This window comes from Nyctibius grandis, chromosome 1, assembly GCF_013368605.1.
Source record: "Nyctibius grandis isolate bNycGra1 chromosome 1, bNycGra1.pri, whole genome shotgun sequence".
In the NCBI taxonomy this organism is placed as follows: Eukaryota; Metazoa; Chordata; class Aves; order Nyctibiiformes; family Nyctibiidae; genus Nyctibius; species Nyctibius grandis.
The window spans coordinates 84699702-84988059 of record NC_090658.1 but is presented as its reverse complement, the minus strand read 5'-3'; the positions used below and the strand labels follow the sequence as shown (position 1 = coordinate 84988059).

General features: G+C 43.2%; 7 protein-coding genes and 2 long non-coding RNA genes across 18 annotated transcripts; 4 read left to right on the top strand and 5 right to left on the bottom strand.

The window, feature by feature from the left end:
- Nucleotides 1-89801: 89801 nt before the first annotated feature.
- On the bottom strand, nt 89802-112081 carry FAXC (failed axon connections homolog, metaxin like GST domain containing). Its single transcript, XM_068412584.1, is given in 7 exon segments — nt 89802-90285; nt 91890-92006; nt 98329-98546; nt 105548-105744; nt 111164-111299; nt 111896-111933; nt 111935-112081. Coding segments are annotated over 7 exon segments (1059 nt in total). The 5' UTR covers nt 112004-112081; the 3' UTR covers nt 89802-90001.
- An 11674-nt stretch (nt 112082-123755) lies between these two features.
- COQ3 (coenzyme Q3, methyltransferase) lies at nt 123756-131411 on the bottom strand. Of its 4 annotated transcripts, none has more exons than XM_068412247.1 (7): nt 131324-131411; nt 130077-130200; nt 129553-129705; nt 129288-129387; nt 127485-127727; nt 126264-126423; nt 123756-124826 (listed from the first exon to the last, which is right to left on the bottom strand). In XM_068412247.1, exons 1-7 carry the CDS (start codon nt 131409-131411, stop codon nt 124630-124632), a joined length of 1065 nt encoding a protein of 354 aa, XP_068268348.1. In that variant the 3' UTR covers nt 123756-124629. The 4 variants fall into 4 exon arrangements, with proteins under 4 accessions (XP_068268348.1, XP_068268376.1, XP_068268366.1 ...); XM_068412275.1 differs by having other exon boundaries at nt 130077-130170; nt 131324-131372; XM_068412265.1 differs by lacking the exon at nt 131324-131411 and adding an exon at nt 130936-130988.
- Nucleotides 131412-131490: 79 nt separating this feature from the next.
- Nucleotides 131491-132174, top strand: LOC137669883 (uncharacterized). Its single transcript, XR_011049192.1, has 2 exons — nt 131491-131663; nt 131905-132174. It is a non-coding gene; the product is annotated as an uncharacterized lncRNA (long non-coding RNA).
- A 1710-nt stretch (nt 132175-133884) lies between these two features.
- On the bottom strand, nt 133885-164766 carry PNISR (PNN interacting serine and arginine rich protein). Of its 2 annotated transcripts, XM_068412226.1 has the most exons (12): nt 164660-164766; nt 151463-151581; nt 150016-150201; nt 146789-147012; nt 144932-145118; nt 144479-144669; nt 143723-143860; nt 142633-142732; nt 141875-141928; nt 140403-140573; nt 136669-137770; nt 133885-136424 (listed from the first exon to the last, which is right to left on the bottom strand). In XM_068412226.1, exons 2-12 carry the CDS (start codon nt 151548-151550, stop codon nt 136394-136396), a joined length of 2472 nt encoding a protein of 823 aa, XP_068268327.1. In that variant the 5' UTR covers nt 151551-151581; nt 164660-164766; the 3' UTR covers nt 133885-136393. The 2 variants fall into 2 exon arrangements, 1 of the variants encoding a protein (XP_068268327.1); XR_011049190.1 differs by lacking the exons at nt 133885-136424; nt 136669-137770 and having other exon boundaries at nt 140530-140573; nt 141875-142116.
- A 203-nt stretch (nt 164767-164969) lies between these two features.
- Nucleotides 164970-167451, top strand: LOC137670680 (uncharacterized). The gene is made up of 2 exons (XR_011049330.1): nt 164970-165423; nt 166008-167451. It is a non-coding gene; the product is annotated as an uncharacterized lncRNA (long non-coding RNA).
- A 3302-nt stretch (nt 167452-170753) lies between these two features.
- USP45 (ubiquitin specific peptidase 45) lies at nt 170754-226417 on the bottom strand. Of its 4 annotated transcripts, none has more exons than XM_068413604.1 (19): nt 226308-226417; nt 219751-219880; nt 218334-218443; nt 216089-216258; nt 214383-214486; nt 213773-213873; nt 204466-204611; nt 203106-203201; nt 200918-201048; nt 188682-188769; nt 184474-184555; nt 183397-183488; nt 181289-181345; nt 179791-179934; nt 176021-176690; nt 174211-174308; nt 173736-173822; nt 173122-173275; nt 170754-171920 (listed from the first exon to the last, which is right to left on the bottom strand). In XM_068413604.1, exons 3-19 carry the CDS (start codon nt 218431-218433, stop codon nt 171787-171789), a joined length of 2454 nt encoding a protein of 817 aa, XP_068269705.1. In that variant the 5' UTR covers nt 218434-218443; nt 219751-219880; nt 226308-226417; the 3' UTR covers nt 170754-171786. The 4 variants fall into 4 exon arrangements, with proteins under 4 accessions (XP_068269705.1, XP_068269715.1, XP_068269695.1 ...); XM_068413614.1 differs by lacking the exon at nt 226308-226417 and adding an exon at nt 226082-226151; XM_068413594.1 differs by lacking the exon at nt 219751-219880.
- Nucleotides 226418-230379: 3962 nt separating this feature from the next.
- Nucleotides 230380-232829, top strand: TSTD1 (thiosulfate sulfurtransferase like domain containing 1). The gene is given in 5 exon segments (XM_068412049.1): nt 230380-230480; nt 230654-230731; nt 230734-230790; nt 231009-231168; nt 232420-232829. Coding segments are annotated over 5 exon segments (444 nt in total). The 5' UTR covers nt 230380-230395; the 3' UTR covers nt 232484-232829.
- A 2982-nt stretch (nt 232830-235811) lies between these two features.
- CCNC (cyclin C) lies at nt 235812-254219 on the bottom strand. Of its 3 annotated transcripts, XM_068395478.1 has the most exons (12): nt 254117-254219; nt 253246-253352; nt 249439-249523; nt 249126-249195; nt 247557-247608; nt 244699-244754; nt 243361-243396; nt 241535-241626; nt 240735-240802; nt 240371-240450; nt 238307-238425; nt 235812-237638 (listed from the first exon to the last, which is right to left on the bottom strand). In XM_068395478.1, the coding sequence occupies exons 1-12, from the start codon at nt 254146-254148 to the stop codon at nt 237584-237586; spliced, it is 852 nt and encodes a 283-aa protein (XP_068251579.1). In that variant the 5' UTR covers nt 254149-254219; the 3' UTR covers nt 235812-237583. The 3 variants fall into 3 exon arrangements, with proteins under 3 accessions (XP_068251579.1, XP_068251590.1, XP_068251598.1); XM_068395489.1 differs by lacking the exon at nt 254117-254219 and having other exon boundaries at nt 249439-249515; nt 253246-253301; XM_068395497.1 differs by lacking the exons at nt 249439-249523; nt 254117-254219 and having other exon boundaries at nt 253246-253314.
- A 17776-nt stretch (nt 254220-271995) lies between these two features.
- PRDM13 (PR/SET domain 13) lies at nt 271996-278961 on the top strand. The gene is made up of 4 exons (XM_068415244.1): nt 271996-272136; nt 273829-273960; nt 274059-274179; nt 277493-278961. Exons 1-4 carry the CDS (start codon nt 271996-271998, stop codon nt 278959-278961), a joined length of 1863 nt encoding a protein of 620 aa, XP_068271345.1.
- Nucleotides 278962-288358: the final 9397 nt, after the last annotated feature.

Sequence of the window (288358 nt, the reverse complement as noted above, 5' to 3'; positions counted from 1 at the left end):
GAGCAGGCAAGGAGCAGATCCCCTTAGGAGCCATCTCTCAGCCAGCCCCCAAATCAGCCATGGTTTTTACAGTCAACCTGTGGCTAAACCAGACCAAGCTGCCTCCAGTGCCCCCCTGCCACCAGCAAACCCAACTGCACGTGAAACGCCAGTCTCTGCGTGATGCTGACTTAACAGGTACATGAAAACAGGAAAATAGGGTTAGAGAAAATAATGTAAATGTCCGCTTTCCTTTGGGAGCCAACTGAAGTGTAGCCAATGAGTTTAATGGACGTTTTCACTTCTGAAGGTGAGCTGCTTTACTGAAGCAGTTGTGTGGATGGATACGTTTTAGTGATCAATATTCAACACTAGCAGAAATTGTACTGACAATACTGAAAGGTTTTCTGTGCCATCTACCTTTACTCAAAGGAATAAGACATCCTTGCTTTCAAAGTATTTCATCTGCCTGGTTCTAACTTCTCTGGATTTCTGTTTTAGTGGAAACCATTTGCCTTCCACCTCAGGAATGTAAGAAGAGAGACTGGAGAGTGTGAGCAATCCTAGCAAGGTGCAACATGCAGCAAGGTGCATGCTGCCCTCAGGAAGGAGGGCTGGTTGCTCTGGGACAACAAGTGGGGACTCCACCTGCCAAGGAAAGGCAGCAAGAACTTCACCAGGCTGGCATGTACCAGCTGGGCGTGGAAGCCTGTGCATTCATTGACTGCACAAGTTATAGCCTTTAAATGTCACAGTAGCTGAGGCAGATACATTTCATACACGTAGGAGCTGCTCTTCTGCTGCAGATCAACAGACCTTTGGGCTCTCTGTGCTGTCCCTTGGCAGTGACCAGGAGGGATGCCTAGCAAGAAGATTAAGAAAAGAATCAGTACAATGCCCTGCCCCAATTATTTTCCATTCCTCTCACCTCATTTTCCACATGTCCTACACTTTTCTCCATTCAGGAGAGAGCCACTGCATCACACTTTCTGACAATGTTAGTTATTCCAGCTGTTGAAATGTCCATGTGTAGCAGAGGGATTACACCTACAGCTGTTTCAGAAGAACAATAGATAAACATAGTTCCTATTACATAGCAATGTAATCTTCTTCTCTGCCTTGGTCATGCTGGTGGCCAACACTGTCTCTGACGAGTGATCATCACTGTATTACACTAAAATTTAGAAACACATTGAAAAAAGCATTGGCCTAGTAAAAATCTGGTTTATCTATTCATCCACCCATCCATCCTTCCTGCACATACCCGAGAAGATTTTGAATAATCACCAAATGTTAAAGAGACTATTTTTATTCTTTTAACTATTATGTGTGGCTTTTGCTACCGTGAAGATATCTTGAGGGGGAGAGGTCCCAGTGACATGTGCCCTCAGCTTGGAATGACTTCAGTGGCTTATTTCCCATTGTCTTAAAACTGCACAATGAGTAAAAAATCTTAACAGCTGAGTATTTGGCACTGCAGATGCACAGTACCTATGTTTCTGCTTTGTTTAATGTTTGGTACAGTTTGTTTAATGTTTGATACAGTTTCAAGCTTTTCCCTATGAATTTTGTGGTCAAATTTGGCTCACTCATGTAAGCTTAGAGTGTTCCCATTACCTGGGAGCAGAGCCCTGCCTACAGTGTTTTCAGCAAGTAGCAGTTTTGCTGTGCTATTTTATATGGTAGGTTTTGTGGAGTAATCTTAGCAGGTCAATGCTAGGGTTAACAAGTTACAGGAAAACATGTCAACACCTAGCCATGGGCTTGCTGCCTTCCTGGGAATAAGGCTAACTATTAATTAAATGGCAAAGGAAACACTAAAAAGTCTTGGTGCTTCTTTTTGAAAACTATTCAGGTCCTGCATCTCCTTCCAACTGTGTCTCACACATGCAGTAACACTAATACTGAGAAAATTGTGACTGCTACCAATTACCACTCAAATTTCACTTAACAGGAAAAAAAAGCTGAGGCAATAGCAGGTTGACCATGGTTTGCGAGCACCCATGGGATGCAAGAAGGAGTCCGAGTATATTTTAGCATAACCCCTTGACTGGCTGCCCTTGCTCATTCACCAGTTCCCAGTGAAGGATAGTCATAGAATCATAGAATGGTTTGGGTTGGAAAGAACCTTAAAGATCATATAGTTCCAACCTCCCTGTCATGGGCAGAGACACCTTCCACTAGACCAGGTTGCTCAGAGCCTCATCCAACCTGGCCTTGTACACTTCCAGGGAGAGGGCATCCACAGCTTCTCTGGGCAACCTGTTCCAGTATCTCACCACCCTCACAGTAAAGAATTTCTTCCTGATATCTAATCTAAATCTACCCTCTTTCAGTTTAAAACCATTACCCCTCGTCCTATCACTACACGCCCTTGTAAAAAGTCCCTCTCCAGCTTTCCTTGATCAATCAGCTCTCAGAGCTGATTTCCAATCAGCTCTTAAATGCTGGAAACACTCAGAACAGCCTGTGCATTTGTGTCCTTCCCTTTGAAAGCCAGGAGTGAAGGCAAGTGCGCAGACTGCCTCCTGAGCGCTGTGCCAGCCTGGGGATGGTGCCCGTGCCAGCTCTGACTCTGCTCCTGTGGTGCAGCAACTCCACCAGCCCGTGAGCTGAAACGTCCCCAGTTCCTGCTGTCCCTGACCAGAACCACCAGTCATCCCATCCTCTGCACCAGGAAACAGATGGAAACACTGCTCATTTCCAGGCAGAGCAGAGAACAGAGACAGGGTAGCTCATCTGAAATGCAGCAGGATCTCCAGGAAGTAAGGGGGAGCACTGTGTGTTGCTGACAGGTTGTGCCTGTGAAAACATTAATATTTTGGGGAGAAGAAGGAGGGGATCCAGCTCCACTCTAATTCCCAGGCTGTCGTGAGGGCAGCACGAGAGGGGAGGCTGAAGTCAGCAAGAGTTCAATCTCTTCACTCTCCCCAGAGCAAAAGTGGCGTTTGCCCCATGCAAGGCAGGTGAGCCCCTACCTGCACAGGAGGGCATGGGAACAGAGCAGCAGCCGCTGCCCTGGCTGCCTGATGGCCTCTTGCCCCCATGCCAGGCATCCTTCCCCTCTATGTCACCACTGAAACTGCCTTGTCCCACCTGCACCCCAGGGCTAGGAGCAGCTCAGTGGTGGCCATCACCTAGACAAGCATAAGGCAGCATCCCAGTCCCAAAATGAGCTCAGTGTCAACAACCTCTGCCCTATGAAACTAGAAACCTAAGGTTGGAAGCTCTTGAAACATCAGGTTGAAACTGTACAGAAACCAGATCCAGTTATAAGATGAATTGTGTTCCCCCACCAGCAGTGGTAATGTAAGCCAGGCATCCCAGTTCCCCAAGACTGGTTTCTCTCAGCACTTTCTGGCAAAACCTTCACTGATGCCATGTGGGAGCCAGTCAGGCCCTAGGTCTCCCATGCACATGCTTTATGCTCTCTTACAAACCAGCAGGGCTGGTTTTTTATGGTTCTATACCATTTTCCATATGTTTAAAGACAATTTCCATTTGGCAGCCAAGGTAACCTTAATTCTGGTTATTGGCATTCATTGCATGTGTTCGTTGGCTATAAGGATGTCAGGTTAATGCAAGCACTGCGGTGGATTACAGTTTTCCCTGATACATCAACTTGTAAAATTTCCCGAGGAAACACAGAGTTTAGTAACACCAAGTTTCGATTCTGGCCCAACTGCCATTTGTGAGCAGTCTTTTTTTTTTTTTAGTTTTCATCAAAAAGAGGTTTAATTGCCCAGCAGCCAAACATTCTTAATACCCGCCAATAAGATTTTATTTACCTTGGTTTATTTTGGAAGGCTTAGGCTTCTCTATAACTGATCACTAAAACGGCAATACTTAGTACATTTTTCCTTGAAATGATGGAAATTATTTGCTCAGCTTTTCTCTAAGAGTGTCCCTTGAAAACATACAAGCCACTGGGATGTTCAACAGTCAGACACAAGCGTTGCCTACAGGAGGGCCCATGGGTAGTTCTGGTCTTCAGCAAATCGTCCTTAAGTGCCCAGACTGCTGGATGAAGTATCTCACTGCAGGGGTGTGACTACAGGAGCTGAGCCCCTTTCCCTTCCAACATCTGCAAAATAGGCATTTCAGCTCCATAACTTGGTGTCTGAATACAAGGGTAGGTGCACACGGGGAAGTCAGAGCAAGGTGTGAACTACACTGCTATGAGCTGATGCTTCCCTGCCACTTGCTCAGAGCTTACTATGAGTGCCTTTTTTGTCCAGTTTAGTTTATGTCCACTTAATGTAAACAATAAAAAGTCCTTATTACCAGAAGACTATTCCTGATGGAAAAGTGCAAGGATAGTAGTCTAATTATACTGGCAGTACTGGGAAAAACTCCTATGTAGGTAAGCCCATCAAGAAAATAAAAACCAAAACTACCTCTAACCAAAAAATAAAGCTGACCATCTCTTTTCATTGCCAAAGTTAAGAGAAGTATTAGGAGTTGCTGGCTTTTGGTAGCCCATGTCAGGCAACTGTAAGGGTCATCTTTCCATTTCTTATTTCACAGAGTTGTTGTCCTAAAATGGGATTTCGTTCTTTTGACTTTCTAATTTTCTTCCTCTCATATGCTCCTCCCTAGCACTTGTTCATGTTTTTAGTTGCTTCTCTTTGCATTTTAGCTTTGCAGTAGTACTAGCAGCAGCAGTTCTGCACAGTACATGATAAAGCTCTCACAGAATCACAGAATCATAGAATCGTTTTGGTTGGAAAGGACCTTTAAGATCATCAAGTCCAACCGTTAACCTAACACTGCCAAGTCCGCCACTAAACCATGTCCCTAAGCACCACATCTACATGTCTTCTAAATACCTCCAGGGATGGTGTCTCAACCACTTCCCTGGACAGCCTGTTCCAATGTTTGACAACCCTTTTGGTGAAGAAATTTTTCCTGATAACCAATCTCTCGGCACAATGCACATCCATCTGTAACATCGATGGTATGAAAAGCACTTTGGAAAAGACTGGGGAAGGATGATAGTTATGGAAAAATACATTGCACCTCTGCAAACTCCTTCGTGTTTGTATTATGGACAAGCTGTGGTTGAGTCAATAAATAGGGAAAAAGAACAAGTGATACGAAGGATTTAAGAAGAAATTGCCTGGATGCTTTTTTTTTCTTGTTATCATGCAAGAAAAGAGTATGAGGAACAATTACCATCCGAGAAACAGGAAACAGCAAAAATACATGTGACAAAAGGTCCTGCTTCTAATGGTCAGGATTAACTTTTCCCTATAACCAGGACAGCACTGCCAAGTGTATTGTGAATTCTATTTCAACAAAAAATAGAGGATTTCCCAAAAAAAATCCCTTAAAAGCCCTCATAGAAACAGGAAATCAAAAGAGCTTTCTGGAATGCTTTCTGCAAAGAGCCATCACATTAATTCTTAAATCACAGCTCTTCATTGAGACCCTTCCCTCAAAGAAAGGAAGCTGCGACCACGAAAGACAAACCTCTGGCGAATGGCTGAGCTTTTAATAACCAAGGAGAACAAGGAACAGAGACTCTGAATTAATTCACGAGCAAAAATTTGATGTCTATAGCATGAAACCAAGAATGGATTTAAAAGACAGCAGTCATGAGGTCTGAACAGAAAAACACAAAAGATTTTAAAATATGAAGTTGAATTGTGTTGAAACAAGTCTAAATTTATCAGACAGGCTCTGCTATAAACTGGTAATAAAGGGGGAAAGATTATGCACACTGTTCTTTTTAGGACAAAACCATAAATTCTTAAGGAAAGAAAGCAAGATACAAAAAATAATTTGAAAAAAATTTTTTTTTAACCTGCAAAAAGTAATCACAGGTCAAGCAGACTTGCACTGCATTCCTACTGCCGTGGACAGGTTGCGATTTTCCCCATGGTCCTGAAACTAAAAGTCCCTCTCACTCTTCTTGCCCTGGATTCTAGTTTTTGTGTTGCTAGACCAAGGACTTTAGATGAAACTGGAAAAGCAAAGGTCTCTATTTCCATTTCTTTGGAGTTATTTCACTTCTTCAGAGAGGATTCAGTGACTGCAGGAGTTCGTCTTCTGTTCCCTTGCATGACCCTCACCATCAGACGGTCCTGTTATTGTCACGGAGCACTGGGATTAACAGGCTGCCCAGGGAAGTGCTGGAGTCACCATCCCTGGAGGTGTTTAAAAGACATGTAGATGTGGTGCTTAGGGACATGGTTTAGTGGTGGACTTGGCAGTGCTAGGTTAATGGTTGGACTTGATGATCTTAAAGGTCCTTTCCAACGAAAACGATTCTATGATTCTATCTCTGCAGCCTTTGGTGCTCACCAGCACCTGGGCAAGGTGCAAGTCCTCCTGGCAAGGGAGGGCTGCTCATGCCTGGGAGCTGAGTTTGCACAGCTTGAGCCAATGTTTTTCTTTATTCTTCATTGAAAGTACAGTCAGGATAGTACTGCACAAAAATTCGGATTAAGCCTCAGATTACAAAGTGAATTTGCAGGTGGCAGCCCTGCCACTCCACTTCAGCCATTGAGCTGGGCTGAGCCAAATGCTCACAGAAAGCAAATTTCAGTCTCACCCACCAAAACACCGCAATTTTAGGCAGAAACACTCTGTTTCTAACATTTGCTTTCGGCGAGCGTTTGCAGCGATAGCCTTATTGCATGAGAAGTCCTGTCAGCAGGCGGAAGCATCACCATGTGAGTATTGTGCCCAACTGCAAGCAAACAAGCACTGATCAAGTAGTAGAATAAATTAAAAGAAAGAGAGTGCGAATGAAAATTTGGTAAAACACGTCATCCAGTCCTGGTCAATGGAACTGGAAGAAATCACAGCAACAGGCTACAGAGCCAACTGGCCCCTCTGACACGTCAGGGGTACGAACATTTTGTAAATGTGCTCCATGCCATGTTGTCAAGACATGAAGAGTGGTCTCCTGTGCTTCGTGGCTTTATTGCAGTCCTGATTGGTCTGCGGAGATCCTGTGAAGAGAAACAAAAAAGAGTACTATGAATTATTCAGCCTTTCTTTTTATAAGGACTTTTTCCCATTTCCCCCCTCAAAATTAAAATATGGTTTAAGTCTCCCTCACACCTTGCATTAGTGCCACAACTGACAAGTTTGGGTTCTTGGGCATTTTATTGAATTACACTTTCTTAACGTAACATTTTTGAGGCTCAGACAGAAAAAGCAAGTGGTGCTTGTCTACTAATATTTTAAGTTACTAGGGATTACAAAGCACAAATTAAAGTGGATGTAAGTGATTTTTAGCCTGAAAAAAAACCCACAAAACCATGCTTCATATGAAATAGCATGAGTTGAATGGTGCAGGCGGAGTCAGATTTACTGCCATAAGGAAGGGCAGTGCCTGTCTCCCAGCAGACTCCCTCCAAGAAACAGCAGAAGAGGTCCCCAGGTAACAGGTATTCAGGGGAGGAGAGGTACCAAGCACATCCCTGATGCCCTCATTACCTCCTTCTGCAGGTCTGACCTTTCACACAGGATAAACTCCTGCCTGAAATGCATTTTGCGCCAAATCCTGCTCCTGGACTCCCATGGCAACAACACGATAACATTTCAGACCTGTTGGAAAATATTTTCTGTTTGTTTCTCTACAGCATCTTATGCTGCTGTAGAGGTGCAATTTTGAGAGACAACCCATGTATGAAGTGGTTTTCTTGATTTTTTTTCCTATTAGCTTCTATATTTGACAAATACCCCTCTTTTATGTGTGTGCATTTACATTTCCTTCTTGTAGTCACACTCACTGCATCAAAGCAGTGGGATCTCTAAATCCAGGCTCAGCATCCTCACCAGAAGCCCGTGCAGACACTTTCTCCCCCAGGGACTCCAGCCAGAAAAGAAGCAAGAAGACATCCCTGAATATCAGGCAGTGAAGTGCAGACCAGGGAGCATCCATCAAAGGTGCTATGCTGCCTTACGTAAAGGTGCAGGAAATGAAGAGTAGGCAGTAAGAAAACATTGAAGCATCCTCGAAGAAAAAGGCTGGAACCTGCCTTTTTCTTCTTTTTTTGTGTGTTTGTTTTTATTTTAATGAGGGAGAACCATAGCCCACTAAGCTTTGTCTTTGCGGAACTGGAGGTGGGAGAGTGGGGATGAAGGGGAGAAGTGAGGGTGTGTAGGCTGTGAGGTGGGAACAGTTTTTTACCTGCCGGGGAGGCAGGGAAGCAGCAGCCATCCTCCACAGGCAGAGACCACCGTGCCTTCGACATTGCCTGCAGTTAGAAAGGAACGTCTCCATTTTAAACGCTCAATTGTTTTATCTTGTGAGGCTTCTCAAGTATTTATTTTCTTTCATTTTAGTGACTTGAAGTCTTGTAATAAAGACAAAAGGAAAAATGTAACAAATCTTCAATGCCGCCCATGTTCAAGAGGCGCAATTTTCGCTCCCCGGGGGGATGCAATACATCGCTGCCCTCCCACTCGCTCACCCTGCCACCGGATCCCCGCTCCCACTCGGCAGGGCCCAGGTGCACTGACGAGAAGTGTACAGTATAGAAAAAGGGTTAAAAATAAGCTATCAGATCTTCAGTTGTTTACCAACTTCTCTTGAATCTCAAGGATCTTCCTGGTGGCTGAGGCACAGGTGGAACAAAAATCCTTGCTTTAGGGGCAGCCTCAAGAGATGAGGCACAAACAGTACATTATAAGCCAACCCAGGGACACCTCTCCTGCCTCCTCCACCACCTCCCTCGCTGCACGAGGAAGGATCTCACCGCTGTTTTCCTGACCCTCGCCTTGTCTGCCCGAGGGAGGGAGCAGCACTTGCATTGCCCTTTCCCACCTACCCCGCAAGGAAGGCAGCTGGGAGCACTGATGTGGTTTACGTCACCCCCAGAAAGGTCTCTGCAAAACCCCACCAGTGGCAAGGTGTCGCATTGTGTCTGAGAGTGAAGGGGAGGGAAATGTTTGCGATGAGCTCTCCAGTTTACAGAGGGCTGTCAGCAGCACCATCTTGTGCTGCTCCGCGACGGCATCCTTTCCTGAGTGACAGCAGCATGCTCACCGCCAAACGAGACACAAAATGCAGACCCAAGTTTCTATCCCATGATACAAAGGAGGGCACACCAAAAACAGGGAGAGCATCCCTTGGAAGACAGCTGCTGCCTTCCTCATATTCTGTTCAAGGGATGCCGGCAAATAAATCTGTATGCGGTCACTTCAGCTGCTGTTAGCCTTCTGCACACCACGTAACAAAGAGATTAGCAGGGGGTGATGGAGGGGTGTATTGTGCTCACCCCACCTAGTCTGTGCCTTTGAGAGCACACTGGCTGGAATTGCTGTGCTGAGAGTGGACACAAGACCTGCACACAACTATTCACCTGGGGGCCTGGTTAGAAACAGTAACGGACACACAGATGTTGGGCTACCCCCAGACCAGGGGTAGGTTGCAGGCAAAATGTTGTCAAAAGAAGAGTCACAAACACGGGGTCTCTAGCCTCACTGAGGCTATGTGAGCCCATCCATGTTACAAAGCCATGCTCTTTTCATGCTGCTGCATGCCTGCGTGAAGGGCGTCCAGCAGGATCCACTTCTGTCCCCCTGCTCCCAACAGGGCAGCGACAGCAGCCTGAGCAGACCTGGGTGAGGGTCCATCAGTGAGCCAAACTCTGCTACACCACCGCACAGACGGGCAGGGTTGCAGGAGGACCAGTGCTGGCACCCGCTCATGCCCAGTGGCTCCTGCACTGCTGATGGAGACACCTCGGCTCCCTCCAAGGATGGTTTCCCACAGCGGCAATCCCTCCTCCCCGAGACAAGCTGCGCCTGTGAGTAATGGTCTGTGGATGCAGCAAGAAAATCCTGCTCAAGCAGGCGGGGCAGTGACTCTATTGCACTGCTCAGCAGCAATGACAGTGAAAATCTGGTGCTAAATTATTTGCATGGAACACCAAATCCATAGCGGTACCAGTCAAAGCCAGGCAGAAATTATAACTGCAGCATCTCCACCTCTTGACTTCATTTTTATCACTGAGACATGAATCCTGGAAAGAGTATTTACCGCAGGACCTTAGTGGGTTTGTCTTTGGTATGAGCCCCAGTTCATAAAGAGAAGATGTTTACATATCCATTGTTTCTTAGTAACTTCTGATCCCATTGGCCAAAGAAGAAAGATTTCGCAAAGATACAGTATTCCTACAAGCTTTGCAAAAATTAGTGCCTGGATAACGAAGAGAGACACAAATTGCTGCCACACACAGTGTGGCCTTGGCAGTTGGACATTGTGTGGCCTCGGTTGCCCGGTGGGTGCACACATACCCACTGCTGGCCAGGGGCACCACGGCCATCCCCAAACCCCACCAGCCTGTGGCTGACCTGGCATCGAGGGGCTCGGGGCAGAGCCAGGGGCTGCGGGACACGAGGAGGAGCAGTGGTAACACGACTAGGTGATGCCACGAGAGAGATGCAAGGGAATTGCAGCTGTGGCAGAGGTGGCAGAGGGATCCAAGACATTCATAGCAAACCCACCTCTGCTAGTGATAAGTGCCTTTCCAGGGCTTATGGTGATGGGGAGAAGCTGGAAACATGATCTCAGAGCACCTTAAAATTGCAAAAGAATCCAAAGTAAATAAGCCCCTTAAATATGCTATTTTTAAAATCTCAACATTCTTAAGCCAACTTCATTATTTTGGCCACACAAATTGTAATTTCTGAGTACTTTACACCAAGCCAGGCTTTTACAGGAACATCAGTGCATGTGACACTTTTCGGGTATCTCCGTTGGATGGCAGCTAAACGTTGCACCCTGGACGTGCCTCTTCCTCTTCATCAGCCCAGCCTGGGGTGGCTGGCTTGGACACAGACATCTGCAGGTATCTAAAGCTGGGTGATATCCCTCCTCTCAGCGCTTTCCAAAGCCCCTCAGGTATTAGCATCTGTTTGGACGCAGCCAAATTTCCAACCAACTGGCCATGTTGCAGCAGTGGCTCCTTGGTTTATCTGAGTCCTGTGTTGGAAGGGGTTCCCAAAGAGATGGTGACCCTGAACGTTCAGGGGAGCAGATGGCGCCTTGCAGGACTGTCATTTCTGGACTCAAAGATGCATTCTGGCCCCACTGGAAGCTTAGGATCCAGGTGGTGAAATCTGTGGGGGACCACAACCTTTCATAGCGTCATTACTGGATGCCAAGACAGCCTCCATTACTTTCTGAAAGCTTCAGTAAAACAAGAATGCAAAGCTAGAGGCATCGCCTCTCCCTATCGACTTACTGGCGTTGCTTGTTTGCTTTCCCTTCCCCCGAACTATTAAATGTGAGGCAAGTGGCAGCAAAAAAAAACAGAAGAGCTCATACGACATTTTCCCATTTGCTTCTACCTGTGAACTGTTTATAACAAAAGTAGTCACAGTTGAGGGAGAATACATATATGAACAAATGGATATATATTTTTTTTTCAGCAAAATAGTAATACAGTAGGCGTACTAGCCTAAGGAAAATAATATCCTGCTCTGTTTTTTTTTCCTGAGCATATCCCTAAACCCTTGCTGTTTACAAATAACATTTTACATCTGTCTTTTGTCTGGCTTTATTACTTGAGTCTTCGAGCACTCCAGTGAGCACACACCAAAGGAGGAAGTGCCAGCATGGGACCCTGGCTTACACCAAGACCTCTGCCTTACTCTTTATATAGCTTATAAGGCAAGAAAGCCTTGTCTCTGATCAAACTGGAGTACATCTCATACACCACGTACGTTGATCTACTGTTCCCACCAGGCACAATGTTCATAGCACTGCCATAATCTATTGAGGGTCTTTTTACCTTCCTGTAATCATTCCTGACACTTTTTTTGACAACATAAAGGCTATGAAGATAGCTAGGAGTGGGTGGTATTCCTGTTTTTAAGCTGAACAGAGGAAAAAGAGAGTTTGTTTATTCTGGATTTCTAGTCTCAGGTGGCACTGGTTGTTTTATTGTATTGTTTTTTTTCTGACAAGTTATTTTGAATAAACAGAGCTGCTGTTACTGCTGTTTAGGGTGACACTTGCTACAACCTCAGCTTACAGCCTCCTTAGGCTCCTTTGATGTCCCTCGTGGTTGTTTCTCAATTCCCTCTTCCTTTCGAGATACCTCTGGGTCCTTGTTTCATTATGTTGAGTCACGCATAAGACAGACCGATGTGCTTGTGGTGCAATGATGAGGCTGGTACTGAGCCTGCACTGTCTGTAGTGCTGCCAGTGAAAAGGAAATCTAAACCTGGCAGCTCAGCCTGCTGTGAATCAATATTTTACAGGTAGTGTACCTTGAAGAGATGACGCAAAGACAGACTTGAAGGAGGAGAGGTGGGGGGGAGGGGAGGAAAGCGAGGAAAAGAAGAATCGCCTTGACACCCGTTGACATACTTTTCCACCAAAAGTGAGGGAAAACAAGCACCAGGTGCTGATGCTGAGGCTCTCTCACAGAACAGGACTCTGCAGCCTTTACAGGAGCTGATATTCCCTGCTTGCCTTCCCTGCTATTACTCTGCCACAAATGGGACAACTCAGCAGAGATACAACTTCGTACAGATAGAAACTGCACTTTGGAAGGAGTATGGAGCTGGGGAACAGAGCGGCACCCCCTCAGCGGGATCCTCAGAGCCACGGCCTCTGCGCGGCAAAGGACCTGGGAGGGAGGGGACCACCCCTGATGCACCAGCCTCTGTCTTTTCTTGCTGGTGTCTTAAGGCTCTGGACAAAGTTTGATTTAATTTTTATTTTCTCCTTTTTAGGCTGATCTGATTAAGCAATTTTTAGTGCTTTGTCACTGTACAATGGAGGGGCTTTCTAAGGTACTGTACGGTAATAAAGGCTTTCATTACTTTGTGCTGGCCACCTATTTACTTCCCAGTGAAAATCAAGGTATCGGTTACAATCTGCTAAGGCCTGAATGGCCCGAATCCAGATTATCTGAGAAATGATCTCTCCCTACCTGCCTCATTTTTTGCATCTGCTTTTAACTAGGACACCTTGTCTGTTTAACTCAAAGGTAAAGCTGGCAGGAGCCGGACTCAGGCAGCGCCTCAAACTCTGTGATGCCCTGCCCCTGGAAAGGAGTTTGAACCCTTTTTTAAAAGAATTACAACATAATGACTTCTCTTGTTTGCCCTACGTTGTTACAACATGCATAAGGCTTAAATATCCTGATGGTTGCCACCTGGCACCTAGAATTCAGGGCTTCAGCCTGCGGGGTTTTCTTGGCCGCTATCAGAGGGCTGCAAAATCCCGGGGGGACCCCGGAGTCGGGGCCTTATCTAAAAGATGCAACGTGCAATATCATGGTGAAAGATGCATCTTATAAAGGCATATAGGGATGTCAGTCTTGCATTTAAATTAATATAGAGGTTAAAATTACAAAATAGTTTGTATTTTATAGGATTTGGATCAAACTGTGAATGGAAGTTAAGGGTCTTCACCTCGCTATTCAGGGCCAATAAATTATGAAATTTTGACTAGCACACCAACTACTATGTTTTATGTTGAAATCTGAATAAAGGAAAGCTTTCTAAAAGAAACTAGAATCGTATTTCTCCACCTGTGCAGAATGATGCCCCAAATGAGAAACAGAGCTGCAAGATTTAGTGCAGCAAGAAATCCCTAAGGACAGAAAAATAACTTTGTAAAGATTAAGAAGTTTGCCCATAATTTTACCAAAAAAGGGCTAAATACTAAGTTTACACTTTCCCACAGTAGTTTAGAAACTCTACATTCTTACTTTGAGACAACATACATCAAAATAAAAATTATAATGGTCAGTTAAATACCAGCTAATCTGATTTTTAAAGTTGGTTATTATCCTTATTGAGAGAAGTCAGTAGGACTAAGTCAGACCAAGTGGATGTCCGCAGCAAAAGGAGGAGGTTGGGGTCATGGAGGAACCGTGACATCTTTCTGGACGTGAAGACTGACTTGTAGTTTGCAAGAGATTTCAACAGTGGGTGGCTGCTTGTGTCCATCTTACTTGCAAGCCAGCTGACAAGTACTTGCATTTCAGGGAATCAGTCAAAAAGAGACATCAGATCTCTAGTTCTAACACTCTTATCATAAAAATATGTATAACATAATGCCTAATGGTTCAAAGACACACTGTGATGATAATTATTAGCAATAGCACATGAACCCTACAAAGTAATTTTGGTCAGGTATAAAAGGATTATTTGATTTGATCATAGAGAGTTACAAACCAAATTGCTTCTGATATGAGAGATGTTATTAGTGATCTCCGTGGCCTCCCTGACTCATTTAAAAATTATTTTGCAAATTTGAATAACGGAAAGTGAAACAATATAGATTTCCACCCCCCTTTCCCAAACTGTGTAGATGAAAAAACCCTTAATCCACATGTGTGTACCTAGAATAATGACTGATCCAGGCTTACTTTTAAGTCTGTCCTCACTGATGAGGTTGATAATGAGCTGACATGAATTAAAGTAAATAAAACTCATGAGACCTACAACCTGGAACCTCTGTGTCTTGGAATAGAGGTCTTGATAATTGCTTAACTTACAATGCTGTCATTTTAAATGCTGAATTACAAACAATTTGAGAGAACACTGTGCTGTACCCATGACATAATGGGTGTGAAGTCTTACATGCAAAAATGAACGCATCCCTGCTGTAGTTTAGTTTGACTCAATTCTTTAAACAATACAAACCTGCTTTCCATATGAAATGCACAACCAGTGTTACAGAGCCTTCAGGGCTGCTCTTGCAGTAACACTTGTGCCTACAGACAAGTATGTCATCCCATGTGCACTGAGCACCCATTGAGGCACTGAGGGTCCCTGCTTCCACCCCGGTGCCTCCAGCCCTGCTCTGCCCTGCAGTGTGGCCAGGGAGAGGACACTGAGCAGGGCTTTGGCCACAGACATCTGACGCTGGAAAACAAACTGAGTTCACCAGTGTGTCAGTGACCCACAAGAGAAGCAGAGGCAGCTTCCTTTCAGTCCTTCAGGGTCATCATTAATAACGTATGGAATAAATCCAGGGCTGATGTGGTGCCGCTCGCCCCAGGCTGCAGGCAGGGAGGCTGGTGTGCCGCCTCACATGCCCAGGCTTGCTCAGGGAGCTGGTGGAAGGGCTGAGAAGAGCATTCGGGCTTCTGAACACAGTCCGGTATTCGGTGCGTTGCCCCTCCTTCCTCATATCCCCGACTGATGGAATCAAAGTTTGAATGGAAAGAGAGATATTTAAAGGGCTGGAGGAAAGCAGAGGAGGGAAAATCAGACACTCAAATAAATTTCATACCTGTAAACCTAGTCCTTATGCTATACAAAAACTTTACACAGGCAGACTTTATACCAAGTGAATGAACACAGTGTGTTGCACACTGTTACCCTTATCCATGGTGTGGACATAACCAGTGCATTTTCCTTCATGCTCAAACTTTTCAGAGATGGGGCTCTGAAATTAAGCTTCCCACCTTGTTTAACACACAAACCATCGCCCATCCTATTTTTTAATCCTTTCATAGCGTGAGAGTGTCTCCTGCATCAGCATCCTCTGTCTTTTCCTCTGCCCTTCCTCTGTGTCCCTTTTTACATGGTTCACATCTCAGCAAGCCTTGAGACCTTCTGGCTACTCGTGAGACACAGCAGCTCTTTTCTGCCTGAAAATAACTTGGGTTTTGGAACTGAAGCCCACCACTCACGAGTGCTCTTAGCTAACCATTGATCAGTTGGGCTTCCATTATAGTTATTTGTTCACCTAGTGTGAAAACCTAGTATCTCAGTACAATTACCTGGTGTACGCTGGATACTTAATATGTGCTGTTCATAAATTATTGGGGAGAAAGTCTTTACCTTCAGCCTGCCCTACTGAAATGATGGCTGCTTTTAGAGGTTACCTCTGAAACTTTGGTAGTTTTATAATTAAATCTCAATTCTGAGAGTCAAATGTTATATACTGAACTATGAAGAATGTATGAGTATTAATTTACAAGGTAATAAGAGGGATCTATTCCTTGGCTGAAGCTTCTACTTTTTCTTAATATTCTGCTATTTTTTCCTTATGTTCCCATTACTATAATCAAATTCCAGTTTGCTGCTATTTTGGGTGCAATATTTTGGGTTGGAAGAATTGAAAGCCTGCTGTATTTTTTTATGTAAGCATAGAAAAAAATCCAGAAATAATTTTGTTTCTGTGTTTATCTGTATCTCCACAAACTCCCTGCTTCAGTTATCTTTACTCTTTCTTCCCTACGTGACAAGATGTGAGTGTCAGAACCTGCACAATGCCCTCCTGTCCCACCAGCCCAGCCGATGCCAGCAGGACAGGCTGGGGGCAGAGCACACCCTGTGCCCTGGCAGCACCAGCTGCCCACACACAGTCCCTCGCCAGGCTGCAGCCTCACACAGGTCGGGGCAATAGTCCATCTTTTTTAAATACTTAAAGCCAGGAGTGATTATCATCAAGAGTAACCTCATTGAAACACCTTGAATTAAGAATAACGGTCAGGATGAGGCCTTAAGTCTATAATCACAGCCTAATTTTGGTGCTGCATGCACAATATTCCCTCACTAAAACAAATGAAACACTTGGTGCAAAGAGAAAAATATATGTACCATGAAGGTTACACCAGAAAGCTCTAAAATCTTGTTCCACCTCACCTCCCATGTCTACAGGAAACAAGAGGAAAAGGTGTTCCTTTTCATCTGGGCTGGTTTGTTGGAGGGGGTTTTTGGCTCTTGCTCTGTGCAGCGCTTGTAGATTTTTTGGTTGCATACAATTTCCCCTTTTAATTCAAAGGAAATTTGCTGGAAACAGAAAAATTGCATCTTTATGAATAACATTGTTATGTGATTTAGCTTTCACACTGAGAAAAACAACTATTTAAAAACAAGAGCTGCAATAATTGCATTTCACAAGGGTGACATTATATGACACTGAGCTCTGAAGCTCATATCACTGTTATACTTAACTCTACCCTTCACGGTAGTTGTAAACACATCAACATATCTGTTCAGCTGCAAGATGCTAAATAGGAAGAGTGCTTTGGATTTTGAAAGGAACCAACTTTTAAATGGCTAGGACAGTTTTGTGACTCTTTCCCTGTCCCCAAGAAGAGGTACATAAACTGTTCTCATTCCTATGCCTATATTCTCCAAACGTGAACAGGCAGTTTCTTTTCGGTAGACCGATAACTGCTCACCAGGTTGGCACCTTTTGTGCAGCAGAATAGGAACCACATCATCTGCAATGCTGCTGTCAAATAGAGGAAAGGCAGCTCTTAGAATGACACTTTTCCTGCTTTAAAGCCAGCAACCGTTTGCAAGGATTACAAATATTGCAAAAGAATAATCTTACCCAATTCCTGCTTCCAAACCCAACAAACTCCACAAAAAGCCATCTCCAGGCACTCTGCCAATGCATCTGAACAAGAGTCCCAGCTTCAGTGAAGCACTGTGATACAGCAGTAGCACAGCCATAATGGTCCAAACACCAGCTATTTTTCAACCCCTCTGAAATCAGGTTTCCATTAGACAAAAATTGAAAATCTGATATGTACAGATCTGGAACAAAATCCTACTCTTCCCCTGCATGAGAGGTTTGCCCTGGATTTTATTTCGGGAGCAGGACTGGGTGTATGGATGAGTGTTACTCTATATATACCTTATACTGTATTTATTGCATTTATAGTAGCCAAGATAGTAGACAGCCAATGAATTAACATAACAGCTTGTAAAGGTGGTGTGAAATATGATTTTATATACAAAAAATCTATCTGGGATCAAAGATACAGCATCAAGCCCTAGGAGGCTGCCAGTTGGAAACCCAGTTGATAAAGGGCATAAGAAACAGCTAGCAATATAGCATTTAAAGAGAAACTCAGCCTCCAAGTGAGCCAAGCAGGTATAAACTTCCTTGCTGAGAACTGCAGATCTAATCTAATCTGTCTACCCATTTATAGGATGCTACACTTGCAGCATTTAAGCACCTTACAAAGATAATCACAGCCATAAAATAGGCACATCCATGTGGTTTGCTAATCCACACAGCCCCCATTTCCTTTCATTCCAACACCAGAATACCTGCAATAATACATGTATGCCATCAGGACACAAGGCTATATGCAGGCATTTTGGAGCAGAGGTTGTTTTCCTGCTGTGATGAAACTGAGAAATATCTACATTAATTTGATATTTATGTGTGCTCGTGCTCTGCTGTTTGCTATCTGGTTTCAAAGTGTTGGCTGCTGTCGGAGTTCACCACACACTGCAGGAAAGCATCTGATGACTTTAGATAGCTCAGTGGCTGGTACTAACCTGAAAACACCAGTATTAAGGCTAAGAAGTTTGGTCCTGATCAAACTGGGCACAACCACCCCTATCTTAAGGCAGGGTTGTGTCCCTTCAGTTGGGCAACCTCAGAAAGATGATCAGGCAGGGAGAGACACGGTGTTAGGAAAAGTAATCCCAGCTCCCAGAAATGGATCTACCAGTGATAAGTCAGGCTAGATCACATCACAAGGGAAATGGCAGACTGCAAGACATGGGCAATACGGGTAGTTTCTTTTTACACCGACTGCTACATATGGCTGCTACATATAAAATAAGCAATGCTGTGGTGTGACGACGCTGCTTTGAGTCACTGTAGCTCATTCTGCGCACTCAGCTGTGGGGGTGCAAACATGATAGACCCCCCACGCAGCACGTTTGCAAACAGGGGTGGGAGCCAGCCGGTGAGAGGGAGCCTTGCCATGGCTCCTGGCACTGCGAGGGAGGATGCAGGCAGCCGCAGAGAGCGGGAGCACAGCACTCACGAGAGGTGAATGGGGGGTCAGGGCACAGCTCACTCTCCAACCCTGATCCCCTTCTCAGCACCCATTCATTTCCTACATCTCAGCAGCTTAGCTTCAGCACAAGACAATGCGTTTTCTTCCCCACCATCTTTTGAGTAAGAATCGCAACTCTTTATTTTTCTGCACTAGAAAAGTGTAGAGCTGTAACTTTGTGTGATGCAAAGGCAAAGAAAACGCACGCTGTATCTCCAATATAGCGTGTTCTGAGCTAGAAGTCACACATCCCTGGAGAAGAAACCAATCCCTGTAAAGGAATATTGGAGGAAAGCGATTGGCCAGTGTTGACAGCTATCCTGCTTCACCTGCCAACAGATGAATGCAGGCTGTCAGGAGTCAAATTATTTTCCTATTAATGATAAAAACTGCACAGAATGCAGTGTGTTCACCCTGACCACACAAACCTGCCTACAAGGAGCCAAAAATGAAGTTCCCTCCGATTTTAGAAGCCAGAACTTAATGTTTAGGAAAGTCCTGGCCGAAATGAGCCCCTTGGCATCACTGAAGGACCCCGATCCCCCTTCTCTGTGCTCAGGCCCCTCGGGTTTATTTTGCCTGTGGTCCCCTGCAGTGCTACCAGCTCCACAGCACGTCCTTTTCTCCCCAGGATGCCTCATACTTCACAGGGGATCTTGGTGAAAATGGCAACACCAGCCTGTAGTAAAACAGTTTAAAAAGAACATTTAAATCACTTGTACAAAAGCGAGTACACAAGACAGAGGTAAGATACATGGCTATGGTACCCCAGATATCAGTTTTCCATAGCACTGTTTGTTCCTCATTAGTAAACATTTTCCTTAAATTATCTTGGATACTCATTAAATATTATCAGCTACTTAGAACCAAAGGATAATTATGAGTTTAATGAAGCGTGTACAAGCTTGCTGAAGTCTAACGTTTGTTTCTCTGCTGGGACTCCATTTTACTTTGCACTTATCCTTCAGCAAAGCTACTCTACAAAGTCACTTTGGCAATAAGAAGTATTTAATTAGATTAATGAATTTTTATCACCTCTCCTAGGGATTAGGCTTGTTAAATCCTGGTGACTAAAGAACAACAGATTTTTTATTATTAAATGTTTAGGGATACGTTGGTTGTGTTGCCGTGGCAGTCCTCGTAAGTCAGGCTGCTTTGGGCAGTTCTACCTTGTATATCCCTCAGTATGCGAGGGATATTTGGCAGGGACAACCTGTGCCTTCAGTTAAGTCACAGAAATCAAAATGCAAATGAAGGTATGCAGACTCCAGACAGGGTTTCCAGCAGCCGACTTTATTTCAAAATTTTCTAACTAGCTCTGTGGGAGGATTAATGAAACCACTCCTCACGGGGTCCTCTCTAAAAAAAAAGAAAAAAATAGAAGGGCTAACATTCTGTATTTAGCTCACTGGCTGAAGAGCACAGCTACTGTCTGAGCTAAGGAAACTCAGAGTATTTGATCTTTTGGTGGCTTTACCTCTCAGTCTTAGTCACAGCCTAGGAAGCTGGTTTAGATGCTGCACTGAGGCACAAAAGGAGCATGGCCCCTCCATCCCAAGGAGTTTCCTGCTAAAGAATTCATCATGTCACTCTGTCACGCCACACAGGATGACATGAAGCACATTTCTTAGGAGACATTGCTCAGCGATGAGCAATGAGTGGGCTCCCGAGGCACAACCTGGAAAAGCATTTTGGGACTCCCTCACCAATGCAGTCTACAACTACCTGAAGGGAGGTTGTAGTGAAGTGGGAGTCGGCCTCTTCTCCCGGGCAACTAGCGATAGGACAAGAGGAGACAGCCTCAAGCTTCGCCAGGGGAGGTTCAGGTTGGACACTAGGAAGAATTTCTTTTCAGAAGGGTTATTAGACATTGGAATGGGCTGCCCAGGGAGGTGGTGGAGTCACCATCTCTGGATGTGTTTAAGAAAAGACTGGACATGGCACTTAGTGCCCTGGTCTAGTTGACAGGGTGGTGCCAGGGCAATGGTTGGACTCGATGATCCCTGAGATCTCTTCCAACCTGGTTGATTCTGTGATTCTGTGATTCGGTAATGCAATCGATGCACTTAATATTCCAATTGTACATACAACACTTGCACTTTCAAAGTACAGTTGCACTTTTATAGAGATAAACTGATGCGACCTCAAGTCATAAGTAGCCATGTTGTTAGGCTTGGATAGCTCAGTCCCCCTCAAGACAGACGAATACTTGAAGTTAGTTATGAGACTTTGCAGTGGGTGTCTCTAGTCACAAACGCAATGTGGGGATTCACGTGTGACTTACGTCACTCAAACCTTGTACCCGTTGCGCACAAGTGATAGTTATCGCCATTGTTCAAGTGAGCCATCCAAGGAGGTGATTTGTAAAATTTCACAAACTTTAAATAGCGGCAAATGGACTGAGAAACATAAACCATACAGCTAATGTCATTACTGTTCCTAAACCACCTGGGTGCTTTGACATCCCCACCTTAATGACCTGCCAAACTTGAAGGACAGATGTCACATTAGTATTGGGACCAGAACAGCAGAGGTCCTGCCTGTCGCGGCAGGGATCAGCCTATAGCTATCATTGCTCTGGATTTCCAATTAAACATGAGACATTAATAACATGCTTCTTCACTCAGCACAGCCCAAAACCCACCTGCAAAAGCTGAACGTAGCATCAAGTTTCCCCTCTGCACAGGCTGGTGGCAGCCCTGCTGGCTCTCCTGTCAGCGGCAGGCAACGCCGCCTTCCAGGCAAGCAGCTTCAGAGAGTTTGCGGGAAGGAGGGAAACAAGCGGCAGCAAAAGAGACGACAATAACATCCATTTTAAAAGGTTGTCGTAAAGCAATAGGGAAGGGAGGACATGACGTTGATGCCAACAGATGACTTTTTGAAAAGTCGTGCCTGTGTGGTTGCATGTTTGCACATGTCTGAGGCATGCAGCCGAATCTGCGAGGCTGTGCGGGATTTCATGTGCGTGTGACATCGTAGGCCCCCAGCTGAAGGCAACAGAATGACACGAGGTCACCAGCGCTCCGCACACACTCGGTGGGCTCAGGCAATTTCCCGGGTGTCTGGATGCGACCAGGCAGCTGCCGACCCTCCCATCCGCGGGACGGCTGCATCCAGCCTCACCCGCTAATGTATGCATGCTTCTGCGCCCATCTGTCTGCGATAATCTGTCCCCCAGGGCCAGGAGAAAGAAGGAATAATTAAGCTGTTCCATTAAGGAAAGAGGGTGTTTTTGACCAGGGAAAGTAACTTATCCATTTAGCTCATCTCACAGACCGAGTACAAAGTGCACTCGTTGACCACTGATGCTGCAAGTATGTAGTGATTTGAACTTGTTAATGAAGATAACTCTCTGTGCTGGGAGTGCTAGAAGAGGAACAGAGGGTTAGAGGGGAGCAACAAAGTTTATCTGTATTCTGCAGAGTGTGCCTGAGTAATAAAGTCACCTTCCTCAGAAACCTTTGCCCAAGAGTGAACTCGATTCCTCGCAGCATGTTTAAAAGCGTCCTGTAAGACACCTGCATGAATAATACCGAGTAGAACATGCTCACTGAACTTCCTGGGATGCTGGACTCAAAGGGGGAAGAAAAGATGGTGAAAAGCAGAAAGAATGGGAGGAAAGAGAAAGGGAGGGGGAGAAAAGCAGGATATGAGTAAAAAATTCAAGCTGTAAACAAAACGTTCTGATTATATATCCAGGGGACAATGCAAAAGACAAAACTAGGATACAAGGAATTCATGGCATTACCTCATATATTTGTTATTGAAAATACAATCTGTCTTGAAATATATGGAGAGAAGCATCTTCCAATCACCAGCACATTAAACTCCAAACTCTATGGTGTCACAGCAAACAGAGAGGGGGAACGACACAGAGGGGAAATGAGTGATCAGGGCTCCATCCACATGCCAGCTGTGACAGGATGTGTTTTCACAACACATCAACTGTTTAAATCATTTGATCTTCTTATTGTCTGATAGAGCAAATTAAATATGCGATCTGCTTTCATGAGGCCTCCTCCTTCAAACCCTGCAACTTTCCTTTTTTTTTGCATTCTGTTTAAGTTAATTAGAGCTCAGCTTACAAATCCCACAGAAGGGATCCATGGGCGATCCTGGGTGAAAACCTATCAGCTCGTGGAGAAAAAGGCTTTTTATAGCCGTGTCTCCTCGGGAGGCTGAGGATGCAGAGCAAACCATGGCTGCAGGCAGGCTCTGGGGCTTTGCTGTGACCTGACTGTTCCGTTGTGCTCACAGGTGAGGCAAAACCTGTGCTTGCTGCCCGTGGGGCTGCCTTCACTGCGCTGCCTGTTTTGGGAGGGGATGAGCACTGTGGAAGTGGTTGAAGCAGGGCAGGGTTATGGGAAGGGGGGTGAAAATTGCACAAGGGGCTAAGAGTGAAAAGGAGAAACAAAAAAGAGTAAAGTCTCTGGCACGCTGGGGTCTGGCCAGACGCCACTGGCAAGACTCTGGCAGCCACCAAGAAGCACTCAAACACCCAAAAATGCCCAGGAGGAGCAAAGGCAGGAAGATTCGCAGGCATGCTAGCACAGGCTTCAAACACAAGGTGCGGTCTGCACAATTCAAACATGTCAGACGTCAGCACATTTTGCTAGGGAAGGTGTGACATACTGAAATGACAGTGAGGGACACGACTCTCCTTGGGGGTGATGGACGGGGAGGTGTATGGCACCAAAAGCATTAGACAGGAGCAAGTTACCCTTTACAGATGGAGAAGCAATTCTGACCTGGTGGTAGTCTTGAGTTCTCAGTGCAACACTGATGAGCAAAGGTTGGTCTCTGGATGCACTGATTTATGTTGGAGATGGGTGGGAGAGGCCAGGGATTCACACCTAGGGCAAGCACGAGGCACACTGCTCAGTGACCTGACTCCTGCCCAGGGCCTGCTGACCCACACGGTCCCCACCTCCTTTCAGGGAACACCAGAGTGTTCTGCTGTAGATGCCAGGAGATGAACAGGACAAAGGTAAATAGTTTAGAGAAAGCACACTGTGCTACTGTATAGATATGTACATTTTATAGAGAGAGAGATATATATGTGAGAAAGATTGTTTGACATATACTGCATTTACCTTCCTCTAAAAATTCATTGTAGCTTATAAATACCTACATTTATTTGTGAAATAAGATACTCAGGGCAAGGACCATAATTTTATTCAGTGTTTGTAAAGTGATTACCATAAAAGGGTCTGCAGGTCTTTGCTGCAGTATGGATCTGCAGTAGATCTGCAGATCCATACTGCAGCTTAATTATTGCAGTTTAAATAATAATAATTAATGCATGAAAGTTAACATTCCTATTGGTGATGGTGCTTCAATCAGGTGACTTTTGTTTAAATTTAATTCAAGACAGAATATTCGATGTTTTCAGCAATATTCTCTGTTCCTATCAGCGTAAATGTGGCAATTTTCAAGCCAAAGAAAGTTTCCTAGCCATCATTACAGGAGACCTAATAATGGTATCTAATTGCAACTTTAACTATGCTGCCATGATTATACAAGGATATTTAGTTCTTCCTAGCGGACTGAAGTTTGCAGAATAATTACAACAATTAAATGGAATTTACTCAGTGATCCTCAAGAATCCTATATGGCAGTACTGCTGAGCTTGCATGCTGACTAAAACTATGTGATTGGGGTGTGGGGCAGCTGAGTAGATTACACAATGATTTTGCCTTGTGTCTTAAGGCAGGATCCACTGTGTTATGCTACGTAACATGTCTCACTCCAGAGCATGGCAGGCGGTAGAAGAGACTGCACTGTGCAGACCTTACAACTTTTGGAAAAGCCTTTGACAAATATGTGCAGCTTAATTCAATATTGCCAGCCTCTGGTTTAGCACTGAAATAGTTCCTGCCTTATAAATCTCTCTATTTATCTGCAAGTGCAGAGATAGAGAAGCATGATGGATACGTCTTAATACTATCTTTGTTGTTGCATATAGGTTTTAATTTAATTTTACGTTATATGGCATTTACTTTATCTGTTCCGATTAAACTAATTCTTCAAGGGACACAGGGAAGGTGACTGAAGGTGATCCAGGCAATCTCCTGGGGTCTGGATCTGCACAGGCAGCCCCTCCTAGCCAGCCACGACTGGAGCCGACAGAGAATGTGATTAGAGGGAGAGAAGTGTCTTCGATGCTCGGCATTGGGAGGGATTTAAAAACTAAGAGAGAGTGAAGGTAAAACTATAATCTAATTTTGAAAAATGAGGATTAAAGGTTCCATTACTCATGCTGTTTCCACTGTACATTTGGAAGTAACAATATGTGATTTTGCTGGATAAAAATATTGGCCCCATGCAAAGCTAGTGTGGTGCAAGTAAATCCCTACTGTGTTTATAATGAGGGAAGGTTAGGATCATGCAGATGTGTGACTGTAAGCCAGTTTACTATTCAAGCTGGCATAATAGGAAGAGATTGTTCCCTAACTTACTGGCAAGTCTGGATATTCTCCACCATGTTGCGACAACAACAACAAAACCACCAGGAGACCGTCGTGGCTCCACGCCGCATCTCCCTGCTTATCGCCTTCTAATGCACAAATTTGGCATCGGCAGGGGGCTCCCTGCCTGGGGTGCTCCAGGCTTTCTTTCCCGTGAGGCTGGTTTAATTTCATATATTTGGTAAGCATCTATTTTTACAGGGCTAGGACAATGTCTAGACGTGTGGAGAAAAATATTGTCGTTGATAATTTCCAAGTAGCCAGAGAGGTCTGCCGTAGTACTCCAGAGACACCCCAGGGGCAAGGCTGCCTGCCCTGATGGGTTTACAATTTAAACTGGAGAATAGCACAGCCAGGACACTGGTGTGGGAAGGTGAGGGAGAAGGAGGACTTCCCTGCTGACTAAGGAGGTCACTTCACACATGGACAGCTAGTCCATCCAATGTCCATGGAGGTTAGTGCAAAAGGAGGAGATGAAGGTAGCAGCAGCGAGCTATCCCAATGAAGCATGCTTTGGAGACGTGGGAGGAAAAGCTGCTCGAGGTTACGTGATGCACAGGGGCATCACTTCTTCCACACCACCGAGGAGGGTCTGGCAGTTTTGGCTAAAGTAAGAGAGCCATGGAGGCGTGCAAGAGAAATTAGAGATGGAGCATTGGCTACAAGAGGGACAGAGGAGAAGGAAGCTCGTAAGAAAAGGGAGCTTAGCAGGTGGTCATGAAGGGAAAATGGAAAGCAAGAACCACGGATGGAGTGATGTGGAAAATGAGCGTCTTTGCTGTGAGTCTGCGTGTACTGAGGAGAGATCAGCAGAGCCTGACTCTGAGCTCTACGGAAGGTGAGGAGCTACGTGCTGATGCGAGGGGCTGGGGGCATATGCAAAGGCAGAGCAAAAGCAAGGAAATTATATATCATTCTAATCTGTAGTATGTTCCTTGTTGTCTGGGAATATATGTCACCTGGGGACATACCTATGGAGGTTGCTGAAATTAATTTTATTTTTACATTTCACTCTCTCTTTCCCCCTCACCTCCCGCCCCCCCTGATGCACACACACAAATTTCTATAGGTATAAAAGTAACACTGGTGTTTCATTATGGTTAGCAGCATCACTTGTCTCAAACTATCACACTGCCATATGAACATTTTTCCATTCCATACCTCCCTTTCATTCCCTGAGCAGATAAAGAAGTTGTAATTTCCCAGAAGAAAAGGCTGGGCTCTCCGGGAGGCTTTCTAAGTTTGTCTGTATATTGAATCACCAAAAATTTCCTAAGACATTTTCTGTGGCTGAGTAGATCTGGCTGACTGAGGTTTAAAATTTACGTCTCTCCATCATTGCTTTACTGCTGCTGAGCTTTTTCTGACCTCTACATCCCAGTGTATTCACCATGCCTGGGAGATAACTAAGCAGGGACACGTTCACTGATGTTAACCAGATGATAGACAGAAAATGTCTGATGGGCAGGGACCCAAGAAGATGAATCAGAAGAACCAGTGTCCAACACACATGTAGGTCCCAGGTTCTGAGGTGAAGTGGGTCCACAGTAGTATTCTTATTGCTCTATAACAAACAATTCATTGTGAAAAAATAAAAATCATATTGATAAAGTATCTCTAACCTGAGGACAAAGTGTGTCTGAAACAAGAAGGCATTTATTTCTGTGAATGTACCTGTTTTTTATTGAACACATAAGCCTATTGAATGCTGTATGAAAAGACACAGTACTTGTTCCCCAGAGTTTATAATTTAAATTATAAATATATTACAGTATCAGAAGGGGTATCGAAATTTGCTCATGCTACGATACACTGCAGCAGCACATTGCCCCACAATGCTGCTGCCACGCTGGCTTTTCCCACAGGTGAAGGGAAAGCACCGAGGGAAACCCGAGCCCCAGTGCCCTCACTGAGAGTTTTGCACTGACTTCAGCAGAGGTGGGATTTCACTTGGGAGCTGTTGCAATGTTCCTACCTGGTTCACTCATGTTCTGTGCATCTACTTCATCCTCCCTTTAGAAAGGCATTTTCCTCATTTTCTCGTAACAGTAGCCAGCACAGATAAGGTTTTATCCAAAATAAAAATGCTGCTGTATTGGAATAAATGACCACACAGGATTGGGCTGAAAGATTATGTCAGTGTGACTACATCACCATCATCTGGCATGGGAACGCTTTGCTTTCCAGGTCTGCCACCCGCGGAGCTGGGATGTGCACTTGTTCTCCATCACCCTCCCCAGCCTCCTGGTCCCCACAGGCAGGAACTCAGTGCACTGGCTGGCAGGGGGGCACACTCAACCCCAAGGCACCTGGATTTGCCACAGGGCAGCCCACCAGCTACAATGAGGCATGGTGCAGGGGACTCAAATGATGGCACCCACTTCTACAGCGCCATCCTCCATGTACCAGGGTATTCTGTGGGGTTTCCTCCGAACTGGAGCCAGAAATTGTCACTGACTAAAACTGTTTTGCCAATTAATGGATGTTAAAGAATGCCAATTTTACCCATATTATGGATATTAAAAAATGCCAATTATGTCAATATTATGGATATTAAAAAATCAGTAAGATTTTTGTAAACAAGGATTTTTGCCTCCTCTTTGTTTAACCTCCCTTGAGTATTTAAGATTCCTACTTTCTATTTTTCCTGAAAGATATGATATCTGAAAACACTTTCTGTTGGCCTTTTTTCTTTTATCTTTCTTTTTTAATTAATAAAAGCTGAGATGTCTGCATTACTATTGCACAAACATTTGGGTCTGAATAAGATATCTACATTTTTTAACTCTTGATGGACAATATTAGGTGACCCACACCAATTTAAAATTGTAAGTAATAATAAATACATAGTTTGCATTTCAAGAAATTCACTTGAGAAGTCCAGACTGACAGCTACCTTCCATTTACTAAACATGTAAATGCTGCCTTTAAAGCAGTCATATTATTTCTCAGCATCATCGTAAACTATTTTCAGCTAGTTTTTGTCAATGGTCAAGATTGTGCTTTCCTCCACTTTCCTGCTGCCAAATGAACTAGCACAGATTATTTTACATCATTTAAATGGTACTTAGGGCACGGACACAAACCATAAGTCATCCATGTTGCTTTTGCCCACTGCTGATCACTGTATTTTCCCTTCAGTGGAGAGAGATTTTACTCCTACTCCTCTAAGAGAAAGATTGTGGAGTCATCTCAGGGCTTATTACCCAATGGAGTAATAAATCACACAGGGGCACTTTTATGAATGACCCTGGCAGAGCTGAACACAAGAAATCGGTGCTAAAGGGTGTGGCCACGTGAAACATTTCCACAGTTTTTTCCATACTGCAGGATTTTTGTTTTCTCTATCTGACCAATTATTTAACAAGATTACTTTTGTGTGGCCACCTGAAGTGATAAGACATTGTTACCTCTGGATCACAGATTCAAAGGTAGCCTAGGTGTCCTTTCAACAATCATTGTAAAATTAGTCAGCAATTTTAGTACCCTCTTCATTTTCACAAAATATTTAACGTAATGGTTAAAATTTTCACAAGATAAGAAGAGTGATGAAGGAGCAAACATGACTGTCCTGTGCCGCAGGTCCTCTCACCTGGAAGAAGACCAGGCCGGTAGCAACTGAGCCTTGTGACAAAGAAAATCAAGCCGTGTATTTCAGTCACCACAGGAGGAGATGCGCCCCGCAGCTGCCAGGCACATCCCACTCCTATTGCTCTTCCTGGCTGCGCCGCCTCGGGACAGGCTGTGATTGCTGCCAGTCCTCATGGTGTTGCCTTTCATTCTGGTCTGGTTCCACCCTCGTGGAGCAGTCTGGAGGCTGCGTTGCTGTGAACAAATTCAAAATCTCCTTGCTGGTTTAGTGCCTGTTCTGGCGAGGTAAAAAAGATATCCATCTCTGAGCCTATCAGTGTGGCAAGTAGCATGAACAATAAATTCAGAAAACATTGTATTTTGAGCAACCAGTTTTGGTGTTTTCATCCAGTTCCCAAATGAAAAGGTCTAATGTTTGTAAACACTGATTTTTTTTTTAATAAGGAATAATCTGTGGTGCTGGGACAATGCAGTTTTAGAGTCATACACATTTACTGCATATACTGTGAAGCCTGTGAAGATTTATACAGTGATCAACCACTTCAGCATCCTGAATCATTCCAGAGACAAAATGTCTGTAAATAGGAGACCTTGAGGGAGCAGAAAATGTAAGTAAGAAAGTGCAGTTGCTCTAACAAGCAAAAAAAACTTAAAATGGGGGATGATCTTCAGTACTCACAAGCATTTAAAAGAAAAGCTGACAGTTTTCGTACAAAGACATACTGACGATGCAAGACAAGTCAGAGGAAAGGTAGCTGCCGTATAAAAGAAGTCACGACAAACCTCTGCAGCATGAGAGGACCCAGATCATAGGAGAGAACCCTTTACCCTCATGCTCCTTCCTAACAACAGTTGGGCAGTGCTTGGGCTACACGGCCCCTAAGAGGGCAGGGGAACAATTCTGCCTTTGGGGCTTCCTGCACCGGTTTGTCTTCTCCTTCCAACACAACCTCCTCCAAGGTCAGACCTCCCTGAAGATACAGGGACCAGTGGTGGCTCTGACAGAAGCCCTGCTGCACTCAAAGACGCCCAGATGGAGCAGAGTAGTCAGGGACATGACTAAAACGACAACTCTCTGTTTTTAAGAGCGGCAGCAGTGCCCTGCACACTCATTAGCACAAGGTTTGAAGGCAGCGCCTTGGTTTATCAGTGGCAGAGCAATGCCCCCCTCTCCCCCAGGCCTGCGTGGGCTGAGTTGGGAAAGGACACATGGACAGGGGCACATGGCTTGCTTATGCCACCTGCTATAAGTGCATTAGTAGCAAGATGCTGCAGCCTTGGTGTTTCAAAGATAGCCATTTCTGGGTAGAATTTAACTTGAAGAAATTGGCTTCAAGCAGCTGGAGAAGAGTCTAAAATGTTAATTCACCAGGCAGAAGTTTTTAAGAAGGAAAAGAACTTTCAAGAATCACCTTTGGGCAAATTCACAGGTGAATCGAAGCAAGGAAAAAATGCTCTTTGCAGATAGCATGAGCCACCAGTCCCTGTCCACAACAGGTAGCCTGCAATATCTTCTTCTACGAGAGCTTGGACCTGTGCATTGTCATTAATCTGTGAGAGCATTTCTGAACAGCAGCATGCACACTTCCACCCTCTGCACAGGGCTGAGCATTTGGAGAGGGGTCTCAGACCTGTCTGGGCTGGCAGTTATGGAAAAGCCCATCTGCAATAGGTGTCTTAAAGTGGACATAGAAAGAAACAGTGTCCTTGTAACCGTGCCTAATGCGGGCATCAAAAGTATATACCAGAGCCTTGGCATGGTTAAGAATCAGACCTTTAAACTCACATGGAGTTTATGCTCTCCACAATTTGGCCATCTGAAACTATGAGTCTCTAAGTCATATATTCAAGAGGCAGGAAAGCATAATCTTCCAAAAATGTAGCTCACAGAAACCTGCAAGGGAATACTGTCTCAAGCAGACCACCTACCACTTTAACTTTTACCTTTCTCAGACACCAGAGTTGTATCTACTACCTTTTGTGTACTGTAAACTAAAAAGCAGTGAATCTAGTTAGTACCAGTTTCCCTGTCCCCAAAAGCTGACCCACTCTCTTCACTTTCAAAGGCAGAATTTATCAAGCCTGCACTGCAGCCTTGAGTTTGGGCTGACGTTTGTTTCCTTCCCCAAATGAGTTTCCTGGTTACATTTCAAGCAGACTTCTGAAAGTATACAAATGTACTTCTTCTAAAACTGATAATCATCTTCAAGGGGGGAAGGCTTATATCCTGTTTTTGCTGATGAGAAGGGCCCCAGGCACCCTGATTTAAAAAATGATCTGACAAGGAGCAAAGACTCAAATGCTCCTTGACACATATACATCTGACACCTCAGATAATCAGCATAGTTTCATGGAATTAGCTGAAACTCCATCCTCATCCCCCACCCCACACTTGTCATCTCACAGCAGAAAACATACTGAATAACAGTGCATTGCACCAGGGCTAGGCTTTTATTAAACTTTCAGTCCAGGAAACAAAACAAAAAAAATTTCGTTTTTCTCACTGTTTCTTTTCCATCAACGGAGTTATTCTTCCCTTGATGCCATATCAAATGTTTAAAAATTTTCCACAGTTCAGTTTTAAAAGCAGTACATGAACCCAAGGAAGGAAAAATGGAAAAAGAGAAGAGAAAATGGAGTTGCTTGAGCTTGGCTTTCAAACAAAGAAACCTGGCCAGGACCTCCATATTCTGGAGCCAGAAGCCCCAGTTTGCCTTCGGACAAATGCCTTCACTTCTCACTGATTTCAACATCATCTGCTAGTGTGGGCATGGGAGAAATTGGGCCCATCTTGCTTAAAAAAACTATCTAGCTGTGCAAGATTTTGCTCATGAAAGAGAACCTAAAGGATGTGTAAGTCATATGAAAGCACATGGATTTGGAAAAGGGGCACTTTACAGTGTAGAGGAGTGCAATAGAGCCTTGCTCCCCCTGCTTACCTGAAGTATTTTTGCAGCAGCTACATTTACAGGATCCCTTCTTTATTCTCATCCTCTTTGATCTATCCAGTTCCTTTGATGCGAGTGATCAATCCCCATGTCTTTCCTCCCAAGACTTTCAGAGAGTCTGTGCCCTACTCTCATGACTACAGTCAGTATCTCCTAGTTTGGTGGCTCATCTTCCTTCTCCATCCTCCTTCTGCTCCTCCCACTGGCCAAATTTCCCAAAGTCTTTGCCCATAGCTGCCTCCTTGTTCCTTGGCAGCATTATCCTTAGGTGTCCTCGCAATCGATAGACAAATGACCTGTAATTCTCTCTCAATCCTACCCAGATCTACTTGGTTTCTGAGGATGCTGGTGCAGGAGGTGAAAGGTGAGCTCCATATCATCTGGCACAGAGGGTTGTGTTTTCATTCTTTCACCTCCACTTCAATCCTGGCACCACTGTTTTTTGTGATGACCAGTATTGCTGGTCCTGCAGTCCTACGTCTATCTGTACCTGTGTGTCTCCTGACCCTTTTTCTGTATGTCACAGTCCAGGTCAGGAACTCTCTTCTTCTTCATTGCTTTTGTAGCCCCTGGAGAAGCCATGTTCCAGCCCATGCCTGGACCTCCCAGCCACTCGGGCCATATTACTGATGCAATACTGTAGATGAAGGGTTTCGATTTCTAGACATATTTTCCTTTCCATATTTTTCTTTCAGCAGTGGGCTGTCAGTAACCTCTGAAGAGTGAAATCTTTACCCAGGCTCTGATTATCTCCCATCTTACTGGAGGTAGCTTTTCTAACTGCCTTCCAAGTTCTCACCTAAACTGAATCAAACACAGTTCCTTTCTCAGACTTTGCTTTAGTTCACAGAGATTTGAATTAGGGAATAAGTTAGCATCCCCATAATCAGACTAGAAGAATTTCAACCCACGTTATGTTTTGGCTGCTAATCTGAGTTCTCTGAGCAACCATGGTTTCCATCAGCTGCAACTTTGGAGAAGAGCAGGTCCCTAAATTCAATACATTTCATTTGAAAAATTGATATAAAACTGTTCTCTTTAAAAATTCCCAGTAGTTTTTGCTTCTAAAAGGCTAGGTATACTTAAAAGGCTAGTCTCTCCCCCCATATTTTAGAGTTACAGGTGCCAAAAAACACCAAAATGTGCAGATAGCTGGGACAAGGAAGACAGTGGGAGTTTGATGCTTTTACAAGTTTGGCAAGGAAAGTGAAAAAGCCAACACAGTAAAAGGACAGAAGATATACGGTGAGTAGATAAGATATCTCACCAGCCTTACAGCATTCGTAGATAAAGGGTTTGCAATCTAGCTTCATTGTATTCATGTGGGGAGTATTTTGGAAAAGCCCTGGCATCCAGCTATACACATTACTGCACAAGGGTTACTATTAATACTGTTAAGGCTTGTGTTTATTATGCTGGGCGAAGGTAGCAACTGCGACAGTTAAAACTGCAAACACTGCCCACTTTAATCCTTTTTTTAACCACTTTTTACCATTATTTTTAAAGACATCACTTTCCATGCTCATTTCAGTACTTGTTTCCATGCCTGGACTGGACAATAAAAGTGTTTCGGTGAGCCCATTACAGTAATAATTAAGTATAACAGGGTTAATTTCAATAATTAGATATAAAATATACCTGTAAATGATGCAGTTGTCTTCACTCCAATATTTTTAATCGACATACTCAAATATAAAGTTCTACATGTAATTTTGTGTGCTTGCATGTAATTGTCCCTCTATTTTAAGGACTGTCCTGGGCTCTCTGCTGTTACAAAGCGTCTCTACTTTGTGGCATTTGGAATCACCTGGCATTTTACAGTAAAGAAAAGGCAAGGACATAGACACTTTACAAATAACAAATCCAGAAAATAATTGCAGCCCTAGCCCCCTCACTGATGTTCCCTGTGCACTCTTGCAGGTAAGAGAGACCGTCCATGTACAAAACTGGCTTCTCTGTCTGGGGCAATTCCATGCCAACCGGAGGGCACAGCCGCAGCCCGAGCAGCGCACGTCTTGTGAGATTTACACAGTGATCAATGGCTTCAGCATCCTGATTTACTCTGGAGACAGTTTGTTAAGAAGGGGCCTTAGGGAGCAAGAAACAGAAACAGGGAGTAGATTCATGGTTAAAGGAAGAATTGGTACAAGGCAATTTATAGGTGAAAATTCAGATCCCCTTCCAAATTTCCTAAAAGCTTGAGGTGTTTGAGGCCAGGAATTTGCTCTGGGCCTGTCTCGAGAACTGATGCGCAAGTAAATGAGGCTCCTGTATGAAATCTCTCTAAATGTGTAAGGCACCATCAATCAAAAGGTGTAATCAGCTTTCCCCTGCTCAGTCCCTGCAGAGCTATTCTTGGCATGCTGTTGGAAGAAAGCAAAGGCAGAGAGATGCTTTTTTTTTTTTCCCTCTGAACGTGGTCCCAGTGAGATGGCTGCCCCACATAACGAATGCAGCCAGTAACCCCTGTCTGTAAGCCGAGTTTCACAGTGTGTCATCACCACCTCTGCCAAGGTGATCGATTCCCAGTGTCTGGGGCTGTCGGGTCGGTGTCTGGTCCATGGTCATCTGCAGATATTTCTACCTCATTTGACTGTCAAAAGTTTCCTTCTCATTTCTGCAACAGCGTTACCTGACATGCCCTAAAATTTCATGAGGGAACTACAGACCAGCTCCTGCCTCCCCTTTCGTGTACGTTCAGCTCCTGGGTGCACCAGAAGCAACATGAAAGCAGGGCAAAAGGAGTCATGTCCCCTCACATGTATGGTTGTGAAGCAGGACTTGGGAGCCATTACAGAGGAGTTTTGGATGCCCTCACTGTTAGCAATTATAGAAAACCTCAGTACGTTACTGCCAGCCCCTGAGCCAGGCCACAGACGCAGACTTCTGCTGCAGCTCTTCTCTGAAACAGCTTTACACTTGCTTATATGTACACACAAATGCAGAGACATTTGGGTTATAGGACTGTTTTTCAAAACAATTTAAAGGATGTTTGCAGAAGTAGGAGGAGATATAAAGGCAGTAGAACCTCACAGGAAAGACAGGGGAGAGAAGGAGGGCTAGGAATTACCATACCTGGGGCTGCAGTGATAAAACCATCTCCTCGGCACTCCTTGGCACATCACAGGATTTTATGTCAAGGTTTCCCACACTGACGTTAACCCTCAATCCACACATCAATGGCTGTCTCCCTGATGGGATGGTTCAGAAGATATACTGCCAAATGAAGCCTTTCAGCAAAGAGCACAGTGGTGAAATCAGGTTGACCTCAGAAATTCTTTCCTTCCTGTTTTTTTTTTTTGTTATATAAAAATCTTGCATAAGGATTACTGCATATTTTGGAATGCCAAGATGCGTATCATTCACATATAGAGGTTACTGGGAGAACATATCCCTTCAAGAATTGTTCTAATTAGTGACTTGAGCTTTCATTTAATTACACTCTTTAATACACATCTTGGAATTACAGAGGTGGGTGTAATTTAATTAGCCAAAAAAAAAGAGACACATTTATATTCCCTTAAAATATAGGTTACACTTAAGGCAGGACGGGGATGACACAGATTTTTCCTGGGAACAAGGTCCATACGCCTTCACCTTGAGGCATGTTCAGATGCAGCCCTGGACGTGAGAGCATGGGCATGGCTGGGAGCTGACAGCTGCTCATTAGGGTCTGCCGGGGGTCTCAGCCCAGCTCCGGGCGGACAGGTGGCCACATGACAAACGAAACCCCTCACAATTAGCACTAATTGACACTCTCATGGCCGGTCTCCAGCAAGAGGTCAGGGAGCTGGTGAGTTCGGAGGCTGAGCATCCCATCCTGGCCGCGAGGGTCCAGGGAAGGGCGCCCTGCCACTGCCACCGCCACCACTGCCTCATTGCTGCCTGCAAGCCTGAGACTCTGCGCCAATATTTTGACAGCCCTGGCGCTCACCAGGGCCTCCTGCGGCCGCTGTCTTAAACTATCCCAGTTTTAGCTCTGCTGTGAATGCCTCAGCCTGGCCTCTTTCCTACACCGGCTCTGGGAATTTGCCCCATCCTCCCTCCTCCCTGCCCTTCATCCCCTCCCCACGGAGGTGCCGGCTTTCTGGGCACCATATGCAAGAGTCTGAGTTTGCTACCATCTCCCACCTTTCATTTTTTTCATTTAGAAACTTTTCCACATTAAAAATGTGCAGTAAACTGACCAGCTGCTACCCCTTGATGCTTAATCCTCTCTAATCTGTTCTGGGAACACTGAAATGTACAACTTTTGTTTATTATGCGGCTTCCAAAAATAATTGAATGTAGCAAGTAGAGAGGGTAGCAAGTGAGGAGAAAAGGAAACTAACCCCTCAGCTATTTATTTATTGTTTGCTAAGGGCTTGTATGGCACGCTCACACCACTGAGAGTGATGTTCACCTCCTTAGAGGGCACATACACTGCTCAAGCTGTGGACTGAAGAATATCCCCCATCCAACACAGGCCCTCTCCACCCGGGAAAGAGATAGCCCATGCCCCATAGACCTTGCAATCTAACAGCAAACAACATGGTCCTCGGGGATGGAATTAATTGGGAGTTTGGCTTTTATACTAGTTGGCTTGATTGACTTCATCCGAGGCCTCACAAAAGCAGTAAGTCTTTCAGAGGGGCTCCCTAAAATTTATGGCTCACAAGGCAGGAAAAAAATCTCATGTAAATTATACCCTTTGAAAATGATCATGAGGTATCTAGATGGCCCAGGGGACTGGGGAGGAAGCCTGAAGTTTCATCTCTGGCTCATTTAGCATAGGTAAGTAGCAATAACTCATTGTTATTCTCTTAAAATAATGCAAAAGCTTAGGAAAAACAAGTTGGTTTATCGGTCTGCTTATACCATGCCCAGTACCAAAATACCCAAATACATTGCTGTCTACAAGCATTTTTCCACATTAAAACCAGCAGATCTCAGGACTGACTGTTGGGTAGACACAGAGACAGACTGGTCCTCTCCTTTCTTCATGGATGGCCTCTCCTCCTCTTGTTGAGAAGCCACAGTCACACCTAGATATTTTTGTGAAATGATAATTAGGACACTCTGCCGTATGGAGACTGGTTGAAAATACGCCTGACAGTGCCACTGGCACATTGCTCCACATTGAACCCAGGTTCATCTGGAGCCACACCATCTAGTCTTGCCTTCAACAGCCTCCACGGCTCCAGTCATGACTTCTAATCCCAACATCTAACATTACTTTTTCTCGTGGTCCCAACAGCTTTTTCTGCAGCATACAGCTCTTCTTGACAGAAATACAAAGCCTTATACTTCAGAGAAAGGAATTCTCTCAGGATCTAACTTGTGTAAGAGAGAGTTCCTGGCTAAAGCATCTAGAGAAAGTGAAGTATTCAATAAAATTCAGCTTAAAAAATTATTTTTCACCAGCTGTATCCCCCTCAGGTCTCACTGAGTCTTTGCTTTTACTTTACTTTTTACTGGGCAAAAGCTTAAAAAAACCAACATAGAAACCTCTGGAGGTCAAGGTCCTCTCTCAGTTGTCTGCAAACCATCTAGCAAAGACATCGGTTCTTAACAAAATACAATTAAGAGCATATTGTTTCACACATGCTACTTATAATTTTCCACTTTGAAACAAGCAGCTACAAGCTCTTCTGGAGGGGCATTTTATTTCTAGCAAAGACAATCGACTTAGAAAAAGTGACTGATTGCTATAGTGCTAGTTTGCATTTCATGTCACCTTGCTTTCAAGATCTCATTAATTACATTACATTAATTAATTAATCCTGATAGCACACCTGTTGTTAAGAATTATCCATACTTTATAGTTAGAGACACCCAAAGAGAGCTATTAAGAGGCTTGCTTAGGGTCTATATGGAAACTCTAACTGGAAACTCATCCAGTTTTATAGTGGACCCAGATTATGTCTGGGTAAATACATGCCCTCCCTTGACCCTTTCCAATTGTATCCAAGACTTCCCAACTTCTAAAGATAGAGGCAGCATCGAAGGAGTTGTGCTCTCCCTTCCCAGTATGCAGGAGAAAGCTTGGCTCATTTATGTGACTGTATGTGTGCAAGAAAATTATTGCAAAAAGGTAATAATTGCAAAAATTCCTTCATTTGCAAGTCTTTTCTGTTCACCCCAGCTAGGGCAGACCGAAGTGGCTGGCCCTTGTCTTCTACCCGGGGTTAAGGCAGAGTCAGCAAAGGCAGCTGAGCACCTGCTGGAGAGTACACTGGGTGATGGGTATGGCTGGATCAGCCCTAGGCAGTGGTGGAAAGGGCAACCAGTGGAGGTGGCTAATGGCCAAATCCTCACTTGGCCTTTCCTTTCTGCAGTGTGGAGGGTGGCAGCAGTGCTGAGGGGTGAAGGGAGTGAGGTCGGGCTCCCCTCTCCTTAGCTCTCATGCTTGGGGGGGGGTAATGGTGCAGGAGACCCCAGACTGGCCAGAGCACTGCCCTCTCCTCCACCCCCCATCTGCCCAGCGCAGCTCAGCTTTGTCTGTGGCCCTGGAAGCCCTACCATGGGCTACAGCACTTTGTGCCAGACATGTTTCTACAGGAGTGCCATTTCATTACTATATAGAGCATGATGCCACAGCCAAGTGTCAAGCTGATGGGGACACAGACCACCATGTCCCCGTCTCTGCCTGATAAGACACGTTAGAGATTTCCTGGTAACTCCCTTGAGGGATAATGGTGCATTGGGTAGCCAGCAATGTCCAAAACCCCTTTGGGCTGTGGCCCACCTTAATCTCAGAGTCTGTGTCCTCAAAGAGGGGCCATGCAGCCCTTCCTCACAAACCAACCAACCAACCAACCCAGGAAAACCAAGACTCCTTACTGCTAGGCTGGGTACTGAAGGGTATCCTCACATCTCATGAACCTCAAATATTCCAGTTTCCCTCCTTTCCTTAATTCTCCCTTCATCTTCTTTTGTTGCTCATGAGGAGGGATTGGATCATCTCAGGCATTCCTGTTGCCCAGATGGCTCCTCAGAGGCAGGACAGAGGTAAGGGGAGGCTATCACCAGCAGACATGGGCTGGGCACCACGTCCCCCTTCCTCTCCAGCAGCGTTTTAGCATTGCTCCAATCCCAGCAACTTAATACTTCCCAGAGACATAATTTGTGAAAAGAAATGGTATTGATTCAAGGGGTGTGCAGCAGTAATTCTGTTGTTTGGCTTCAGCTCCGCACAATCACACTTCATTTCTAGTGTCCAAACACTAAATAAAGATAAAATGAGCGTTGGTTTAAGCAGCCTTTAACAGGCATGAGTTCCCAAAGAGCGGCGTGAAAGCAGGATCCGTTGTTGCTTTTCCTCATGAGAATCAATAGGAAATGCTGAATGAGTTAAGAAAAGCACAGAATAAAAAAAAATTAAGATTAGTGTTAGAACAGGGGGCTCTCTGCATTGCTTGTACTGTGTAGCCATGATCCTTTTGTGTCCCTTTTTATCCTACCCTGGAATGGAATTAGCTTTCAGTCTTTCCTTTTTTTTTTTTAAACAAAAGAAAAAAAATTTGATCTTATTTAAATCAGCCCCTTAGCAGGTTGGCAGAATTCTTGAAAGCCTAACGCAGCCTGCAGATGTCTGTCTGTGCAGCCACATGGCAGAACCAGGCTTTGGGGGTCCCCAGAGCATCACGCGGGACCAAGAACTTCTTGGTGCTGGTTCCAAAAATCCATATCCCTTTCCAGTTCATTACAAACGCCTATTGTTTGCCATATTTATCTGCCATCACTGCTGTTTGTTAGCAAATGGAAAAAGAAATGCCAGGACTAAATTTCAGCCTGCCCTTAGAATGGTGGAAAGGGGCTACAGGAATTGAATGACAGATGGTCTTTGAATGATATACAGAACCTCTGCCCCTGGGCCTGCTTTGGAGGAGCTGTTTTGGATTGTTGCTCAGAAGAGTGGGAGGTTGTTGTGTGATATGTGATTATTCCATAATAATTTTAATTATTTTGCCTGTTTTCAAACAATAGTCTCAGCCTTTTTTAATTTTTACACTCACTGAGTTGTGACACAAGCATTCTTTCCTCTGTGTTAGCAGGGATTAAAATCAAACCCTGTATTCCTTCCCTTTTTTTTTTTTCAAATAATCCATGTTTAAATAAATTATCTCAGCCTGGAAAAGTGAGTTACAGGGCATTCTCCTGACGTGTGCAGCGGAGAGAAAAGCGAAGGGCTGGGGAGCGGGGCTGGGGGGGTGGGGAAGGATTTATTGTGTTTTGCAGGATGAGATTGTCACCGTAACAAGTTTCAAGAAGAGGCTGCTCTTTAACTCCTCTTCCTCGGCACGGAGAGCGCAGCTCTGGGAGCCTCATTTACATGCATATGGGTATCTGATTGGATCTGTTCAAAGGTACAGTAGGAGTCAGTCAGATTGCATATGATGTGCATATAAATGAAGTTCCCAAAGTGGGGTGTGATGCTTCGGGAGAGACAGGGAAAATATGCTGTCTCTGCTTCATCCGAAGTCCAATCGAAACTTGGGGATTATTTTTTTTTTAACTGGCTTGAGATAAGCAAGAGTGCAAGCCAAAAAACCCCCATATATATGTACATATATATATATGTATGTATATATTTCCCCCCTCCTCATTTTCTGAATTTATGCTTTAGACCAAACGCAACTCATCACTGAAACCCCATAAATCGCGTTAGCTCTGCATTATCAGAGCACATGTTGCCTGGTTTACAGGACCACTGCACACACGTCCCTCTGCACAGGGCAGAGTCGCAGGGTTCAGCTCCTTCGCAGCGCACGCAGCTTCCCTTCGGCAGCATCGCGTGTGGCTCCATCCCTCTTCTGACAAGCAGGGATCCAGGGAAAGCTGTTGGGTTTTGCTGGGTTTTGGTCTTTCTCTCAGTATGGTAGATCCTGCTCAGCCAAAGCCACGGCTCCATGATTTTTTGGGTAACCACGGGGGCACAGGAGCATGTGGCTTCAGCTGAGCTTTGCTCTTGGGTGCCCATAGCAAGCATGGGGAGTGCAGGGAGCAGCTAGAAGTGTCAGGAAAAAAATGTTGCTTAAAAGGAGGCTCAGTCCACGCTCAGGAACTGGTGTGCTCCAAAAGGGGTAGAGATGCTCAGAAAAATGCAGCAAAATAACGTGGTAAAGGATAAAAGGAAACATTTTCCCCAGTGAAATACTCATTAAAGAAAGGTACCTTTCTGGGCAATGATGAATTTTAGTAATACTGCACTGTTAACCCAGGACAGGAAAATACTGTGCCTACAAGCCAGGACCCCTTAGGTCTATGGGGCCTCCTGGTCCGCATAGTGTGAGAGGAGCTGGGATGGGACCCTGCGGCATGTGGGTGCACGCCAGGCCCCTGGGAGAGCTGCTCAGCCCCACACGCTGCTCCATCCCTGCCTGCACGGCTGGGGTGGCAGGAGGGCCCTGCCTCCTCCTCCAAGGTGGCTGCGAGGAGGAATACACGGGGACTGGGACGTGCCTGGCTAAGAGGGCTGCAGAGGCCGTGAGGATGGGAGCTTCTCTGAGCCTCACTCCTACCTGAGATGCTGTGGCTCAGGTGATGCAAGCTATAGACGGGGGGACCCTGCATGTCATCTGGGGGGACACGCTCTGTGGTATCTGCGGTTCTATTTTCACCTAATCTCAGACTGTCTCTCCGCAGAGGTGTGTCACGCATCCTGCAGTTAATGCCCAATTGAAATTCGTATTACTCCTGTCCCACCAGCGAGGAGAGCCTGGGAAGAGTACTGTGCCTCCCCAGGGATACAGGCCAGTGGATGAAATCTAACCAGTTCCTACAGGGCACTCTTGCACCACAGACACCAAACCGAGTGAGCATGTATCTACCCATGGAAACAAAAATACTCTGTATTCCTGTCTCCTCAGCATTACAGGGAAACCAGAAGAAATAGCTTAAACAGTGATGAGGATGCTCTGGCAAACATCAAGAGTCCCTTGAAGCTAGATGCCATGGTTTCAGAACCTTAAAGCCACAACACGCATCTCTAAGAGAAACATTTCCAAAGCAATCTGAAAAAAACAAACTTAAAAGCTCTGTCTTTTTCTTTTTTTTTTTTTTAACCTGCCAAGACTTGTATTCTGGTCTGGCTGTTTCTCATAAAACATTAGATGATATCAAACACTTCAAGATATCATTAAAAGGAATTTGCTGTACAGCTTTAGGGATACTACCAGACATAAAAGGAGCCGAGCAGAACACTGAGCACAGGTGAAAACAACAGAGAGACATTTCCAGTTCTGCAGCTTAAAAAATATTTGTTTCTGTAACTTTGGGCTACTTCCTATTTGCGGTTCAGAATCTAAACAGCTTTGCCTTGCCTTTGCTTTAAAGCTGCACCTTGAACTCCTTTAGAAAGAACGTGTGACAAGCAAAGCAGGTATCAGGTCTTAAAAACAGGGCTTAAACACTGGTGTTTGCAGGGAAATACGAAGGAGGGTCACTGCTACAAGAGAGGGCTCGCAGGCGGGAGCCCATTTCAATTTTTATCAGCAACCTAGATGATAAAATGAAATCTTGTAAAACTCAGCAATGACATGAACATAGGTGGCATGGTAAACAAGGAGAGCAGCTTATTGTTACAGGCTCATGGGAGTTGCCTGGCTGGATGGTCACAAGCCAGCAACATGCATTTTAAGATGGGTGAATGCTGCATAATTCAGGTAATACACTGGGGATCAGAGAACAGGCTCTGCCTGGGAACACAGGGTCTCAGAAAAGGATTTAGAGGTGCTGAAGACAAGTGCCTCTACAGAAGCTCTCACAGCAGTGTTATTGCAGAAGAGAGCAGTGTGGTCTTTGGATGCGTAAGGGGGGATATGTGGTAGAAATCACAAACTATCTTGTCTCCACAGTCCTAGATACTAATGTCCATCTCTGGAGAAGACCATGAAGGGGTCCACATACATGCAAATGAAATACAAAGCAGGACTGGGAAAGGCTTTTCAGCTTCTCCGACATGGGCACAACGCAGACACTGAGTAAGAATCAAGGCAAAGTCTGCATATTAGATGTCAGCAGCCTTTTCGAAGATAAGGAAGTGTAAGGGTGCCCCGTGCACAGGGGATCTGTGCAGTTCAAAGGAGTCTTTTACCATCTGAAAAGTGGCCTTCTATTTGACTCGTGGCACTAGCAATTAAAAAGTTACAGTGGCTGCTCAGCACCCTGTTAGTATTTACAGTGAGCCTGGAGATCTCGGTGGTGAACCATCCACTTGCCAAAACCTTCCATTAGTTTGCTGATAGTAGTCCAATGTCATAGGCAGTGAAGTACAGGGCAGATGATCTCACTCTTAAATTTACTTGAAGATAGGTTGCTGTCTCATATCTTTCCATGCTTCAGTCATGGGGATGGACTAAATGACCTCCTGATGTCCCTTTCAACCTGAATTATTCCATGATTCCACCATGATACCTTATAAAAAGTGAAGTTCAAGTCACAGATCTCACCTCCAGACCTTGCAAAGCTTTGCTGTCCCTTGGAAGATCTTGAAGTTCTCAGATGGACAACAACTCTTAGAAATGAAAAACTGCGATCGCCTCTGTGATACACGGAATAGTATGTAAAGAAAACGTGATTTTGGCCAGCTGGGGTTATTTTATAAAACCTTTTAGAAGAAAAAAAAGTACCCCTGGGAAATAATTGTCATTCTTCATTCATTATTTAAAACTTCAGAAGAAAGCTTTGCAAATAGTTATGTACCGTGTTCTTTATTTAAAAAGTTAAACCATAAGACACATATATGATATGCATTATATGACTTCCTTGAATTGGCCAAATATAAGAGAGACTGTAAGGTGAGAATATAAGTGGTTGCTTAAGTCAAAATTCATATTAAAGTTTGGGATAGTTAAATACAGATCTAGCTCCCAACATTAATAAAGGCAACAACAATGATTAAGTTTACTTAGGAGGTTTTTCTTAGTGCATCATATCTAAGGCTTAGATTTTAGTGACGTGTAATGTGAGTCCACATTGTTTAAGTGACTGATGCCCTTCAAAGTATAATCCATCTGGAACTATGAGAAAAACAAGAATCAGTATCCAGTGGTGCTATTAATTATCCTTCATGGATTAAATGCTTCAATTTCACCGAGTTATCATCCTGTAACACCGCTGCTCAGTAACTTTGCAGTATCTTTCCTCGCCCAAACAAGCTGAATCACATCATTTTTGCATACTGCTGCTAACATAGTTCAGGGCATCGCCTACATAATGTGGTTCCTGGGAGCCAGTGGTTGAGAGAGCGCAAAATGTGTGTCCTGAGGGTTTCCACTGAAGGACTTAAATGGAATAGGAAATAGGAAGTCAGAGGTCTTGAGAGGTCTCCTGGCAAGGATTGTTTGCCGTGCCTTTGAGCAGAGCCCTAAACTGCAAAAGCAGCAGAATATTGGATATATTTTTTTCTGTTTAAGAAGCCCAGTCCTCTTGAAGTTGCTCAGATTCCTCTGATTTTGAAACAATTTATGCTGGGCACTGTAACTGAAGATTTAACTTCTTACTTGCAATAGTTTTATTAAGCTTCACTGACATTTCAGTGAGACACCATAGAAAAAACAGTGTTACTCAGTTTGTACCCTGGTCTTGATCCTGCGGATCAAGTCAGTAGGGAGGTGGCTTGTGTAAGGACTCCTGGAAAAGGTCCTTAGTGGAATTAATCAGTATTAAATGCACTAACATTTCTTGCAAGCAATTGACAGGTTTCCTTGTAAATCAATTCAGAAACCAGCTGCAATGAAATGGTGCTCCTGGCTGTGCTTTGCTCTTTCTCATTCAGGACGGGTGATGTCGGGACACACAGATTGTCCTAGCAGAAAAGAAAGAAAGGTATTTTCCTAATGCATTCCCAGGCACCCAAGGAGACCTTCTCTTCGATCAGATCCCATCAACACCTCAGATCTTAATTTCCTTAGCAAATCCAAGCAGCAAGGGCTGGTACTGCGAGACTGAGGGGGGACCTCATTAATGTTTATAAACATGTAAAGGGCAAGTGTCAAGAGGATGGAGCCAGGCTCTTCTCAGTGACATCCCTTGACAGGACAAGGGGCAATGGGTGCAAGCTGGAACACAGGAGGTTCCACTTAAATTTGAGGAAAAACTTCTTTACGGTGAGGGTGACTGAACACTGGAACAGGCTGCCCAGAGAGGTTGTGGAGTCTCCTTCTCTGGAGACATTCAAAACCCGCCTGGACGCGTTCCTGTGTGATATGGTCTAGGCAATCCTGCCCCGGCAGGGGGATTGGACTAGATGATCTTTCGAGGTCCCTTCCAATCCCTAACATTCTGTGATTCTGTGATTCTGTGAAAATATATTCTTACTGAATGCTGAACATCTGCTTTTTTTTTTTTTTGGAAGCCCTTTCCACCACAGACAAGTTACTGGGATACTATTCAGTGAGTAAGATTTAACTGCAGGATTCAGGATCTGTATTCTGCTCCCAGCAGAACTTTTTTCCTTCAGTTTTTGCTATTTCAGATATAACTGCTGAAAAGAGCTCTCTTTCCCCAAGTATTTGCAAACACATACATACATATATACACACAGAGATGGAAAAAATATACAAACAGCCTAATTTAATAGAGCATATGTTCTCTACCTTTATGAAAATGCACCCAGTCTGTATTTTTAAAATAAGCTTATTAATCAGTATGAACATTAAAATAAAAAACCTAAAAACTCAGTATGTGCAAATGGGTTCTTCAGCAGTTCCAGGAAGCTACAAAATAAATGGAAACAGACATTTAACACTTGCTAAGTACAGTATATATCCAGTTAATCAATGCAAGAATACAAAGGATATTATTAAAATGCAGTTTTTGTTATTAAAAGGTACAAAAGGCTAACTCTCATTATGTATGACTCACGTCCACTAGAAGCAGAAACACTCAGGAAATTTATGGCTTAGGAAAAGGTTGTTTTGACTGCAAATAACTGCAGGTGAAAACATAGCCAGTTTGGTGAAATTTCCTTTAAAAAAAAATCAGCATTTTGATGTAAGAACGTAATTTGGAGTATAAAAATTTTGCTTTGTGTTTATTTAAATTTCATTTAAATGCAAATATTTACTTACTGTATTACATATTTGCATCATCAGAGCATGAATACATATTTTAATTATTATATTATCTTAATGGCAATTTGAAATTTTAAAATGTCACAAAAAAGCACAAATTAAAGGGGCTACCTTAATACAATAAACAAGATGTGTGACTGAGAACAGGTACTTTCCATTTTCTTCTGTTAGCCTAGAAATACTTAATTAAGCTATTTTGGGGATTAATAAAACAGTTTCAAATCAGTTTATTAAAATACACATGCAGAAGAGAGTTTGATCTAGCAAAAGGAGTTTCGATCCCAGCTAAGTGGCAAAAACTAATGACTTCTATTAAAACTTCACAACTTCACTCAATTCATGGTTTGGTATGCTACTCACTTAAATAAAGCAAAGAGTATAAAAATAAATTTTAAAAGTGCAAATAAAATTCAGGAATTTAATTTTCAGACTGGAAGTGCACAAAATTTGCAAAAGACACTTGAGGTAATTCCTGTTTCATGGAGAAATTACAGATGTTTGACATGATCACAAGGGAGGCAAGGCAGTGATGGTTTACTACCTTTAGCATATTGATGTATCGTGTTGTGAATAGCAGAAAATCACTCTGGAGGTCTCAGAGCCCACCTCTGATACCTTGCCGTGGACCCTGCCCCAGTGCTCAGCCGCTTTTGTGCGCAGAAAACACTTCTTCCCAGTATCTAACCTAAATCTCCGTGACTTCTCATCTGATCTCCAAAGGACACCCAAATCACTTGAATACCTTCCATTTACGATTACTGTGCATTAAAACTAGCCTATGTCCTTACTTTTTTTTTTTCTTCTTCAGATGAAACAAAGCTAACCCCGAAATTTTTTCTCCAAAGGTTGTGTTTGCTGGTGACCGTTCCTGCTGCGCTCCTCTGGGTCCTCCTCTCTCTTGACTATACAGTACCTAACACTGGTCTCTAGTGCCGAGCGCCATGCTATTTGAATATCTGCATACTAACATCTAATAGGTAGCTTTAATTATTCTTATGTAACGCTGTGGATGTACATTCGTCATTACAACATCCAACTCTGCTGCCGCTGAACTGCTCCCTAGAGAGCTATTCCCTTTCTTGCATTTCTGCAGTCAAATATGCTACTGAAGTGTAGGAGCTTGCATTTATCAAAATCTACCCCACTTTTGCAGATAAATTCCTCAAATTTTCAATATCATTCTGAATTCTAGCCCTGCCCACCAATGCACTTGAAGTGTTTCCCAGTTTGGTATTTCTTTAAATCTGTCTGAAAGTATCCAAACCACTGAGGAGGGGCACTCAGTGCAGCCTTGCAGTCTGGCACTGAAGGGTCGTCTGCTAGTCTTTGGCCAGTCTTCCAGCTAGCCATACACCCAGCTGACCGTAGGTCATGTTTTCCGAATTTGCTCATGAGACTGTCATGTGAGACATGACATCTAGGAATCAAGATCTATCTTGCATACCGTTCTTCCTTCATCCATAAGGTCTGTTGCCCATAAGTCAATTACCTTGGCTTGATGTGTTTTATTCTTGATGAGGTTATTACTGGCTGTTGAGTATTCTTTTGTTTTTATCCAGGAGGTTAGAAATCGCTGATCCATTGGCATGTATGTCCAAAAATCAAGTTAAAATGAGTCTAATTCCAGGGATCCCCCCTTCTTCTCTTTTTAAGAGAAGACAGACCCCCAAGCTGCCATCACCCACTCTTCTGAAGCTGCACAACCCCTTCCCAAATCTCTGCTAATTCTCCGGCTCCTTCAGGCAGATCCCAAGCTATCCAAATTCAGCCCTGACATGTCCAGCTGATTCAAAAAGTCTCAATTTTCATATATATTTCTTTCTTATTTTAGCCAGAATCCTTAGGTGTTAGTTACTGGTATTAATTTTTTTAGCTGTATCCTTTAATCCTTCATGAAATATAAGGAAATACCGAAAACTTTGCCCTTCTTAGCTTCCTCCTTGCTAGATTTTCCTCACTGTTGAAGAATGGACCGATGTTTTTTTCTGGTCTTCCTCTTGCCAGTAGTATATTTTCAAGATCTTGTGTCTTTTATAATTAACTTTGCTTGCTGCACTTCCACTTAACTCAGTAAACACCTTGTAAAAATCATTTTTATTTTAAGAGGCGCACACAAAAGAAAAATGCAATTGCTTTTCGTAACATAATCAAATAGAGGTTTTTCAAAGTTACCATGTCATTTAAATATCCCGGATCAGTAGTGACATGGTGAATGCCAATGAAATACCACTTTCATATTATACAAGCATCATTCTGCCAGTAAATTTCCCCGTGTAGACAAGTCCTTAGCAGTATTCCCCAGTGATCTCCCATTGTGAGTGACATTTCATAGAGCTGAGAAGAAAAACATTGAAATGGCCCTAAACCGTGATGGAGCGTGGTAAAATTGTGAAAATGCAGAGGCTTTGAATACGAATTATTTTAGATTTTAAATACATCTTTCTTTTATTAATCTAGTGGAATTAGGGAGCTATTAAATACAGTAGACCAAACAAAAAGAAGCCAGGAACTGTCGTGCAAAAAAAATTATTCCAGTCAAAGTGAGACCACCAGACTAACAAATCTCACTGCAAAATACCTACAAGGTTACAGCTATTTGTACATGTAGACCCTACTCTTACTATTCCATGTGCTGATAAATGCTAACTATGCATATTTTTTCTGGGAATTGGCCTTTAATAATTATTGTAATTGCATCTGGCTCTAAATACCGTGTAGTTTCTCCACTCTTGCCAGCCTGTCTCCCTTCTAGCTGACTTCTCTGTTTCCTGTGAAAAGCAGTGGTACTGTGGATGTCAAACTGTGCTTGGCAGCTTCACCGGAGAAGCTGGGAAGGGCTCTGAGAACATGCCCAACCATGAGGCTTTTCCTCCTCCTCCAAAAGCAATTGCAGAACACCATTAAACTTCACTGAGGCTGCAGCAAGTCAAGGTGAGGGTGCCTTTGCATCGGGTGTCCTATAGTAGTTCTCCTATCAATCAGCTGCAGTGAAGTAGATTGCGTTAGCTCCCACATGTCGGTCATATTCAGGATTACAACAAAACCTCCCTCATGCAACTTTCAGACACAAAATGGCCAAACTGCCAGACACTATTCAATAAGTTCTCAGCAAATGATGCAGATTATATATAGAGAGAGGAGAATCTCAATCATAAATTAATTATGCATCAAAGGACGTCGTATGTTGGAGATCTGCTTACTGGCAAAAGATTCCAGTGCAAGTCTCCCCCAAAAACTGGAAGCCTATTAGAGTAGGTGATAAACAAATAGTAATAAGTCAGTGTGATGGCACTACTGTACTCGTTACACATGGATTTTTCTGACTGAGAGAACTTACAAGAATGGCTATGGAACTGTAGTAGGATAACCACTGATAGAAGTTGCAGAAGGGTATAGCAATCTATTTCAGAACAATGCAGCTCAGTGTTGTTTTTTTTAAATATCCCAGCCACCCTTCTAGCCTAGGAGATATGACATGGGGATAGTTCAGTAGTCCAAGCACAGGACTTGAGTCAATAGGATTTGGGTTTTCTTCCTGTAATGACCACTCTCCTGCACTTTGTCTTTCAGTAGGCCAGATTTACAGATTCTTTTTTTCCAGAAATATACATTTCCATTGTCTAACTTGCATGGCTGGTAAGGTATAATCATCAGAAATGCTTATAACCTTCATTGAAATAAAGAAATGTCCTGGATGAGTGAATATTCACAGAATCAGAGGTTGGTTGAGGTTGGAAGGGATTCCTGGAGATCATCTGGTCCAACCCCTTTGCTCAAGCAGGGCCACGTCTAGTTGGGTTTTGAATACCTACAAGGATGCAGACTCTACAGCCTCTCTGGGCAGCCTATGCCAGTGTTCAGTCACGCTTATAGGCAAAAATTGTCTCCTGATGTTCCCAGGGACCCTCCTGTGTTTCAGTTTGTGTCCATTGCATCTGGTCCTGCCACTGGGAACCACTGAAAAGATCCTGGCTTCTTTACACCCTGCCTCTTATTCAGGCTGAATAGTCCCAGCTCTAATTCCTGTGTATAGAAAGCTCATCAACTTAGAATCCCAGTCTTAAAACCAGGCTTAACTGGGCGCTCACCTGGGATGGGGCCTCTCCAGGATGCCTTTGAGCTACATCAATAGACCACTACAGAGAAGACTTGGCTGTCATGGACTCTGCCATAGCTGTTGGGTGTTTAAATGGGAGGCTTGTAGGTGCAACACCTTCCATCCAATTCCATTTGTTTGAAAGGTTTGTTACTGTGTTTAATCATGTTCCTTGGTTGCTCTTTGATAATGCTTGTTTTGTTCTCACATCTTTTTTTGCATGATTTTAAAATAGGTGGGGGGAGATATTTCTCAGAAAAAAAATATATATGTATTAGCAAAAGAGAGTTTCATGCAACTATAATTCCATTTAGATCACTGTCAGTGACAGGCGGAATTTACTTAAAGATATTTTCTGTGCTTTACGGTTACTCATTCATGCAAATAAAGATAGCCCTTGAAGCCAAGTCACCTTGCCCTCTCAATCATCCACCTTGCCCTCCAGAACTCTGGAGGGAATGCTAAATTAAAATCTGTCTGCTCTGGCAGAGGTGGGTTTTTTGATATAAAGCCAGAATAATTATTCAGACATATGTTTACAGCTGCAAGGTTATATTTTGCTGAAGATTTTTTAAAGTGAAAATGTAACTTGGCTGCTAAAGGGTTTTCTGTTTAATTGCTGCAGAGGTATGCAAGACAGGGAAATTTGTGAATTTACCCTCTTTCATCTCACTCCTTCCAAATTTGTTTGTTTAGCTCACTTTTTTTTTTTAATAACGTAAAATTTTGGAGGGTTGAAAACATTTCCACATTATATCATTTAAGGAGTTTCAAGCAATTTTTGTGCATAGAAACAAACTTACAGTTTTCCCTCTTTTTTGGTCTTCTGTGATGATAACAAACACTGGTCAGACTGAAGCAAAAGACTACAGGAAGGTTATGATGTTAGTCATGTTAAGAAGAGTTCAGTGGAGGGCTTCGAACAATATTTAAAGTTGTTTTGCAGCACTGAAAATTAGCTTAAAGGATGACAAATGCAAATTGAGAAATGCCTAGCTGGAATTTACAAACTCTCCTGTAATGAAAAGAGATGCAGACTTTAATTTTTTAACTGTAGCAATCCTTGAAGCAACAAGAAGAACAGAAGAAACAGAAGGGGAAAATTCTCAAAAGGAAGATGACTCTGTCTTTGATGTTTTAATGACGCTCACGTTGCATAACCCTTGCAGGAAAAGGTAATATAATAAAAAATAAACTGCCTCAAATGCGGCAGGATTCCACTTCGGGTATTAAACTCTTGAGCAGTGATGCATCTAAAGAAACTGTCATAGGACTAACTTAATGAGAGACTTGAAATACCTCTAGATGTTTCTCCCCGCTTTTTATTTAACCCAGCTTGAGCTTTCAAAACGATGCCTGTTGTGAGCCAGGTCTGGCCAGTTTGGCAGGCTCTGCATTTCCACCTCAACAGCTGGAACGTGTATGCAGTGAATGAGGTACGTAGTGCATCCTGATTTTTGTCTCCCTCTTCCATTAGTGTGTTGCCTAGCTGCTCTCAGAAGAAAATCAATTATAGTTAGATCAGTGGTTTTCAGCCGTTCACCTGCCTTGAGCTACGAAGTCTCTGGCAGCACTGCCTCATGAAGATGCAAAGCCAGGAAGATCAGGGGCGTGACTGCCGAGGCTCTGAGCAAGTGGAAGTTGGAAACACTGTGAAAAACCTCAAGTTGTAGCAAATGTTCAGAAAACTTGTCTCATAGTAAAAGACTTCAGAATCTTAGTTATATTATTTAAACCAAAAAAAGACTTAAGGAGTGATTGACTATTGTAAGCAGGCACCTTCATGAGGGAGCGACCTCTGATGCTGCATGGCTTTTTGATGTAGCAGAAAAAGACATCCAGGAGTAAGAAGCCAAAGCTAGAGAAAAAAAAAGTGGAAACAGGATTTTTGAAAGGAGCATTATTAACACCTAAAAGAATCATGGGATGAAGTTTTTTCCCTCCCCTTTGATCCCTCAAAGCTTTCATTTCAGGACCAGGTAGGGTTTTAAAGACGTAGGAGCTGCCTGCACTTAGAGACCTGAGGGTACCCTGGCTTGTGTCCTGAGGCAGGTCACACGAGATGGTCACTGAGGTTCCTCTGGCTGTGCAGTCCCATGGAAACAGTCAGAGACACCAAGAAAATAGTTTCAAGTTATGAAGCTTGCAGGCAGAGAGAAATTACCTGAAGCCTACGAACCATTACCTGCAGCCCAGGATCACTTCTGATAAAATCTTTGAAATTAGCCCACACTTTATGGCATGAGAATGGGCTAAAGGAGAAAAAAAAATATTGCAATTAATTCAAAGAAGGTTTGCTTGTTTGTTTTATTCATCTGTCTGTCTCATACTACTTTATACACAGTGGTGTTGAAGTCTTTACCGTAATCGAATAATCAAGAGGGTTTGGGAACAAAAGTATGTACACAAAGAAACTTTTTCTCAGTTATAATCTCTAATCCTGGATAATGACATTACATTTTTGAGACACTGAGATCAACATTGTAACTGAGCCCATTCCAAGACCTATCAGCTTTCATTAACACAGCCATTCATCCCTGCTTTAATCTTTCTTCTTAAACTAATAAAACTATGAATCAAAGAAAATGTCTGTGTCCATATGGTTTAAGTTTTACCGAAGTCTGATATTTAGCTCAGGGTCTGATTCACAAAAACATCCACCCGCCAGTCTAGATTTGTACATTAATTTCTAGGTAAGACACCTTTCTTGAAAAGACCATACTTCATACTGGAATTTAACACTGAGTATAGAAAAAAAGCATACTGACATTCAGTTCAGGGGCTTAATGAATCAAACCAGAATGATTCAGGCCTTATTAGCCCTAGTTATGTGTCATTTCACCTTACACAATCATTTTCCCCGCCCATTTAATTTAAGAATAATATTTTGTCACAGTTATTTTTTTAACACTTAGGAATCAGGTGTAGTGCCATCAAGGCCACTTTCTGATACAATTTATTCTTCTTTAATGAGTTGCCAAGATGCTTTCTAGCCTTTCTGAAAGCAGCTCATAAGAACCACTCTTCTTTTTTTTTAAAGGAGTATGTTTCTGCTCTTTGTGGATCTTGCAGAGGATTTGGCCTCCTGTTTCATTGAACAGCAGATGTGTTAGATGGAGAAATTCCAACCTGCAGGTTGACTATTGAGCTGGGAAGTAGCATTCTCCTCTCATTGGCCTTCTGCCTTTAAGATTTCCAAACATGATGTTGGTTTGACCAGCATTTGCCAGTAAAAGGATTTTTGAATGCCAGCAAAGGCTCATCTGCTCTCCAATGATTTCAAGGTATCTAAAATGCCAAGTGTTCTGTTTCAGTTGCATTATATTGTGAAAAGACAAGAAGTTAAGTTATCTGTAACAATGCAGAGAGAGAGACGCCATCACCAGCCCTCCTGCGTTTCAGGTCAGTGCTGCAGTCCTGTAAACAAGCACTACTGTTGTTAAACAAAGATCTCCTTTTAGAGAAGTTTTTTACAGCACATACAAATCCTCAAAGTTTACTTCCATCGCATACATCAGAGTAACCCTCATTTACAGAGAGTCTGCTGAACTCATAAGTACTGCTCCCTGTGAGCATGTGTTGCTGAAAATAAGGGTGAAGGCGGAGGAATGGGAGAGTACGATTACACCAAGTTGTATAGAGAATACTGAATCCTTGCCTCCCTTCATGATCAACCTTTGAAGTGGTGTTTGTTGTCAACATGAGTGGCTAAGAGCCAGGTCCAATCACTTTCCTCACTGAGAGTAACTCCTTACTCCCCGAGTGGTCTTGCTGATGGAGAGGTAGGGCAGTGTGGGAAACCTTTGGCTGGAGAGCAACCTAAGGAGCTTGTGAGCCCCCATGGTTCAAATGACTAAGCAAGGTGGCAAGTCCATTGCAACCATTGTATACATATATGAGCTGATATACATGCCTATCTACCTACATATATAGTATATATACATAACATATATATGGCACTTACACTCATCAAATCCCCCTGATTGGATGATAAATACCAAACAAGAATTTTTGCAAATGGCCATCAAAAAATATCCTGCACCAGCAGTAAGATCAAGAAAAGAAAGGGGCAGAACAAGTCATGATCTGCTACAAAACGTCTCTCTTGCTCAGTCTGAAGTCCTCTTCAAATGCGTCATGACAACTCTATGCAGAGCTACAGTTGTCTCTACATCCATTGAGCCAACCGTCACATTCTCCACAAGCCACTAGCTACCACACAAAACTCTCCACAGGATCCTGACAGCCAACCAGCTCCATCCCAAGGCTGAGTCCCTCTCCTGCAATGGGAATTACCTCCCTCCTGAAGGCCTTATGCCCAGGATTTCTGGTGCTCTCTCTCCATTCCCTCCCACAGCCTCTAGCTGCTGATGCCCAGAGAAGACAAGGGAAGATGGAGGGCTAAGTAGTGCCATGTAGACAGCTGAGGTATGACCATGAGGAAACACGAGCTGATGTAGGTGGCATTTATTTCACAGCTGTGCGTTGGAAAGGCAGATTTCGGAGCAGTCTGATGTGTGAAGTTACTTTTCTGTCTCCTGGCACACTGCTGTATGCTAGCAGGAGAATTTTCATAGGTATCTGGAGAGAAAGACTCGTGACTTTTTCCCATCTCCCTTAGTACCACTGGAGGCTTTATGCTCCCTGTGAGCAGGTAATACCTCCACCTCCCTCCACTGCAACTGGTACCGCAGTGCTTGATAGATTTGTAAAGCCATAGGTAACTCAAGATCATCCCTAGGGAATAGAGAACTTGCTTGTAACAGGTGTTATTTAGCTTTTGAAGTTCCTGAAATTGCCCAGAAGTTACAGGAAAGAGAAGAATTTTGAACAAAATATGTTCAAATACTTTTGGGAGTGGAGGGAAGGGAAATATATTGAAACCAGTACCATGCAGATAACACTAAAGCATTTACATTTCAACATTTGAAGCTTCAGGTTAGCTGGTTATCATCAAATTTTTCAGTCTTAGAAGCTAGGTAATATGCGTTAAATGTGGATTAGTGCAATTAACCCTGTTCTTTGGAAGCCAAAAACATAGTTGTTAGACTTCTGAAATCAGGTGAATGTGTAGTAGGCTCCTGTAGTCAGAAGAGAGACAGAGTACTTCCTGCTTAATCACTCATGCCTTAAATCATTTTGCAAAGATGCCTCAGGTGAACCCTGTGGTCCTCAGAAGAAAATAAGCAGGACACAGGTCTGAATTTTAAAGGTACATACGCAATCTGGTGCTGCAAATTAAGTTAACAGAAAACAGGTATTAAACACAGAATTATCTCTTATCAAGTGATACAGTGGCATTTCATCTAAATGAGAGTTGTAGTAGCCCTTGCAAAGGAAATATGTCTCCTCTAGCAGACTGGAAAGAGAATTTATCTTCATCAGTGATGAAGTCTAGGTAAAGAAAGCCATAACCTGTAGATGACAAATAAATGGATGAATGAGACAAGATCTATTTTGAAGAGGAAATTGTCGTAACTACATAAGGGGATGCAGATGGGCATTATAGTTGCCTCCAGTAGCTGGGAGCAAATGGTAATTGCAAAATGTGTCTTCACTGGTTGATGAATAGCCTTCTTAGCAGAGACTGGATATGTGCTGTCCATACCAAAGGATTGCCCAGCCCACGTTTCCCAAAGCCCATCCATGACGATGAACTCTCAGTCAGCTTGAGTTAATCAATGTCCCAGTATGGACCAGGGTGCGACAGAAAGTGCCTTGCAACTGCACAATGGCATTAAACATATCACCCTGCCCCCCTGAGATGGAGAAGGATTTTGTGATGATCCCCAGGAAACAGACACCATTTGAGCAAGGTACAAAACTCCTGAAAGACAAATTCACCCTGGATTCCTGTCCTTCACTTGGACTTGAGTAGGTCAACCAACAAAACTCATTAAGCTTCTGGGCTATGTTTATCTGCAAGGATGACAAAAAAAATAAAGGGACCCTCGCCAAGCTTTTTAAAAACTAACACTATTAATACAAAACCCTGCCATTTAAAACTTTCAATTGAAAGTCTGCACTAAGCTTATGGATGACTCTTTTATATTTCCTGATGAAACTTCTCATTCTTGTCTTCACGACTGCGTGGGAACGTAAGTGCCTGGAGTATGTTGGTATGCACAGACTCCCTTGTAACTTCTCCTCCTCCTACAGCTCCCTTCCTTAGCAAGTCTTAGACAAGAAAAGTTTCTTCAGCTTTTTCAGCATTTCTGTTACAGCACCTGGCCAAGCCAGCCTGATCACAGAGAAAGAAAGTGAGAGTGTTCACTGCCTCATCTCCTTTCCTCTCTCTGCATGGTATAACCAGCCTGGATAACACTGGAAGCCACCAGTCTGGTGTGCATCGGTCTGATATGAACCTTTACTGATCATGTTTATCCAGCACCTACTCAGTTTGATCTGCATACCGGGCCACATGAAAGCTGTGAGGCAGAAAGTGCATCTCAAAAATGTGATTTTTCCTTTCAGATAAATGCGTTTTACTCAGAGCAAGCTAAATTCTAACTTCTCTCCCAGATTTTGCATTTAAAAATTGCTCTTGAAAGTTGAGCAGCTAAGCGTTCAAATCTATGGGGAAAGTTCCAGCATCAGTCTGTAAGGCAGGAACTATCCTCTGTTCATGCCCTGTGCTTTCTGCTTCAGCTTTTGGCTAGTCTTGGATTTATTTTTTTCTTATTGTTATAGTCAGGACAGTTTTGGATGCCTCCAAATGCCTAAAGGACTGCTGATCAATTAATAAAATTGTAGATCCGTGCCTAAGATTACCAGAAATAGGAAAATTTTTCATTTTCACTGAAGTTATTTGTGGTTACTTAGCTGGACCTCTTTAATTGATGTTAGCTACATCAAAAGTGAAACTGATGATTGGGAGGTGCCAGCCCATATGCCCAAAGCTGCTGCTATGGCTTACTCGTCTGAAATGACTGCTGCCTTTGGATGAATTTCCTCTGTAGGACATGGTGCTGCATGGGATTACACAGGGGCTTCCTTCAATGTTGTAACTGGGGTCTATAGCAAGATGAGACTTGTTTTTCCCATGCTTTCTGTGATGTCTCTGTGTTATACTTCAAGGGCAAGGGAGGAAAAGCTGCCTCTGTCAAAAACCATGGAGAGAGTGAATGGTGTCAGGGAATCAAAGAGGGACCAAGAGTTAGGGAGGAATATTAGACTAGAGCAATAGCCACACTGCAGTGTGCGAAGACCAAGACGGGAAAATGAGCTGAAGCAGAAGTTGGGACAAACAGAGCAAGGAGCTGGGGCTCAGATAGTAGCAGAGTGGTGGGGAGAAGTTTGCAAGAAAAGGTGTGTCAACAGTGACTGTGCATTACATTACAGGCATATGCTTAAATATAAATACAAGCAGTTTGGGAAAATAAAGCCTAGGTCCCAGGCATTTCAAACCGACCACCTGAAAGAAGTCTACCTGCCACTCCTCTTTGCCTCTGCTCCTCATCTGCAAGACAGCAACAGCACTGTTACCATCAGCGCCCTCACTGGAGAGCCATGAAAACAAAACAAGGTTTCTGAAGCACCGCAAAACCAATACAATGGACAATACAGCAAAACAACTTCTGCCTGCACAGCCAAGTTTGAATAGTATGCAGAGATCACACACAGAATAAGTCAAAAACAAAGTGCTGAACAGTTGCCTGTTAAGTAAGTGTTGCCCCTTCCGTGTACAGAATAAGGCCACAGCCTCGTGGGAAAAATGTTGTGCAACACTATGACTAAAGCTTATTATGCAGGGGGTAAATTAAGGGCCACATAGAAAACTTGAACACTATTGATATATCTCTTCTGAATGCTTGTCCACATAATAATTTCCTTTGAAAGCATCTTTTATTGTAATAGATATAAGAGAGGGAAACAAAATTCTTCAGATCCACGTGAAGATCTGGAGAGAAATGAAATATTTGGTTTGTGCTTTTGGGTGGACTCTCAGATGCGTGCCCCTTGGGTGGTTTTCTCTGATTTCAGACCCTTTTCTGTGAACTTTCCTAAAGAAAAAAAAATCTGTAAATTTCTAGAAGCCAGAATAAACAACTGGTTTGCTAAATTCAAGTTTCTTCCATTTTCTTTTTTTATACATCCCCACAACCAATAGCAAGTAAATGCCTCTTTCTAATAGTGTATGCAGAAAAAGTAAATATAGCTGTTTTGGGGGCTTATTTTGATTCGCCAGATTCATTTCTGAAGAGCTTGTCTCAGAATTTCTACCCAACTTCAGGTTTGTAATTATATTATCTCGGATCCTGAGGCGTCCCAGAAAAACCTCTCAGAAGAGAAAGCCCAAAATGTTTAGGATCTGTGTCTATATCTCTGTATCCATGAATCTCCCTATATATCTCTATATAAAAACATATATGTATGTACTAGTGATATATCAAAGAGCCTGAGGACAAAGTATTAACTCCCCTGTGCAATGCAGACTCAGCTTTAGCATCTGGGCGAAGAAGCAGGGAAAGGAAAACCCCTCGTCCCATCCCACCACCAGTGGAGGGTGCCTCGGCTGCCGCCCGCGCTCCCGGGGGAGCCAGCAGGGCTGGCACCAGTGGGAACAGCAGGATGGGAGCAGGACTGGGGCTGGGATGGGGACCGGGGAGGCTATGACAAGTGCCCTGACAGCGGGGTCCCCAGCAACGCCACAGGTATCCCCTGCTGCAACTCAACCTTCCCGGGGAAGGAGGGGATGGCGGAGAGGAGGGGAGGCTTGGTTCCCCAATTAAATTTTATACATCCCTCCACTGTTTCTCAGGTTGCTTTCAGAATCAGAAAATCCAAGAAATATATTCACAGATGTTCCCTTGTTTATTTGTTGACTCGGTGTAATTTGTTTGCCCTAATTTGTTTTTGTCTATCATGGGACTTCCCTTTCTAATTTCCCTTTCTCTGTTTACCACTCTTTGTGGAGCAGCGGTCTGTTAAGCTGTGAGAGGCACATGCCAAATTAAAAAAAGAAAAAGGGAAAAAAAAAAAAGGCTCTGCAGATTGTTTTAAGCCTTGGCTGCCCCTTTGGGCCTGAAGGCCTTGCTTGCAGCCTGCACCTGCTCCTCCTCTTGAGACACGGGGCTCCTGATCTTTATCCCCTGCCTTTAAGCTGCCTGATTCCTATTATCCAAAGTCAAACAGCGTTCTCTACATTCACGCCTCCAGCACTTGGCATGAAATTAATAAGCCTGGCTGATATATTTCCCTGGAAGCCTGCCACTCTTTAACAGTGGTGTTAGATTAAAAATTTTGGCATGGTTAATGAACAGGGAAAAGCTGAAGCCAAAAGTTTCATGCAGCAATGCAAAGATTTGGGGGTTATGAAAAGAATACCAACTTTGTTCGCATTTTCTGAATGCCGTCCTAATTACAGGGTTAGATAACAGACACAACAAAATAGTCATGGCTAGAAGAAAGGACATGTTCTCATCCTTCCCTTGCATTTGATTTTATCTGTAGCCTTTTCAATCGCATCCCATTCTGCTCCATTGTGTAACCTGAAACACAGCGGCGCTCAGTTGGGTTCAAAAATCTGACTGCAGTTCACACAATGAGCAGCAAAAGGGGGGGTCCAAACCCAGACACTGCCCTGTCCTCCCTTCCCCAGGGCCAGGGAGCACTGCAGTCCCCCTTCAGCCTCTTCTGGAGACTGGGAGCAGCCTCTGCCCCAGAAAGCAAAGTCCAGTGCAGATTGCAGCCACATTCCCAAGTCATTCTGGCATTTGGGCATTTCAGGTCTTCATCCAACTCTGGTTTTAACATATTTCATTTATAGGATGCTGCCAGCATGGTTAGGTTTTTCTCCTAGAAATAATAATCCTAAAAAGAAATTTCATGTGCTTAAGCATGTACACACGTGTGAGTCTTAAATGCATATACATATAAGTACTCAGACATGTGTATGTCTACATGGGCAATATAAGAAACGCTATCTGAGTCTTTCAGGTGTAAGTCTTTTACCCAAATATGTGTGACACATAGCATGCATTCACTGGCTTTCCGTTCTCCCACTTTGCAAATATTTTCTTTGGAAAGGAATGATCTTAAAGTTTACCTGTAATGGCCACTTTCTGCCTCCTGGTTACGTCATGACTATGGTGTTACCACCAAAGCTATAAAAATATTCTGAAGCATACAATCTGACAAACTGAAAGAGATGAAAAGAAGCTAGTGCTAAAGCATCCTTAGCATATCACCTATGGGTCTGATTTAGTGTTAGGAAGAGACCTGTCTCTTTCCCCAACTGCCATAGGTCCCATAGCTGCAAAGTCACGGTGTCTTACTAGTGGCAGAAATGCTCCCACCTTCTGTTCCCTGTAGACCCTGGGCTGTGCTCCTGAAAATCCCCCAAAGTACCTTACCAAGCAGCTGGACTCTATACAAATGGCCATCCTCTACTGCAAAGAGACCCACTCCAGGGAGATCTCCAGCAGTCTTCTTGATCCTGAGAAGCTGCACAACAGTGCTAATGACAACAGAAAAGAGCAACTTCTCCAGCTCAGTGCTCAGGGGAAACTTGGAGGGAAAGGGCCTTGTATTGCCTTATTATTGTCCTACCTGCTTTCCCTCCCCTGTCCTTTTTTTTCCTCTGTTACAAACACAGATTTGTCCCCTTGCCTTGATCAAAGACGTTTAGCATCTCCTGGCTCTTCTGCTGCTTCCAGCTCCCTTTCCTCGTTACCTCCTGCCTCCTGGGATGCATTCATTTTCTCTGTCAAGGTACCCTTTGGAGCTGTGTTTTCCTGGTCTTTCCATGTAGATTCCCTCCACCAAAATTCCTTTTTCCATAGTCTGTAATAACTTCCATCTGAGTCCAAGGGACGTCTCTTCCACATTAAAAAGTCTTGGCCATTCTGCTACCATTAAGGCAGCCAAAGTCCTTTCCCTTTGGACAAATGGCCTGTCCTCAGTACTATTTTTCTGAAGTGAAATGTTTTCCTCCCTTGAATCATCAACATGAGGTGCACTGGTTGGGATGGATGTTAGCTCTTCACCCACCACACTGTCTGGTTTTGCTCAGAAAGTGCTGGTATCACACAGCAGCTAATGCATTAATGACTAGCTTATACTACCACGTCAACTGTGGCCTTGGCTGGTATTGTAGAAAAGTGTGAAACGATGAGGAAATTGCTAATCTGAGTGATAGGGCATGGCTCTGTGTGCAACTCCTACCTTTCACAGCTGCTCTTTACACATGCATGCCCTTGGACAGCTTCCCAGGCTGTCTCACTCCAAGGGTCTCCCGTAATGCTCCTCCTCTCCACTCAGGGTCAAGTTGTCTTCTCCTATGCTAGCACCAACAGCTGGGGCCAATGACAGATGAAGTGCATGCTGAACATAATAAGAGTTTACAATGCTAATAACTTAAGCAGGCAGAATTTGACCGAGGCATAAGTGTGACATGGCAAAAAACTGATATGGAAGTTTAGACAGCACAACTGGTCAGACTTTGCATCTTACATCCAGATGAAAGAGGGCATCTGCAAAACATGACCTTTCCTAAGCTGTCCTGCTTGACCTACTGCAGAGTTGTTCCAGGAGTCAGGAGGGTCAGGCACAGGGGGAGCTGATTAGACAGTGGGAGCTTTTGTTCCAGAATTTTGAAATTTTGCTGAGAATCTAGAAACTATTTTTTTCAATTCTCTGCCAAAAGAAAAGCAGTTTATAGTTTTTATTGTACAAGCAACAATTTCAAGAAGCAGCATGACTTTTTTTTCCACCAAATCACTAGTTTCCCATTTGAAGAGAACAGGTTGGAAGGAAGTTTTTGAGCAGTCCCTTCCACCAAGCATCAGTTTCTTCATTCTGCAGTCCTATTTTATGAGTCCTTCATGCACCATTGAGTTCAACTCCTCCAGCCTACCTAACAGCACCAGGCACAGTGAGTTTCTCTGTACAGTCAGAGCAGGCTATGCAGAAATGGCGCGCACCTCCATTAGATCATATGGTGAGGTAGCCCCAGTCATACACTCCAAACATTGGCAAAGTTGTGATGTTTTGAATGTCCAGCACACCTCTAATTTTTGTTGACGAGTTACACATGACTTTATCATCAGTTAAAGAGAACCAGAATCAATTGATTATGAGCTCACTACGTATTAATCAGCATTGTCTGCCTCTACTAGAAATAGCAATTAGTCTATATTATTACTGTGTGAAAAGCAGAGGACTGGTTTAAAAATGTTAAGTCATCATTTGGTATTTTGTGGCTCCTGCTATTCTAGTCTCTCTATTCCATATAAGAATGGCAAAATCCCAAAAAGTTGTAGAGCACAATGGTATTGCATCAACTCCTGCTGGTAGAAACAATAATAATACAGAAATTATTTGTTTATGTGATATTTTGGAAAGAAAGTGACAAAAATGCTAAATATCTCTCTACATAATCTCACTACATAAGCTGTTTCTAGCATCTGAGTCAGCCATACTACGTGATACTGCAAACTCTTCAGATTACATGAAGTTTGAGAAGTGCGGATAAACACAAATGTTATAATTGCCAAAATAAAAGAGTGTTAAGGCAAGGAGAATCCAGTTTAAAGCCTAGCTTAAGAGACTGGATCCATTCTCTTTCTGAAACAGCTTCAGCTGAGCACATTTAGAAATCTCCCTATAAGTCTTCATCTGTAGTTGTGTTTATTTCCCCCATTCCCAGTAGGCAGCCTGATGCCTTCATGCCTTGGAACCTCTTCTTTATGTTAATTCCCCCTCCCTTTATATTTTAGCTGACTAGAAACTTCCCCCAACCCCCTTAAACTTTATTATTGTTTATGTTGATGTATGGAAATTAATGATCATAAGGGAAAAAGACATCTGTATTTAGACCAGGTTGCAGGAATAGTTGGCATAACAAAGAGCGGCTGGGACCTGTTTGCAGTATTTTCCCAGTAGATGCTCTGAAGAGGTGTATGGACTAGTGATAGCTGCAGCTTAACAGTCTGCAAAGACCTGCAATGTTAGTCCCCATTTCAGACCTGTTCTGCCACATTTATTTGTCTGTTCTCACTGTCCACCCTATCTTCACACCTCTTCCCCAAAGCCTGTGAAAGCAAATCCCAGGGTAATGCGGGCACACAACGAGGCACCAGCAGAACAACTGGTGCACGTCAACATTTAAGGTTGAATGAGCTGGGGAGGAAAACTCCAGTATAACAGGGGGGTTCTGCTGAGAAATGGGGCTGTGGGGGCTATTTAGTGTATCAGGGAAGGGATGTAGGAGAAATGGATACTATGTGTGAGAGGTGTACATGTGTTTTGGAGACCCACATGAAAGAAAAGTCACAGGGACAATATGCTGGAGAATATAAACTGGAACTGGACCTGAGGACAGCTGTCCGCTGTCCTTCATTCCCCTGGCCTCTCCCAAATGGCGTCAGATAGTCAGAGGTCAGCTGTAAAGCAGCAAACCCATGGCAATGCAGGATTATGAGAAAGTCACCTGTTCTTCGACCACCCTCGCATCTCCTTATCTTCTGTGTTCACAAGAGGTTGGTTTGACTACCAGTTCTGGTATTTCTCCAGAAGCTCCCCAGCTCTTCCTTTTGCCCCCATGTGTCTCCCCAGATTATTATTGGATTGTACTAATTCCAAGATTTTCTTGTGTTATTTTTCCTAGCAGAGAGGGTGACAGATATTTCCCGTGAGCCCTATTCAGCTAGTGTCCCCTTATTCCCACTTCACTGCAACACCTTCCAGGCTGTGGCATAGGTGCTACACCACCACCCCCTCTCCCAGTCTCTGGTCTGCATGATGGCCCTCACCGCCAGTCACACGCAGGTGTTGGGGAGATGCAGCACCAGCGTGGGGCATGAGGAGTGTCTCTCCTGCAGGGTCCTGCTGCCCTGGCCTGCAACCCAACATATTTAGGGACACAGCTCTTTTGTGATCCAATGCACACGACTACATCCATCATATGATTCAATATGCCAGATTTCCACCCCAACATGTGACCAAAGAAGTGTCATACTACATTTCACACTCGCCTAATTCCAGGTTACATCCAGCAGTTCATATTTATTGTTGTTCTCTGGGTTTTCTTCTCCTCTTTTTCTTTTTCTCTTTTTTTTTTTTTTTTAAGGCAGCGGATGGTTGTCAAACATGTTATCTGTGCAGATCAGTCCCAGTCGAAGCTGGAACACATCGCTGGAGTTTTCCCTGGGGTTATCTGGGAACTGTCCACGCTGCTCTGTGGCAAGCTCTCCCTTGCCATGCAACCAGCAAAAAGACCTTCAACTACCCCAGGTGCCAGCTGCATCCTGCCAGATGGTCAGGGATTTTTCTCGTTTGGTTTCAGACTGACCCAGCAAAGATGGCACGCTCCCACAAAGTCTACGTGACCCACCACAAAACTATGTCCTTACACTCAGGCAGCTTCAAATGGCTGCTATCCCATAAATGTGTTACTGTTGGTTTTTTGAGAGGTCTGGGAGGGCAGGATCAATCTTTATTAATTCGTGGAACAGGGACCTTGCCGTTACTGAATGATTTGTTTCCTCAGCGCCTGGGAGCGTACTGCTACCTCCAGCCCTGGAAAACCCTGGTTCCAGGCACCAGAGGCACCTGGTGCAAAACTCCATACCACAGACTCGCATCTTGCCGCCCATTTGCTGGAACGCCGAAGGCCAGATACACTGAAGATGCCATGCGTTATCCTGGGGGCTCTGCTGACACCCTGCCAGAGTCAGGCTGGCACGAGCTGCTGAGGCAGATGCTTGCCCACATCTCCCAGCAGAAATGCAGCCGAGTGGTGACTATCCAGCAGAGGAGAAGAGGTATTAATAAAATCCTCAAAGTAAGACCATGGTGTGCTCATGAAATCGGATTCTTTCCTAACTATTTCACTTAGCACTCTTAATGTTGCTAATTATACAAGAGGGTGCAATTATTCATGCTATAGGAATTGCGACATGAGAACAGGTCAGTGGACTTTTTATTATTAGATAAAGTTCATCTCTCCAGAAATATTCTCATGGGCCAGTCTGTGGCAGCCAAATGAACTCTCACAGGAGTGATGAACCATTGCTAATTCTCTGCTGCTCCGTATGCGGAGCACGTTTCACCACCCTCATCATCTTTAACACTATCAGCAAGGCACTTTTTAAAAAATCTGAATGACTTTACAACAGATGCCTCGACAGTTCTCTGCCCTGGGAAGAATACAAAATTTAATTAAAAAAATATAAAATATATACTGCTTAATGTAGCACAGAAAAAGCTTAGTATAGACACACTGAAGTTAGTGTTATTGTGGTAGAGCAGAACAGGATAGAGCAGAAGAGAGCAGAAGTGACTTCTTTTTCCAGATCAATTAACCTATATTGTGGCAATTAGGAGTAGTTAAAATTGATGATACAGTCATCTACCTCTTTGAATCCGTTTTATTTACAGGCACATATACAATGCCCTCTTCCCTGAGAAGGGCAGCAATCAAGAGGAAAATTTCCTCAGTCCCAACTCTACACCATTTCCAGCCCACACTCTGCCCAGAAAGTGAATTCTCTTCCTCTTTTTTGCAGCATCATGTTTCCTGGCCTTTTCTTTCTGTCCCTTGGATTTTCTTGGCTGTGGAGTTGGTCAAACTCTTTTTCTTCCTCCCCTTAGTTTCTGACAAGGCTTACAAACACTCTACATTTTATGCAACTCTTTTGGCCCTGAATGACATACAGTTGCCACTTTCACCAGTTTTGATCAGATTTCCCCTAATCTCCATCATAAAATAGAACACCCAAACCAAAGTTTGGTAACGTCCAGTGGTAGATACCCTGAAGAAAGACGCAAGAACTCTTCATACAGATAATTAAGGAGAAACCTGCTCTTGGAGGAAGTGCCTGTTTAACCTCTATCATCTCTTGAATGGCTTCTGTATTCACTGAGGCAAAAAGATTTATATCCCTTTTGCATTTTTCATCCTATCTAATGTGACTGAAGACTTCTTAGTTAACCGTAATTGCCCTAATAGTGAATGTCTAATCTGCTTTTAATCCTGCTAACCACTTGGAGCTCTATGATATGTAGTCACCATGAGTTTCACAAGTTTATTGTGTATTGTGTTAAAAAAGCATTTCTTTGGCTTTTAAGTAGTAATAGCACTTTTTAGTTTAGATATTAATTTAATCTAACATCATCAGAAAGAATATGCAATCTATTTACTTTCTCCTTTTTCAGTATTTTATATTCTGCCAATATGTTCCCACTTCCTTATCTTCTTTCCAAACTAAGCAGCTTAGTCATTTCAACCGTAACTCAGATGGAAGCACCTTCTATTTTTACAACCACCTCTGCTACTGAGATGGCAGCTTCTGCTTCACACTTCTTTTTGAGACAAAGGAAGCAGAACTTAGACCAGAATTCTGGATGATGTCATATTTTATGATTTGTGTCCTCATGACATGTCAGATATGACTGTAACATGTGCGGTATTCAGCCCCATTCTTTGCATGGCCCAACCCTTTCAATCTTTTCACCTATAGCTGCATATTGATCAGCCGCTTTCACTGAGCTCTGGGCTACCCCAATTATTTTCTTAGTTATGCTGAAATGACATCCCAACAATACTTATGAGTAGCTTAAATTATTCCTTACAACGAACTGTATTAGTAGGAAACATTCAAGCTACCTTGTATTCAATAAGAACAGAAACCTTCACTTTCCACGTCACAATCTATTAAGTAGTTTATTTTCTATTTTAAATCCTCTTTTCAAAACCTGACTGTCAACACCTTAGGTTTTGGCATAAGCTCTTCTCTTTTTTCTCTGGTTTCTTTTCCTGCATATCATGAAAATTTACATTCAAACAAGGAAAAGTTTACACCCTGGGTCAGTAACATGTGGTTGTGCATATACTTCCCGGTACCTGGGCCTTGGGCTGCTGAGCAGCTATTTTGCCATCCTTCTCCCAGTACAACATACTTAAAACAAGTAGTTCATTATGCCACTCATTTTGTTTTCAGTAAACACAAGGTCCAAAAATAGATTTTAGTTATGGTTTCTTTCACTTTAAGGCTAAAGTAAAGTGATACAGAATAAATTATAACATTCCCACCACAGGAGAAAGGGAGAGAGAGAGAAGCATGACCTGCTGACATAACTAGGACTGAATACGGCAAATTCTCTACAGTAGGTGGAAGAATTTCTCTTTTTGGTTTTATAACCGTAGACACCACAGTCAATGTATTAAGCTGTTCATAATGGCATGTCTTAAGCCTGGCTCTTCCAGAGTGTAAATTGATTATAACTACAGACATACAAGAGAAAAATGTGCAATTATGCTTGGCCCCAAAGACCTTAACAATAAAGTAATATCACTGACCCATCTCCACAACAGAAGTAGTGCAGCCTGGACAGTGTCAGAAGACAGGATATAATTCTGTAACAAGGAAAGACCAAGATTTTGAAAGAGGGAATGAAATGTGAGAACCTAGCACTCTGACAAAAGGATCTGTCTGCCCTAACTTTCAGGGCTGAAAAGATGGCAAAGCCTGACCTTGTTGATTTATGGTTTTTTTAAATTATCAATGGGAGGAAACAGAAGTCTCCAGAGGTGATTCATTGCCATCTGTTGTAGGTGTCTGCCTGAGGATGTTATGAGATGCTCTCTGGAGATACCTGTTGGACTCAGAAGGGAGCCTTCATGATCTAACTAACTCCAGTGTAGACTTCCATAAGGGAACTAGCTTTGATTTAGACACTTAACTTTAAGACAGCTGAATTAGGTTGGATGTACTTCACCCAGTCTTCCTTTTGCTTAATGCCATCTTCCATTTCCAGATGACACAGAAGGAAAAGATTGTGACTCCAGCACATAGTGACCCTGGGTAGGCACTGTACAATGGACCCAAAGAGATGCTGAGCACAGCAGGAGCCCGCAGCATCTGGCATTGCAGTGGCCCAAACCTCAGCAGTAGCTTCTCCAGAGATGAGCTTGGCCACCTGCCTTTTCAGCTTGGAAGACTCCAGCATATACATAGTTCTGCCTTCTGCTGTAAACCATAGGAAGACTCAGGCTAACAGCTCACGTACCTGCATTCACTGCAAAGAATCAAAATTGCATGCAGACAGCAAAAAAATCCCCAAAACAGCAAGATTTTCCCCATTACCCCATTAAACCCACACTGAAGAGGAGAAAGGGAAACATGAGCAGCCACGAGAGGCACACTTACATGACTGGGTGCAGACAGATGTCATCTCACTCCAGTATGGAAAACAGAGAGCTGCATTACTGCATGGATGTGCTTGAGCTAAAAACTCACCCCTATCTCTCCTCAGACCTTAGTTTCCTTACAGGAACGCTGGTGGGGATGGCAGTAGTGAACACCTGCTTGACAGAAATGAGTGTGAAATGCAATACTGCTTGCTCAGCTGACTATGTTAGGTGCCACTAAAACACTGCAAGTGCTACATATATTATTCAATTTTTAAAGGTGTAACAGGAACTGGCAATCAGTATTGGCTTGGCCAGAGTCTGTGTCAGATTTGTTCTGGCTGGAAATAAAAAGCATAGCTATTACAATTTGAGTAAGAAAATTGATCATTAGCTCATATAATTGCCTCATAATATATAAGGACTGGTTTATCTCTCTGTGACTGGACCAGGGAAATAAGCTCATAATTCTCATAGCCAATGCCACCAGCTTTACTATTGGCCATGCACGGGCTGAAAAGTCCAGCTCAAATTCTGCTCTGATAGAGACTCCATATAGACCTAGCACATGGAAAAGAGTTGGGTGGGATGTGAGTTCTTATGATAACAACAGAAAACGAGAGAAAACAGAAAACAAAATAGAGAAATCCACTCCTACCTTAAAAATACAACAACACAACCCCATCAGTTTGTTGCCACTGGGCTTCTCTTGCAGTCAGACTTCATTAGCCAGACCAAGGCTTTGCACCAGCAGCTGCCTTCCTCCTGCACAGGCCCAGTGGGTCCACAGTCACAGCTGACTGGGCAAGAGGTATTTAGTCCAGGAGGTCCTACAGAACATCTGCTCCAGTGTCACCACACTGCCTTGCCCAGAAAACACTTTCTAAACTGTTATCATGACCACTAGCAGAGGCCAAAAGCTGTTGCCCCAGTGGCGTAAAAAGAGAACAGGGGACACCTGCCAGCATCTAAGCATCTAAGACCATGTCTTTTATATAATTATTATACTAATAAATGAGAAAGTAATGTAAGTGCTCAGGAGTTAGGAAATGACAAAATTAATGTGACCCTGAAGATGTCTTGTGTGTAAATTTTACAATACAGTCCTTAATTACATTACCACTGTTTTTTCTCTTTCTTTCCATACCCAAGATACTGGGTACTGGAATTGCTGTTTTCTCCTTATAATTTACTGTTGTAGCACCCAACCTTTTCTGTCAACCCTTTACATCAATGCAGCTTCACACCCTCCAATAACTGTCCGACATTCATATACTAGATCTGGTGCTTCCCAGAGCATCAGGTTAACTGTAGATATGCAAGGTACCCCATCAGCTGGTTTGACAGCTGGATTTAATGCACTCACACCCAATCAAATAGTCCACACAATACTTTTTCTGAGCACACTCCATCCTTAGTTTATGGGAGTTGGGAGTGTGTGCATGTGCAGTGTCATGTCTTCAGGGGGGTATTGCCCTCTGGAGGAACCTTTTCCCTCTCCGATTGTATAGGAGCAACCTCATTCCTAACTTAAGTATTAGCTGTTTACAGTCAGGTAAGACAAATAAGCACCCATGATGCCTGTTTTGTTGGATAGACAGCATTTTTGTAGTAGCCACTGTGTTTGGGGTCAATCTCCATGTACTCCGTTTATTTCTGTGTGTTTTGCTGCTCTGAGAACCAGTGTCTGAGTGACTCAGGCTGGACAGCCTTAAGAAAGGACAACACAGGTGTGACTACATGGTCATTTAAATTACTTGTTCAGTATCATCAAAAAAACTCTGACTGGGGCAAGATCCAATTCTCCAGGATGGTATTAGCCAGCTAAACCATCGTACTGTCCTTTTTCTTACTGCAGTTTTCTATTTTGTTCGCTACTCACTTCCCAGCTTCTGCAAAAAACATGCTGTAGAGGCCCTGCAGGCAATAGACTCTTCCACCACCCAGTCCTGACAGGTGTCCTGCACACCCTCCCAGCTGCACTCTGGGCTCCCAGCTGCTCTCCCGGCCTCAATAACCCCATGGTTTGAGGAAGAGCTAATTGAACAAGTAAGTTTACAGACTTCCTAGAGAACTTAGCTCCCCTGCACTGGAAAAAGTGAAAAAAAGGTTCACTGAGTTCCTTTTGAGTGAAAACAATGGCATATAGGCTCATAAAGATCACCAGACAAAAATTTTAAGCACTCTTAAACTACACTTACAGAGGTCTTTGTCCCCTTTCCTAGAATTACATGTGTCACATGACCATCTTCCTGAGGAGCGGGGAACATTTTAGGAAGGGTGAAGTTTGATAAGCAAAGAAAAAGATAAAGATGAGGCAACTTTTTCAGGCTGGGCAGTACAAACATAGAGCTCACCAAGGTTTAAAAGAAACAAAGTTAAGGGATGCAGGACTGACTACACAGTAAGAAATTAATCTGATAGAGCAGGATCAGAGGGTCTACGGGATGAGGGTGTTTTTTGATTTAGAATCAAAGGGAATGTTACAAAGGGGAGGAAAAAAAAACAGGTAATGAGGGTAACTTTTTGATACCACATCAGAGTAAACAGCCCAGAGGAACCTGAGACTGTCCAAATATCTAAATGAAAATTTAAGAGAGCTCCCAGCACCAGAAACAAAGAAATTTGCCTGGAGCTCTGACCAGTCTCCAGCAAACAGCGACGTTTAAGTACCGGGGAGCATAAACAAAACTGTTAAAAAACAAGGAGGTTAAATGCAATCCTCACTTGAAATGGGCTTGGTGATGAATATCAAGTCAAGATAATAGAAAACCTTATGCCTTCCACTCTTCCTCTGCAACTTTCACCTGTAAGCTTATCATCAAGCTCTTGAAATGCATCTGTGACTGTTCAGGAAGTCATAGTAGTCAGCAGGGCCTATTTCTGCACAAGGATAGTCCTCAGAATCCTCTTCAGATGCAAAGACAAAGAGACTGCAAAGCACATAGCTTTCATTGGCCTTATAAATTTGCTTTATTAAAATTGGGCTTATGTAGAGCAATTAAGTTTGGGAACACCTTGAAAAAACTTTTGAAGGCCCACTAGAAACCAGCTAGCACCACCTTTGTTGGAAGTTGGATCGGGGCTGACGTAGCACCTAAAAATACTGAATAAATTTGGTCAAACGTATCAGAATTCCACTGGCATGCAGCAGGGATGGACTTGATCTACTGTTTTGACACTGTAATTATCTGCTACCTGATTTATCCTCTAACCTTTATAAGATATGACAGTGTTCACTGATCAAACATAGCTTTTTTCAATCAAAAGGGGTCAAAATCTTTTGTTTTCTGAGCCAGTGCCTGGCTAACCAGACCTCTTTGTATTAGTATTCTGATGGTGGCCCAGCAGCAGAGTAGCATGGAGGGGAGCAGTTGTTTTGGTTTGAGTCCACTTTGTGTTTTTTAGCCCCAAGCATTGCCTCCAGCCACCTGCACTTCCTTAAGAGGATTGTTTGCTAGTGATATTTTCTTGAAAAAACATCAATGTGATGCTGTTGCCTTTGCTTAGGAAAATTATTGAAGTTAATGACCAGGCATTTGTCCAGGAGGGATTATTAGTGTCATTAATATTTCTTGTTTATTTAGTGGCTAAAAAATAACAACAGACACAAAAACAGACGTGTCTCAAAACTTTTTTAGTGCAGACTAGCTGTTCTTGGTAACCCCGTGTCCCTCTCTCCCCTTCTACCACCCACTTCCACTGTGTAGCCTGGGAGAAGCATTTGGCTTTCAATTCCACAGGCAACAGAAACAGCTCTCAGAACCAAAAAGTTCCTTCGGGTTGACCCAGATTAACATTTTTTTCAGCATTTCTGGTGAATTTAGGCTGCAGTTGTGGTGAAGACTAGATCACTGGGGGGAAATTATTGTCAAAAAATACCTCCCATGAGGGGAGGTTGTGATGGGGAGGACTTTGTGCCCTGGTGCTGAAGGCACTGATGGAGGTTGGGGTGCGTTGATGTGGGGACAGCTGTGCTTCCATGAGAGCAGAGAGTTGAACTGAAATCCTCCACTGTTCAGAGCAGTGCCCTAAATCACCACTGGTCCTTCTTGGACCTCATTGTCTCTCAGAGCATGGCAGTGAGGGATGCTGTTTTGGGAGAGCAGATGAGTCTGAACATGAACCTGCAATCCATTTTCTTTATCCTCCTCCTGAACCTACAGCTGTTGTGTTGGGGACTGTGGAGAGCACATCCCTGCCTCCAATGTGTTTATGGACCTACAGAGCACTTATGCAAAGCAGAACAGCTTCAGCAGAAGAAACTGGGAACACATCACTACAGACCACACAGAAGTCCAGTGGAAAACACTTGAGTTTGTATCAGGTTTGAATTAGAGGAGGAATTTGAAGCGTTGTCTCCCACAATCCAAGTGACTGTCCTAACTCAGTTGAGAAGATTTGGTCTGTAATTGAATGATTTACGGGTAATACTCAAATAGAAAAAGGTTAAAAGTCATTATGGATTGGGACTGCAAGTCAAAGTTAACATCCTGCTCTGGAAACAACTTGTCATTTCTACATACTACTTCCTTCCACCTTCACTTGACACAGGCTTACCAGCCATAGGCAATGATTTCCTTTCCATGAGGCAAAAACTGTTTCTTATGGGAGAAATGTCAGTACTCCTTCAATGGGACCTCTGTAAGTATGTTCCAGGTGGGACCTTTATGCACTGAGTCAGGTTTCCAGCCTTCTACACAGCACCATTTCTCTATGTCCTTACACATTGCTCCCAAGATAATAGCACTCAATATGAATACTTAAAAAAATCTACCATAGACACTCATATGTCCCTCTTAATCTCAGGACATGGGAAACTCACACTTTCCAGTGGTCTTTTCCCCAGAAGAGGAAATAATGAGAGAGTATTGTTCCTACTTTATAAATAGGGAACTTGGTGGCCAAGCAGGCTGCCAAGACCTCACAGCAAGGACCTGAGTTTTCAGAATTGGTTGTTGATATGCTGGGGAAAGCTCCAGATACTAAAAGAATAAAAAAAAAATCACAAAAAAAGGGAAATGCCTACTTATTGGTAGGTGGGTCACAAGGAACCAGCTGACAGTATGCAATACTCCATATTTGAAGCAGTTGAAATGGTCACCACCCCCATGCTGCATTTGCTGTTTGGAGAAGGTAACATGAACAAGCATCTCTGCAGATACAGTTTCTCAATTCCTTCCTGTTGTGTTACAAAAGTCTTTTAGAACCTACTTTATCAGGAGAGGTTTCTGTCAACAAGCTTATTGCCCTGAATACTGAGGAAACCAACAGAAAAGGGAACGAGAATCTAATAACAGAAATGCTCTCCCTGCCTCCCCCATAAATCAGTCACTGGTGGGCTGTATGTGGGTTTGCACACACACACCAGTGTCAGGTATGAGCCCGGAGGCTCAGTTTGATGTAGGTGAATCGTGAAAGCAATGCTAGTACAGAGGAATCCTACTTCAAGTTTATATGCAATTTTGGATGTACTGTAATCCAAGCCTTCAGCTGAAAGAAATGTGTTGCAACCCAAGGCCAGTGACAGATCTGGAAGGCCGTAGTTCTATGCAAAATAAGCCAGATTTGTAAATCCATGTAAAACCACAGAGAGATAAATCACATATGTACCTACACAGCAAGTCCAATCCATTCACAGTGGGCATGTGGAGTCTGACCCAGCAAGCATCAGGCTGGCCAAATAGAGATTTTCATCCATCACCCAGTGGTTTCTCATCTGCCCTTCACAGTTAAGGGTCAGGCTCCTTTTGCTTTTCCAGTGCCATCTGAGCGTCCTCTCCTGTCAGCATGGGCACGCTGAACCTTACCTCGGGAACTGGTGACCAGCCAACCTGGCAGCTGAAATGATGGGTCAATAACCTACTGGTACGCATCTGGCCAGTATATCTATACTCTGTCTGTTACATGGAGTCAAAACTACTCTGGCACAAGTCGCAGAGCTCCTACCTTGTCAGCTACTAGGGGATGTTCTTCTATAATTAGCTGATGGAGCTTGTACTTGGGGAAATGTCAGTTTTGCCTCTGCTGCGACCTTCTTTTTCTGCAGTGCCTCAACACAAAGACTGGCTACTTTACTGCAAATATCAAAAAGCTCCAAAATGCTTGAGGGCTGGTGCTACTCAAACACAAATAGACACCCTCTCCCTAGCATCAAAAAGTTACAAAATCAGCTCCTTGACAGCCGTTTGAAGGTACTTTTGTCATCACTTTGTGATAGGGAAACTGAGGCATGGCAAGCGTGGGTGACTAGTACAAGGTCATACACGCCAGTGGGAGTTCTGGGAATAAAGCCCAGAAGCTTCTGGCATATTGAGACACAGGCATATATTTCATACCGCCTTGGCAGGCTGTGGATGCTCTCCTCTCCTCCCCACACTCAGCGTGCCACAGAAACAGCCTTTGTTCTCCCTAACTTGCTTCCAAATGTTTCAAACTTCACTTCTGCTCTGAACTGTAAAACTCGTATTCGTTCTCTATGGAGCGCTTGTCCAGCCAGTACGTGGCTGTTTCTGCTTACTGCTAGGCTGGACTTTCTCCGATCCTGAGTATCTGCCAACTGCTACGCCTTTGGTCGGGGTACAGGGTCAGCCTGGAGAGCTTGTCCTGTCATTTTTAGTTATCTTTTGTCCATCACAGAGACCCTCTGGCCATGAACACTGATCATGAGGAGACCTGTTTTCATTTGTTTTTACCAAAAATGTTTAATTCTAGTTATAAACACAACTTTTACCCTTTGCTAGCTTAGGCTGCATTTGGCTGAATATCATAGTGGCAAAAAGATGCACCAGCCTATTAGCAAATCTTTAAGCCACAGGAGGGTCTAGAGCTATAGTTTTGTTATTAAACTGCTTGTTGGCTGAAACCTGGGCTAAACCCAGGTCAGGTCTTTCAATGAAGAAGAAAGAATTCGGAGTGCATCTAGGACAACTTAGCACCACAGATATAGCCCTTAAACTGTTTGTGGGCTCCCTGATATTTTTTTTTCTTGGAAGGAAGTCCTGACCTTGAAAGTTGTGTAAACACAGGAGTTGTACAACCACGTTCCTGCCGGCTCCCCTTGTGCCCTGTGTGCAGTACCAGGGATGGTATCACACGCTCTCCACACACTGATGATAAGCTGAACTAACAAGAGTATGAAGAAAATGTGCCAAACCCGCAGAGGGAAATGAAAATCAAATCCCCTTTCTCGCATCAGTGTCAAATTTTTATTTCTTGACAAGATAGGAGCTCTGTGGAAGGGAAACTAAACGATTAAAAAACAGATAAAAACTAGGAGGAAACCGCATATCCAAGTCATCCACTGCCCTCCCGTGGCTGTGTGTAAAGCACCTCCAAAGCTCTTGGTGGCAGAGAAGGTCCTCGTCTTCAAGTCCATTCAAAAAAATTTCCCAAATTAGTAGATTGTCTTTGTGTTGTCTTTCCCCAGCACCTAGTGCTGTTGGCTGGAAGATCATTTCTAACTTAAATAGCAGTAGAATATTAATCAAAAAAAACAGACGGTATGTTAAGTGTGTAATAGTAGTATTATTCTCTGACATTAACCCTGCATTTTTCCTCAATACAGCGCAAGAGTCCCTGAAAAATCCCTGGATTTGGCACAGGTAGGATTACAAAGTCTTACTCACTTTCCCGTGCCGTTGCCAAAGAGGCAGGATTGGGACTGTTGCGAGCGTTGGAAGTGTTCTTTTGTGGCTTTTCATCCAGCAGCATTTTTGGCATGTGGTGTATTTGCTGTCAACGTGTATACAATTAAGGTATAAGGGATGTTCGATGGTCCTAAATCAAAAATTGACCACGTTTTGCAGAATTTCTGCTGTTTGCATGAGCTGCTTCCCACTTTCGCCGATCAGTAATCTACAGATTGCTAAATTACTGCCATGCTGACGACACCACACAGGGGCGTCTTGTTTCTATGAAAATAATGGGAAGGTGTGCTGTCACCACAGAGGTGAGTGCTGAAGGTCAGATGAAGGACAGGTTGCTGACAGAGGCGGTGTCAATGCAGACATGATAATTAAGGGACAGCTTCTCTGCCATGGGTGTCCCCGTGACGGCAGGGTGGCAGGCAGCTGCCCCACACAATGGCAGGGTAACCCAGTGGAGGGATGTCCCAAGCTGCCCAAACCCACCACGGTCACCCTGCCCACCACCCCACCGTGGACAGGGCAGGCACACAGCCTAGTCAACCCGGGGAAGCTTCTGCTGCAAAAGCTGTTGTGAAGAAACCTCTAAGCAAGGGGATGAAGGAGGAATTTTGAAGGATGTACAATTCTTCCTATTTAAATATGGCTCCACAGTAGGTAGCCGACACGGAAAAGAAGGAAGGGCCCTGGTTTCCTCTCCACTGGAACACAGAAGAGATGGCTGAGTTGGTGACACACAGTGAAGCCTGAAGGCATTTGTTTCAGCGCAACACAGCACCTCCAGAAAGCAAGTGTACTTGGACAGCTACGTCCAGACAGCACAAAAGGAAGAGTAGGTGGTGAGGAACTGGAAACAAGAGAAACTAAGGAGGCAGATTTGTCACCATGGGGGGATCCAGGAGCCATCCAAGCATGCCAGCAATACTGCACTACCACTACGTGTCCATCAAGGCAAGCACAGAAGAGGTGTCTGCAGAGGAATGATTCAGGACACAATGGGGACCTTCCTTGCAGCTCACAGCAATCGATCATCCACAAGGATTCTGCAAAAGGAGAAGAAAGGGGCACAAACAACAGAATTATGTACATTTCCCTGATGTATAAGTATGGCAAGATTGGATGGGACATCTCATGTTCCTCTTCTAGTAACAATACATAACTAAAATCAACAACAACGCCACATAGGCAACCCCTTGAAGAAAAATGACAGGGTCTTTTTTGCAGCTTTTTCCAGATCTCTTCAGAGTACCTTTCAATTTTCCCCAGGAAAGAAAACGGGAATATTTATGGTGGAAACGTTCATTGCTGGATGCTCTCCTAGTGAGATGGCAGACTGCAAGAACAGGAGGGTGCACATCATTGTGTGCGGGAGCAGCCGGCTCTGCTGGAGACTTGTCGGAACAACCAGGAGGAGGTTGAATTGCAGAAGCAAACTAAAGGAAAATAAGGTAGAAGACCAACTTCAGCCCTCCACAAAGATGTTTTGCTGAATGCAAAGTGGATGATTTGTTTCTGCTTCCTCATATATGGCTGCTAAGAGATGAAGTACCAAGTTGGGAGCACTAGATGTTTTAGAAACATGGTATAGCCACGTTAGCTGATGTAATTGTGTCGCTGAAAGCTTGTGGCATGATTCACTTGGCTTGAATGTTAAACTGACTGACTATACCCTGCTTGGATGGGGAGGTTAAAGGAGGGGAAGGATCAGCACTTCAAATTGCAAACATCGTTCTCTCATTTAGAGTTCTGGTGATGATATTTTGAATACGTATGGAACAAAATGCTGACTACCCTAGGCCAGGAGGGGGGCATCTGAGGAGTCTGACATCTCCGGTGTCAGTCAATCACTCATATCTATTTCATTTCATTCATACATCAAAGAGAAAAAATATTTACTTACCTAACAAAGCTTCATTTGCTTATGTTTGCAGTGGCCTGATGACATGAGCTACCCTCAACTCCAGTAGGGAGGCAAACAGGCTTAGATTACAGTTAAAAATGGCACTTCTGTTTGGCGGAGATTACACACAGAGCGAGAATGAAAAACCAGCTGAACAGGGACTTTGTTGGGCCTTTCCTTATTCGGGGCATTGTTATACCAGATCAAAATCAGGGTGATTGACACCTAAGTCGTTGTTTTAACCCAGCACAGAAGTTTGAGGATGTGCAGTTAATAACTGGCCCTGGCGCCTCCCAGCAGCAGGGAATCAGATAAGGGGCACGGTGCGAGGCTGCTGCTTGGGCCAGGGCTGCCTCAAACTCATTTCCCTAAAAATATCTTTACTTTGAAGCATCCTTCTGTCTTGCATCTGGATGGGAACAGGGAAGTTTAATAAGATTTGTAAGCAGAAATGCTACGGGATGAATCGTTCTGCTTCAACATTTTTTGCCTTGTTGAGTGGCATGGTCCGTACACAAAGGCTGCCCCAGAGAGCAGCATCTAGCAGGCTGCATGGAAGTACTCAAGCCAAAATAAATTATTTGTGTCTCCTCTGAGTCATTCCAGCCATGTTTTGGTATCTGTGAAATTCAATCATCGATGTTTGTAATCAGGGCTGTGCAAATTATGATTTGATAAACATGTTTACCTGAATGTTAAGTATTTTATTTATCATTTCCTTCCTCACCCCAGTTTCTTCTCCCTCTTCCCATCTCCTCAGCCACCAAAAGACAGTAGAATACAAGATTGTCTGTAGAGCTGAGAAAGTGTTTAATTTAGAAGATGAATGAACCTCTTCCTGACTTAAAATTCAATGAGACTAGTATGCACTTACATTTGTGCAAGTAAAAGTTGTCACAGAATCTGCTAATGTTTCCTCCTGGTGCTGAAAGAAACCTCAAACAGCAGCAGCAAATCCAGAAGCTTCTCACTTTATTAGCATGGAAAATGCTGAATTTTAAGATAATCTGATAGAAGCCATTCTGAAGCCTTCAAGATGCCACCAAGCCTAGGAGTCTGGTTTTAGGCTGGTAAAAGTTTATCACAAAATCTACCTGGCCTCTTTGCCAGCAGCAGCTACTTTAAGAGACAGACTGAACCATCATAGCAATAAAGCAAGCTGTTTTATACAGACTTTGTGAACAGGAAGCTGCCCACTGAGGCCACTCCATCTCTGTTGTGGGGTATCATAGTGTTCAATGCGATGGAGACACCCTCCTGTGGATCTCATCCCTCTTTCTCCCCATGTAACAACCATTAGGTTTGCATTTGTAAAACGATTGCTCATCTTCTGCATCCTCCTCCTATCGATAGCTTCTGGTTTACCCCATTTGTTTAAATGCTTGCTTTTTTCCCCACCAGCTGCAGCTATTTGCCAGCATATATCACATACACGGTCCTTTCTGACATTTGCCTAACGCTGTCTGGCTCAGGTGGTGCATGTTTCCAAAGCTCTCCGAAATCTATCTACAGATTAAAAAACAATATGATAATAGACAAGGCAAATCATTACTAAGTACTTGACTTTTATCCATCTTCTTAGCAGCTCCAAAACCACGGCGAGATTAGTTAGCAGTCATACCATTTGTTCTTGTTTGTCATATTTTTAGGCTCATTGTAAAAGTACTAATATTTTCATGGCTTTCAATAAAAGACTGAAGACTTCTATAACAACTTATCTAAGGGATTGGATATTGTGAACCTCTTCATTAAGCAGGCTTTAGGAAGATTGCTATTCACTCTGATTCCCCTAGTGGGTTCCAGAATTATCAGTTATCTAATTTATTTATTATATAAACAGTGTATTAGATTTAGTCACTTTTTTCCCCTCTTCAGTTAAGATTTGCTTTTGTCCTTACTGCAGAAAGCAAATAAATTTACTAACAGTGACAGCAGCTAGAAAGTCTTCATATCATCCAACCCCTTGGTATTCTACAGGGGTTTCGTAGCTGGTTAGGAGCTACAATGAAATCCAGGCACTTCCCAACTCACGTTCGTTAGGACATATACATTAAAATAAATGTAATCTGTTGATTTATTTTAATGGGAATAGCAGGGCTGGCATTGGCTTTCAGAAGATAGCTGAGAGAACATACTATTCAGATGACACTAAGCCTGAGAATGCAGAATAGCTACAGTCCCACCTTTAAAATGTGTAACAGTGCTTTACAGACGCAATATTGTATGAAAGTTTTCTCGAGCTGTAAGAGGGAAAAGCATGGGCTGTTCACAACTCGCGCAACAACTCAGAAGAAAGGAGGCACAAACTTCACCCCCTGCTTTTTCAGGAGGAAGATGCACACATTTGGGAGCCAGCTGCTTTCACAGTGCTGCTTTCTTCATCAACCCTTCGCATTTTCGCCTTCTGAATCATTATATGACAATGAATCACTGATCATCTTCAGTGACGGGACCAAAAATAGGGCTGGGAGCAGAGAAAGCCTGGTGTAGGGGGAACCTTTCCTATGCTCAGCCCCGCGTCTCCCAAGCGACAGCAAGCACGTTGCTCCACCTCCGAGCACTTCGGATCCTCCCGGGAGCAGTCACCTTTCCCTGCTCCGCTGGCTATTTCTGTGATGCTGCATTCACAGATTAAAAGGGGTGCTGAGAAGCCACGCCGACAAGAGCCGCGTTAGCATGCGGTGAAGTTTGCACGCTGAATAATTACAGTTTTGTTTGTCACAGTGAATCACTGTATGTGAAATTACAGCAAATCCTCTATGCGCAGAAGTAGCTGACAAATCGAAGCTTCTTGTTAAGATACTGTGCTTCAGGTGCCTCCCAAACAAATATTGCCTTCAAAATGACGGCGAAGAGTGGCCCAAGGTTAAAGCCTTCATGCCCGAGCAGAGAAAACTAAGCTCTTTTCATTATGGTCTGTAAGGGCAGCACATCCCCAGCTGCAGCAGATTTTGCCATGAAGGACAGAAAAAGGGCCTCTGCCTGATGACAGCCCATGCCTCCTCTTTCCAAATCTTATTATTTCTGTGTCACATTTCTCCTTTAAATCATTTCCTTACTGTTTGGACAAACAAGGCTCTATATTTTAGACCTTCAACTTCCATCGTAGAGTAATCTGCACTTCTCTAAGACCTTCTAACCCACATTAAGTGCATGTGCTAAGAATATCTTTGATGCCTATTGCTTGTTTGTATCTTTCCTTTCTTTTGAGTCCATCCGCTGGCTCTTCCTATATCAAATTCCAGTTTCTTGCACTTAGTTTCAAGGCTCTTGACGACTGTCTTTCTAGCCTTTACTACTACTGCATCTCAACAGGGATGTTGCGAAAATATACTTGTTAGTATTTTTGAAGCACCCAGAAACCATGGTAATGACTGCCACAGAGAAGCTCATAAGGAAATCAATCATTCTGTTGCCATTGTAGGGCTTGAATCCTGTGCAGTAAATAAGGCTTGGGGGTCACATTTCAAATGAAATCACCACCAGCTCATCATTAATTCACTGGTCTCTACCTCCTGCACCAGATGAGGCAGAGGTCTTAAGGAAATAAAAAAAAATAGTATGAGACTAAAAGAACTGAAATCTGCAACTCAATACTTATGCAAAAAGAGGTGGCATTAAAACCATACAGGCAATTGAACTCTGGTATTTCCTAACCGGCTCAACGTTGCAGCCTGAAGTTGCCTTGAACAACTTCTCCTGACTGCAATGCTACATCATTTCCCAGAAAAAAATATCAAAATAGAGGTGATGGCTGGGCTTCCAGGTTAAGACACAGCTGGTTTAGGGTGGGATTCAGCCTGGGATTAAGAGGTGTTAATTTTGATGTCTGACTGTAGGGTACATTTGTGAGCTAAATGCTCAGATTCCACTATCACCCATGGATATCCGTGCTGTGCAAGTCAGCACAGTGAGAGCAGTTCTCTTCTCCCTCCTGTTGCATCACTTTTTTTCTGGAATTGTAAACCTCTTGGTAGGCAGTCTGAGCCTCTGAAGAACACTGCATGGAAGGACTCATGCTGGTCAGATTATTTGGGCCCTACCATGACATAAGCATCGAGTAATACTAGTTGCAACACCAACACCACCACCATCACTTTCTTTCATTTTCCCTTTAAAGTGGTTATGCAGGGTGGGATTCAGTTGTCTAATCACATATATTTAGCCGTCGTTTTAGATGCCACAAAAGAGCCTGCCTGGCCTCCAGCTGGCGCTCCTGGTCTCAGGACTCCCCTGGGTCCTGCCAGCCAGCTCTGTGCGGATGCCCCAGGTCTCCCAGAGCATCTCAGGAAATACTGGGCACCCACCTTGGAGAACTGAACCCCAGCCTCCCAACCGACATCAGAGCAGGGACAGAGCTGGCAGACACTTCTAATCAGCTGCTATTAACAATTTCACTGGAAAATTAGGAATATTCCCACCCAGGATCTGGCCAATAACTAAATGGCTGTTCGGGGGACTTAACTGTGCAGTTCCCTTAAGGGTGCTGTCCCAGGGCACTCTCGGACCACCTGCCTCCATCTCCTCACATGGAAAACATGGACACCCTCACCTTTTCGGCAGTGCTCTCTGAAGTAAGGATCAGGCTTACCACCAGTTACTATGATTGACCAAATTCCTGCCGGCAAGCCTGCAGTAAGCAGCTGCACATGCCCACACGGCCCAGAACTACTATATAATGTCCAGAGTATTTCCCACATGCCATAATTTAACATGTTTGGGAGTGGGGGCTAACAGAGTTTGTGAGTATTCCACCAAGACAGAAGTTCACTGGAACGGAGAGAGATCTGACCTTGACAGGCGGCTCAGCTTTGGCTGCCAGCTCTTCTGAGCTTGAAATATTTAATGTTTCAAGTCCTATATTTCAACCCAGGTACATGTTTCTGACCTCTGTGTTTATTAAACACATTGACATTTCTAGCCTTCATGGAGAAAAAGTCCGTAAACAACAACCTCACTGGCCATAAAACTGTAAGGCCATGAAAGGAACTAAAAATCTATTCAGAATGCGCTGGGCCTGACTTTTATTGTTTTTAACGTTCAGGTAGGTGAAGTGCACCTGCAACACTGATGTCATCACTTACGAAGTGGGATTTGACGTCAAGCTTCTGCAAGGTCTGAAGGCACCTGTGTATAGTCTTGCACCTGTATCACCTGCACGCTGTTGCGCCCTATTTCTTCCAGCAAGGCCACATCTCCTGTCCCGCAGTCCCTGTGCTGCGTTCGGGGCAGGATGCCAAGTCTGGCTAAGGATTTACGCTTGCTGAAAAACTCCCAAAATATTATTGTACAATGAAACTAGCCAGCACGGTGCTTTGGGCAAAGACTTTAAAGCTTACGTGCTCCTCTGACAGAGTTCCCTTCTCAGGATTATTTATTTTCATGCTGGTAGCAGTAGCCACAAAACAGAGAGAGAGGCAAGCAGGGACCCCTCCTCATGCCCAAGTTTAAGTGCAGTCCTTCCTCCTGTGCTGGCCCCTGAAATCCTTCCTGCAGCATCAAGGGACAAGCAGTGACAGAGTGACCCCATCCAAACAATGCTGGTGGCTAAAGTATTTGCCTGGGGAGATGAGGGTTTAATTCACTGGCCATTGAAAGTTTCAGGTACTCCCCGCTCTCACGCTTAAAAGAATACCATCAGTTCACAGCTCTACAGAAAGCACAGGCACGTTCAGAGGAAGGACATGAACCAGAAAGGTATTTTAGATCCATTAGTTATAATTTACACACCAATGACGTACAGCATGAAGACAAAATATACAGATTTTCATATATATATATATACACAGATCAACACAGTGCACAATTTAAAGTTATGTTACAATTAAGTGTACAATTTTAAATATGGCTTTATAAACTAGGAGTAATAACTGCTAAAATAATGCATGTCTCATGTAAGTTCATAGACAAACAACATAACGCAGCTACAGCATTAAAGTCCTCATTTAGCAATGTGTTGCTTTATTTTGTTAGTTAAACCTTGCACACCGCATCTAGCTGGATATATCCCTCCCTCCGTACCCATCCACACGTACATTATTCTTGCTGGATTGCAACACCCCAATGGTTAAAACTTTGGGACTTGCATTCTTCAAGTATCCTGAAAAATAAAATCCTGTACATTCGAGGAAAGATTAGTTTTAAGAACAAACTAAGAAGCGAGGGAACAACACACGCAAACATAGTGCCCAGTGAGAATATCAACATGACCACTGAAGCTTAAAAATGTGCTTTTTGTTTAGAGAACTTAAAAAAAACTAGGGTCACATCTTGTTAGCCTTATTGCTCCAAATAAGGCAAATTTTTAGGTGAGGATAATCAGACAGAGGAATAAGAGAAGTGGCAAGTTCTGGGTCACTTGGAAGCTCAGTCAGAAACTCTGGCCCTGCTGAAGCGAATGGCACTTCTGCCAGTGACTTCAAAGGGGGCAGGATTTTATTTGTTCTGCAAAAGTTGAATGCCTTTTGGAAGCATATGCTCCATTTCAGCTTTAGTTTGTTGAGCTGAATGTGGAAATCATTAAGTGAAATCCTACAATCCTTTTTATGCATGAGTCAGACTAAATGCCTGTGGCGATATCCTCTGGTCCTAAAGATCTGGAAGTGGGGCAACTAGGATGTGGTACTAACAGTTTAACACGGCAGTGACACACTGAACATTTCATCGATTGAGATTCCTGTGCTGTACACAGACATCTCAGTTCATTTCCAAACTCCTCGGGGAGCTCCAGAAACCTTTGCTGAGAAGTACTTCACGTTAGGGCACCTCCATAGGGAAGGAATGCGAGCGAAGCCCTCCCTGATGGTCCCCAAAGGGAGGATTGCCCCAAACCGCTGAGACAGAGCTGACGCATGTTGCAACGCTTCTCTCCACTAAGGCAAAGCTGTAAAGATGAGGGTCCCTGGCCTAAACATTAAATCCCCCCCTCCCGCCAGCAACCCACGCGGTACAGGGGAACACCTTCCCTCGACAGGGTGCCAGCTGGACACGATGGCCCCCGTTCACCAGCAAGCTCAAAGCTGTGCTCACTGCAATGCTCTGTAAAGGGGTCAAATCCAAACAGACCCTTGTCCTTGCCCTTTGTCACCAGGACGCAAACACTGCAGTGCAGGCATGGGATGGCAGCACACCAGCATCCTCACTGGAGCCACAGGTACCGAACGGAGCCCCTGCACTGTCTGCCTAGCTCTAACGAATACCTGAAGCACAGCACAGCGCACACAAATACCTGTAGCACCAATCAACTGCTGAAAACCACCCAGGTCATTCAAAGGTACCTCTAGTCCTCTCGGTCCATGGGATTAGACCCTACTACTGGGGTGCTCCTCCAGATCACACCTACTGACACGCATGGCATAACTCACACCTATGCTATATATATATCCATTTCCATCTGCCAGCTCCTTGGGCATCCAACGTAATTCTGCATTTAGAGAGCGTATTATTTCAATATATTATTTCGATCACATGCCTAATTCCTGATTTCGCAGTGTTTGGGGATGGGGGAGGGGCTAGGCTAAACAGCTACTTGTCAGAAAACAGATTCAAATTCTTATTCAAACATCTAAGGACAAGACCTACTTGAATTCATCCCCTGCCACAGAAATTTCACTTGGTGAGCTGCCCTGCATAAATCTGCACATAACACACTTTTGCAGCAGGCAGTATTTTGTAAGGCTGTCTCTTACAGCTACAGCCCTTTCAATGAAAACAGTATGAAACTGTCATGATTACTTGAGCAGACATCACTGACAAAAGGAAATTTGTGCCTGAACTGTTGCCGCAGAAATATTTCAGGCAGTATTTTTTCAAAGAGAATATAGATCTGGAGGGACATTGCCAAGGTTTTAAAGATCAAAACGTGTGACTTGCAGTGTTATAATTGGATGGGAACAGTCCTCCAGTTCTGAAACATCGGGTTTGGTTTGGTTTTTAAATCAAGCACCACATTTGTAGGATTTCTGTAGGATCTATACATCCCGGCGCCCGTTTCCCCCGCGCGGTAACAGTGAGCTCTGCTGACAGAGCCAATGAGTCCGACAGTGGCAAACAAATCCCTTCTGACATGACAGTGTTACACAGCCAAACACTGCAATTCACATGAAAAAGCAACAGACTGCTTCAAACCTTAACTCCCTTGGAAATGCAGGGCTTGCTTTAAAGTCCCATTTGCAAAACGAGGAGCAGACCAATTACCCATTCTCTTAAAGCAGCAGGACTCAAAAGCAGTACTCAGCCTTTGGCAGTATTTAAGGTAAAGCTCCTGCCCAGCTGCTGGAATGGCATTGGCCAGGCTGCCAGTTCAGCTCATGTCCCCCTGCGGTGACCCACCACCCAGCACCCTCCCCGCATCCCACCCGCTGCCTCCTCCCCTGACCATCCAAGGGCCCCCTGCCCTATTTCAGGAGGGGACAGACAGCGTGGAGCAGCCCCAAACTAGCTTTCCTCCTGCGAAGACCATGTACCGTCATCTACCCAAAACCAGCCCAGGGCCATGGCTGGGACCACAACCAGGTTTGTCTGTGATACTCCCAGGGACCTCACGGACACCTGACTTTTGGGACAAGGGTCCTTGAACCCTTTCTGATGTCACCCTGCAATGAGTGTCTGGCCACGGCAGCGGGACCCTCAGCCAGGGAAAAACCTTGTGTGATCAGTGTCACCTCAGACACGAGGTCGTGGCCTCCTTCACCCTCCAGCTCCAGCCTGAAGCGGCCATCCCAGCTCAGCTGCTGGGCAGTCGGCACCCCGCGGCTGTCCCAGGTTTCACCACTGCAGTGACACCTGATGTCCTCAGCCCTGCCAGCAGCACAGACAGGACCTCTGGTATCCCTAAGACAGACTTGCTTGCAATTTTGATCAGTGAGGAAGAAAGAAACCAGCGGAAGTAAAAACATTCTCTGACTATTTTCAGTACTGTATAGCCCCTCAGCACCAAGATAAAAAATCAAGACGATTGAAGGGAAAAAAAAACACAACACTACAGGACTAAGAAAATGTTGCTCTTTTAGCAGAATTTTGGAAAGTTAAAAAAATGTGTTCTGTTTTTATTGAAGAAAACTCTTGTCTTGTCTTTCCCCATGCAAACCAAAATGAACCAGCACTTTTTCACAGATGTTAAAAAAGCAAATTTTTTTTTAAACATCCTTTTCTTCCCCCCAACATTTTGCCAAGATGAGCTTCCAAAACAAAAAAAAGCTTGGATTAAATCCTTTTAAACAGGTCTAACAGTCAGTATTTGTTTCTGGATGGGATAAATAAACCCAAGGATTTCCTACCAAACCTGGACAAAATACTACACATATAAATTCCTAAAGAGACATTGTTTCCTAATTTCACCTCTAGTTTGAAACACGGCCAAACACAAAAATGTAGACTTTATCTAGAGTAGCTGTCATGAGGAGAAAGCCAACTAACTCCTCCCAACTAACTTCTTCCCTAAAGTAACCTGAGTAGTCCCTCAGAAAGGGAAGGCATGTGACGAGCTGCAAAATACATTCACCTCACTGATGAACACCCTGGAAAACCTCAGTCAACAGCAAAATGCCACTTCCCCTTCTGCAACCCCTTCTGACCCTCTCTTTCTTCGCCCTCCCCAGGGACAAAGCCCATTACCTGGCCAGTCAGGGTGAGGTTCAGCCTCTGCTGAGACACGCCAATTATTTGAAACAAAAGCAAAAAATACAAAGTGCAACATAACTGCAGCCCCATGAGGCACCTACATCCTCGGCGCAGGTCCCATGCCGCAGTGCGGTGGCACCGTCTCTACTCACCGTGCCAGCAGCTCCAGGTGCCAGTGGGTAAACGAGGCCATGGCATGACACCAGCTGTGCACTGTGCCAGCATCTCCCATCTCTGTGCCCGCCACCGCATGCGGCCGCGTAAAATCCAGATCTGGCTACATGCACACGGGAGGGTAAAATGACATCGCTGACTTCTGGTTAACCCATGTTTCAGAATGTTGCAAGGGCTGCTGCCACAGATAGATCTGTCAGCCCACCGAAATTACAAAGGTGGTAGTGTCTGCTGAACTCAGGCTGGTCTTCTAAATAACTGTGACTCACAGGTGGGATTCATTTGCTGCAAGCACACCCTCCAAACACTGAAAAGATGGAGAAAACACAGCCTTCAAACATGCGTGGGTAACTGAATGATAACCTCTCCATCAGAATTTCCAACACACAAACACTTTTAAAGAGGAGCTTTTTGACATGGATGCTGTCCTGGTTTGGCCTAAACCAGGCCGATTTTCCTTTCTCTCCCTTTTCCCTTTCCCTTTCGGGGGAGGGGGGCGGGGATAACAGACAGCATCTGTCACAGGTTTAATAGCCGGCCCAGCTTTAAACCGTGACAGATGCCTTTTATCCAGAATACCAATACCTACATCTTTGCAGGTAGCATCTGCCTTGATTTGGCTATGAAGTTTCACAGGCATTTCAGGCCATCACCTCTGTGCTTTCAAGCCCAAGACTTATCCTCTTGTGCTCTGTTCCTGTGCTTAGTTTCCTCAGAACGGTTCCAAGTATCTGGATGATATCTTCCTCCTTCTTGGTTTTGGTTCACTTTGCAAACGATACTTGCCACAACAATGGAGACCATTGACTGGAACACGCTCCAAGGACATGCCTGGGGAATTGAGAAAACAGGTGCAAATCCACACCCATCTCAGACCACACCAAACTTGGCAGCTCTTGCTGTGGTGGCTCCCACGCATAAAGAGACCCGGGAACTCATGGCAAACGTGTCCCCCTGCTTTCAGGGCCGCAGCTAGCTCGGTGTTTCCCCAGAGCAAGCGCTTTCCTCTGCAGGAGACACTCCACAATCCAAGAAAGAGAGGTATTCTTTGAAAGCTGGAGTTATTTCAAGCACCAGACTATTAGGACTACCAACAATTAACATCCTAAAGCAGTCGTCTGCCCTGTCTGCTCCCACAACATATGGCACAACCAACACATTATAAAGATTTTGCTGAGGGATCCTGATTCATCTGACTGTAACTCACTGAGAAAGTCATAATTAAAATATTTTTGAACGGGCCACCACCAAAGTCTGCAGGCAAATATCTGATTTAATATGCATGTTAACAAATACCACACCTGTCTGTATGTTCTATATGCTTTATCTCTACTTAAAACCAACTAGTCATGGCCAAGCAACACTGACGTACAGGCTTTACCTTCAAAGTGGTGAGTAAATCCAATGGATCCACTCTCACCTCTAACCTGCATTTAAGGGAGACACAAACACGAAGCATATCAGCAACCTGTGGCAACCATTCTGGATTTGGGGTTCCTGATTCACGGATGTGCTAGCAAAGGCTCCTTAAAACCAGTTCTGGTCACTCTTTCCCCACAGACAGCGGTGCTGATGCAACTGTCCTGTCTCAACTGCCTCCTGTGCACGGGCTGTAGGGATTGTGCACTGTAAGCCAGCACAGTGCCCAGCACCCACTGAAGCACTTTCTGAGGCAGCTCTAAAGCATTTGGTTGCCTGAGCCAACATCTTGCATTTACACAGCATCCCATGCCTAGAAATACCCCAAATCGCTTCGCAAGCTTCATGGGTTTGACGTGTCTGTTGGTACAGAGCAGAAAGCACCCACTGCTGAGACACACCAGACTTTTAGTAACAAATCCCAATTCTTTAGCCTTGCCTAGCAATAGCAGACAACAGCCAGCGGCTGTAAAAGCAAAATAATAATAATAATAATAATTCAAAAACATGGAAGAAATTTAGGTGCCTGAGGCAGGCTTTGGCCAACATACATTCCAGATGAGTGTTTGGGAGATTATACATTAAAACTGACATTTCCCTTCTGATAAAAATATTCTAGAGTAGCGACTTCAATCTTCTGCAAAGAACAGGAAACACTAAAAAGCTCCTTTCTGTAGCAATATGTTTTCCTCCTGCCTTTCTTGACCATCTCCGGAAGAATTAGGAGCGGTTCTTTCCTGCAGACACTGTAATAAGACATCCCCCTAAGACTCTGCCAAATCAATACAGCATCAATAATTTTCTTCCATGGAAGAAAGGTGTGCTAGTCATGCCTCTTCCATTTTTGTCCTCAACTCGTTCCTGTAAAGGTAAGATATCAACATAAACCAGCTCTGGCAAATGCTCCACTTCCCAGAGGTCTGTCCGACCTGATTGTGGGATCTGGTTTTGAACATGAACAAAAATGTAGATTGAAAGGTCCTGTTGCCCTCTGGACCTCCAGTTTGCCCATATGTGTTTTAAATTATTGTTTACCTTGGTTATACCTCAACAGTTACACAAAATGACATAAGGTTGAAATAGTCCAGGTACCATGTGACAGCTGAGTCAAGCACAATGGTCTCTTCCAAAGTGGTATAAACCTCTTCCTGACCTAGAGAAGAAAATAAATCAGACTGATCCCAAGAAACAGCTTGTCTGCAAAATGAGAGATGCTTGTACGCATCACTTGCATTGTTCGTGATCTCTGTAGTCATCCAGGTCCACATCTGAATCAAAGAGGGAGTGTCCAGTGTAATCTGTGTCAGGGGTTTGAGAAATACTGTTCCCTTCCTCATCAAATGTTCCTGTCCTTGAATAAAAACTGAAGTCCTGCAAAGGCGAGTAAGTCTTGCTTGCTTCGCTGCTTTCCTCAGATTCATACAGGGTGTTATCATCATCATGGTGCCATTCTGGCCAAAATTTCCTCCTTATTCTTTCACAATACATAGCAAGGTTAATCAGTTCACCTGCAACACAGCACAACAGACTCCAGTAAATACATCCAGTCAATAATGCTCTAACTCACCTGCTGATGTAGAGACACATTAGCACTATTCGAAAACGAGTTGTGCAGGTTCTTTCAAAAGAGGTTTCAAAATTCCAAGATCCCATCAGTCCTTTTAGCGGCTCTGTTTGTAACTTTCATGTAACTTAAAACATGTATTATTAACCTTCTTCTGTATGTAGGGTTACACTGGAATGAACATAAATGCATGTAGCAAAACAGCTATCCCAAATTCAACCTCTATAGAAATAAATCAAGACAAGATACAAATACTCCAAGTTTTTCATGGTAGAATTCTTGCTTATTTTGCAGAAACTTGGTTTCTAAAGACAGAATTTGATAATATTATATACACAATACACTTGTTTATTAAATTGCAGTGAATTCTGGTTTTCCACCACCAGATGGCAGCGTTGTCTGCAAGAAAAATTCACATTTTAAAGTTTTTATACGGTCACTGGCTCACCCCTAATGTTCCTAGCCTTAGTACTTTATGCCTTATGTTTATACATACATGTATGCTTAGAGTGTGCTTAGAGAAGAAATTACAAAAAATTTCAAAGAACAAAGAAATAATAGCATATTAAAGGGAACTGTGTCTGTGAAACCTGCACTCACGAGAGCATGAGTAGGTAGATGGGTACAGAAAATCATCCATACTGCTTGGGTATTTGCATCTATTACCATCTATTTCTTTTCATTAGCAACGAAGTAGTTCAACAAACATAGTATTCCTCTTGAAAGCCATGGACACTTCAGAACTTTATCTGTGATTCCCCAGACATCAAGGGGAAGAACTGTATAGACAATATTTATGTCCTCATCTCAATTATTTTTTCCCTCAAAGTTTTAATGGTGAGCAAGTCTATGCCTCCTGAATGTTGCTTTAGCAGTTCTCTCTTGCACAGAGTAGATCTACAGGTCAGATTCATTCCTCTTCCATCTATTTCACGTCCTTTTCCTCCTTAGCTCTTCCCATTTTTCATACTGCATTGGTTTATTTTGAAAAGGAAGGCAGAGATACTTTCACATGCCTATACCATCCTACAAGAAAAAAATTTAAAATTGTGTGGAGGGGAGGGGTATGTTGGTTTCCAATTCATGCAAAACCACAGTGACACCAAAGTCAAGCTGGACTGTTCCCTTGCCCAGCATCTTCAGTAACAGCAAAGGCTGTAATTTCAGTGGGACAATAGCACTTGCAGTTCTACTGTCAATGAAACTACTCAGTTCAGCAGAATTTGGCTCATGGCCGTGCTTCTGTCTTCTCATACTTTACCCAGCATTCATTCCTTAGAGGCATTCAGTCTTTGCTATGTTAAACAGGGAAAAGATCAAGCAGAGGAATAGAAACAATTACCGTGTAGAACATTAAAGAGAAAACAAACAACAATTTTAACAGAAAACAACATTACAGGATACAAATGCTACATCAAAGGCAAGAACAGCCTGCGATGCAGCTGTAGTGCTGCTGCAGTCTTCAAATGTCCTTACAAGGTGCTACAAGTTTAAACATGGCAAATGCCACCAAGACTTTTTCATCAGAGATCACTTAAGCTTTCGTACCTTTGATTAGTCTCTCTGGTCGAGTCCCTGGTAGTGTCCACATTGCCTGTGCCAGATGCCCAAAGACAGTGGCATCAACAGTGGAAACAGTTGGTCCCATAATGTACTTCTTGTCACCTGTAAATACAACAGCAAACATTTCTCAATTGGATGTCACTTCTCCTCAACTAAAAAAAATACCATAAAAAAATTCCTTGGTTACATCATTAACATTTTTTTTTTTTTTACTGAAATCATTTAGCTGAAAAGGTTCACTCATTCAAAGACAGGGATTCAATGTTGAATATGGTTCAAAAGCTGTTGCTAGGGTTCAGCAGGTGAAATCCATTACTGCAGCTTCCCCTGTGCTCACCAGCTCTATAACTAGGCCAATTACAGAGCTACCACTAGCCAAGTAACCTCCTCCACTCATCACAGTTGGCAGCACATACACACTGCACTAGTTCTGCTGCATTTAAAATCTCCTCTGCAGCCAGCAGGTACCTGAAAGCACGATTTTCTCCTTTGGTGCAAACCCAAAATATTCAGCCATGGTTTGAAATCATGAATGCACCTGCTGAAAGAAGCTGGTCACCCTGTATCTCTTGCGCACGCAGATCCAGTTTCAGGTTACTCATCTGATCACACGAAAAAAGAAAGTCATACCCTGGAATACTGTGTTCAGTTTTGGGCCCCTCAGTACAGGAAAGACATCGAGGTGCTGGAGCAAGTCCAAAGAAGGGCAACAAAGCTGGTGAAGGGTCTAGAGAACAAGTCTTATGAGGAGCAGCTGAGGGAACTGGGGTTGTTTAGTTTGGAGAAAAGAAGGCTCAGGGGAGACCTTATCACTCTCTACAACTACCTGAAAGGACATTGTAGCGAGGTGGGTGTTGGTCTCCTCTCCCATGTAACAAGTGATAAGATGAGAGGAAAAGGCCTCAAGTTGTGTTAGGGGAGGCTTAGATTGGACATCTGGAAAAATTTCTTCATGGAAAGGGTTATCAAGCAGTGGAACAGGCTGCCCAGGGAAATGGTGGAGTCACCATCCCTGGAGGTATTTAGAAGACGTATAGATGGGTGCTTAGGGATATGGTTTAGTGGTGGACTTGGCAGTGCTAGGTTAATGGTTGGACTTGATGACCTTAAAGGTCCTTTCCAACCAAAACAATCCTATGATTCTACCCAAAGCTTTTCACTCCCACCATTTGTTCAGGCTGAAGTCAACGCACCAGTCAGACTGGCTGCGACTGCTCAGAAATGGCCTGCACCTCCAAGAGCAGGACACAGCCGTACGCAGGAGTGAACAGCTCCTCTCACACACCACCAGTGTGGTGCCCTCACCCGCAAACACTGGTTTCTTGGCAGGGACCAAACAGAGCAGGGACATGTCTGCTCCACACCGCTATTCTGCTTACCTCTCTGGGCACCACAATGCCATGATGGTCCTAAGTGGCCACTACAGCACAAACAGATGGATAACTACCTAAGACAAGTAGGGGGAGGGGAGGTTTAGATTGGATATCAGGAAAAATTCCTTCACTGAAAGGGTTATCAAGCATCGGAGCAGGCTGCCCAGGAAAGTGGTGGAGTCACCATCCCTGGAGGTATTTAAAAGATGTGTAGATGTGGTGCTTAGGAACATGGTTTAGTGGTGGACTTGGCAGTGCTGGGTTAACGGTTCGACTTGATCTTAAAGGTCCCTTCCAACCAAAACAATTCTATGATTCCATGACAGGGAAGAAAATCACATTTCAAAGCCACCGTTTGCAAAGAAACATCCAGTATAAACTTGTTTCCTCATCACAGGCACAAGACCTGGAGCAAAGACCACACATAGGGCACGCAAGTGAAATGTACAGTATTGCACAGGTCAGGCTGGATGGTTGCACTGTCCCTGCCTTAGCCCAAGGTGCTATAAACTCTGTAAAAAGCGGTATGTAACTGAATTCTCCAAATCCAGTTATCCCATCTCCCTGGGGCATTCTTCCCCTGCCCAATATAAGCTACTATAATTCAGCAGCTTATTAATTAGGGTTATTGAGCAAGTTTAGAAAAACTGTCCAGCAGTAGAATGCATCAAATTCCAGAGTACAGTACAACGAATGCTGTCATCCCCCTGTACTTCATAGTGTAGCAAAGCAGTGCTCAGGAATAACCAGTAACACTAACCTCCTCTAGCCTGTCAGATGTAATTTTAACATGGAGCTAACTCTCCCCAGCTCCTTCAGGGCTGCAACAATCCATTGTTTGAAAACTCCGTACAGGGTAAATGTTGTGTCTTTTCAACATTTATGTGACGCCTAGCATTCATCGATCTCAAACACAGCTCAAAAATTGGTCCCCAAACCACAGTTATATGCCAACACTAGGAATTTAGCACCATACAACTGGGTCTCAGACTCGATTCATAATGGTGTTGTGCTGGGAATTAACCCTGCTGTTTCCAACTTGCTACAAAACTAAAGCAGGCAGTGAGCGAGGGCTGAAACACCCCACTCGTTTGCAGAGTGGTTCCCCAGGCACAACACCCCACACCTTCAGGTGCATGGAAACAAAGGGGAAGAGGAAGAAACAGAGCTGTGGTTCCATAAAACCATAAATTTGGTTTTAGTTCACTCTGCACCGCGTATCATGGCCTCCACGCACCTTTCCTTCTACCAGTTCCAATCTGTTCCCAAATCTTCCAGTGCAACTTTTTTCCAGAAGACTGACAGACCAGATATCATCTCTCAGTGTCCAGTTTTATGTCGGATTACACAGCGCCTGTCACATCGAGGCTGCCATAGCGCTCAATCTCAATCACCTCGCTGCATCCCCTGGCTAATCCAACAGAAATGCAATCACCTGTCACACTGGACTTGGATCAAATTTGTATTGCCCAGGGATCTGAGATCACACAGCTCCACTATTTATAAATTCATGCACCACAGGATTAAAAAGCAGCTACTTCAGCACTGGGTCAAGAAACCTTAGCAAGAGACACAACTATGAGACCCAGGGCCAGCAGGAGACCTGCACCCTTCCACAGCAGCACGTACAGCCCACACACGCTGCTGCAGGGCATTTCAACTAGCGTTAGAGGCTCACGTTCAGGTTAGTCCCACCTCTGTGTTTCAGCTCTGAGCACCCCTGCCCTCCACAAAACATGAAATGCTTTTCAGAAGCCAGTTCAGGCAGCAGCTGCCCTGCAAATCCCTGCTCAGAATCCTCATTTACCCAAAAGCCTGAGGCAGACAGACAGCTGGGAGGGCACCAACAGATTTATGGGCACTGCTCACTCACTTGCATCTTTTAAATAATTACCAAAATGTATATTTTTGTATATTGCTAGTTCATATACCCAGCTCCCCCCACTTCCTTCCACAACTACCAGGCAGTGGGAAACTACTACAGCACAAGGAAATCACATTTGTGGTTTAAAGACTGCAGGACAGAGAGCAAGATGATATCAACAGGGCAGCCTGATCCATCACAGGAGGATTAGTTCCGATTTCCACATTTGTAGATCTGGAGGAGTGTGTTAGGGAAGTAGGTACATGGGAGAAGGAAAAATGATTCTCAGAAATGAAAGAGAAAAAAGCACTCAAGATGTGACTGGGAATGTCAAAATGAGTGTCAAGACCTGTCAGCTGCCAACTTATCATTCTCTGGAAGCAGCTCTTGGAATTTAAGTGTTATTCTTCTTCCCATGTGAATGGTCTCTGTTAAAAAACAGGGAGCATTAAATTAATCTGATATGCCTGATGACTGACAGCTACAGTTTGGTATGTGCAGCTATTCTGCATGATAAGCATCCTTTTTAAACTCTTAAGATTGCCCTCTAATTAACAGCCAAAATCCCAACCGATTCCTCTTCTGGGAAAATAATGGGCACATATACATGGAGGGGAATCTCACAAAGATTTTTGTGCAGGCAACAGGCTGACTGCCTGCCTTCTCCTTCCCCCTGTGAAACAGGAGAGTCTCCAGTCAGGCTGGAAGTCCTCATCCCACCTCCTGTCCCCATCCCAGAATACTACCTGGAAGCCACAGTTTCTAGACCCAACCATAAACTGGCTGAAGAAAACCTGAGCATGCTGGTGTGAATGAAAAATCAAGGCAATTATAGAAAAGCAGGCAAATGCACCAATAATCAAAAGGGCAAATATAATAATTCATGTAACTGCACACTGACTAATCTGACATCCATTTCAGAGGGGAATATGAAAAAAAAAATTACAATATTCAGCTGGTAATGTAGTAAAATAACAGGAATACAGCAGATGCCCATCAAGGCTTTTTGAAGTACAAATAAAATCCCTGCTGATAACATACGTATCATACAATTTTAAAAATTGATATAGTGAAGAAAACACCTCACCCTTGAGGATTTTCCAGTGATTTTTCCCACCAGAAACAAAAGAGACTGTTTGATTATAGCATTTACCTTCACAAGGAGATGACCCAGGCCCCTCAGGGAGGGAGGAAGAACTAGGAGGAACATCTGCCTGCATGCTGGTATCGGACAAACTCCGATTTGAAACAGATCAGTTTTTAAACAGATTTTGATGGTGATTAACATCTGCCACCAGTTACTAATGAAAGTGGTGGCACCTCCACCTACTAAAATATCATAATTAAAACTGGATGCCTTATAGAAAGACACGTTTCATCCAGAAAAAAGATACAGGCCTCAAGACTGCAACCAAGCAGTCCAATTCACAGAGATCCATCTAGATGATTTAATGATCTCTTTAAACTCAAAACTTTACAAATCTGAGTGATCTGAGCAATGAACTCCAGAGACAGAGGGATGCAGACCTCAAATAAGCTAATCAAGAGACTTTTACAGGGACTCAGGAACATGTTTCAGTTTTCTCTTGAAGGTTAAGTCTACTCTTGGCAGACAGGGATGACTTTAGCATAGACACATCACACTGCTGCTCCATTCAGCCTGCCAGTGTTGTCTAGCCAGATACCAGGGGTCTCTGCTGAGCTCCCAAGTCATAGGTTGAACTTGCTCCAGCTCCCATCGCAACCCCATTCCTCTCTGCCAACGTATATGGAGCTACGCAGTGCCAACCTTGAAGCTCTGGCAACAGTAGTCCCACAGCTGAGGGCATCTTGAGCTGGTCACAGCTCTGCAGCAGATGTACCCAGACCTCTTCTAAAATAAGCTGCTCCCTCCCTTCCTCCCTCAGAAAGAAAAGGGACCTCTTAAGCTTCAGAATCAGGTTTTCTTTGAAGAGGCACTAGAACAGGTAACTTTTTTTGTTAACACACAAAATGCAGCATGAGAAAGCGTTGACAGAAGAGGAGCTGTCAACAAATCTCTCCCTTTCCCATTGTGTCCATGCATCACGTCTTTTTTCCACCTTGCTCCCAATCCAGCAACTCAGCAGGTTTGTTTCAGAAAACAAAGTTACAGAAAACTCTACACTGCCCCACCTATGTCCTCTGCAAATACCTTCCTTTCCAAAACATCCTGGAAGTCCAGAAGCATCTCTCTTCCTTCCCTTTCTCAGCAAGCACTCAGTTTCTGCCTTCTGCTGGGCTCTCCTCACCTTGCTCTCTCCACACACCCCACACTTACGTACTTGGAGCACGTGCAGTTTGTCCTCCCTCCGGAGCACAGGGCAGGGAGGCATCCCTCCTGCCACCTCTTTAAAGCGATCAGAACAGGGAACAAAGCAGCCACACAGGTACCATCTCGCTTGGTTCCTCGCACAAGAGAGACACAAGCTCAAGGGAAGCAACAGTCTGCCCCCAACCAATTCCTCAAAATGCAAATTTTACACAGAAGCACTATATAGTTAGCTCTCAGCAGACTGCAAGGCAAGAAGCACAGTGAAGACAGCTCCAGTGCAGATTTCAGCCTGAGCTACACAACAGAAATGAGGCTCATATGGTTCTAGCTAAGTGAGGTCAACCTTAAGACTAACCCTATGGGATCCACCCATGACAATCAACAAGCCTAAAACCACCTATTTTGACAACACAGACCCATCTCCTACTAGCAGCTTTGAATAAAGCTACTAACACCAACCAAATACAACAAAGTCCAGCTCATCAAAATAACATCTGCAAAGGATTTTCAAATGGCAGCCTCCTAACAATCTATCAAACAACCATGAGTCCCATGAAGAAAAAAGGAGATCCCCCAAAATATAAATAAGAGGTTTCATTTGCAGAACTAAACGCTACATTTTTGCCCCTCTAGATACACATACCCAGTACTCAGAGAAGAAAGCCGCTCACCCCTCTAGCGATACAATTTGGTAGCAAACAGTGGGGAAAGAAACACTGTCCCTGTCAGAGGAAGGGTGGCACTGAATGGCAGCAGCAGCACAGGCTCTACCTACTGACAAAATGAGATTATTTGTGTACATGATCAAGCTGCCAGGAAGTACTCGTGGTCAATTTCATCCTGCAGACAGCAGGCTGTGAGCAAACAGAACACGCGTAATTCCTTGTACATTACCCAGGAGGCCTGCTAGAGTCCGCATGTCCTTCTCCATCAGCGTGTACATCTCCTCCTCCGAGAAGCGGCCAATGCCATGGCCATACATTTCCCGCTTCACGATCCCTTTGGTCAGATGGCAGAAGATCCATTTCAGCAAGTCGCTGAAGGGGCCAAAAAGTGAAACCATCTTTCGCGTCTCGTGAAGGTTTTCCACCCATTGGCAATAAGCTAAAGTCCTAGAAGGATGAGAAAATAAGTTACAGTGGTGCAACACCCAGACAGCCCATCTCCACCCTGCAAAGGCTCGCACAAAGGTTAGGCAGCGAGCTTTCTTAACGCTGAGTGCTCACTGCCCTGATGGGGAGGTAGTTTCCAGTAAAGAGCAGATCCTGCTGCAACTCAGAGCGACAGCAGACAAAACTGACTTTGCAATACTTACACAGACTGCCCAGTGCTTATTCTTCCAGTAAATCATGACTCACTTCAAGAGAAAACGAGATTCACATTGCAATGTAAAATAAAGGCTGCAGAATTCTGCTAAACATAACAAAATGCAGTGCTAAATGTGCCAGAAGGGTTTATTAGCTAAAGATGATTGACTGCACAGACCTGGGAAAACAGCAACAACAACACAGCCCACAAAGAAACCAATCTTTCCCACCAGCCTGTTCTCCTTGCTTTCTGTACTGTTGAAGCTTAGCCAAGCAGTAACTTTGCCCCAATATAAATATTGTAGTCATCATTTTTCAGGAGATCTCTGCTCCCCTCAGAAACTGACAATGACACAATCTTTTAAAAACAAAATTTAAAAAAAGAAGGTGTGTGGTTATTGGGTTAGTTCTCTCCTGTATTTTTCCCCTCTTCAAATGTTGATTTATGAAACATATTTCTAAAGGACTCTGTTATATTTTGGGCTGTATTTCAGCTTCATTGAATGGCAAATATATTATTTTGAAACACCTTTTTATAAAAATTTGTCTTATCAGCTGAAATTTGTTTCCTACATTAATTTTTGTTCTTTACTAATATTGTAGGCAAACAAAAAATTTGTTGCTGTTGCTACTCAAGAAACTTACGAAAAAAGAAACATTAACTTTTTTAATATCTAGCATCTTCTGACATTATGAAGAAATCAAAAAGACCATATGACTTTTGTCATCAAGTTCAAGGGATGTTGGAAAAAGGACTAAAGACACCTCAAAATAGACATGACAAACATATGAAGCCAACAGTGTCACAGAAACACCCAGTTGATACCCATATTCCATCATGTTTGTAGTAATTTCCAAACCGAAAAACCTAAAAGTGGATTTACATATTTGAGATCATATGAAAGCAGGCTCATGGAGACACGATAAACTAGTGAAGCTAAATCAAAAAGTTGAAACATCAAAAGTTGCAAGTTCATGTATGCAATTATATTAAGTATTAACTTAATAATCAAATGTTTCCATTTCCAATATGATCAAAGCTCAATATTTTAGTTTGGAATATGACTTCGGTTTTATCATTGTACATTATTTCTAATTGCACATAATTTCCTTCATGCTGATATGGATCACCTAATTCAAGAAAGAAAGAAAACCAAAGCAGTATCTCCTAGAGAACTCCTGTGATTTTTTTTTTAAATGCACGTTTTATCAAACTCCTGTATGTCACAAACAGAAGTTGAGTTCAGCAGTACCATCAGGGAACAACTATGTTTACACCATTAAAATGTTCTAATCTTTAAGTTGCCACGGATTCTTTACTTGAAATACTAGTAACATGAGGTAAAAGCAGAATATTTGGCATAACAGCTGGAAAAAATCCACTTACAGCTCAAATTTAGAATGCAGCCAACGGAGTGAGTGAAAGGCATTTTAATTCTACTAAAAATTGTCCACTACAGGACAATGCCTTCTGCTCAAATTGACTTCATTAAAGTCAGTAACAGTGAGGCATGTGCAGGTTTGGCTGCAAATGCATGAACAGTAAAGAACAAAAATGCACCTGCTATGTTTCTGACAGCTTTTATCCTCAACAGGTTTCTCCACAACCTCTCACACTGTATTAATATGACAAAAGCATCCCGCTGATGTTTCACACACCACTCTTCGAATGGGGGTGTTCCGCACAATCGTTGTTTTTCAAAATAGATGCATCAACTCAAGACATTAGGCTGGTTTCAGCACAGCGGAGTTTGAAACAAAGCCAGATTTAGCGAGACGCACCAGCAGAAAAGGGGGAACGTGAAGTCAGCAAGCACAGGAGTAAACAGCTACTGAAACTCCAGAAGTATTAACTGTGGCTAGAAGATGTGGTGTGAGACTGCCCTGCTCCAGGAACAAAGGTAAAACAGGATTTAAGGATGGAAAGAAGACTGGGCTGAAAGCATAAGGGCACTCCATAGAGGAAAACGTTTCAGTAGTCGTGTTTCATGGGCCTAGGAAAGGACAAGGTCCCTTGGGCAGGTACAGCTCTGAATAGGAAGAAAAACTCTGGTCTTGATGGGAACACTGGGAAATAATTACAAATACTACCTTATTTGTAAGTTATTATTTATTATTTGAATAATACCTGCTCTCTGAGAGCACTGCTGTGTGTCTCACTGCAAAGACCCTCCTTCCCCAACATGGACCTGACCAGCTTACCTGGCAACCTCTGCAACACAACTTAGTTGTCTTTAGGACAACAGGCCTAGGCACGGAGAGGGACAAAAGAAAAAGAAGCCAAAACAAAACTGAAAAAGAAGAGAGGAGAATCTGCTGCAGCACTTTTAAAAGCCACCCCCAGTTGCACAAGACTAACTCAGCCCTATGGACTTGCCATCACTACTGTTTACTTCAACCACACCAGTGAGCTGGCACCGCACGAAAAATGATCAACCACGTCCAGGATGGCTTTAGTTTCCTAAGACAGGATGAACAAGGCTTCCCACAACCTAATAGTCTGTACTTTAAAGCAAAAATACATTTTCCTAACACTCATTTGCTTGCTCTGGGGGAGAAGGTCTTTGGGTCTGGAAGAGGCAGAGATCAGATGAAACGTTTAATGATCAGGACAGCAAGGCGGGAAGAGCAGACCTGCACGGGATTTAGGTGATCTTGCTTAGGTGAAACTGTCAGGCACAATCTTAGACATCTGCTTGTCACTTTGAATGAGTAAAGTTGTCACATGTCCCAAATCTCAAATTTACACGGGCAATGAAGGCAGCTAAATAGATAACCAGAGTTTACTTCTAAAAATTTATGGTTCTGAGCACGCAAAAGCAAAGAAAAAAAGTAGGCTCAGATTCAGAGAGACAGTTAAAAGCACTTTTAAAACTGGCTTTACAAGCACTTTGTTAAAAGAATTCTATTCAAAGGTTCATTAATCTGTGCTTCCTACCAAAACATGTTCCTCTGCATTTAATCCCACCCATTATCCCTCTACTCAGACTCCATTACCAGAGTATTATCACCATTACAAAAGGTTAGGAAACGCCAGAAATCGGGTAGTCTACATAACCTACTTCAGCATAACTATACATTTTAAACTGCAATTAGTATTTATATGATGACATAATTATTTTAAATATTGGCCTGAACTGAGGCTTTTGGAAAACATTAACATTCCCATTGTGCCAGCACAATCTGTACAAATCTTAGAGTATAGATAAACAACAACCACGCAAGAGCGGTGCTGCGGGTGAAGCAAATCTGAAGTCTAAATGTAACAGCAGCTTTGGCCTCAATACATAAATCAGGAGAGGAGATGGAGAAAGTGACTCATCAACAGCAGCTTGCCTGATTATCCCCAAACTGTCTGAACATCAAGGCAAGGGGGAAGTGCTCACGAGGATGTGAAGTGGGGGTTATTTTTCCTATCTGAACTTGTACAGACTGGAATTTCTTGATATGCAAAAGGATTATAACGAATTCATTCCACAATCAGCTGTAGAAACCCCACCTGCTGTGTGCTATCCCAGAGCAACTGGCTTTTAAGCTGCCAGTGGCATTCAAGCCTCATCATTGTTAATAGCAGAAGAGATGTCGCTCTTATAATTGGCTTGATGTATTTAAAACATATTTGTATTATAAACATATTCTATGTTTAATACATGGCAAGCCTGAATACCAACCAAAGTCGGATTCATTTGTATTCTCATACCATGCTTCTCCTGTATTTCAGGCACTCATCATGTATGTGATGTTTATATGGTCTTCTTGAAAGACAAAGCAAGAAATTAGTTAAATATGTATACATACATACGTGTAACGTATTACAATACACACACACTTATAAATCACTAAGGTTGTGTTGACACTACAGCTAAACAATCTAACTGGTTAGTTTGGTTAAGCTGCCTATTCAAGGCTTAGGCTCTCACTAAGCACAATTAGGGTCACCGACCTGAGATCCCCTCTCCTTAGACTGAAGTGCCAAAAAGCACCTCACAGAGACTGCTAGCCCTCCAGGCACCAGGAGCTCGCTGGTTTGAACGCTGGCAGTTCCACCTAGCCCAGGGGGCCAGTGCCAGAATGACATGAGATCTGACATCCTCCAGCCCGTCTTACACAGAGTCCGATCCCACAAACGTGCTGCAGACCACACCAAAAACTCAACACATCCTGAAGATGGCTGTGGGTGCCCCTCTGGTTTCTGAGGGCCCACAGACTGCTGCAGCAGTGGAGGTGACCCAGACAAGCCTTCAGAGATGACAGAGGTCGCACCGGATGCAGGACCTACGGCAAGAGCCACAAAATTGGTCCACTCCCATCCTTCCCTGCTGACTCAGCCCAATACCTATTCACGTTAGCAGGCTTTTTCTTCTTTCCCAATTCAAACATAGCAAAAGCCTAATAGTTATGGCATTCTCAATGGACAGGGGCTCCAGTGCCAGCTCCAAATCAGTCTTCTGCACCTCAGAGAGATGCTCTAATCCCAGCACTAAAACAGGTACACTCACTCACTCGCTGTCTTTCTGACCCCTGCCAGGCATCACAGCCTGGGGCGGAGGCAGGGTGTCTAGAGGCTGAGTTTCACAACAGCCCTGCATTGCTCTACACTCCAGCCAGAACAGCAATCTCCACCTGTACAAGGCACTGATTGGTGAAGATGAGAAATTACCTCAGCAAAAGCAAAACGTTTCAGGAGGAGATGCTGAGCTTCCATCAGGATTAGCTCCATCCAGAGACAGCACACCACAGGATGTTACTTGCTGCTTTGGTCGATAGATGTGCTACAGTATTACTTATTATGATGAAGCTACTTCACATGCTGCTGGTGATGAACAGTATGAATTACATTTTATATCACTGCTTTGGAGGCTTGATTTTATAAACCTTATTCTGCAGAAACACGATCACTGTTACAAATTCCTCACCATGAGACATGAGGACACCATGAACAAATCCTAAGCTTCTGGTGGTAAGTGAGCAGGTTCAAGGACCAATGTGAAGGGACCTCACAATCACAGATGAAATGCCATCAGGGAGAAATGCGGTCCTACAGACCTAAAGCCTGTTTTTGGTGTAACTACAGGATGGTCAAAGTCGTTACCCAGGAATTAGTGGTACAACTGTAATGTCTCGTAGCTCAGGCTTTGCGTAATACAGAGAACCGGCATGGTGTAACCTCAAAATAGCAAGCCTCTGGTACAGCCACACAGCAGGGACATACAATAAGACTCACAGCTGGATGTTTTACTCCACTGCAGCAAAAATCCATGCCTTAGGGAAACTCAGCTGTGTGACTAAACAGGAAAGGCAACAGGGATATACAGCCAGGCATGCACATCTCTGCTCTTACTGGGTCTAGGCTTTGTCCACCCATTTCAATGCCACCTCCCTGGGTCAACACTTGAATTTGCAATACCTGTCCCCCATGCTCCCCCAGGTCATTGCCAGCAATGCTGAGTCAGCTTGGAAGAAGCCTGGATGGACAGGCAACAGCTTCATACAGGAAAGCACAATTTGTTTGTAATTGAGACACAACAGTGGTATGTTTGTCATCAGTAATGTTACATTTAAAGCAGTTAAATCTATGGACTGTGAAACAACCGACACTAAGGCAAGGAGATGGAGCATTAAGGCACTAAAAAGCCTCATCTTCCCTTTGGCAGCTATAATAACTGAGGGGGGAAAAATGAACACAAAACAGTTAATTTGCAGGCTACTTAAGTCAGATTTTTGAGGCTATGGCACTGCAGACGGGTATAATTGGTGAAGGTCACACTTCTTGGAAGGCAGGGATTACATTTCTAAACCGTATCATCTAAATCTGCCTACTGAATGCTAAAATTGTTCCCAAGCAACACTAAAAATTATTTGAAGAACTGTATGTACACATGTTGCTGCTCATCTTCGATCACAAGGTGAAAGAAAAAGCAGGTAAATGCATTCAATTTAAATCACACATTGATTTGAAGGAAAAAAGTGCAACATGAATGCAAGACTTAGTACAGCAAGGACTTAAAACGCATGCTAGGAAGCAAACGATTGGGAAAAAGCCTTGTGCCTGCCGAGGCCGCCAATGCAGCATCCAAGGTGCCATGTCCACCTGCTACTTCTACGAATCCAAGCTGGAAAGAGCACTTAGAAGGACTGAAATGTCAAGTGGGAGGGAAATTATTAAACAGTATTATTTTCAAAGAGTCAGTAAAATGCATAAAGTACCAGCAAGGTTATGCTTTCCATTCATATACTAATACTTCAGCTTCTCAGGAAACTGTGACTAACGCAATATCCTATCAAACTGGCAGTGCTGTCAACAACAACAGGAGTATCCTGTGTTACAGGAAAGGCAATAATCCGTATTGTAATTGCACACACAGATAATTAAAATCAATAACTGTAAGAACACGACATTCTGGATTCACTACAAACTCTAGATTTGTTCTCCTGTGCCCCCCAAACACAAATGTATTCAGCATCTTGATTTCTGCTCTTTATTAACAAGGCTGTTTCTATACAGAGTTCATATGAAACAGGACAGAGGAAGAGCCCACTGCTGCTCCATTCTGCAACGCTGCAGGCAAAGGCCCCGACTCCTTACCTTGCTTACACAGCACGACAACTTTTCAAAGGAATTACCCCCAGCTCATACTAGCATATGCAGAAAGAGACAGCAGTTTTCAATGGTGAAGACAGCTGTGAAATTAATAATTTGGTACCCAAGCTTTCTGCAAGAGAAAATAAGCATTCACGTCCAGGCAGGAGCGCAGGGGCAGATCTGACAGCACAAGAACGCAGCCAGCTTCGCCATGCAAGCTTACCAGTATAAGTGCTCCTCCACCATTTTTGTCACGGCTCTGGAAACAGCTCTTTCATGTGGACCAAGGTGTTTATTTAAATTCACTCCAAGTTTCTCTTCCAAAAAGTCAATAATGAACTCAGTGCCAGATACTTTCTTGTGATTGTATTCAATCCAAGGCATTTTCCCTTGAGGGGAAAGTTTTCCATCAAAATAATTCTAAGAAAAAAAACAAACAAGTAAACAAACAAACATACAGACAAAAAAGGCCCTTCAGTTTCTGTTTCAATGAGAATAAAGCTTTTAAAATATTTGTCTGTGTTTTTAAAGGCAACATTATCCAACAAACTTTTTTCTTTTAATTAATACTCTGGACTAGTGGTAGCTGTTCAATCAGAGCAACAGCTTTACCCTATATGACAGTTCAGATAAAATAATTTCCAGGTCCTGCAAGGTTTTGTACACTTTTATATTGGATGCCACATCATTTAGTATTATTTAAGTACTTGGATTATTTAAGGGGTCGGAGATGCTCAGATCTTCTGGAAGACTGGGTCGTTACTCTAAACAAGTTTTTAATCACAGGACTCACACCTAAATTCCGCTCTTGCACAGAGCAGCATTTTTCATATTAAAAATACTTTATAAAGATTAATTCACTACCCGTCTCAGGTAGTTGCATTACCTCCAAGGATAAAACACACACAATCACAAGCGTATAATGAAAGGCATACCATTCCCTCGCTGAGCAGAGGGTAATCTGCCTTTACATATGCTTCTGCAACTTCATAACTTAGAAACTTCATGCATTTACAGACACTTGTTACAACTGGGTCTCCAAGAGCCCAGCACCAGTACATTGCTGAATACTGGTATATCTGCTCAGCGTAGCACTCACACAGAGCAGCAATATACTTTCCCCATTTTCCAGTTGGAGAAGGTGAAACACAGAGATTAGAGAATTGATGTCTCATCTGACAAACATGAGAGGAATTTCTAGTTTCCAAAATGTGATCAGACATTTGACTTCAATTCTCTCTTACTTCTTACAGAGACACAAGGCAGAACTTTCTTCCTTTCTTGTGATTGCCATCCTCGCGTCCTGCTATTTAACAAATGAAAAATCCTAGCTCAGAAAGCCAAACCATAAAGGCTCACAATAAAGGCTCTGCACTCAGTCTCTGACAGTCACTCTAAGCATTTCGGGATCTAGCTCCTAATTGCTGGAGGTTTAGAGTTAGCAGTTCTGGACCGACCCGTTTGGGTCTCAAGTATCTACCCTTCCTGAATCCCCTAAAGATGGACTAAGGTCCTCTCACAGCAAGGAGCGTACACCACAACGTGCCTCCAGCTCAGCCTGAGAGCACAGCATCCTGGCTACCGCTCAAAACGGATGTGCAATGCCCTACGAACACGCGGCTCTTCCCTTGCGGATGAGAACAGACGGAACGGGTAATGCTGCTGGGAAAACAATGCCTTCTGGCCGTAGCTTTTTCTGGGATTTTTGCCCAAACAAACAGCATGGTATGGACACCAGATTATATAATGTCTCATCTACTGCATCCTTGTGTGGCTGAATAAAGCAACTGAATCCACCCCACTTGCACATGTGGGTGACATGGGGATTATCACTCTGGTCTATGGGAGAAACTGAAACTGCTGAACACCTGAAACTGAAAAGAGAGGACTGCACCATCCTTCCACCTTCCAGACCTTTCCATTATCAAAAAGGCTCTTTCAGCACTTGAACTGCCTGACAGGTTTCCATAATTTTTCCTTATGAATTTACTACAGAATCATAAGCTTCTTCTGGAACTACATGGCACTGAGCATTGCTGGTTTAATCTTTGTTAAGCCCTTTCAGTATGAGATTTTCCTTCTTGTGCACAAACATTGATGTTTTGCAGAAGCTACTAGACTTGAAGATGTTTATTATATATTGCAATTACTATAGTCCATTTCATTTGCAATTCAGGAAAAAAGGCAAGTTGTTATTATTCAATTGCAGGTGTCTTCAAGCACATATATGTAATAAATACATTGCACAAAAACTTGTTAATATTGCATCAATAGTACACTCTCAAAAACACAAACGAGAGCTAAAGTTCTTACAGGAAAGCTGGTTTACCTAAACGTAAAAAAGCCTTCTCAGGATTTTTATGTTTCATTACATACAGTTTATCAAACAAAATAGGAAAAATCTTTCAGTGACCTGAGAAGACCTTAGTCTCTTGACAAACCTGTTACAGTGTTCTTGCATCCACTGTTCTCAAACAGGTATTTTTAGGCTTGAAACCTCAGTATCCTTATGGCTGCTACTAATTGCCATCAAATATTTATCAATTTTCCACTTAAAAATTGTTCCAGCTGCAAAGCAGGGAAAAGCTATGGCATTATCATTAAAAAAAATTAAAACAATCGAACAAAATATCCCCTCATACCTCACAGTACATTTAATTGAACTACAGCCTGCAAAGTAACAATAACAAGAGCTCCCCAGAACCTCTTTTACAGAGGAATTTATAAACAGAATGGCATAGGGCACTTCTGGGGTAATTTTGTAGTACTATCCAGAAGAAATTTGGTTCCACATTTCCCAATTACTGCTGTTTATGCTTTTACTTTTACTCACGTCTCTTCCCAAGGAGGCTATCTTCACAGACCAGGCATGAGAACAGCACGTTTCTGCTGTGCTAATTACTTATCAGATTACATAAACACTCAGCTCTTCATATTCGTGAGGAAATCAAGGAACACCCAAAAGATCTCCACAAGCACCCAGAATGGTCTCTTTCAAAGCAAGCTTTATCAAGAAAAGTATCAAACAGTTTGGAAAAAAAACAGCTAGATACTATGACAGCCCAGCCAGGGTGGGGCTGCCCAAACTATTTTTGATGGAGAACTCACACCTAGAAAGGCAGCTTCAAGAAAACATAAGCAGGTTACAAGAACGCATCTGTCGGGAGAAATTCAGACGACAGCAAGGTAGGAATGTCACCCAATTTCACTTCTCACGTGCCATTAAAGCACATTGTGTAACACATAGCACATTATTCAATAGTCTGATGGACTATAATAAAGTATAAACACAAGGAAACAAAAGAGCAAAAGCAGTCTGCCCATCCCACTGCCTTTTCTTCACCCTCCCTAGGAAGGTGATGACCACAGCAAGTCTCCGGAGTTGAGCCCCGGCACTAGCTGCCACCCAGAATGCCATCTCTTCTCCATCGTGGCCCCTGCTGGCATGCAGGGAAGCAAGGTGTTTCCTCCTCTGTCTGGCCATACACCCCCTAACACACCCACCCAGCTGCCTGCCGGGGGGGCCATCCGATGTCTCTGTCACCTACAGCATCCTACAGGTAACAGAGCCACGAGGGAAAGAAATAGAAGTCTCCAGGCAGTCCAAGTATAGGAAACTTCATAACTCCACCTGAGAACAGCACTGCCTGCTGACTCCCCTCCTGCTTCCCTGCCGCTTAATCCCACAGCAGCACCTGTACCTTCCTCCGCCCGCCGGAGTCGAACACAGCACCATACTCCTAACACAAGGACAGAAACAGAATCTGCCTCTTCCGCCAAAAAAGCTGCATCCTCAGCTCGTAACCTTAGCTCCACCAAAGTTACCTCTAAAACCCTACATGAAGTCAGTAACCCCATAAACACCTTAAGCTCGAATAAGCCAGCATGGCTAAAAGCAGCAACCTGACGTTCCCAGCACCTGCAGGACCCATCCTGCTCCTGCAGCGTGGCACATGGAGCACGTGGGGAACCAAGCTGGGTTAAAACCAAATAAACTAAAACCTCATGGCTCCAGCTAGGCCGGCTCTGGCCCATCCTGATCTGGGACAGAAAAGCACATGCAGGAAGGGACAAGAGGGGGCCACTGAAAGTAGGAGTGTTGGACTGTTGCTTTGGTGGTCCTGCTGACCTACACCAGCTTAGAGTGCTCGCAGCTAGCAAGCAGGGATAGAGAGAGATGCAACACCAAAAAACAATGCTGACCTTCAGTACAGAAACAGAAAGAGGAGAATAACCTTCTGTAAATCCCTCTTTCTCCGAAAAGCTGGGTGACTCAATGCTACCCAGCAGCAGCTGTCTAAATGACTCCATCCCGAATCACACAAATGCCAGTGTTATCTTTCAGAAGTGACCATATCCTGTGACAACCATCCTTTATACTGCAGCTTTCTTAACTACTCTCCACTAGAGCAACTTTGATCATCACAAACCTCTGAACACCATCAACTGCCATTAGAAAGAAAATAGACCTCATCAAAATAGTTTTCCCTTCAAACGTGCAATTTCTACCCAAATTACTCTGGGTGAAGAAGCAATGCGCACGAAGTCCTCCTGCTCCAATGACACATTCAAACTTCAGTATCTTGCAGGTTCTGTAAACCTACATGAGCAAAATACATCCCACAGGATGGAAATCTCCCTCTTCAAAGCTCTGAAGTATCCAATTCAAGTATCATTAAATCTCAAGATAATGAACATTAAGCTCAGGCTCTTAAAGACTTAAGCAAAATGTACTAATTAGGTTTTCTTTCACTTCTGATGTAAAGGAGTTTAATCACAAAGCTGAGTATCAACCACAAATGTGTAAAAAATAAAAGTCATAATATTGTTGGTTTTCCTCTGTAAAACACTGGACGTAAACAAAACATTCCTCCTAACACCTTGGTATGCAGCAGTAAAAAGTGACTTAAACCCATGTGGGGTGAGCGTGCAACTTACCCACAGCTCAGCCTCTTTAAGTAAGATACCAAATTTACATCACTTAGGAAAAAAAAGAGGGGGGGGGGGGGGAAAGAAACATTTCTTCTACCCAAGATGCTCTTCATATTTATCACCACTGTTGTATCATCTTAATTGCACTCAACGCTTTACACAAACAGAAAAGAAACCTCTCCCATGTTTCGAAGAGCTTGCATGCTGTACAGCTTGCCAACACCGCAGCGCACCAGACTTCTGGTGTCACAACCAAACCTTGATGCTAACAGGCAAGACTGCTAGATTCAAATTTCTCCTCTCCTGGCTTTCATTCACTGAAGTAGCTTAGGCTTTGTCCGCTGCGGGAAGATGGCACAGGATGCACCCAGCCACAACTAAGGAGCAGTATTCATGACCCCTAACAGCAATCCTGTCTTCCTTCACAGGAGGGGAAGCACTAGCGATGGGAGGTGATGCAAAAGGCAAGCACGCCTTCCCAGAAGAGCTCCAGAGAGAAACCGTCCAGGAAAATAAGAAGCTGCACCTACCTAATCTTGATCTGTTAAGCACAGTGAAATTCAAAGACCAAATAATGTTACACAGTAGTTTCGGGGTGTTATTTGGCATTATACAAACCCCAGACTACTCTCCCACTCCAGCATTTCCATAGCTTCTAACATTCATTTATCTTTGCCAGTTAAATCTAAAGCTGTTCCAGACCAATGTTATTCAAGTGGTATCTTTAAAGGTTATACACCAAATTTAACTGAAGACATAAAAGTGTCGGTGTACCCACCTAGTTGTAGGTGTATGTTTACATCTCCCTGGGTGAGACAGACTGGGAAGGAGGAGAGACGGGATTGCCTATTCGCCATTTAACGCAATTATAGCGAGCTGCAACATAAAGGAAAACTGCCCAATGTACCTGGTAGGGTAAATCAGCCATCCTCAAGTAAGTTTCCATTTTCAGACAGAACGGAGATAAACTTGGCACACCATTGGTAGGCCTTGAAAACTGATGCAGTATGATAGCATCTTTCGAATCAAGCTCTTCCTCTTTCCTGTCAATAACAAAATAGAATTATTAAAAAAAAAAACCCCAAACAGGCACGTGATAAATCAGTACGTTAAATACACAAAGGAGAAATCCTGGCCGAGGCAACACACAACACACCTCTTCCCTTAATGGACTACTGCAGGTTTTAATTCACGGTACCCAGAGCCGGTGAGCAGCACCCAGGCCGCCGTGCAGGCAGCAGGCTGGGCTCGCACCCCGCACCACAGACAGCGAGAGCAGGCTGAGCCCCGCACGGGGCTGCCAGCGCCCGCCCTGGGCCACCTGTGGAGGCGAGTGCAGGCCACCTCCTCAGAGCCGACTCCTGCACTGCTGCAAACGGCACGCGGGGAAAAAAGGGTAAAAAAAGTGTTTTTTAAAAAGGGTAATGGTAAAACCACGGTGCATCAGAGAAACCAACCCACCAGGCCGCACCGCCCGCTCCCCCCCAGGTAAGGGCCTCCCAGCGCCGCCCCAGCCCCGCGGGGAGCGCGCCCTCCGCTTCCCCCGCCGCTGCTCAGCGGGCAGCGCTCGGTCCCCGCGCAGGCCCCGCCGCTTGCCGCAGGCCCCCGCCACCCGCCACAGCCCCCGCCGCAGCCTCACCGTATGGCCAGCAGCTCGTGGAGCACGTAGGCGGCGGCGGGCCAGCAGGGCGCCGCCCGTCAGGTACAGCGTCTTCTTCCACCAGGAGTCGGGGCTCAGCGCCGCCATGGTGCCGCCCGCGCCCCCGCCCGCCAGCGGGAAGGCGACGATCTCGCCCCCATAGAGGGCGGGCGGCGGCTCCTCGGGCCCCGCGCACCAGCCCAGCGACAGGCTGCGGTTGCGGCTCAGGTCCGCCACGCAGGAGCGGGGGCGCCGCCAGGCCCAACCCCCACACAGCATGCTGCGCCCGGGCCCCGCATCCCCCGCCGCGCCGCGCAGCCCCCCACCTGCGCTGCCCAGCCCAGCCCAGCCCAGCCCAGCCGCGGCAGGGAGGGCCGCGCCCGCGCCCAGCGGCTCCGGCAGCTCCCTCAGCCGGTCGCTGCGCGGCGCGCAAGGCGGCGGGGAGGGGAGGGGAGGGGGAGGGGAAGGGAGGGGATGGGCCGGACCGGGCCTGCCCTTGCGGCGGGCCCCGCGTCCCCCTGTCGGGCCCGGGGCGGGAGGCCGGGCTGCACGGTTGGGGCCGCGCCGCCGCTCGGCAACCGTTCTGCCAAAGTCAGGGCAAAAGCCGTGCTGCTGCCTCACGGCTGGGCTTTGTGCCTGTAAGTCGGTCCTGTTAAAATATCCGTGGTCTGCTGCCCCGAGCAGCGCCGTGCTGTTTCTTACAGCGGAGCAGAGGCCTCAGATGTTATCCCGTTATTTGGGACAAAAGACCATCACAACCCAGCGCCTGACAGCCGCTGGACATTGCCACACACGTCTCCACACACTTGACATCCAGCGGCAATTTTCTTTCTGTTATTCCGGTGCTTGATGAGGCGGCTGAGGAGAACACCTTTACTAGCAGAAAGATACAGAGAAAGGGAAGCAAAGTGACCTAAAGCAAATCCCTTTAGATTTATCTGGCACTGAGGGTCCCGGCGCTCCCTTGCTTGAAGCCTCCCTGCTGCAGCGGGAGCCTTTAACAATCATAGAATCATAGAATGGTTTGGGTTGGAAGGGGCCTTAAAGATCATCTAGTTCCAACCCCCCTGCCATGGGCAGGGACACCTTCCACTAGACCAGGTTGCTCAAAGCCCATCCAACCTGGCCTTAAACACTGCCAGGGAGGGGGCATCCACAGCTTCTCCTGGGCAACCTGTGCCCCGTGTCCTTTGTTTTCTGAATAATACTTTAGTCCTTTATTAAATGCTGTGGTGCGTACACAGCGGCTCCAAAAAGCTCCCACAAGTTAGATATTTTGTTACAGCATCAAGGGCAATAGAAGTGACCGTATTCTTCACACAAATGGAGTGACTTCCAGTGTCCGGTAGGGGATAGAGAGACTCTACGACCAGGGCTTTGCAGAAGCTTTACCTCAGGTTATGGGACAGATTAGACAAAGGAGGAAGATGAGGAAGCAGAGAGCCCCGAGCGAAGCCGTGGAGTTCAAATCCATGTACCGACTTCTCCAAGTGCCAGTAGTGGCCAGTTTTGCATTTAGTTTTTTCGTGCAACATCAGTGAGAGCAACGGCCTCTGCTGCCTGCCTGCACTCACCGGGAAGGCTGCTGTGCTCTGACACTTTCCTGTGGTTGTTCCTTGCAGCATTTCATTTTATTCCTCACTTTTAACTTGTTGTTTACTGGTATTCAGTAACGACAGGCTACAGCGCAAGGGCCCAGGTTTGATATATAGCACGTGTTTGGTACTGTGCTGACACCCCACTCCCAGGAATTAATGGGATCAGAGAAATCCCAGGGACCCAGTAAATCTTGTTCCACAAACAGGTTGCTCCCTTCAAAACCTGCTGAGCTCCTTCGCCCTCATCCTTAGAGAGGTGCTGGCTGAGCACCTTCTTCACAGCTTTTGGGCCGCTCCACGCTACAGATGACACACAGGTAGTGAAGTAAGAGTGGAAAGTGAGAGCAGCAGCCGCTTCGTGCCACAGCTGATCATTTGCAGCATGAGGTTTTGTTAAATTCTTATGACAGAGCAGTGAAGAGACAAAGAAGAAAAGTGCTTTTTCTCCGCTATAGCACCTGCAAATCTCAGGCTGAAGATTTGTTTCAAGTGGCAGACAGCCGAATAAATCTGGACTGTCACAGCCTGGTAGCTAGTCTCAGCTTTTGCTACTGCAAGAGAATTGCTTGGTGTGTTACATATAAGAGGGATCCAGTTACAAATGAGATCTAACCTTCTGTGAGGGCAGAGAAAGGTCCTGGGCATTCACATCCCAGCTGCTGCCACTGCTTGACTTTCAGAGAGGCAAATGAGCTATGCTAAAAGCTGCGTTTTGAATCAGTGGCCAGCACAGGCAGGGAAGACCTGTGAGGGAGAGGAGAGAAGGAAGGAGGGAGTAAATCATTCTCCTTCCTGTGCTGCCCCAGACAAGGTAGGCAAGCCTGGTGTTTTGAAGGAAGCATTACTGCAGTGTGTGCTCCAAAAGTCAGTGTCGTGTTTTGGTAACCTGGATTGTGCCTTTGCTGTCATTAAGATGGTGTACAGATGCAAGGGAGACTGTAAGGCAAACTGGTTGCCCCTGGATTATTAGAGCAGTGCTCTAGTCAGATGTTTAACTTTTGTTCAGCAAGGAGACTGACACCCTCCTTTTGGAGAAGGACCTTATGCTGTGTTACTCCTGTTCTGAGTGTGGTGTTGACTGGAGGCTGCAAGGGTCCAGCACACAGCGATGCCTCCCAGGATACAGCACGGGAAGCCTCAGCCGCAAAGCCCGTGTGCCTCTATGTGCCTCTGTGTGCCTCGTGGTATGTCGGATGCAGATCCTCACAGACACCCCAGCAGCCTGGCCATCCTGCTCATAAACCATATTTTAAGACGTTGGTTATGAGCTGCATGGCACTGACCAGACTTGACCATCTAAAAGGTGCAGGTCTCAATGTCACGTCTTGGTAGCCAGAGTTTAACACCAGCAAATAAGGGACACAGATAAAACACAAGTTCTGTACCCTCATACCTGTCCCACACACTTCACTGGCTAGTGGTGCTCTGCCAGCCTCTCTTCCTTGGGGTTTCAAAATCTCCTGCCAGCAGGTACTGAATCCATTTGGCCTGGCAGGCTGGGAGCCAAGCTTATCTGTGGGCAAAACAGCAAAGAGCATGTCCTCAGCCTGCCTTTTCTCTGGGTGTGGAAGAGGGCGGCACAGCCTCACAAGGCAGCACTGTTGCCTGTGGCCAATGACTTGTATTAGAGAGATTTATTAGACGGTGGCAGTGCCCAGGAACACAAGCTGCAGCACTTTGTCCAGCGGGAGGTATTGCCTTCTGCTCCTGTGCATCGCAGGTGCTGCAGTCTTGGACTGGTTCCTGGCATACGATCTGGTTTTCCCACCTTTGCCTAAAAGAAGCTCACAGCTGATGCCCGCCGGACCAACAGCAGCCTCCCTGTCTTGCTCAGGGAGGGGGGGAATCCAGCTCTGCATCTTTGCTAAATTACCATTTTTCTTTTTTTTTGGAGTGGGGAAAATAAGAACTAACAGTGATACACCCACATGCCTATTTTTTTTCCTGTAATGTCTTTGGGTTCATTGCACCTCTTAAAAAAGCCCGCGGTTAGTACAGCGGGCTGCCTGCAGAGCTGGTGGCGGGTGTCCAAACCGTACTTGCGATGGATCTTTGCAGAGTCTCGCTGGCAGAAGCTGACCCGTCTGTAGTTTGGCTGAGAGCTAACGAAATGTTTTAAAAATCAGGGCTCATGCCAAATGCCTTGCCCCGAGTTTTGCTTTCCCATACTGCTGCCAGCTGGGTTTGAACAGCGGAGCTTCACTTACCAAATCTCCCCCAGGGCTTCAAGGAAATAGGGCCACGCATTTTCTGCTCATCTCCCACACCAGTAGCACCCAAGGCTCCTACTTGGTGCCTCTCTTCCAAGCGGCAGCATGAAGCATTCAACAGCTCCAATAACCAGTATGGGTTGTTTTTAGGGGTTGCCCTGCATGAAGCGAAAGCACCTCACCATGCCCATGTGCGGTGACCAGCTGTCCCCAGCCAAAGTGACACCCCTGCTCGGGTGGGGCTCTCACTTCATGTGCGGACAGAGCATCCTCCAGTGGTACAGAAATGCTTTCCTTCTCTTTGAAATAGCTCAAACTTACTGAGCCCTTGTCTGCAGAAGACATAATTTAACAGGGTTTTGTGGGGAGGGCTGAGTTTCTGAGAGGGTGAAAAAAGGCTTTTTCATTGCTGTCAGGCTCTCCAAGATCCTTCTGAAATAATCGCTGACTGCAGCCCCGATTGGTTTTGTTGTAATATTAATGATCTCTCTGGGCAGCTTGAGTTTTATATACACATCTTTTTAATTATTCAGATAAAAATAGCCAAGGTATAGCTGCAAAACAGTCATGCTGCGTTGCAGTTTGGATTTAGAAAAGGGGTTAATAATAACTTTAATGACTTAGAAAGGTACAAATACACAGGAAATGCGAAACATGCAGAATCTAAACTAACTCTTCTATGCTATACAGAAGTACCAATACCTAAGTCCACATTGAGTGCAATTCCAGCAGTTCCCCAGCATTTACCTTGCACTTTCTGGTAAACAAAGCCACTTTCTGAGGTGACACATACCTGAGACTGCCCCGAAATGATGTAAATAACTCAGCATTCCTTGCTTTCACCAAAAAAAATGGCTTTGTGTGAAACCTCTGGCTTTCTGCAGGTGAAATAGGCTGGCAGCTTGCTGTTACATTGGTCACATCCATAAGTTATTAATACAGAGCCAGATAAACAGAAACCAAGATATTCAGCTGACAGACCTACAGTCTCATGATCCTCTAGTTGTTTTTATTTTATTACAAGCTTTTTGGATGACTGGCAATGCTCATAATGTCATGGCGGTGGTTACAAACTTTTATAGTCAGATCTTTCATGGAAAACTTGCTCAGTAGCAGAATAGTATTGGGAACCAGCTACAGACTGCTTGCCATAGCCCGGTACTCCCAGTCTTTGCCTGTTTGCAAGTGCTCCCCCTCTCCCACTTACAGCCTCCTCTGATCAGAAGAACTAAGATTTGCAGTACATACTGCTGTGACCCGGTTAGCATCTCAGTTCATATTTGATTAGTAATAGAGATTTATGAAGTTTTTGCAGATTTCCTTAAACATATTTCCTTTCCTTACCATATTTAGTCTTTTCTGAAGATGCATATAGTCTTCAAATATAACCCTGTTAAGTAAGAGGTGTTTTTTGTGGGAAAACAAGTTGTTTAATGCATCTGCCTTAGATTAGCTAGCAGCTAGCTTAAGGTGGTAACGACAGAGATAAAAGCTCTAGCTGCTGCAGACCCTGCAAAACGGGGCCATGTACCATTAGCGAGCACAAACCCTGTCAGTCCAGGGCAATAGGACCACAAAACATGAAAAGGAGAAGATCATTCCAGCATGACACAGTTGTCTGCAAATCAACTCCCAACTGAAGGCAGTGGGAGGAGAACGAGAAGGGATTGATACAGGGAGGAGAGCCCCTTCCAGAGGCCGTGTCCCTGAGGCCAAGGCTGTGCTTTCATCTCCTGAGAGCTCTGGAAGTAAAGAGGGATGGGAGAGACAGTGGCAGAGCTGATGGCCTGCTGTCTGCAGCCTCTGGGAAGGCAAACTGATGAGCACGATGGCAGACAGCAGGGTTTTGGTTTATTGTGAACTTGGTTCTGGAAAAAGGTGCTTGTCAATAGTCCTTTAGACAGCACCTTTTCCTTATCTACAGGTAGGATTCAATAAGGGAGAGATGCTGCACAACCCGCATGGGAATGCTGGACATCCTAGACAGGCCTTTTGAAGTTTCTTCTATTACTCGCCATGAAGTCCTTCATCTCACGTAGCTTCCTCCCTTTCTCGTCCTTTCAATGGGACATCATCTCATCTGACTACAGCTTCAGAAACTTTGGCATCTATGTTCATCTGGGGTTTCACACTTCTTCTGGAGAAGGAAAAATCAAGGTGTCTCCAGAGTACTTTGTCAGCAGCCGTAGCAGGGTAAGCCAGTTGTCATCCTTCCCACACATATCTCTCTTTAGCAGACACCTTTCGTTGGAGGCTTTGGCAGGACATTTCTTACTATGGTGTACTGAGAAATGCTGTTCTGGCAATTCAAAATTCAAAGGGTCGTGTGTTTCCTGGCTGCAGAGCAGAGGCCTCCGGGCAAGCCTGCAATCAGGGAACTGTCGCACGTTCAAAAGCTTTGCGGTCTTGAGGAGTTAGATGGTGTTGCTGTTGGGATTGGGAGGGGTGCAGATGGGGCTAAGGAACACCGGCGCACCTCTCTTTGACATTGAAAGGAAATCTGGTACTGCTTTGTTTAGAAAGAAAAACATTGGGGTTTACTGGTTTTTAACATCACTGGGTGTGGCAGAGACACAATGCTCAGCGTTCCTGCGGCAATGGCAGGCACTCGGTGGCTGCGGACATGCCTGTCCAGGTCAGGACCTCCTCCATTACAGCAGGGGAGTGGGGCAGGGAGCACCCTTAAGGGCAGATCCCCAGGGCTCTGGGGTAGCCAGGTCCCGTTCGTTTTGTAAAGTCTAACTTCAAGGTGGATCAAGGGAGGCGAAGTGCTGAGCTGCCGCTTCCCCGACAGCTGGAAGGCAAAGCTGGGTATTAAACCCCAAGTTTCAGTGCTGGGGCTATGCTTCATCAGAGGGCACTCAGGGTGAGTCTGCTAAATTTACAGTTACTTGTGTGAGCTAGATACATTCTTCTGAGGTCTCCTTTTTATTGTATTTTGTGTTTACTTTCATTTTTCTATGTATGTCATCAGGTTGTATGTGCTTACTCTAATTCAGGAAAAGAAACACCTATATCTTCTATATCTTCTATTATTTTAAGTTTTTATAATACAACCACTGTACAAGGCAACATGAGCATTTTAATCTCTAAGTTGTTTCTGGGTTGCTTTTTTTTAAGTTAACACAACTCACAAGAATGCAACAGAGGTTTCAGATTTATTAATGGAACACTAATGGTCTTCACAATCCATTTAAGCAGAAAAAAAATTATATTTTTAAAAAAGTGAATATTGATTATATTGCTGGAGTGACTCCATGCAGGAATAAAAGCACAATAAAATGCAGATCAAAGTATATATCCTGAATTCCTAATGGACTGAGAGGTGGCTGTGCAATTAATGCACGTGTAAGTCAAGACAGGTCAGGTGATTTTACATCCCAGGTGAAATCCCAGCCCTTCTGGCTAGACTAAAACATGACATAATTTTATAGTGCTTCAAGACAATGAGACATATGTCAATACAAATAAAGTCTACTGTTAGCACAAACTTTAAATTATTAGAATTTTGTCCTATAACCTGGAGGAACGAGGGGAAATACAGGCTGATTTTTATCACGAAAACATAACCTGAAAATAATGTTATTTTTATTCAAATTTATAGTACTGCTCAGCCTAAGCAGAATCAAATTATTTTGAAAGGGTTATAAAAGCAGTGTTCTACTTTCCATTGGAGAAGGGGCTGGGGAAAATATGTGGTTATGATGGCAAGACAGTGCATTACATAAAAAGAACTAATTTTTGGTCATTCATCATGAAGCAGGAGACAATGCAACAAAATTCACCCCGAGCTGGAAAAAACAGAAAGTTATTCTGACACAGAACCGAATAAACCACCAAGTCTGCTTTAGAGGTACTGAAGGATGATTGTACACCAAGTGTTACTGCTCCCTTGCAGGCTCAGCAAAGCCCAGCAGAGGAAGTAAGGGAGAAGTGGTGCTGTTGAGCAATTTGAGGACTTCAAAGGGGAGATGATGGGGAAGAGAAATTATACATTCAACTATATGCATTTTTCCCCTTTAACAAGTTAACGTTAGTAATTTTATTAAATTAACATCGACTGAAGTCAACAGCGTTGCAGTTTTAGGACACAAGTTGGTTGTACCTGTGGGCATCTTAGGACAGATAGTGAAGTTTTGCAAGAGCTTATGCTCCTGATAAAAGGCAATTAAATGCAAAGTAGTACAGTGGGAACACATCTGCATGTGGCAGGGTGAGGATCCTCTACACAAACATGGGGAGCACCATGAATGAGGGAGCTGGCAGTTGCTCATGATGACCAATATTCAGTTTGAAGTGAGCTCGACGAGGGTGTAGGAATTTGGAACGAGGTATTGGAGGTTAATGTGCAACAACAAGTGGGAGGCTGTGAATACCCAAACTGTTATGCTTCAGTCTGACACTGAGGCACTCTTCCAACCATCAGTAGTTCCTCTTTGAAGGTACACACAAACCTGACTGCCCTGTATACCTTTACTTCCCTTTTCTTGTCTCCATTGGCAGCATATTTATCTTCCAGGCATCACTCTTCTTCCTTCTACAACTTCTGGCTTTTCAATGCTGTCCGCCACTCTGGGTACTCCTGGGTGCCTCTCAAATCCCTGCAACTATAGTATCAAGACTGACATGATGATTCATGTTCTGTCTCACTTTTTCTCCTCCAGTGTGCTTCATCAGCCTGGCTAACTACAGAAGCTGAGCCTTTTGACTTCTGAACCTCTAGACTGCATGTGATTATTCCTTTCAAGCATTTCTTAGAAGTGTGTGGAAAATAAGCTGCTTTTTTCTTTTAATTAAAGCTGAGATTTCAACATAATGAAAGAACTTGAGAAGCCATTTTCAGAAAGACTTTCTACAAGACTGTTTAGTCTTACCTCTACTCGCAGCCACTACACATTCCCTTTCCCACTACTTTCTCCCTCCTTTTTTCCATTCCCTAGGAACCTGACACAGGGTGTTTGTGGAAACGTATGTAAAGAAATTTTAAAGTTCTGCAAAAATGGCCATGAAACATCACTGGGCCACCAAGGAGCAATGGGCAAGAAACGCAATGGGACATCATGGAAACTTCAAGTCCTGTTTTTATTTAAAAAGGAAATTAAATGCAAATCTCCTCTGAGGCTCTCATACTACCCAAATTGGGCTTGAATGCCATTAATGTTTCAGTTACTCTCTGAAGGTGTCGTTCCACAAGACAGGGTGAGCCAACGTAAAAGCTTACTGCCCCTTGAGGGGCCATTTGGCCCCTATCCTCTCCCTGGCCATGTGCTCCCACTGCTTATCTCATGGCTGGTGCTGGTCCTCAACAGCAGCAAAATTCAGCTCCCTGAACAGCACAACCACCAATACCCCAAGGGAGAAAAAAAAAAAAAAAAGAAAAAAAAAAAAGATTTACAACTTGGACAAGCAACAGTATCAGCAACAGGTTGGGACTGGGACTGTGTGGACCAGTGTGGGAGAGATGAGACAACATGATGAGCCACATCAGAGCTGAATAGCTGAGACCACCCAGAACAACGCAGTTTGCTCTGTCGGATTTTTTTTTTGCCAGATCAGCTCCTTGCTCTGGTTTATTACGTTGCAGAAATAAACAGCTGGGAATAGGAGAGTCAAGAGTCCCCAAACAGAAATAAAACAGAGGCTGAAAAAGAATAAGCCCCAAATACGACCTTTTCCCAGTCTCAATGCAAGAATCACCTCTTGCCTCACTCCTAGTCCCAGGTACATGCCTCGTGCTGTAACATTACTTTTTTTACCTCCTACCACCAGTATTCCTGTAAGCATCGAAGCTATGGCTCCATGCTCATGAGCAATTTGCAACAGGAAAGCCAGAAGATTTGCTAATTTATTTTACTTAACTCCTGTCCATTTCGGTAACACCTACTAAATTTCCACAGCAACTGGGCTAAGAGAAGCATGAAATCTCTATTGGTTTCCTATGCACAGATTTTAAGAAAAAAGTTTCTGCAGCATGAATACGTAGTACATATTCACTGCACGGTACTGAATTTGATTACACTGTGCCAGATGCACATTTATGAATAATGCAAGGATTAAAAAAAAAAATCAGCTAAAAAGCAAGGTGTAGGATATTCTTGCAACGTTTGATATCTCACTAACATGATCTCTACTGCAGTCATTTCGTTTCTAGCTTTGAAAGAGGATGTTTTAACCAGAGGGATGAAATACAGCCAGGAAAGTTAGGATACTCCACCAGGAGAGGAAAACTGAGGACTAGAGACTGAGGATGGAGCACATCAGGACATCTGGAGACATGCCACAGGTACAAGGACCTGTTCCAGCAGTCCCCACTCCTTTGCCCCCACCACTCATTAAACTCTCCCAGGTTGACAGGGCTCCTACACACATGTAGGAGCAGAAGGTCAGGTGCTTGCAACAAGGTTTTTGTCAAAAACAGGGGTATCCATGGCCAACGAGGGCCATGTGCTTGTTGCTTAAATGCCAGCCATTGTTAATTTGGTATGTGAGCCCTCTTGTGAGCCTGGACAGAGAACCCAAGCAGCATCAAAGGCTTTTTGTGCTAGGTGCAATAGAAATAGCAGGAAAAAAAAAGTTCCTTCCCCAGGCAGTTCACAGTTTAATGAAAAAAATACAAGCAAGCAACAAGCAAGTGGGAAGAAAAGAAAGGACGAGAAAGCCAGGATAACAGCTGGTTACACAAACATCTGGATTTAGGGAACAGGTGAATGCGGGACTGTTCCCCCTGGGTAGATGTATCTAGTGGGCTACCCCAGGAAGCTGTCCAGGTCTCAGTGCTTTTCAGATACTGTTTCTTTCAATTCACAGAATCACAGAATCACAGAATGTTAGGGATTGGAAGGGACCTCGAAAGATCATCTAGTCCAATCCCCCTGCCGGAGCAGGATTGCCTAGACCATATCACACAGGAACGCGTCCAGGCGGGTTTTGAATGTCTCCAGAGAAGGAGACTCCACAACCTCTCTGGGCAGCCTGTTCCAGTGTTCAATTCACTGTTGGTAAAATTTGAAACAGTCATATAGTTGTAACTTAAGACTGAAGTTGATTACTCAGCTAGGGGAACTCACTCACATGCCTAAACACACTGTTAGGAACAAAGACCACTGGTTATCTGCTCTGGCTCCACGTTTTTCCCAGTGTCACTCCTCTCCTGAACACTACACGCTGCTTTGCATTCGTGACCAATGGAGCAGAGACTCCCGTGCAAAAGAACGTCAGGCAGAAGCAGAATGACTGTGTTCCTCCTGCGGACAGCATTAGTGAGACCATTACCGAAATGCTGCATCCGTTTCCACCGTCATGCTTCAAAAAGGATGTTTACCACAAAATTTTATACAAACTGAAACTTACACTGTAGCAGTAAACAGCTGCAGAGATAATCTCAGTCCATTTATCTAAAAGAAAATTAAGGGGTGATGACTCAAAACTACACCAACTACATTTACTAGACAGAGTCAGCTGATAGGAGAGACGTCCTTCACCTAAAAAATGAAGATGTTAAGACATCACTGGCTGGGATCTGAGGTTAGACCACTTCAACTGATGAACTTTGGGAACAATTTACTTATCGACATAGTGGCTTCTCCATCACTGAACTCTTTACATGAAGATGAATCTTCTTCCCAAAGCCAAGCTACAGCCCAAACAGATATTATAAAGCAGAATTTACTCTCATGGAAATGATCCCACTAGATAACCCTTTTCAGTCTTAATACCTATGAATTACTATTATTTCCATTATAAATTAACTATATTCTTCCATGCATCATCAGATCCATCATGAAACTTGGATCCCAAGACATCATGCAGATGCAGCAAAGCAGCAAGAATGCAAATGTGTAATACAATAATTCAGCCCACCAAATCTCTACAGCAGGAAAAATGCAGGAGCAAAAAAAAACCCATTCCCTCAGAACGATCACAAAAAAAAAAAATTAAAAGTTTAATTTTAATCCCTGCAAACTAAAAGTTAGAAAAACACAGCCAGCCCACCTGTATACAAGCTGAGAAAAAAAACAGGCAGAGAGAGAAGGAAAGAGATACAACCATGGATACACACAAGCCATTTTATTTAGAAAGTCCTATTTCATTGTAGATGAACACTTTTACTCAGCCTGGCACTAGGACTTTAAGACTGAGTAGGTATGGCACTTCAGTTCTAGGACAGAATGCTAATATATCATTTTTCTAGCATAAAGCTCTGGTTGCTTTGTAAAATTTTACCTGCAACTTTATTTCCTTTTCTTTGGGTGGAGGGAGAAAGCTGAAAAATAGGCACAGGTGCAAGTACCTTTATGGTGAAGAAACTTCTGACAACTGAGGCACTCTGATCTAGGAGACAACTCTTCCACTGCAGTGAGCTCACATCAACTGTAGCATGACCCAACAGAAAAGGTTTGCTGCTTTGTTTTTCTTTTTCTCCTCTCAGGGAGAAGGCAGAATATAGAAACAAGTGTTTGTGGTTTTTAAGTGTTTCATATATTTAACTGACTTAGTTGAGTAACATAAATATCTATGGCATTTTATTTATCATACAGTATTGTGTTTCTAAACTCATTCTACATTTAAGCTATTATTCTATGGAGATCTGAGTTTTCCTGGTAGGACTGAAAAAGCCATCACATAAAAGAGCTTCCTCCAAGCTACTGACAGAGTAATTTGCATTTTCCTGTCCAACAATTTGAAACCACTTTCTTATAAAAATACTTACTCTTTAAAAGCTTTGCTCATTTCAATCTTAAATGATTCCTGAGATAACGGTCATTTGTTTTTTTCTGAGACTGCCCTAAAATATTTGGCCAAAAATAGCATAAGCATTATTAATGCAACAGCAAGCTTGTGGTAACAAAAGGTTTTATTATGTCCATCTGGGTAAAACCATCTTTTCTGTTCCTGGTGGCAGTCCATCACCCCACATCTCAGACAGTCACATGGTAGTGCCAGCTGTGGCTGAGGGCTGTTCACTTTCCATCTCCGACAGGGCGCCTGTTGGGCTTGGCTGTCCCACAGCCCCAGATTTCACAGCGTGCATTGCGTAGTTAATGCTTGTGCTTTCCATCCAGCTCCATGACCCCGAGAGGGGATTATACAACATCCCATTCACGGTCTTGACTGAAAAGCCATCTAGAAAAGAAAGAAGGCATAAAGCAAGTGATGTTCTTAAATACTGTAAGTCACTGCAACATCAAACCCTTCAGAACAGCAAGTCTGAAAAACGCTTCTTCCTCCGAGCTGGGGAGCAGTGCTTCACACGCTGGCCTTTGTCAGACACCACCATGAGCAGTGGCAACAGGCATCGCTGCTGACAGCGGGTCCTGTCACTGCACAGCTCCTGCTGCCTTGCTCTTGGCAGTAGCAGCAATAGCTCTGTGCCAGGCCACGTACCACACTATAGGGTGAGCCACTGCAAAATGGTACAGTAGGAACCCCAATTTCACACCACCACATGTGTTTTCTGTAGGTGGAGACATTCTTCAGCTTGACATCACACACTTCAAAATGAAAATCTAAGCATATCTTTGGAAGGATTCTGCGGATTCCCCTTAGGAATGGAAAATATAAGAGGCAGAAAAATGCCATCAAGGACTCAGTGCAAGTAAGGAGTGATTTAGCACTCCCTGCTAAGCAGCTCTCAGCTCCCTGCATGGCTCTGCCATGTCCCAGCAGGACATGTGATGGTAGGCAGAAAACAAACACCCTATCAAAACAAATCTCTCCCCTGCGCCTGCTTCTCCTTTTGAAGGGCGAACAGAAAGAACCACCAGCATGTAAACTGGTATTAGTCATGTTCCTTATGGCATCACTACAAAGTGCCAGAAGACCTTGCCAAGAGAATAGCTCAACTCATACTTCAGCTTCTTTACAGTGAACTAAAGCAAAGTGAAATATTTGGTGAGGGGGTGCTAAAAGATCTCCAGGAAAGGAGGGCAATGGGCAGAACTCCTCCCAGCTCAGAGCTTTGTCTATTTTAAAAGCAATCAAACCAGGGCAATTCAATTTTTTCTTCAAATCAGTATCATACTGACTAATGAATTTGTGGTAGGTTTCATCTTCACCTTTTTTAAGAAATTTTTTAGTAACATAACATGAATAAAGAGCATGGAGTAGCAACCAAAAATAAGAACGCCTTCTCCCAAGGGGAAGATGACAAACAGCACAGTGGAAGCTGTGCAGCTCTGGAGTGCCAATACAGCTATCTTCTCAAACCTGACCTAGAGGACATGAACCACTTCAGAGCGTACATCCTGCCACCAAAACAGGATGGAAAACGTTGGCATTTTCGCTTAGGCTATCAAATGGTGGGGCACCTGTAACGGTAATTTTGTTTGAGTAATCTCTGTGTTCTCAGGACTTCACTTAGTTTATTTACTTTATGCAAAATCCAGTAAGCAGTAATGTCTTTAAACCAGAAATGATACTCATAATACATGACTGGTAACTCACACAGGAAAGGCTGTGTATTGTTGTGAGCACTCACCCCACCTGTCTTATCCCCATGCCTTTTCTACAGGGAGCATTTGAATATGTCTCTGCATTCTCATCATCTGGCCTGGAACTTACTTGATTCCAGGAGGTGCTCCAGCTCTTTGGGGGGAACAAACTTCTCCCACTCATGTGTTCCTTCCGGTACAATGCCTAGTATTTTTTCTGCAACAACAATTCCCAGGACATAGGACAACTGTGTCTTATTGATTGTAGTAATGAATAAAGAACCTTCAGGCTAATTAAAAGAGTTAAATGTTCAATTAGAAGAATATTTAATTTTTAAATTATAAATTTTATCGCATTAAAACACATAATTTGTTTATCTACAAGTCCACATGCTCATCATAACATAATCAAACCAGTCAACCATAATCAATGTCTTGGATGGTCTGATAACCATTTTCTTGCCCAAAAAACATCTAACGAAGTCACTTATAATGTTACATTGCCCAGGAAATGGATAAATAAAAGTTATTAAGGTATATACAATACCTCTTGTAAAAAGAAACATTTTTTTAAAACTAAAACCAAAGTAATATGTGCAATCCTGCCTAATTTTTGAGGCTGATGAATGCTGTCTTGTTTAACAATTATAGTGTCAAAAAACAAAGCCAGAAATTAAATCTAAATACTTAAGAGACTTTTTGGTAGAAATAAAGGATAATTTCCATGTCCCCAGCAGGCTGAAAATTAGTTAAGCGTTACATTCTAATTATCTATATTCCTTCTGATGGCCAGACAGATAAATCAAAAGATTAAAGGAAAGCTGCTGTTTGTGTACTGGGCCTACCCTCCTTCTTTACAAATGAAATAATATCAAGAGGAATAAAACGCCACCTGATTATCTCCAAGCATAACTATGACTCTTTAAAAGCAATCCAGGAGCACATCTGATGGGATGCTAGATCTAGAATAGAATCTTGTGAGTCAGAAACAGTCTGAGACACAGCTCTCCATCAACAGCAGCACTGCCACGTTTTCTCTCACCTAGGTGAAATCAGATGCAACCAGATTTCTTAATGTCTTGATGCAAAGCAACACTGCAATGCTAGGTAATGCCATTAACACTTTCCTAAGGCAGCGTTGGGGAAATAAATTCCCTCTAACTTTAGTTACTGAAGTTGGGAAGATGTACTTGCATCATGGAGGAGAACGGAAGGCACCTCTGGAGCATGGTTCAGACTTCAAGGTGGAGAAATGAATGCAGATGTAGGCATTTTCACATTCCTTCAAATGAAAGCCTTAATAATAAAAGAGAATAAATATTCCCAATAATGAAAGCAAAAACTCTCTTACCTTTAACACCTGAGAGCAACACTTGATAAACATTTCAAGGTCAGCCACATGCTCCACTACTTCAGAAGCTACAATTACATCAAAGGTTTCCATACACTCTTCCACAATCTCCTCCAGCGAACTGGACTTGTACTGTATTCTCTTGGCCAGGACCGGATCAAATGACTTGTGTCGATCTGCTGTTCTAATGTTGTCCTCCAGAGGATCAATTCCAGTAACCGAAGCTCCCAGTCTGCCTAGAGGCTAATAATACAGGGTATAATTTATTCTCTGCATGCAAACAATTTACTTAAAGGTGTCTGCAACTTTGCAATGTACATACATGATGCAGAAAACATCTACCAGAGAACAAGACAAGCAACAGTAAATGATGAGCTCTGATCCAGCAGTTTGATTTGAAATGTTTATTAAAGCAAAGAAAATTATATACTGGAATACACACATGTAAACTGTCTTTTAGGATAAATTGTTCTGAATCCATTTTGTTACACCAAATAAAGATTTCCTCCACTATTACCCTCCAATAGAGGAAATACAAAGGGGGAAAATCAACACAGTACTTAAAGGGGGGAAAACAATGCTGTATTTAATTACTGTCATTACTTTCTTCGACATCCACCTGTAATGGTAAATCCTCATATCTTTTTAATGGTTACTTAATATATGATTATCTGTGGCACTTTCCCACTGCTGAGAACTAAACACTGATGTTTACTAGGATAGCATCAGGCTTGGCTGTCACTCAAGTTTCTCCAGTGTCTTCTTACTCATGGGTTAACACCTCAGCCATCACCTCTTTTGAAACTGAAACAGGCTGCAGAACATGACCACACGTATGTTATTCCAACTTGAAATTCACCGGTTGTTCAGCCCAAGAAGGTGAGGCAGCACACCAGTTCTGCCAGCCTTGTTGGAAAGCAAGCTCTTGCAAGACTACAGGATTTTGCTCAGAATAAAAGAAAAAAAAACACAGGGAGAGATTCAAGTCTTTTTGTAACATCTTGTTTCAGACTCAGATGAAGTTCCCAGAGTAATGCAGACAGATCTGTAATCCTAAATTTACACACCACCCCTAGCCTATGGATAGGATACAGCACTGTTCAGAGCCTGTGTGGCCAAAGGCTTCCACCACAAATAGTTGCTTCTCAGTCCCAGGTTTGTGTACACTCCTCAGGAAGCAGCTGTAACACCAGCCCCTGCACCAGGAGAGTCTCTCCTGACAGAGAGGAGGTATGTCGCAGGTGTTTGACATTATTCCATGCTTTTCCCAGGAGATCAAAGCAAAGGCAAGAATCCCCACCCCGATAGAAAAAACTGAAGTTAAGCAATTCAAAGAAATTAATGTTTAAGAACAGGTTTATAACTGAAAATACTTCTTCCGTAACGAGGATTCTCATGATTAAAGTATTCTTGCCTAGGCTCCAAATTTAAAAAAAAAAAAGAAAAGAAAAAAAAAGTTGTCATACTGTGATGGCCCAGAAGAAAACTAGAAGATTTTTACATCATTCTTCCCCTCTCCTTTTCTTTACAGTGTTTGAAATCTTATTTTTCTGATGAACCCCAGGATCTTACAATTTCTCATTACCAATTCCCTCCTTTTCTGTAAACTACCACCACTACACAAACCAAATATTCCACGAGGTTTGTAGAATGCGCTGCATTCCAAAACATTCGGTAACTAACACGTCATAGAAGAGAAAAGCTCCTCCTCGGAGGATGAGAAATTAAACAGTGTAACAGTAAAACATTTCAAAAACTTTGTCTGCTTTTCAACAAGAGAAACTGGAGCACACTGTTTCTTACCTCACTAAGCAGTCCACCGCCACAGCCAACATCGAGAATCTTTACTCCAGAAAGTGGGTTTCCCAGATGATAATTACTACTCATGTTCAACAGAGTATCTCTGAAAGAAAAGGGATGTGATTGAGGGCCAACACGCAAGGTGGTTTAGTAGATGCAATACGCAGTTATCGTAAGTACTGATAATTGTTTCTCTTTTACAGTGTTTTCTGAGGTTATACATAAATAGCACACACACACACACAAGAATCTGTCTTCAAAACCATACCTAATAAATGGCACTCTAATATCATTCATAGAATGAAGGGCTGAATATTCTCCTTCTTCATCCCACCACTTATGTGCGAGGAGCTGGAATTTTTTCATTTCCTTTGAATCCACTGATGAGTGTGAAGTGCTGCGAAGTCTCTTCATGGTGAGCCTAAATAATGAAAGCTGAATGTTATGAAATTAATACCGATATTTCATGTCAGCTGGAATATGGGAAAAACAAATTCTGCACCCGAAAATGAAAAGAAAAAAAAAGATAAAACTCATATTCCTTTAGAGATTTTAGTTATACTTGATTAAAAACAAACAGATTTTATGCACTGTATGTATAACATATCTTCCAAAACAGATGGCTACGCACCTGTAATTTTTAAGTTATTAACTAGTAAAACAAAAATAGGCCATTTAAATATTTGTGAGATTTAAAAATGACTTCATGTGACACTGTCACAAAGTAAAATTAAATTGTTACAGAAAATGACAGTCTGTGTCACATAGGATTATTTTAGACACAGTACTTACATGGTGCTTTTTATTTCAGTCAGAGAGACAGGCAGAGTACTACTGGATTTCAGCTGCATTTTCCAGTTGTAGTTCCAAAGGGTACCTCTCAGGCCTGTCTGAAAAGACAGATCAGCATGGTCATCTGCATAAATAAAAGAAAGGCAACCGAACAGAAAACGTCAGCTTTGTGAGACCTCACAGGCAAAACCCCTAGTTTCACAATGCTGCTCCAGAACAACAATCCTAACCATGCAGATCTTTACACACTTGCTCACTGCCGTGCTTAGGGAGCGCATGGGGATTAAATAAAACAGCGTAGGCTAGTTCACCACCCCAGTACTTCTCAAATTATCTACGATGACATTTTTCAGAGTTTGAATGAAAAGGAACTTCTTGTGTAGCTGAAACGTTTCAGTTAAGTGAGAATCTCACCAAAATTTTTACTCTGACCACAAGCTGTGCATACACACACACAGAGCTATCAACACAGGGCTCCGATTCCTCTTTCATTACACATTGGAATAAAAAACATACAGCTGCACACTCATTTTGTATCATATGAATTGGCAAGGAAACAAGAAAACCTCACAGATGGTGCAGAGACAGGCCAAGGACACCGTCTTAAAAACTGTTCTCCATGCCCGCTTTGCCAACGTACCGCTGGGCTCTGCCAGGCTCAATGCAGGCTCGCCCGCCATCCAGCTGCTCCCTGGTCACCAGCAAGCCCCAAACCACAGCGATACCTCCCTGCGCCCTGAGTACCGGCCCGTGAGGGTGGTTTTAGTCCGCAGTGATTGATGGAGAGACCTACAGATACCTCTCTGGGCGGAAGGGCGGCACAAGGGCCGAAGGCGGTGGCAAGGGGGAACACATCTACCTTGGGAGGGCTTTGTTGGACGCACGGAGAGCTCACCAGGGCCTGGCGCGGCGCTGGGCTGGCTTATAGAGCAGCATGAGCAGCGGGACTGCGAGCACGAACGCGGTGCAACCGGGTGAGGAAGGCCGGCGTGTGCAGCGGAGGGGGGCAGTGGGGGCAGGCCGCGGCCGGGCCGCCGCCAGGGGCTCCCAGAAGCAACCGCCAGGTCGAAGCCGCCGGGGGTTTGCGGGGGCCCCGTTGTGAGGGAACCGGCGAAGCTACACCCCGTTAGGCCACCTCAGCCCCGCCGGCGACGCGGGCCGGCCAGGCCCCGCCGCCCGCGGGCACCGCGCCGGGCTGGGACCGGGGCCCTCCCGCCCGCGCCCTCCGCGCCCGCCCGCCTGCTCACCGCCCGCAGCCCCCGGCAGCGCGGCCGCCGCCCGCCGGCGCCCGAGGGCGCAGGTAAGGGCGCGGGCCGCCCCGCCGCCGCCCCACATCGTCGCGGCCACCGCCGACGCGCCGCTCTCGCCCCGCCCCGCTCCCAGCGGCCGGCGTGCGGCGGCGACACGGGACCGACAGCCCCACGGTGCCGGCGCCGGGAAAGTTGGTTCCGCCCGGCGCTGGGGCCCGGCCTGGCCTTCAGCCGCCGGCGGCGGTCTCGCAGCCCGGCCGTGCTTGCCTCTGGCCGCCGTGCCGGTCCGGGTCTCCTACCGCCGCCCGGGGCAGCGGCTGCGGCTCCCTCGGACGCGGTGAGGCTTCACCGCGGGGTCGGCAGGAGCCGCCGCGGGGGAAGGCGGCAGCGGCTGGGCGGGCGGGGCCGCTCCTGTCCTTCCCGGGCCCGGCCGGGCGCATCGCTCCGGTTTAGAGTGTTTTATAGAATTTATTTATTATTAAAATTTTATGAATGTTTATTTTAGAAAATGTAAGGAAAGCAAAACAAAACGCTGAGCAGACCATTACAAGCACTTATTTAAGCTTTTTTTTTTCCAGTAAGATTCCAGCCTACGAGGACATGGTACAAGGCGTAAGAAAACCGGCGTCGTTACCCTCCCCTTCCCAAGAGCGAAGCCCTGCTGCACCCGCCGCGCTCTGCGTTGTACCACCGCCCGTACAGCGGGCTCGGCACCCTGCCTGCCTGCGGAACCCGGCCTGCACGTGTGCCAGCCCCCATGGTCCCACATGGCATGGGTCGCCACGGCTTCACCTGGAAGCTCTGCTGAAAATTAACACAGTGAATTTATTTAAATTTACGCCCCCTTACTCCTGCGTGTGGACCTGATCCTTGTGTGTCTTGGAACAAGGAAACGCTCCTTTAGCAGGGGCTTGTTGGGATGACACAGTGAGAGCTATCAGCTTTCAGTCTCTTTTATTACCAAGTAACGCTGGATTTGCAGGGGAGGGCCCGAATTTGAAGACTCCTCATTTCTGGGAGAGGGGAGGCACGGGAGAGAAGCGATACCCAACAGCTGCACGAAAGCCCTGTGGCACGGAGCAGAGCTCCTGGGCCCCAGAGAGGCCTGAGACAAACACCGGAGCGCTTCCTCTTGGGAACCATCCCAGCTGGTTCGCTGCTGCCTGTCACAGAGGCTGCCATGTCACAGTTTGCAGGCAAAGTCCAGCCTGCGGCCCAGGAGAGACAAGGCTGCCTTCCCCGCTCCCTCGCCCAGGCACTGCTGCCCAGGGCCCTGTTCAGATGGGCAGTTTGAATTCGTACGCTGCTGCGAGCAGCTCTGGGGGTTCGGAGCTGACAGACACAGGGAGCTCTTCTTCCCTCCTCCTTCCCCTTGGCAGGCTTCAGCATCTTCAGATCCCCATGGGGACTGAGTTTAACACGCTTAAATGGTAAAGAATTAAGCCAGTTTTTAAAAAGAATCATTTTCTGACATTTTATTGAGCTGCAGGTCTCATGAGAAAGTCCCATGAAAACCAAAGCTGGCTGGAGCAGAGCCGTGCAGAGGAAGGCAGGGGTAAGCCATGGAAGCAGCCGCTGGCAGCACTCCCCTGCTTTCCAGGCAGATGATTGTAGCGGCCAGGTTCCCTGCCCAGCCATGCGGACGCTGGCATCCACGCAGGCGGGAGGCACAAGCAGCAGAAAGCCAAGGGCAGGAGCACCCCCCAGGCAGCAAGAGGACTGGAGCAGTAAAACCAGTCATGGTTTGACTCGCTCTTCCCTCAATCTAACACCAGTCTGTTTATTAACTGACCTTGCTTAGTGCTACCACACTTGCTGCTTGCAATCTGCCCATTACAGGTCTCCTGTAAATATAGTATAATTCATCTGGTAGTCAGGTTGGATTTTTTTTAAAAAAAAGCTAAATGAGGACTACTAAAAGGTCTCAAAGAAGCCTGTCTCAGCAGCAGTTAAATATATGGCAACCCTGCTTCGTGTGTACGTGCACCACTTCTCTACTCACCTACTTCCCATCCAGCAAAGCTCACGGTGCAGCAGACTTATGAGTCATTAATAACACCTCAGAGCTACTGAAGAACCAGAGCTCAAAGAAGTCCTTTATGCTAAGACACAGTCTCCTTAAGACACAAAACTAAGCCTTCCTTCAAAGTGTGCTTCTGCATATTACTTATGCAAATTAATTGATAACTTTTCACTTATTTAGCAAAGCAAAGGCAAAATCTGTGGAGAAAGCAAACCAATCCTTACATTGCCATTGCTTTTATATTTGCAATTTTAAAAATTTTAGTAACAAGCAATTAAATACAGGCACACAGGCAAGTATTTTACTTAACAGGCCAGGCTAGTTTTAATGTAGAGGTAGCTATTCTATCTTTCCCTTATTAAACACAGGTTTTAAGATAACAGCAGTTAAAAGCAGCAGCCTAGACTCTATAATCTCTCCCACAAGACAGGGCCTCAAAGACACCAATAACAACAGATTTTTTTCCCCAACCCAATTATCATGCCACGTTTCAAAAAGTGTGTAGTTGCTCAGTCTTTAAAATTAGCATATTTTACCCAACTATTCGTTTGGCCCATCAGTGGCCACAGCCGGTTCCTGTTCTCAGATGGCATAAGGGGTACCTTGGGGTACAAACTCACCTTGGTTTTGTTGTATTCATCAACAGTTATTTGCACAGAAACCACTTTTCACTTGATTCCACACCATCCTTTAATTTATTAAAAAAAATTTTCAAGGGACCTGCCTCAGAGTGGTTGCACTGACATTCACAACTGTATGTCAAGTACCGAAATATTTTCAAGTGCTTTTTTAAAAATGTAAAAGAATGGCACAACAACCCAATTTAGGCTTTTCCAAAATGATACATTCCCATTTTTGTATATATTGGCACATATTTTAAGATCACTTCAGATGTATGGAATTAAAGACTGGACGTTATTTTAGCCTTTACCATTGAAAAACATTCATAAGGGAGTTACTGAAACATGAAGAAGTCTAATGTATGTGAAGCTGATATAGAACAGATGTATTTTTAATTACTGGTGTGCCGAGTATGCTGTTTAGTAAGATTTCTGAAACAGTTAAATACAGAGGTTGTATGCTCTTTTTATTGGCATACACTCACTGCCCATAGAAGTGCATTTGTGTCAAAAAAAATAATTTCCATATTTACAGGAAGCGACAGAATTCCAGTTGCTGGCAGAGCATATAAAGCTTTTCATACACAATCTCTTATTATTAGACAGAATATAAAATTTGAACTGAAAAATCAAATTCAATGCATCACGGAAACTGTATTCCTCAATAGTTTTTCTTAAACTTAATTCTAGTTTCTCTTCTCTCTCTCTCAAGACATCCTTCTAAGACATCTGAAGTGTTATGCTACCTATCCTTCAAAAAATCCTCACTTTTACCAAAGGCCAATAGTGTACTGAGGGTGCATCAATACATTGTTATTTATATCCATACCCACGGAAGTAAAATTAGTGTGTTGCAAATCATGCCTTATTTTGCTCACAGGTATGACTGCTTACTTTACGTAAAAGGACGTAATGGGGGGGTATGTTATTTGTAACTGATTAACTAATTATTTCTCTGTAACAGTGTTTTGATAAACATGCACATATTCACCAGCCATTAGCTTGCTTAAGAAATGTATAGTTAAAATGTGATTCTTTGCACTGAAGCAGTTTACTTCTGCATCTAATTTATGAAAAAAAATTACATTGGCAAAAATGCTACATAGCTGAATTCTAATTTAGTTAAATGGATTAATCTGTTCATGAAGACATGCTTTGCAAGTTGCCTGTACTAGTATATTTTTTTGCCATAGAAGATACAGCCATCAGAGAGATCTTACTTTGATGTTAAGCCTTTTATCTTTTTCACAACTGGTATCATACCAGACCTTCTAGGCACAGATCTCCAGTCTCTTCCTGAATTAATGTTCTTCTGTAACAGTCACTGGCCTAGGGTTGTGTATTGTTTTTTTTTTTAACTAGTAGTATTTCACACTCTTGGTACTAACAGCAATAGTTCATTTCCAGAAGAAGGAGGTAATCGGTGACCTCTTTCATTTTACGGTGATATTAAAAACAAAAGTTTAGTCACGTTGCTGTCTAATCAATGTATTAGCTTCACAGGAATCACAATTCTCATAACACTAACAAAAATAACCAGCTTTAATGTTTACTACACATTTAATGCATGTGCCAAAATGTAACATTAACCTATTATCAATTTTGTAATGTGTACTGAGTGCCATTTATAAATATATTCCATAAAAACGTCTAAAATACTGAGTCTTGTTCCTGTAATATCCCTGAATGTCCAGAAAGTTCTGTCTGAAAACTGGGTGAGGAATATAGTTCTAGAGCTTAACGCTGTCACACCAGATCAGATAGTCGCACACATTCCTAATGGGGTTCAGTCTGAGTATAGCTTGTATTACAGTGACCCACATTTGATACACACTGCATATATTACTTGCTAGTCCAAATAAAAAAGGATATCAAAAATCTATTACACATATCTGAAGAAAAAATAGGATGTCTTTTCTTTGTTCTTCCACAACTCCCCAACAGATCAATCTCATCAGGTCCATGGATTACATACTTTGACAAGTGTTTTACGTTAAAATATTTTTCAAGTACTTTAAAAATTTGTTATACCAAAAAAAGCTGCCTTTTTTTTTTTAAAAAAAAAAAAAGCACTTTCTACAATTTAACACAAAATTCAGGTGCAAGAATTTTAAACAAAAAATGAACTAGAGAGCTTTATTGACATCACAGTACATTCAATAGTAATTTTAAGAACATTACAGCTGAAAGAGAATGGCATGTTTTATATTCTTAATAAGCACTACCGTTCTTGAAAAAATGTAATACAAAGAAATCCTATTAGGTATTTAATTCTGAGCAGCATTTGGAAAAAATACACCTATTTACAGATTAAAAAAAGGATTCTGGTTTCACCTACATAGCCACAATGTGCCTCTATAATGAGACAAGACTTTTATAACTCATGGAATTTTTAATCATCATAGTACTGGTGCCGTAAATTCCTCAGCGTTTACGACGAAGAGGAGTCGTTGATCTGAAACATAAAGGAAAAGGGAGAAAAAAGTTAACTGGAAAAAATAAAAGACCCCCAAACCCACACACACTTTAGGCTTAGTAATTAATAGTTTTAAAAAGATTTTCCAAAGTTACTTTTGCCTAAGACAAAAAATTTAATCAGTACCATACTTCATTAAAAAAAAGTTCATATGCTGTACACATGAAGACGAATAGCAAAAAATAAAAAAAAAGTCAGACAAAATACTTAAAAAGTATACTACCTTGATCGTGACTTAGACTTGTGTTTGCGGCTTGCCTTCTTACCAGACCTTTGAGATTTCTCCATGGAGCATGACCGAATATGCTTCGATTTCTTAGCCTTCTTTTCTTTACTGCTTCCTGGTGATTCAGAACTACTCCTGGCACTAGATTCGGAGCCTGACTGTTTTCTGCTATCTTTGGTAGAAATTTTTTTGCTTTCTTGTCTGGAATCCTGTCTTATTATTTTCACACATATTGAATCACTGCGACAGAAAGTTCTTTCGCTGTCTCTTTTTCTCTTTAACCTACTGTCATCATGATTGCCAGCCTTACTTTCTTTTTCCTCTTTTTTGGGCTTATCTTTTCTTTTTTCCTGATCTCTCTCCCTTTCTCTGTTCTTTTTTCTGTCCTTATCTACAGCTCCGCCTGGCTCCTTCTTCCTTTCTTGATCTTTACCCTCACTCTTATGTTTGTGCCTATTTGCAGTAGGGCTTCTACGCTGGTCTTCAGTTTTACGTCTATCCCTGCTTCTGCTGCGGCTCGCACGGTTAGCTCGCCTGTCTCTCGAACGGCTACTACTTCTGCGTCTGTCCCAGCTTCTCTCTCTCGAAGGACTCCGATTTCTTCGCCTCTCCCCTCTTTCAGCACTGCGATTTCTACTAGATCTTCTCCTTTCCCTTATTTTCTCCCTGCTCCTACTCCTCCCTCTCCTGTTTCTGTGGGAGTAACTCCTGCTTCTACTGCGCCTAATTTTATGTGAAGGTGTCCTACTGCGGCTGTGTCTCTTCTTCCTTTTAGGAGAGGAAGAACGCGAAGAGCTGCGACTACTACCTGAGCTACTGCTATAGGATGAACTAGATACAGTGCTGCTACTGCTGCTGCTTCTGCTATTGCTACTGCTGCTACCGCTGCTAGAGCTTCCTGACCCGCTCCTTCCTGCCCTCTCTTTACCCTCTTTTTTGAGTTCTATATCAGGCACGATTGCATTTGGAGATCTTTTCTTTTCATGAACCATATCTGCCTCAATTTCTTTTGCCTCCTGTGATGCTGAGTTACTGTTTTGTTCTTTGTTGATAAATTCATGCATCTCTCTTGAAACTTTTTCATTTTGTAGCTTTTCTTCTGGAAAAAAAAAAGTATATGAAAGAAAAATGCAATTAATTGGGAGTGATATGTCAATAATTTCCATACTGTTGCCTTTGGCAAAACCAAATTTCAAAGCACCTTTCATAATACTTCTTATAATTAATACATTGTCTGCCATCACACCAACTACCTATGAAACAACTTGTTATTTTCTTTTTTTATAATTCTAGAAAAGTTGTCCTCCTGGTTTAGAAAAAGCGCACAACCCAGACACTTTTAGAAGTGCTTGATGTCATTTCATGTTTCAGTGGTTTAAGACGAAGTTCTCAAACAAATATTCTGGAGCACCAGAACTCTCAAATTCATCTACACACACATACTTTTTCCTCCTGCAACCTTTCTACACATCTGTTTCTCCCCTTCTCCTTCCTACAACACTCCAGTAGCTGTACCTACGCTTCCCACCTCCCTTCCAGCCCTGTTCATCCGGGCTTGAGTAATCACTGCCTGGTCTGAAGAAGCTTTATTTCCCACACAGTGCATGGGTGGCCTCTCAACCTCAGAACAACGTTGGCTGTACCTGTATGTTTTGTAGGCCTCATTATCCAAAAATGTCTTAGAGAAGTACCTTCTGCTGTAATGACGCATGTTTGGTTTTTGAAAGAAAATATTTGGTTTATGGCATTTTCCAAGGATAGCTTAGATTAGTCCTAAATGCTAACTAGGACAAGCAATTTACATTTGTCCTTGTTTTTAACAAGTTTTATAGCCAATGAATTCCAAGGAAAGGAGGAATAGCATAAAAAGGAGACTTGTAGATAACTCTTTGCTTAAGACTCAGCTCAAAAGTCAAGACCATAGCATTTAATGATGAAGCTCTTAGAAAACAGAAAGTTTATGTCAGCTAAGATTATATGTAAGCTTGGTAGTCAGCAAGTACTATAAACATGCTAAGAAGACAACAGGAGAATTAAAAATACATTTCTTGAAAGTAGCTTAATGAGTATCAGGCCAAGATTTTCCTATAGCAAAATAAAGAAATTCAGACCCTTAGAGCATTTTCCAGAGGTTTCCAACTTTAAGAAAGTTTTACTTATTTCTATTCAACCTGGGATCCTTTGCATCACTGGCCAAGTTTATCTCCCATTCCCATTTTGAATTGAACACAGAAAAAATAATTGACATACCAGATTTTTAGCCAAGAAATGACCTTTTCATGGGGGCCATCATTTCCTGAATTAACTTAGGGAATAAAACTGCATCTGGAAACCCAGAGTGATCCAAATGGCAACTGATAGTCAAATCTAACCCAGAAAACAATTCCATCTGGTCCCTGAGTTATTAGGTAATACAGCCAGAAGCCAGTGTATGTTGGAAGATGCTGTACTGTATATTAGAAATCTTCTGCCTTTCCTAAACACTGCTACAAATGAGACCCTGCATTTAGTATTTTTCAGATGTACAGAATCTTCAGATTCTTCGGAGGTATAGAATCAGCTTCTTTACTCTAGATTTATATTTCTGTAAATAGCCCCACAGAGATGTCCCCACACTGGCATCTGGTCTCTTGCACTAGGAAGACAGGTCATAGGCCACCACTCAGTCACTCTCCATATGGCTATTCTTTTATGCATAAATCTTAAAACACTCATAAGGAGACAGGCATATTAAGGAATGAAAAGTTTAGCTAGTTCAGCCTTTTATTAAGGGATCCATATGTCTTATTTCTAGGCCTTTAAAATGAAAAGGAGGAAATCATCCATCTTAAACTAAGAAAAAGGTATGCTGTCGTAACAGCACTTTCTTTCTCCTCCAGCTTATGAACTTAGATCACGACTCCTTACCATTGTGTTCATCTGTTGATCTAGACTGCTCTTCAGCAGTGCAAGGTGACCTACATTATTGGTACAAAAGGACAAACCTTACCTTGTATGGAGAAGCACAAGTAAATAACTTTGTTGTTTTTTGTTTGTTTTTTTTTTTAAATCAGGCCTGCCACCTTCTCAGAGGCTAAGTGTGAACTGACTGGGTTCAATAATCTTTCCCCAGTATTAGGTATAAAAACCCAGTTATGAGGCTGCAGCATAAGGACACAAACCTCAACTACAATGGGGAACAGCGAGTTCAAAGAACCTGCAGCCTCCCACTGTACATTCCGAAAGGCACATTGCTCAGGATTATGTAACAGAAAAGCACATTTTTCAGATGAAGTGAAATGTGCTTCATATACTTCAAGTATACAACTTCAAGGAATCAAGTTTATATAGACTGCAGTCTGGGGCAGAAAAGTGAAATTTATCCCCCAATCACAACTAAGATACTAATAATTTTTTAAAAACATATTATACACACAGATGGATTTTTATAAAGAGATACCATTACAGTATCTATAGCATATAGATGTATATGCACCATGTCTGCTCTTTTAACACTGAAGTAGAATAGTTTATGGAAAATACTACATGGATTTTTTTTCTTATTAGAAAGAAAAGAAGCAAACCCCATTTTGAGCCAAGCAGCTCAAACATCTTTTTTGTTAAAACTTTTTAATTAAAGAACAGTATTTCTAAATTTGGCCTAAAATGCATTTTCTCTCCCATGAATTTACATACACTAAGTAGTAAACTCCATATACTGCAGCATTGTAAGAAGACGTTACATGATTTACCTTCTAGCTGTTTTTCTAGTAGTAGTTGCTGTTCTCTCTCTTTTCTCCAAAATGCTTCCTGTTTTTGCCTGATTCTGTGTCGTAATTCCTCATCATCAGTATCAGATGATTCAGAGCCTCTGTCACTCCTCTCATCTTCACTGTCTCCTGATCCATAACCACCCAGTCCACCTGCGTGCATAAAGTCCAGTCTATCACGAGGAAAGATTAAGCTTTGTTCTTAATATTTCTGTGGGGCAAAGTGGAGAGTAACATTGCCCTTCCTTCACTTCCTCTTCTCTGAAGAAGTCACTTTATTCTGGTAAGTACCAATGTTGTTTGACTGGTGTGATCAAGGCCCCCATATCTGCATTGATGCTCACTGTCTGGTTCTAGTCCTTCTGGAACAGCTCATCTATTTTCGGCAAGCAACCACTGTGATCACGGTACTTTTTCCATTGTATGGAAGGGCAAAAAAAGCTCCCTGCGGAGATCGTAACAGTGCCTGCCTCTGTATCAGCAACCGGACAGAAAATGCCTGGGACCTTTCCCAGAAGACATCTCAAATGACTTCAGCCGCCTTCATAGTCCAAGGCTACAGAAATTCTGAATGCCATATCAATTTTCCTATATTGATTTAGAAAACACTGCACTTTGACAGGAACGGAGATGGAACAGAAATAGACTTTCTTCTCGCCTAGAGATATTAACAACTACTGGACTGAGAAGAAAGATAAAAGTCAATTTAAACATCTGACACAGAGATATTTTACTTTCTTTCAGTCTGAGGTTCTTATGATCTTTCTTGAGTTGGTTTTAAAACATGTGAATACTTGTGATGATAGCATTCAATCTAATTCATCAGAATTCCACGTAACAAAGCACATAACTGATGACTGACACTGCTCTAGTATGTTTTAGATTATATAAAAAGCATGTTGGGAAAAATCTTTTTCTGTTGTATCTCAAGCTGGAATTTCAATCTCTTTTTCCTGTGTTGTTTCTGGTAATACATGATATGGGAGCCTCTGTGCTCATGTAGCTTTTCAATAAAATAATAATTCCAAAGATCATAATATTTTTATTTATAGACTTTCACTTTACTCTTCTATCAACTTTCCCTTCTTGATTGGATGGATCAAAATAGGAGAAAAATATAAAAAGTATTCCTCTCTCTGAAGACTGCAGTGTGCTTCTGAAACAATCATACTTTGAAAAGTAAATTTATCAAAAGTTTTTATGTCTTTCCAAAATTAGGGCAAGATTCTCATACACTAACTCACACTGACTAGTCCTCTACTCCAAAAACCATCCCACTTACATCAGTAGGATTACCTGTGGAACAAACAATGGCGCTGACAATGGTAAGTTATCGGAAAGTGACCCATACTCCTGGGCAATTAAAATCTAGTTTCAAAATGCAATTTCTAGAAACACAAGGCAAGAGTAAAACTCCCCCTATAAGCCCTCTCAAAAATAAGGAACATACTTACCGAGTCCAGTAAGGGAAGCCAGTGCACTGGACTGTGCCAGCTGTTTTGCAGGAGCTTTGTATCACATCAACAACAGGAACAACATGTTAACACAAATAGCCACGATTTCATAGTCATGAGTCTATGGTACTGTTAAATCTACTACTATTGCTGTTCTTTGGAGGGAGAGAAGAAACATTAAAAATGCATCATCCATTTAAAACCAATTCTAGATTTTCTGACCACGAAGATTTAGAATTTAACTGCAAATTAATAGTGAAGAGAAAAAAAAAAGAAATATATACTCATAAATCACTTTCCAAGTTACAGCATCTGCACATAATTTTCAAGTTTCAGTAGTTACATATTTAGATTAACTCAGTTATGTTAAAAAATCTTATGCAAGTACAATACATGTTAATAGTGAAAGCAAATGAATTACTAATTGAGGACTCAAAAGTTCATCTCTTTTCACTTCTTAACAGCTAAGAACTTGAGATAAAGACGATAGCATTAAGAAACAGCTACAACTCAAGAGCCATTGACAAATGGTACCTTTTTAACAAAATAAATGAATTGTATGAAGGAAATGGAATAACTGAAGTAACTCACAATACACTGCACAGGACAACAGTACATGATTACTGCATTTGAACTCTACCAAGTTGGATGCATTACACTGGAATTGTTCTTGGGGGATAACTATGGAGGTTAAATGTTCTAGAGACATGCAAATAAAGAATATTCACAGACAAAAAAAAAAAAAAGAAACAGCATACCTTTAGTTGCTTTACGGTGAACGTCTTTGGCCACATAATAAATTTCTTCATTTGTGACATCTAAGAGAATCTCTGTCAGCAGCATTTTTGTCAGCATCATCTGAAGAAAATTGGATATACAATTAAAGGCCAAAACTTCTTGAATGAATGTTGCATTCAAATTACATCCCCATTCAAATTATATTCCTACAGCTTCACTTCTTTTGATGGTTATGAAAGTACTCTCCTGCACATTTCATTTAATGATTCCTTTCAACAGACATGACTTAAAAACATAAGTCTGAAGTTGTTTTAATTTGCCTGATTTCAAAACTTTCAGAACAGTTTGTATTTTGACTGTGAACTGTATCCACAGGTATTACACACAGCTATCCAGGGCACTGATTCCTAATGTCAAAGATGATACAACAAATGAGTATGTAAATCAGAAATTTACTTAGACTGATCCCATTTAATCTTTCAAGAAACAAAGAGCACATTTCTGTCTGGTATGCTGTCTCACTGACCCCAATCCTGCAAAAATCATCAGAGGTTACTTTTATAGGATTTTATTGTTAGATATTTACTACAAAAATTTAAATGTTGGTAGCTAGTTCTCCAAGCTGCTCAGTCTGGCCATGTGCTTTACAAAAACATATTCATCAAACTTTTTAGAATTCAGGGCCTTCATTAACAGGGTTTCAGTTGTACAATTAGCATACAACTATGATTTCAAAGTACGAAGTTTCTGCAGACACAGTGAAATTGTTGCTGGTCTAGGACTTGGGTTTCTAGCGCTTGCTTGCAAGAACACATTTCTTAAATTCCCTTTCACAGGAACAGAGGTCGAAGATGGGTGCATTTAATCATTAAAAGTTTTCAGGAATTTGACAAGTTAAGCAAAACCATAGAATTAATAACGAACAATGTAAAGATTACAGTGATTACATTCTTCCACTACTGTGCTAAATATGAGTTATATAACCCATATCCTTGTCTATATGAGAAAGACAGCATTATAAAGAGACATGCAAATACAACCCTGCTTTACTGTATGAGTAAATATGAGCAAATAGACAGAAATACTTAGTGCGAACTATATTATTAATACCATTTGATACTCCTTTTCTTCTTCTGTCATTTCTGGTTCACTCTGCTCCTCTTGAGGAGCCGGGGATGGACTCCTGCTGATTTTCCCAACGCTTACAGCTTCTGTGTTTTCAGCATCTTCATCTTCCTCATCACTGTCCTGCAGGAACAGCATCATGCATTTCAGGAACAACTTAGATGTCAAGCTCATTAGTCTGGATTTATGACAGTCAACTTGATTTACTTCATACTGAAGTCTGTATTACAGTTATCATAAAACTATCTTTCTTTTCTCCCCTCCTAATAAACATGCAGGTACCTCTCTACCTACACGAGATAAGTAAATACATAGTTGTTAGTTCACTGCTAGACAGGTACTCAGAACTACAAACAAATCAGATAACTGCTAAAGTGAAGGCAACACAAGGCTTCCTAAATGGGTTCAGTTTAGCAAAGACAGGTATCTGAATTTGTTCAGCTACTGATTTAGAATTCAAACCTTCAAAGACCATGTATGTTCCCAAAATACAGAAAAGAAAAAAGCCCAATTTCATTGTTGTTTCTTTGCTACTACAGAACAAATGATATACTTTTCCCTCTCAGACATTAACAACTTCAAAACACCAAGTAAATATGGACAAAGCAGCAGCTTAACTTTACTTTAAGCAACAGAAACAAAGAGATAACCAGGAATACACAGTCTCTGTTTGAAAGAGACCAAAAAGTTGATACCTTTCAGGAAATACAAACCTGAGAAAAAGCAAACCCTTCTACTTACAAATTTACTTTTCTGAGGTAACCGTGGACCATCCCCTTCTTCAGCCTCTTCACTTTCCTTTTTTTCTTTTTTAGACATCTGTGAACGTTGCTGCTCCATCCTCTCCTTTTCCAATTTTTTCTGTTTTTCTCGTTCCATCTTTTCCAAGCCCTCACGAATCCAGGCAGGCAGAGTTCTACGCTTCACAGCATCTACATAAGCAAGGTTTCCAGTTTTGTAAGATGAAAAAAAACCTTCTCCCCCCACGAGAAAAAAAAATCAAAAACAAAGAAGCAAACCCTCCACCCCAGTCCAAACAAGCCACACATCTGATTGCGGGGAAAAAACCATATATAATAGCTTTTTCTTTCCCTTCTTTTTTACTTTATGAAAAAAACAAAAGTCTTCAAATTTTGCAGTTGCTTTTAAAACACAGCTTTTATGTTTTTTCATTAAGGAGTGGTTAACATGTACCAATCTGTGGAGGCTCCTGCTTCACAGGCATCGCAATAGGTGAACGCTGTCGGTCTCTGAATGAGGGTCTTTCCCTTCGATTTTGAGGAGGCGCAGGAGGTGCTGGTGGACCTGGCGGCCCTGGTGGTCCTGGCTGCCAATAAGGTGGATGAAATCCACCTTGAGGGGGACCAAAAGCAGCCCCATGCTGAAAGAGTAATGCAGTTTATTTTTCTTCACATGGTAACACTACATACAGCATGTGCGCAAGTCGGTCTACAGAAATCCATGCAAGCAGGAATCCATGATTTCTAGGCTACTGAGATCTCTCAATCACTTTTTCTGTGGTCCCCAAGAAACAAGTTTTCCTTAAATATTTAATGAATAAACTTAGATTTAAGCACTGATACTAACGAAGCTGAAAGGGCTTCAACCAATCTCCTTTCATATTGTGCTAAATGTTAAGCCCTATAATCACCATCTATCTCCAGCAATTCCTTGCCAGCTTATCATCAGAGCATGCAGTTAAATGAAGAGCATACAAAATTAAGGTTTAAAAGTCTAGCTATGTTAGCGGTCTTTCCTTGTAACTACCACAAGGACAAAAATTAAAAGTTCAAGCTTTTATTACAAAAGAATTTCGCACTGTGCACTTTCCAGTAATCATTCATGGATGTTATTAGTATGGCTGATTAAAATATTAAATGTATAAATGTGCAAGTTTAGCATAGACCCTGGGTTCTGAGCAAGCTCTATACAAACCAAAAGTCACAAGTCTTGAGGCATATGAGGGTTTTTTTGTTTTAATATCTGCTGCCCAGAAATGCCTAATGAAGCTATTTAAGAGGAGAGCATTTAGGAAGAAAGTTACAGCATCAAATATTTTTTTGTTATATTCTATTGACTATTTAAGTCACTAGTGGTAGAAGCACTCTTCTACTACAATTTCAGGTCAAGCATTCCTGTTATTCACTGCAAAACAAGTTTTCTGTAGTATTTAGAGAAATTAATTTTAAGAGTTGGTCCCACAATAGTGAACAAGGGAAATTATAATAAACTAGTGTATTGGAAAATTATTGGTTCACTTCTAACAATATTGCTGAACAAGAGGATTTAATAATAGGGAAAAGTAAGCCAGAAGATAGAAACACATTTCTTCCCATCTTCCCTTGTGTTTGTTTATGAACAGAAGGCAGGTGTTTTAACAGGTACAGTTTGTCATTACCAAGAGTTTTGAAAGAAAAATAGTGAAAATAGGGGAAAGATCCAAAATTTCTTTGTGTTTAAAGATTTGTGCAATGCTCCCTGCTATTATTAGTGCTAAAACCACCTACAGGTTTATTATGCTATGCAACTTATGCCAGAATGAAGAAAAAATTGATGTGGATTTTTTAGAAATACCATTGTTTATTCAAAGAGTCACAGTAGATAGATATGGAAAAGATCAATGGATCATCCAGTCTATCTCCCTGCAAATACAGGACTGTTCCCTATGGTACATTATCTAGTGTATTTAAGTATCTACTTCCAAACTTTTATTTTTTTTCCTCCTCTTTTTTTAAAAAGAAAAAAACAAAACACAAAACTACATAATGTTAATTTATATACTGGAACACTGATTCATTTTAATATTGCAGACAACAGCCACTTCTCATTACTAGTATAGAAAAAAAAAAAACCTTTGGCCTCAGAACAGAACTGAAAACTCTAAAGTCTCTTCTGTAAAGTATTTGGTAAAAATGTATCTTAGCAGATAACAGATTCTGTAGATGTTTGTAGAACTGAAGAATGAAAGTCGCCGCTAGATGATATTAGAGGAACACATCCACGGAAGGAACTCTGCACTTCTACAATATTAAAGCAACAAATATGTTTCACCTGATAGTCAAACTGGTTCACTGGCCCCATTGCAAAGTTATCAGGAGGTCCCCCAAAGTTGTGATTGTTCTGGTTAAATATATGCCTGTTGTCAGAAGCAAATTCCCCACTGTCCTGACTGTTGCTGTCTTCAGATGGAGGAACAACTTCCATTTGACCTGGTGTTGAAGCCATCCACTGCTGATCTGGAGGTGGGTGAGGGGGTTGGTGAGGCATTCCCCATTCTGTTTAGGATTTAGAATACAATTCAATACCAAGTTAGCACGATTTGTACAAGTCACCAATCACTCAGTGTTCTTGTATTTATCACAAGGTTCCTCAAAGCAACACAGATGAGAAAGTTATGAAGAATCATCAATCTACAGACTGTATTATACTGTCTCAATAATTTCTTCAACTAAATGAAGGAAATACAAATATCTGTACTAAAACATGGAGGGGGCAGAACTGGACAGACACAGTTCAAATTTGTTTTTATAAATTTCCAGTGATACTGATCCACCATAGCACTTACAAATTGTGTAAACTGTTAAGGAACTGCTCCTACTTCTCTATTTCTATGTTGTTTCAACTTTCAAAGTTATGAGCTATTTTATTCCTTTAAACAGACTTAAAAGACCTATTATGGAAAGCAAATGGTTTTGCAAGCAGCAGAATCACTGAAACCTGCTTTCCAAAGTCTTATGTCTTGATAATGGATGATTCCCTGGATTCTCCAATATCTAGCACAGGTCCCAGCACACGCTACAGTCATAAGCCCTCAAATATAAGTTACAACTGTCTAACAGAGTGAAAAGGGTTTAAGGAATGAATTAATAGCTCATGTGGCCACAAGCTTTGTCTTCTTAGGAAATCAGTCTAAAAATTATGTCCACTATGCAGATATTTATAGACTGTGGCAGAAGTACCTTGTAACTTTCACCAGTAACAAAATTAATACCTAGCCTCTCAGGTTAACTCCTGCCTTCCATCCAGTCCTTTAATAATTCTTCCCATTTTTCTAATTTTTACTGTCCTTCCCAATTGCATCACAATTGGATCCACTACTGTAGCAACTAAAAAGGGTTAATGTAGCTTTTCTACTTGGTTATTCTTTTTTTTTTTTTTGTATGTTCAAAGACTGTATCTCTCCTTTAACTCTCACTGTCATCCTGGTAGGTCATGTTTACCTGAGTCATCAAATCTTTTTCTATAGTCAATACATTTAAAGTATTCTAAGGGACAGAATCCTTTATCCTTTAAGTACAGCTTACAAGAGTTATTGTTCATAAATGTATATGTTAACATTTGACACTATTTAAATGCCCAGTTTGCTTCAAGTCAACTGACTTGAAAGCTTACAAGTTGCATACAACAGACCCTGTTTTCACTCGTGGAACACAAATGCCTTCCAAAATGAATTGTCTGATAGTCACACAGTTCTTTTTCAGATTCCCATTTTGCTTTTTTATTAGCAGCACATAAAGGACTTTTGGATCCAAAAAGAAACTTGGAAGGAAAAGGAGAAAGATGAAGCTTTGTGGAAACAGAGTAAATAAGTGAAGAGAACTTTGGCTAACCGTGCGTGCTATGATTTAGTTTGTCTGCTGTGACTACTTTTACTCATTAAGAATGACATGCCTAAATTAAGGGAAGCTGGGTCATATCTGCATCAGCATGGTCTTTATCAGTGTCCCGAAAAAACAGGAAACCAGCATATTATTTGAATGATACACCCAATGATAACAAAATGCATTGGCACATTGTTTCCCGTTAACAAAAGGTGTTGCATTCTTCTCACTCCTAGATCTAAGATGTTCCCTGTTCTGCATTTTCTGGGTGAACTTGGGCTCCTAACATTTATAATTATCAGCAAAATGTCCTCCTCACTTCTACCATTCTGTGACTATTTGCAAAAACTACCACTTAAGATATTATTCTCTTTCACCTCACAGATGAAAAAGCATAGGAGGAAGAGCTCATCACCACAGGATCATATGAAAAACAAACTTGTCCAACAATGACGCAGTATTTCTGTGAAAACCTCTATTTACAATACAGAAATACAGCTAGAATACACTTTACACACTGCCACATAGTAAAGTTAAAATTCTTACATGTGACTACAATAACTTATAGCCCAGGGCAGGTAGGTTAAACTTAAGTGAAACCTGATGCCTACCTCCCTTTTGTTATGCACTTGTAATAACTGCCAGGGACATTTCAAGCCTACTTTTATTAAACATTGCACTTGGACAAATTTGAATAGTCACAGTGAAAACTGGAGGTGTTACTCTTTCAATCATTAACAGAATCAAGCATGAAATGCAGTCTTCACTGGGGCAACAGAAGGCATGCACGCAGCCTTACTACCTACCTTAGACATTTCAAATTGCATTATACTGTGGTGACGTAACAAACCTTTTGGAAGACTTTCAGGATACAACTTCAGAAAAATTCTTAGCAGAAAATACCCAATCTCTACCCCATGCTATTGCCAGTGTTATTTTATGAAGTTTTAAAAAGAAAATGAATTTTTGGACAAAACAGAAGTCTTGAGGAAGTTATAAAGAACTGCAAATAATCGATACTAACAGAAACGTTCAACCAACTTTAACTTATGAGAACTGAAAAATTACACAGATGACAATCAGATATGCAAGTCAAAAAGGGCAAACACTAAGTATATGAAATATATAATAAAAACATATTTTACACACAGAATTTTAAGGCAGCATCTGCTAGTTATATTGTGAACTCATTCTACATGTCAAGATCACGCCAGAAGCAGGTATTACACTACAGAAGAGGGCAACAGAGGCTCTTTAGTTCTGAGGCATCCTATTGCCTTCAGTGCTGCTGTTCCTAGTGAAGTGGGATAAGCAACAAAACATATAAGATGTAAGAATAAGATCCAGGAAAATAAATATATATCTGCAATTCACACTTAATCTTTCTACAACATTCAGGGACAGAAGAAATCTTTTGCACGTGTATATTATAAAACCAATTTATTTATTTTATATAGATAAATTGTGTTACCACACCTTTGTGTCTCTACTGTTACCCATTTTGTGGAACACTTGGCTGAAACGTAGCAGCTGTAATACTCAGTTAATTAGTTGGTGCTACTGGTAGTTCTGCTTCTTGAAACCTGAGGGACAGGGCATATTCACACCCACAAATGTCTAACAAAAATAAAATTTCATTACATGAAAAAAAGGGAATTAATGGAAAGGAAAACAAACCTGGCTGCCACATTCTGTTGAAGTTGGGATCCCCCTGAAAATTATTATGGTTGTTTGGACCAGACTCTATTCCTGAAACATCCTGTCCGTTTGGCATCATTCCTTGTTGTTCCACTACACTCTGCTGCCCTGAGGCTTCTCGCTGAGCAATCCATGCTTGAGCTAATGCAGCCCAGTCAATCTGGCCTAAAATAAACAGAGGAAATTTAAAAGTTTAGTATTCACATGTCTGAAGTTTAACACTGTTTCTCAATTACATGTCTCATTGCTCAAGAGAAATGGGCAATGTTTAACTTCAGCAAGTACCATGAGCACCTTTAAAACTTATTTGCAGTGTACACTAAAACAAACTGAAAGCAAACATCAAAGTGTACACACTTGCTGAAGTAGAGTTTCTCTGCATATGTTCAAAATGCCATAAGGTAGATTATTTTAGGTTCACATTAGCACCAAATGGGTGGTAATAATACACTTCTTTTGGTAAATGAACTAATTTTGATGTCAAAGAAATATATATAGCCTTAAATTCTAATTCATGAAGATTCAAGTGTAAGAAATATACATAGTTAGAAAACTACATTTTGCAATGTATACTCTTTGTATAACCCCTGATTTCTGGAATGCTATTTTATGTTACAGCTCTCTCTCCCCATTTTTTTCTTTACTACCATTCCTACCAGTAGGTAAATAAATTGCACTCTCAGATGAAGACACTAGTATGTCTTCTGCTCATTATGAAGTCAAGAAATCTCTCTAGTAAAGTTACAGAAATTGAAGTGACACAAAGCAACATAAAACCAGTGTGCCTGATCACTCTGCCCAAGTTTCAAATACACTCCTCCACTCTTCATCCATTTCTGTGTTTCTCTTGATACTTAGAATTGTTGTAACCTCACTCTCAATTTAAGGTAAATTATGTTCTATTCTTTAAATTATTTTTTTTTGGTGGGGAAAAAAAATCCAAACAACAGATCATGTTCATCACTGCTGTAACCTAAAACAAATAACACAGTAATCTTTCAGTGAGAGTTTTTCTGTGTATACATCTGCATTAGTACTTCTGCCACACAGGCACTGAACAAAAAACAGATTTTCTCAAATAAATTATTCAGCTTGGCTAAAGAACTGACAGGGATACAGATTCTGTAAAAAGTACATGAGCTCTAAATGTTGATCTGTACGACTAGCAGAATGTTGATGATTTGTCCAGGATAACTCAGGTTGCTTGCCTGTATTTTGCATATTAAATATTAACTATGTCAAAATATTTGGAATTGATGCATGCTTTATATTTTTTCTAGTTGTTCAGAAAAGCATCATAAATGTGTTACCTTGAGAGCAGCTACAAAAAAAGCAACTATCAGTCATGCTTTGTAATAAAGATTCAAAAATTCAAATGACAACAGATTTAAAAAAAATGAATCCACAAAGCTTTCTATATACTTACTTGGATCTTGCTGGTGCTGAAATGACTGCATCCACTGCTGTTGGTTCAAAGGCCATTGCTGCCAAGGTTGTCCACCTTGATCCCACATCTTTTAAGTCTTTATATAGTCTATATTTCAACTAAAAATAATAGTTGTATGTTTAAATAGATGCCCATGAAATATCACATAACTGAAACTTACATAACTGCAGATATAGTTAAGCCTTGCAAAGCAAGCTGAAGCAATGCTGGCTTAATATTTTAAGCTGGAGGAAACGGTTCATCCTTTAGAGTAATATCTGAAAATACTACTGTAAGATTTCAGCAGACTAGTATGCCTTCTCTGTATTTTTGCAAAGAAATTAACTACAAAATGACGTTCAAGGAGAGACATGACAAGTTTGTAAGACAAAAAAGCATCTGACAATAAATGCAATTTAAAGTAAGTCAGAGTATAAAAGACATTACTTAAACGATATCCTCGCCTGCTTCTTAGGGAAAAGATGTGTATTTTTCTATACAAGTGTCATGCAAGGCTGTTAAGCGAGACAAAGGAAAGTCACCGAATGGCAAAACACATCATTAACGATTGCACTGGAGAACTGCACAGGTACAAGATGGTGTCCACATGCATTTTATGCATTGTACAGGCTCATTATAATTTCTAAATAATATACGTCTTCAAATCTGAGAAAGAAAAAAATATCACTGCATAACTGCACATTTACCACAGGGTCCCTTCAAATCACGAGAAGTGTTTTTCAGTGCTGCGTTGCATACCCTCACTGAGCAGGTAGCAGCAGCCCTTGGACCTGATTGCATGGGAGCCCCACAACGTGCTTTAAGCAAAGCTCCAGGACCAGCTTTGCAAGGATGTGATGAGGCACAGCAATCTACCAGGTATGTATGCCTGTCATGGCACACCAGTCCCTTCCGCTCATCTGTACCTCCTGCGTACACCGAACCTACACACGGAGGATGAGAGAGCGGCCACCTATGCTGCTCCAAACAGCTCTTCAGAAGATAAAGCCTGGGCACAGTTTTGGGAACACTCCACTCCAGGGAACTGTTCCCAACACCAGTACAGGTAAGACCACACTGAGTGTGACTCCCTGTGTCCTACCCAGTGTGTTAACAACTTCACAACAGGCTTTCCACTCCCAATGAATATATATCACACCATTCAACACACAACCCTTGATTTCATGCTATAAAAACATCACCCGTGTAGGCTGTTTCAAACACTCCCCAACTTAAAAGAAACAGAGAAAAATCCATTCCCTGAGGTCACAGGAGCAGAACATGAGACCTAGTTGTGGCTTGCAGCCAAGTGCGATACAGAATAGATGAATGCAGCCTGTCCACTTCAGAGGAAACCCCTCGAGTGCCCCTCGGGTGGCCAGCCAGGAACAGAACCCCAGCCGCTCTTACCCAGCGGGACGCACGCAGCCCCACAGACAGACCGGTTTTCAGCAGAGAGAAGAAGAGCAATTAGAGTGGATCCTGCTTGCAAAGAGATCTCGTGCTTGGTGCTTACACATTCACACAAATAATTGCATGACTGCATAGGAAGAGAGCATCACCCTACAAAAATGCGCAACAAAAAAAAACCTGTACGTAGCATCGTGGGGCGTTGGGTCATGCAGAGATGAATGCAAGCTTGTATTTTGCATACTTCTGTCAAATTTTATTTTTAATCTGAAAAACTGTAGATCACCTTTGTTTTGAAACCACTTACATTCAAGCCAATACAAAAATTGCACATGTATGGCTCAGAAAAATTCAGTTGCAAATGCCTTTTTTGGGGGGCTTTAAACAAGACCAGATCAACTTTGGGAACGGGGGGTAGTATAGGGCAAAACCTACTTTACTATTTCCGTTGTCTTTTCTTGCCAAATTAAGTATGGGTTTTTTTCCATTTCAATGATACCTTTATGATATTCAAACCTTTAGTGGGTGAAGACAGTGTCCTTTTTTCTGTCCTTTTTTTTTTTTTTATTTTACATGTTGATCTGTACCCAGGAAATTAACTTTCTTACACCACTTGAGTATAAGAGTGGCTAATAATGCACCTAATGCAACGTTACAGCTAGCCCTGCCATACCTAGCTCTCCAAGTATTCATATATACATACTTCATACACTAAGTATGAAGAAGTAACCTCACATACTATTTTCCCCCTAAAGTAAGAAAAAAGTAAGTAACTGTTTCTTCCTCCCCTCAGTTCATCCTTCCATCCAGAATCCAAATTCTTTTGTTTGTCAAAATAAACTTGTTTACATCTTAAAACAAAGTTGTAACAATTTTGGTTCAAGACAACCACTAGCCTTCAAAGCACTGCACAGCCTCACGGTGCCACTCCCTCCATTTCCAGCTGTGATAAAAACACATTTCAGGAATTCTTGTACCACTTTTTACCTAAATACATAATACTTTGGAAAAGATTTGTGAAATTTCACTAAAACAAACTCAGCAAAAGATTTAGAAGATTAAATTGTTCCACCAATAATGTAAAAGGTGGGTTTCCATGTAACTGAATGCCAAAAAAAATCAAATTTTCAAACAGTTAAAGAAATATCAATTTCTCTGATGGAGGTGTAGCAATACTAAGAACACCTCTACAAATTCAACTGAATTGGAACCTCCTACACACAGTTTTTACTTGACAGGATCACATGAGATTTATTTTTACTGGCCTGGCTACATTTCTTCCTAAAATCTTGGACATTCCGGATTTTTTTTACATGCTCCAGCTAACACAATTATCTTGTAATAAACTTTTGTACCTGTTAAAATGCTTCTCAGTTACCTGTTTCTCATAGATTCCGCACTGAAAAGGACGTTTAGTACTCTAGCCTTTTCTTCTTTATTTTCAGGCCTTGATCCTCACTACGGACAAACTCAAGCACTAGTTTGGAGCGTAAGACGGTCTACGGTAACAAATGCCTTCAGATCTGCTCTGTATAACCTGCCCCCGAGACAGCAACTACCTTACTATTTTACTAGGTGTTCAAAGAAATCAATTCAACTTTTTTTGTGGGGGAGATAAATTATTCTGCAGCTGTATCGACTGGCATCTGAAAAGGCGACCAAGAGACACAGAAGACAGGCAGTGACTTTAGGCAGCAGCAGCAGCATTCGTTCCCCTCCTGGCTTCCCTCTCAGCAAGTTATCATGCCATAGGACGCCGAGAGCAAGTCCGCACTCCTAAGGGAAGCGGTGCCGAAGGACTCCACCACCTCCCCATCAGAGAGCAGCACAGACCCAGGCCACCCAGCACTCCTCTGGGCTGCTCCCAAGCATGTTTCAGGTGTCAGCACGGACTGGGCACCCAGCAGGCAGTTAGGACGTGTCCGTTCTGGTTTGGAAGGTCAGAGATGTTCATTCAGTGCCAGCTGGCTTCAGGGCCAGAGTAAAAAACCCAGCTGGGTTTTAGTTGTTGGCATACATAGCTGCTTCTCCATCACTCTGCAATATAAGAACGCCTAGAGTCTTCAACTTTCCCCAGAGAGATTATTTCACCTTATTATTGCTATTCTGGGGAGAGAAATCAGGTGGGGAAGTGCAAAGCAAGAGGTCAAGACATGAAGTTGACTTCTATTTTGATGCACAACAGTATGACAAGACAGGAACAACTGTGTAAAACTGTGTATGCAGAAGCTCTTTTTTAAATATCATGTGAAAATTAGCCAAAACTATTTCTAATTTTCTATTTATTTCAACTTGTCTTTGTTGTTGTGCTATTTTTTTCATAGAAACAGGAACTGGATATGGAAGAAACAAAATTAGCATCTTAAAATGTTTCTAAAACTAACTGTAAGATATACTGGCTAAAAGAGAAGACCACATGTATTCAGATTCTTATAGTATTGAAAATTAAATAACGTATTTTAATATGCGTTATTCACAGCCAGTGAACAGAAGAGGTTTGTTCTAAGGCCTCCATCTATATGGTGACCTGAGACAGCAAGACACCATCACTTTCTGAGAAACAGACTGTCCTGCTTTTTTGCTCCCTGCTTCATTTCCTGCACTTTTTCAAGTTTTCACTAACTGGTATAAAGTAAACAACAAAAAGGTGCTTAAATTAAAATCTTCTCACTTCCTACAGGGAAGCTACAGGCATTTAAAGGTGGTTTATTGTCTCCAAAAAATGTTTGCTGAGCACTGTAGCGTTTAATGGTTTCATCTGCTTTTAAGTTTCAGAGGCAAGCAAACTGGCTGTAGCTCTTCATTTTAAGTTATCATATTCTAAAAGATAACTAAATAAATCTTATATACAGACACATCTATTAAATTACATGCATGTAGGCTATTTGATGTTACTCTCTTTTACATAAAAGTAATGTAACTTTGTATACTGTTTGTGAAACTTTACTGAGAAGAGTATATAAGAACTTTTCAACAGAATCTCAATATTGTCCCATCAGACATCACTGACATTTTCCTTTGCTAGTGATACTATTTTAAAGATGTCAAAAATAAAAGCAGATCAAGACAAGTCTTACAATAACGAACAAACCAGATGTGAAAGTCACCAAAACACTTTTGAACCTCAGTGCCATAAAATGGAAAGGGCACAAACTACTTCTAGAAGAACTCACAAAACACAGCGAAGAAAATGTAGCTTGTTCTCATTAATTTTAAATTTACTGCAAGTGATTCACCTCCAATACGGGGTGGGGGGGCAGGAACCAAACCCAAACCCAACAAACAATGCCTCTCCCCCATCACATCAGTAACTTAAAGGCTTGAAACAGCTGACACCTCTAGTACTAATGTATGTGACAAGAAGCAAACGTTATTTTCCTGAGACATATCAAGTAGTAATGGAGAAAAGAGAATCAAAATCTTCTCCCACCTAATTAAAATCTGCATTGCCAAAACTAACTTAGGATGCTGCCACATGAATTATAAATGAGTTTTAATTTCTTACAAAGTTCCCAAATCAGCATCACCTGAAAGAAAGAGGCTTCACCTAACACAACTGACAGCTCTAAGCCTACTTCCCACTAGTTGACACAAGGCCAAATACACAACAAAGCATCCAAATTGCATTGAAACAAGCTTTATTTTCCACTGAAAGGGGGGGAAATACGAATACTGGCTAAAATCTACTAAACTAAAACATTAGCAAGACGCTTACTTACTAACAGAGGGGTACATCAACTGAAAAGTCATTAAGACATTCTGGTTCCAATGTCACCAGTGCATACAGCAGGTTTTGAAAAGCAAACAGGTTCAAAGAATTGATCCATTTTACAGGCACCTCCTTGCAAAAGAAAACGCAGATACTACCCTTCCTTATGATGGGTCAAGGTTCTTTACTTAGCTGTTCTACCCTCCAATTCAATTGCATATAGCCCTTCTGCCTTCTCTCTCTCTAGCAAACACCAATAAACAAAAGAACATTTATTGGTGCTTCAAGAACTGTTCCCTGATGTCAGATCACAGAACAGGAACCTGCATCTATTAAAAATCTGTTTACCAATGAAGAAACAGAAGCCAATTCAGGATTCTTTTTGTTTTATACAGAAACATAGTCACATGGGAAAAACACCCTGTCAATTCACATTTAATTTCAGTTACATGTACTTAACAGATTATGAAAAGTTAATGTGATATCTCAAAATTTTCCTAGAGTTTTTAAGAGCAGACATGTTCTGAAATATGCTCTGTTGTATGTTTAAAAACAAAAAAAAAATTCCTATTCAAAGGCTGGACCTACTGGTACTTTATTCAAAGGCAGATCTGCTGAGTTTTATTGTAGCAAATTACTGGTACTAAAATGTGCCACCTTTGAGGATTGCTCATGAAAGCTCCCTGGCTGGCGATAAAAGCTGACATAGTGGCATTGATAGGACTTACCTTGATCCCCAGCAGACAGTAACCTCTGAAAGCCAATAGCACCGAGAAAAATGTGAAGTTGGTGTCAAACTCTCTACTATACTTTACTATTTTACTCAACAAAAAGCTAGGTTAAGACAGAGAAAGAACAAATATTTTAAAAGGCACCTTTCCACTCCTCAATTGTGATGTGCATCTCAGCTATAGACTACACCTCAGTGTTAACATGCTCTTTTAGGGAAAAAAGGCATCTCCTTCGACCTGCCTATTTGTCCACAAAGTAAGGTATTTTCCAATATGGTTGTATGATTTGTCCAGACACCACACACTCAACAGTATACAATTAGAAGCTACTTACCAGTAACCAGAGTTTTGAGTGACAATTCATATGCTCACCTTTAACTCTGGGAGACTCCCCCACAGCACTCCCAAGAAAACACAGTTACCTCGAAGCAAATTACAGACCTTCACAGCGACAGGAATGCCACCCTGTCAAGTAGAGCATGGTTTCCTGACGATTTCCCAACGGCACAGTGCTTTGTGAAGGCCCTTGTAGTTAGTTGCCCACTGATGTCAGATGGGCCCCTTTTTTTAGACAAGGCCACCAATAAAACTTTAGCTCTAACGGACTCGCTCAGATTCCTCGGACAACTCTACCTCGGCAGTTTCATAGTGTAAGCTTATAAAATCTGTTATCCAGTTCAACAGTGCTTGTGCAGAGATAACTGCTTAGACCTCTCAACAATGGAGAGGAGCAGTCTTAGGGAGTGAGGCTCACTCCTGCGAACATCAAAAGACAAAGCCCACTTGTCATCCTGGAGATGCTATCTTCCTTACATGCCTTACGATATTGGCTGCAGCAGAACTGAAAAAAAAAAAATCAAGAAATCTCCCCTGGAAAGATAAGCAAGACCTGCCCCTAAATAAAATTTAATAGAGCTAACGGATAATCTGAATTGCTCCACTTCATGCAGATAGTCCAAGACAAGAGGAGGCACAGAGCCTTACAAAGTTAGTTCAGCTCCAGAAGAGCATCAGGAAGATAACTAACCACACCCAGCTGGCCAGATGAGTACATCTAGTGGACTCTTTCTTGCTCCTTCTAAGAACCTCCCATCATTGTGACAATATGCTTTTCCCCAATATGAGTGTTACACAGCATCCAAACTATGCAGAACACCTTACACATCAACAGTGTTGGCAGAAGAGACCTGGAGGTTCTGAACAGCTTGTCCCAGGAAATTTGTGAAATATCTTGGCAATGAAAAACAAGTATTCTTTGGAAGATGAAATTAAATAGGATACTTGCTAGAAGCAAGATTACCTCAACTCCAAGAAATCATGAGACAGACTAGGACTCAGGCTGTCCCTAGGAGGAAAGTAGCAGGCACCTTCTGCTGTGTCACAAGCTGAAGAGATCAAGGTTAGGAACTCCTACATCAGACATCAACATCATTTGACCAGACCTCCAGGACACAAGCTAGCAGTCTGGTTTGTTCAACCCTATAGACAGGTAGACTAGTGACAGATGATTCCAGAACCTACAGAGCCAGAGCCAATAATCAAGTGCTTTCTGATGCAGAACAGAGACTGTTGCATCACCTTTCTGGTAACGTTACTCATCATCCCTGAACAGCAGGTCCATATGTGACGTGGGATGGCCTGACAAGTTTTACGTGCAATCTGAGCTCTAATACATAGCTGCAGAAGTTCTTCTGGTGACTAAAGATCTTGTTTTGCAGGCCTTCCAAACAGGCACTGCATTTTAGCAAATAAGAATCCATTATCTAAATAAACGAAGCTGAAACTGCAGGCGTCATGCATACTTTGAGAACCCCTACACAGCTAGACTTTGGACCCCAGGGTTTAAAGACAACACACTCTTTTTGATATTCCACTCATCGGTCAGATACCTAGGTAAAAAACAGATGTTCGATATCCTCTAAGATAACCTGCCATTGCAGCCATGACTTTTTGACTATCTTTAGGTCTACAGAGTAGCTGAAGGGAAGGAGCCCAAGAGGTAGGGGTCCTGGTTTGTAATAAACTGCAGTACTGTTTTTGAAACAAATTAATATTAAATAATCAATGTCATTAGCTAGGTAATCTTTTGTCATGAGCTCAAGAGAACACAAGCAGAATAGGTACATCAGCCTCTGTTTGATGCTTTTTGCGGAATTCCTGGGCTGCAGGGAGTCATCCACGTCACACCTTGAGAGGGATCTCAAAAGCACCACATCCTCTCTGGGCAGAGCTTCTCTGTCACATATAGGCTTAGACTCTGGAGATGGACCTAAAGGAAAATGGAGACATCTCAGAAGCAGAGGTCCTTGAAATCGACAGCCTAATCTCTTGACCTTTTGGGTGACCACCTTGTTCTAATGTAGGGTCTGTTCCTTTCATTCAAGGTAGCTGATATTGACTCTGAAGTTTTAGCACAGTGACTGGAGGTTTATGGTGAATTTCCATAATGAATTTTGTGGAACCGTTCAGTTGCAAACAGGATAAATTTAACCATACATTCACAACACCTGCAGCAAAGCAGTTAGTAAAATCCGACCAATGCCACCAAGAGTTCAAGCTGAACAGTGTTGCTTGGGAGCTGTTTCCCCCTCCTGCTTCCTCCCACTATGCTATTGCTTCATCAGCGTCATGATAGCATACACATCACTGATGAGGCTGGAAGGACTAGTGGATAAATATTCTAGGGATACGACCCCACCAGTTCATGCATTTCTTCCAAGGAATTACATAGAGCAGCTCATCCATGGTATTACTGACATCCAGACAAGCTGGAGTCCAAAGTCCATAAAGGACACAGACTGTACAAACTCCAAGAATATCTGTCTCAGTGTGCTCCAAACTGGAAGGAAATGTAAACTGAGCACTTCTTCCACGACTGTGTCACTGGAATAAAGAATACTTTACTGTAAGAATCTGTACACATCAGGTATGACTGAAAAAGAGAGATACAAAGGAAAAATGGCCTCACACACCCAGAGGAGCCCCTCCACCAAGAAGAAAAATTTAATGCAGGAAGGGTACCACAAGAATCATCAGCTGGTGATCTTAATGTGGGAGACCCACATAAGTCAGAAAACCTCTGCAGCTGAAAGGATCTGGAAGTATGGAAGAGCGCTGCACCCTACGCACCCACGTAGGAACGAACTCTAGGAGTTACTACAGAAGGGCCGCAGACACACATTCACTCAGAACAATTGCATACCATCACTCAGACAAAAACATACAAGCTTCCATTTTATTTGGGAAAACAAATATTTACTACTACATTATTCTCAGCTGCGGATTAGAAAATGAAACATTTATGGGGTGAGTTAAGTTTGCAATAAATCAGAAAAAAAAAAGTTAAAATAACTATCTTGACTGCTACTCTGTTTCACCCATTCCACTTTTAGTTGGCCAAGGACTTCTCTACATCACCTACGGCATCACCCTAAGGTATCTGATGCCCAGATATTGTGTATCTTTTCTCTTCCTGAGAACCAGAAGCTACACCAATGTGCCTGCTGGGATCTGTTAGCAAGATGTCCAGTCAAAAAATGTATAAAATTCTTCCAGGCCATTTACAGCTGTTTATCACTAGAACGCTGGAAGTCAACTTCAGTTATTCTGCTGCATTTTTTAACATCAGAACTATTCTTTCTTCTCTATTGAAGAATAGAGGCTTTCCAAATGCATAACCAAGATCCAAAATACAGAACCAGAAAAAGAACTGAAGAAAATGGCTTGTTCAGTATCTACAAAGTTTTCCAGAACCTGGTTCACACGTCAGCATGTCTGACTAATATTTACAGGGCTACCAAGATGAAGTAGGCTGAACAAAGGCCAAATTAAAAAAAAAAAAAAGTTCTCTGAAAACTTCTTCATTGAGTCATTCAAGCAGTGTAGCTTCCAAAGTCTGTTATTTTAAACTTAAATCTACATACTCACTGAGCTGAAGACAACCCTTTTAAAAGAACAAAAGGACTGGATATTGGCAACTCAGGTGACATTTGCTTATTTTTTGTATTTTGAAGACGTAAGGATAGACACATGCTTTTGATTATCATAAAGCACCAAAACCACTGCTAAAACATTCACTATCACAGAAACATCACAGTAACTTAAGTAGTTTGAGTCAAAAATCTATTGGGTTTGGGGGGCAGGGGCAAGGCTGATCTGATTATTTTTTGCACTTATTTCCACTAGAAGACCTGATGCTAGATTTTCAATTAGCCATGTAACACAGCATTATTTTTTTTCTGAAGTGAACTGTCCATCTGCAGCTTCCTCCTTGATGAACATGCTTTGCACAAAAAATTAATAGTACCAATAACTAAATAAACAAGCAACTATTCCTCACTGCTCATGAGCAGGTATTACCCTCAATGATAAATACAGTTATCACTTAAGGAAGAAAGATCAGCTAGTGATGAAAGTAAGAACGTCTAATAAAACCTACCCACAGTATTACTGGTTGCCAAAGGCAGACTTACAATCATCATGTACCTCAGTGTCACGGTTTAAAGCTGGGCCAGCTATTAACCTGGTGGCAGATGCTCTCTGTTAACCCTCCCCACCCACCCTAAGGGAAAGGGAAAAGGGAGAGAGACTTACGGGTTGGAAAGTTAAAACAGTTTTAATAAACTATAGTAATGAAAAAGAGTATAATAATAATAATAGAAATAATCAAATATATACAAATATATACAAAACCAAGATCAAGAGCTTGGAAATCCTCCTCAGGCAGAGTTGCTCCCCCCAGCACGGGCAGAGGGGAAAATGCAGTACCTCCCCTGCCATCACACCTGCAGGCTTTTAACTGGAGAATTGGCAAAGCTGGTACCAATCAGTGGGAGACAGGAGGGCCCCTCCCTCCTGGGCCCCACCTCCAGGAGGCAGTGGGTTAGTGATAAATAGGAAAGTGAGAATGACGTGTATGGGATGGAATACCTCGTTGGTCAATCTTGGGTCACCTGCCCTGTCTGCTCCTCCCTGCAGGTGCGACCCCCCTTCGGCTCTTCACTCATAAGCAGTGAGGAATTTAGCAGTGACCTTGGTTTCTCTAAGACTAATTGGCCTGGTTTGGGCCAAACCAGGACACTCAGTCACGAAAAGAAGGGACACTGGACACTCCTGTCTCCATAATATCTTTGCACAATCCTGCACCTCACTGAAAATCAAACACGGTTACGACTCCTCTCTACCTCTACAGGTTATATGGCGAGTTGTCCACTAAAAATTTGTGGAACTGTGCTAAATTTGTGGACTCTTAAGCCCTGCAATACCTCTTGAGCCTGAAAGTGGAGAAACTGCTCTTTCAGAGCAGGAGTTTGCACGTCACATGTGACAAAGACAATACAGGAAATCTCACAATGGCATAACTGCAGAGATGACACAAGCTTTGCTGCTGCCCCAGACAAATTAAAAATCAGCAGCTTGTCTTCTGATTTGCCACTGAATTGTCAGTAATGCCAGCGACTTGTCCCTGGACAAAACCGAGGCTCCCAGTTCCCCCTGTGTTCTACAATCAGGGGGAGCCGCAGCATCTGTCACCTCCTTGAGAGGCACCATCTCTCTGCGCGGCCTGACTTTAGAGTTTGAAAGGGGTTTCTTACTCCTACACACGATACAGCTATTCAGCTGGACTGGACTGTTCTTTGTAACCCTGTCTTTGTAAAATGATGCTTGAATATTGTCTGCTGCTAGACACGCCTTAAGCTTTGAAGACAATCATTCCTCATCTTTAAGAGGTGGCTGACCCTTTGCCTTAAAACGAATCCTTTAGAGCATTCATTGCTCCCTGTATCCCATCTCTTTCAATAAAGATAGTTTGCACACAAACATTTACAGGTATGACTGTAACAAAAGAAATTAACAACAACCAAGGTGGCTGAATACTCTGTAATCTGTTTCAGAAACTTGGTGAATTTCAGCTGGAGTAACACAGCATAGCATCATCCAATGGTTTGGGTTGGAAGCATCCTTCAAAGACCATCTAGTCCAACTCCCCTGCCATGGGCAGGGACGTCTTGCACCAGACTAGGTTCCTCAAAGCCCTGTCCAACCTGGTCTTGAACACTTCCAATGATGGGGCAATCCACAACTTCTGTGGGAAACCTGTTCCACTGTCTCACCATCCTCACTGTAAAAAATTTCTTCCTTATGTCCAGTCTAAATCTACCCTCTTTCAGATGAAAACCATTGCCTCTTGTCCTGTTACTACAGGCCCTGGTAACAAGTCCCTCTCCAGCTTTCCTGTAGGCCCCCTTCAGGTACTGGAAGGCTGCTATAAGGTCTCCCTGAAGCCTTCTCTTCTCCAGGCTGAACAACCCCAACTCTCTCAGCCTCTCTTCAGAGGTGAGGTGCTCCAGATCCCTGGTCATCTTCGTGGCCCCATCCTTAACTGTAAAGCCTAGCACATCCCATCCAAATTTAGTTCAACACTGAACTTTGTGGGATTGTCTCAAAAAGCACTGAGAATCTGTCTGGGTAAGTGCTTAACGCAAAAAGGCTTGCAAACCTGCGGTCTGTTTAAGGGCCAATTTAGAAACATCCTGCATTTTCCAAGCTAGAGAACCAGGTTAAGGTATCTCACAAATGTTGCTGCGTGTGACGATATTGTCGATTTTAGTTCCCTGGAGCCCTCCAGTGGAACGAACTCATAAGAATACCCACGAACCCCAGGAAACAGCGCAAATATTCCAGATTTCACCTGCAGGAGCCAGGCTGCTGGCAGTCAACTACCCACTCCTGGTGCAGGTGCTGGTCCCTCACCAGGTTAGCGGCTCACTAAGCAGACGTTCTCCCCCGCGCACCGAGGGGCGTTGCGTTACCGGCAACGAGCAATGTTCCTTGGACAAGGCCGGGGCCAGCTGCGCGCTCCCCCCGCGGGCCTCTCCCCGTCACCCGAGGGGGCTTCATCCCGGCAGAGGCAACGCCGGGCGGCCCCGTGGCCCCCGGCCAGTAACGGGACCCGTCCCCGGCGGCCCCCGGGGATCCCCGTCGGGGCGGCGGCGCATGCGTGCTGGGCGGGACGGGGTCCCGAGGGCTCCCCGGCGCCGGCCGCCCCTCGTCCCCCTGCCGCGCATGCGCAGCGGGCCAGCCGGGCGGCGGGGGAGGGCGAGGAGCTCGAGTCGTCCCTTCTCGTCCAGGCCGGCGGTTTCCGCTCGGGGCGGCGCGGCGCCGCCAGCTCCTCACGCCCGGCGAGGAGCTGCCGCCACGGCGCGGGCACCCTCCAGCGCCTCCCGGCTCGGCTTGGCGGGAGGAGGAGGAGGAGGAGGAGGAGGAGGAGCGAAGGGGAAGATCGGGTCAGCTCGACACCCGCCGACCCCGGGAGCGCTGGCGAGCGCAGCCTGCCCCGCTACTTACACTCTCCCCCGCCTCCCGCCGCAGGCGATGCCGCTGCTACCGCTCCGCGGCCGCTTTCTCCCCTCTTTCGCTCCTCGTCTTCACGAACAAGACAATATGGCGCCTACTGGCGCTCACCCGGAAGTAAAACTCGTCACGCTGGTGACCCTTGCCTGGCACACGCGAACGCCTCTTGCCGCCATCTTTGCTAAGGGCTGGCGGTGCCTCCCTTCCCCTCCCTCGGCGGGAAGCGGCTGGTCGGCCCCGCGCGTGACGCCCCGCCGCCCGCCGCCATCTTTACTGTGGGCAGCCACACAAGTTCCTACCGCTCGCCACTTTCCATGGCAGCCGCGGCGGGGGAGGAAGGCGGGGCTGCGCGGCCTCCCCCTGCGCGGGAAGCGAGACCCCCGCCGGCAGTGACCCCCCGCCTGGCCTGGCCCGGCCGCCGTGTGCCGCCGTCGAGGCCCCGCCGGGCTGGCCCACATCACCTTATCAGCGCAGGACGCCCCGGGACCGCCCCGAGGCCTCTCCCCGGGGCGTCGCGGGGCTGGAGCGCAGCTGGGAGCGGTGGGGAGCAACCGGGATTCACCTCCTCGCCGGCGTGCGTTGATGTGGGGAGACCCATGGGAAGCTCATGAGCTCTGTGGCCTCCACAGGCAACTGGTAGTCAGAGAGTGTAATCACGGGCTCCAGTGCGGAGGGAGGGCGGAGCCTCCATGAAGAGGTATATAAAGCTACTTCATTAAGTGGATGTAACTCTGGGCAACGCTACTGTATTGAAATATGTAAGTAACTTACATGTTGCACAAGTGCAGGGTGTCGGCATGCTAAGAAGGGTCAGTGAGTGCATATCTAGAGCATTCGTGGAGCAGGACAATTCTTTGAGTAGTTTATTCAGAATATCCAAATGAACTTTTAAGTTATCATGAGATTTACCTTGAAGATGTCATTGTATTTTAATGTATGAAAAACAACCAAAATCATCCTTGGTAAATAGCTCTTGTATCAACATCCGGGTTGATTCTGTAGGCAGGGACTTAGTGGTTGCGTTGCTTTTTGTGGAACGGAGGTTTTCATTAGCTAGCACATTACTAACCGCTGTGATCACTTCCTTTCCTTCCTTTAGTGTAATCCGTTGTAAGTGCCTAAAGCATCCATAATCTCTTTGGTCATTGGATAAAGTAATTTAAATATGCACATGGCATAACAGAAAAAATTATTATTTGTAAATCTATAGAAAATTGAAAGCTTCAAGAAACTTGTGATTTACTTCATGTAATAGTTTTCATTGTAACAGTTGTTGGTGCCACTTATGCTACATATTACTGTTAACTGAAGTGTCCTAGACCTTTACCTTTTTGTGTCGCAGTGGCTGAACCATGAACACTTTCCATGGACAGAAGTGTTCTGGAAGCTTCAAGTCTGTCCAGCGTTGACTGATGCACAGCTGGAAACCTGAAGTGGTACTTACGCTTTAAGTTACTGCTGAAACTGGGGATGTGAGGGAGACCCACTCTTGGTCCTGGTCTTATCACAGAATTACAGAACTCGGTTCTTGAAAAGGGAACAAACTGTCTCTTCATCTATGACCTATGCCACAGATTTTAAGGCAGAGGGAAAGAAGTGATGTAGTTTAAGTGTTCAAGGATATGGACTCATCTCTGGGTGGCTCTTCCAAGTTGGGACACAAGATGAAAGGAAAAAATATTCTCCAGCTGGAAAAAATTGGAAGCTTTGTGAACTCAACTGTATAACATACAGGCTATATTTAAACAATATAGCTTTCCAAATGGTTGGATGTTTTATTTATACATTTGTCAAATAATATACACCATAGATGTAAAGATGAATAGAAGATAAATGGCAGCTTTATTCTGAGAAACTTGTGCTTTACTTAGGATAGATTGGAAAACTGATCAGATTTTTGTTTGTTTTTTAAATACAGTCTGTGTTTAAGGCCCTGTTTACTTCATAAATTTTTGAATTAGAAATCTACAAATAAAGTGGACAATACATCAGTACTGTAGTAAAATTCTAAAAATATTATTTGTTATTTAAATACATGTAGAGTAAAGAGTATTAGTTCAAACATGAAAAAAGTGAATGAAAACAAGGTGAGGCGTTTATCATGCTTGATTTATTGCTCACAAGTATTTTGGACTTAGCAACAGGTTTTTTTGATTACTTGGATTGTCTTTTGTGTAAGTGCAAGAAACATCCTTGACACTAAGAAATAGTTTTTCTGCTAATACCAATGAAAACAGAAATATTTACAACTTTATAGAAATTGAATGTATACCAAGTAGCTTTAAAGTAGTTACAATGCATTGCAATTATTATAACAAATAAATTCACTTAGATTTTTTTGTATAATGTTGTACAAAGAAAGTGTTTTGACTTGCACTAACAGACACAAAATATATAATCTCAGTTTACAAAAAAAAATAGATTTTGAATCGTCACTTCACTGTTTCTGCAGTTTATTTATACACCAACAGGAGAGGTACAAACAGCTGAAACAGCTGGCAAAATGACATCCTAAGACATAGTAAATAGATACAGAAGCAAAAATAATCCATTCTAAAATAATTAGACTGAAATGGTTCTACTGAAAATTAGTGGCATCTCTTTCACATAGATATATAAATCTGTACAAATGCATAAATGTGTACAGGGCACAGCAAAAAAGTTTCCAACTGATGAAAACTGAGGAAATCAAATTTTTGTTTAACCAGGGCTGCTGTAAAGCTGTTTTGTGAAGTATGCTGCCACTTTTTAATTAAAATTGGATTTGCTAATTTTTGCTAACATGAGTTATATTCATATGCTTCTTGTCCTCATTTTAATACATCTTCAAGTTTCTCCTCAAGAAATTGTTCCTTTCCAAATCTTAGTTTGTTACTAATATGTTCAAGTATGATTTTTATAATAGGTTAATTTGAGAATGCAGATGCATTCATTTCACATCTCTATGATTCAGTTTGTGTTAGTATAAAAAAGAAGTCCACAGAGGAGCAAATGGTGAAGTTAAGACATTTCAGCCTTTTAATGAATTTCTAAACCACTCTCACCTGCTACCACTTGAAATCCTTAAGTAAGAGCACTTCATAGATATGCACAGAGGGTGCAGATGGGAACAGGCGAGGAAAGTTTGGCAGGCTGCACGGATTTCATTTTCTAAACAAAGACGATTGCAGTGCGTACATTTTGGGCAGAGAAGTTTAGGGTTGGTTGGTTGGTTTGTTTTTCCTTCACCACAAAGTATTTGTAGCCCTCTCTTAGGAGAACAGGCTTATACAGACATGATGTCTGTACATGTATTGGTGTAGATAGGTTTGTATAATAAATCTTCTCCCCATCACTTTTTGCCATATTTTGCATAAATAGTATATAAACTCAAAGTTAACAAAGTTCTTTCTGAGGAGAAAGACTATATCTGGACTAACTCCTTAGCTGATACAGCCGTCTTTGTTGATGCTTCTGCTCTGGGGAAACTTTTGTAGGGGGTTCCAGTTGTCCATATGCAAATCGTAACTTAGGTTTACTTACTGAAGAGTGAGGAACTACTTGGTTTGCTTTCGTTCTCATTGTTTTAAGGGCACTGTCTTGTGACTGGTCAGCAGAGAGCTGCTCGAGAGTCACTGTTTTTCTCAGATACCTGTATTGCCATCTGTAGGCAAGACTATAGTCACAGTAGCTCTTCCAGTAGGAGTTTTGCTAGTTCATGGAACGCAAGCGATGGGATGGGGAAACATTATGTTATGGTTAAGGATCGATGAAAGGAAAGGATTGACAGAGGCTTATGGAGACCCCAAAACATAAAGAATAGATCAGCCTGATGAAGAAAACAGTGGTGCCCTTGTGAGAAGAGAAGGGTGGGACAAAGACAAAGATGTTTCTAAGCTATTCCAAATTAAGCAGCAGGCTACTGCACTTTCTCTGAAAAAAAAAAAACAACCACCACCCCCCTCCCCCCCCCCAAAAAAACACAAACCAAACAAAAACCCAACAAAGTATGGTGTAGCTCTGTGAAGAGTAGATGCTGTAGGCCCAAAAAGATTTTTTGGTCTGGTAACAGAAGATATTTTTAAGGAGAGTCTTAAACTTTCGAACCCTTCAGTTAAATTCTGAAAACCCATAGGCTGTCAATAGCGTGCACGCATCAGGAAACTAAGAGTTTCTAGACTCTGCAAATAGCCTCTAGAATCATGTTTAACATTTTAGCAAATACAGGATGTACACACCTGTTTTCCTGGAACACCCTGACCTTCTCTTGCAATTCCTGATAAGGAACTATAACAGGTCTTCAGAATGTATATTTATGTACAATCGCTTTGGAGCCAAATTTTGCCACACACACCCCCTGCCATGTCTTGAAGGACACACTCCGTGTGACTTGCATCTAAAATTGTGTGACATCTCGCATTAGTCATCAATTCTTCAGTCTACATCACAGAATCACAGATGACATCACTTGTTGCCTTCATTTTTAGAGAATGTTTTCTTCTCTAATATTTTCATACCTGTTCCTGACTCTCAGCTTACTGGAGTTGCTGCTAACACTGCTTTTTATTTCAACTCAGGAAGCCTCATGCAGGAGCAACAGTGATGGCTATCTCGGATAAAGGCGTTTTAGCTTTTTTTCATGCCGTATGCTCTCCATGTTCTATAAAACACCTTAATAGCAAGGAAATGTTCCCTGGCTGTTAATGAGGAAATAATCCCGCCAGCATCTCCCATGGCATCCTGGTCAGTATGTCTGCTTGGGAAGATTTCAGCAGTCCAAACAGCGTGTGAACTCCAGTTCAAAAGAAGTGAAGACCACCTCAGGAGTTTCCTGAAAATAGCATTAAAATTAAGAAAATATATACGTTAAGAACCTTGTTCTGTTTCTCTCCTAGTTTTGTACTCCAGGGAGGTAGTTCTAGGCTAGAAAGTAGGAGATTAATATAGGTGCTTAAGTTCAGTAGTGTTACAGAAGTCAGCCAAACAAGGAACTTCAGGCCTCATCTAGTCAGTCTGTCTGCTTTAAGGTGGATCAAAAACACTCCATCTGCAGTCTCCTAGCGAGATTGTGTCACAGAAGTGAAACTTAGTTGGTATTTGCTGTGATTCTAGCCCAAAACTAATTCTGAGTTTTGATCAGTTATATACAGAGGGGGAAGGTGTGTGTAGGTGGATGAAGGGTATGGGAAGATAAGGAGGTAAAAGAGAATTAACATATTTTAACCAACTCTAGTCTAAACATGATTATTTTCTTTCTTTCTTTCTTAGTGTAGACTCAGGGTAAGATGTGTTTAGTTGGAATACAGATGGCTAAAGCTGACTGCTTGGTTTCTCTGAGTTTTACTACTTTTGGGTAGATCAAGACAATTTTAATCTGGAGAGGGAAAAAGTTATTGCATTGGCCAAAATGCACACCCTAATTTTGACCTAAACAGAGGAGTTTTCATTTGGAAAATAAAATCCTGTGTGACTAGGGGCTGACTCTGTTATGACAATCAATCATCAGTTGTATGGCCTAACAATCCTTAGTGCCTGCACAAGTACGTACAAGTAATGTGGCTATAAAATATACCTCAGCAGTTCGAGCAAATGCAACTATGGCAGGTTTTGCTATTTTCTTATGCAAAAGTGTGAATGCAGGTGGGATGAAGCTCTGAAACAGAACTAGGGAATAGGAAAGACATGCAAGTAGGTATGACAGCATGTGGTAGAGACAGTAATAGGGGCAGAATGTTTTTTCACCAAAAAACATTTCCATAAATGAAAATAGTAAGCAGAAATAAACATAGCCTTTTCTCTACCAAAGAGCAAGCTGGACAGGATTTAACTGTTACAGAAATAATTTGTATTTAAGTAACTGCTTATTAAACAAATGAATTACCGCATAGCTTCAAAGCAGTCATCAGATTTTGACCTTAAAATGCATCTATTACTCTCTGGGTTGGAAATGAGAAATTACCAAAAGAGTAACAACTCAAAACAGGGCAGGCAAACAGGATACAGAAACAAGTTCTGCCACACAGACACCTGCTGTCCTCCACTGATGACAAAGGGAAGTCCAGACATGTATCAGAGGGCAAAAGTCATCATTTACTGTCCAACTCACACACACAGTGCAAAAATAATGTATAGTTTATTACTCCTGTGAGAAAAGTATTCAGGAACAGATAAACAGATTCATGTTTGAAACCAAAAGTAACAGAATTACCCAGTTACACTTAAACCCTATACATATTCATACACGAGCTTATATGCTGTACATTGTCATAATTATGAAGCTGAAAATTGAATTATTTGCAATTCTCTTTCCTAGAAGGCAAAATTACAATATATATTGATGGATTTATGGTGTGCATATATCTATACATACACACGTGTGTGTGTGTGTGTGTATATATATGTCAGAGGATATATATATGCGCACACCAAGTATATATTTATATTAAAACAGGAGTACATTGTTATACCAGTGCCAGTTGGAGACAGCTGAAAGGGTAGGGTACTGGGTATCATCTGAGGGTTCACTGTCACTTTGCAGAAGCTGTGTTTTCCCCATCTGTTCCCAGCTCTATCAGGAAAGTGCACTCCAGCATTACCCAGAGACGGCTGTTGTTAATCCGTTCTGGAAACACTGTGCTTTCCCATTACTACATGTGGAAGAAACATGATTTGACAGGTTCTTGTTTGCAGAAATCTTAACAGCTGACATCCAACCCAGTGACAGGAAGGATCTGGACTAGATCACAAAAAGTTTAAATACTTTATATTGTTATTGTACATCAGCAAATCCAGGCACTTAACGCTATCAGCATTTTTATTCTCAACTGTTCTAGAACTATGGTGAAAGCTTATCTTTATTAAAATCTAGAACAAACTTTCCATAGACCTCAGTAGGATAGGACATCATCTTACATTCTAATGGTACTGTATTTTAATGAATCCAGGAATTTTAAATGTTTGGCAAAGTGTGTACTTTTAGAGAACCATTCAGATATTTATAACAGCTTGACTGAACTTCAGAGTCAACATGGTAAATTCTCTACAAGATAAAGGCACAATATTTACAGGTACTCTTACCACTGCAGCTTTAAATAAGATAAACTAAATAACCACTACCATCTTTTAAATTAAACTGTTGAGAATTATAGTAATAATCTTTCATAAAAAAGTAGATATGCTTGTGCGTTTAGTACTCTTGATTCTGGAACCATCTGAACATGGGCATCACTAACATACACCCACTGTCCTCCTGATGCTCCCATGGCTTCTTTTAAACCTGAAATGCAAGAGCAAAAGAAGTTGTTTCTTGTCTCTCACATCACCATCAAACAAATACAGTGGATATTTCAAAAAGCAAGAGAAGCTTCTAACCCACAAGAATAACTCATGACTTAGATGCAGTCCAGTATTTGTAGTTTGAAATTTACACATCAAAGAGTACTGTAAGAGAAATTGGTGGAAAACAATGCGTAGAAATGTACACTGCCATCGCTTTTTTTGTATTTTTTCAAAAAGCCTAAGACATTTCAGGTACAGCTTACTGAGTTCTAACAGTAAGTTATGCTAGCACACAACCAGTTCTGACATAGAAAAAAATCATATTTCAAAAGCTGACCAATGTGAAATTAAGAACACAAAAAGATCTAATCTGTTCTAATAATCATGGGAAGGGAAGCATAAGACTGAGGGAGACTTCTGTTTCAAAAATAAAATAAAAAATTGTCCTTCTCGGAAATGAGCTTCAAATGCAAAGTGATGCTACACAGGATAGTGCTTGGTTCTCACCCCCCCTGTGAAGAGAAACAGTAAATATATTTACCTTACTCTGAGAGCTCAACAACATTCTTGCCTCCACAATTCATTCACTAACAGAGTCTGCTAGAATCTTATTTCATTCTGCGTATCCAAAACATATTAATAAGAACTATTATGCTGTTCTCAAAATACCAACAGAAACCCTACAGCAAACCTTGTATCCTCCATGAAAAAGTTTCTTGCTGTTCACATTAAACCAGAGTATTCAGATTTTTAAGCATTAAAAAATTTTCAATCCTAAGATAGGTAAAATGCTCAAATATATGGAAAATTTAATTTAAATTGTCATGGATTTGGCTCTTGTACTAGAACATTTTCAAATACCAAATATGCCAAATAATTACATTTTACAGGGCACAGCTATTCATCTGGACATATTATTTTGAGTAGGAAAGAGAGGAGAGTTTTCCATCAATTCTCTGTTTAATAACTGAATCAAAATTCCATTATTCACTCAGCTCTACGTGGGGTTAATACAGAACTAGGTCATGTACTGGGTGTAACAGAAAAAAAAAAAGAATTGATTTATGTGGCCCTAAAAATAACAGAATATTCTGAGCTAAACCAATTATTTGCTATAAATCCCCTTAAGGATAAGGTGCTGTAGCCAGTGGTTGCTTTTGGTTTTACTCACAGAGAAAGGAGGCTCTGTTTGTACATACCTAGAACATTTTTAGTGGTAGAAATATGCTCTAGTAATTTCTTGGAAGGCGTCCTGACTTTCACATACGCCGCATAATGACCACCTCTCATTGACCCGCTGTGCTCCACTATTCCGTAAAGACTATACAGCACTCTTGCACCATCCGTAACGTTCTGCATTCCCAGAACACAGAAAACAAAGAGAAATTACTTCACAATGAATTTTACAGATATCTTAACTAGCTTTCAACAGTATTACTTTAAAAGAAGCAAGCAGACATCTACAGCATTTCCAATGGCAAAATACATCTATTAAAAATACTTGAGAGTCTATTAATTGAATTTAGTTACCATGGAAGCAGCAATAGTTGTCCTTAATGCTGTTAGATACAGTATCACCATCAGGGCACCATAGCTTAACTAGTACTAGTTAACATCCGTGATATTCACTATATGAATGGAATTTCAATTAGTTACAATTCTGATCTCGGGATACTATTTGAAAACTTTCACAATTTCTCTAGGAAAGGAAGGAACAGTAATCATCATCATCTTCATCATCATCAATCCAGTTTAACTGTGCTCAGGACAACAACTGTTGAAGTACAATAAAAATAAAGATTTGAAAGGGTACCTTACAAGATGCAGAACAAAACGGTGCTAAGTCTAGAATCAGTGGGAAATCCACATGCCTATTTACTTTCCGTAGACTCAAACCAGCCTTCAAAAGAAAAGAAAAATAAGACTGTAAGATAAATATTTTTACTAGGAAGCTTTTTAAAGCTAAGGTGTATTACTATACTATTAAAATAAACCAAAACCAAGGTTTTGAATTTAGGTTTTTGAATAAGGTTGTAACTGGTTTAAACATTCTTTGTTATGTTTTCAGTACAGTGCCTGCTACACATAACCATGATGGACATGTTAGATAACTGGCTAAATGCACTCTGAAGGTATTAGACAGTCAAAAAAAACGTAAGCATGTTTCAAATAGTGGTTCTACCAGTTCTCCACATAAAAAGCAAATACCGGTATGCACAATGACACTTAAAGAACTGCTCGCCCACCAGTAAGGCAGAGGAATATACAAGAGGGTTTTGGCCTTTTACCTGGTGGAATCTTTTCAGATGGAGAATAAGAATAGCAGGAACTGAAGAAATCAGCAGCTGTTTCCGAGCATTTGTGTAGACACCTTCCATTTTCTTTTCTGTATTTATGAATATCAAAATAATTTGTAAAGTGAAGGCAGTCACAAAGAATTTAAATATTTTTTAAACATCTGACAGAATAGATCTATGTTGCAATTATTTGGTACATGTTATATAAAATGCGAGGGAAATTTTGTGGAGTAACAGAAAAATATTTTCTCATTTTTCTAGCTTTTAATAAACATAATCTGCCAAATCTGAGCATTATTTTAGCCCATCCTGTGCAAATCAGGTGAAAAGTTGGAAGCATGTACACCATCTAGGACAGCTTGCACGCTGAGATACCTACATCGTCTGTTACTGTAGCACCCAACTTTCCTGTTAAAACCATTTCACCTGGAATAAATGAATGATCACTGGAACAAGAAATGGAAGGCACGGGTCTCTTTATCTATGCTAATGTCCTAACCACTAAGATAGAGGTTAATTTTCCATTCTTCAGTTCTTCCTGAATGACTACATAGTCTGTGCTTATTTAAGAGAAAGGTCTGAGGAAGGGTGTCTACTTCAGGATGCCTCACAACCTGCTGGCTTGAGCACACAGGATTGGGAAATGTGGACTCCAATCCCCCCATGGTGCAGAGGGAATTAACCCAGGGCTCTCACCGAAAGCAGCTGCATGGTTAGCTATACAGTAAAAGGGAACATGCCACCAGCACTTTTTTTTCTGAAAAAATTAATTAATTCACAGATTTTCCACATGCCCAAAGGAAAAGATTTCATTTGACGTAGAATGGAGCACTTCATGTAAAAGTAGGTGACTTCTTAAATCTTTTGTTTTAGAAGGAAAAAAATTAATAATGATTAGTTGTGAGCTGATTTTCCTTTTCCATTTTTCACTGTGCCCATGGAACAAAAATATTATTTATATAGCACTTACTCTCAGTCCAATAATGACAAATGAATTATAATAAAATAATATTTTAGATTAATTTTTCTGAATTTACTCATGCTTAACTTTTATCTCTCCAGATATCTATAAATGCACAGCAAATAGGCAATTTTGTTACTGTAAGAACTCCCTTTATATTTTATTTACAAATAATCAGAAGAGCTTATTTTTTTTATCCTTCTGAATTACTATATATCAAAAAAAATCCTCCAGTCCTTTTTAAAAGTTGATTTTTCATTATATTTAAATTGTTTTCCTTACTCTGTGAACCTTAATGGTCTGCTTGGGCTATACAAACATTGAGGAAAACATTGTCACAAGAAGATGGTTCTCTCTCATCTCCATTCTTACAAAGCTCTGTAAGGTTTTTTTTCCCTCTTCGTTACAAGTGTCTTTTTTTGCCCCTCTTACATACTTAATTACATTCCTTCCCTGAGTATGTAAGTTGCTAGAGCTGAATATTACAGCATTTATTTCAAAGCTTCTAGGATTGTAAAGAACAGAAACAGCAGCAAAGATTAATATTGAACGATGAGCCTAAACAGATTATGGTCATCTTTACATTACATATCTTGGGTAAAATAAAGAAAAGATGCAAAATAAATTCTACATTACATCTACAATTATGTTCTAATATAAAATCTAGTGGTGTCGCCTTCGCAGGATGAAGTTTTAAGTTGTGACAAGCAAGTTCTGCTTGGGGAGACATTTTCTATGTAGTGACAAGGGGGAGGCCCATGCTCCAGCAATGAACCAGCAGCGAGCGCATAGGGTTAGAGAGGCGATTTTGTAGTGTCCAGACAGATACAAGCACTCTACCTGTGGAGTTGGTTTTCTTCTGATACTTCTGTTTCCTTTCTGTGCAGCTCTCGCATAAAAGCTTGTTGTTCCCCATTAGGAGCTCTACAGAGGTGAACTGGTAAAGGCAGGACTGAACAGAACATTCCTTTGAGCTAGTTATGTAGCTTTGGGAAAGCGTCTGAAAAGCATTTTGAGGGTTTTGGGATAGCAGAGATTTGTCTACTGAGAACATGGAATTATTCGATAAACCTAATGCTGGATCCCCACGGCTCAATTTTTTATCTTCATTTATAGTATCACAGAAGCTGAGCTTGGATATGGCACTAGAAATCATCTCCTCATTACTGTCACTTGGTTTGTTGTGCGGCATTTTAACGTTTATGTGGTTGACGTGCAAACCAGACATGTTGCTGGATGGGCTGAAAGCGGTTTGCTTAGAAGCACTTTCGCTTTCTGAGGCTTCACTGTCTGCATCAAAGCTGCTTTCAGAGCGGCTGGCTTCCTTCTCACTGCCGTCCGTCTGACTTCCATTTACACCGGAGTCAGCAGTCATGTCTTTGGAGTACAGGACACCAGAGCTACCTTCCAGCTCAAGCTTTTTGTTTTTTCCCTGCATGATAACAGGACTTCTTTCTTCTTCATTCAAGGAAGCTTTTCTGGCAAGCCGTCTCTCCTGGTTCAACTGATTCTGTAAATTATGGCATTATTGTTTCAGTAATATAGGGGAGAAACAGAAAACACATCTGTGATCTAACATAGCTTTTGAAACATGACAAATTCAAAGCAAATTAAACCTATTATTTTATATTCTCCATCTCTCACATGCTTAAGCTACTTGGTCTCCTTAAGATCTTTTTAAACCAATTTAGGATTAGAAACCTACACCCCAGTCAGCTAAGAGCATTATACTTACTGTGAGATCAATACTTCCCACAGCTAATTACATTCACTTTGTGACAGCTGTGGATGGCACATTTGAAGTGGTACTGACTTAATCTAACTTAAGCTTCTAAAAGGTTCTCAAGTTTAAGCTAGTCACCTAGCCTCCCATCAGAGGTCTTAGCTGATGAGCAGCTCCAGAAGAAAATTCAAGTCACCTTGTAGGCATTTGTCTTAGAATTAAATAAAACATCCCTGGTTGTATGTTTGATAATTTGCATATTTTCTGAAGTTGATTTTTTTTATTTCATCAAGATTGCAAGAAGAAAAAAAAACTTTGCTGCTACAGAAAACAAGTATAGATTAAAAACAAACAAAGCTGCCATGATTTTAAGTGATTTATAAGTATTCATGATTCTTTTCTTTCTTTCATTTGGCTTCTTTCCAGAAGAAGTGAGCAACTTTCCTTCCCTTTTGCTTTTTCTTTTGTCCAAGTTGGATCAAAATTCCAGTGATGCCAGTGGGAATCCTTCCATTCACCTCAACAGTTTGAGTTTTAGGCCTTTTCTCCTGTAACAATCAGTGTCTGCACTTCCTCTTTCCAATCTTTGCTTTGTTTCTACCACATGTCCTTTTTCTACTTCTGTCTTATTCTCTTCTATCAGTTTTTTATATAGTTATTCTGTTATATTTTTTCTTCACAAGTATTTAGTGTGTTAGGACCTGATTCAGGGGAGTGTTTATGGTCTCCAACAGGGCACAGACCCTGCCAGTAGGGCTCACTCAGAAATGAGGTAAAAGAATCTAAAATTGTCATGACCTCATAACCTATAGCCTAGGCACATTCCTACAACAAGGCTCCAAATTCCCTCTGAGGGTCAGAACTTGTATCTTCCACTTCCTGGCATTAATAAGAACATACCTTTTAAACACACAAAATGACACAACAGCACGAGTTAAGCTCACATCAGTGCTTTCACAGAACAAACTACAGAAACTAACTTTCACGTGTGGCTTCCGTAACAGGGAACTTAAGTGGAGGGAAATACCCTTCTGCACACCTGATCATGTGCCTAAGCTGCAGCGAAGGTGTAATTCCATACATGGCTTTCTGCTTACTATTTCCTACTGACTATCTTTAGGTAGCTTCTCATTTGGTAGAGAGGGTTTCTGGACTGGTTTTGTTTTAAATCCCACTCCAGGTCATGCATACCAAAGTGCTAGGCACTACAGCTTAACTGCCTAACTTGCAGGCACTGAACTTTGTTCAGTCTATCCCTTAACTATAAACCATAGACTCAATTCGTGAAGAATCCTCAAGCACATATTCAGTTTTAAACTTTAAGCAAGAACCTAAGTCCAAATGAAGTCCACATGAAAGACAAAAAAACATTCCTGAATATTTTCTTAAACAGGGCTTAAACCTACACTAAATGTATGACTTCATAATTCAAGTCCTTAAACTTATAAGCAAGTGAACAGTTTAGCAAAAAAGACAATAAAATCGCAATAAAAATAATTCGAAACCCCCAAAACTGTTTTCCATTAAGACCATTTCTTGTCTCAGTTAAGCTTGCTTGCTTTATAAATAGAGAAGAGGGAGAGGAACTTGTCTGAAATTGTCAGGGGTATTATGCAAACAGCAGTCAAAAAATTAATAGTTTCCCCATTTCAGAAGAAAAGCCTAACAAGGAGTGTTGAGGTACTCCGTTGCCTACTCCTGCCTGTGGGTACAGGACACCCTGCATTTTCACAAACAAACTTACAAACTGATGAACTGAAGTCACGGAACATCAACAAACACTGACTGAATTCAACAATTGTTTGGCTCGGATTGTAAATTTTACTGCCGAACAGATATATTACACTGAAAAGAATAAAAAAGACTAAAATAATGATAAATACATGTCTGAAAAGATGGAGGGGGAGGAGAGAATCACAAAGCCTCACCAATTAGACAGACATACTTCATAGGCCACTTTATCCATTCTTATTGAAAGCACAGTTGTTGCTTCCTTTATATTAGTCTGTCTAATCTAGTTTATTGAATCCATACTATACTTTATTTTCTTAATTTTGAAAATGATTCCATAATCGTGTTTTATGTATCAGTATTAACACTATTTTTAAGATTCTAATTGGCCACATAACCCTACATGGATGATAAGGCTTATTAAAAAAAAAAGAATGTTAATAATGACAGTACATGACATATAATGACATAATATGACAATAATGACAGTGAGAGCCTTTGTCATGTTTCATTAACAATAATATTTGTGCACAGTAATTATTACAGATTTCTTTCTAATCTCTAAACACCAATACATACAAATAATCAATTCTGTTAGGCTGAACCCGTGGGCTACCATCAGAAAGGACTGTATTGGGAGGCTGCACTGAAGATGGGCTGAACTGAGCTCCCCAGCCCTTGGGCTGCTGAAGGCCAAGTGGATCATGGAAACCGTGCTCTCAGGCTCCAAGAGTCTCTGCTGGCTGTACTATATTTTCGTTGTACCCACTACCAGCTAATCCCTCGGATAGCACTTAGACGGACCTTCCTGCTCTCTGAGACAGCATTACAGTTCTTGTGACTCCAACCAGAAACAAACTACAAGGACACCAAAAGAAAAGCTGTCAACAAAACCAAAGCAACATGAATTGAAACCAACTTGCAGATTATTTTTTTCCTTACAACTGAAACCCTGTAACTGAAAACTAAATGGTTCCCAATGACTGTCCTATCTCACACTTCTAATAATGACCTACATATTTCAGAACAAGTGCATGTCAGCTGCATGTATACAAAAAAAACCCCATTGACAGGTGTCAAAATTCCCACCCCTGTAACCTAGAAACTTCAGAATAAACTCAAGATGACTGGTTAGCGTGAGTATTTAAGTTCTTACCTTATCTTTTGTTAAAGAGTGTTTCTTGACAATTTTGGGTTGATTATTCAGTGTAGTGATAGAAGAACAGTTATACTGACCAAGATCTGCCTCTTGTACACTTTTACCTTTACCTGTTCTTCCCAAAGGCACAGGTTTTGCAACCTAAGAAAATTAGACAGGAAATTAGGAAAGGAAATATGCTAATTTTGTATTCCTTTGCAGCCTAAAGAAAAGATTAATGTAGGTGGGGTTTTTTTCCTTTACTTTAGAAAATAGTAACCTACATAAATCCAATTAACTGGCCCCTGAATTGTGGTATAAGACTATTTTCTAATTTTATTTATCGTAAACACACTGTCAACATCTTTGAAGGATCAACTGGGAGCCACAAGAAATAGGAATGATACAAAATGCCTGTACAGAATATGTACCAAATAATCTCTTCTAGTATTGTATAAGCATGTGCGCAGCTGTACGAGATGTGAATTTATCAAAGGGGACACAGGTCCCCATAAGTCAGTCTCTCACATAGCCTACCACCTTATGACATGATGAAGGAGCTGCTGCACATCCCCCATCACGTTAATGGCAGCAGCATATCTAGACTATAAAGGAAATAGAGGACTATAAAGTAATGCACGTCCTCAAGTAAGTGCAGAGATTGCTAAAAGCCATCTCTCTCTCAGACAGAACCCGTGAAGTTCCCGTGTTACACATGTGAGCCAGGAAGCACAGGGGCCCAGATACTCAAAATGTTCTTAAAGCTTTAACTCCCACAGACATCTGCACTCAATGCAGCAACAAAGATGAAGAATTTATTATGAGCAAAACTGGTGTTTGGAGACAAGTACACTTTATACAATATTAAATATTACATTAAATACTCTTCCTTAAATATACATGAATATATGCAGGATGGGGGAAGAACCACTCCCATCCCACCCCCCTACTCTCAAATGAAAACCCCAAGTCCCACAAAACCAGAGTACAGGCCCTCAGAGGAACACAGTTCTGTGCAGCGAATGGAGGCATTCTGCGAAATGCTGAAAACACCAGAATAAATATATTCAAAGTCTATCCATTTTTACACTTTCTCATCCTGTAAGTACACTTCAGCCCAAGGGACTCAGGTTCTCTAGATGCAAACCAACAGGCTAGAATCTAACTTTCTGGACCTTAAAAAAAAAGTTTATAATCATTCTATTCATATAAGTATATACTAAAAATACTACAAAATTAAGCCAATCTCAGACCTGCGTATACTGTAAATTACAATGATCATTTGTTCCAAGTTTGGACTAATTTAAAAATATATGCACTTAGGACATTGTATGTCTATATATATAAACAAAATAATATAATCAACAGATGTATGACAGTACATGTATTTATGGACAAGCATACATTTTTAGGCTTGAAATCAATACTGTGTGTATATCCATAAAAATCTTCATAAAGGTATGTAAGAAGAATCCACTGGAAGCAACAGTTATTTACTACATATTCTGTTTCTTACCCTCTCCTCTATTATAGGAAGTGAAAGATCAATGAAAGGTTCTTTTACTGTTGAAATCTTGAAGGAAAAGAGAAAATGCATATTAAATGCAAAGAACAATATATGGGTTTAGCACATAGCTTCCTTTTTAAAATCAAATTATTATCAGAAACTATACAACAAGCTAATTAGTTACAAGATGTATCAAACTACAATGAAGAACTTCACACAAACTTTTTTTTTTCAGAATTTTAAGTTAGCTCTGATTTTCTCTCTAACACTTTACAAAATTTCAGCATACAGACATAAAGGGCAAGGCCATTCATGTGGGCACGAACTGGACCTAGAAGCAGTGTGGTGCTCAGTTTCTCTGAGCTCCAGACAGATTTTCAAGTCATGTGGGCCTTCTAGATGGTACAATTCTGCAGAACGCTAACTTGTAGGGTTTCCTGACCCTGGGCACTTCTGCGCAGGCATTTGACCTTGTACACTGTTAAGCAGCAAGGACTGGTTAATGATGACAGTTAGATGACAAGTTCTCACCTGATGCTCTCAGAAAAGATTAAGTCAGGCTTACTGGTTACAGCCAAAAGCTTTATTAGAAATTTTCACACCATAACATACACTAGTAATTGTAAAAATAAATCCAATTACTGGGGAAAAGGGGACTGAAAAACCCCCAACCTTCTTTTCTGTACTGAAGTTTTATTTTGCCATCTATAAGCCTTATAAAATCTAAGCTGAAACTGGAAATATCTGGCAAATCATACCTAAAGACATTCTCTCAGCACTTTCCATCTGCCTTTATGACTAGAACATCTCGTCCAAGACTGTTCCTTAAGGTCTCTCCCCTGTTGTTATCAAATTCCTTCCAAAACTGACTTATCTTACCTCTGGAAAGACTGTGAAAAACGAGGCCTTAAAAAAAAGGATAAAAATAATGTTGTACATGGAAGTTACTGAACACAGTCGTGCCCTCAATTACTGTCATTGTTGCCCTTCTCTTACATTTGTGACCCTGTGTTCCACCTGTGACATTTGATATGCACTGTAGGCTTATTTTCACCTGTTGTGCGAGGGACTCGGCACAGGTTCCAGTAAAGCAATAAATGAGATCAAAACTACTGTAACTACAACGACTGACTGCCTGATGAGCGATGTTCAAACAGGGGTTCCTCTAAAGAGTGAGTTTGCATGAACAAACATTAGTCAAAAATATCTTTGCCAATGCAGGCAAAGGAAAGCAAATGCTAAACTCTTCCTGAAAGGGCTACAGCTAGCAAATTCCCGAGTCCTCTGCAGGCAGAATATAAGAATCCAGTAAAAATAAATGAGACACGCAAAATACATACAACTTCTATTTTGCATATAGTCAAAGTTCTTCATTGATACTAGCAGCACATTGAAGTGTAATCTGCACATGAGAAACAGGGAAGTTTACCTGGCACTGCAGGACTGTGCTTAATTATTCAGACTGATTGATTTACTTAATCTCTATAATATGAAATACAATGTTTTAAACCAAACACAAATGTAACATTCCATTAGAAAAGTCATGCAAGTAAGATTTTTCTCTTCCAAAGTTAAAGGAAATTATAAGGATCATGGAAAGCATTTATGATGAAATGTCAGTAATATTAATTATGAAAGGAATATGCTGATTATTAATTACATTAATTATCAAAAATACTTTAAGGAAAAAAAGTAATTTTAGCATTTCCCCACTCATGCTAATTCAAAGTAAGTAATTCCCAATTTTCAGGTATATCTCAGAAGAGTAGGCAGGAGGATATACATTTTAAGATAGGTAGGTGTTTTAAAAATATCAAATAAAATTGGGTTGTAACAAGGATGATTATAGAATTTGGATCCTCCAGCCTTAAGTGAGATGTAAAATCAAGCCCAGTACTTGAATCCTTTTTGAATTCAAAGGATCCCTCTTGTTAGGTTTGGGAGGATAATGCTTTAAAGGAACAAATCATTTTAAATGAGAAACTTTCAATAAAGTCTTGCTTTTACAAACAAACAAACAAGTATAAAATTGGCAATACAATTTTATACTTTCAAGACAATGTAATCAAACCAGTATGTGATCTATTCCACATCAAACCAAATTCCAGAATACCTACATTTTCACATTCCTCACACATGACAGTGCTAGTCAATTCACCAACAAAGATCCTATCTATGAAGTTCATCTTCACACCCTCTCTTCCATATGCTGAAAAAACATTGCCTTTTTTAAATGTGAAAAATAACAGATCCAATGCCACACTATAAGTACAACAAAATTCTTTCTAAGATTTATTGTGGAAACACAATTTTAAACATATTCAAAATGTTTTGAACACAATACAATAACTAATACATCATATACATCAACATTTAAAAATAGTTTAGCGATACAATTCCCTTTTATTCTTCCCTTCCCCACCTATGGTAATAGAATAATAATACTGTATCTCTCAAGAAGAAGCCTTTTAAATAACATCTCAGTTTTCTTTTGAATACATAATATTGTATTGCCTTGATATAGACACTGGGGTAGCAGACAGGTATCATCCTTTCTAAATGGTTTTTGAAACAATAAAACTCTAAAAAATGAGACAAAAGCCTGCTCTAATACTCAACTGTTGCAGATTTGGGAAGGGTGACTTTCAAAACAGCTTAATCATTATTAAGACTTTAATTTTAAAAAAAAAAAAACAAAATCAGAATTTTTGCATAAACACACAAAAAGATAAAATTTAATTAAAATCCTCTTGTTTTGAAAAACATGCCTTTGTTTGAAACAGCTTCCTGTCTTGGCTTTCTGATCATATTTAGAGTGCTCACAGTATCAGTGAACTGACATAAATCAGTTTTATTTATGGAAAGTGGCCTCTCTGAGTGATACAATAACTGTAGCTATATAAGAAACCTGAAGATGCAGCAAACTATTTTAGAAACCAAAATTATATTCTACTTATCATTACAAGAGGCATTATTAATACAGGGGAAGACTTTATCCTGGATACAAAGATGCAAGTCAGCACATACTAAGCTCTCTATCCTTTACAAATGCACTAGGTGGCACTAGAATAATACATAATAAAAGTCTTGTAACTACAATACTTTGGGATTGCTATTTGCAATAGTCAGTTTTGAAGAAAATGGTATTTAAAAACTTGTGCATTTTTAAAAGTATTCAATAAAGAGTTGCATACCTTTGACTTTTCTTCTAGTTTCTTCATCTGCCGTCTTAGTAGTTGGATTATTAAATGCTTTTAAGATACCAGTTTGTATACGCTATAATTAAAAACAAAGAAACAAAACATTTAGCAACTATTTTAAATGTAAACATTCTAAAAACTATTAATATATGATTAGATTTTATCTACCTTATTTCCATACAACAAGCATAATTTAATATTTTAAAACTACTGTTGTTATTCACTAACAGTGTCAAAGCTACATGAGCTTAACTTTAGTAGGTAACCATCCAAAACTTTCCTCCCCTTAAAAAGGGAGCCGTTGTAGGGCACTTGAGAGGTTATCGAGAAACTGTAAGATTTTCAGTGAACCAATAATACCTCCCATTTCTGCCACTGTTGGGAGGGGGGAATGCTGAATAAGTATGGACTGTTACTGATTGACTAGGATACAAAGAAAAGTATCTTTCCATAGCCAGGCTTCAACGACTGTGTTTGGACAGTATTTTTGTTACTTCTGTTTACTTTCTAACACTGCACATTTCAAAGTTACGTTCGTTAGAAAACCTTAGGAGAGAGACAGAACTTTTTATGAATCCATATAAACGTCATCAACATTTGCTCAAAAAATCCTAAAAACTACATTTTTGAAAGAAGAATCATAAAGAAGAAAATTCATACAGGTGAGCTGTACCTGCCCCTCAAAAGAGGGGGTGCTTTTCCCCCATTTCTCAGCTGCCCTGGGATAAGGGATGCTGCATTCCCGAGAGGCGAACCCTGGCAGCAGGACTGCACAGAATCACAGAATCACAGAATCATTCAGGTTGGAAAAGACCTCAGGGATCATCGAGTCCAACCGTTGCCCTTACACCACCCTGTCAACTAGACCATGGCACTAAGTGCCATGTCCACTCTTTTCTTAAACACATCCAGAGATGGTGACTCCACCACCTCCCTGGGCAGCCCATTCCAATGTCTAATAACCCTTTCTGTAAAGAAATTCTTCCTGATGTCCAACCTGAACCTCCCCTGGCAAAGCTTGAGGCTGTGTCCTCTTCTCCTATCGCTAGTTGCCCGGGAGAAGAGGCCAACTCCCACTTCACTACAACCTCCCTTCAGGTAGTTGTAGACTGCAATAAGGTCACCCTGGAGCCTCCTCTTCTCCAGGCTAAACAACCCCAGCTCCCTCAGCCGTTCCTCGTAGGTCAGACCCTCCAGACCCTTCACCAGCTTGGTCGCCCTCCTCTGGACTCGCTCCAACACCTCAACAAAAGATTGGTACACCTCAACTCACAGGCTGGTACAAAAGCCGCCTCAGCCCAACCGCCAACACGCTGCCCAGAGGGAAGCCGGAGGCTGCACCAGGTCCATGGCCAGGGAACACTGCAGCGTGCATGACCCGTGTTTCCCTTTTTCCTGGCAAATGAACTGGCTCTCTAATCCACAGCCTCTAGTAACATGTAGGAGTCCCTCACGTCGGTGTGCAAACGACATTTACAGTGACATGTGTCACTGAGGTCACACAGCAAAGTACCATTCTAGAGACAACTAGTGATACCAAACCTTCTGCAAGTAACTCAAATCCTATGTCCTAACAGGAGAAGAATAGTAAGTAACTCTTGTTTGCAGGCAGCATATAACACTTTCAAACCTTATATTACAGAAGCGTTACGACGACAGACAGCGTCAGAGGTTCCATTTCCAGTTCAGGCACCCATCAGACCAAGTCATACTCCTACCTCACGAGTATGTGACCTGGCTTGTGAATTAACTCCCGCTGCCCCGAGCTCAGCTTTGTTCATCTTAAAGCCAACAATATACTAAAAGGCCTAATCAATAGGTAATTCATGAAGTTGAGCACCGTAAATGGGTTTAGGGCCATAAGCAACCCTTTTGTTGAGATTAGCGCGTTGAACCATTTATTTAGGTCAAAGAAAGACATAGTCTTTGAATGGGCAGGGTGCTGCGGACAATGGCAGCAGACATTAATCAATTAGCAGCAGGGTTCAGCCACTTCAGGCCCCGGTGTGAAACCATCTCCGGCCCACATTGCTGGAAACAGCAGATGCTACGTCATCTTTATTGTCGCATCGACAAGCTTTTATCTTAAAACTCCACTTGTGTACATACGTGCTTTCTAACTTTTTTTAACAAGGACAGGAAGTTCAACGCTGGTGTCGGACACAAGATACAAAACCACAGAGCAGAAGCAAAAATGTAACGTGATTTTTTGTTAGTTCCTGTAACTAGTGCCATGTTATGTGTCATATGTATTTCTCATCAAAACTCTTAGGGATTAAAAACAATTTATCCCGGTAGGGATAGGGAAGCAGGGAAGGCTGCGTTCAGCTCTCTCGCAGCCAGATGGAAAAGCAGCCGGCTGCCCTTTCTGCAGGGCTGTTCCCTCTTCCCAGAGTAAAGTTTAAAAGTGGTGTGAAAGAGGAAGGTTAGTGGCTGTAAGCCCGCTACGGGATCCTGGTGGCAGCCAGGTTGCTGCAGGCAGGCCGTCTCCAGCCGGGCCCGGGCGGTGGGGAGGCCATGGGGGCAGCTGCCGGGCTCCTGTGGCCGGTGATCACCACAAGCCTGACGTTCACCATTTGTCACACCATCTACAGACCCGGAACATGGGATAATTAAATAAATAAAAAAAAAGAATACTTTTACTGTCCCTGTTGGAGCAGCCCGAGGTGATAATGACATGTTTGCAGTAAGGCACCATTAGGGCAGCAGAGGGGTGTAAGTGCAGGGCAGGGTGGGACCAGCCTCTCCCTGCCTGGTGATGGGGGCAACAGAAATACTGCCCCAAAGGTCACTTAAAATTCTCACCATCTTCCATTACTCTTTTGTGGTAGCTACTGTAGCTGTCATCGCTGTCTAATAATAAACGATTGAAAAGGCAAATGCAAACGCAGGTTATCGTAATGACAGCACATTCGCTGGTGAAACAGGAGATTGACTTGAGGGGAAAGCACAATCACCCACTGGAGAAGCTCCTTAGTTGTTGTACTAATCCTGCTTTTGGTTAATCCTTACTTGTGAAGCGAAGATAGTTTCCACGTTTCATTACATGAAAATCAACAAACAACAAAATAAAGTTTGCCTCTACTGCGAAAACATGACAACTGTTTTTAACTAAGGTCAGCTGCTTCTCTTGCGTGCCCTGTTCAACACCGGATTTTGTAAGCGTGACAAAGTAAAGGTTTAGCTGTTTCTCCCTGTAGTTCAGTTCTGCTTATGATCAGGTGTACTGCTGACAAGACCAATATATATTTATGTTCTGGTAGGATGGGGATTCGTTCAGCGCTACTCTAGTGCCAGGAACCGGGCTCAGACACAGCTTCATATCTCATCTCCAAGATAATTCAGCTCAGGATCATGACATTCATCACATCACTAAATGAGAGGGAAGAGGAAGTACGCTGGGCAGCATGAGATTTAAGGCCCTCCTTTTGACGAGCCTTAGAAAACGCTATTTACCGGAACATCATCTGAAAAGGGTCCAAGACTAACTCAGGCAGATGAAATCTGATATGGTCAAAATAGTTTGAGCAAGCAAACACACACTTCCTTGTATTCAACAATGCCAGAGGCAGAGGTAACAAAGGAAAAGAAACACGAGAAAAACCACACAAGGACATTTTCAATATAACAGGTTATATTGATGTAGATTTTAAATAATGAAAAGCAGCACCTTATTTATAAAACAAGTAGTTCTTCACACTTCCAAGAGATACAAGAAACTTTGCAATATTTTATTTTTGTCCTAATTTTTTCACTTAAATAGATTTCAATGAAAATTATGGGCAGGCCCACAGCTAGGAGCTGCTGATTTCTGTCCCAAAGCTTTATCCTAAAATGCACTTTGTCAGCTACATCAGAGGTTCTACTTCTACTTTCTTGACCACCCAGAATTCTTTTTTTTGTCCTTTTATTGTTTTAATAAAGGCAAACAATTCAGATTCCTAAAGTTATCATGGTCTACTTACCATACTCTTTCTGAAACTGAAACTTTTATACCAATCAGCAGTTTTAATGTATCAACACGAACATAATTATATCCTCTTCAAAAAAGTAATTTTTTTTCTCAAGATAACAAAACCAGCCACTGCTACTCCATTAAGTACATCTTTAAAACATGGGGAACATGAAGAACATTGAAGCAATGACTAGTAGTTTACCATATGGTCAAATAAGTTCTTTAAAAACACAGACAAAGACGTTACCTTTGTTTCCTCAATCCTCATTGCATCCAACAGATAGTGCAGAAGCTCCTGGCTGTCCTGCTGCTGGAACCCCTTAAATCGAGGAGCCCTAGGAAAGCAGCGGTAAGGAATTTAAAGTTACATTGAGAGGTTCTTAATCAGACAAAGTCTACATCAGGATCTTGTTGGATGGCAGGGGTACAAACAGGTGCAATCCCTGCTGGACCTAATGGGGCCTTAGGAAGCTGCTGGTGTGGCTGTAATTACACCAACAAGGCTGCACTTCCATCTGGGTAGCATCTTGACCCTACTGGAGATGGCTTGACTAAAATACAGCTTTGTCAGCAGAGTTTTATCCATGCTAGCACCACTTTGCTGACAGACTATACCACTACTTCTGTATTGCCAAACAGTCGCAATGTCATGGAGGAGAAAGAAAGATTTTCAAAGTGCTTAACCTCCCTTGCTACCTCACCCTTCTCTCTATCAAGGAGAAATCTCAAATGTGCACAAAACAGTCCATATACAGTAAACCAGACACAGCACTATAATCCGAAATGGAAAAAGATAATCTGGAAATGGAAGAGAAGTCACAAGGCTATGCATCAAACAAACAAACAAAAACTGTGGGTCAGAATCCAAATGAGAATTTCTTAACTCCTTAAACAAATGTATGTATGACCATCTCTTCCAAATGGCTCCACTGTCAATCAATCCAGTAATCGGCAGCTTACTGAACTGAGTGAACACTCAAGAAGCAAGATGGTAAACATCACATAGCATATGAATTTCAAATGCTATTAAGAAAACTTAAAATTATAATAGTATGATATCCTCATATATGTATCCTGATATATGTAATTTATACTGTATTCAATTACTCTTTTACTTATGCTAAATTTCTTTAATGAATATTACATATATTGGCAATAAATGATCTAAACATAGGATCTTCATTCTAAGAGCATTTCTAATCAGAAAAGCCAGGGTTTGGGGTTGGTATTTTTTGGGCAGGAAGAGTTAATCATCACTTTTATGCTATCAGGTAAGAGTTACTCATGTTATCAGATAAGAGTTAGTCTTATACTTGTCTTCACAGAAATTTTAAAAGGACCTTTTAGCATCATGAGTTATCAAATCACACAATATCCACATCCAAACTCCTGTTCTACAATCTATCAAACTGCAATACTTCACACATCTGAAATTCATATTAAAACATGTAGTATTACCAGAAGCAAACAAAACGCACCTTCATACCTAAAATGGAAAGAGCCCGAAACCAATGAGACAATCTCTTCACAGTTGTTTTGATTGAGACAATACATTTGAATACAGATTCCAAAAAACTATCAGGTTTGCAAAGGCAGGTAATAAATTGGCTACACATTTTCTGATTCCTGCACCTCCCCCCCACAAAGCTGCTTATGGGACTTGTATACCCAACTGGTTTTGACAGCAAAAAAATCTGAGATAACAGAGGTTCAAATTCCACAGGTCTTCTGCACTAATTCACAGGAACCTTCCTTACTCACCCATCAAAATAACCAAGTATATCAAGTATTTTGCTCCCACTGCATATTGAATACAAAAACATAACAAATTTTAGCTTTTTTACAATTCCTGAGTGTGCCAAGAACAAGTTATCTGGACAACCCATGGAAGATCACAAATGATCCACGCCGTTACTGTGATTTAATATCACTGCATTTCCCATCACCATTCATTTACTTTACTAATCTGAATAGCCAGCATTAAAAAAAAATCCTGATACAATGCTCTTTTCTCACACTAATCACATTTAGAAGATGGGGGATAGTGTGGTCCATCCCATCTGAACTTTACAACGCTTGCTAAAATCTTTTAAAGTCTCATTCCCATAGTATATCTGTAAGCACAGGTTGCAGATACACCAGCCCCAAGCCCACCAGAATCGGTTTCTGCATAGCAGCCCCCCAAGGGGATTCCCCTGGCCATCCCCAAAACAGTGGCGAGCAGCATCTTGGGCATGAAGCTGCAGCTCTCCAGCTTTGATTTTGTTTGTGAGGTGAGTGATAAGCACTTCTTGTATAACCGTGTGCCACGGCCCTCCTTTTTACAATAAAGTTGAATGAAGGAGGGGGTTGTTTGTTTCGTTTTTTGAGATCCACATGAGCTAAAAAGCATGAGAGCTGCAACTGAAAAAGATACTGTTTCTGCATAAATAATATCATTACTTTTCGGATGTGCGATACTGAATGACTACCTGAAATGTCCAGCCCACAAGCCCACCTTCTAGAATAACATATACTGGCTACTCAGGTTAAACGGAGATCTAAATCACCGAAGACTGCAACAGCTTCTTTAAAAAAAAAAAAAAAAAAAAAAAAAATCAGTGTACTTCCAAACTTTTCACCTCTAGAAATTAAAAGACTCCAAGGAAAGGGTCTACACGCCTTAGAAAATACACATCTGCTGTCGCCCTTGTCCTCTCAGACTACACCATCCTTCGAGCTGTCCTCCTCTGTGGTGTCTGGCCACAGCACCAGCAGAGATGAGCAAGCCTGCGAGTCAGCCCAAGGACACAGAAGGGACGCTGGCTGAGTTTGTACCGTTGCGCTTTACTGCGCAGGACAAACAAAAACCAAAGGCTCCACAGGAAAGGTGATTCTTTTTTGGTCTTTTTAGATGACCAGCAGCATCCACATGACCCTCATAAGACAAAAGAAGAAAAACATCTGTTTCAGACTATGCTACCATTTACACCAGTGATGTTTTAGCCAACTGCACAGGGGTAACGTTGCATCTGTTCATAAGACAGTCATTCAGTAGTCTCAATCACTGCTATTCAAAAACTGTGGATTCCTTTTTTTACTACTCACAGCATCTAAATATACTCTAAATATCATATTTTGCAGGCATAGATTACACAGAAATTACAAAATACACTTATGAATACACCGATAGATCCTTAAGGTGTTATCCTCACTAAGGTAACCATAGCTAGAAGGCTCCTCATAAACAATTTGGATATCCAGCTTCTTGCAACCCCAATGAGACTGTGTAAATACTCACTATTAACACCTCTCTATTCACATTACCTATAACTTACTGGCCAGATCATACCTGCCTTTCCAGGCAAGTTACCCTTTAGATCTTTAATTACAGTCTTGGACCAATTCATCTAAAACAGGATTTGAAAGTGTGGTTTTCTGCATTTCCAGTAATGCCACCAAATAGCAGCTGTGACTCTCACTGCAGACTGAGAAGAGAACATGCAGGCGTAACCATGTGCACCCCTTCCAAAATCTAGCACAGAAGACAACCGACTGAGCAGAGCTCAAACAGGAATTTTAGCAAACTGGCAGAGCAGCCAGAAAAACCAACCACTTACTCGGTTACTCAATTTTATTAAACGCATGTTGAGCCAGTTTTCATTTTCAGCCTCGGATTGCATGCTCTGGCTAACCAGGGCATCGAGCTGTAAACACGTATCAGTATTTTCTCCAGGCACAATGATCTTACTTGCCCAGCCATGCTCTTCAGCTGTTCCAGGGTTCCTGAAGGGGAGGTTTCTTTCCCACTCATACACTAAAGCTGCTCAGGTTTGCCTTGGAAGTTTGTGCTCGTGGATAGGAGAAATAAAAGGCGATCAGAAAATGCACCAGGTGTGTAACGTGCCTACAACAATACAGTGTAAAGCTGTGCAAGATGTCGAGATGCCACATTAGGGCACAGCAGCCCTGGGCTACAGGCAGGACAGTGATACAAGGGTTTCAGTTTTGAACTGCTGGCTGGAGGCACTTTGGGATGTAACTGGAGCAGGATCTAAGGTGATGAGGCATCTAAGGTCAGTGCCTAAAATTAAGTGGAATAAATCTGGACTTGCATATGCAAAACAACATGTTCCCATTTGCAAATATGACACTTTCACATTCATACTTCATATCTACTTTTTGAGACAAAGTTGACAATATCCCTAGTTTAAAATGATTGAATGATGCTGCTCAATTATGAGGTTTACTATAAAGTCTGGAATCAGCAGACTAGGTGATTTTTTTTTAGCATTCTTTCTAAAGCAAATTTTTTTTTTTGCATGTGCAGGTCAACCTAAAAAATTAATTTCAAATTAAAAAAAAACCCAATAAACTCAAACTTGAAATACTCCCCTTAAAAAATATTTTTGTTTAATATTATAAAATGCAGGGTTTTGCTTCTATTAATATAAAATGGTTTATTTCCAATTAATTTGTTTATAAAAACCAAATGCATTCTGAAAAGCACTAGGCCCTTATTTTGGATCCAACAAAACACTCAATATACATTAAAAAAATAAATAACGTATGTACCTGCGTGCATGTGTTTACATGAATGTGAACACACATTTTCACTTTTCAATTTGCTAAAAGTTTCTCATTGTTTCTTTCATTGAATGGGCAGGAATCTGCAAGAATCTCTTTTTCTTCAACCCAGATGCCAAAATCAGTTCAATTCTGAGAAACCTTGCTAGTTAGCCACAGTATTATCATTAGTTTTATTTATGAGACATTTCTTCTTTTCCTGAGACAGTGAGAATCAATGAGTATATTCAGCCTATCTCCTTCCAAATATGCCCATTAATAGCTCCAGTGTACAGCGAGAAAACAAAATCTTGCATTTATACAGCATGGATCCTGGTACTAACAGGATTTGGGTTTTTGGCCACAGAAGCAGGGCTGCTGCGAGAGACATTATAGTAAAAAGGAAGAAAAATGAATAATTACTTGACAAAGAAGCAAGCAAAAACTCCATCACTGTTACAGGAGGTTTTTTTCATTGTAGGCATACCTGACAGAGCTAGATCTTCAATGCAGATCAGAAAAAAGCCTCACACATACCTTTCGTTACTGTTTATGGTTTGCAGTGTAACCTCACACTGATGAACATACAACAACCATTTCAGATGAAAATTCATTGACTAAGTGATAATTCAAGGAAAAATTGCTTACCCATATGTTTCACACCATTTTATTAGCTTAAATGAAAAGAGGAAAAAATGAACTCAGCCATGACAGTTTTTCGTTTCTCTTAGTCTTTCATTTCACTAGCACATAGTGCATCTACGAGGACAAGATTATTTAGGCTTCTCTTTGCACATACTAAATACTCTTCCAACCTCACATAAATCTACATGCTTGAGTTTTAATAGCAACAAGGATGATGGCAATGTAACACCTACCACTTTAAAAGTGAAGTGGCAGGGAAAGTGACTTGTAAAGATGCTATGTAAGGTTTGAGTCATTTACTTTGACTGACAAATGATGTCACTGTTAACACTGCTTAACATATAGTTAATGTGTCATTCACGTACATAGCATGCTACATAACGTTGTATATAATTCTAAATATCTGGTGTTCTGTGGAAAAACATTTCAGATTAGTGCATTTGTTTTTAGGGCAAAGCCACAAAAGAAAACCAAAAAACAACAATAAAAAAGAGGAGGGAGGGAGGGGAATTCACACCACACAATACGTTTACTGGAAAGTTCCTACACTTATAAACCAATCTTAGGGGGGGGAAAAAGGAATTAATCCATGCTGATACAGAGAAATCTGACAACTAAAAGAAGTGCACTCTCGTCTCCTTGAAAATATGCTTCAAGCAAGATCCTTGGCAAAAGTGGGGGACTTGAAGATGGTTGGTTGAGTTGACCGCTCACAGATGTGCTGACATATGGAAGCCAGTGCCAATGCGATACAACCTGTTGTACAGTGTCAGCAGGATAATGACAGAACAGGTTGAACTCCTGCTAATGGCCATAAGTGGTGAAGGACAACTGTGACATCTACACGCGTACTACTTATCTAGCCGCTATCTGGAGACCAGTTACAATTCTTGACTGTCAGTTAAAGAAATACTTTTCATGATGATCCTAGAATGTTTTAATAACAAAACCTACATAATAACATGATTTTTAAAAGGAAAAAAACCCAGTCCTCTAAGCATGAATACTTTTAATTCCTATCATATTTATTTGAGGGAAATAGAGCTATCCTTCAAAAGCAAACGTAGCATACAATTACAGTCATTCAATCATACTGCACAGAACTGCCATACCTTTACCGTCTCTAATAAAAACCCTCTCCAAAATCATCCTTTCATTAATTACTACCTTTGAGCAGAAGACAGCCTAATACCTTGGAAAACTTTAGAAATTGCTTGGGAACAGAAAACAGAACATACTATTTGATTTTTTCCAGTAGTGCGAAATGCAGAGGAACCCCTTTAATACTGCAGTACGCTATAGAGGAGCAAAGTAAAATGTTTACTTAGTGTTAGCCTGAAAGAATAAATTTTGCTTATCTGCAGATGAAGATGTTCATCTCTCAAGATTGATCAGTTACCAATGAAAGTGACACAAAATGCATGCAAAGGGCCAGTTTATAAAAGTTACCACAATTCACAGGACTTACCTTTCCCTCTGACACTATCAAATACCTATTCACTGTCATTATAGAATAGCTAGAATGAAAAGTTTTGCTCTTCCTAAAGCAATCGTTCTCGTTAGTGATCCCAAGTTATATGCAGCACTATGACAGAAAAGAGCGCAAAATCCTACAGCATGATTAATCCCCAGGATTAATCTTATCTCAAACCTGCGCCACAGACATAAGAGTTCTGCTACCACGAGGCGCTTGGTAGGAAAAAATCCAAGTATGGGCTTGTTCTCTCACATGTAACTAACAACATCGGACATGCCTGTCCTATCTTGATGGCACGGATAGTCAGCACTTAGCTCTCCTTTGGATGTGCTGGCTGATTTCTTTCATCTTTTTGTGTCTTACCTTCCCCCAAAAGAGAAAATGAGGCACCATCGCTTTCTTGCGATGCACCAGATCTCTGGTACATGAGCAAAAAGCACTTGTTAGAAGTAGCTCTGAACGGACATAATAGCTGACATGCTACAACAGAGCCATTTCCCACTTGACCATCAGAGGGAAAATACAGCTCTTTTTACCGAGTAACGGAAATACCTGTCTGGGGAAATTTCTTCCTACCAGCTGGTAGCCAAGTGAAGGCCTTTATGCATGACGTCTTACATCCCTACAAAAAAAAGTTTTCTCTTTATATGGACATCTAATTCTTCTTTCTTCCTTTAAATCCTGCTAAGATCTTCAACAGCGCTCTGTGACAGCAAGTTCCACAGGTTAGCTCTACAAAATGTTAAAAAAACCCTTTTTTTTTAACCCCGGCTCTAAATCTTTCAGTTTCACAGACAGCTCCTTGAACTCTTATGAGGGCAGTTAAATAGGCACAGCTAATATATCTTCTATCATTTATTGTCTTCTCTTGCTGTCATGCCTCGTTGTCATGTCCTCTCCTGCCTAAACTCCCAATTTTCAAGTCCCTCTTGACATGAAGGCTTCCTATTTTTGGTACCTCTCCCTACAGCTCCAAACTGGCTTTATCTTGTAACACTTTATTTTGGTTAACCTGAACACTGCTACTGAGGATACACCTCCAATGTACCTAAGGAAATTATTTGGTTTCTCCTTCACTGCCTCTACAAGCATTGCTTACATAGCTCACCAATACCACACACATTACAAACACTTGTGTTGTCCAAAATGCTGCCCAGGTCTTTCCCCTCAGTAGAAGAAGTGAACACAAAACTCAGGAACAAGTGCAGATGATTCCTGCCAATGCACACTACTTATATATGCAATTAATCTACTTTGCACCCATAAACCTCATCTATCCAGCTTTGTTGACTTGTTCCTAAAATTAAGGAAACCTCTGACACAGTTAGCTGAAATAAAGACGTGCAATCTCTCAACTGCTGCTGCACGGAGAAGAAGATTCCATCTCCTCTGTCAGGGTGCTCCTGAATGTGACGCAGCACCGTTAGCAAGGCACGTGGAGGCACGACAGGGACCCAAAATAATGCTTCACAGTTGGTCAAGGAAACATCAGCTGTGTGTTCTGCTGCTATTATCTTTAAATGGTAAAAGTCAAATGGGAAAAATAAGCAAGTCAGAAATCTTTTCTAAAAAGACATTTTTCTCTACAGCAGTATTATTTTAAAAGAAAAGGCTCAAAAAGACTCCTAACCGATGACAAAAATCCTGCTTCCTTCACCCCTTAAATCTTGTACAACATTACCTCAGTTTCCCTTAGCATTTCCTCTCAGAAGTGATAAATGCCGAATGCTCCAAGCATTGTTTAGGATTCCCTCCAAAATGAATCAATAGTCCTAACTGCGCATGACCTCTGTTCTGTCAGTCCCACCTCTGTCTTGAGTTCTACTTTCTGCACCTGAGAAGGATGGATAAATACTCCTTGGCCATGAGGGACGACCTATGTATATTTTGTGACCAGCAATAAAATCTTTGTTACGCAAGTATTTTTTCCTGCATGTTAATGTAGCAATATAATACCACTATAAATAATTATTTGGTGGAGGTTTGAAGCAGCTAAATTCTCTAACTACTTTCTGGACTCACCACTTAGATGCTGCAACATTTACTTGCTACACAAATGTAAGCTTTCTTCCACCAATAAAATTATCCAATCATAAAAAATAAAGGAAATAAAATGTATGTCCTCTTAATACATCAGTGTTGCATTAGTCACCAAGTCTCCAGATAAGTCAGAAGTCTGCAGTCCTGATATTCAGCATAGTGGAAAACCAACAGAAGGGCCCCGTAGCTATGCTCACAATCTGTCCTCGCAAAACATCTGACAGCTGCAACACTAACAAAATTAACAGTGGATGAATTAGTACCAGACGCTAAACAGTTGCTATAGAAAGACTCGTCCGTTTCTTTTCTTCTTCTCCCCTTCTTCAACCTGGCTACCCCACCACTTGATAAAATTAACTCTCGGTATAATTTTTTTGTTGTTACTTAATAAGAAAGCACCACAAATACCCTTTCATACACAAGATGATGAACTTCATGCTGTGATCTCCCTAGACTCTTAAAGACGCAGTTTGCCATTGAACGGACTGTGTCCCAGTTCTCTCACTGCTTTTGAGTGGGGAACGTGCATCCACTTGCAGAGTTTCTCACTTACAGGTTTTGGGATCCCACCTGGTGCCACGACAGAGCTGCAAATGAACAAGGCAGCGCCTGCTCCCTTTCTTTACAGGCTCTCTGCCCGTACCTATCTGTATTTCTATGTGCCTTTGCCCGCTCCTTTTTTGCCCACCCTTCCTTCCTTCCTTCCTTCCTTCCTTCCTTCCTTCCTTCCTTCCTTCCCTCCCTGCTTTCTTAGGTCTTCTTTCACTGAGCACTTTTAAATTTTTGAGTAAGGATGCCCAGTTCAAATGTGAGCATTCAAACTCATACTGCAACATCTGAAGCAGGTGGAGTCCTGAAGTCCTACAAGGGCATCAAAAAAAGCAACTCTGGACATCAAATTCAGAAGTGTTATTCCAGCACTGAACTGGAAATGAGGGCAAGTGTCAGGTGTTAAATTACACAGCTACCTTTACTACATCTTGCGTCAACTGATCCAACATGAAAATAGGTCACCATTCAGCTGGGAGATTAAAAAACATACAAACACCCAAACTCATCAATACCAATTTAATAAAAATTTGTATTTTATATATATAATCCAATTGTGTGATCAGGGAAAAGTAACATTTTTAAAGGATCAGCTACACATGTAAAATATGTTATTAGGAAATTGCTGTGTTACTAGGTCACTGAGTCTAACTCTTCATATCACAGACAAGTACATCCTATACTATCTGGACAATCTCCTTCATAAATTCTTTACTGAAGAAAGGTATGGTCATATACTGCAGATTGGGACTGAGACAGCAAGATCTGTGATGGGGAAAGAATTAAAAAAACAAAAATGAGGTTGCACCTGTAGACAGCAAACTTATATGTAAAATATATAAAACCAAAACATTATTATTAGAAGCCCTTCCCCATGCTCTTCTCCCCAGTAGTTCACTGACTTGTCTTTCTCTGACATATCTCTCTAAAATATGAACACTTTTTTTCAGTGTAGTTCTTCCTTTTACACATTTGCCCTGTCATCTCTTTAGGAAAGGTGCTGTTCGAACTTTACTTGTCAAGTAAAAAGAGTCTGTGCTAATGCATGTGAAGACCACAAGTAGCGCATGCCTTTAAGATTACTTTATTAACACGACTTCTTTGCAGGATTTGAAAAGCAGTTTACGGAGAATGCTACAGCAACACAGACTTCTTCCTAGCTGGGACTCCTGCGATCTCGCCATGCTCTCTCACTTTCATTTCAGCTTTGCTAAAGAGTAGAAAGCCAACTTTAAAAGATGAAAAAAGGCTTTGTAAAAATGGCATGACAGAACACCACATTCATACTGTTTAAGTTAATACATAGTAAACTTATCCAGTGCAAAGATAAAGATTTCCTGTTCTCCTACTTCCACCACTGCAGACTGCTGAATTTGCTGAAATTCTCCCTTTCTTCTTTCCTGCTTGCAATCACCATCAATAACAAAATAATCAAAAGACCAAAACCTTCTGTCATACCTGTGCAGTCATTTACTGCCCCTGAACTCCTAATTTCTTGCCAACAGGATGTGGCTGACACTTTTGTTATTGATACTAGAGCTAGTAAAGGATTTATATCTAAGTTATGTTCTGCAAGGCTAGCAAAAGTAAGAAGCAGGGATGAAGGCAAGAGATGGCAGAAGCTGACAGACACGTGTCTAAACAGCAAAAGTCTGCTGCCCCCATTAAAATATGTTTCAATTTTAGCTGGTAGTTAAAAGTATGTGCCCATCTTAAAGATTAAAAAAAAAAACAACAACAAAAAAAAGAACAACTAGATATCCAAGATTTAATACTGATATATTGTGTAACCATCACTTGAGGACTACACAAATACTAACACACACACACACACAGAGCAGATACAAAATAGCTATCACTTCAGAAATACAATGCCATCTGAAGTGCACTGCATCATGGTTATTTTACAGTAAGCTTGCTAAGGTAGGCTTCAAAACATGTTTTTTATCATCTTTCCCCTTCTGTCCTTAATACTCACAGAGAATAAACTACTATTCCTATTTAATCAATTCCCTTCCATTTCTCGACAAAATTTTTTTCTTATAATCACATTTTTGAGTCCAAAACACAAGGAGGAGTGAGTAAACAACATATTTTTCTTCCCTATACATTTTTCTTCCAGATAGATAATGCTGAACAGAGAACACTGCTGTTTGACTCAAAATCACTATAAGGACACTTTATACACATTTCCTTTTACAGCTCAAAAGGATCAAAAGGAAGTCAGGTACAATATAAAAATTATAATATTAAGTTTCTGAAGTTGGATTTTGAGGATAAAGAGAAAGTAATAACTGAATTATTTATCAGAATTAAATTGTCCCTGCTCCAGTGTGAAAGCTTTTGTTTCTTTATACCATATTTTAAACCCATGCTTGCACAGTGAGGTTGCCCTGGAACGCCATGGTAGGAGGCTTTAACTTTCCTCCTAACTCTCTTGCTGCAGAACGCTTACAATTCCATACAATAATATTGTAGCAAATAAATTAACATGCATTATTAATCTTTTTAACGGTGAGATTCAGCTATATCATCCTCCAGTTACTCTGCTTCTACAGCTTCTTTTACTTGTAAAGTCAATATTTAAATATTTGTATCAACTTTTAAATAGGTCTTCTACAGGTGTTTTAAAAAGCAAAGATTGTTTGCATCACTATTGAAGGCACCTACAAAGCACCACTGTAAACATTTTCCATGCCAAGAAACAGGAGTTTCTTTAGGGCTTGTAAGCTCTTTGCAATCTGGAGCCATATGCCATTTCAGTACTGCTTCAAGTCCTCACTTGTTAGACCCTTTTTAATTTTGAATTGATGCCAAGGTCAGACATCATAGCAGAGGTTTCCCATTTAAAAGTTTACCTTTTTTTTTCCAAAATACCTCTATACCCTTTGCAGTATTAGCAGGTTTATGCTAATATACAACAAAACCCGAAAGGCAATTCTATTTTCTTCAGTTTTACTATGCCCTCTTCTGCTCCCTCACATTCAATTCAAAGCCCATTGAAAGTTAGTGGTTATGGACTGGGCCATACATTTCACAAAGAGCAGGTAAAACCCTAGAGAGCAACAAAGAACCCTGCAACTTTAAAACATGAAGAAGACATTTTCTAGACTGCCTGGTAAAAATCTAACGGCACCTTAGAAAGGACAACAGACACGGCACACTGAGAAACATATCACTGGAAATTAAAAATACATAAATAAGGAAAATATACTGACAGTACGTACTTTTGACAAAGCTGGCTGAACAGCACTTTGGGAGAAAGAGGACCTTTTCCAGCCTCCCTCATGCTGTGAAGGAACAAGAACATCGCTGAAGTCAAGGGTCCCGGGCTGGAGAGGTTTACCACCAAAGGATCCTTCAAAGCAAGGGTAAATTGCACATCAGATTTCAAAGTTAATGACACAGGAGACTTATTTCAAGTTAGTACATTTATGACAAAGAACAATGTACCTTTCAGTCTTAAGAGTGTTTTGGGTTTTTTTTAAAATGTTGATGTCACCCACATGATTGAAATAGTTGAAGAGAAAGCTTATTATTTAAGCAGTAATAGTTGCAGAACGAAAACAATTCTTGTTGAGCAAATCAGCGGGTAATAAATAGTTTTGGAAACAGACATGTCAATGAGCCAGTCTGATTCTCACAAAAACAGGCTACCTCCTGCATTACCTGCTTTACTCTTACTCCCACGTGCACTGAAATTCAGTTGGAGAGACAATGCGGGTGACCTCCTCCGTGGGACAGCATAAGACAGAGCTCAGTGGCACTCTGTCTACTCAGCCTTAGGGAAGTGGTGACCAGTTTCTCTGACCTGTGAGCTGCACACCGAAATTTCCACACATCTGACAGCCACAGAACCATACCCTATTCCTCCAGGAACAAGGCACCGGGAAGGCACCAGCAGTGGTTTGCAGCAGGCGCTGACAGCAGGCCCCAGAGGTCCGCTGTGGTGGTGGGGGACAGGCACAGAGTGCATCCCGCCAGCAGCCACCCAAGCCAGTCTTAGAGCAGGAGACACTCCTGCACTGCTTACATGTCACGTGCATCTAAATGGCCACAGATCACCAGCTCTCTCTAACACGCTCCCAGGATCATACATGACCACAGTGCTTCCTACTAGCTGACCTGACTCTCACAAAAACAAATTACAACAGCCGGACAAACAATTAGAGAGGCTGCCTTGTCCAGAAAGCAGATTCACACAAAACATAAGAACTATGGATACACACAAATATATTTGCATTATAAAAACTACCAAAAGGTGGAAAAATGCCCTTTACCAAGCAGGAAGCTGGGAGCTTCTACATTACTATTAGACTACTGCAGCCCTCTAATCCTGTGTTGACATACAAAGACCAGAAAATACAGTCTTTGCTCCAAAGATCGTATTTACATTGTAAGCATTGTCATTAAACAAAAAATAAATCTTTCAACCTTATGGCTGTGCAAGTTTCACATCAAGCATAAGCCAATGTACCACCGGCTTTCTAAGCCTCCAGGCACAAACAAGCTCCAGATCTCAGTTGTGGCTCAGGAATAACTTAGTGAAACATGTTGCTGCTCAGAACTGCCACTGGAGGTAACAAAGACAGCAATGCAGTGAATTTCACACTATTCTTGCCTGGAGAAGCTATGAACATCACCAACAGCAGCATACAGAAATCTTGATCATTGCACAGGTATCTGAAATAGAATCTCACCCCTCAACCCTCACTGCCACCAGAAAGCTCCCAGCGAACACCAGAAAAAAAAAAAAGAAAAAAAAGAATAAAAAATCCTCTGTAAACTGCTTTCTTTAGCTAGCAGAGGGAAAGGGGTATTATCATTATTGCCAACGACGTATTATGAAAACCCAAGTTTCTCTAAGACATGACCAGGAACAGCAGCATATTCTTTTGACAGCAACCACAGGAGTATCTTTCCCACATGCCTGCAATGAGCTTGAGAACAAGAAATTTGGTCCTCATTGAAATTTTGCTTCTCTCAGTTTAATCCTCTGGCCCGGGAAGCAGGTAATAAATTTTACAAGCCTTATCGATGAAAGGCTGGGACAGACTGGAATAAAATACTTCATGAACACTTTCTAGAGCCAAATATACTATTTCCTGTATCATACATTCAAACCGAAGAAATGAAACAGGAAACAAAAAGTAAGCCAGCCATTTTCTTAGGTAAGGCATTATTTGCTACTTCAATGTCACAAAATGTCAAAGGAAGCGATTATTCCTCCTCCTCCAGGGCTGAATAACTAGTTTGGTAAAAGGAGTGAGTTCACAGATATCATAAACCGGCTAAACAATCAAAAGGCAAAAAGAAACAGGAGAGTAAGAGTGTGTCTTTAATGGAGATGCACTTTCCCATCCTCCAGCCTCTTCCCACATTTCCCAAAATTTTTATTTCTCACTGTATACTTACCAATTGGGAGTCTGAAGTATGACAGATTTTTAACTTTGTTCCTTTCTCCTTCATCTCATACATCAGTTCATTTAGTATGTGAGTCTGTGCCAAGTTCTTAAAGAAAAAAAATAAACCCAAGAAACACACGCTGATCTTTCAACTATACATTTTTCTTTAGTTATGAATTCTAACTTCACGGATAGAAAAAAATAGATATATTTTATAATGTACAACTGAGGTTTAAATCAGACCACTAGAAAAAGGAGGTATTGCCCTTATAGGAGCCAAGATCATTGATCTTAAACTGTTTCTAAAATTGTATCCACTTCTGTTTCTGTAATTCCAAAATAGTTTCCTAGTAATAACTTTGTTATTTTTGTTGAAAAACAAGATTCTTTTTTTTTTTATGGTGAGGACATTATTATCAGAAAACATTTATTTCTTTAAACTCTGTAGCCCCCCTCATCATGCCCCAATAAGCACAAGGGCTTTGGCACAGTGAAAAGCATCACATCTCTGAATTTAAGAGAGAAATTACATCTCAGCTTTGTTTCTTTATTTTTCGTTAACTTTGACTGCAAATCACTTAGGTTTCTACAATGCCCTAATTATGGACAGAGAACAATTTGCAGTAATTCTACTCCTTACAAATTTACTATTTGTTGGCTGAGTTTTGTAATCACCACCATAAACACAAGGTAAAGACGGCCAGTTCAGCACACCTTCACAGCAGTTTTCTCTCATTTGCTCACTCCTATCTGCAGACATACAGACGTCTCCCCTCACCTGACAACCAATCAGATGCTCCAACATAAAACCCGCTAAGGCTGCTGCTTTTTTTAGGATGCTGGATTAGTTGTACACTCAACATCAATAAAAGTGCACTGGTATAGCTCATTCCTTTTATTCTGGTCAGAAAAAAAACCCCATAATCAATAAAAGTAGTTTTGTAACTGCATCCATTATAAGGGCTTAAAATCATTACAACACACTGTGCAGATATTTACATTATGCATAAAGTACCACTTTTCACACCCACCAGTATGGTAAATACTGTGCATTACTCATGACTGCCTAATGCTGAACTACAAATAAAACCATATGCTAGAGTACAACCCACACACATATGCAGCGTGTAAAACACTTGACATTTTCATTTATCTCATTACTGTGAAAAATGCTACTGATCCAGGAACTCTTTTTTGTTATAACAGGAAATACTGCTCGGATAGCAAGGAGCGAAAAGAATTTGAAAAGGACCTTCAAAAGCAGAATAAAGACTGGTAACAGTCAGAACTTTTTCTGAAGTCCACCGTTTGTACAGATTAATTATTTCTGAAATCTATGAAGAGAAAGCTGTGCGATCTTTCCATCTTACCTGCATGACAGCATTAAAAAAGCACGTATTTCCTAAATTATTTATTCCTTTGACTGGAACAGATGCACCATTACCAGAACTTTTTCCTTTCAGTATTTCACTTGTTTCACTGTTTTCGTCACGGAGTCGTATGATTTTTGATGAACCTATAATTAAACTGTAGATTAACATTACTATATAATTGCATAGTTTAATCAATTCAGTCCTTCCATGGATTACATTTATCATTTTCAACATATGCGGAAAGATACCTTGATGGTACTCTAAGATGCTTTATGTAATCTTTAAAAAAAAAGATATATCAGCAGTTAAACCCCTGGGAAAAAAAATTCCCCCCCCCTAACAACTACATATATCCAACAAAACCTTCCACAATAATCACACTGTCTCATAAGACTGTATTTTCTTCAATTACCCAAGCAATAACTGAAGTAAAACGCGCTCTGTTACTTTATTAATAATAGGCAGTTAGGACGTACATCCATTAGACACACTAGAAACACCACACAGAGGCTCCTTTGGATGTGTTTGAAGAGAGGTAACCGAAAGTTACCACCTGAATGCTGCCAAGTCTTTATCAATTATCCCACTCCGTTTGAATTGCCCTGTACAACTCGGTCAATGGCTGAATCGGAGTTGCTATCAGTTTCCCCAAATGCTACATTTTCTCCTCCACCCACCTCCCTTTGTCACAGGCTGAGGAATTGCTAACTCAACCCAAATGCATACAATGCTGCTGTTTTAATTTTATACAACAAAAATTTGATAAAACTGCAATGGAATATGCTACCAGTGTATTTCCTTATTTCCCTTATTATTAAAATAGATGAGGGGCAGCAAAGTTAGACAGTCATTAACTTGTAGCCTAGAGGCAGTGGAAAGACTTGAGATAACAATATTTAGCCTTGAATTCTACTAGCAACTTTCATATTGTCATGGTTGCAGGACTAAATATGAACATTACTGACATCTGCAGTGTCTTAAATATTGATTAACAATGCATGTCAATGTAAACGAGTTATGGACTTAATAGATGCCAAGAACTGTGATGCTGCAACCTCTGTCTTGACATATGAATTCATATATTTGTTCTAATGAGTTTCACATTGAAGTCTCATTAAAGTGTTCTTGAGAAATAACTAACAGACCTATTTACGTTAATGAAATGCTCATGCCAAAAGGTTCTTTTATGTACACTCCTACATAGTTTCTTGCTTAGAAGATGAAAAAATATAATTAAATAAAGAAGAAGTCATTAAAATATCTGTTGTATTTGGCAACAAGCTTCTGATGCAGTTTGTCTGTACCCTATAGTGCCATCAAGGCATAATTATTTTTCCAAATTGTATCAGAGTTCGTCAAAATGCAGTTAGAGGTGCTTTGCTGTTTAAAACCATGTTTAAATGTTCTTGGTAATACTGCTTACACAGCTTTAAAATATTCTCCTTTCCACTCGTGTGGAAAATTAAGACAGTACAAGGGCAAAGTAAGAGACCAAGTTCTCCTTGAAAAAGAAGACAAAGTGGTTTTGAACCTAACGAATGACAAACAGCTTGGGAGCTGCTCACACCCTGCAACAGTCACTGTTTTATGGGCCACGCGCAGCAACGCCTTTTAATCGACACGCTTACAAGGGGCACGCGACAGTGTCTGAGACTCGTCCACCCACGCAGAGCTCCACAAGAACCTTAGCAGGAGAATGGGAGTTCCAAGTGTCTGCAACTCGAAGGCACTGCCCACTCTCAGAAATTTAATAATATAAGTAGAGACTTCTTCCCCTCAGAAAAGTGTGCCATAGAGAGAAATGCTGGGGAGAAGAGATGGTTAAACAGGAAAAAAAAAGAAAAAAAAAAGCCAAAATTGTGTAAATAATTTGTGTATTAGTATACCACAGTTGTTGCATTTATCCATCGGCATTCAAAAACATCTGGGACAGCATCTTAAGGTAAACAATGTTCACAAGGCCATCTGGACAAAACTGCAGGCAAAAATTAAAGCATAAGCATATGGAAAAGCAGATTTTTCTCTTCCCTTTAGCAGTACAGGATGACAAATGTCAAACCTAGATCTGTCCACGCTTCACTGTGCTATGCTTTGCAGCACCACCTGGCTCTCCTTGCACAGCCACCAAATATGGACAGCACTGCCACAGCGGACCATATCTGCAGGGCAAACTCGATAAAAGCATTTCACTTCATGGTTAAATGGCAGCTTCACACAAGTAGCAAGGTTCCATTTGCTGAACCTTACATATAAATTATTTAAGGGGGGAAAACAAAGCCGAAGCATCCAGCTTTGTGACAGGAGCTGGATGAATATGCAATTATAAAACACAATAAATGAGAACCAGACATCCGATTGCCACAAAGCTGGATAATTAGTACAGGGATAAGGAGAAGTAGTAGTAAATTAAGAAAAGGCCTGTATGTTGTTACTGAAGTCTCGGAACCTACTTTCATTCATAAGATTTTAATTACTGCCTCTTGATTTTTTAATATTTTACAAACACAATCCACGTGACATTTCACTAGTTTTTTGTATCTGTGAAAAAGTCTTGACAGGAAAGTGTTGCTTTGCCATTACAAACATTATCTGATGCCTCGCTTATTCCACACAGATATGTTTAAGGACATATACAGGGCCAGAGGAGGGAGAGCAGTTTTAAATTTAACTCTACTCAGTGTCCCCAGCTCAGTGATAAATGACAGACAGGCCTGAAGCTGAATGTTTAGTTGACATGTGAAGAGTTGGTCAGTCTTAATAGAAGATGCTGGTAATGACTGTGATAGCTAATACTTCTACAGATTGAGGCTGGAGGGTCCTTCTGCAAGATTAACCCAAGGCTACAAGCATGTTATTAATCAAAAGGCTAATATGTAATTTTTTAAAGTGAATTTGCACTGAACTGTTCCATAGACTATTACTGACACAATCTTGCAATCCTTTAATGTTTTAACAGGCATGCTTTTGGATATGAAAAGTGACTTTCATGCCAGTATAGACACAACAAGGACCCCAGCAGAAGGATTCCACTGAAATGTCTGTCATGTGCTGCTGCCCACAAGGGCCTTCAGCTCTCGGCCAAACAGTGTTTTGAGAAAAGAACTACTCCAAGCCACCCGGCTGCATGCAGTAATACCTGTTACAAAGGTCCTCGTTAATGTTAACAAGAGCAAGGCAGGTGAAAAGCGCAAAAGTAATTAAATTCATAGATTGATTTCTGTCTGTACTTCACTGTTACATCTTTTAGAGAGTTGACATGGTGCCCCTCAACCTCTCTGCGCTTCTCAAGCACTGTGAACATCAGCCCCATGCGGGCCTGTCCCTCCACAGCAGGGACAGCATATCCAACTGTGACTGTTTTGGGGCTCACACATTCAGACTCCACCTCTCTGTCAGACTCCCTCTGCAGTTTTGTTGCAGAGGTGGCCTTTCTAATCCCGTCACACAGGGGAAACCCTCACCCAAGTTGTGCCTCGACCACCACAACCTCCTTTTCCCTCAAGAAAGCCCATCTGGCTGCAGAGACACCCTACCGGAGCACTCTGACAAAACTCATTGCCCCGCTCTCCACCCAACTCATCACACCCTACTGACCAGCTCTTCCCTGCCACCAGGTCAGTGCCTGCCTCTGGTCCCACCATGACATTCACCTCCAGCGCTCACTCCTTCAGCTCTCAGACAGCTGCATTTGTGCTAAGGCACAGCCTTTGCGTTCAGCAAAGCTTCCCGGTGTCACCCTGCTCTCCCCCATGCTGGCAACCCCCCTTCCCACCAGACCCAGAGGAAAGAAGACAGCAGTCAGAGACTGCTCCTCTGCTACAGCTCTTGCTTGCAACGCACTCTTCTCTTGTCCCTCTTTTCTTCAGCTTTTTTTAACCTACTTCTGCTCACCTGTAGTCTTGTCTCGAAAGCTCTCTGGAGGCAGGGAACATCGTTTTGTCCCACATGTGCACTGCACGGGCCTCATGGGTATGTGACTGAGATTCCTAAGCCCAATGTTGACATAGACAATGATTCAAGTCCATGAATCAGAGCAAGTCACCAGACCAGGTGTATAAACACACATGGTGCTGACACATCCTCTTGCAAAAGACGTTCAGAGAACTTATCGCAGATTTCCTATCAATTTGTTTTGCCAGTATTCCAAACATTTGCAGCGGACTTGGACTTCTGTACCACCCTTGCTGAAACTGAGCTGTGCCTGGGGGTGCAGATGGTATGCAAGCAAAAAGATAAATGACATCCAATTTATCTTTCATCCAGGGGAGTAAGCGTTTTTGCTCATCTTTTCAATGCAATTTTTTTTTTTTAAATCAAAAATGAGGGTTCCAGGAACATGCACTTTTATTCCAAGGTCAAGCCTTTTCTATTGAATATGACTCTGGTACTTCAGCTGAAGGTCTTCACAGTAAAAGCAAGGCTAATAGATTGCCTTTCTTTTACCAAGTTCTCATCATGCTGTATTATGAAATGCTACTACATTGTCTGGCACTCCTTTTTTATTTAAAAAAATTAATTTTTTTTTTCAACACTGTACAACAATGAGAATGTAACCCTTAGAAAAACAGCACAGTTCTCTTCCGAATTGGTCACTAGCTTTACGTTTTAAAAGCCCAATTTCTCTTGCAGTGTTACAATCCTACCAAATTAAAGATTACAAACTGCAATTTTATTTCTCTGATTCTGCCAGAATGTTATAAACTAAAAAACACGACTGCACAGTGTGAAAAAGCAAGATATTCATGCACCAGTTTTGATCCCCTATGCTCAGATGACTTGTGCTACACCTCACAAGTAAATAAGTATGTGGACAGGAAAGGGAAGAACACGTGCATAAAAATGACAGAACGTCTAAAAAATTTGTTGCCAATGATTCAGTTTTCATTTGTTTGCAATGTGTATAATTAACAGTAGCCCTGAACAAGTAAGTAAACTTGAAAGAAAATTTATGACCGACAACAGAAATCTCTTTTTGCTGAAGAGTCTCTCAGATTTGGAGAATCAACATATTCTGCTTTTTTTTGCTAGTTGATTTTCTTTTTAAGTAGATAGAATGGCCTTACACGACTTCAAGCTCCAAACTACATGTAGTGAAAATCAGTTATGAAAAAAATATAAATTTTTTCAGTGTGATCCTTTGTCAACTGCTAATATCCAGATGAATGCAAATCTGAAAAGTTATTCATCATACTATTTTTTTTCCATACAAGTTAACACCTATTACTTGTACTGTAAAATTATGTATTTTTTAATCTTTGTTTTACAACAGTTATATCCATTAAAATAGAAATCAAATTTCTAACTTTCACTTATTGGCAAATCTGGGCAGCTGAACTTACTAGCAAAATCTCATTCATCTGCTTGACCTTCCCAACAATAAATTTAACTACAAAATTTGAGAATAAATATTCTTCCTTCCCATTCTATTGCCACACAAACCAATTTAATTAACTGCTTTATAAAAAAAATTGAGTATGCAATCTTATGTCTCCACCGATGTCTAATTTGGCTTTTGTAAAGGAAAATACGCACAATATTCACTTTTAAGACTGCAAAACAATTTATTTTCTCCAGCAAATGAGCAGACACGCAGATCGCAATGTCTCTGCATGGTTTCTGTGTACTACATGTGCATTATGTCCATGTGAAGCTCACAAGTGTGCCACATGGACAATACTGCACCTGCCTTTCTGTGAAAATCATCATGGCCTGCTAACCCTTTCCACAAAACACATTTCTGGGTGGTACACCCTAGAAAGCAATCTTGCTTTATTCTTCCATCTTGTGCCCAACATGACCTCTTAACCAGACTCCTCAAAAAAAAAGAAAAGGCGAAAAAAAAAAATAAAAGCAGGCATTGCTGGGTACAACAAACCATAGGATCAGATGCGAAAATCACACAGCTGCAAGCATTCTTTTGGGAACCCAGCACTGGGATTTATCTCAATCGCTTAATGTAATTACAAAAGTCAGTCATGTAGTAGTAATGTAATTTGCACATTTTTACAGCTGAAGTGAAGTTGAATCTTTATGAGAGGCCGAGTGAAAAGCAGGGATCCTGCTGCCACGCTATTCCACCACATTAGTACCAAATGACAAGCATTTTGCTTTTGTTTATTTTCCAAGATGCATTAATTAGGAAATCTATATAACCCTCCCTGACATGTTTACGCTGATTATTTTACCTTTAAAAGACTCCTGCACTTTTGAAAACCAAAAAAAACCCTAGCAGCCCTCATCTGTTACTTATATTTCTGTTCATACTGCATTTATGCAGAAATTTCTACACAATGCTATTTGAATTTTAATGACACACCATGCTAACCAGTTGTTTCAACAGAAAGAAATCTAGACATAAGATGAACTGTTGTTGCAGCGCCACATTCTAATATGAAAATTAAGTGTCTTCGCTTTGGCTGCTTTTTTAGGAAGAAACAGAGAAGCAATGGGAAAAAAGCACAAGATAGATTTTTTAAGCGGGAAATATGAATTATTAATTGTCAATTTTACACTACTTGTTTCTTATAAGTTATTTTTCATTTATTTAAAATTAGTTTATTTTTATAATGGCTGAATATACAGAATGAATTTTAAAAAATCTAAGTCAACTAATAATTTAAAGGATGACAGTTATACTGAAAATATCACTGTAACATGAAATAAAATGCTACACTTAAACAAAAGATAAGTTGTCAATAGTAGAGTTAATTTTCACTGTTATACTTTGTGTCCTTTGTGTTCTAGACAACAGCATGAATTGCATTTCAATTTCAGATTTTATTTTTGAAAAATCCTTATGGGCAGTCTAATTTAAAGAAAAGAAAAAAATCATACTTAAGTCACATTTGTTTAGGGGAAATACCAAGTGTGTCAGCCCAAGTATTTGACATAAAATAGAAAAGGCATTGCTGTTACATTTATCAAAGCGAAACAAGAATGCCAGCTCTGCGTGGGAATTCCCTCTCACACGTACCACTTATTGATCAATACACGGCTCCTTCCCAGCCCCTTATAGAGAGAAGCCTGGCCCAAAGCAACAAAGCATGCCAGGCAAACAGCTTTTTCCTCTTCTCCTTGCCACTTAAGAAAACCCAACAAATCATCTTTGCGCCAACGTTCCTAGAGCACTCAAGAATGGGATCCAAACTGCTCAGCACAGCCATATTCTCTGCCACGTACAGAGGGTCGCTGACTTCCAGCTCTAAAACATTACTGGAAATACACACACGCGCTCGCTTCTTGCGTGAAAACAGGCTTGCACGGGAGCCTTAGCCCCTTCCCGGCACAGAGCAGGAGACGCGACTGCCCTGCAGGAGCAACCTCCATGCTGAGACCTCTGGTTGTCGCAGGGGCCACCCTGCAAGGCATGGGCATGACTTCCTGAGCTTTGAAGGACGCTGGCGTGTCTGTTCCCTCACTCAAAACTAGGCACCTGCATGAATTTGAAGGATGAAGCGTAACCGTGCAGACTGGTAACACGTGGTCCAAGTGGCTGGGAAAGTGGACCCCTCAGCCTGTCACTGATTTAAAACTGCCCTGCACCTCCCACCGCCTTGCAGGAGGACCCTTGCGCTGCTGACAACACGCAGCTCGCCTGACATCACCATTGGTACCTGACTCTACCTTTTACACCACTGCCATGAACCTCCTTTTCCAAGGCATCAAAGCAAGCAGGGCCAACTCAACACACTGCTACCACAAAACACACACCTGCAGACTGAAGCTGGATGATAACTAGCTCTTCATTTCAATGCCTGGTTTCAGAAACTGAAGGGAAAACTGGTTTAAATAAAAGAGGAAAAAAAAAATGCTTATGCCCTCAACAGAAACAATACAATTTTGTTTCCAGTTATATCAGGCAAATACTTAAATGAAATATATGCATTTTCAAAACAGAGTATGAAAATGAAACACAAATACATACATAGCAGAAACATATTCTGCCCTGCTCTGCTATAAACACCTGATTTTTAAGAAATTCTGGGCCTAATTTAAGCTTACTTCTCCTGAGTTAGCTTGGAACTTCAGTTGCTTAATTTAAGACATTTCACAGAAAACTTCTAAGCACCATACTCTGAAAACTTTAGATATTTTGAAGTTTCACAAATTAAGAATCTAAACCATGAAGCACACAGTCGTATCGCTCTGAAAGCCTTATCCAGCACTACAAAAATGGAATGAAATTGTTTCCATTAAATTAACTGAAACAAACACTACAGCATTTTCATCTGCAAGCAAGCTGCAAGACCCATTTATTACACTGAAGCTGTGAACAAAAGTGAAATCGCATACCGTATATTCATTGCTCCAAGCGAAAAGATGCAAAAAGCAGCAATTTATTACAATTGAATAATTTAACGTACAACTTGTGACTAGATCAAAATATAAAACATGCATTTCTGAGTGGTCCTTCATTTTTTTACCCTCACAAAATATGTAACACCTCTTAAAACTAGTAGGATTTACGCACGTCCAGCTAGAGAAATACCTAGTCTAATTCAGTAAGGCAACCCTTTTCCATTCTTACTTCTAACCAGTTGATTATCTCTGCTAAAAACTGCAACCAAGTGTTTTAAAAGTTTACTTAAGCTGTTTTTTGTGAATAAAATCTGGAATCCAACGCACTAAGTCACAAGCTAGAAATGCTGCCAACTGTGTTACAGTAGGGATGAATAACATCAACATTTATCAAGAGTGGAGAGTTGAGACCATAGATACAAGTTTCATCTACTATTACATATATAGAGAAGTAGGCTCCTAACATAAGAAAATAATTTAATACTATTTTCTGTTAATAGAAATGAGTGTTCTATCAATTAAAACCCAGTAACACAAATGAACAGAAAGCATTACATACAACAACAGAGTACCAGAAAATCCACTTAAAAAAATTTAATTAACTGTGGAAAACAAATTGAAATCAGAAAAATTTTAAGATGTGACATATCCACACCAGGAAAATTCAATTCATTTATGCTTCTACATCGTTTTTGTGCATTAATTTATATGGCATCTTATTTAAGGTAACATCTTCTCTACAATAAACTTTCTTCATTAAAGACAAAATTTGGAAAAACTGTCCTACGGTGCCCAAAATATTTTTAAAATGTAATCATACTGTAGAAAAAAAATAAAACTATGTTTTGACAGGCATTACTTGCCCAAGTAATTACAAATTGCATTATACTTGCATCATATGTAATTTTTCAATCGTATGTTTAACATGACTCAAAATTTGAAATGCCCATTTTTAAAGACAGTACAGTACAGATGTGTCCAGATAAAACTACTTGTGTAAACTTACTTGGGTCAGCCCTGGAACCATGTTTTTGAAGAAAGTCAACTATCTGAGCCAAAACCTTTTTGTTGCAATGTGTTGACAGCTCTTCATCACATTCATAACACCTAACCAAAAGAAGAAATGAACTGGATTTCAGGATATTTGAATGCACCTCCCAACTCTAACAAACTTCTCAAACAACTTTACACAAATTACTTCAGTTCTAGGTTTCAATTTTTCATACTAAAAAGAGGAATAAAATTGAATTCTCTCATCCCATATATGCTCTTCTATAGATCAGCCCCAATTCACTGCGATATTTAGAGATTTAAATAATCCCAGTTTATGGTCTTGCAAATAACCACATAGAAACAAGCAGGAATGACAAACTCCTATAACCAGCCAACTCTCTACAGAACACAACGGACTCAAACTTCTACCTTAGTACTGATTTGTGACCCCTCTGAGAGTCCTAAGGACAAACTAATCTTCTCTCCAGAAAGTCTGTCTTTCCTCTATATAAAGTATTCATTTCATCTGTCAGAATCATTCTTTATCATGAGAAGACACTGCTTTAAGTTATGAGTAGTCCTTATATACAAGCATGCACAAACACCTGCATACTCATTCTTACCATATGATCCATGTGCTGAGGTTGATAACGATGCAATGAGGTTCTGTGCGTGCTGTCTGGAAGTGTTTCAGAGAATGTTGGCCTTCTGAGTTCTTACTACATCCCTAAAAACACAAACATCAAGACAGTAAGGGGGAAAAAGGGAAGTAGGAAAAGATCGTATCATTAGTAAATAAACTGCAAAAACTTTACTTTTCAAAATTAGACAGAAAGCTATAGTGCCCTAAATACTTATTTAGCATTCTCAAAGATTGAGAGGCTTTAACATTCTTTATAACCCAGTATTATAAAGATATCAATTAACTTTTTTTTTCTCAAATGAACACATTTTCTTTTTACTAATAAATGAAAATCAATGACTACACAAAACCAAAATCTCATCTTGTCTACTTGGAAAAATCAGTTAAAAGTATAGAAAATTACTAAGTTTGTTTTAACTTAATAGAAATAATTCCTAGCTTTTGAATAAGTATCAATAGACAGTAAATTATGCCATTCACAAAAGTAAGAATTATCTAAAAAAAAAAGTTAATTAAATGAGTATGTAGCATATTTGGTCTACAGAATATCAAGGAAATGACAGCATAAGTAACCCTCACTGCTAAAGAATGCCAAATGCATTCCAGACAGCAAAAGGCACATAAATTGGTTTTGTAACAAAAAGCTACTCAGAACACACCATTTATGTACAGCAACTTCGAGAGAAAGCATTGGCAATTTTTCAAGTATCTACACAGTGGGACTTAGAAGATTCGGGACTGGTCTCTGAATGAGGCATGAGTTTTGGAGGCTATTAACAGCATAAACAGGAAAAAAACACACAGATTTAACTCCTTTTAAAAGCCCTCCTTAACTACAAAATTCCAGAGACAAGCTGTATGAGTCCTCCTCATATCTAATTAACTATCTTCTGAGGCCTGCTAATAGCATGTTTCTTTGCAAAATTAAATCTGTTCAGATAATACTGGTAGGAGCTGGCTTCTGTCCTTACTACAGCAAGACCTATCAAAAGCCTAAGAAAATTGTGAAATGCTTTGTTCGGGCAACTATTAGCTGAACCAAGCGTGACATTGTCTGTAAACTGATTTTTTCTGTATCAGGCTTTACTTTACTCACAGGACAGAAACCTGCAGAAGCCCTTAGGGTCAGGACCTGCCACTTTAAACTTGGAGGCCACGATTTGACATTATAACTGATCCAATCTAATGGCTAGCTGCCACAAAAAGCAGCATTCTCACTCTGGCACAGTCCTTTCTCCCTGGTTTCAATCAAATCTAGCAATTGTGTGTCCATAGTGTAATTTGATTCAGCAATATACATATCCATTTTTTCATTCATTTTTATTTGCAGGATCTTCTGCCAGATGAGCCACCTGAACAGACGCATTTTGCAACCACATAGTTCGTGGAGCCAATTCTCCATAAGTGGCACATAGATGAAGAACAGAGAAAAGGCAGGACCATCACTTACTGCTTGTGATGCCAAACCCCACCGTAACACATAAAGGTAACCCAAAACACTGCCAAAATCTGGACAAGAATGTAAGGCCACATCCCACTCCGCTGAAGAGGCTGAAGCATGGACTTTCACAACTAAGCACTTATGTCACACTGTTTCACTGAAGGTATGCCAAACTTCTATTACCGGTCACATCCTTTAGAAAATCAGGGCCCATCCACCTCCGTAAACTTCCAACGTATGCTTACCTGAGAGCCACATTTGAGACAGAGCCATATGTCCGAAGGTGCCACAGGCTCACCGTCACTCATCCGCCTTTCCTTCAGACATTCTGCACATATTGACCAGACACTCTGAGCTACTGCTCTCTTCACATGATGCACGTCCACTGCTTGGCTCACGTGCTGGCAGGTTAAGCCTGGAGAAAATGACACATATACTCACTTTCATCCACTACAAATAATAGTTATGAGAGAAGAGCAGAATCTTCAACAAGTTCAGCATTAGGAAAAAAACGGCCAAGAACTAAAATAGAAAAAATCAGCCAGCTGCTCCCCATATACTGAATTTTATGAAGGATCTATTTCGGTCTTTCTATAACGAAAATCCTTTTTAAGTCAATAAATGCCACCTCTTAAAAACAGACAAGCTACTTTGTACAAAAGTACGAGTACTTTTGTACAAACTTAATTTCCCTGTTTTTTTTGTTGTTTGGTTGGGGTTTTTTTGTCAACAGTAAAATACTACATAAATCTATTTTTTGTCTATAACAACACATGCAGTTATCTCCTTTCCTATCCATAAAGAACGACTTCCAAATACCCATCCATCTGTACTACAACTGCCTGTTCTGAACATGAATACCAAACACTGTTCTTCTCTGTCATACTTTCTGCAGAAATTCCACTATAACAATACAGATTAAGCTAGGTTTGAAGGGACCTCTGAAGGCCATCTTGTCCAAACCCTCATTCAAAGCAGAGTCAGATAAAAATTTTGATCTGGTTGCTGACAACTTTGTTTAGCTGAGTGTTGAATATCTTCAAGGACAGAGGTTTCACCACCTCACCAGAAAATCAGTTTTTTGTATCACCATCCTCATAGTGAAAATAAAATACATTTCCTCATACCTAGCCAAATTTTCCTTGCCCTAACTTCTGTCTCTTGTCTTTAGTCCTTTCATTATGGAACTCCTAGAAGACTCTGGCTGTGCCTTCTCTATAACCACCTATCAGGCAGTCAAATAAACTATACTTGCACTCCTTTGGCTAAACAAACCAATTCCCTTCAGCCCCTCTTCATGCATCATGTCCTCTGTCTCCTTAACCATGTGGAGGGGGTGACCCATTGCTGGACTCCCTCTGACAAGTTCACATCTTTCTTGTAACAGGGAGCCCACAACTGGACACAGTACTCCAGATGAAGTCTCACAAGTGCTGAAAAGATGGGAAGAATCACGTACCTTGACCTGCACTCTAGTTAATACAGTCCAGCATGTAGGAAGCACAAGCCACACGGCTTGTGTACTAGGACCTTGCAAAGCTGCTTTCGAGCCATTGATTCCCACCCTGTAATTGCATGTGGTTATTTTGGCCCAGGTGCCAGACTCTCCACTTGCCTTTGTTGAACTCCGTGAAGTTTCTGCCAGCCCATTTCTCCAGCCGGTCTAGGTGACTCTGAATGGCAGACCTACCCTCTAGCATATCAACTGCTCTCCCCAATTTGTTGTCATGAAGATGACAGAGCATAGCCTCACCTTGCTCTCTCAGCACCTTCAGCACCTCCATCTGATCCCATGGACTTGTGCACATCCAGTTTGCTTAACAGCTCTCAGTCATCTTCTACTCTGGACAATGCTTAAATCCCAGAGTCTGCCACTAGGCTCAGGGACCAGGGAGGACTGAGTGCAGAGCTTCCATGTGAAGACAGAGGCAAAGGAAGGATTGAGTTCCTCATCCTTTTCCCATGTCCCGTGTCCCTGGGTCCTCTGCCCCCTCAAGCAGCAGGTTTGCACTTGACTTAGCCTTCATTTTACTGTCACAGTATCCATACAAGCCCATCTTACTCTTCATACCCCTCATCAGATTCAACTCTAACTGCGGCTGGCTTACCTAATCCCATCCCTGTACATTCAGGGCCCCTGCAAGGGTAGCCCAAACCTCCCTCCACACTCTCTGCCCTTCCTTTTTGCCCCTGAGCTCAGCTGGAAGCTCCCCGTTCAGCCAAGCAGCTTCCTGCCATGCGTGCTTGACCTTCCACACATGGGAAAGGACCCTTCTCCTGCTTTGAAGAGATTGTCATCAAAGATCAACCAACTCTTCAGTCACATAGTGTAACAACTGATCATGTCATAAACACTTGACTGGGGATATTTCTGTTATAAATTCAAACAAGAGAAGTATTTCATGGTACCACTGATTTGTGGTTTTCATCAGTCAACATGGAAGTTATTAGCCCTCAACCTCAGGGCCAAACATCACCTAATGTATTTACCTGAAATATCATCTGAAGAGTCCTCATCCTGCGGCCTGTTAGGCCTTTTGCTTCTCTTTGGTTTCTCAGGGTTGGCTCTTGATGGATCTTTCACCCGCATCTGTTACTTACTAGGAAAGAGAAACAGAGGTTGCTTTATTGACTAAATGCTTCATCAAATGTAGTGAGTTTGAACTCTAAAAGCATGAGATCAAATCACACATTCAAACCTCATGAACACAGTTTTAGGCTTTGACTAATGTCAGCTATTGTGCAACAAGGAGTATGAACGCAACAGGAATGAACTCTTAGGAATGCCACAAGATCAGTTAGTTACACTACATGACATTATGAATTGTATCTCTAGCTACAGGGGACACACACTTCCAGGCAGCGGTGTTAAATATTTGAGATACTGAGATTTTCTTAATTTTTGTTACTGTAAAGTAAATTACTGCAGAGCTCCAGACATACTTTACCAGAAAAACTTCATCAAAATAAAAGCTTCTCTTCCTTAACTTATCTCCCTTAGGAAAGGTTTCAGTCAACATTTACCTTTGCACATTCCCTAAAAGCTTTTGAGCAATTGCAAACACTTTAATAAAAACAAAAGTCTTCCAAATCTCATGAAAGTGTCCTCTTCTATGAGTGAGGACAGACTGGACTGCAAGTTGACCCCTCTATTAAACATTAGAGAATCCATACGGATGAAGCTTCTCATAGGAAATCTGGGTCATTAATCAAGGAGTCCTATGAAGAACAGAATTCGAGGATAAATATTTGTCACTAAACGTAAAAAAAAATCCTCAGAGATTTCAGCACACCAGTCACTTAATCAAAATTCAAATGTGAATTCACTGAAGGACTGTAGCTGTGCATTACACAGACAGCTTCTGAGGCTTAATTTACAGGTTGTCTTTTAATGATGTGCTTCATAAAAACAAATTTATGTTTTCATATACAAAGCATACGAATGTAAGATAGTCAGGTATTCATACACTGCAAACCTGTGAGCCATTCTATTTCGAAAAAAAATGAGCGTCTTGAAACCACAAACAAGTTAATAGTTTCACCTGAGCCACCAGTACCAAACATTTTCTACTGTGCTACCTCATTTATGTATAGGAAACCTCTAAAATGCCCTACATTTGGGAACAGCAAAAGATATATTCTTGCTACAGATCACGTACATAAGTTTGCCAAAGTTTAAAAAGTTTGTCTACCCAAGTTTTTAAATCTTCTCTGTATATGCATTTAGACCTTTGTACTACTGAAGCACTGAGAGACACAGGAATTGACCTGTATATTGAACTCAATATTCCCTCTCCTTTCTTATCCATTAAGCCAATCAGCAGAACAGTCATCAATACTGATACTAGAGCACCACCACCACTGGCACCTGAACAGCCTTCACTGAAGCGAAGCATGCAATTCGTACCTCAGAGCTCCTGTTCCCGGGTCCTATAGATCTGGACAGACGTCTCTGCATCTGCCACACATACGGTTAGTGCTGGAGGTTTTCTGCATGAACGTATCCATTAGAGATTTACTTTGGACAAGGCAAATTTCTGTAGAGTATGAAAGAAACCTTTACCCTCTGCTTCCTTGCATCAACGGTTTCAGGTCTCCTCAACCTTTCAAAACGTACTTCATATTTTGCAGAATGCTACATTTACATAGCAATGATGTTCTTAAATTGTAGACTTCAAAATTTCCAGTACTTAAGGGTATAAAGCTTCAAATGCTTAGCCATGCAAGTGAACAATGCCTCTGAATGCAGCTTTGCTGATTTTGTAGGTTCGCAATTCTTGTTCATACAGTAAGAAATATCCGAATATTTCAGCTCTTGACCATTTATATTCAACGACTGTTAGCACGCCTAATGTACATCAACAGCCAAGCACCACGGCATCCCTAGAACACCAAAAGGTGCTTCAGACCCAAACAACTTCAACTACGTATTTCTGCCTTGGCATCTTACCATATATATCCAAGCTCCACATGAAACTACCCATCACCACTTAACTGCCGCTTAACTGAGCACAAGATTCATCAAGACATTCATCAAACACTAAGGCTGATACAGCTGCTGTTAGAAAACCCATGACTTTACACTAAATTATGTAAAGAGTCAATAGCAAAGACAGCAAAAATGTCCTCCTTGAAGGAACATAGTTGTGTTTAGGTTATTCAACGTTGACATAAATGATCTACGAGCTCATTTCAGCATAAGAATTTTTATCTCTTTGGACAGATTACGTAAGACTGTCCAAACCACAGGCTTCACCCAAATGAAAGTCATGTTCATATCAGCACATTTTGAGAGCCTGGATAACTTCATGAAAGAACAATTATAGGCCCGACCAGCTGCAATACAAGCAAGTCTTTACCACCTGTGAAATCCTGTGGCCCATAGGCCAGGTGATACGATCCAGACCAGGGCATACAGAGCCCACCGCTGAACCCACTCTCTAGGGTCCTTCAGGACACATGGAAAAGACAGAGTGTCAGCTGGTACCTGCAACAACTGAAAACATGGCGTTTCTAGCCCAACTTAATCAACAAGGCATTAGAAATGCACACTGGCATAAGAATCCAGCATTCATTCTGCAGGTTTGGGAACCCACTGAGCAACTCGGAGACTTTGCAGTCTTCTTTCAGTAAGAGCAGGCAGAACAAAAGATAACACGGACCATTAAATTAATCAGTTTTCATGAACACATATATAGACAGGCATCCATCAGACAATGTTTACTGACCTGTGAGCTCTTGGAAAAGCCACAGCATACCAAGGACCTAGCCAGCCAGGGTTTGTGCCTGATTTTGAAAAGCATATAAGTGGGATGAAAGTGTAAGAGCAACAAGCAACTCGGCACGCACCTACGATGCAAGTAGCACCGTATAGATGCAGTACTATCTGCCCTTCTGCAGTATATCTGGGGACTGAAAACATTACAAATAAAAGATCTCATTTAACAACTAAAAACATGATCATCAGTTCAAAATCAAAACGTTTACGCCAGGAATTTGATTATTATATTTAATAGATATAATTAGATATCTATTAGATAAATTAGAAACAAACCTCAGGTGCTTCAGAAATTACTTCTCAGAAATATTTCAGTTTATGGGAAATAAAAGATTGAGGTTTTATTGGAATGAAAACCCTGAACAAACATAGACCCAAGAAAGCATAAAATACAGCTAAGAAAAAAGCAAGAGAGAAATTCTGCAGGTTTCTGTGGACCATAGGCACAAGCCATTCAGGACAAGCAGGCAGAGGAGAAATGAGTAATTTACACAAAACTAACTCAATACACTGAAGATTAAAAACTGTGGCAATATTCCCATGATTTGCCTCTTTCCAACCCATTCTCCTACGTTTTGAATATGTTCAATGAGTAATTTGCAGCAACAGCCACCAACTGTGGAGTGTCCCAAAGGAGACAGACTCTCCCTCTTTCCCTATGCAGAAATAAGTGTCCATGAATCCTTGCTTGGAAGTTTCTTTTTGTGATGGAAAAACAAATATGGTAAATTTTTCATTTTGTACACACAAAATCAAGTCACAGTGCAAATGATATTTAACTAATGAATCTGACGAATAAAAAACCCCTTATTTTTGTGGTAGAAAAAGCTGAGTTCAGAGGGTATGTTAGCTCCACCCTGATCTCTATTTAGCACACAGCAAAAATCTTAAGTAGAAATTACACAGTTTCATGGGGAAAAAAACTAAAAATAGAAAGAGCTAAATCTCTTCCTTTTAAACAAGTATTTCATACAAAACTAAGAACTAGTCCTTGCCAAACGTGTTCAGATTCTTTGAGCTCAGCATACAAGAGTGTGAAGTGCAATCATCATCACTTGCTAATCTCGGTTTACTTTTTACTTCTTAAAAGACTCCTAATGCCAGTCTGCCTACTAAAAGCCAATTAAGATCAAAAGCTCCTCACTACAACTGCTCGTTTCCACCTTTCTAGAAAAGCACACTTCAAAAGCAGCAGAATGATCTGCCTGCCTAATTTTAAAAGCTTCAAATTTGACAAAGTGCCAAAAATCAATGTGCTAAATTTGTTAAGTTAAATCTAAGGCATGCCTAGACTATTTTAAGTGTAAGGTATGCCTGAAATAGTCTATATTTAACAGCATTAATATTTCTATATTTAGAAATGCACCCTCTTCATAAAGTATATATTTAGAAACTAAAAAGAGCTGGATGTAGTTCCTAAAATAAATAACTGTTATTTTTTAAAATTTTATATTTTACTGGAACTCAGTAAAGCTAGAACCAATAAAAGATACAAGGCTAGTGTGAACTAGAATTCACTATTCTTTGGGAAAGAACAAACAAACAAACAAACACAAAACAAAACCAAACAGGTCATTCCTCTTCACTGCATCTTTATGCCAGAGAAGCAAACCATGTCTTCACTGTCCAGACTCCCCAAAACCTATTCCCATCTTATCCTCTTGCACGCCTTACTTAGAGCTTGAGTCCCTCCTCCTACAATGTCTACAGCTCACTTGCTAAATTTTGAAATGTGCCACCTCGGTGAGTTTTCCCATGCTGTACCTTTACTGTGATGCTTATAGGAAACCCAAACCAGATCATCAGTATGTTAGAGAAATAACCCGCGGTGCTGCCTACTACCATATCACTGCTTCCATCTGCCAAGATCCACCTTTTCCCACCTCTTACAATTAGGGTGCCAGTTCTTTCAGGCAAGTGCCACATTTTTGTTCCTATCTGTATAATACCTGTCACAACATTTTTCCTGATTCTTGATTAACTAGGAGGATTACACTTGCATTACTAGAATGAAAACAACAAGATAAAAATGGTATAATAACCACCAGCTCATCTAAGCATACTTACCCTATGAAATATAGCCAAGTGAGTCTACAGATAGTCTCCAGGTACTATTCTGGATACGGGTAAGACTCTCCCAGTAGGACTGCCCATTAACTGTGAAACCAGTCTTGTTAATTATTTCATCAGTGAGCACCTGAATTCAAAGAAGCTGGGGCAAATACATTTACCTCAAACCCTCAATTCATCTGAGGTATCCTAAATTCCAGCTGTCTCACCACTTGTAGTCAAACTTTCAAGTTAAAATGATACCATTTTATGTTGCTAATGCAAAAAGACCCTGCATCACACTGAAAAGGCTTAGCACGCACTGAATACAGCGAAAAATTAGCACTTTCACATAACTTAACAGAACTGTCCAGCTGTCAACAGCTGCCAAGCACCAAAGCAAGGGGCTGAGGAACAGCACAGATGTGCAGATTAAGTCCAAAGGCCAAGATGCTCCATAGCACATCTGTGAAGGGTCTTTATGAGCTTCAACATAACTGTCAGAGTACAGAAAGAAAAGCCTTGTACAGGTCAGAAGTGCCAGATCCTCTGCAGAATTGCTACATGTTTTGATGTAAGCTGCAAGTTGATATATTTTGGACGTCTGTTCCGAGCGTTACCTGTGGCATTTTGGCTTGCTCGCTGCTAGATCAAATGTCACCCAATCAGAGCAAGAACCGCATCCATCACAGTTAGCAACCGGGCAGTGTCACCCATCAGCGGGCCAGGAGGCTCAGCGCTCTGACAGTCACCGAAACCTTTGCGGCAAACAAGCCCCCGCTGCCTGCTAGAGCAGTAAAAGGACCAGAACTGCTGACTGGTAGTGGCAGCAACACTTCTTCCCCTGGAAAATGTCATCTGAAATTCTGAAAGTGTCATCTCCAAGATTTCCTAGCCCAAAGGCACATCGCACATCCTACACCGCCACTAGAGCTCAAACGCCAACCCTGACATTACATTACAGTCCTAAAAGGGTGAGAAGCTGATGTACTTTTTGCGCAAGGAGTGAGATGGAGCCTTTGGACCACTAGATACAACTTTCCAAGTGACAGTAAAAATCCCATAGCGTTTCTGACTTTTATTAATCCTTTTTATCCAGCTGCCCACGCTAAACAGAAAAACACAGAAACCCGATGTGTCCAGAAACACAAATGAAAAGACCCTGTAACTGTGTTCATGCCTAAAGCAAAATAAAGGGTTGAGTGGGTAAAAAGAGTAGTATTTTGATGACATATTTTTGCTAGTATATTATAGCAAAGGTCTTATGGAAGATTTCAGGGATACCTGTCAATATCAAACCTCATAAACCAAATTGCTGCTTTTACTTATGTTCTCTATCCCACCTTAAATGTATTTTAAAAAAATATGAACACATCAAGAGGGAAAAGCATTTGGGTAGATGTGTTCCAGCAATAGCTGGACAATAACAAGTGAACTCACAGTATCTTGGCAGGATAACCATGTGGACAAGAACTGCGAAAAAAGTGGTCCAAGATGTCATAAGGGAACATGATGGGCAATATGAGCAAAGGATGAACTTCAGAGAAATGCTAATTCTGTGAAGCCTAAAAAAAAAAAGGAACTGTGGTTGCAGCACAGTGTGTAAGATAGCAGGCTGAAGCCCACACAAGATAATACGCTAAGCTGAGACTCATGCTGTACCCCTGCCTAAAGGGCCGAGTCGGAGCAGATGAAGGAAGACAACGGCTGTGCCTAACTTCCCATCTACTCTGGAAGAGTGTTGTGGGAGTTAGCTAATTAATGCGGGCAAAACAAATAAAACTGTAAAGGACTATGGAAAACTAGTTTGAGCTCTTTGACTTTCAAAGTCTTGCCACCAAGAGCAAAAAATTTCATTCCGTTTTCTTCCTGCACACAAACTGCCCCAGTTTGTTTTGATGACACATCTAAAGTGGAACAACTTGTCCTTGATCCACGATTGATGCTCACAGCAGAACCTGTGAGACGCTAGCTGCAGATTTCTATGAATCTCACAGAAACAAAACTACAGAGCACCAGTCCTTCAATATTTCATGAAGAAATCTGACAAAATATTTACAACCATAGTAAACTGCAGAGCAATTTCACAAAGGCCTATTCTGCTATCAGTCTGGCACGCACTCGTGCCACAGAATGAAGGAATCAGAGAATCAAAACATTAACTGAAATACAATGTGCAGAGTTGTAGTTATGGGTCTAAACCACCACGTCTCCGATTAACCGAGAGGACCATCACCAGGCTGTCACCTCATCACCAGGCACATACCGGTCTGCATTTGCTGAAAACTGAACTTCAGGTAGTGAAGCGCCAGCGCTGTGGCTACACACGCCGCCTGCTAAAACACTTGGTGCGGGGAGCCCGCAGCCTGCGCCCGGGCGGCCACGCAGCAGTGGCAGCGGGCCGGCGGTGGCATCACCAGGCCGGCATATGCCACACTGTCAGAGCGGGGTAGCAATAATCACGCCAGCCTCATGACACAGAACTGCAAGACCATTTTATAACTGCATTCGCTTGCTAACTTGCCTAATGAAAAGTGAACGGAGCTTATGTTTAAACCCGACCAAAGGCGATGCTACCGACTCTCTCTAATTTAATAGACCGAGAAACTGCAGGTCACGGAGGCGGCTGCTGTTTTCATGTCTCGGACGCGTTAACCTGTTTTAGGCCGACAGCGGACGGTCGGCACCAGCACCTCGTCGCCGGCCACCCAAAAGGAGCCCGGTCGAGCCGTACTGGACCACCAGCTCCGCACACGGCGGGAGAAGCGCCGAGCAGGGTTGCCCCAGGCGCCCCGGCAGTGGGGAGGGCGGCCTACCCGGCCCGGGGCCACGGCGGGGCAGCGCCCCCCGCCCGCCCCCAACCCGGCACAAGCGTCGCGCCCCCCCCCCCCCGCGCCCCGCCCGGCTGCACCTGCGCGGCGCCCCTTGGGACGGGGCCCCGCAAGCTGCGGGCCCGGCTGCCGCCATGGCGGGGACGATCGGCCCGGCCCGGCCCGGCCCTCCAGCTGCGGCCGCCGCGCGTCGGCGCCCGTGGCTCTGCCGCTCCGGCTCCGCAGGAGCAGCCCGCCCCGGCCGCGGCGCCCCCCGAACTGGGCCGGCGGGCTCCCCCCTCTCCGCCCCGAGCGCCCCGCACTCACGGAGCGGCGGGCCGCAGGCAGGCAGGCAGGCGCGGCGGCGGTGGCAGGAAGCGGGGGAGGAAGCTGGGCCGCAGCCAGGGCCGCGCCGCTCCGCTCCGCTCCGCCCGGCGCGGCCCGCCCCCTGCCTCGCCGCGCCGCTCCCGGTCCCAGCCCGGACGGCTCCCCGGCGCTGTACGAGCTCGGCAAGGGGGGTGCGGCCGGGGGCAGGTGGCGTGGAGGGCGGGTGGTGCCGGTTCGAGGGCAAAATGCGTCTCCTGGGTAGGAAGGGCGGTAGGGAAGTGGGGCTGCCGGCTGCAGAGAGCGTCCCTGGGCCCGCTGAGAGGCAACAGGTAGCGGCAAGTCTGGCTGCGGGGCACCGTAGAAACTCAAGGCAAAGACGGGAGGGGAGACATGATGGGGTTACCTTGTCATCTGAATTTGGCAGGGTCTTGCTGAAAGACTGGGAGATGCTGCACTGGACTTAGTCTGGAAAAAAGGAGGCTGAGGGGAGACCATATCGCTCTGTACAACTACCTGAAAGGAGATTGTAGCGAGGAGGGTGTTAGTCTCTTCTCCCAGGTAACAAGTGAGAGAACGAGAGGAAACGGCCTCAAGTTGTGCCAGGGAAGGTTTAGATTGGATATCAGGAAGAATTTCTTCATGGAAAGGGTTATCAAGCAGTGGAACAGGCTGCCCAGGGAAGTGGTGGAGTCACCATCCCTGGAGGTATTTAAAAGATGAGTAGACAAGGGGCTTAGGGACATGGTTTAGTGGTGGACTTGGTAGAGTTAGGCTAAGGGTTGGACTTGATGATCTTAAAGGCCCTTTCCAACCAAAACAATTCTATGATTCTATGATTTGTGCATGTGGGGAGCAAGCTAAGGGGTTTGCTAGTGCGCACAGGTGTGGATAGCCATACCCAGAAGTTATGCAGAGGGGTCCGGGCCCTACGGAGATTTTCATGGGAGGGACTGGAGGGAGATGAGAATCAAAGGTGCATATCCCAGCTGAGGGACAAGCAGAGTAAAGGGTGTCCAGCACACGAGCGAGGAGCTAGTAGAGACTGGGATTGAGATTAAACTCAACATGTGCCTAGACAGCACGGGGGGCCTTGGACAGGAGGCAAATCTGAATTAAGAACTGAGAGATAGTAGTTTCATTGGAACAATGTTATGCAGAGATACAGCATAGAGGAAAAAAAGGGGGGAAAGGGTGAAGTTGCTGTGGAACCCCTCAAAAAGCAATGATGGAGAACCCATGGTGGAATCTGCTCACAAACAGGCTGAAAGAATGGTTAGAGAAGCATGTAGAAGTAATTGGACTAAGTAAAGACAAGATGTGAAGAAGAGTATTGTTGGAAGAGGGTGACAGATTAAGCAGGATTTGATTTAGGTAGGAGGAATTCTTCAGGCACTTCAATGATAGTGGTGACAACTGAGCACAAAGATGTGCAAGTGGACTGCAGACCATGTAACAGAGGACCCCCAGACCTTGGTTGTGAACGCTGTGTTCATGGAGTCTATATGCAAAAGGGAGAAAGAATATGGGACAATAATCTGAAATAAATTGGATCAAGATGTGGGTTTTTCCTCTTCCACAAATGAGAGATTAGGGAATTCTTGCACTGCAAGAGCAATAGCTAGATTAAAAGGTTAAAGAGAAGGAAGGGAAAGCGAACGTGTGTGAAAGGGGGACAGTGCAATGTGAAGGAGAATACGTTCATTTAGCACAGGAGAGGAGAACAGAAATATCTGGAAGAGGTAGAACGTCAGGGCACTGGCAGAAGGGGAAGGCAAGCAAAGGAAGTGGAAAAGATGAGGTGAGAAAATGTTTCCAAATGGGAATGGTTTGAATTCTGTGCAGAGTGAGGATAGCAAGCTTTATCCATAGGTTCCTGTTGTGTTGGGAAAAATGGGATGTAAATTAGAGTTGCATGTTAGGAAAACAGATTTGTCACAGAAATCAGCCAGGTCCCCAGCCTTCCTCTAGAAGCACTCAACACAAAAGCAGAAGCAAAGAAAGCCAATGTTGAGATTGAATCATGTCTGCAGTTTGGTAATGAGAGAAAAATAAGGGTTGTGGGCAAAGAAGAAAGAAACGAGGAGAGCATCAGCAATCAGAGGCATGAAAGGAAGAAAAGAGAAAGCAGAGAGGGAAGGCCAAAAGCAAGTAGTAAAGCATGGTAAAGAATACTGTGGGAAGGCTGAAAAGTTTGTGGGGAAAAAAAACATGTTAGAAGATGCAGTAACAAAAAAATCAGAAAGGCAGTAAGACTTGATGAAAGCCTAGGTCTGCAGACCATTCCTTCGATCAACGAAGGCTTCAGTCACATGAGAAGATGAGGATAAAGAATGTGCAAGGGTAAATGTGGCTGGGCAATCAGCTGGGAAATGATGCCACTGGCGATGAGTGTGGGAGGCTGTGCAGAAATGGAGAGAGAGTAAAATGAAGAAGAGGTGAAATGGAGAGAGAGTCCCAAGAGGTGAAATGAAGAAAGCTGCTGAGGAGGGGTTGAGTGAGTGCTGGATGACAGCGCCATGAAGGCGAGAGTAGAATTGAATGTGCTGCTTCCCACTCTGTCACTGACCCAGGGAGTTTGCATAGCTTCATCACCTCCGACTTCAAACTCAGTCTTTCACAAGATGGCTAGTGGGTCATTGCTGTTTCTGCAAGCAAGCTAGTGTGTTCTCTCTTTGTGTGTATATATGTATGATCCAGGGTCAAATTAAAACCCTAAATTCATTTATAAAAACACAACTTCATGTGAATATGCATTTCATACAAGTATCCTGATGCTTCACAACTCATGCTTTATGGTCCTTATAGCAATATATGCAATAAATGGAGAGTAACTGGTTGTTATTTACTACAGATAAAATATACAGTAAATTAGAGTTCAAAAGCGAATTTCCAGAAGTACTGTATTCTACCCATACCTTGTTGAAAATGGAAAACACATAAAACTTCGACTTACATATAGCTATACTGCTTCAAAGAGACAATTTGCAAATGGCTGTCAAGGGGGCCATATGGAGAGGCTGGCAGAAGGGCAGCTAGTGAACCAGTTATATGTGCCAGGTTCAATTTGTCACACTTTATAGTGCTGAGAAATATTTTGTTCTCGTTTTGAGAAGGAAGGCTCTCTTTAGTAAAGATTCAACAACATACTCCTCAAAATGCATCTTTTACGAAGATGAAAGATGCAGCACACCTGCCTTTAAAGACTGGAACCACTGGTATGTAATATATCTACAAAGCTATCTAGTAAATACGGAGTACTGGTTTAAAATGCGTTGAACAGAGGGACCGTCATTTCTCCACTTAGAACATGTCTTGGCCATCAGTCCTTGGGGCTGGAAGACTGACAGCTTTCAAAACCAAAGCGTATCAAAACTAGGGGTGCAGTTGTTACCCTTGGACCACAGCTCCTGTGGATCTAAGGGGACAGTGGCAAGGGTGGCAGCAGTGCAGGCCAGTGGTAAAATCACCTTTTCTCCTCAGGTGTAACACTGAGCGGGTTTTTTTGGAATTACAATTCCTCATCCCTGTTCAATCTCCCAGCCTTCGGTACTTCAAGGCTTCTCAACAGTTTGGCTCAGTTGTGGAAATCACCCGGCTCGGGCAAAGCGGCAGCTGCTGGATGCACCGAACCCGAAGGCAGCGGCTGCCTCACCCAGCTGCGTGCGGTGCTGGCGGGTGCCGAGCACGGCAGCGGGCAGCTCGCCTACGGCTCACCCACCCAGGCAGCTCCGCGTTCCATAGCCCTGGGGAAATCCAGGCCTTCCCTGAACCAGGGCCGTGCTCTCGCTGGCTGCACGCAACGCCGAGATGTAAATTCATCGGTTGCGAGCGTGCAAATATTTTATCGACATCGAGTCATAAATTGTCACAAATCAGAGGGATTCACAAGGAAAAAAAAATTGGTTTTAACTCAGCCCGGCTACCCCGGCGGCGGTTCCCGAGTGCCCGAGCGGGCCAGCGTTGGTGGCCGGGCCCCCGCCTCTGAGGAGAAGGCGGTGCCGCCGGGGCAGCCGTCTCTTCCCTCACCGGCGGGGGCGGGCGGCTGGCGGCCCGCGGCAGGGCCGGCCGCCATCTTCGGAGGCGGGCTGATGGCGGCCGGGGGCTGGGGCTGGTGGCGGGCGGCGCGGGCCCTGCGGGCGGCGAGCAGCGGCTGGTGGCGGACGGCGGCGCCCGGTGAGGCGGGGACGCGGGGGGCGGAGTGGCGGCTGGGCCTCTCCGCAGGCGGGCGGCGGGGTGAGGTTTGCCGGCGCCCTGGGGGAGCCCCCTGTGAATATGTTAAACGTTATATGGCGTTCCCCGCGGGGCCGGGGGCTGCGGTGGGCTCACGGGCTGCGCCTCTCTGCCAGGTCCCGGGGCGGCGGGTGCCGCCGGCCGCAGCCTCTGTGCCGGCGGGGCGCCGAGCCTTTCCTACCAAGAGCTCAAAGACTGGAGAGGTGGGAGATCGACAGAGCTGGAAAAATCCCAGCGTCCATCAACATACCGCGTAAGTGTAATGCTGCTACGTGGAGACGTTGGGTGCTCCCCTGTGCTTGATGGTCAAGTCTGTGGGCAAGTGGCCGTGACTGAGCGAAGAGGAGCTGTGCTAGACAGCTGCTAGGATGCTGCAAGGCTAAACTTTTCCTCCGGAGGAATTAGAGGTATTACAGTGTCAGCCTGTCTGTGGATGGAGAATAAATGAGACTTTTTTTCTGTATTTCCCAGTGGGTGAATTAGTGGAAGCTCTACAAATGGACCCAGCGGAGTTCAAGGAGCAGTACAATCAAAAGATGCCAGCCAAGTCGGACCCTGTGGTTTTCTCCTGCTTGGCAGGAACGAGAAGTAAACAAGCACTCGGTTTTGCCAAGTCCTTGGGTTTCAGTAGGTAAGCTTCTGTGTGTAGGGATGGCCTTCCCCTGTGAAGCAGAACTCTTACTCAGCTGCTTATGGGCCAGGGTTAAAAATTTCAATGTGGAATATGAACAAAGTGACTGGTATTTGAGTTAGATACCTCCTCTTGTTGCCACTGAACCTTGAAAGACACTGTTGGGTGTTCCAGCAAAGTGAGGTGTATTGCCTTGTGAAACCACCCCTTAGCAGCTCTGCGCATGTGCCACAGGTGACACAATCTGCTGCAAGATCATGCTGCCCCTGAAAGGTCCTTCTGCCTCTTAGAGCTCCCTCGCCAACACATTGCTTCCTTATACAGCTTCATAAGCACTAGTCCTGAGACACAAGATGATTGGAAGGGTGGAGAACTGCTGGATTGGGTAGAAGTACAATCTTAAATTGGATTAAATAGTTTATGAAACCACACCCTTTGTTAAATTGCAGTTCCACCTGTACAGTTCACTGTTGACAAAGTATGCCTTTGCTTTCAGTAAAGACAATAAGATTGATAGAGTGAAAGCGAGAGCAGCGTTTGGTTGGCAGAGTTGTTACACCCGTGCCAGAAGGTGCCTCGCTGGCTAGAAGAGTGCAGATAGATAGAATTTTAAAAATTGGTTGTTTGCTTATGTTTTCGCTGAACTGTAATTCATGAACTGGAATATCCATGCTAATTCTAGTCAAAAGTATGGAGTGATGTTCTTGTTTTATAGATATATTAATAAGTGCAAAATATCCTCCATTACCTGTTTTTCATGCTGCCTAATTGAAGGAGTCAGTATTGTTTTGCGTGGTGGGTTTTTGTTTTCCAGAGTTCAGTTTTGTGCAAGCTTATGTCAGATCTTTAGAGCATGTAGGTTTGCAAGGAAGTAAAGATCAGTGTGCTGCATTTAATTGATGACATCTGAAGCATTAGACATGTGAGTCAGTTCTCTCTTAAAAAAAGGAAGTGCCAAACTGTTTCATTGATCCGGCTGTTACTACTTGCTTGAAGTTTGGTCTCCAGCATTGTGTCATTTGGAGGAAATTAGTTACAGAACACACTGCATGGAAGCAGGCAGCATTAGAGTACAAGGAATGTCAATCTGACTCATTGAAGCTAGGTACAAGTGTGTTTGATTTCAGAGAATTTCTGTATGCTTTTTCCTCTGATTTTTTTTGTTTGGTTTGGGGTTTTTTTGCCATGTTCTCTTAGATACCTTTTTCAAGAAGAGTCCATCTTAACATTGTATCTTCTGCATATTTTCAGAGTTCAGCAATATGCTGGTGGCTTTGAAGATTGGGTAAAACATGAACCTCCAGAGAAAAAATGACTACCCCAACCCTTGCCCCATCAAGGCTTTGGGATGGTTTGTAGGTTTTAGCATTCAGACAACGTGCATTCCACTTCCAGAATACAGCCCACTCCTGTTTTCTTGTGTAAATGGACATTCACCTTCAAATAGCCAGGCATATCAACTGCTTGGTTTAAATTATATCTAAAGACTATGACATGAGCAGAGGATGTTGAATTTGTCCAACCTTTACTTTGGTCTATGTTTTTTTTGGTGAAAATATGTGAAGAGAAACTAAGGCTTATTATGTTTACTAAGATTTTTGTATTATGTACTTCGTGACTGTTTAATGATGATCGGACAAATAAAATGATCCTTTTCCAAATTACTGTGTTGGGTAGTTTGTTTAGAATAAACTGCAGATATTCTAGTGGAATTGGGGTAACTGCCCTAAGCACAGATTTATTATACTTCATATGTAGCTGGAGTTTTTAAATAGTTGCTGTGTTATCAGAGAACAAGTAGAGTGCAAATTTTTAGGTTTGTACTATGTGATTGCAAGGCTAAAACTTCACTACTGGTCAGAAAATAAAAAGGGAAACTGACCTGATGCTAGAATACTCACTGTTCAAAATTATGTGTGATTCCTTATTTTAAAAGTATATCCATTTTTAGATGTAGATCTGCTTCTGAGCACAAAATGCTATAGCATTAGTCAACAACTTATGTTCCCTCAGCAGCTCAGTATCAAATGAGAACTTGGCTATATTTTAAGTTATTACAGAGATGTAAACATTTTAGGCTGGAAATTTTGAGACGTCCAAGGAGGACATTCCTTCTTTTATGTACATTAATTTGCGTGTCTTAAACTTTAAAACCCCACCCATAAATTTGCATAGTCATAATTCTAAGGATTTTTTTGTTTTGTTTTTAATGCTGTTAGCAGTTCAGGGAAACTAGCAAAGGTGAATTGCTTTGGCCGCTAGAAAATTTAAGTCCTAAAACAGAAGTTCAGGACTCTGCGAGATGTCTGAAAAAGGAATTAAAATTTCTGGTTCTACTCTAATCAGTATTGTGGGCAACGTGCCCTTATCCTACGTCTCTTCCATTCTAACAGTGCCGTCTGCATGGCGAGAAGAGGACCTAGAAAAATACACCCTGTCAAGTTTAGAGAACAGAGAAGAGAAAGTAACTAATCTTACTGGAATGTTATTTCTAATAAGTCCCCCAGTCTCTCTGCAGTCGTTTGTTTCTAGAGAATTCCCGTAGCTGGCACAGCTGGCTGTGTTAGCTGTGCTGCCCTGATGGTGTGTCTTACAGGGGTTTCTGTTCTCTTGTCTTTGCTAATAATTAGAGACTCTTTAGTGTAGCTGTCATAATAGTGAGTAATTAGTGAATTTTTCTTCAAAGTATTACTTTTTAGCGGTCTTATTGCTATACTTTATTTCCAATCCATAAAAAAAAAACCAAACAACTTAAGAACCAGAATTTAGACTAATTTCCAAAATACTGGTTTAGTTTAACTGATTAATTAATGGGAGTAAGATGAAATTAAAATGCCAGGATGATTATGGGTGTTACCTTGTTGTGGTCAATTTCTTTGCAATTCTCACTGTCTTACTCTTGAAAGGTCTTTTTCAGACTGGATCAGGAGGAGTAACAGGTGCCAACACTTCTGTTGGATTTAGCCAAATCCTATGATCTATTAATTTTGCCTGTTTAACATGACTTAGATTATCAGTTTCACAATGCTGTGGGCACACAGTCAAAAGGGCAACTGAAGCCCACTGTTGGTTGTGTTTGCTAGGCCTCACCAGGACCAATGATGCCTTTTGATCTAGATCATTAAGGTCAGATTGTATAGAAAATTTGAGACACACTGAAAATATTTAGCTAAATGTGTAATTAATCATGTGTAGCTGTATTGACCAAGCCACCAAACTTCAGTATACAGATGAAGAAGGAGATCTAATCAACGAAACATGGTCACAATTTAGTCGTAAGTGGCCAATGCTTCCTTTTGTAGCTACATTAAAGTTTGTTGGGAACATCTAAAACCACATAGCCACAAAAAAAATACAAACAAAGTTATATTGGGTCACACCAAGATCTGGCTACCCCATTATTTTCTGTTTGGCAGCAACCAGTAATAAACATCTGAGGAAGAGCAAAGTACAGGGTACGTATGTAGTGATATAATACCCAGACTATTCTCATTTACACCTCAGAGTGCTTTGGTACTTCCTTCAGGTTTTGCATGCCTTGGTATATTTGTGTATTTGTAAATTTTCAACACAAACTCCCAGTAGTCACAGCAGCCTGCACTGGGTTTAACAATATGTTGTGAGAAGTCTTTCCCTTTGTTGCTTCTCGACTTGCCATGTATTGTTTTCATCGGATGCCCCTGCTTCTTCTGTCAGACATGATGAACAGTTATCACCTCATCAGTCTTCACACCGCTCATCATTCTTCTAGACCTCTGCTATCTTTTCTGAGCTGAAGAATTGTGGATTTTTTTTTTAATAGGCAAGTCACTGTATACCTCATTTTTATATCCATTAGTTTTTATTAGTCTTGGTAGATTTAGTTTTTATTAGTCTTGGTAGTTTTTTTGCAAGGTGTTTCTCAAACTATTTGTAGCTTCTCAAAGTTGATCCTTTCTGTGTCTTCCTCTGCATCTTCCTTATGTGGATATAACTTGCTTTTCAAATGATGCTTTTTGAGTTAAATAACTTGCCTGATGATACAGTTCAGTTTGCTTCCTTTTAGATTTTTCCTTAAGTCTTTCTGGCATAGAGGGTCTGTGTTTGTTTTGACTCCGCTGTCACCTGTAACCGTATAATCTGTGAAGGCTTTCAGCTACCTCTTTCAATGATACACCTCATTTTTATGCATTTCTCTCCTTTGAAATTAAGCACAGTAAAGGTGATTTTTTTCTGTCTTGTTGGTAGCAAAGCTGCTGAATTCACATTATGTTTCATTTCCTGTTTCCATTCCTCTTTCTTTTCATAACGGTCATCACTGAATCCAGTTCCTTTGAATGCACTTTATTGCCTTTCACTGTTTACACTGCAATCAGAACTGGTAAAACTATCCTCACCTCCCCATAGAGAAATGACTTAAGATACTTCTATTTACCATGAGGAAGTGCCTGATATTTTAGCTCTGAGGTTTAGGTCACAGAGGTAATTCAGGTGTGAAGTAAAGTCTACAAAGGCTCTTGAGCAGCAAGAAAACTTTTAATCACTCCAGCCAGAATTCTTCATTAACAGTGTAAAAATCCCTAATTTCAAAACATTAGCTTTCTTAGCAGATCATGTGGCATATGTGAGAAGACCAGTTCCTGCTTAAGAACTCCACACAGTGGTCAAGTTGCATTGATTTATTTCTACTCCCCAAGTCCACATTACAAATAGCACATTTTAGACTTCAAGAAACAAAGGCAAATAGCCAAAGTCCACTTCATCAATCAAGTGTCTATAAAAGGTATGGATCAAATGGCAACAAATTAGCAAAGACCAAAATGTATATATTTTCTATCTCACCAAAGTGGTTTGGGCTTGTTTACCTAATGTTTTATAAAAATAACCTGAACAGAAATAAATGCTAGTAGCCTAATGGGCTACATACAAACACACTTCAATTGTATTTCACTGAATGACCAGCCAATTACAAAGACGGGTATTTTCAAAAACAGGGTTTTTTTAAGGGGCCAGTTTTTTGAACCAAGACGCATCACAGAGCAAGGGTTTTCAAGAATTTCCCTCCAATATTTGACACCAGTGAAATGTGTTGCTTCAGGAAAAAAAAATGAGAACAATGTTACTGCACTTATTTTATCATTTTATCATTCAATTTTTTTGAATTTATTCTGTTTAAATTAACATTTATTATGTTAATTTATCATTAACAATTTTATCATTCAATTTTTATACATGGGCAAGCTGGCATTATCATTCAAAATTAAGTTGTACAGAACTTAATTAGAAACAAAGTTATCTTAAAAATTAAGAAGTTCAATTTAGGCCAATTCCTGACTTCAGTGGGGTATCTGCCTGAGTAAGGAACACAGGATATGGCCTTCTGTTTGAAGGAATCTCATTTTCTCCAGCACATAGTTAACCAAGGAATCCCATTTCAGTTATTCTAAAGAGTTGCTCCTAACATCACAATTAAAATTAGCCAGTATGAAGCTCACCGAAAGCTCGATCCTCTTAAATAAACTCTCTAATGAACCACACAAATTCACACTAACAGTGAAGGCAGACTAACAGTGTATATCTTCTGTACAAAAAAAAAATCCACCATAAAAAACAGCAATCATATCCAGATTGGTACTTGATTGTGAAATATTCCAATTGTACTATACATTTACTTGCAAAAAAAATCATAGTATGTTGGGTTTTTTTAATTCCTAACACTTGAAATGCTTAAGAAAACTGCAGAATCACTATACATATTGCACTTCTCTGGTAAGCTGGGCTACTATGCTTCATGGCAAAAACATCCAAGTACATCTACTGAGTAAAACAGCATTTTTCTAATCCAAAAAAGGAATTTCTTTCCTGCAGCTTTCATTAAAACCGTAACAATATTCTTTGCAGGCTCTTCTAGGCTTTGTTTCTGAAGGATTGCTGTGTTACTTGTTACAGAATCCATATTTAATTTTTAAAAATGAACAAAACTCAAGGTAATGAATAGATTTAACATACAGTGCACTATCTTCCTTCAGTCACAAACAAAATGAAGACAACACAAGTCATTGATACAGTTACACTTAGGCTTCAGGTTACTGTAGCTTCAAACATAGTTCACTTCAATGGCAAGTTACAATTTTCTCAAAGCAAACAAAACCAATAATGAACTATTTGTTTTGAGTGGATAGTGTTAATCTTTTGCAGCTTGGTTTAACGTTTGATTCCTTACACTGAAAAATCTTAGTCCATTTGCTCCAGCGTCAGAGAAAATGATGCAGTTTTAAAGAGAAAGCTTTCAAAATGCTTGACACAAACAAGCTACTTATTCTTCAAGTTCTTTGTCAAAGATGTTACTAAAACCTTCTGTCCATTTCATGAACACAGGAAAGATCCCAGGATGTCATGAGTCAAAGTGGTCCATACAGAAATTCTTTGGAATGTCTTAAGATTGGCTATAACTAGAGTTCTGGCTACCATTTGGACCCTGTTCTCCTTCACTGTTTGGAAGAAAAAAAAACAAAAGCACATGTCTTCAAAAAGAAGCATCATATTACATTTTTGTCTTTTTTTTTTAATTAAAAAATACAGTATTATGAAAGTAGTAAAAACCTTTTGAAGGAAAATAATTCAACATATACACAAATAGGTTAAGATACTCTGCTCAGTTTCATAAAAAATGCACAGGTTATTCTCAGAATGCATAAATTAACTTCGGTGTATTTATTTGAATAATATTTTCAATATATCCCCATGCAGCTGCCTGCTGAATCTACTTCTGAAGTCAACATTTCAAAGTTCACATTACATAAGCATGTGCACAGGAATTTGCGTGTGCAGATTCCCAACAGTGATATTTAATCACAGTAATTAAATACAACATCAAGCAGGCCCAGCTGCAACGACTGTGGCCCAGCCACAGCATCTCACACCATGGTTCCTTACATTTGCTAAGCTGTATTGATCATATTCCAATCGCATTAACACTCTCCAGAAAAACAATTAATGTTCTGCTTCTCACTAGCTCCTGAAAAATCAGACTGGCTGTTTGTAATAGAAAAGTCTGCACTATGAAAACATACACTATACCTCAAATTAAACATTTACTCATTCTAAAGATAGTAGTTCAGTTTTTCCATATGAAAGGTGTATTAAGGAAGTACAGTACCTGTTTGGAGGTGGTTTTGGTTTAGGCATTTTACTAAGAATAGTAGCCATCTCTTTCCTCTCATCAAAATTCTTCCACTGCTCATACAGCTTCAGAATAACCCTGATTATTTCTAAAATCTGATTAGAAAGGAAAGAGATCCTAAGGTCAGATGTAATAGTGATTTTATCTTTGTCATAGTTAATGTATGCGTGTAATTAATTAAACATGCCCCGAACTGAAATTAAGCAGCACATTTTTCATATCATAAACAGAGCTGTCTCACATTTAATCTGGTCTGGCAACCAACCATATCTATAATTAGTTTTTTTTATTTAATTGTGAATGGAAGCCAGAACAGAATACTTTCCCTTCCATTCTACTGTATATACCACTTCTCCTCCCCTGTAAGCTGAATATTTATACGTATGCTACTGGGAAAGTATGGATTCCTGGCAGCACGACTGCAGCTAGATAACCATGGATGAGAAATACAGTAATTGATGATTATCAATGTTCTATACACATCAGAGGCACAATGTAGGGGAAGAAAAAGGCTCCAAACCACAAAACATTGGTCTGAATTCCCTCCAGGAAATAAAGAATCAAGAAGTATCTAAATACTTCTTATTATATTCTTGTTATTCTTATTATGTAAAAATAACAAGTATATATAATATTCTTATTATAGAAATATAATAAGAGTTGTTGAACTTTCATATGCCACTTCTGGAAGCATAAGCAGTCTCTACCAGTTTGGAGGTTTTCCATCTACTGCACCTCAGCTACCATCATTTCTATTGCAACATCCTATATAAGAGGTAGATAATGTTTGGTTGTAATTTGTTCCATTCACTAAATTAATAAAGTAGACTTCTTTTTTCTTGTTAATACATGGACTTTGATTAAGTGCTAGAACAATATATATCCTTGAAACAAAAGTTGTAGTTGGCTAAGAGGTCCATGGTGTTAATGTAAAAAAAAAAAAATCAAGCTTAAATTTTATCACTGGTGTAAGAACCAGGACATTTAAACATACAAACGTGTTCAACATCAAGCCTATGGTAACCTTATTTGTCAAATATACATTGGTTCTCCTCTGCTGCCAATTTATTATTACCCTGCTTTTACATGTATGACAGCATAATTCACAGAACTCTTGATGCAGCACAGCATCCACGCTGTGCTTAAATTTGAAGACAAATCCTGGAATACAAATACAATGCCAAGATATCATCAGTGGAATAAAGGGCAATACCGAGGGCACAGAGGCCAACGGTACATCTCATCCATACTATGCTATTCTGGACACTGGAGTTTCAAAGAGGATAGAATGAAAAATATGTGCAGAGTGAAACAGTGTGACAAGAAGTACCAGTACTAGTTTGGCTTGCTTGCTGGAGCTAAACAAAGGTTAAGGAGGTCAACCTAAAAAGTAAAAAAAACTACTGAAGGTGAAGAACATTATTGGTATGAGAACAACTGCACCTTGGAACCTGATAAATTTATGAGGGGGATTATTTGACATGGAATTTGTAATAGCAGGGAACTCAGCTAAATGATCTTGGTGTCCCCCTGTTGAATACTGACTGGAGTCATGGTCCTGATTATCCTGAAAGTCAAGAATGTTTTACACTCTGCTACACTGTGTACATTTGTAGGGAGAAAATGAGAACAGTATGTAGGCACAATGCTGAAAGGCAAATCAGAAAAATCACATGCCCTAGAATTTAAAAGTCAAACTCATGCTGGCAATCTTGAATGACAAAAAACACTGGGAATTCTTTTTCTGGCAAAAAAATGCAAAGGATATTGGTTTTATATTTCCATCTGAAAAATGGCAACACCAGCAACGTTTTGCCGTTATGCAATAGTTCTGTCTTGACTTTCAGAGCAAGGTGATAACTGAATGACCTGACATCTTCTCCCTCCCCAAGAGATCTACATAATTTCATCAGCGCCTAACATATGATCACTGAATCAAGTTCAAATCAGTACTGCAGACATGTAAGACAGTAGTTTTATAACCAAGACTACCATTTCTGGTCCGTCCGTAACAGGTGGCGGGAGGAAAAAAGAGAGTACCTTTTCCATATCAACAGATAGCTCAGCAAACCATTGCCTTGCATCCTTCTGCTGGACAACACAGGCCACGTGTAGGCAAGCTGCAAAGATCAGGTGACATGGATACTGAATAAAGATCCACTCTTGATACAGTTAGAAACATTCTGGTTTTTTATAAACACTATACCGTTCAACAGAGAAAACTCAGGATTAATTATCTGATTTTTCTTCAAGACTTTTTAAGTTGCAAGGCTACACTGTCAGTACTGCATGAAACGCAAACTGAAGCACCTTATGAGGGCACTCTAAGGAATGCTTGTTGATGGGACAGCGCACAGAATACATCCATGTAAACATGACAAGAGGCATTACTTGTGTTACTTACCTAGAGCTATCATAAAGGGAGGGTACAGCAGACAAAGATCAGTTCTATATGTGTCATTCACTATCCTCCTGTGCAAAAAAGAACTTGTAAGTATCATCCTATTCACCTTTAGACTATATGACTTCAAAAACTGCTGTCAGTTTATAAATATTTTGTCAGTTGCCCAGATGGTAGAAACAATAAAGCTGCAGGACAAAACAGTAAGGGAAGAGATCTCTTCCCTTGTAAAAAAATCTCTTAAAGCCTTTCTTTTTTTTCCTTGTAGTCACAGCAGAGGTTTATTTGGAAGCACTCTATTATAGCGTCATAACCGTTTTTGTGCAGAGGGTGTTGACACATAGCATAAAATAATTATCCCTGCTTCACAAGTAGGGGCAAGCATAAAGGTAGTATTTTTCCTGTCTTTCTGTATTTGAGAAACAGTTCAAAAATAAGAGTTCTGCTAATACAGCTAAAAACCCCTATATATTGCTTCTACCTCCTATGACAAGATACAATAGAAAGCCAACATTAACAGAAAAGTATTACCTCTACTTATAGTCACCATTCAGTAGTGTAAAAACTGTGCTATTAGAGCTAGTCTAAAAATAAAAATTAGATCACTGCAAAGTAAAATCATTACAGGGTTAAAGACAGAATAAGCTAAGTCAGGGACATATACCTGCACAGGTTAACTAGGGCACCCTTTGTATTCAAATATGGCTAAGCCTGCTTTTGCTTAACCAGCTTTGAAGCATAACTGTTAAACGCTTGCTTTCTTGCTGAAAGGAGGCACTACTGTTAATCATTGTCTTCATTACCATGCGAGAGGTAGCAGCATGTCTTCTTGGCCCATATCTTGCACATATTGGAGCAAAGGTCTATAAGGATGATATACTATCAAACAGCAGTCCTAGGAAAAGTGTCAACAGGATAAAAGTTAGACTAGAATGCAGAATGTGTTGTCAGTTCATATTAAAAACATTTGGTTTACAAGTCAATTACTTTTTTAAGTAGCATTCTGACACCTAACCCTGCTCTAATGAGGGCAGTGCTCTCCCTAGAATACCATTACATAGCATGGTTGCCAGTCTGTCACTGTCCTTCCCCTAAGAGACAAAGCCACATCTGCAGCACACTGAAACCTCATTTGCTTACAAACCCGTAATTCCCACTTGGAAATACAAAACACTGCCAGAAAACAGTCTGTCACTAAATACCATACATGGAAAGCATGCCAAAATAATTGACACTGGTTTGGAAAGAAAGAAAGAAAAGAAAAAAAATCCACCGCTCTCAAATCCCCTTTTCAGGCCCAGGTTGGTGTAAACAAGAAGGAATAACCCTCTCGCTGAAAGCAGCCAACTGTGTGGATACTATAGGGAAAAGCTGCATGAAGTTACATGTGCTGAACGCTGAAGTGAGACACAGTTGTTACACGTGTTATGTATTGCAGAGCGTACTGGGAAAATAAGTTAATCCCCAAAATGTAACTTCTCGTAAACGCAGTTACTTGTGATAAACCTCCTGTATACAAAACTCTTAATAGAGTTACTGCCTCGTAGAGCAGAGGACTAAAGGACTAAATCTAAACAGGATATCTAAAAAGGGGTTATAACCACTGTAGGCACAAACAAAAACTTTGATCCAATCTCCTCTGTGCCCTGTTCCCAAAACGTATCCTTTCTCAGTTGCTGCCTGACTCACTAGGCTCCTCCCTGGTTTCTCTCTCCTTTTCTCTGCACTTGAGCAGAACTACTCTAGTACAGCGAGCTCGGTGCCTAACCCATCCAAGTCCAACCAATGCGCAGAAATTAAGCACTTTACCTAAGACGCCTGGGCTGCATCCCTTCAGCTGCCCTAGAAAACACAGCAATGGGACAGCAACCCTTACAAAAAGCAGGTACAGCTCCTTTCTTTGGAAGTGCCTGGAAGAAAACGTCACGTTGCACCCCTTTCATCCAAAAGCCTAACAGTTACAGCACCACCTCAGAAAAGGGGAAGCCCCGAATTCAGTTTCTTCCTCACAGGATTCAAACCCACATCTCACTTCCTAGAAGATTACTCTAATTACCAGGTTATAGACTAGCCTGAGTGGGATACTACCCCCACTCTCAGCTGAAGCTGCACCGTTGTGTAGCTCCAGATTCTTCCAGGCAAGAAGACGGCATAGAAAGAATACAACTCTTTATGCTCTTGACTGGCCATTCATCTGGGGAAATAAGGACGCTGACATCCTAGTCTCTGCATCAGGACTTATATACAGTTACTTTTCTTTTAAAAACAGGAGTTATGCTTTACCCTTCCCAACAGTGCTCTAACTACTAGGATGCAGAGCCATACACACTCCTCCTGTCCCCATGTCACTCCTGCAATGTGCATTCTTTCTGTTGAGAAGTCCAGATTCAACGCAAGGAGGTGAGAATGCCCTCACTCAGCCTAGATGACAGCACAGTAATTACGGCATTCTGCTGAAAATGTAAATGTTAGACCTGCATGGACATAATTCTAAAATTAGAGTGAGGGGGGAAAAAAGACAGCATAATGCATATTTCATAGCACGAAATGCAAAATATTCTTCATCAGTAAAAACTAAACTGAGGCAACAGTAAAAAAAAAAAAAACCACCAAAAAAAACCCCACCTACCATTAATTCTAAGAGATAGAATTCACATTCTAGTATCTGCAAAGAAGTAAAATCACAGTTAAACAGCAGATTCTTTCAGACAGCAGAAAGAGTTAACTGGCATCCAGTTTAACATCATGAATGCATAGGAATTCTCCACACTTATTTCCAACAGTCCTAAATGCATTTCATCTGAAACTACAAAACCAAATAAAAATCAAACTGTTGTTAGCCACTGCCTTACCACCACTATAACTTAACTCCAGTCATAATAACAATGCATTTAAACATTTTGGATCAAGTTTACTAGGAAAGACAACTTCACTGGCCATACTTGTCTGATTTGTCTCAACACCTGGCAGCAGCAAATTGGTCCCAGTGTATAAACACTTAACAGCAACACACAAGTCCTTTTGCAGAATTAGAGCCTCTTCAGCAGGCCACTAACATGCCAAATGGCCTTTTAATGTATTTTCAGTTTTAACTTCATACGAAATATTCTGTACAATTGTAGCAATTAAATCAGCTCTCATTTTCCAGAGAGATAGTGATGTATTAATGATATCAAAGAAAAGACTGGACTGCTTTAGCTATAGGAAAGCAGTACTCCGAAATATATTTCCATTTGCCTTTATCTGTAAAATAGCTGTACAGTTTTATTGCAAGGTCTTAGATATTATATATTCTGATATATCTTTTGGCTTTCTAGATTAGGTGAAAAGCAAACCAACAAAGAAGTAGTATTTGTCACAGCTGATCTAAAAATAATTAGATCTGTTTAACTTTCAAAATACTATAGCACAGGTCAAAACTAGTTTCAAGAAAAACTACAAATTTTTCAGCATTGTGACTGAGAATGCCTTGAAAAACACTGATAAATCTGAATTTTAAATATTAAACAAAAAATATTTTTCAAAAGCCATTACATTTTTCAGACAAAAATAAAACTGCTTTCTGTAAGCCAACTGCTGCTGTGCGCAAGCTTGGAAGCATCCCAGGTGCCAGGGCTATTTACCTTCCCTGGAGCAATGTATTTGTAAACAAGAACATTCAAAAAAAAAAAACAAAAAAAAGCTAAATCTCTTCTAGCATCATACTATGTAAAAATTGCTATTTTAGTCACCCAGTCACTTCACTTCTCTCTATAACATTTCAACAATTTAAGGAAAGGAGGTTATAGAAGATTTATTACTTTTAAAAGTAACTTTCCCGATAATCTATCCAAAATTAATTATGAGCATTTTAACATATGAGTATGAAAATATTTCTGTCTTAGAATTTAAAAGACAGGCTTTCCTGCTAACAATTATTTGTCTTTTAATTTCTTTGATCAAGTTATATTTCAAACAGCGTACTTACATGGTTCATCCTATAAGGAAACTCCTTCGGAAAGGCATACGAAAACCTAGTTTTCACTACAGTAAAGAGAAATCGGTATGTTAAAAATGACATAATTAATACTTTTATTTATTTCCCTTTCTCTTAATTCATCTGTATAGACCCCTTCAAATCCATTTGGCAGCACAACTGATTGCAGCACAAAATGTTTGTATTTGAAAGAGAAAAGTTAAGTGGTAAGATTTAAGATCCTGAAAGGGGAAGAGAAATACGCCTGAAATCCAGATTTTCACAGGTATTCTAACCAGACACTTGTCTGCTGCTTTGAACACCATTAGATCTTCTGGTTAACTACCAACTAGCTTACAGGTACCCAACTTCCCACAAGTTATCATTCACCGAGCTATCTACCTGCTGATGTCACGCCAAATCCAGTGATCTCTTCAGGATCTCGGTTCCAAGACTAAATTCAAATGGAATTTTCACCTGTGATTTTTTAGATGGACTTGATCCTTCAACAGACAAGATTTTAAACCACGTAATGAAGTTACAGAAAAGCGAGAACAGGGCTAGGGCGAGGGAGCTCAGCCAAGAGATCTTGTATGTCTACGATGTAAAGACTTTGGATATGCAAAAACCCAGGCTCAAATTCAAAGCAAGAAGTCAATTTACCACTCTGCAGATAAATGTCCTAGGCACTGGACACCTTTCAAGGGTGCTCTTCTCCTTGAGTTTCCCACGTAAAAGCATCTACTGAGGCATACGGTATGATTCAAGATACTCTCACCTCCAAGAGAATGTTTATATCCTCAGTTTTCTAGCTTATGATGATCCCTGATTTAGATACCTAATTATCCTTACGCATTTTACAATAATAGGTACAAATAGTGCACTGTTAAGAATTATGTTAATTAAGTTAAAACCAGAGTGATCTGATAATAGAATGCTGAGCAAAGAAAAACTTAAGTACACTTGAGGATGTCGATTTGAGATTTGTACAAGTGAAACATCTTAAAATCTATTCTAAGTCCCTGCACTCCAAGGAAAACAGGTAATATTTTAAATCCTGGAAGTGGACAGTATTCCTTATATTAAATGACACTCAGTAAATTATTAATTGATACTACTTCCAGAAACTCAGTATGCCATTCACTGTGATGAAAAGACAGTGTCAGTCCTCCAGACTAAAGACTTCAACATTTACACTTCTGGTGAATTTTGCTAGAAAATGTGCCGTAGGACAGTAAGACTAGGCTACTGGTGGGAAATTTTAGTTATTTCAATATAGAGAAGAAAGAATGAAACATTTTTCTCAAGGAGCACGCAAACTAAAGAGATAGGGAGCAAAAAAATAAACAACTTTAGTGGGAAGATGGGGAAACAAAACATTTTTCCCACAAAGCAAGCTGCAGACACAACCATATGGAGCTGTCGTTTTAGAGAGCTGTGGAAACAGAGGGAAAAGCTTTTGAACTAGCCTGAAATTACCTTCCGTACAAAGGAAGCATGTGTTACTAACTTCATGTTTCTACCTAACTAAAAGCAAACAAACCTTTTCAAACCGACCACTACTACGCTAGTCATCCCTTTTGTTAGCTTCCTTTTACTTGTCTCACCTCATCTTTTTTTTCCTTTTGTATGAAGACCTCAAAAAAATTGCTGTGTGCTACTGAAGTAACTCTGGTAAAGGAAGACCAGGTAGAATAAAAGACACATAACACATAAACGCTAGAAGAAAGCCTGTTGCTTTTTGTCCCCACTTCCATGAAATGCAGAGTACTTATCAGGGCAGGCAGCGATTCTAGGTCTGAAGGAAGAACTGCAAGATTCTGAGACTTGGGACTTTCAGAAATAGCACAGCTCAAGAGTAGAAGTCTGCATATTTACCAGAATCCATCTTTCTCACTGATGCATCAAAACTGCCACACAGATCTGTGCTTTGAGATGTTACTGCTGTAAAAATAGCAACTTACTGCTAAATCCAGTACTGGCCTTGGTCAGGCTGGCGTTGAAGATGCGTTTCAGTTCCTGGTGGTGGAACTGTCATACAGCCAGCCCCATGGACTGATATACTTACTGCATGTGGAGGCTACAGATGCAGCCAGTCACCTGTCCCCTCAACAGCTAAGAGGGATTTTGAAAGCACTGACCTACATTTTGAAGAGCACAGCCAGAAATTGCCTACTGAGAGCAGCTGTACCTTCTGGGTCAAATTATAGCATTCAGATAGGAAAGCCACCACTTTAAGACCTTGATGGATGAGATGCAATTTACAGGAACAGGGAAGTAAAAGGCAGGTGTAAAAGACAGAGAATGAAGTAACTACAGTGTGATTTTATTGCATTTATTTGTGAACAATATGTAAGTTATGAGATGTATTTTTAGAAATAAATATCATGTGCAGAGACTAATTTTATGATGGGAAAAAAGGACTAAAAAATTAAGAGGTATGGAGTCTACCAAAAATTCTGGAAACAGGTACTTCCTTGGAAACATACCTACTATAAAACAGACAAATAAAACCCTAAGTTTCCAATCTTTGAGTAGTTCAGAAATCAATTTACTACTCAAGACTGTTTATAAACCTCAACAGTTTAATTTTATTACTTTGTTTTTATTTATGCTTGGCATAAGTTCCAACCAGAATCACCCAAAACTAGTAGAGAAAGGACCCTTCTGTTTCCATATTTAAAAAAGGAAGTTAGTTATTCTGTATGGCTTTAATTGGTTCCTAGCCGTCAACATGCAGGCACCCTCATGACTTGATAAAAGGCTACCTTTTAAAAACAAAACAAAACAAAAAGAAACCCACAAAGAAAATGTCTGATCTCCCTACAGAGATACCTAACTACAGTATAATGAAAATCACTAATACTTACATACAGAAGTAGCAGCAGAAATCAACCTTGTATTTGAAACAACACCAAATTCCTGAAGAAAAAGAATGGTAAATGAAGTGAACAACCTGAAATACCACATACTCACACTGTTATCAAATTAAAATAATGGCTTCTTACTAAAATGGGCTTCTTTATGCAGTATTTCTTTTTTTCCCCCACCCCTTTTTCTTTGCTTTTTTTTTTTCTTAAGGTGAACAGAGTAAATTAAAGGATCTTAGGTACAGAGGTTTTCATTTATTAGTTACTTTGCTGTTTGAGTTATGAGGGACAGTAAACATTTATGAAAGGTACTAAAGCCCCAAAAGCTTAGCTGGCTAACACCCTACATATAAAATAGACAAGAGGGCTTCGAGAAGGTATGTTGTTTTTCCTTAATCTGCTTGGAGAGACAACTGCCTTCAGAAACCTGTCATTAACTACCTTTTTTCATTATGTTTCCATGAAGCCTTAGCTTCTCCGCTGAGAGAGTCAGCAAGCTGAAAAATCTCTATTTAAAATGTTCTTTCAGAGAAGTGCATAGCAGAATCATTACCACTATAGCTGCCCTCTAAAGTTGAAGAAGCCGTAGCATAAAGAAGGCTGCACTGACTTCTAGTAATTGTTCTATAATATAAGGTAAATCTGTGTATGTAAGCTCTATGTCTGCACTTTCTTAAAGGCTTAATTAACAGGCTGATAAAAAAATACTCTATCCAATATTCTGCATCTTTCTCCTTTCCTTCATCTCTTCCAAACACTGGAAGGTGTCACAGTATTTGTACAGACAACAGTATCACGTGTAAACACTGGTTTAGTAGGACTGCTTCTACCATCCGCTAGGTATTTGAGTTCCTCCTGTAAAATTCATTAGTGCTGACATATCACAAATTGGCCAATTTGATTTTTTTTTTTCCATTAAGCGGACACTTCTCAAGCAGCTGAAAAACTTCTTGCATTACAGAGGACAAAGAGCAGTGCCCAGATGATGCTAAGTCTTGGCCACATTCAAAGTGGACTTCTGATGGTGGAGGCATGGAGCCTTCCCACCCCTAGCCCTAAGGGGCCAGTTCCCTATGATAATTTCTCAAAGACACCATATGAGCTACAACATACTTTTAATTCAAGTAATGAAAGTGTGGTAAACTCTTAGGATCCCTCACTACATGATAGGGAAAAGTATAATTAGGAAAAAATTTCAACTGTTTTAAAGTTTGAGTAAACATAAATAAGGAAAAACACACCAGAAAGGCAACATTGCACAATTTAAGATATAGTGTATGTAAATATGTAAACACTGTATCACAGTGAAACAGCTGTTTAAAATACTCTCCCATTTTCAGAGGCCCTTCAGGGTTAGTAATTCAGACAAAATTGTGAAAGATCAAATACTAAATAACATGTTTGAAGGCCTTCTCCATCTCGTTTTCTTAAATTGCTAGAGAAAACCACACAAAAGAGAAGGTTTCAACCCCCAAAGCATGAAGAACGACAAAAATTTTAAAGTCCTAAATGTTTTCTCTCTCTCATACATCACATAATTTTACATTAAAAAATTGTAATACTTCATACCTCTACTTTGGATGCCAAAAACACACACGTAGGAGCCATTAATACTGGATCTATACTTTTTAGGGAATATCTGAAATGTTATAACAAAATTATAATATGTTGTTTCATACACGTAGAACGATTAATCTATTAAGAGCACCACACTTCCTTTTGAAAAAGCAAAGCTTAAGTTAACTTTATTAGCATAAAAGCTTTACACCATCCAGAAAACAAAAGTGGCACTGTTTTAAATACAGAACTGCATTTTAAAAGGGCTACCAACATGTGCCTAGCACATGTTTTATTCTCGTACCATCATAGTAAACAGTCCTACCTGGCATAGAACCTCTTGAAGTAGACTGTAGCAGTGGCAATAACTTGTTGTCTTAATTTAAGATGTTCACCTAAAGCCTGGATAACTTAAAAAAAAAAAATGAACAAAAGCTTGAGTTGAGTTTTTACAACAATTTGACACCAAATAGCAAAGGATTTCAAAACACGACTAGTGCTGGGGATTCTAAGGAATAGCAGGAGAGTCTTCTCCCTCAGTTCAGATACGTCGGTCTGGTGACACATGTTGCTGCAGACCTGCAGGTGAAGAAGCAGCACTACATCCTGAAGCTTGTCTACACCTTTAAAAAGGGAAAGGTAACTTGACTTCGTTGTGTACAAAGTGAGTATGACCTTTAAGAAGATGACAACAGAAAGCTCAGAAGGGTAAAGCTTGAGTATTCCATTTTAGAGCAAAACAAATTCAAATACTTAAAATGTAAGTCTATGGCTTTTCAATGCCATGCAAAATGGATGGTTTTTTTTCAAACAACTAAAGATGCCAACACAAACATGGTCATTAAATTTGGCAGAGGCAGCAGGTGTTAAAAAAATGACATATTTAGTCTAGGGAGAGGGGGTGGGAGACCAGAGGATGCAGTCAGCTGCTCCAGCACAGTGGTCCTCTGCCAGTTGGCCAAGAAACAACCCTGGTGTCATCTGTGCAGGTAGCTCTTGTTTGGCCTCCCAGGCAAAGGAAAGGTGCCAAGCAAATTAGATGCATCAAGCTGGGATTAAGAGCAGGGGTCAGACACACAGCACGGCAGAGTGAAACATAAGGTTGTTACTTGTTATTTTTCCCATACTTCTTCACGGCCATTATTTTGAGCAAGGCTTGGCTGTGTTAAGACTCCCTGTTCTTTTCTTCCTCCCTCACCAGAAATGTCCAAAACGACCATTTAAAATACACTTAAACATATATTTAAAATGTGTACAGCAAGTTCAAGACAGTGACCACTGATGGGAAAAGCAATTATGTTATCAGTCATCGCTAAATTCTTAGTCTCTACTTAAGCACACAAGTCCAGATTTTTTTCCCCATGCTCTTATCCTGTATCCCTTGGGAATAATCAGGGTACACCTTACTCTCACTTTTAATAAACACCACAGCATTTTAAAACACGCAAATATCAAGGACACTGTTGGCTAGAAAAGGGCTGAACATAGGAGAAAGGGAGAAAACCACCCTGAACAGCACTGACAATTGGCAACTTTTTTTTTTTCCACAGGAAAAGGTAACTAATTTGTCACCCACTACAATTACCCAAAGCAACATTAAGACTCTGTCTGTATCTTATCACTCTTTTCCTATAAACAAGAATGCTAAATCAAGGGTAGCTCGCCGAAGACAGCAGGACAAGCAATACTGCCAGAAAGGACGTTAAGCTTGGTACGCAATGTCTGTACAAATGTTAAAATATTTATCAGCATATCTTGGGAGGTTTGAAAGGATTTTTCCCTTTGATTTGACCATGGGGCTACAAAGCTGTCTTACTACTAGGGCATCAGAAAAATCCAAATATTAAGCTAACCAGAATTCTCCAAATATGTTTCTCACTCCCATGGGATTTTCAGGAACGGTTAGGCCATCTGCTGTCAGAGGAATATCAAGTGTGGTTTATGGGGAAAAAATGGACAAGAGCCTAGAGAGACTTAATGAAATGGAAGCTTATATATGCTGGGAAGAAGTCCAACACTTGTATAATTTTTTTAATATTTTAAAAGAAACTATTGGATTATTTATTCCTTTTTGTTTACAAAATAAGTGGTTTCAGTGGGGTTTTTTTAAATAAAGATTGTTTTAAATCTGAACGTCTTAAGTAGCCTGTAATACAAACATGACAGCTTCTGCCCTAAGCCAGAAAGGGAAATCAATTAATGCGCTTTTCAACCAAAAACTCTATTAAGACTTGGTGACCCAAAGAGAGAAATCAACACCAATTTCCTTTTTCAAATTATTTTTAGAAGATGATAGTTTTCCTTCTCTACAGTATTAACATTCTGAGCAGTTGCGCACGGCCATACAATCAGTTGGTGATCTACTATACTTGTTTTCCAATGAGAAGGCAGCAGTAAAATGCCTCTCTCCAGGTAATGTTTTGGTTGCTTTGGGGAACAACCATCTCCTGGCCAGACACGAGATGAATGTGACAGGCTGTGGCCAAGACTCATATCCCTACCCAGGTAATGCAGAAGGTGGGAGAGAAGAGGGGGAGGCTCTATAAACCCAAAGCAGGGTCCCCGTTCAGAGGCAGATGATGATACAACACATATCAAGGGCTTGAACACGGCAAGCTCTGCCTGAGCTCCCACCGGTACAGAGCAGCCCCTGACTGTTCTCCCTGTGAAGGTGCCTCTCTTTGCTACAGAAGGGATGAAAGCCCAGCACCACTCTCTCCTCCTGGAGAAGCTGTGTTTGTACACGCACAAGGGAAACGCTGGCAGAGCCGTTCCCCAGCTGCTGCAGGTCACATGCTGTGCCTTCAGGGGAGGCAAGGAGTGCCAAGGAAAAGGAGCCTGAGAACCACAAACTGAAACCACCTTGTCCTATTTGTAAATCTTCGTGTACGCAAGAAAAACACTGAAGTGAAATATTTTTAAAAGCATATTTCATAATTGAAATCAATACTAGTGAAAATTAGCATAGAAATACAGTTTTAGAAATATCAGTACCCAGTTTTCTCCTTTTGCATTATGAAGCTATGACATTTTGTTTTAACCTCAAGGAATTTCAGGACTTGATCAAATAAGTAAATTATTGCTAACTTCATCTCCTGGTGCCGTATAAGTGGTAACCCAGATGTATCCACAGCAATCAGATTTGCAGCATATGCAATTGTTATAAAAATAGCTAAGCTAAAAGAGAAGCTGGGATAAGTATCTTTCACAGATATAATTCCAGCACTGACATAAGATCTTCCAGTGGCCTTCGGCAAGTCACTTAACTTCTCTGTCTCAAGTACGTCTGGCCAGATAGATGAAGAAATAATCACTCTGTACGTTAAAGGACGGCTGTGAAAAATATTTAAAGAGCTGTCTGCAAATTACTACTTAGCAATATCCTTTGCTTAGGGAGATCTTTTTTAAATGCTGAACAATTGCACAGAAAAGAGTTTAAGTGCCTGCGTAATCTGATATGCTCCAGTGCAGCCATTTGTGGGGTTAAATGCTTTGCAGGATGAAGTAAGTCTTAGGTAACTTCACAGACAAGCCCCAAACTCTTCGGGAGAACAGGCTGCCTGCCAACAGCTCTCAGAAACTTGTAGACAACTTGAGAGCTGCCCGGTGCTGGGGAATCAGTCACAAGGCAAGACATAGGCTGTGGTGCAGGTTTCAAAGAACGTAACAGAACACAAATAACAAGTTTCCAAGCTTTGCTGTTTAACAGGACTGCACAGATCAGCTAAAATACTTACCACAGCCTAAGAGCCCACCAAAAGCGCAGTTTGAGTATTAATGCTTGACACTGAGCCTTTCATATGCTAGCTTAACAGTTTCTGCTTGCTTCCCCTCCTTTTATGTTTTTGGTAAGAACCTCTTGAAAATAAGAAAACGTGCTATGTCTTGTCCCATCACAGGTTAAAACGTTATATACACAGCTAAATTGCCTGTAAGTTCTCCTAAAATTGTGTTAATACAACTAGCGAACGACAATGTTATTGACATTCCAGTGCTTTGTTAAAATAGGTTGTGAAAGTATACGCAACATCATAACGAAAACATTACATTCTCTGAGCAATTCAAACTTGCGCTTAGACATGGCAGATATTGCACTGATTTTATCGCAGAAATAAAAATAAAACAATTTTACCATTAGTAAAAAATATCTGTAGTTTCCAATATTCTTCTTCAGTGAGAAATTTCAAGTCTTTCTGGCGTTCTTTCAATAGATCTTGTTTATCCAAAATCCATTGTAAGCTAAAGGAAAGGAAAATAACTTCAGCAACTCTTTGTCATCATTACACTGAGTGTCTCCTGTACAAACAGACTACAGATTAAGGCTCGGGGCTAAAGGGTGAGTGACCTTTAACCAAGCCACATACTATATTCTCACGCGAATGCTCACTGGGGTTTTCCAAGTTAGACATCTGAAAAACAGCAACAAGCAGGGACTAAGATTAGCCTTTACCTATGGCAAACTAACCTGGCTGCATAGATCTCACGCACTGCCAGTTACTACCAAGGTTTATGCCGTAGTTAGTACACCACGGGCACCCACCGAAACCCCGACCCGCTCCGCACGATGTGTTTTAACACAGCCCAGCCCTGGCTGCCCTGGGGCTGGGGATAAACCCATCACACCCGGGGACTGCAGCCCATCGCTTGAGCCCACGGCGGCGCGGGCACGGGCACCGGGACACGACTCCTCTCCCCGAGAGCCCAAACGCTTCCAAAGCCGCGGCGGGGCTGGCACGGCGGCGGCGGCGGCGGCGGCAGCCCGAGCGGCTCGGGCTGGTCTCGCACTCCAGCCCGGCCCCCCTCAGGGCTCGGCGGTGAGCAGGCCCCGCCGCCCCCGGCAGCCACAGCCCAGCGCCGCGGCGCTCCCCTCGCCCCCGCCGGGCCTCCCGACAGAGCCGTGCCCCGCAGCCCCGGCCCCGCCGCCCCGGCCGGGCAATGAATGGACAAAGCGCGGCGACGGCCCGCAGCCCCCTCGCCCCCCGCCCCGCGGCCGCGGCACCCACTAGTGCGAGCTCTGCCAGAAGTTCCCGGCCATGGGGAGGAGAGGAGAGGGGAGGAGGCGCCCGGGCCCACGATGCCCCGGCCCCGCCGCGCCAGCGCCGCCACCCCCGCGCCGGCAGCAGGAAGGAGGCGGCCGCCACCGCCCACCCGCGCCCTCTGCCGCAGCCGCCGGCCGGCAACACGCGGCTCTGCGAACCGTTCCCCCGCGCGGGGGTTCCGCCGGCCCCGGCGGGCCCCGGCGGGCCTGGCTGCCGGCAGCCACCGGCGGTGCGGTGGCACGGCGCTGCTGCTGCGTCCCGACAGCCCTCACACGGCCTGCCGGGCTGCCGGGGCGCGGCCAGGCGCGGCGGCGGTGAGGTGCGAAGGCACCGCGGACACACGGGAAGCGCGTTACTGCCGCGGGCGGCAGTTGTAGGTGCCGTTCCCTTTGCGCGGCTTTGCTGCGGTGTTCGCAGGCACGGAGCGGCTCGGGCTGGGAGGGACCTTCAAAGGCCATCCAGTCCAACCCTGCAGGGACACGTTCCGCTAGACCAGGTTGCTCAGAGCCCCGTCCAGCCTGGCCTTGAACACTGCCAGGGAGGGGCATCCACAGCTTCTCTGGGCAACCTGTGCCAGTGTCTCACCACCGTCACCATAAAAAATGTCTTCCTTATGTCCAATCTAAACCTGCCTTCTTTCAGTGTAAAACCACTGCTATCTAAATTCAGTACCAGTCTGCTCCCAATAAAGTCCGAACTGAGACCACAGACCAGTGGTCCCAATAAGACCACTGATTTGTCTTGCAGCTGTCCCAACCTTACCTAAATTTCCCTTTACCTTACCCATTCCCAAGGTTTCAGGGCTCTGCTTGCTCTGTGCTGGCGTTTTCTTCATTGGAGAGAGCCTCTGGAGGTAACTGTTTTAAAGTTTGACAGTAAGAACCTGGGCCTAAATCCTTTGCAGCTTTTTTTAAATCTCTTTGCTGTGGTGGCGTACGAAATGCTCAGAGCTCGCAGCTTCTGAGGGGGATCTGAGATTCATGTGCTGCTGGGAAGAGTGCATCAAGGCAGGAGCCATGGGTACCCGTACCTGCACAGCCACAGGGCTGCAGCACTCCCGTTGGGGTGAGCGCAGAGGGAGGGAGGGAGGGAGGGATGGTGCCTTCGTTCCTTCAAGCAGCACTGTCACTAGGGGAAGTACGCCAGAGTTTTACAGGGAGATCAGTAAAAAAGAGCGTATTTAAAAAGGCTGAAGGAGTCTAGCTGAACTCTAGCCGTCACCTCCCGGGAGAGCAAACCTGCCTTGCGTTTGGCAGGGCTGGGAGCGCACAGCCACTGACAAGGGACCCAGAGCAAGGCTGCCAGGACTGACGCGGTTAGAAGCCAAGTATCCACACTCCTATCACACGTTGGTGAAAACCCCTCTCCAGATTTGGAGAGGGGACTCATTAACGCCGTTTGGCAGCACGTAGCAGTGCCTGACGGCCCCGGGGGGGCTGCGATGGGGTCCTGGGCCATGGGCAGGATGGAGGGAGCCCCAGAGGGTGGGCAGAGACAGGCAGGGCTATGGGTGCCCTTGAGGCCCTGGCATGTGGAGCTGGTGTATGGTGTGCCAGCGTGGATGCAGTAAAAGGGACCTCTGTTTCATGACATTTAATATTTCGCCCAAGCACGTTTGCATTAAAGCTGCTATCTAAATCATTAGGTTTTGCACTTTGTTGCCTCAGCTTTTCAGAATGGTTTCATAATTTGCTAGTTAACCAAGAAAGTTAAAAAAGGTGAAACTCGTGAGGTCTTGGAGGCAAACTCTACCCATGTTCACTGGTGCCAGAAGTTACATTCATCTCTTCGTTTCCTCTGTCCTCCATATGCACCGTATATTAAATTAGTGGATTAAGTCCATCCCGGGTTTGTTGCCCATTTCTACTTCTTTTACTGCAAAAATCAACAGTCTGACTTGGTTACCTCTAATGGGGACCCTGCTGGGGCAGAACCTAGATTGGGGAGTTATTTCTTTCCCCACACAGTGTAGAGACATACATGTGTGGTCTTATACGCGGTTGAGCGTGTGTACCCATTCCTTCTGCAAGCCCAGTTGTCAGTGCTGAAGGTAGTTAGGAAGGGGAAGGCTGCCTGGACACAAGATAGGCGGACAGACAGACAGCAGCTGGCAGCTGCTATGGGAAAGCTGCAGCCCCCATGACCTCCCCATTCCACCATGAACCCAGGACGGGGATCAGACCCATCCTTGCACCCACAAAAGTCAGCAGAGTTTCTGTCAGCCATCACGGTGGCAGCAAGAATCACTCCCACAGAGAAGATCCTCGGCAAGGTGAAGTAATTCCTGGTTTATCCTACTGGGAAGGTTGTGCTTGGTGCAAATGGTTGGCAAGACCTGTGAGCACGAGGACTATTTTTTGCATGGTCTGACAAAACCTATTTGTTCTGAAATTTAAATATGCCTTGTCTGTCTGCACGCAGCATACCATGCAAAGAGCAGCCTGCTTGCTCCTTAGGGGTCCTCCTCACAGTGGGCAAACTCTCTCCATCTCTGTTCACCACTTCAAACATCTCCCTCAGCTTCATCAGCTGGAACTGAGAGGCTGTCTGCAGAACCAGAAGTCAAGGTGTCTTATTCTGCCAGGACACCTTTCTTGACTTCTAGGTTTGAGACCCTGTTTATAAATAGGAATGGGAGGGTGAGGGGTGAGGTAGGGAAGAAATAATTTGCATACCCTGGCTGTGTTTCCTTTACTTTTCGCTTCTCAGTGCAAGGAGACATGATGGAGACCACAGGCTGAGTTCTGTGGGATTTCTGTGGAGGCTCTCGTACCTGACACCTTTCTCCAAAAAGCCATCCAGACCTTGCAGAATTTGCTGAGCATGTGAAAACTCAAAGGGGAAAGTCCTTATTCCACTATTCCAATGCCACAGCTACAAAGAGGGGAACCAGATTGCCAGCACATGCCTTTGGATCACAGCCACCCACAACTGCATCACACCCAGCTTAGCATAGCACCCAGGAGCCAGCAGAGAGAGAAGCTACTGTACAACAGAGAAGCCTGTCACTGCCTCACTGAACATACTAGAGCAACCAAAATAGCAGCAGACCTCATGCTGCTGCTTATCACATCAAGCAGACATCTCTTTGTTTCACCATCCTTCTCTACCTGCCCCTTTGCCTTTTTCTTGCTCTGCTTTAGTACCTGCATTTTGTTACCTCATGCTGGTCATTTGTGTTTCTGCATGCTGCAGCACGGGAGGACATAATTAGTAGGGACTGGGCAGGAGACTTACCATAACTATGATAAATGCCTGTGCTCCACTGCACACTGGGCACGGGAGACAGCTCTGCTTGCCCTGCACCTGGCACCGCAGGGGCTGTCTAATGCTGCTGGAACAGGAGCGCTTGGCACCACAGGCTCTTGCCAGCCCTGCTCCCAGGCTGTCCTTTTCCCAGCAGGACAGGCCTCATATTGCATGACCCCATTTCACAGCACTGAAGCAGACCACACCAGTACCAGAGCTATGGAGGAGCAAACCCTCCCTGCCCCACAAGCCCAGAGACAGAGAGAAGCAAAGACCCCCTGGGACGCATATTGCCCTGCTCAGCCACACTCCCGGTGCCCTACAAAGGGACATTCTGCCATGCTGGAGATCCTCCCTGCAGCGTGGCACCCCGGGGGCTCCCAGTGCTTTGAGGGGTCCTTCCCAGCCCTGCAGCATGCCCCGTGCAAAGGGGCAAGGGCTCCTCTCGACTGGGACATGCTGGGGATGCCTGTTCCCAGGCAGGAGTCCCATAGCTGGTGTGGAGCCATGGGGCCACATTACATGGTGCAGAGGGGATTGATGGCCGTGTGTGGTTTCCCGTGTTTCTTGGAGGACGTGGATGCCACTGCAGCTCCATCTCCCTGGAAGCCCAGCTGGGAGGTGCTTTCCTGGGCAGGGGCACAGCAGGGAGCAGACAGGGCAGAGCTTCTTCCCCTTGATGATGCTTTGCAGCCTTTCTTTTCCAGTACCTGTGTGGAGGGTCACATTATTTACCATGTACTCTTGGTATGTTTCTGTCAAAACAGGCAAATGAAGATTTAATGAAACAGATGTGCAGTGCTGCTGTGTGTGCCTGTGTCTCCTGCTCAGCCTTGGACCTGGCTGCTGCTCTGAGGGACATCCAGATATAGGATGAAAAAATTGCAGCCAAGAACCTGCAGGTAAAATTATACTTTGTCGTGTTTGTGAGATAAAATTATCTGTCAGCTCTCGCTGATCTCTTCCCCCTCTCCCCGCTAATAAAACCCAACACAAACATATTGAATATGCTTAGTAGTCCACCACTAGATACAGATATACACAGGGTAGTTGGATAGATTCTTTTTTTTTTTTACAAAATAATTGCTTCTTCCTATCCACATGTTATAAATAGCATTTAAAATGATGGAAGGATGATGCACATTCAGTTTTTTGTTCATGGGTCCTCCTCCACAATTCCAAATATGATATTTCCTTTAGCCCTTTCCCTTATTTGCACACAAAAAATAGTCTCTACTAATACTCTCAGGTTTTTTACATGTTTACATATTCATCTAATAACTGAAAACAGTGTGTATCTTCTCACAGATCTGACAATAAGCATTCCTGTTTGCCCTCTTCTGTTTAATATCCCCTCAGGAAATGAATGAGTGGTACAAACCCAGATTTTCTGACTTTAATCAAGCTTCCACAAAACATGCTGGGAATGTGAGACATTTCAGGGAAGGAACGGGGGAAAGAAGTGTAAGTGGAATTGAAAACCCCTTCCAGCTTATGTTATGTCACTTCTAATGGAAGCCTTTGTTATGATTTCACTAAGTTAGGTAATGTGACAGTTGTCTGATATTTTTCCCAATAATGGTGGTCTTTTAGGCTATATTCTGCAATGAGGGAGGTGGATTGGAGGAGTGGTGACTTTGGATGTGACCCCATGTCAAACCAGTAGGAAGAGTCCACAAATCATGTTTATACATATGAAATAAAAAATCAGCTGCTCAGTAATGCACATATCTGAGCATAAGGATCCTGTTGTTCTCAATTCACAGTTTCAGGGGCAAAGGATTTATATTGGAGAATTTTTTATTTGAAGCACTCTTCCCCCCCCCCCAAACACACACACAAAAAGACTCTTGCAAAGGCAACCATTTAATATTTTACATAGAAGACATTCAGGATAATTTAGTTAGATGAGGGAAAGACTTTGGAATAATGAGGGTCCAGTTTACCACATGAGGATAAATAACAAGAGACAAAGGTGTTATTAAAGCCGTCAGCTCTGTTGTGAGTACTCCTTGGCGAGGGTAGCTGGTTCAGAAAGATGCTCTCAGCCACCTCCTACCAACCTGCACTTAAAATAATTTTTAAAAATTGCCAGCATTCCCACACAGTAGCCTGTTATTTCAAAGGTTTTTCCTTTCTGGGTCGCAGACACACTGGCATTTAACCCTACCTCCTCTCAGTAAAACATACACAGCAGGAACATATGCAGGATGGAGCATCAAATCAGTGTTATGTTGGTTTGAGGGGTTTTTTTAATCTGGTCAGCTGGAAATGCATCATCCACCCCGATGGCTTAGGGTTTCCGTGCAGGGGATGTCCCTGGACCCAGCATGTGGGGCTGGATCCTGACCAGCACACCCGGTCCAGGCTGAGATGAGGGTTAAACTGTCCTTCAGGCCCTGGGAGCCATGTAGGTCAGCCTACAGTCCAGACACCGGGTGGCCCTTCACGCATATGGGGCATGTGTCCTGTCAGGAACGACTTTCCCTCCTGGAAAGACCAAGTTCCCAGGGTGAAATGCAGCCTCTCTGAAAGGGTGTGTTGCGCATTGCCCTCCTTTTACACCCCAAATCCCAGGGCTGAGCAGAGTCACGGCTTCTCCTTTCCCTGTTGTGGTGCTGCAAAGAGAGGGTGGCTCCACTGGGGACCTCCGAAGGGACACGAAGAGGGGACCGAAGGCCTCTAAGGTAACCTGCACCTCGCAAGGAGAGTTTAACTCTCTCTTCCCTCTTCACAAACGTTCAGTTAAACAAGCATTAAGCCGTTGTGGACGATGAAAGGCGCCCTGATAAGTCAGGAGGCTGCCCAAGGCTGCCGCCCAGCCCAGCCCGGGGCAGGAGACCTATCTACCTGCCCCCGTACCCCTGGGTGCCTCGGGGGACCCTCGGCACCTTCTGGAGAAAGCGAGTCTGACCCGAAGGTGTAGGTTTTTGTGCTGAGGTCTTGGCCTCTCCGGAGGAAAGGATGCTGCTGTAAAATGGAAACGGCCCTCGACGCCCCCGCCCCCGCAGGGTACCGGGGATGCTCCGGTGCCACCCCAGGCTTGCACAAGGGTTTTCCCCACCTCCCCAGGACCTCTCCTTCCTTTCTCGCTATTCCTCCTGGTTTTCAGTCAAAAACCTGCTTTTCCCCCCCCCCCTCGAGAGCAGCTCCTCCGCCTTCAGCCCGAGCCGCCCGCGTTTGCAAACCTGTTGTGTTGCTTTTATTGACTCGAATAAAATTAGGGACACGTATTTTCTTGCTTGACTCGGTCCCGTGGGACCTCGGGAGCCGGGTTTTCTGCACGACTTCGCGAAGGTATAAGGGAAGCTTGAAGCAACCCCGCAGGAGGGAGGGGGGCTGCGGCTCCCCGGTACGCACGGCGGAGACTGGCCCGAGGAGAAACACCCCCCCCCCCCTCCCCGTTCCCCGACAAGCCCCTGACATTACCGGAGAGAAACGAGCAGAAAACAGATAAGCGAGTTAATTAATTGCATCTTCACCGGACCGCGCTTGAGAGACTCTTTTCCGAGGGGAGGCTCCGCTGCCTCGCTCTATCTGGTAGCAAACCTTTTCTCTCCAACCCAGAAGCTCAGAGCGGGTTTCTGAAACTGTGTAAGTGAGGGAAAACTATATAACCGAGGAGAGAAAATATATCACTGCCGCGTTATAAATTTCCGTGTCTATATTCCCCCGGGCAGGTTTCATACACGGGTATACACACGCACATGTGCACACACATTCTTTTCCACCCAGTTTTGCGGGCTCCCGAGGGGAGTTTGAGGAACTGCCGTCTGCTCGCCCCAGGTTTCAACCCGCCTCTGGGGCCGGCTCGGCGGGGCAGCGGGACGGGGCTGCCGCAGCCCGCACCCCCTTGCCTCCCGCGGCACCCCTCAGCCGCTCCGCGCAAGCCTGCACGGCCGCGCTGCGGACCCCGTGGGTCTGGGCTGGCTTCTCCTCCAGCGGAGAGACTGCGGGGGGAGCGCCGGTTAGGTTGATGTGGATGGGAAACGAGGGACGCGGAGAGCGGGGCTTGCTGTGACCACTGGCACAACGGGGCGGGGTGACAGCTTCAGGTGTGCCGTGATGAAAATCCAGATATTTCCCCTGCTGGGAACTCATCCCAGGGGACAGGCGTATTTTTCTTCTCTCGAAATTTAAATAAAAATAGTCTTTTGTTTTTTTCTTTGCAAAGTAAAGCACTAGTGGACAACATCAGCACACCGGCTCGGGACGCCCAGGCTGCAGGACGGGGTCGCCCTTTCTCAAATAAAGGCTGTCCAGGGTTGCGGGTCTTCCCACGGAGCGGGCAGTCCGCAAGCCTGCGGGGGGCAGCGGGGGCGGACAGCTTAGTGCAGCGTTGGGAGCCCCGTACCGGGGGGTGCGGGCACCTCGGGGACTGGCCTGGGTCTCACATTCCCGAGGCGAGCTGCCTGGAAGGCTGGTCAGGGATGTCTGAAAGTCAAGTATTCCCTCCATATGGGGCTACGTTTGTAGAGGGTCCAGTCCCGCACCCATCAGAGAGCAGCTTCTGTACCTGGGGGTGAGCCCTAAAGCCCCGGGGACTGCTCTGGCTAACACGGCTTGTTGAAAATCTCTTCTAGCTGAATGTGCACACTCGATTTTTTTCTTCAAATACATCGGGACACGGGTTTAAACACAATGGTGGCGAGTCACTTCTCTCAGGCAGAAATACGTATACGTTGGGCGTCATAATTTAACTTTAAAACCAGTGACTCAAAAGCAGGAGGTATTTTGACTCTGATATTTTGAGCGCAGCTTAATTCAACCCCGATTTTAAGAAGGATTCATTCCGCAAATAATTTAAAGAGGTCAGCTTATTAACAAGCCGCGCCCCTCCCCAATACCAAGCCGTGATAGAAATATTCAAACACAAATAGGATTTTTCTTCTTAGTTTCGGAAGAGCTAACCCTTCTGTATGTGTGTGCCTGAAGTGTGCCCTTATTTTTTCGTGTGAGAGACATAGAGTGAGACAGAAGCTTTGAGGTTAATCCGTCTTCTTCTTCTAAACTCATATTTGAATATCTAGACTGAAAGATGGTGACATTGGGGAAGCTGAGGGCAGCGATCCACAGGCGGTCGGGCAAAAATACTGAATAATTTTATTTAGATTTTATTTTAATAGCACAAACAATGAATAGAAAGAACAACATTAAATCTACAGGCTGTAAAGAAAAATGATTTCCGACAGATGACAGCTACAAGTTTCTTTGGTTTCATAACTCCGAAGCTGTCAAAAATGATGCATATTTCAACATCAGAATATGCAATGCCGAAATGAAGAGAAGGAAAAGGGCTGTACTTCGTGGTGTGCTTTGAGATCAGTCCTAGACAAAGTGAGTTTAACCTCCGTTATTCTGCATATCTAAACCAAATACTTGCTTGTTTCGAATATCTTTACTGGGTTTAAAACAAAAAAAAAAAAAAGGAAAAAGAAAAAAGAAAAAAAAGAAGTCAAGTCACAGGAACCAGAGGAAGACCTTTCAGTTTGTCAGATTCACTAATTAGAGAGCTGCATATACTAGAAGAAGACGCGTTTTCTTGACCTGCCTGCCGCCCCCACCAACAATTTCACCATGAGGGGATGTTTATCAGAGTGTAAAGAACAGTTTCTGATGGCTGCATTTTTGCTAAATTCTATTTTTTTTTCTTGCTGATAGTCGTATCTTGAAAAGCATAAAATCCTGAAGATCTTTACAACATTATATGCGCTCATTAGGAAGCTAGCTCTCTTACAGCCCTCTCTCCTTGCTGGCAAAACCTCTCTCTCTCTCCATTTACATCACGACCAGCCAGCCAGCAAGCCTCTGCCCTGCTCTCTGGTGCCACTGCAGAGAGAGATCTTCCTCCCAGCAGCTACCGTTTTTTTCATCCCTTTCTCTCTTCCATGCCAATGAATTATTTCCCTGCCTCTCCTCAGATCAAGTGCTGGATTTTCGCCCAACAGGCGAAATCACCATCGTTTTCATCTCACGACTCCTGAACCGGGGGCATTTGCAGCGGGAGCGGGTCGACGCCTTCCCTCCGCCGTGCTCCCCGCTCCCATCCCGGCACCGATGGCACTTGCTTCTCCCGCGGTCTTTGGCACCTGCCTGGGAACACCCCTCCATAAAATCCAGTTATGTCGTTGCTGTTACTGCACTATTAGGCTGCCCCTCGGGGAGACTTATAGAAATTAAGTGCCCCGTTTTATAGCTGCAACTCTTCTGCAGACGCAGGGCTGATTTTAAAAGAGATGAGCCCCCCTATACTCTCTTGAGGAAAAAGCAACAAATTTACACGGCGTATAAAGAATTTTTTTCGCTTTGAGCCGAGCTGAGCACGGGAGAGGGGTCCGAGGAGGAGGAGGAGGGGAGCTCTGCGGGATGCGCGCTCTGCCTGCGTGCTTTGGCTTCCTCTGTCGCTGCACAATTTCATCCCTGGAAGAGATTTAGGGTCGGGCTTGGATCTATCAAGCTCTCAGGACGGAGAGGGACAGTCTGTGGAAATGCTCAGAGAAAGGGACTCCCACTGTATTAAAAAAAAAAGCAAAAACAAAACAATTAAAGCCCAGGCTGAAATAAAAAGTCAGTGATAGCTTGCCTGCCTGGAGGTGGAAGGACCGTGTGATTTAAGTGGTACAACCACTGTCTTTACAAAGCCCGACTCAGAGGGAGCTCAGATGAGAATATAGCTGTATGAATTGGATTCCCGGGGATATTTTTGATGCTGGAGGACGTGGGGGAGAAAAGCACCCTCTGTTTCTTCACCCTGCTGCTCTCTGGAGCACAGGAGCTACTCCGTTCCTCAGCGTCACGCAGACCTTTGCAGATGCTTCCTAGCGTGTTGGTCCGGTATATGTTCGGTAACCTCTGGCTCGGTATGTACGGAACGCTTTTCCATAAGTCACAGCCCTGTCTCTCGGGGACGGCCGGGAGGGAGCAGAAAGGCCTCTCTCCTTGCGCTCCTGTCACGAAATCCATAGGCAAAAGGGATCACTGCACAGTGACTCCGGCATACCGACCTATAAATAAATATTTATGTGTGCGTATACACACAGACATACCCGGGGGCGTATGTACGGACACACAGGCAAACCCGCATCCCTCGTGCCTCTGAGGTGCCTGTGGATATACCCGTGATACGTATGGATGCTGTAGTTGTAGGCAGCTGCGCGCAGCTCTGCCTTTAACCCGAGGAGCAGCCTCCGTGCAGCGGGGCCTCCCGGGCATCCCCTCCGCGGGCAGCCCGGGAGCGACGGGCAGCCGGGAACCTGCCCCCACACCCAGCCTCGCCGTGCACACGAGGCCAGTCCCCTTGGGGTAGGACCGGGGCGAGAGAGTTGGCTCCCGGGGGGCCAAACACGGGTGTCCCCGGCTGGGCTGGGGCTGCGCCGGCAAACCCGCCGCCTCTCCCCTCCAGGAAAGCTGGGGCAGCGCTGCCGGCCGGCGCGGGGATGCGCTTCCCTTTTCTATTTAAATATCGCAGCCGTCTGGGGGCGGAGGCATGTCAGGGCTGTGCATTTCCCCCGGCCCGTAGCCAGCGTGGTTGCGGCGAAATTATGTCAGGGGCTTCTCCCGGGCTCAGCGGCGGCCACCCGGCGCCACCGCCGTGCCCCGAGACCCCCGCACCGCCACGCACGACCGTGTCCGCCGCTCCTCTCGCCGCCGCTCCCTCCCGCTCTTGGTCTTGCAGAAACAGGAACGTCGGGTACCGCGGAGATGGCACCGGCCGTCCCCCCAGCCCGGCGATGCGGGAGGAGGCGCGAAGGGCTCCGCTCCGCCCTGCCCTGCCCGGGCTGTGCGGCCGCGGCCCGCTAAGGCCGCTCTGTCAGTCTCCTCTAAACCAGACCTTCCGCTTACCGGGGACGGGTTCCAGGGGCACACCCACCCCAGAGAATGGACTTCAGTCCTTGATCTGAGATTTCAGCAACATATGCTGTTAAAGACAGACTCACACTGCTTCTTCACAGGCCAGCCGGACTTTGCATATCGCATCCCGAGCCCAGTTCAGCGCTGAATATAGGGCACCGTGCCCGGGGACAGAGGGTCAGCCCTATGTCCCCTCCCCTCCCGGCCAGATCCCCGGTGCATGGGAAGGTGCCCACACAAGGGAGAGAGACGTTATCGCCTAATCCTGGAGCGCGGGCAGAAACCCTTCCCACTGATACAGACCAGCCTGCAGGCAGTGCCAGGGGATTTCCCGTGCGGAGGGGACACCCGGCTCTGTGTCGCCGAGAAAAGTTGTGTCCGTATCGCCCCGGGGTTGCCGAGCCCTCCCGGAGGCTCCGCCGGGGCTGTGGGTCCCGGAGCCCGCGCGGTCGGCAGGGGGGTGCTGCCCGGGAACGGCGTCCCCGCCGGAACAGGGGTTGTGCCCCAGCGGCACACGGGCTTGCTGGGACACCGGCACAAAACCGCCCCGTCGGGGCGATGGGTATTTTGCAGAGGAGCGTAGAGAGGATGAAAGCAGCAGATGGTCACCAGCTCTTGGTCATCTCGCTGGGACAAAGTAGCCTCTGCAAACAAAGGCTCTGATAGGGGTACGGGCTCTTCTCCGTCTGATTATGATGGAATTAAACATCGTCTTTCTGACAACCCACCACAGATTTTAAAAATCACTAACCTGAAGAATATTGTTCTCACCACGTTTTGGGTTGCCGCATCCAGACGACCTCACACCCGCATTAATCTCAGGGTGAAGGCCAGGCCTGAGCTTTGAACGTTGCCTCTCGCTACGGCTCCACAGGGGCAGAGCCTGCAGCGGCAGGATGCTTCTCCCTGCCAGGGCGGCTTGTGCACAGCTGGCACGCAGATGGACAGACGGACAGACAAGGCGATGGGTGGGTGTGGACATGGAGCTGCTTTGGGTTAAAAGCTTCATAGATTCATAGAGTGGTTTGGGTTGGAAGGGACCTTTAAAGATCATCTAGTCCAAACCCCTGGCTGTGGGCATCTTCCACTAGATCAGGCAGACCGGCGCAGGGAGTGCAGTCCCCGGCCAGCTCCCGCTGCAGCAAGGCCACCTTTCCAAAAACCTAATTTTCCTGATACCAGTGCGGGGCTGGGCAGGGAGCGGCGTCTGCTTGTGGCTCACATCTCTTCTCCCTCCGTCCCTCCCTCCGTCCCTCCCTCCCTCCCTCCCTCCCTCCCTCCCTCCCTCCCTCCCTCCCTCCCTCCCTCCCTCCTCCCCTTGGAGCCTGTTCCTTAGGCTAGAAACACCCGGAGAAGTTTCCCCGTGAGGGTTTTTCATTCCCATCCCATATAACCCCCAACCCCGGGGTTATGGTTTTGCATTACGCTTCCAAGCCCGGATACAAGCCGGGCGTGAGAGCGCCGAGGCTCGCTTCCCTTCTTTCAAGGGAAACCCGGTGCCGGGTCCGCTCCCGGCCGCGCCTGGCCCCGGCCCCGCCGCCTCGCCGGGTCCCGCCGCTGCCCGTCGTTGTCCCCGGCAGTTGCCACGCTGGCAGCCCCGCAGAGGGACATTAGCCCGGTCATTTTCTGCATCTCCTTTATTTCCTCAGTTTCTCCCTGAAATCTTTATAACTCCCCCTTTTCCAGGGGGAGTGTCCAGGCGGGTGGAAGTCTGAGCACAATGAAACCTGAGAATTTCTGTCACTCTCTGCATATGGTCCGAAGTGCTTTAATCCCAATTAGGGGCGGCTGACACACGGTCCTATTCATCCCAATCAGCTCTTGAATACATTTGCCTAGAAATGAACTTCACAAATAGACTTTCTCCTAAATGTGCCCAACAGCAAGGAAAATCGAATTGAGGCAGGGGCGCATTCTGAGGCGATCAAGGGAGAAAAGGTATGAATTTATAAGGTACACCGAAACATTGCAATTCAGCAACAAGTTTACTGACTTTTATTTGCACCATGTCAACCGAAAGAACCAAGAGGTACGGTGGGGGCTGCGAGAGGGGGAGAATCCGGTTAAAAGGCAACTTTAGACAGACTTTGAATACTTCATGCGGCAAGTTTCGCCTCCAATTGAAGCTAGGCTAAAAGCGAAATAATAAAAAAAAAAGAACTTCAGCCCCTACACTGGAATTTTTAACGAGCACAAAACGCGTTTGAATCCGATCTGGGCTGACGCTCGCGATTAACAATACGAATACCAAACCGAGCTCCTGTCATCTGCCCGGGTTCCCATAGAACCTGAATTACTATTCAAAAGCTGCTTTAATATCCCACCCGCATCTCGTCTGCACCGCACAGCTGGCTGGGGGCCGCCGGTCCGGGCCGCGACCTCCCGGCCCCACCAATCGGCACCTCCCGCCCGCAGCACCGGGCACCGGGCACTGGGCACCGGCAGCGCCGCGGGGAGGCGGCTGCGGCGAGGCGGCTGCGGCTGCTGCGGGCGGCATCACAGGGGGAGGAATGGATGTGGTGGGAAGGAACAGAAAGGAGGAAAGGGTGGTAAAGGAAAGGGGATTTGAGAGAGAGTGGCTGAAAGAGCAAAGTGAGAGAAATCGAGGAAGAAAGAGAGAAATTGCAAAAGAAAGAGAGGGGGAGGCAGGAGGGAAGGCAGGAAAAGGGGGAATGGAGGGAGAGAGAAGAGAAAAGAGAAGGGAAAGGAAGGGAAAAGGGAAGGGAAATGGAAGGGGAAAAAAAGAAAGGAAAGGAAAGGAAAGGAAAGGAAAGGAGAGGAGAGGAGAGGAGAGGAGAGAAGAGAAGAGAAGAGAAGAGAAGAGAAGAGAAGAGAAGAGAAGAGAAGAGAAGAGAAGAGAAGAGAAGAGAAGAGAAGAGAAGAGAAGAGAAGAGAAGAGAAGAGAAGAGAAGAGAAGAGAAGAGAAGAGAAGAAGACGCTCAGACAGTATTGGTCTCTTCGCTTTAAAGGGGATTTCCGTGTTTAAGGGTCTCAGCAAGCCTCCCCCTTGCCCTCCGTCCTGTTCCTTCCATCCCCATGCCCCTGTGGCAGGGCCATGGCGGCGGACGCCGGCCGGAGCCCCGGGGCAGGCCCGTGTAGGGCGGGGAGCCCCGGACCGCCCCGTCCCGTCCGGCCGCTCGGGGAAGGGCCGCCTCGGCGGGGCAAAGCCATTCGGGAGAAAGGTCGCCCCGGGAGCCGGCGACTGGGCCGCCCCGCCGGAGTATGGCCTGCTGAATGAACTTGCAGCATTTTGTTCAAGGCTCCGCTGCGGTGCTCCGCGGCATAATGAGCCGGGCCCTGTATACAGGCATTCATGCTGGTCTGAATGTGGTGTTGAACCTTCTCTGTGCCGGAGCGGTTTGATGGTTTGAATGGAGCTCCCTGGTGGGACATTGCTCTCTGCAACTGTGCCTCTTTGGACGACTGTTGTTCCTTAACATTCATGCCTCATTATGGGGCAACCTGTTAAATCAGGGAGAACAGTGTGCCAAAGTGTTGCTCAGGGGCACCGGCAGTTCAGCGGTGGGCATAAATAAGGACCGCCGAGGAAAATAACTTTCATCGCAGCTCTGGGCAAAAGTGATCTGGCTTTAATGGTGCCTCTAGTAGCTCGGTTTAAGTATATAAAGAGCTATAGTGGAATGTTTTGATTGAGTCTAAACATTGTCTTTGAATAAAGCTGAAACCATGTAATTAATGTGTCTTTTTAATAAGGGACAATACGGTCGTTCAAGCTATTTAATTTCATTTAATTTTCCATCCCATTTGCTCCAAAGGCTGCTTTTACTTTTAACACCCGGCCTTTCATGCTGCATCTTGCTCCAGTGGGCACATTAGATCGGTTTCACCCTTCTTTTTTAGGGAAGGAAAAATAAAAGAAAATGTGGTTCCTTTCCTCTTTTGTGGACAATTTATTTCACTTGGGGAACTTCAACTTTGAGACACAGGACAGAATAAAAATTGGAGAACTGGTGTGAATGCTTCCAGAGCAAGGGCTTTTCTTTTCTGAGTGGATGGGAACCAGCCACAATCGCCTATATTAATAAATAACTTTCCTCACAGTCGGCCTTTACATGGTCCTATTGATAAAATTGTTCGCGTGTCGTTCACGCTTTTTGACTCATTAAGGCCCGGGAGGGAGCAGCTCCCGAGGCGGAGCAGTAGGGTACCTTGGTCGCCTTAAAAGCCCTCTCTCTACCTCTGCGGCTCTCGGAATTTCAGCTCGGTCTCATCCTCAAGTGGCCAGGCCAGAGGTTACAGGGACATGTTCATGGCTTAAATTTATTGCCCTCGACTTCTTGTTTATCCTTTTTTCCCCATTCAGGCCGCTGATCAAAGGGGTCACCTTCAGTTCCCCACATCCTCTTCTCGCCCCCCCCCCCTCCCCCCGCCCTTCCAGTCCCTGAAGCGAAAAAGAAACACCCCCGCTCCCGGGACGGTCCCTGCCATTGCACCCCGGAGAGATGCGATCGATAATCATTGATGCTGCTAGCAGCAGGCGCGACATTTATCTCCTGTGCGCGCCAATATGTATCATTACTAAAAATACGGCCAGCAGCCCCCGGAGCAGGCAGCGGCAGCACGCCGGCCCCGGCTCGGTCCCGGTCCCGGCCGTCTGGGGCAGCCCGGCGCTCCCTGCCCAGCGCCCGCGGGCAGTGCCGAGGGCGGAACTGGCGGCGCGGCCAGCCCTTGGCTCCCCGCCGGTCTCAGCAGGGATGCTGACATTTCAGGGCTCGGCCCGGCTACGTGAGCGGGCGGAGGGCAGCCGGCTGGCAGCGGGTCCGGAGAGAACAGCCACGGGCGTGGGCAAGTGTCACGGCAGCGGCAGCGGGGACCTGCCGGGCTGAGCTTTTATTGCTCTCCCGGCAGCTCCCGGCGCCGTGCCGGGCGGGGAGAGGGGAAAGAGCATCTTCGCGACTGCCAACTCGAGATACGCCGGCTCAAAATCGCTCTCGTCCCCCGTGCGCATCCCTGTGGCCTTTGCTCCCACTGTGCCACGCGTGACGGTGGCAAACGAATCCAGATTAATGCCCATACTAATGGTCACATCGAAAGGGATGTGCCAGCGTTTATCTTGCAGAAAGCGGGGTTACCCGAGAAGAGGCCGCTCAGTTACCTGGCACCTATGGGTAGATACACCTCTAAGCGCAGCTTTTTGGTCTTTCTTTTGAAATTTATCAGGTCTGACTATTAGGAAAACGGCAGGGGGATAAAAAGGTCCGTACTTGCAATTGCTTCTGAAAGGAATGAACAAAATCTGCCTGTTGCAACTTCTCCGCAGGAGAAGGGTTCAGAATTCTTCTTCTTGGAGAGTTACGAGGTGTGGAGCAGAGAAAACCCGCTAGCGGGAATTAGACAGGACTTATAAAAGCGAAAGTGGAAAGCTGAATTTGTTACTGTGCTCTCTGGTCTAACAGGCACATCTGGAGTGTTGTATGTGTGTAAGAAAAAAGTCGCACACCTTTCCTTTTCAGCTCCTGGAAAAATCTTGCGACATTTACCCAGGCTGAATTATAAACTGACTTAATCCTAGCGCTTCGTTTTATCTTAATTAAAATATTTATGCGAAGAGGAGGGACATAGACACACTCTGTTCGAATCGCTTCTTTCTGGCTTTATTCACAGTCGCTTTTTGTAGGTTCCCCCTCCGAAAGCAGTCTCGGTGCAAGCGATTTTGCGTGTGGGAGAGAAACCTGTGGATGTACTAAACGAGGAATCCAGCTGCACGCTGTTCGCTAGACATCTGTGTTATCTGCTGGCCCTGTCGCTCTGTTTCCTGGTGACTGTATGTCTCTATTTCCTCCTGTCTCTATTTCCTAATCCCACGAATTACAGACACGGCTTCCCCAGCGCTAGCAGATGCAGCGGTTTGTGTTTTTACAGGGGCTACAGAGGCTCATATTTTGTGCTATTCATCCTCCTTAAGGATCAAAGCTCTTCTGAACAGATTACTGGCCTGAAACCAACTCACTGAAATGGTAATATGGTCGTTCTTTAAAAAAAAAAAAAAAAAGTGTAGGTATTTTCTGGTGTTTTCCCATCAAGTACCTGCCCAATTTCTGTATGGCACACGCCGGGAATCAATAGAAGTTAACAAGTCCTCAAAACATTCCCCATCTCTTTGTTTAATCTCCTTTACAATAAAGCCAAGGGAAGAGAATTAAAAATCTTTGAAGTATATTAAACCTCAAAAGGCTCAGCCAAGTAGACTTAAAATAGTCACTTATTTTCCAAAACTGGTTTGTCGAGGAACAATAAAAGGAAGTAAAATTTATGGAGAAATTATACAGTGGATTTGTCACTTAAAATATCGTAACTGTCTCGGGGACAATACCCCATGCTGAGGATTAATGGTCCCTCCAGACCTTTGATTCACCAGCGCCTTTTCTTTGCCCTTGACAAATTGGATTTTTAGGAATGGGAAGGTCGCCTGGCCTATTGTCTGCCAGCCATTCACTCCGCCTGATTATGCAGGAGGGTTAGGGAAAGGCTCCATGTGACCCTCTTGGATGGGACTCCACAGCTGCTCTAGGAGCCAAACTCTCTCACCAAACTCTGCGCCCCAGAGCATCCCCCTGCCAAGGGGTACCCCTCCTGCTCCCGTTGAAAAGCCGCCGTCCGCACACCGCCGCGTCACTCTGCGGGCGGAGATACGCCTGGGCTCACCCTCCCCGCCGCCGCCGCTGTCACTCCGGCCCCCTTAAGTAGTTGGGGTTCCCGAGCGCTCGCACCCAGAGGCAGCGATGCAAAGCAGCAGGGCTCCGGCCATCAGCGTGAGCGCGGAGAGCTGCATCCCGGCGGGGCTGCGGCTGGGTCCTGTGCCGGGCATCTTCAAACTGGGCAAGTACCTGTCAGACCGCAGGGAGCCAGGACCCAAAAAAAAGGTATTTTCCTACGATCTCTCCTGCACCGCTGGACCTTGCTCTTTCGTTGACTCGGGGGAATCCGGCTTGGGAGAAGAGACTGCTCTTCCCCCCTCTCTCTTTGATCCTCCCTTCTTAGAGCGAGCCAGGAAAGGAAAGGGAAGCGTTTCCAGAGCGTCCCGAGATGTCTCCTCGCGGCTTTGCCAGGAAAGCCTGCCCGCCCGTCCCCTCTGCCCCTCCTCTCCTGCGCCGGGGCTCCGCTAGCCCGGCCGGCCTCCGCGGCGAGGCCAGGGGACCCGGGGGCTCTCCCGCAGGAGCGGACGCGCCCCCTCCTTGGACACAGACATGCTGAAAGCGGCGCCGCAGCCCCGTGCCTGGTGCCCGGTGCCGGAGGACTCTGGTCCAGCCTCCCGGCCCCTGCCCCACGGGGCTCCGCTAACGCGGGCATCGCCCCTTCCCCGGCAGGGCCAGGACGTGTCACGGCTGGCTCCCGGCCCCTGGAGCCTCGGGCGAGGCGGGGGCATGCAGCTTTCACAGCCCCCATGTTTTGTCCGGGGAAGGAGCAGGGGGAGAGGCAGATGCACTCCCCCACCCCTCTCATCGGCCGAGGGTCCAGCGGGTCTTTTGGCTGGGGCTGCAGGGGAGCGCGGGCGAGCGGGCCGGGGGTACCCGGGGGGCGGCGGCTGGGTGCGTGTCGCAGGTGTCGGGGCAGCCCAGCGCCCGGCGGAGCACAGCTCGGCCTCCTCGCAAAGCCTCGGGCCGGCTCATAGCCCCGGAGCCGCAAACAACGCGCACAGCCGGAGCGGGAGGGGATGACGGCCACCCGGCTACCGGCCCCGGGGTCAGTCGCTGTCCGAGCTGTGAAGGAGCGAGGACGAGGCGGTGAAGGATGCTCGCGCCGTCTATCAGGCTTTTCAGGGGCCTAAGGATCAGAGCCCTCCTTCCACCCCCTGGGCAGCCGTGGCTCACGCGTTCCGCTCGGATTTTTAATGCCCTTTAATTGTTTTTAAACGCTCTGCCAGCCCACTCAAATTTATTTCTCATCTGGCTCCCTTGGTTTCTCCCTTTAGACTGCTTTGTTCCGATGACTTTTATTGCACGGTCATTCAGGGAACGGGCACTTCATTTTCTCTTTGTATGGGCAAGCAGATTATGAAGTATGGGGCTACAGAGACTTTGTAGCTAAGCAGAATCCTCTCCCCTTTCCCCCTCCCCGTCTCCCGACAAGTCGTGTATGTTGCAATTGTTTTGCACGGACTCAGAGGCGGCACAAACTCTTCCAAAAAAAATAACATCTTACCTGAGCATTTAATACAGCGTTAAGCTAAATGCGGCAGCTGCGACTGGACAAGGTGCGTTTGGGCCAGTACGACCCAAGGGAAAAATCCCATTTCCCCTCACAGTGCTGCAGGTCACCGCCGCGTCCGGGCTCTTCCATCCTCACCCCTCTGGGCCAGCCGCAGCTCTCCCACGGCACCTGCGACTCGAGGAAGGTCCTACCCAAAGGTGGGTGAGGATGGAAGGGGCAAACCGGCAGCAAAAGGAGATGCTCTCGCCACTTCTTCCAAACTGCGATGTCCAGACACCTGCCCTGTGTGGGAAAGCACGCTCGGCAGGCAAGGCAGAGCGGGCAGGCAGGGGCACGGGTAAGCTTTTTGCTTTCTTTCTGTTTCGTCTCGCGTGGAAGTGACAGCGGTGCCGCCTGTCTTCCAGGTGCGGATGGTGAGAGGGGAATTAGTGGATGAAGCCGGGAGCTCAGCACTGGAGTGGATAGGGTTAATCCGGGCTGCCCGAAACTCCCAAGAACAGACACTGGAGGCTGTTGCGGATCTGCCAGGAGGACAGGTACCCCACTCGCGGCTCCGGGCCGGCCTAGCACCACTCACCGCCACCTGCCTCCCCTCTCAACCCTCCTGAAGAAGTTTCCTTTCTCCCCTTCCCAGATTTTCTACCGGGCGCTGCGAGATGTCCAGCCGGGAGAGGAGCTCACCGTCTGGTACTCCAACCCCTTGGCGCAGTGGTTTGACATACCCGTCACGGCCACCCCGACGCACGACGAGAAAGGTACAGATGCGGGCATTCTTTTCAGAGCAACCCAATTAAATGAAACAAAACAAACCCTCTTTAACTGATATCTTTGACGGGAGCTCGAACTGCGGTAGGCAAACGTGGGCCCTTCAAATCCGCGCCCTCAGAAGAATTAATGCCAGCACAGCTGCAGTGACTTTTAACCTGCCACCCTTTAAACTAAAGTTCCATCTGCTTACATTTAAAGGGTGATCTATTAACTCGGTAGCGTATGGAAAGGCCCACGTGCCTCGAGTCGTTCCATCATCGGCACAATTTAATGATCTTTTGATAGGCAAATGGGATTTCTATGAAACAACGCTAGTGGTGTTATGCGAGACAGCAACTTGGCTTCGTAGGTTTTCAAAATATCGCTTTCACCTTGCGTTTTCCTCAGTCAGAGCTTCAGAGCCTTATTCCAGGTTATCTTGCTGGCAGATTCACATAGTCGAGTCAAAGCGGGTAGTGGGCAGTCCCTATAAATTAGGATGCATTAGGCAAAAATGAAGTCGGCCTCAAATTACTCTCAGATAAGGATATCCGAGGATATCGGGAAGGGGAAGACACCCGTCTGGGACCTCTTGTTTCAATCAGCAATCTGATTCTTAGCTGGAATTACACCGATGTTAACAAAAATTATAAGGTGGCAGCACATTAAACGGGCGAAAAGAAGAAGCAGCATCTCAGCGTTCACCCGTCGGGCTGCTCCGGCGGCGGGCACAGCCACCCGCTCATCCCTGCGCCCTCTCCCCGCTGCCCGCTGGACTGACCCCACCTGCTCCTGCCCCACGCAGAAGATCGTTCAGCCTGGCAGTGTCCTTGAGGGCACGACCCGGGGAGGAGCTGAGCCCTCCCCACCTCTCAAGGCTGACTACTCCGCAGGGTAATCAGGATCTGACCTGGAGGGATGGTTACTGACAGCTCACGTCCCGTCCGACTCCTGCGACGCGGAAGAGCCCAAATCCCTCCTTGTACTAAAACTGCACTCGGAAAAAACCCTCTTGGTCACGTCTCTGTCCCCCTCAACAAGGGCAGTGAGGCCACGGGTCTGCTAGAGGGTCACCCCCTCTGAAAGTTCTGGCGAAGTTTCTGCTGCAAGAATGAGGACACGGTGCTGGGTTCTGCTCTCCACCCCCCCCCCCCCCCCCAGCCCTTGCCTATGGATGGGTACCAGTGTTGCTCGGAGAGAATAAAGGAAAGAAAGCTCAGGTCTGCGAGAGGCACCCGGCGTTGGGCACCTTCCTCGTCCCGTCGAAGCGAAGGTTATTTGCAGACTGACGCTGCGGATCTTCTGTGTCTCCGGCCTCGCAGTTTCCAGACTAATTAATACGGACTCAGAATAAAAGTGTATCAAAACGCTGAAGCGCTCTTCTTTTAAGGACAGTACACTGAAAAAAAAAAAAACAAACAAGGCGGAAGAAATTCAGAGAGCTTTTTTTTTAAAAAAAGAGCAGAACAAAACTTTGGAAATCTTCTCTGTTGGACCCCATTTATTTGGGTGTACCGTCATGAGAAGGGGTGGCTTTCATTTCTTTTTATTCTCTTTCTTTCTTTCTTTCTTTCTTTCTTTCTTTTTTTTATTTTTTTTTTGTCTCCCCCGAGCGATGGTTGCCGGGCTGGAGCCGAGCCGGGGAAAGCGTCGGGCCGGGCTCGGTGGCGCTCGGGCGGCAGCCGGTCCCGCCACGCTTTTGCCGAGGCCAACCGGAACCAAACCGCCCCGCTGGAGAGACCCTCAACGGCGAACGACGGCAGCAGGATGGGGCTCGCGGCGGTGCGTGGCCGCACGCCTTTCGCTCCGTACCGCTCCCTCGGCCGTGTCCCAGCGCACGGCGGTGGGATTGCGGCCGGGCTTCCCCACCCGCGCCCGGGCAGACGCACTCCCGCCTCCCGCTGTCCCTCCTCGACGGGGCGAAAAACCACGTCCACCGACTTCACATCGCTGCACAGACGGGGACAGCCGCTCCACGGCAAGCGAGGAAGGGCTGAGCACGACGGCAAGGACACAGGCGACGAGACACACGCACCAGCGCTGGATCCTTCCACGCGAGTTGGTGACCGAGTTTCTCACGGAGAGCGAAGACTTCACGTTTCACCCGCAGCAGCCCTGGGTGCACCTACTGCCACCAGCTGATGCCCGGGCCAAACGCTGCATTAAAAGCCTTCTCGGGAGGCTGGTAGCGACCTGACCCACCCCTCATCCCTTGTGCCCCACGTCACCCCCCATCGCCCTCCAAGCGACCCCCCTCGAAACGTGAGGAGCTGGCCTCAGGCCAGGAGCGGCCTCTCGTTTGTATTTGGCACTTGGCCTCACCTTTGGCGTAGCTCAGGAGGGAGGGTCAGCTGGGGAGGGGTGGGCAGCAGCTCGGGGGAGCTCTGGGGGCTTCGAGAATGCCTTGTGGGTGTATTTTAGTGACTGGGAGGAACGAGAGAGAGATATGGATAGATATAGGCAGAAAAAGAGAAGAAAGGAGAGGAGAGAAGGGAGAGGGGAAGGGGAAGGTGAAGGTGAAGGGGAAGGGGAGGGGGAAGGGGAAGGGGAAGGGAATGGGAAAGGGAAAGGGAAAGGGAAAGGGAAAGGGGGGGAGAGAGAAGGAAGGAAGGAAGGAAGGAAGGAAGGAAGGAAAAAGAGATAAAGAAAGAGAGAAAGAAGGAAAGAAGGAAAGATACGAAGAGAAAGAGAGAGAAAGAAAGAAAGATAAAGAGGAAAATATAGAAAGAGAGAAAGAAAGACAGAAAAAAAGCGAAAAAGATACTCAGACAGGTTGCCTGCAGAGGCAGCGCTTCACCGTCGGGGCTGGGGAGAGGCTCCTCAGTGGGAGGGCATTGCTGGCAAGCAGGGCCAGGAGGAGGAAAGTGAAGTCCCTGCCTCCGCCGTGCCGGGCAGTCGCCACAGCCGCGGCCACCGAGGTCTGTTCCGCTTGAGAGGAGCCGAAGTGTTTAGGGGACGGGGCAGAAAGGGCATTGTCCTCTGAAAGGGAACGATTACATATGGCCCATACATATCGGATATTGTCTCGCCGCGTAATGAGGGGCTCACGATCATTAGATTGGCCTTTGTTCGGTGCAGCCGACTCCCTGACATACGCTACCTCCTCTGCAAACGCCAACAGATGGGTCCCCCGACAGACGACTCGCGGCAGCAGCTGCTCCCCCCCGGCGCCACGGCGCCCCGACCGCGGCAGCGCAGCCTGGACCGTGCAGTGCCCGCACCGCATCGCGGCACGGCGGGGGCGGGCCGGGGCGGCGGGGGCGCGGGGATGCGCGGGGATGCGCGGCCGCCTCTGACGGGCCCCTCCGCTTGCCTCCGCAGGGGAGGAGCGGTACATCTGCTGGTACTGCTGGAGGACCTTCAAGTACCCCAACAGCCTCAAGGCCCACGTCCACTTCCACTGCGCGCTGAGCCACGGCCGGCCCTTCCTTCACCACGACCACGGCCGGACCGCCGCCGCCGCCTTCGGCCTCTCCGCCAAGGAGCCGCCGGCCGCCGCGCTGCGCGGCCACCCGCTGCCCGGCTGTGGCCAGCGGGAGGCCGTCAAGCGGGAGACCGCCGCCGCCGCCTCCCCGCCGCTCGCCAAGCCGGGGCTGCCCAAGCGGGCGGCGGGCAAGGAGGAGCAGGAGCGCGCCCTGGACATGAGCGTGGGCTCCGCCCGCGGGCCGGGGCCGCTGCTGGGCCCGGCGGGCGGCCACGGGCTGGCGCTGTGCCCCGGGGCGCGCTCGGCCTTCCGCCCCGCCGGGCCGTTGCGGGAGGAGGCGCGGGGCGCCGCCGCCCTCGGCTTCTCCAAGCTGCTGGGGGGGCTGAAGGCGGGCCGTGCCGCTGTCGATGCACCGCCCAAGTGCGGGGCGCTGCCGGGCGAGGCCGCCCCCCCGGCGGCGGCGGCGGGGCTGGCGTGCGGCGGAGGGCTGCGCGCCTTCCCGCTGCTCTCGCCGCTGGAGGAGGCCTCGGCCTTCCGGCAGGTGGAGCGGGGGCTGCCCGCCGCCGCGCTGCCGCCCGCCCGCTACCCGCCGCTGCCCGGCGGCGCGCTGGAGCGCTTTGCGCTGCCGCCCTTCGAGGGGCTGAAGGCGTACGCGGGGGAGTGCGGGCTGCCGGTGATGCCCCTCACCGTCTACAACGGGGAGCTGCTCTACGGCCCCACACCCTACTACCCGCTGAAGCTGCACCTCGGCGGCCTCCTCAAGTACCCCGAGTCGGTGTCGTACTTCGGGGGGCCAGCGGCGGGGCTGCACGCCGCCGAGCTGGGCTCGCTGGCCAGCATCGACCGGGAGATTGCCATGCACACGCAGCAGCTCTCCGAGCTGGCAGCCGAGAAGGGCCGCGGGCGGCTGGAGGCGCTGCCGGCGGGGGCGGCGGGGGCGGCCGGCGGGAAGCCCAAGACCGGTCACCTGTGCCTCTACTGCGGGAAGCTGTACTCCCGCAAGTACGGGCTGAAGATCCACATGCGGACTCACACCGGTTACAAGCCCCTCAAGTGCAAGGTCTGCCTGCGGCCCTTCGGGGACCCCAGCAACCTCAACAAGCACATCCGCCTGCACGCCGAGGGCAACACGCCCTACCGCTGCGAGTACTGCGGCAAGGTGCTGGTGCGGCGCCGCGACCTGGAGCGGCACGTCAAGTCCCGGCACCCGGGGCAGAGCCTCGGCAAGGCGGCCGAGGACAAGAGTGACTCTGGCTACGCGCACCCCGAGCAGGAGCAAAAGACTGACAACGAGAGCGACGTGGACGTCTGCTTCACCGACGACCAGAGCGACCCGGAGAGCGGCAGCAGGAACCGCGAGCAGTGATGCAGGAGCCGGCGGGGGCGGGGGGCGCGCTGCAGCCCCCCCTCCTCCACTTGCTCGGAGCTCCCGGCCTCCCGGGGCGGTCCCACGGGAGGCCGTGTGGCGGGGAGGGGGGGGGCGCGGGCTGTCAGACCCCGTGGCGGCGGGGCGGCCGGGAGTGAGGGCTCGTCGCGGGCGCCCCAGGGCTCCCGCCGCGGCGTCGCCCCCGGCGCTGCAGCCGCGGTGCCGGGAGAGGGGCGGGGGCGGGGGGGCGGTGGGCGGTGGGCGAAACCCTGGCGGGCCCGGGATCCTACCGGAGAGGCTTCCCCATAGGCGCCCGTATTTCAGTGGCCATATATTTTTATTGTACCTTTGTGTCGAGGAAATTGTGCCTTTTGGAAACGATTTTTTTCTATGTGCTCTCCTGTCACTTGTTCCAGCGGGCCGAGCCGCGGGGCTCAGCAGTAGCCCCGGGTCTGCAAGAGCCTCTGGCATCTGTACACTTTATCTGACAACTCAGACGTGCTTTCTCGGGTCCTAATAAAGCAATACCAACAGCTTTTCGGAAAGAAAGAGAGAAAGAGAGAGAAAGAAAGAGAGAAAGAAAGGCAACAAAAAGCTGCACTTGCAGCACTGGAGAGGTTCGCCTATGATAACAGGTGCACCATTTGATCAAGTTGCAATTATTTATAACAGATAATATTTGAGTAAAAAATGTAAAATAAATATTGAAAAGCATGCATCTAAAAGCACGCACTATATAATTTTAAAGGAAATACACTCTCTGTTTGGTAGAATACAAATGTGGTGTATGTTTGTTTTCTAATGAATGACGTACAGTGGATACAGTATTTTGGTCTTGGTTCCAGTTTGTCATGCGATTTTTTTTTTTTTAAATAAAGTTACTGACAAACTACAGCTTGTCTAGTTGTTCACTGAAGTGCTGTCAGCCAGATCTCGTGTTTCTCAATAACATCTCTGATGATTGGGAGCTTGGCCTAGATCCCACTGTATTCAGCCTCTTTGGGCCAAGCTCTGAAGAATTTGCCCCTGAATATTTCGTCTGAGTATTTTCCTTCTCTCAATCAGCAAAACAAATCAACAAACCCCAAACAAAATCCAGTCCGTTCTTCTCTATGCCTACGACTTTTGGAAAACATTTTTTTTTTTTGCACAGGACCAACGCAGAGATGTTAAAGGCTGAACATTATTATTCTGCTTTATCTGTTTGTGTTCTGTCAAACGTGCAACCTTTTGCAAACACTCTTTTTTAGAATCGTTGTTTCTTTTATCTGAGGGAAAAAAAATCTCCTTATACTGTTGGTATGACAAACCTGAAAAGCGTTCAACTTTAAAAAGACAGTCAGAAAAATATTTGTTTCCCCTGAAAAATCCTCCAGGTCACCTGGCCAACTGATGCAACGCTGCCGGTAGTGACCCGCCAGCCGTGCGGCTCTCCCTGCTCGGGTCCGAGCTGGTGCTTTCGAGGGGAGCCTGCACTTGGGCAGGCGCAGGAGAGAGGAGGGAGTCCCCCCCGCTTTTTCATTTTGCGTAGCTCACAGCTCTGAAGCAGACGGTAAATCTCTTCGATTGATGCGGATATTTAGAAGGCTGTGAGTTTCCAGGTCGGGCCCTATTTCAGTCCAAAGTGTAGGTGACACAATGTAAAATACAAAAAAATTACTGAAAGAACCTCAGATATAAAACTGATCCTCCGTTTGCTCACTTAAGGCTAAACGTGCTTGACAGTAACAGGAAATGGGAATTCAAATGCCAGGCTTGGATTTCCTTTAAAGGTTTGATTTCTATTCAAAAGCTGGAGGATTTAGGATTTTTCTTTTTTTTGCCTGGGCTAGTGCACCAAATACCCACCTCCTCGATTCGCCCTTATCCCAGGACGCAAGTTGTGTTTCTGTCATGAAAGTAAATGGAAAAGGTCTCTCCTGCGGAGAGCCGCATCTTGTTCATCTGTCGGTGGAGTCGAAAATCCTGTTGCCATTTATAGCACCGGCAGCGGGACCCGGAATTCAGCCGGCCGGCTCTTTATTTCAATATTTATCTGTCGCCTTCCCAAAGGAAGGCACCCACCATGGAGCTGCTGCCGGGGAGAGGTGCGTCATGTACGCTACGAGGTCGTGAAAGGATAGAATAATAAAACTATGGTCCAGGAATTATTTACATGTCAGTGGAGTTTGTGTGTTGTAATAGAAGTGTCCCATCAAATCGTAATACCTGGGCTTTTACAACAGGTATTTGTTGTACTTTTACAACAAAAGGTACTCCGGGCAGGCAATTTGTGTGAATTAACGGTCTGTATGTCTAAAAATTAACGCAGCCTTTGAGTTAAGAAACGAAACACAAACCGAACTAAATATAACCAACAACGAGCAACCAAAGTCGACAACAAAAAAATATATGAGAACAAAACATGTTTTGCCTTTTTTTTTTTTTTTTTTTTTTTTAACTGCTATGCAGCGGCTAAATCTAAATGCAAAATACAGGGCGGGGGGAGAAATTCCGCCACATTTAATTTTTAGGGCCCCATCCCTGCGACATCCCCAGCGGAGACGCGCACTCCAGCACCAAGTCCACCGGGTCCGTATGCGGTGCCAGCAGGAGAGCTCCGGTGACCCGCCCGGGGTGCGCACCGGCGCGGGGGCGGTTCCGATCTGAGGCAGCCCTCTCGTGAAAAGAGCTGGTTGTGTTTTTTTCCCCCTGGTTTTAAATATTATTTAATTTAATTTAATTTAATTTAATTTAATTTAATTTAATTTTATTTTATTTAATTTTGTTTTATTTATTATCTGTGTTTTGGTTTGTTTTGCTTTTTTATTGTCCCGCTCGGGCCAGGGAGGAGGCTACAACGTTCTCCCGAAGCCTCAAGTGATCCGGGTAGCGTCGGAAGCCCGAGATACAGCCAGGGTCGGGGAAAGAAGGAGCCCGAGGGAAAAGCAGGCGCACATGAGCAGCCGCAGCCCCGGGGCTCCGGCACGCCACTCGCACCGCCCCCGGGACCCCGCCGCTCCGGGGACGCCGCCGTCCCGGGGCCGGAGCGGCGGGGTCCCGGGCGCCTCTGGCCGCCCCCCCGCCCTCCCTCAGCACCGGCCGAGGCCGCCGGCGCGGACGCTGATTGGCTGAGCTCACCCACGCCCGCGCCCCTATTGGCCAGCCCGCGATCCGCGCCACCGCCGCGAGGTGCCGGCGGGGCCGGGGCGGTGCGGGAGGCGGCGGAGCGGTGCGGGGGCACCGGCGGGCGGGTCGATGCGTGGGGGAAGGTCGAGGAGCATCCTCCCGTGGGGTCGGCGGGTTCGCCCGTGGCCTGGTGGATTGCAGCTCGTGGGGTCATTAGGTCATTACGCCAGTCACGGCGGTTGCCGCGTCCTGCGGTTTCCCTGGAGGCAAATTTGGGTCTGAAAGGAGCTGAAAAACCTGCGGGTTGTGGGTTGCTGGTTGCAGACCTACCCTTGGCACGGCACGCTCTGCGGTTCTTAGCATCCCTAGGTTTACCATTGCTGCCGGCTGGCTGCCATAGCGACTACCATTTTCAACCAGGAAAAAAAAAGAACAATGACTGGGTTTAGTTTCTGAATTCGTAATTATTGATAGCTGCAGTAAAGCAAGTATGCTCTCTGCATTTTATAATATGGAGGAAATAATTAACCACATTTACAGGCAAAAGGAGCTTTCTAGATTAAAAAAAATACCATCTTGATCCACGCGAAGGGGAAAGCACAGGCAGAAAGATGGGGGTGAGGCTGAAGAAAAAGTATCTCCTTTAAATATTACTCATAGAGAGGTTTGTTTTGTCAAGGGCCATAGAGACTAAATGACAAGGTTGCCCTATTTTATTTTCTATGGGAGAACTCAGGTTTTCTGGGTAAAGTTGAACACAGAATAATGAAAAGCTGCATTTTGCGAGTGAAAAATAGAACATTATTTGCTTGCTGGAAGTCAAGAGCAATAAAGAATGTATACACTGCGATGGATTTTGGACATTATTAGAAACCGGTCTAAACATTTTGGAAACTGGTCTTTCAGTTTCCAAAAATTCATGCTCAGCCTCAGGTATTCCTGTGAAAACAATTGATTTGAGTAACCTCCCATTTTTTAAATTTGAGAAACAGTTTTGATGATTTTTGACTTGCGCTATTTTAGCCTGTTCATAGAAACAGCATCAAGAAGTCTGGGTGCATCTGGCAGGAGGTGCAAGCATTGCCAAGAAGCAGATTGTAAGGATCTTCGGGGTAATTTTGGTTTCCAGCCGGTCTTGGTTTCGGCATGAAAGTCTGCCATGTATCTTATTAATTAATGCTGTAATTACTGTTGTGTCCATGGTCCGAGGATGCATGTGGGAGATCAATGGCACTGTGCATGACCAAGCTGTAAGGCAGGGTCCTACAGACCAGGAATTTAGGTCTTACTCCTCTAACCTTGCTCAGCAGGTTTAAACACAAGACTTGAGTTTATAGCTTTAAACAACCCATCAAATTACCTGATTTTGCAAAGCTGTTGAACACCTGCTTTTCCCAGTGAAGCTAGTGGGACTGATTTGAAATTTGCCAAGTTCTTCGACATACAGGTGAGATAGATGTAATTTGCTGTAATGCAAATGAGTTTAGGTTTCAGACTGGTTGTTAGTACAATACACAGGGAGGACTTGATCACTTCTGAGCAAGGCAATGGCTCTATATACTTAAGGGGATATAGTTTCAAAGCTTTTTGTGTTAAGCTCAAATTTTAAGTTCACACACGCACAGATGTGATCTGATTAGAATGCTCTGCTACAGGTATGAAAACATGCATGTTCTTAAGGGTCCCTTTCCATGGCTGCAACTCTGATGTGGCAAAGAAATGATTTATTTATTCAGAAAAGCCTATGAACTCATTTGGGTGCATTCATGCTGAGGATATTTTCAGGGAACTGTTTTTCTATTTTCACTAGAAGTTATGTGCTGGGAAGTACATTATGAAACAGTTGCTGTATTTGCAAGCTGTATTTTCAGTACAAAAAAAAAATCCCCAGACCTGCATCTGATGAAGGGAGCAGCAAGCCTTGTATTCAAACTTCCTATGTGACAGGGAGACATGAGGATGGGAGAAAACCTAACTGCACTTGGCTTCAGGTCAGGGAATGAGGAAGGTCAAGAATCGTTTTTCATCTTTTTGTTTTCCTCAAAACTGTCTGAAAAGACTGATTTTAAACTTGACTCTGAGCAGTTACTTTCTGAATTATCACCTGAAGGTAAAGAATAACATGTCAAGGTTGGGTTCAAGCTCACTGGAGTTCATTGGACCATAGCAGATAAAATCTAGGAGCAACAAAATGCTTTCAGGTATATTCAAAGTCAATCCAATGAGGAATGATTCCCTACAGCATGTCGGATGTTGTAAACTTGTATTTTACAAGGAACAGGAGAAAGGAGTTTCTTAGCAGCTGAAAAAAAATGTAGCTGAAGAAATGGATCACTAGATCTGAGGTATATATTCAGCTGTGTTTAGAGCTGATGTTCTGAAATATTATGGAAAACTATAAGCAAAGTGCACAAGGCTTTTCTGTAGACTTTCAGCTAGGTGTGGTTTTTTGATGTTTAATATTTTGTATTTTTTAATCTATTCTGCTTTGGAAGGTATTATCCCATTTCAAGGCTACTGGCAGGGCTTGCATTTATATTGTTTTTTAGAAATTGTAGACTGCTTGCTCCTAAGGAGAGTGATTCGGTACCAGGTAATCTGAAGTCCTGATCTGAAATAGAGAAAATGTGACTTAGAAAGGCAACATCAATAAACTAAGGTTCAGAGTGCTAAGGAATAATTCATAGCTTTTTTGCTGTTTGCATCACTTTAGGCTCATTGCAGGTGAATAAACAGTTGTGGGGAAAACATTAGGGAGAATGGGCAGAGGCGAAGCCTTTATACTCCTTTGTAGTATGTAAAACCTGCTGGTGAGTCAGAGCAGCTGGAGACTGTCTTCAACTTTGGGGCAAGTGAGTGGTTCTTATAGCGTAAGCAATTTTTTTTTTTTAGCTCTATTCAGAAAATTGGAGTACTAAAAACACATTTCAACTCTGAGTCCTATTTATCTGTGTAGAACTTCCTCTTTTCCATTTTCCAGTACTCTAAACTATGCAGTAGCTCACCAAAAGAAATGATCAAAAAAGCAGACTGTATTTTTTAAGTATATTTATTGAAAAATGAAAGAGGCTGGATACTCTGGGGTTTTCAGAGGTACTTCACCAAAGATCCTCCTAGCTACAGCACAGGGCTAAAGCATCCTGTTGAGAATGCACATTTGCAGCTAAGCAGCAACTTAAAATTGTGTCCAAATAGCTATGCGACTGATGGTTGGCCTACAGGTTGTGCTTTTTCTCTGTTGAGAGAGCCCCTCCTTGTAGAAATAAGCAAAACAGACTTTTTTTTTTTTGATTGAAACAAAGGACTCTGGGGACCATCTTCAGCCTCTGGTCTGAGTTCAGGCAGGATTCTGGTTGGGCCTTGCAGCACCCTGTGGCCCACAGTGATAGCTGTCTCTGGGTCAGCTCCCATAAGGAAAACTACTTCAGCTTTGTACAGGCCAGAATTCACTGCATCAATACACTGAAATTTTGTGGGCTATTTTTCTTTTTTTCCTTTCTGTTCTTAAAGCAGAATCTGATTTTAACATCCCTTTGTTTTGTGTTGCTGATCGCCAGCTTGCTAAAAATAATGCCTTTTGGACAAAGTAGAGGGAGGAAGCAAAATAATTTTTCAGTGCTTTGGTGTGAGAGACTTAAGAAACTGTAAACAAGTTTGTTATCCTACATGATTCCAGTGGTTCTGTAACAGATTGTGTGTTAATGTCAAAGGAGGCAGTTTAACTATTGAAGAAATGAAGGAGAGTTAAATTCCTGAACGAGTCAATTTTAGTGTTATGTGGGGCAATGCTTAAGCTTATTTTTTTTTGAGGCAGCCTGTATTAATTTTAGAATATGCCTCTATGCTTTGTCACGATCTTTCAAAGCTCTAAAAAGAGATGGAGACACTTAGAATTTCAGGGATATATATATTTTTTACTTGGCTAATAAATAGGAAGAAAATATATAGTTTTTGTTCCCTAATGAAACTTGTTGGAAATAATATCTCATGCTTTTGTCATAGCTAATGAAAAAAATGACCTGTTGTAGGTATATATATAAAACAGCTGAAAAATACAATTTACGAATTAAAACACTATATGATGATGCAGAGAATTATTGGTCTCAATTATTAAATCTGATGTTTATCTTAAATTAGAAGAATTTATATATAAAATATAACCCTTATCTCTGGTTATATGCATGCATCTCTTCCATGAAGGTCTGATTCACCACACTTCAAACTAGACCTTTCTGCTTCTTGTTCTAAGCTTAGTGCTTTGGAAAAATATGAATTTTAATGCAGTGCAGAATCTAATAGCAAATGAGAATCCATAGTTAGAAGGGTTTTCTCAAATGGTTCTTTTCAAATGCTTGTTATATTTAAAGTCAAGCTACACATTTATAAAAGCAGAACTACATGTAACGGATTAAGATGTATCGTTTGAGAAAAGGAACAGATCCTTTATTGCTTTTAAAATGCCTTCCTCTTTTACGCAGCAGATGGTGCTAGATTGTGAATATATGTCAATTTGATTTATTTATAGTCTGAAGAATATACAGTGAAAGACATGGCATGTACAACGTTCAAATAGACTACATAGCAAAGTGATCTCTATAAAATCATTTGTTTTGGCACAGTCTTCTGTGGTGTGCATGTTTTTCCTGACGTCTCCTCTGCACCCTTCCAAGACTTTCAGAACTGCTTCTATCTATTGTGCTTATGAAAGATGCCAAAACTAACAAGGAACTGGGTGACAGGATTAGAGTCAGTTCTAAAAAGTACCTTTTATCTAAACAATATGCATAGCAGAGGCAGAGGTAATAGGAGATTACACAAAGTTCATTCATCTTTTGTGCTAGAGCCTCTGTCAATAGCATCCCAAAAGCCTGGTAATTTGTCTGATCCAAGGCTATGCGGCAACTCTGCCGGACTTCGCTTTGGCAGGTACAGCCATGCTACTAAGAAGACAAGCCAGACTCCAGCTGCCTACAGATCCCGTCTCCCTTTTTGGCAAGTGACAGGGCCCTTTCTAGATAGGACTCTGGAGTGAATTTGTGTGCTGTACGCTGGCTGTATGATGCGTTTCCACAAAAAAAGAGGTATTTGAGCATCTGCAGAAGGATGCATGTTTAGATCTGCACTCAGACTGCCCCTCAATAGGTCTTTGGGCTCACCTAAAGTGACTGTTTGCAGCTTGGCACCTAAAGTTTCTAGAGGTAAAAGAGCTGCCGAAGTGACCATACACAACTGTCAAACATAGGATGCCACATGGCTTCTAACGTTATCCTACCCTTGTGCTCTCCTGTCCGCATCCAGCATGAGGCATTAGAGTTAGAGTCGAGTCAGCTCTAGTCACATCACCAGTACCTCAACGTAATTTAATTTGTTGGCTGAAGCATCACTTAAGGAGCTTGGTGTCTGACTTTTGAGGAATTATGATGGACATTTGGTGCGCAACTTTTTGGGGCTCTTTAGAAAATTCCAGATGTGATAGTTTGGAAAATAGGGTGATTTGCCCCTTGACTGTAAGAGCCTTTGTTAGAGTCTGTTAGTGTAGATCCTGGAAAGACACTGCTGCCTTTAGAAAGGCACGTATCAAGAGAGAAGCAAAGTTATAGCACATCGGTAAGCAGGAAGAACTAAATTAGTGCATTAGTAAAGAAGAGGATAGTGGGGATTTCAGAAGAGTGACTGTGACAGAATTCTTTAATCCCATCAAAGAAGTGGTTACTAAAGCAACTGCAGGAAGTTTAATCACCGAACTGCAGTTAATGTCAGTATATCCAGGTGTCACTGAAATTCCTCAGAAGTGAGGCCTCAGTCACAATAATGGCATAATTATTTAGTGATTCCACAGATGGGGAAAACAATATGAAGAATGGTCCTGAGGCTTCGATCACCTGAGTCATCCTCTCAGAAAGACAATTAAATTAATATCTTATTAAGGCTTTTAAATATCATTCCCTCAGTGTGAATGTTTATGGAGAAATATCTTGTATTTTAGCTTTCCACATACAGTTCAGACTCCTTGTTCTTTCCTTCAAGGTCTTGTGCAAATTATCTCCCATCTGTCTTTCTTTTTCCATCTTCTAGCCAATTTCTTGCCTGCCTTGCCTGGCTCAAGCTGCCCCCTTTTCCTACTCCCCACCTCTGATTCCTTTTCTGGAAATATTTTTATTTTTTAAATTTTGCAAGTTGCTAGTTAAAAGCCTTATGGAACCACAAGCATCTTATTTTCCCTAGTGGAGAAAAATAGAGTGTAAAAAGAAAGAAATCATACAAGAATAATGGGCTGGTTCTGTGTGCT

Coding starts and splice junctions, on each gene's coding strand:
- PNISR (XM_068412226.1), bottom strand. CDS start 151,550: ATGTGGGATCAAGGTGGACAACCTTGGCAGCAATGGCCTTTGAACCAA. Junction 140,574..141,874: donor GGCTTCCCTTACTGGACTCG/GTAAGTATGTTC, acceptor TTATGCACGCAG/GTGGACTGGGTGGTTATGGA. Junction 137,771..140,402: donor ACTAGAAAAACAGCTAGAAG/GTAAATCATGTA, acceptor TTTTTTTTCCAG/AAGAAAAGCTACAAAATGAA.
- PRDM13 (XM_068415244.1), top strand. CDS start 271,996: ATGCAAAGCAGCAGGGCTCCGGCCATCAGCGTGAGCGCGGAGAGCTGC. Junction 272,137..273,828: donor AGCCAGGACCCAAAAAAAAG/GTATTTTCCTAC, acceptor CCTGTCTTCCAG/GTGCGGATGGTGAGAGGGGA. Junction 274,180..277,492: donor CCCGACGCACGACGAGAAAG/GTACAGATGCGG, acceptor TTGCCTCCGCAG/GGGAGGAGCGGTACATCTGC.
- COQ3 (XM_068412247.1), bottom strand. CDS start 131,411: ATGTGGGGCGGCGGCGGGGCGGCCCGCGCCCTTACCTGCGCCCTCGGG. Junction 127,728..129,287: donor GCGGTGGACTGCTTAGTGAG/GTAAGAAACAGT, acceptor CTGTATTATTAG/CCTCTAGGCAGACTGGGAGC. Junction 124,827..126,263: donor GGAGCACCTCCTGGAATCAA/GTAAGTTCCAGG, acceptor TTTCTTTTCTAG/ATGGCTTTTCAGTCAAGACC.
- CCNC (XM_068395478.1), bottom strand. CDS start 254,148: ATGGCCGGGAACTTCTGGCAGAGCTCGCACTA. Junction 240,803..241,534: donor ATGCTGCTACCTCTCGCATG/GTAATGAAGACA, acceptor TTTTTTGCACAG/GAGGATAGTGAATGACACAT. Junction 237,639..238,306: donor CCAAAACCACCTCCAAACAG/GTACTGTACTTC, acceptor TCTTCCAAACAG/TGAAGGAGAACAGGGTCCAA.
- USP45 (XM_068413604.1), bottom strand. CDS start 218,433: ATGCGGGTGAAAGATCCATCAAGAGCCAACCCTGAGAAACCAAAGAGA. Junction 204,612..213,772: donor TGGTTCCAGGGCTGACCCAA/GTAAGTTTACAC, acceptor GTTTAATTATAG/GTTCATCAAAAATCATACGA. Junction 176,691..179,790: donor ACTCTTTAACAAAAGATAAG/GTAAGAACTTAA, acceptor CATAATTTACAG/AATCAGTTGAACCAGGAGAG.